The sequence below is a fragment of the Myxocyprinus asiaticus genome, chromosome 14, assembly GCF_019703515.2.
Source record: "Myxocyprinus asiaticus isolate MX2 ecotype Aquarium Trade chromosome 14, UBuf_Myxa_2, whole genome shotgun sequence".
Taxonomy (NCBI): Eukaryota; Metazoa; Chordata; class Actinopteri; order Cypriniformes; family Catostomidae; genus Myxocyprinus; species Myxocyprinus asiaticus.
This window is the reverse complement of record NC_059357.1, coordinates 19,673,353-19,903,379: the sequence shown is the minus strand read 5'-3', so window position 1 is coordinate 19,903,379 and position 230,027 is coordinate 19,673,353. Positions and strand designations below refer to the sequence as shown.

Below are 230,027 nucleotides of genomic sequence, written 5' to 3'. Positions count from 1 at the left end.
CATTGCTTCTGAAGATATTGATTTAACCACTGGAGTCTTATGGATTATTTTTATGCTGACTTATGTTTGTTTGTTTAGCTTTAAAATGTTGCCACTTATTCACTTGCATAGTATGGACCTACAGAGCTGAGAAATTCTTCTAAAAATCTTCATTTGAGTTCAGCAGATGAAAGTCATACACATCTGGGGTGGCATGAGGGTGAGTAAATAATGAAAATTGTAATTTTTGGGTGAACTATCCCTTTAAGGGCTCTTGTCAGATCTGGATGAATTTGTCAATAAGAGGAGAGGTTTGAAAACATTTCTAACAATTATTACAGTGAAAACGTGAAAATGTCCCACAAGGACATTATATATAATGCTGAAATATAAACCAAAGCAAGATCATGTTTTTTTAATGCCTACTTTAGCTATTTCATAGCTTTTAAAGTCTGGATTCTTATTTCAGTGTAGTTACAGTTTTCAGTGTTCACAGAATTTAGATCATTAGTTCTGTACAGCAGTACCGCCGCTCTCTAAATGCAGAGTACGCAGCCTAGTGCGTAGGGCACCAACCCAGGTCAAGGAACACTCGCTGTGTCTGAAACCACCCCCATTCACTATATAGTGCACTATTTCGGGTGTCTGCCATTTTGTAGGAGTGTCTGAATTCTGAGAACACTCATTCTTACCCACAATGCACTCTAATTTCGAGTGTACATTTGAGGTACACTCGACAACGGTTAATTGCCCATAATCCACCATGGGGAAGACGAGCTGGGAATTTACTGCTTCCTTCACTCCTGCAATGTTTTATTTCATGCTGAATGTAGTAAATTACTTTTTGACAAATCATTACTTGATTAAAATAACATAATAACATATAGAGAGGCATAACATACAGATACATTTTAAAATGTACTCTTTATTTGATAAAATGTGTTTACTCTTTATATTAACACACAGTATATATTAAAAATGGCAATCAGAATGAAGATTTATTGTATTAATATATTATTTAATAAAAATAACAAGTAAGGCCCAAGTATTTTAACATTTCATATGTGACGTTTCTTCAACAGCCCCAGGGCTCCGACACTCGGTGTATACGTCAGCGTCCGAATCACTCACTCATTTTGTTCAGTCACTGCTGAGATATAGTGCACTAACTGCCATTCACTATATATGAAATAGTGAATGAGTGAACGAGTGAACGATTTCGGACAGAGCCACTCTCGTCACCATACGATCGCCCCGCGTACCTCACTGTGCACGAGCAGAAACGCTGCCTGTTCGCGCTCCAGTTGTCGATCACACGAATGGCAGAGCCAAATGAATTTATTTACACTCAACTTGGATGTTTACATGGATTTATTAGTTTACAGTTAATCCGCCTGAAGTAGCTGATAGTTTCCAGTACCCCCGCGAGGGCACAGGGTAAATGCGTAAATAATGCTCATGACATGTGGGACGCAGGACAAAGTGCACTGATATATTGCTGCACTGATTTAAAATGTACACTTAAAAACTGATGTCATAAGAGCCCAGTTACATTATCACCCTGAAAATGACCATCTCATTACACAGAAAAGCCCACGTTAGGATTAGAGCCACAATTTAACTCAGCGTGCTGCCTTAAATTGGAGCTGTGATTTTATTCTTGAAATATTAGCTTGTCTTGGTGTCAAATGAAGGCATTGCATGACAAAACGATTCTTTTTTTCACTGTGTGGAGCGAAGACAGTGTTTCACTTTGAAGAGTTTGATGTTGCAGCAGTGATTGAGTGACAGTCTGTGACAGCAGCGAGCGCAGCTGTGTGAACTTCCGCTGTCGTAAAAGTCCCATTCAATAATCTCTCAATAAATTACACATTAACTAAAATTAAACCCAGTAATATAACGACAGGAACGCCACCGATTGTAAAGAAGTAAAAGTTAAAAAAATTCATTCGCAATTTACTTGAGTGAGAGTAAAAAGTACCCACTTTTAAACCTACTCTAAAAGTTTTTTTTTTTTTTTTTTTTTTTTTTTAAAGTTACACAAGTAAATGTAACGGAATAAATGAAGTGCGTTACTACCCACCTCTGCCCACTGATAATTACGACTTTGTTTTTGTATAACTGGCTGTACAATCAAAAAGCCATTTTTTGCAATTTCTGTTTAAGTGTAGTTACTGGATTGTTAGTGTATTTATTGCATTTGGCTTTGTAGAACAGTACTGCATTCAAAGAGATTCTGAAGTGTGCAACCATTGGTCACTTTGCTATCCCAAAAGGCCACGGGAGCTCAGGGATCATCAGATTTGAAAAGTCAGACCACTCTTTTTAAGGTTAAATGCTATACAGTAGGTATCACAAAAGTTGTTCTAGCGGTTAAATTGTACTTGTTTAACAACAGCCTACAAAAAGTTTGTTAGTAAGTCATAGGTCAAAGAACATGGTACAAAAGACAATGCCAACATGGAGGATGTAGTAAGTCCGAGAATGTATTTATTTAAATACTCTGAAAATACAGGAATTTGGGGGCAGCTCTTGTTTATCAAGATCGGCACTGATCTTTGTTAGATTTCCTGAGTTTTCTGTCTGTAATAATTATGAGCACTTTTTTTTCTCATTCTCCCCTGAAGCCCAAACAATTCTCCTGTCACTCTCCTCTTTCCCTCATCAGTATTTCAGTCTGTACCCTCATCCTCTCAGTCACAGTCTAATGGTCATGCTTAATTGGCAGCTGTCTAATTGCTTCTCATTAGCTTGTGAAACCAAACATCCCTGACACAACAAATAAACAAAGCCTTTTCTCATTTGTTTCATTTTTTCATTCCTCGGGTTCCCATGCCACCCCCTTCCCACCTTCCCTCTCCTCCTTAAGATTCTCTCACAATGTTTGTCTTTTATCTCATTCGCTTCGATTTCTTTCCCTAACGACTACCCAGGTTTAACAGAAAGACTCTTTCCATTTTTCCTTCTCATTCTCTTCTCCACTGCTGAAAAAATTATAGCTTAAACTGGCCCAAGCTGGGCTGCGTTTCCCAAAAGCATTGCAAGCTTAAGTTGATCATATAGACCATTGGCACCAATGGTTTCTGCGATCTACTTAGGCTTACGATGCTTTTGGGAAACACAGCCCTGGTTTGTTGGTCTTAGCTGGTTTTCCAGAGTGGTCTGTTTGCTGGTAGAATGTTTAGAGGAGTTATGGCATTTGTCAGCTTGTCAGGCTGGTAGACCAGATCCACCCTACAAAGGTTCAACACAATAACTATGGCAACACTGCAACTGAGAAAAATGGCTTCAAAGTTACTTGGATTTAGACTATATAAACTCAGCAAAAAAAGAAACATTCTCTCACTTTCAACTGTTTTATTTTCAGCAAACTTAACATGTATAAATATTTGTATTAACATAAAAAGATTCAACAACTAAGACATAAACTGAACAAGTTTCACAGACATGTGACTAACAGAAATGGAATAATGTATCCCTGAACAAATGGGGGGTCAAAATTACAAAAATTACAAAAGTAACAGTCAATATCTGGTGTGGCCACCAGCTTCATTAAGTCCTGCAGTGCATCTCCTCCTCATGAACTGCACCAGATTTGCCAGTTCTTGCTGTGAGATGTTACCCCACACTTCCACCAAGGCACTCGCAAGTTCCCAGACATTTCTGGGGGGAATGACACTAGCCCTCACCCTCCGATCCAACAGGTCCCAGACGTGCTCAATGGGATTGAGATCCGGGCTCTTCGCTGGCCATGGCAGAACACTGACATACCTGTCTTGCAGGAAATCATGCACAGAATGAGCAGTATAGCTGGTGACATTGTCATGCTGGAGGGTCATGTCAGGATGAGCCTGCAGGAAAGGTACCAAATGAGGGAGGAGGATGTCTACCCTGTAACGCACTGCATTGAGATTGCTTGCAATGACAACAAGCTCAGTCCGATGTTGCTGTGACACACCGCCCCAGACCATCACGGACCCTCAACCTCCAAATCAATCCCGCTCCAGAGTACAGGCCTCGGTGTAACGCTCATTCCTACGACGTTAAATGCGAATCCGACCATCACCCCTGGTGAGACAAAACCATGACTCATCAGTGAAGAGCACTTTTTGCCAGTCCTGTCTGGTCCAGCGAAGGTGGGTTTGTGCCCATAGGCGACATTGTTGCCAGTGATATCTGGTAAGGGCCTGCCTTACAACAGGCCTACAAGCCCTCAGTCTAGCCTCTCTCAGCCTATTGCAGACAGTCTGAGCACAGATGGAGGGATTGTGCATTTCTGGTGTAACTCGGGCATTTGTTGTTGCCATCCTGTACCTGTCCCGCAGGTGTGATATTCAGATGTACCGATCCTGTGCAGGTGTTGTTACACGTGGTCTGCCACTGCGAGGATGACCAGCTGTCCTTCCTGTCTCCCTGTATTGCTGTCTTAGGCATCTCACAGTACGGACATTGCAATTTATTGCCCTGGCCACATCTGCAGTCCTTATGCCTCTATGCAGCATGCCTAAGGCACGTTCACACAGATGAGCAGGGACCCTGGGCATCTTTTTTTGGTGTTTTTCAGAGTCAGTAGAAAGGTCTCTTATAACTGTGACCTTAATTGCCTACCGTCTATAAGCTGTTAGTGTCTTAACGACCGTTCCACAGGTGCATGTTCATTAATTGTTTATGGTTCATTGAACAAGCATGGAAAACATTGTTTAAACCCTTTACAATAAAGATCTGTAAAGTTATTTGGATTTTTACAAATTTATCTTTAAAATACAATGTCCGGAAAAAAGGATGTTTCTTTTTTTGCTGAGTTTATATATATATATATATATATATATATATATATATATATATATATATATATATATATACATATATATATTGTGGCGGAATGATCCGCCCCTCCGGCTCGTCGTTATCGCCCTGCCTCTTAAGGCCGCCCTTCAGCCAGGCTTACGACGGGAGTTGGGCAGGAGAGTGAGAAGAGGTGCATAATTAATAAGCCTCGTTCTGACAGCGGTGAATGAAGCACACCTGATGGGAATAATGCTTCATCACCGCTGTCTTTAAAATGCAGAGCGCATCTCTTCTCGGGGAGCCGGCTTCAAATCTCCATATGTGCACACTGGCATCCTCGCACACCCAGGACCAGAGCTGGGAGGGTTCGGAGTTGGATGCGCTGCCGAACCTGTTCCTGGACACATTAATGAGTCACCGGGGGTGAACAGCTCACCGACGGACCCAGCTCATGCCTGGGCCATTCTATGGACACTACCCCACCCTTCACGGAGCCCCGTCTCACCACGAGGATGCCAGATTCCCCCTTTATTATGAACACTATTCCCCTTGGACACTTTATTACCCCTTTTATGGACTTGTTATTTTTATTATTATTTCCAATAAATGCCTCTCCTACTGCTAGTGTAGATTCTGTAGTAACTACAACTGAATATAGTTGAACCAAACCCATTTCATGAGTTTAAATGCTCATATAATGCTTGAGTATAATGAAGGTGTAACAGTCTAAGGATGGGCAAGGAGGAGGCGGGAACAATAAACGTAAACTTTAACGATATAAATGAACTTAAAACAACATAAAACATAAGGACACAGACACACATGCAATGCTGCCGCGTGCGTCTCTCTCTCTCGAACTTGCGTCTCCAGCTGCCCCTTATCTTGCTCTCCCGCTGATCAGCTGATTCAGCGCTGGCCGTGCTCCATCACGGCCCGGCCACACCCTCCTTCTCGTCACACTCCTCCCCCGCTGCCCTTCCGGCCATTCTGTCAGCCAATGATACACCTCGCCTCTTGTGAACCTGGGAGGAAAGACGAGGGAAGGTGTGGGGAGAGGGAAAGGGCGAGCGGAGACACACAGAGAGAGAGAGTAGAGAGAGAAATTGCTCGCTTGCTCCCGGATGCACTGTCACCCAGTCCTCAACCGCTCCTCCACCCTCTGGCGGACGCTAGCTCGCTCCTCCCCCAGCAGACAGCAGTGAGTCTTCTTGGCAGGCGGTGGTGGTTCCTCCAGCTTTCGGCGGCAAGAAGCAACTCCTTCGTCCCCAGGCAGATGGCCGTGGCTTCTTCCCTGGCGGATGGCAGCGGCAAGGACTCCATGACAGCGCATGTACGTCTCTCTCTCTCGAACCGGCATCTCCATAAAACATAAAGGACACAGACACACATGCAATGCTGCCGCGTGCGTCTCTCTCTCTCGAACTTGCGTCTCCAGCTGCCCCTTATCTTGCTCTCCCACTGATCAGCTGATTCAGTGCCGGCCATGCTCCATCATGGCCCAGCCATGCCCTCCTCCTCGTCACAGAGGGTAAACAGTTTGGCTTGCTGTCCAAGATAGAGGGCTCGAGCTCAAGACCCCATGCCATGGACTACAAAATGAATTAAGTTAGAAATGAATAAAGAAGATGGAGAGGTGGAGGGATGACAAAAGAATTGTCACAGTAATGAGGTAAACAGCTAATTCTTGCTTAATGATTGGCAGGTTTAGATGAACTAGCTCTTCTCAAAACTTAGTTTAAAACATATTTAGAACATTTGTCACTGGACAACTCCTATCCTAAGGGTAGTAGCGGTGTTAACCACCACAGCGAAAGGCCGTTAGATGATTAGGTCTCAGAAATCAAAACACCGCCCTGCCTAAGAGACCCCATTTTGGTCAAGACTGAATTGTGACAAAATGCACAGTTACTGCATTTTGCCCTTGCTCAACTAAACCAGTTAAGCACCCACTTGGCCAGGCTGGGAGACTAGCTAGACTAGCTAAGACCAGCAAGCCAACTTTTTTTTTCAGCAGGTTCTCTATGCAGCGGACTTTCACTCTTCTCCCTCCCTGCATCTCTTTGCATTTGGCAGTGTTTGAGTATTTGGGTAACCTGTGTCACCTTTAAATCTATTCACCATCATTCTTCCATACTCCACACAGAGAACTCCAGATTCTAATTCCCTTCACAATGCAGAGTGCTTTACTGGCCTGCTGGCCAACTCCATACACCCAGCAATGCATCAAGCTTTATAACGGACACCTGAACAGCAGAGTAGTTTAGCCAAAGCAGCATGATATATAGAGCTCTGTGTTTCACAGTGGTGAATAACATCAGCCCATGTGAAGACAGACACCTCCTGAAGCCAGAACTCTGCCTTTGCCACAGTGTGTCCCCGAGGTTTGAGAAATGTGTGAACAAGAGTATTTGCTTTGAAGAGGAGATGACTGCTTCGGGTGAAGTGCACTCTCTGTTTTTTTTTTTCCTAGCACTCTATCACTTCCATGCAAACAGCCACACACAAAGTATGCCAGAGGACTGAATATTCATCATTTTTCTCTTTAACTTAAAAGGAAAGGGACATAATCGTGCCAAAAAGTCTGAGGGCCAGATTTTTGTCCTGAAGAAGTAACACAATTAGATGTAACCAGACGCATTCACACTATTTCTTAGGAACATCTGAATTCACACAGGCAGGCACATTGTCTTTGCAACATACTGTATAATGCAAATTTTGTGTGGCTGTCTGCCTTCTTTGTCATGTTTGTTTGCTTTGCCTTTAATAGAAAACACTCATAATTTTAAAGTTAATTTAGGTGATGTATTGGATTTTTTAACTGGTATAAACCAATTTTTTTTTAAACCTTGTGGTCATTTATCTGTGTCATCCTCCAAATAAACCTATATTAAAGTCTGTTCAATTTCTGTTTTAGACAGGCACTATAACAGGAAGTCAAAAAGCAAGAAGCACCTCAACACTCTTCTGAAACTCTGTATGTTGGAGATGTTTGGAATGAAGCATAAATATTTTATAGCAGACTGTAGTGTAGAAGAATGAACATAAATCTGAAACACATATTACAGTGGTGAGAAAAAGAAGAACTGGGGATAAACCAGATGACTGGAAAACACAGCGTCACAGTGATGGCGCAAGAACGAGTAAGGGAATGAGTCGAGAAGACGGGAAGATGAAAGTCACTGTGAGGAAAGTAAAAAAAAATGAAAGAGGAAAGGGAACGGGGGATGTGGGCGACTCACTGAGAGATGGTCGTCATGGTAACAAAATAAAATGGCAAAACCAAAAAGGAGCAATCTAGTGAAAGAGGGCAGACAAACTGTTGTGGATGAGAGAGGTGAGACCTTAGAGGTTTTCATCATTTTTAACACCCGTCCCACTTATTTATTAATCTTGGTTTATGTTAAAATACTATATATATATATATATATATATATATATATATATATATATATGCACACACTCAGGGGTGTAGATCCCCCACCCCCATAATCAAAACAAGCAAGTACAACCCCCCCATTATTTATACCATGATCAATGAAAACATGTAAATGCTTCATGCTGCAATCCCCCCAATGTTCAAGCCAAATCTACGCCCTTGTATACACTGATTAGTCACAACATTAAAACCACTGACAGATGAAGTGAATAACATTTATTATCTCGTTACAATGACACCTGTCAAGATTTTAGGTGGCAAGTGAACAGTCATTTCTTGAATTTCATGTGCTGGAAGCAGGAAAAATGGGCAAGTGTAAGGATCTGAGCGACTTTGACAAGGGCCAAATTGTGATGGCTAGACAACTGGGTCAGTGCATCTCCAAAACGGCAGGTCTCGTGGGGTGTTCCAGGTATGCAGTGGTTAGTACCTACCAAAAGTGGTCTAAGGAAGGACAACCGGTGAACTGGCGACAGGGTCATGGGCCCCCAAGGCTCATTGATGTACGTGGGGAGCGAAGGCTAGTGCGTCTGGTCCGATCCCACAGAAGAGCTACTGTAGCACATATTGTTGAAAAACTTAATGCTGGCCATGATAGAAAGGTGTCAGAACACAGTGCATCGCTGCTTGCTGTGTATGGGGCTGCGTAGCCGCAGACCGGTCAGAGTGCCCATGCTGACCCCTGTCCACCACTGAAAGTACCTACAATGGGTACGGGAGCGTCAGAACTGTACCATGGAGCAATGGAAGATGGTGGCCTGGTCTGATGAATTATGTTTTCTTTTACATAGATTGTGTGGATGGCCAGGTGAGTGCACATCATTTACCTGGGGAAGAGATGGCAGCAGGATGCACCATGGGAAGAAGGTAGACCGGCGGAGGCAGTGTGATGCTCTGGACAATGTTCTACTGGGAAACCTTGGGTCATGGCATTCATGTGGATGTTACTTTGACACGTACCACCTACCTTAAGATTGTTGCAGACCACGTACACCCCTTCATGGCAATGGTATTCTCTGATGGCAGTGGCCTATTTCAGTAGGATAATGTGCCCTGCCACACTACAAAAATTATTCAGGAATGGTTTGAGGAACATGACAAAGAGTTCAAGGTGTTGACTTGGCCTCCAAATTCTCCAGATCTCAATCCGATTGAGCATCTATGGGATGTGCTGGACCAATAAGTCCGATCCATAGAGGCCCCACCTTGCAACTTACAGGACTTAAAGGATCTGCTGCTAACATCTTACAGGACACAGGACACCTTCAGAGGTCTTGTGGAGTCCATACCTCAACGGGTCAGAGCTGTTTTGGCGGCATGAGTGGTACCTACATGATATTAGGCAGGTGGTTTTAATGTTGTGGCTGATCAGTGTATATACACTCAACGATCACATTATTAGGTACACCTGTACACCTAATTATTCATGCTATTATCTTATCAGCCTATCGGAGAATGCCAAGAGCAGAAAGCTGAGGCTGCAGCGGGCCTACCATTTGTGTACCTCAGCAGAAACTGAAGCTCCTGACCCATATCTGCATGTGTAAATTCATGGATGGGCAAGGAGGACTGAACAGTAAACATAAAGTTTTAATGAGAAACTCAACTTAAAGGTGCAGTATGTAAGATTCAGAAACCCTTGTTATTAATGACACCTGTGGCCGTTAAGTGAACTGCAGCCAGCTACCTGTTGCTTGTGCTCGCGCTCATGCACACACTCCACAGGGACGCGAGCGAGCGAACATCGACCAAAACAATGACGTAATGTACAAAGAGACAACGTGATTCACCAGCATCATGCTGACAGATGAGGTAGCATAATACAAATTACACAGTTATGATTGTTTTACTACAAACTTTGAGACTGTATATTATATTTGAATCTCCAGTGCTGGAACAGGGCTAAAACAAAGTGTGGATATAGGTCTGACTATGCAAGACTGTAATTTGAAGTAATCACTTTTCTTTGCATGATACATTGACTGCATTTATACGATAGCCTATGTCTGTGTTAGCTAGCTAGCCAGCTTTATCAATAGCTGTTAGCTAAATTTGGTGGATGATGACAGTAGCTGTTTATAAAATAGACTGTACATTATAAATATGTTGACACAATTCAGTATTGATGTGATTCTATCACAACTGTCATTTTGATATATCGATGCGCTATTGTTTTATAATAATAGATTGTATATATTTTCTGTATAACCAAATTACGTTACACTAATGAATTGGTCTTTTTGCATTATCTTGAACATTGTCTAGCATTCATTTCATGTGTTATTTTAGTTTACCTTGCTGAATAGTTACAGATTAACATTATGACAGTTACTGTGCAGGCAAGATCAAGTTAGCTAAAATTACACAGATCAATCCTTATGGCACTATATTTCACATGCTTTGCAGTTATGTAAGCTTACCTGTCCAATAAGAAGAATGGCAATTCAGGGTCGGTTTTGATCCCCAAAACCGAACGAAGGTCCCTCCAGGAATCAAATGCCCTGCCGATGTTCACTCTAGTTTTCGCTCAACCACAATCATGTTCCCGCTTAGCCAGACGGGATTCAGTAGATAAATGTTTTTTTTTTTTTTGGCTTACTCTGAGTTTGTGTAGGAGTCGGTGTTGTGCTGGGAGCCGGACGTTTGCTGGATTCCATCTCTAAGATAATGTTACCTAGTGTTGCAGTTTGTTGTCGCTGTTGAATAGCGGAAGAGAAGCTATTACAGTCTGAGGCAAGGCTCTTGGGAGCATGCATAAATGTCACATCCTTTGGATTTTCCTGGCAAAAGCGACCCACTCCCTTCACATGAAAATCAGTCTACAGACTTTAATAGGCAACCTAGGAAGTCCGGGAAGGGCTCATTTTTTACGTTGCGTTACAAGCCGTTCATACATTGGCAAAAACAATGTGTTACATATTGCATCTTTAAAACAAACGTAAACAAACACAGACACATATGCAACGCGGCCACACATGTCTCTCTCTCTCTCTAATCATCATCTCCGGCTGCCCTTTATCTCGCTCTCAAGCTGATCAGCTGATTCAGCGCCGGCCATGCTCCATCATGGCCCGGTCACGCCCTCCTTCTCATCACAGCGTGATTTTATGCATTGCACTGTTGCCACACGATTGGCTGATTAGATAATCGCATGAATAAGTAGGTGTACAGGTGTACCTAATAAAGTGGTTTTTAAACTTTTTAAAGCTACTAAAGTTATGTAGTCAAGAGCAGTGAGTGTTTTCTCGTTTTCTTGTTATGGTTGTTTGATTATTATAAAGACACACTAGACAGCAGCAGGTCTATTAGCTTACATTTATACTTACAATTCTGACATTTTAATACAAATCTCCACTGTTTACATTAACTTTAGACATCACTCTCTGTGTTTACATGAATACCTCAGCAAGACAGGCATTTTGGCGGATTTTTGAAGTGTATTTGACCGTTCAGGCGCGCATGAGCGCGGGCATTTTCGGAACACGTGCATGTTCAGCAAACACATATGCCACCTGTCAATCAAACAGGGCACAGCTGTTACTAGATCGCTTGCGAATTATAAAAATAGTGATTGATTATTTTCAACAGCAGAATAAGAATATTAACTTTCTAATAAGTGAAACAGGCCTAGGCTTTCACAAATATAGCTGGTTATTATTTTGTTATTGACGTTTTAATCAGTCTTCTTGTCCAGTCAGGCAAGTAAAATTCTCTTTCACTTGCCCCTTCAAAAATCCACTTGTACTGGACAAGCATTAATGTCGAGCCCTGAAACCTATCAAAAAGCTCCTAGATCACATTTTCCACAACTCATATTGTCAGGAGTTTTTTGTCTACAAAAATTTGTGAGAATTTATATTGAATTGAATTCTTACATGGGCTGGAATGAAACGTGACATTTTAAAGCATATTTATCTGACATTTTTTTTTGTAAAATAAATTGTTAAATTACACAGTAATTTGATTGAAAGATTCTTGTGAGTCAGAATCGAGGCAAATGATTATTACAGTCACTTGAAAAGAGAAAATCGTCATTTACTGGCGATTACGCACATGATAACATTAATGTAGGTGAACAGAACTGCTCATAACATCTCATAACACACTTACTATGATACTGTTTTCTCTTTAATTACTGTTGCGTTTACTAAGACCTAAATCAATACATAAATGAATTCAAGTTACGTTATTAGCTATTAGCTAAGTTATTTATCTTGGAAAATGTTGATGTCCTTTATGATGTTATACATATTCATTTTGGAATGAGAGCTGACACGGTTTAATCCATAGCATGCTCTTCTTGAGATTTAAAGATTATTTAAAGATAAAAAATAAAAATAAAACACAGTGTGTATCCTCTCTAGGTTCCTCGTGTCACTATTAAAAGTGACCCAGAAACAAAGTTTTTTTTTTCAGGCTGGTCCAGCTAATGTGCATGCACTTTCTTGAGTTAATGGAGAGGTAATGTCTGTACCTAAGATGATTGGCTCTTTTACCTGTAAGGCGGGTCTTCCTTTTCTACATCCACCATATTGGGTGTTACAATTTCTCCCATTTATTTTAATATAAGTAGTCCTTCTTGGGCTAAACATTCTTTGCTATTACACAGCTCTTTGGATAACTATTTTGATTGGTCGATTGCGACTTTTTGTATAATGATCGCTAAACTGTATAATTGACCGATGTCTCTGGCAATCAATTTCATATACAGTTTTATTTTTATGTCTCTCATAGCACTCTGTAGTGTCTTTCTCCTCGCTTAAAAAAATTTTTTTAATCTTAAAAGCAAATTTTCATGTCCATTTATTTAGTAAGTAGATGTGTAATTATATTTTGTGATAAGGACCACATGACTGTATTATCACTTATTTTCACAACTCCTCAATTACTGAAAATCTCTCTACTCTTAAGTGTTCAAGATATCACTGCATTCATATTAAGCTGAATTGTAGAATTTCTGCTGCCAGAAATATGTGTCCAAGAATATGTAAATTTCTGTGTGCATGAATGTGTGTATAAATGTAATTTCTTAGTAAGAAACAGCAGCAGTGCCAGTACATGTTCCCTCAGTGACATGAGCAAACTAAGGACAGCGGCTGCCGCCTGAGGCCAAGCTTTCAGTTTCCTCTCTCTGAACCCTTTTTGTCTCAGATCTCCTCTTCTCTCTCTAACCTGTCTCTCTCTCTCTCTTTCTCTTAGTCTGTCTTGGTAAGTCTACCATCTCCCTCCCTCGTTCTGCTGTGCTCTCTCTGCCCTGTCTTTTCCTGTTGTCTCCTTCAGCCTCTCCATGTGCACTGCTCTGACAGTTAGCAGAGGCAGCTGTTTACACTCATTTATACCCTAATCATTGTCCTCAATGCCTCAGGCTGTGGCTCTATGTGTCCCTTTTTTACAGACTCCTCATAAATACTGTACAGTAAGCTACCATGCATAGATCATCAAGACACCACACATGTAAGTATGCATGCTTCTGACACTATTGCAACAGTATTGGGTATGGATCAAGCAATCAACAAGTGCAGTTTCAAATCCTGTTGCCTCATTGATGACTGAATATGACCAGCAAGTTTAAGTGCAAATGGCTTTCCCATTAACATGAATAATCTCTGATAATAAGCACACTAAATGTACATTTAAATTAATTGTGCTGACAGATGCCCATAGCCTATTTCCTAACGCATTAAAACGAGTATTTTATTTATAGTGTGATTATAGCACCTATAGTAATGATTATTTATAGTGTCTATAGTAACGGCCCAGAGGACAGCAATATTTGCTTAGGCTAGGGGCCGTTCAGACGGAACACGTTTTTGCGTCCGTCCTTCCTGTTTTTCAATTGTTTTCCTATGTAAATATGCGCTAGACGGACGGCTTTGAGCGTCGCACCGCGTCTTGCTGTTTTTTTTTGTTTTGTTTTTTTTTTTACGTCATGCGCAGTAGCGCCACGTTTTTTTAGACGCTCCGGTTAAAAGAATAGTCCGCGTTCAATACAAGTAAACCTCAATCGACAGCATTTGTGGCATGATGTTGATTAAAACAGAAAATAATTTCGACTCATCCCAATGGAAGTGAATGGGGCCAATTTTTGGAGGGTTTAGAAGCAGAAATGTGAAGCTCATAATTTGATCAAAGCACTAACATCAATTCTCCTGTTAAAACTGATGTAATATTTGAGCTGTAAAGATGTTTAAAATTGTAATTTTTATAGTTGTTTAAGGGGTTGTTGACATTACATCATTATGGCAGCAAAGTTGTAAAATTGGCTTTAACTTTACACAGAAAAGTTTAGTAAGCGATTTTATCACACTAAAATCATGTTAATGGAATATTCTGGGTTCAATACAAGTTAAGTTTAATCAACAGCATTTGATGCATATTATTGATTACTACAAATATTAATTTTGACTTGCCCATCCTTTTCTTAAAAAAAAGCAAAAATCTGGGTTACAGTGAGGCAGTGAGGGGCCAATCTGTACACGTTAAAATACTCAAAGAATAGCCACAATGCATAAGCAATATGCATGTTAAAATGAGTTTAGTGTGATAAAATCACTTTCTAACATTTTCTGTGTAAAGTTATTTCCAATTGACAAAAATTATGACTTAAACAAGTTTACAGCTCAAATAATACATGGCTACATTCACACAGTCAGTTTTTGGGATTGACAACTGCATTTACTTACAGGTGTGAGTCTTGAAATTTTCTGTTCATACAACAACTTAAAGTAGCGGCTTGAATACTGTCTGTATCAACGATCAAAGTCATAACCGTATTCTGACAGCTGTAACCATAGTGACAGTGACTAATGTAAATATCAAAGATGGCGACGTCCATAACACCGGCATGTCTTATCACAATTGATGCCTCATTATTAAATAAACAAGTCCAAATGAGGCGTGAGTTCATTCATCAGATCGTAATTAACCAACAGCGGCTTTGAATGCTTTTCTAAGAGCAAAGTATTTGGCTTGCGGCTCGCAATGGCGAGCAGCTTCGGTTGAAGACAGCAATTGGATCTTCAGATGGCACACAGCTCATATCTCCGTCTCTGTGAGTTAACGAAACCCCTCATGATTAACACCAGACATGTGCGTGTATAGTGAAGGGCGTAGATTTGGCTTGAACATTGGGGGGGTTGCAGCGTGAAGCATTTACATGTTCCATTGATCATGGTATAAATACTGTACTTGCTTATTTTGATTATTGGGGGGGGGGTTACCTCCTCCCCCCGGAATCCACGCCCTTGTGTACAGTGCAGCATGTCCATAACAATACATGATGTGACTAACAACTAGTTGTCTAGGGTGGTTCCATTCACACAGCACAGGTTTGCCAAGAATGTGGTTGTGAGACCTGAAATTTTTCAGGTGTCAGTTTGGTTGTCACTCTCATAAATAACCGTCTTGTGTGTGAACGCAACCGAATTAAGCACTCAAAACAGGTCTGACAACTATATTCTGCTGCTGTTTTAACGTGGCCTATGAGTTTTAACAGAAGAATGAATGTACTGTAAGTGCTTTTATAAAATTATAAGCTTCACATTTCTGCCTTTAACCCCTCCAACAGTGGTCCCCATTCACTTCCATTGTCTCTCACTTTAACCCAGTTTTTTTTTTTTTTTTTTTTTTTTAAAGAAAAGGAAGAGAGAGTCCAAATTAATTTTTGTGTTAATCAATATTATGCAACAAATGCTGTACATTGAGCTTAACTTGTATTGACCCCGGAATATTCCTTTAAACTGTTAAAACCCGTTTCTGTTCTTGGCGCTGCGTCCTGCTTTTAGCGCATGTGTGAACGGGCCCTTGTGCTGTAAACTATTACATCTTACTGCTGCCCCTGGCTGTAAATAGTGTATGTTTATACATAATCCTATCTGAAATACTTACAGGTGCCGCTGCTGTAGTGATCGAGTCACTATAGGAGATTATTCTGTCAGCCGAATTTATATAGCTAATATCAAGATACTCTGCTTTTCTCTGAGCATCATCGCTTACCGTGTGACGGACCGACCGACGGTACATACACCAATCCCTGGTCAGCTCGCCCTTCGCTCGCCCGACCCACCCTTAGCCCGTCCACTCCCGGTCTCTCTCTCTCTCTCTCTCTCTCTCTCTCTCTCTCTCTCTCTCTCTCTCTCTCACTCTCTCCTCCATACATCAGTATGTGTTTAGCGCTGCGCGTTTAGTATTCCGTGCACAAGGCAAAGGAGAGAGAAGGGAGGGAGGGCAGAGAGTGAAATAGAGAGAAAAAACGAGGCTGTGAAGACAGGCGAAAACACAGAAAGAGAGGAGAAAGAGGGGAGCGAAGAGGCACCTCCTCTGTCCCTCTAGGTCTACCCTCTGGCATCCGTCTGTCCCAGGTGCGGTATTCCAGCCTTTATCTTTCTTTGGGTTTGCGGGGCAGATGTTATGATGTTGCGGTTATAACGCGTCGCATGAGAAAAATTAATATAGCATGTTTATATTGGATGCATATTGAGCCCGAAAGAGAGAGTAGCTTACATATGATGGAGACAGTCGTTCTGTTCGAGGTCTCTGATGCTTTAAAAACATATAGACTCTACGGATTGTTGTGTTCAGGTTATCCATAATACAGTATATGTCTATTTGTGTGTGCTTATGTGTTGTGAAGGTTTGCATGTCTATTCGGTATCGTCGTGCAAAAGCCTACAGTTGCTTCAATAATCGTAATTTTTGTCCTGCAAAATCATGCTCAGGATCGTGACCGTGTATTTTCATATATGCACATCTGTATGAGTGTGTGTATATGCAACAATGTATAGAACCTTATGAAGGAGCTTCTGACACTGAGAGTCTGTCACTTATGTAATTCTGTTCTTAACTTACCTATTTTCTGCTGTACATGCACAATCTGCACAAGCATATGTAATTCAAGAGGAAAGGATCTGAAATGTATATATGAAGCTGCTTTTCTCCTCTTCAAGCACTTATCAGTGTTCCTTACCCTCCAAACCCCACCCCTACCAACAGTCTTCAAAGGCAGGCTTACATGGGCTTCTATCAGGCACAGGACCATAATTATGCAAATATTAATACATCCATTTGGAACCGTCACTGGAATCCTCTTCGTCGCTGCACCGACATGCATATAAAGGCATTCGTAAATGCCATTTGAGGGGGCGATTAATTCCCCTCCATGATGTGACGGAGCGGCCGATGACGTTGGCTGGCTGTCGGGCTGTGGAGAGCTTCCCTCTACACTCTCTATCTGTGTGGGAGATGGATCTAAAGCCTGGCACAGTGCTTCTCCAGTATCTTAGGGTTCTTCGCACTGCTTTCACTCAGTCTTTCTCTGGCTGTGTGTTCTTATGTGATGTTATAGATAATTTAGATACTCCGAGGGCCTGGACAGCAAGGAGAGGGCGAGGGAGTGAGTGGCAGAGAATGGGAGTGGATAACTTGCAGCAGACCGGCACTGTAAAAGCCATGTGCATGTCCTTGTTTGTACACTTTCCAGGTGCTTACTGCCATATAAACCCAGTATGTGTGCACCTGAAAAGGTTTGGCTGTTTATCTGCAGTTTATAAATGTTGCATGGCGAAGCCAGATAAGCATTACTAAACTTCTTTCAGACACTCATAAGCAATATTACCTCTCACTCTGTGCTCTATGCTAATACACAAGTATCATTTTTACAGTGATACAGTATGTAATACCACTCCTGTTTTTGACCGGCATTGGAGGTCTGGTGGTGTAAATGACAGTAGCCCTTGGCGGCGCAGTTAAGATGTGTGTTTAGTGGCCAGTGAATGTACTGAACTCAGGAAAGTCAGGAAGATTGTCCAGGAACACAAGGCATCATGGCATGAGCTACACAAGGAGACGATGCAGTGATGTGGATGAGTGTTGGTAAGCAAAGGTTGTGACTGTGCTGAAAGCTGTTTTTGTTTGGCTTCCTCTTCCAGTGCATGAAATCAGTGATTTAAAGGGTTAGTTCACCCAAACATGAAAATTATGTCATCATTTACTCACCCTCACGTTTTTGTGAACCTGTATGACTTTCTTCCGTGGAACCCAAAAGTAGATTTTAGACAGCCTCAGATTCTTTCACTTTCACTCATGGGAAAATGATGAAGTGAAAGCAAGTGATGAATGAGACTAAGATTCTGCCTAATATGTTCTTTTGTGTTCCACGGAAGAAAGTCACATGGGTTTGGAATGATGTAAGGTTGAGTAAATGATGATAGAATTTTTCTTTTTGCGTGAACTATCCCTTTAAGGGAGTAGAATAGCACCAGACGTCAAAAGAAAGAGAGTGATGGTATTGCAATGAGGAGAAATTGTGAGGAGAAATCATTCTACTAAAATAGCATTTTTATTATTTATTCATTCATTCCCACTTTGCAGGATGTATCAACCAGGGACCAAAAAACAGTTCAAGGAATGAAAACTGAAAATGAACGAATTTTTTAGCAGAACGTAACCGAAAACCAGAACAAAGTGATTTTCAATTGTTCCGGAGTGAAAACGTTAAAAGTTTTTAAATACCGGTAATTGGTTATAACTGGTTAATTTTGTTCCGATAAGTTTTTCTTGAAACTAAAGCCAAAGGGTTTATCACAGTAAATTTTTGGAACTACACCACTTCATGCAGCCCGAAAAAATGGAACGTGCTTGATCCTGAAGGAAACTGCTGAATCACACATTTATTTGCCTAATTGCCCATTGTGGATGTCGCATTCTGTGAATGAAAACATTATTAGAGGTAAAAAGTACTTTTCTCTGTTGTTTCCAAGTCTTCGCTGCATTCATACAGATTTGATGCTGCCAGGTTTTGACTCGGAAGCAGATCTGTAAATAAAATTATACTTAACTGTTAATTAACTGCTTGTTATGATTTCTATGCCAATAAATCCACCACACAAGGGAAATAAATAGCTTATTTTAGCTTAATTTGGTGAGGCAAGTGGCTTATTTTGGGCTTGTTTTTCCAGACCAGGTTGCTTGTTTCTGCTGCAAGATCTGGCAACACTGCAATTGGTATTTCACCCACTCCTTAACCACAGAGTATTGTCATTTTAAAAAGAACATTCTTCTTTCATATTTTATTTCGTTCTAACCAGTAATCTAACCTTTTGGAAAGGAGGCTGTGGAACTTCTGAACCAGAATAAAAAAATACAGTTTTTGCTCAGAACTAACTGAAATGAAAAACAATTCATTTTTTGTCCCTAGTATCAACACACACTTGCCTTTGAAGCCAAAGGGGTAAAGAAAATGACTGTTATCTTCCGTCAAGTTAAAAAAAAAAAAAAAAGCAACACTCTCACAGAAAACAAAAGCAGATTAGTCTCCTGATGACTTTGCAGATTAGACCACAGGCATGGAGGTGAAACAGAATGTGAAAAAGGAGAGAAAGAAAACCACAATGGCTTCATTAAGACATTACTCAAATATCCTATTGGATATACTTAATGGATTTACATCCCTTGTCAATAGAAGTGTTCAAATTCATAGCCTCAGTAGAAAAGAAAAGGATTAGCCGTCATTTTTCTTTTACAATTAGTCTCAGTCACATCTATCAATTTCAGGGGAATACGGGACGTTGTGAGACAGGTTTCCCTGAATAAAGAAGGAAGACAGTGCAACTTCAAAAGAAGGCAGGCAATTGTGGAAACTACATGCATAATGGGAACACCCCATGTTTGCCTAAAAACGTGTTTGAAATAATTAAAATATCCTAATGGCTCTCCAAGCTGCTTAAACGCCCTGTGCTAATAAGCTGTAAAAATTATTTTTTTTACTGATGAAATATATTAAATAGAAATGTGTTTGATTATACTGTATATTTGAACACTAGATGTGAAAATTTAAAAATGGTCCAAAGTGTAACAATGTTGAAGCAGACAGCTGCAGAAAAAAAAGAGGGATTTTATTGCAAATTAAGCTATAAAGTTTTATCTGTAGGCATTCTCATTAAAATGTACTAAAATGTGTGAGGTTGATGTGTTTGTAAATAATAACTGAGAATCTTTACAATCTTAAAGGGATATTTCATCAAAAAATGACAATTCTGTCATCTTTACTCACCCTCATGTCGTTCTAAACACATATGAAATTTTTTCTTGTGTGGAACACCAAGAAGATATTTAAGCTGCAATATATTCCATACAACAAGAGTAGATTTAGACCAGAGACAGCCGTGGTGACTATTCACTTTCATGGTATGGAAAAGAGCAGCTTGGACATTCTGTTAGATAACTCCCTTTTGTTTCATGCAAGAAATTTTTTTTATATGAGTTTCGAATGACATGAGGGTAAGAAAATTATTACAGAATTTTTGTTTTTGGAAGACCCTACTATCAATCCCTACATCCAGACATCTGCAAAGTGGTCAGCTTTAATAGGGTAGTGGACGTTTCCTGTGGCACAATAACTAACTGCATCAGTCTTCATCGGCTTGAATAATTTTACCTCAGGGCCCAGGGCGGAACCTCAGACGCCTCTGCCCTCTGCTGTAGGGATGCACCAATTCCACTTTTCCAACCCGGAATCAGAGTACCTCAACTCTCAGTATTGGCTGATACCGATCCAGATCCCAATCCAATACCAGTGTTGTTTTTTTTCTTAATAAGTTAAGAATATCTATACCTCACTGCATGGAACTGATTGGAAGTACTCTTTTATGTGTAAAGAAACACAAACCACAAACTACACATGATTTCATTATAAACGTGTAGCATATTAAGAATTTATTCTTTTTTCTTTTTTTTTTAACTAGTCTTCTGGATAATGCAGGAGCAAAAAAACAGTAATTCCAGTGAATTGCATGTCTTCAGTAGAAAAGAAGCCAGTTCTCTTTGCACATATTTATTTTCAACTTGTATCTGGACTTCAGATCTCTTTTTTTGTTTACTTAGTTGTAATAGGATATGTTCACGTTTCATTCACTAAAGTTTTTTTGGAACACAGTCACCTAAATATTGTAATAATAATAATTTAAAATAAATTTTAGAATTTAATTATAAAATAGTAATATACACTCACTGAGCACTTTATTATGAACACTATGGTCCTAATAAAGTGCCGGACGTGGCCTTCTGCTGTTGTGGCCCATCCACCTCAAGGTTGAGTTGTGCATTCTGAGATGCTATTCTGCTCTCTGCAATTGTACAGAGTGGTTATCTGAGTTACCGTAGCCTTTCTGTCAGCTTGAACCAGTCTGGCCATTTTCCGTTGACCTCTCTCATCAACAAGGCATTTCTGTCCACAGCACTGACACTCACTGGATGTTTTTTTTTTTGTTTGTTTTTTTTTTGTCACCATTCTGAGTAAACTCTACAGACTGTTGTCCATGAAAATCCCAGGAGATCAGCAATTACAGAAATACTCAAACCAGCCCATCTGGCACCAACAATCATACCACAGTCGAAATCACTGAGATCACATTTTTCCCCATTCTGATGGTTGATGAGAATATTATTTGAAGCTCCTGACCTATATCTGCATGGTTTTATGCATTGCAGTGCTGCCACATGATTGGCTGATTCACTGACATGCACAGAATGGGGGCTACAACAGGGGCCACTTTCGTTCACAAATCTAAAGGTGCCCTTCACAAATGTAAAGGTGCCCTATTAAGCAGAGGTGCCTTTAAGAAATCAAGCGGTGCCCAAAGAAATGACTTTCCATGGCTCGGAGAACTTTCATAGACGGTTTGCTGGGACACAGTTGTTAGTGGAGAGACGACATGGGATACCATGGCAGTTACAGTCGGTGAGTTGTCAACGCTAAGTTATTTTGCTGTTTACATTCGATATAAACTCGATATTCTAGATAACTAGGTAACATGATACCTCAGCTTGAGCTTCCCTCTTGCTTGTGAAATGGGTAGGGTGTGTGACATTGGCACCGCAGCAGCATATTAAGGGCAGGTTTTTGGGCAACACTGCAGAGTTATTGGCCCGATGGTGGGAACACAGATCGATTTTGGTCTTGCGGCTCAAGGTCTGAGGCTATTAGACCCGGCTGGCCAGTTGATAGCCCTGGCTCACACTGACTCGATAGTGTAAAAGCTGCTAGTAAGTGTATTCAGTCGTGCTCTCTTAACTTTAAAACCTTTGGCCTTTTTTTTTTTTTTTTTGGCAGAAAGTCCCGTCCTCAGACTGATGCCATTGTTTGAGCTGGATGCTCAAACAAACAGAGCAATGTTTTGAAACCTCCACATTTTTTATGAAATTGACCTACAAATGGCCTACTTATGGTTGTCACTGCATATTAAGCTTGTAAAGGAGAAAGGATTTTAATAGTGAAAGTAGGGATGTCCTGATACCGATACTGCACTCATGTACTTGTACTTGCGCTCGTAAAAATGCTCCGGTACCAAAAAACGATACCATCTGATGTATGAATGTCATTACGTAAACATTCAGCACACAAATTTGCTTGTGAATGTGTGGAGGCGGTGTTGTGCAGACATAAATGCACAAAGTGCTCATACCTTTTAGAGATCCTCAGCTCATACACAGAAAATGCCATCATGAGCATCACATGCTCTTTTGAAGCAGATGACAGTGAGCAGAGCGGTAATTCACTTTTTAGTGCAAGGCACATACAGACTACATATTTATTTAATTAATATTAATCAAAATAAAAGCTCCACCAAAATAAAAACTCAATTTAATTAAGGGAAAAAAGTACGACAGAAATAGTTCACTATTGTATAGTTATGTAATATTCACTCTAAGACTAAAAATAATAATAATTATAAGTCAATAGTAATTATTTATTATATTTATGCAATATCTCACATATGTGATGCTCTGTTATTGTCACAGTCTGGGCTGAACAGTCCCTCCTGTCTATCTGTCTTGTCGTGTGTTGGTGTTTGTGTCTGTGTTTCCCTCTCTCTCCCTCTTGTGTTTTGCAGGTGCCACATGGAGAAATGTCAGCGCTGTTGCCAGGATGACTGATTGTTTCTCCACCCAGCTCGTCACCAGCGGCACCTGTCTCCAATTACCAGCTCCTATATATTCTCTCCTTTGTTGTTCTGTCTTTGTTGGATTGTTTTGCTGTGTTGCAACTCTGTTAGCGTGTTCTGGTCTGTTCCCTCTCTCCAGTTTCAGTCGGTCTAGTTTCTGTTTTGTTTTCGGTTGTTTATTCCTCTCCCTCATGAGAGTTTAGATTTGTATTTTGTATTTTATTTGTTTTTTTAAATAAAAGCCCAATTCTGCCTTCCTGCATTTGGGTCCTTCTCTCAGCACCTCGTCCCGTGACAGAACAATCCAACCAAATCTGGACCCAGCAGAGGCAAGTATGGGCATTTTCCTTTTCCCATCTCACAACCCCCTGGTTCCATCAGAAAGTGTTTAGCCCAGCTCACCCAGCTTTTTTCTCTCAAACAAGAGGAGGCTGAAATTAGGGTATTTTCCAGCAATTTCCTAAGAACAGCTTAGGGGCTGGACTACAATGACACCGCACTCAAGGACATTTTTAACACCTGTGTGAAGGATTTCTGTTCGTCTGGGAAAGGAGGAAGTGGGAGCCGGATCCACATTCAACTAAATTTAATCAGACAGAACATCAAACTGAAAACACAGCAACATAAACACACACACAGAGCAGCCGCGTGAGGCAACTCAGCACCGGGTGTGCATCCTCACGGCCCGGCCACGCCCTCTTCCTCGTCACACTCCTCCACCGCCCGATTCGGGCTGGGGAGATGCTGCCCTTCCAGCCGTTCTGCCACCCAATGGTCCTCCCCGCCTCCTGAGAATCTGAGATAGATGAGGGGAGTGAGAGGGGAGAGAGAAAGAGAGAGCGGGAAAAAAAGAGAGAGAAAGAGAAAAGAAAACATTATTTTTCGGTTCCCACGGGCACGTCACCCACCTCAGCCGCTCCTCCGCCTCCTGGGGGCTGGCAGTGGCTCCTCTGCCTCCTGGGGGCTGGCAGTGGCTCCTCTGCCTCCTGGCGGACGGCAGCGGCTCCTCCACCCTCTTGCGGATGGCAGCAAGCTCCTCCGCCCCCTGGCGGATGGCAGCGGCAAGTTCTCCCAGATAGTGTGCTCTTCCTCTTTTCCTGGGTTTCGGAAACAGTGTGAAGGATCTCTGTTTGTCTGGGAAAGGAGGAAGTGGGAGCCGGATCTACATTCAACAAACTTTAATCAGACAGAACATCAAACTGAAAACACAGCAACATAAACGCACACACAGTTCGGCCGCGTGTCTCTCTCTCTCTCTCTCTCTCTCTCTCTCTCTCTCTCTCTATCTCTCTCTCTCTCTCTCTGGCATCCCTGGCTCTTCCTTTATCTCTCTTTGATTAGGCAACTCCGTGCTGGGCATGCATCCTCACGGCCTGGCCACTCCGCCTCCTCATCACAACCTGCCTTGTATCCCCTTGGCTTCTGGGAGATGGGAAGTCTGGGAAGTTTGTCGTTTGGGGGTTTCGTGAGCTATCTGTCCCATAGGGTTAATTTGATCATGCGTGACTATGGAAAGCCTCCCAAGAGTGACCATTCCAGCACACCCCCATCCAGTCAAACACCCAGATCTCCAATGACTCTGAAACGGAGGAGAAGAAAGAATGGTTCAGCTGCAGCCCCCCTTGTTGATCTTGTTCCTGACTACTAGGAGGGTGGACTGAGCAAAAGACTGGTAGCTGGTGTCTGACAGGTGCTGGTTACTAGAAGGCGGTGCTCATTCCCGCTGCCGACCACCAGGAGGTGGTGGCCGTTCCCACAGCAGTGCTTACAGCCATCTGGAAGAGGAGGAGGAGAAGGGCCCCTGCTCCCCAGTCGCTGCCAGTACTCCCGGCCAAGGAGGCCATTCCCCAGTCACTGCCAGCACACCTGGCCACGGAGGCCAGTTGCTGCCAGCGCTCCCGGCCACGGAGGCCGCTCCCCAGTCGCTGCCAGCGTTCCCGGCCACGGAGGCCACTCCCCAGTCACTGCCAGCGTTCCCGGCAATGGAGGCCACTCCCCAGTCGCTGCCAGCGTTCCCGGCCATGGAGGCTGTTCCCCAGTTGCTGCCAGCACTCCTGGCCATGGAGGCCGTTCCCCAGTCGCTGCCTTTGCTCATGGCCACAGAGGCCATTTTCCATAAAGGCAGCCAACAACCAGCCCAAGTTAGCTACAGTCTGTTGTTCAACCCAGTAACCTACACCCATCCGACATCAGTGACCAGTGTTTTGCTCAGTCCAATTCCCAGCACCTGTCAGACACAAACTTCCAGTCTGTTGCTCAGCCCAGTAGCCAGCACCCATCAGACTTCAGCCACCAGTCTGTTGCTCAGCCCAGTAACCAGCACCCGTCAGACACCAGTTACCAATCTGTTGCTCAGTCTGTTCAGTGCCCAGCAGCCACCCACTTCATGTCTGACCTCATCTTCTGTCCTGCGGCCATGTATGACCTCATACTCCATCCTGCGACCATGTATGACCTCACCCTCTGTCCTGTGGCCATGTCTGACCTTACCCTCTGCCCAGACCTTTCCCTCTGCCCAGCAGCCATCACCGATATCTCTCGCTACCCAGTTACCACCCAGGCTCACCCTGCTTTTATCATCCTCATTACCACCCTCATCCTCTCCCAAGTTCCCACTTGCCCTGCCACCTTCCTTGATCTAAGCCCCATTCTAGTTCCATCCTGCACCAAACTCCTTTATGGTCCCTTCCTTATCCCTGGGTCTGATCCCTTGTTGGTTCCCATTCCCTCACCTAGTCTGTCCTGTTTCCCTGACTGTACTAGTGACCTATCCTGGCCACTCAATTGTCCACCCTATCTGCCCTGGTTCTCTGGCCATCCACCTGACCAATCCTGGCTCCCTAAGAGTCTTCCCTGGTGCCCTGGCCACCTTCCTAGTGCCCACCCTCCTGCCCTTGGTCGTTCTGTCCTGTCCTGCCCAGTTTGGACACCATGAGGTAGTCTGGGGAGGGGGTACTGTCACAATCTGGGCTGGACAGTCCCTCCTGTCTGTCTTGTCGTGTGTTAGTGTTTGTGTCTGTGTTACCCTCTCCCTCCCTCTGTGTGTTTTGCGGGTGCCACGTGGAGAACGTCAGCTCTGTTGCCAGGATGACCGGTTGTTTCTCCACCCAGCTCATCACCAGAGGCACCTGCCTCCAATTACCAGCTTCTATATATTCTCTCCTTTGTTCTGTCTTTTTTGGATTGTTTTGCTGTGTTGCAACTCTGTTAGCGTGTTCTGGTCTGTTCCCTGTTTCCTGTCTCCAGTTCCGGTCGGTCTACTTTCTGTTTTGTTCTCGGTTGTTTATTCCTCTTTCTCGTTAGAGTTTTGATTTTTATTTGTTTTTTTGGTTTTTTTAAATAAAAGCCCTATTCTGCCTTCATGCATTTGGGTCCTTTTCTCAGCACTACATACCATGACAGTAATGTAGCACTTTATTTGACAAAAATAATTCTAATTTTGGATTGAGCTGTGAGGTTCTGTATAAATCACTTCATTTGATAAAAATAATGCAATATGTTGAAAATTAATTGTTATACTTTCATTTGATTGAAGTTAATTAATTCATTTATTTAAATAGCATTTTGATTATAAAATTTTAATAAATTGTTGATATGGAATTCAGAAAAAATAAAACAAAAAAAAAAAACAAATATCGGACTCGGTATCGGCGAGTACCTAAAAGAAAATATCGGTACTCATACTCCTTCTCAAAAAAAACATTTTAAAAAATGTATCGCAACATCCATAATTTAAAAGATTACACTCTTCACAATGAAACAAGGATTATTTGTCATAATAGATGTTATAAATGATTGTTTTGTCTGTGAGGTGATTGTTCATTGACACTATTATCTGATTACAGTATATTCATGTTTTGATTGAAATGGACAAGTTATATTTCTAAATGTTTTTAATTTGAATTAAAAGTGCCCTTATTGATTTTCTGTCAGTGCAGGGTGCTCATTTGAGACAAAATCATCTCTTTAGCTTTGTGTTTATTTTGGGATCACTTACTGTTGTGTGTCATTCAATGACACAGCGATCTTATCTGGTCTTATCTGCTTTTTGTTTAAAACTGGTTGGGCTCGGGTATTGTCTGAATTGTCTCAACACCAAACAAAATTGTAATCTTCAAATATTTCTGTACAGGATCTAATGACCAAGAAATTATGGCAGTTTTGACTGATGTCACTGAACATCAACCTTTCTTGTTGTTTAGGCTCAGTTACATATTCTCATAATCATTATTTTTTATTATTGTTGTTCTCATCTCTAGCATGTGATTGGACAGGGTTCGCTGGCTTTGTGGCCTTTATGACATGATTGGACCGTAGCAATTCCATCTGGCTTGCATCTCGTGATTGGAAAGTGACCATGCAGGTTGCTGTGGTCCCTGTTGTGGTGTATTGCTTTTCCTGGAGATATTAAGACCTGGAAAGCAGTCAATGGAATGTCTGAGATGGGTTTCATGCTTTGTTGTCCTGAGTGTCCGAGTGTTACATGTCGGAGTCACTTGCATAGATTTTAATAGCACCACATTTTTTCTATGATGCACATTTCTGCTGTTTTTCAGACATACAGACCATAATGCCCCAGAACGTCACTGTACTTTTATTACAGTATATTACTTGTTAATTCCCATCCTCCAGACACTTACAGTAGCATCAAGAAGACACTTTTTATCTGTCTGGAACCCAAATCTACAAGCTATATGGTACTACCAGACTATTGCTCTCTCTTTTTTCTCTTCCCTTCCCTTTCTTCTCAAGTCTCTCACTCTCTCTCTCTCTCTCTCTCTCTTTAAGCTCGTTCCTCTTTTCATTTTTCATTGCCTTCTCTTTCCTGCTCTCCCTGTCTCCCTTCCTGCTCCTTAACTTCGTTCTGAATCGACCTGGGATTTTTCTGGACAGTGGCACTGTAGTTTGGTGCCAGACGGCCATCTTTTAGATTGAGATCCAAGTCAAACTCAGAGAGATTTACAGGGCAAGCGGCGTTGAGAAAATAGGGGGTGAGGGGAGGCTTTTTCATGGTTTAATCTGAGGCTCATTTTTACAATGGACTGAAGATCTGAGATGGACAGATAAATGGAATACAATCTGTATGGGTTTCCTTTAGATAAGTGGTTTTGAACTAGGGATGTGCAAAACTACCAATTTTCACAATCGACTGGTCGATCGGTGGTGGTTTGAATGACTAGTCTGTGTTAAGGATAATAATGTATAAATAGGCTCCTTTTTGGTCATGTGACCCCAATCAGAAATGTTTCAGAGGGATATATGGCTGCTAAGCGCATCACTTCAACATGTTAACAATTGGATATTCAACAAATAAAAAGGATAAATAACTATAACATCTTATTGCACAAAACTATCAAAGTAAGAAAAGTAAGAAATAAGAAAGGCTGCAATAAAGAACAGCACAAAACCACATCTTGAACGCAGAATGACGCGCTTTAAAGTAAACAGAGAGTTTGGGAGTCTCATGATGATGCACATTCAAAAGCCCAAGATAGTATTGCATGTTCACATCTAGTTCCCGACATCGAGCAATTTAACCTTTCTAACTGCAACTATTTATTCAAGTCTACTCTACTAACAATTATAGGAACATTACTCACAGCAGAGGATTTAACATCCTACAGTGATCATCTTGTAATGCATTGTTGATTTGGAGATAGTATGAGATAAGTGTAAAAAAATAATTTAAGTGTGATATTATAAAGACAGTTTAAATAATTAGCTTTTATATTGTTATTGTACAAGAGCCAAAAGAAATGTTATTAAAATATTATCTGTAGGGATGCACCAGTGTATCGGCCAATTATTGACCAAATTAAAACCATCGGCTTTAACCATCGATATAAACTGCAAATATCAACCATTGTTTTTTTCATATCAGAGTTTTCATGCTTATGATCACATTAGCATGAAATCTCCTGTATGGAAAACCAATGTTATATATATATTATCTTTGTATCTGGTATTTATCTTTCATTGTGGCTCTCTTAAAATTTTGGCCTGTCATTTGTTCAACAGATCCAATCCATCTTCAATGGAAATTATTTATTGTTAGAACAATAAAATAGCTTTTGTACTTCTGTGCACTTTTTTAAAGCATAATTCCTAAGCAAAACTGTGATCTGATGACAAAATTAGGTAAGTGGCAAAATATCTCTATCTGCCTATAGTTTTTTTTTGTTAAAATCAGTACTGTATCAGGCAAAAATATTCATGCTGGTGCATCCCTAATTATCTGGAAAATATTTAGCCTACTTTGTAGTATGTTGACAGCAATGTGCTGTACATGTGTATGTTTTTCTGCCCAATAAATGTACTGTATAAACCTGAAGAGAAACATTTAGATTAAACTGAAATTATTTTATATATATATATATATATATATATATATATATATATATATATATATATATATATATATATATATATATACATACAGGTGCATCTCAATAAATTAGAATGTCGTGGAAAAGTTCATTTATTTCAGTAATTCAACTCAAATTGTGAAACTCGTGTATTAAAGAAATTCAATGCACACAGACTGAAGTAGTTTAAGTCTTTGGTTCTTTTAATTGTGATGATTTTGGCTCACATTTAACAAAAACCCACCAATTCACTATATCAAAAAATTAGAATATAGTGACATGCCAATCAGCTAATCAACTCAAAACACCTGCAAAGATTTCCTAAGCCTTCAAAATGGTATCTCAGTTTGGTTCACTAGGCTACACAGTCATGGGGAAGACTGCTGATCTGACAGTTGTCCAGAAGACAATCATTGACACCCTTCACAAGGAGGGTAAGCCACAAACATTCATTGCCAAAGAAGCTGGCTGTTCACAGAGTGCTGTATCCAAGCATGTTAACAGAAAGTTGAGTGGAAGGAAAAAGTGTGGAAGAAAAAGATGCACAACCAACCGAGAGAACCGCAGCCTTATGAGGATTGTCAAGCAAAATCGATTCAAGAATTTGGGTGAACTTCACAAGGAATGGACTGAGGCTGGGGTCAAGGCATCAAGAGCCACCACACACAGACGTGTCAAGGAATTTGGCTACAGTTGTCGTATTCCTCTTGTTAAGCCACTCCTGAACCACAGACAACGTCAGAGGCGTCTTACCTGGGCTAAGGAGAAGAAGAACTGGACTGTTGCCCAGTGGTCCAAAGTCCTCTTTTCAGATGAGAGCAAGTTTTGTATTTCATTTGGAAACCAAGGTCCTAGAGTCTGGAGGAAGGGTGGAGAAGCTCATAGCCCAAGTTGCTTGAAGTCCAGTGTTAAGTTTCCACAGTCTGTGATGATTTGGGGTGCAATGTCATCTGCTGGTGTAGGTCCATTGTGTTTTTTGAAAACCAAAGTCACTGCACCCGTTTACCAAGTAATTTTGGAGCACTTCATGCTTCCTTCTGCTGACCAGCTTTTTAAAGATGCTGATTTCATTTTCCAGCAGGATTTGGCACCTGCCCACCCTGCCAAAAGCACCAAAAGTTGGTTAAATGACCATGGTGTTGGTGTGCTTGACTGGCCAGCAAACTCACCAGACCTGAACCCCATAGAGAATCTATGGGGTATTGTCAAGAGGAAAATGAGAAACAAGAGACCAAAAAATGCAGATGAGCTGAAGGCCACTGTCAAAGAAACCTGGGCTTCCATACCACCTCAGCAGTGCCACAAACTGATCACCTCCATGCCACGCCGAATTGAGGCAGTAATTAAAGCAAAAGGAGCCCCTACTATGTATTGAGTACATATACAGTAAATGAACATACTTTCCAGAAGGCCAACAATTCACTAAAAATGTTTTTTTTATTGGTCTTATGATGTATTCTAATTTTTTGAGATAGTGAATTGGTGGGTTTTTGTTAAATGTGAGCCAAAATCATCACAATTAAAAGAACCAAAGACTTAAACTACTTCAGTCTGTGTGCATTGAATTTATTTAATACACGAGTTTCACAATTTGAGTTGAATTACTGAAATAAATGAACTTTTCCACGACATTCTAATTTATTGAGATGCACCTGTATATATATATATATATATATATATATATATATATATATATATATTATTTATTATTATTATTATTTTACTTTTTTACATTCATTATTTTTATTTTTATTTTTCTGACATTTTCCACGGAAACCCAAAAACCCCCTTGCGGCCCCGTACCCCAGTTTTAAAGCCATGCTTTAGATCACAAGATCCAGACCGCTCTGACACATTGATTAGGCTCTGAAGAGAGGGCAGAAGCTAATAAACGAGTGTGTGTGGGTGAACATCCTGACCTGAGTCTTGTCCTGAATGACTTATAGCTGTACTTAAGCCTTTGACTGATTGATTGATTGATTGATTGATTGATTGATTGAATGGAGCGGATAAGATGCGAAAGAAGTGCCTTCCTGGAGAGAAACCATCTACCTCACAATGAAAGACCAATGACATTTTGCATACCTAAAAAGCATGAAAGAATAGCCTATCAGAATGATAGATGTAAGTGCTGCTCAATAAGGAGGTAACCCATTGGAGAGAACTCTGATTTCATGAGGGATTTAACTGGCAAAAAGAGAGAAAAACACTCTGATGAAAGAAGGTGATCAGTAAATCGATTCAGATGTTGATATATTTGGCATTTTTTTCTGGCTTTGCACCATTTTAGCTGATGCAGAGAGGGGATGAAGGAAAGATGGAGAGGGGTGGATAGGAACACTTGGAGGAAAGCTGAGAGAACGAAGGAGAAAGGAAATAAAATGTGGAGCTTTGACCTGGTTTTTTGAGAAAGAATGAGCACGGAACAAAGGAAGAATACCAAAGAGATCTCATTGATGCTGAACTCCATCCTGACAAAATATATACATACTTCCCCTCAGCAGATGAATCACTACAACATCTTTATTTCTCATTGCTGTCTGCACGTATCAAAACAGATTTCAATATATTTGTTGATCAGTACTAGTTGTCACACTTTTTTCTAGTGAATATTTCTTATTTCTTATTTTAAATGATTATGTTTATTTTTTTAATGCAATAGACATGTAAAGACACATACTTTAAATGTTGGCAAAAAAACAAACAAACAAAAAAAACAGTTCATTGAACAGACTTTTACCTTTCATGACAACATGTCCCTATTGCGGGGTCATAATATACAGGGTAAGTTGTCACAATGGAACCTACCATTAAACAGCCTATTATAGGCTTTCAGCTAAAGTTGCAATTCATGAGCCAGATAAAACCTAAAAAGTAATGTAGAAAAATATTACACTATTGTTTTGGCCAACAAATATTGTAATTAATAAACTATAATAAATAAAAAAAAATCTGCATTTAAAACATGTCTCCACCCTGACATTTATAAAAAAAGAAAAAAGAAAAAGAGAAAGAAAGTAAAGAAACACCATGTACTGATCTCAATTAAACCCTGTAAAATCTACCTGCATTATATCCAGTGTTGTCATAATGTGCCTCAAAGTAAGCCAGTGTGGTTTTATTGTGTTCAACTGTCATTTAGTCATTTAGTTTGGAATATTCGTTTGTACAAAACCACTGCAAGAGAAAATACACATGTATGTACTTAGGCTTTTACTTTAAACCTTGTAGTTACTGAGGTTGCACTGGTCAAGAAATGAAATGATTATGATTAAAAGAAATGATGACATTTCATTTTTTATTTACTACCCAATAATTTTTATTTGCAGAATCATTACAGTGGTCTTTATGGAAACATATTGGATTAGTACATGTACAGAACAGTGCTGGTAGCAATACTCCTCATTAAAGATTTGACCTTTATTCTAATCCATTCACAAAGCTCTTCTTGGAATTACAGTTTTGGGGAGATGGCTCTGTGTTGATACAAAAAAAAGTTGCGAATATATCAGCTCTCACGGAATCTTAACATGAACCTTGAAGGAATATTGCGGGTTCAATACAAGTTTAGCTCAATCGACAGCATTTGTGGCAAAACGTTGATAACCACAAATTATTGTCAAGGTTACAGTGAGGTGTACTTACAATGGAAGTGAATGAGGCCAATTTTTGGAGGGTTTAAAGGCAGAAATATGATTTTATAAAGCACTTCCATTAATTCTTCTGTTAAAACTCTTGTATTATTTGAGCTGTATATCATACATTTTACAGTCGTTTTAGAGTTTACAACATTACATCTCCTGGCATCAAAGTTGTAAAGTTGACTATAGCTTTACACAGAAAATGCTAGTAAGCGATTATATCATACTAAAGTCATGTTAACACACATATTATTCATGTCTTGTGGCTATACTTTTGAAATAGTGAGTATTTTAATGTTTATGGATTGCCTCCATTCACTTCCACTGTAAGTGCCTCACTGGAACCAACATTTTTGCTTTCTTAAAAAAAAAAAAAAAAGGAGGGGCAAGTCATATTAGGGGCAAATTTATTTTTGTGGTAATCAATATTATGTCACACATGCTGTTGATTGAGTTTAACTTGTATTGAACCCAGAATACCCCTTTAAATACTTTTATCTTCCACAAAGAACCTTAAAGAGAGTACACCCAAAAATCAAAACTCTGCCATTATTTTCTTATCCTCATGTCGAATTTCCGTACAGCGAAAGTGAATGGTGACCACAGCTGTCTCTGGTCTCCATCCATTTTCACTGTATGGAAAACAGCAGCTTGGACATTCTGCTTAATATCTCCTTTTGTGTTCCATGCAAGAAAATAATCGCACAGGTTCGGAACAATATGAGGGTGAGTAAATGGTAACAATTTTTTTTAGGTGTATTATCCCTTTAATCTTTAGGGCATCATTAAACAACATCTCACAAGATACACTGTACAAGGAGAGACATTTGTCTTTGAGAAGAAACATTTATCTAGAATGAACAGTTCTTCTCTGCATGCTATTGAGCTCTGAGAGCCCTGTGGGTTGCCTTGATAATTTGGCCGTAATTTTAAAGCCGTTTTTAATGATGTGTGCGTCATTATCTCTCTGTATCACTCTCGCTCTCTCTTTCCCTTTTTTTCAGGCAATTTCAAAGAACATTCCAGAAATACAGCCATGGACCACAATCAACATTAACGTTTGAATGAATAAAGAAGAATGACTCTGCATTCCACAAGAGCCCACCGTAAAAACTGATGCTGCTTTAAAGACTGAGCTCACACATACTCTCCTCTTCCCTCACTGATAATTTAAATGAGAGTCTAAGCTATAAAAAAAAAATCTAGGCTATGCTTTCTGAACAACAGACCTAAATGCAGTACCACCATTCATTCATTGAAGGAAAATTCCAAACATTTATGTCAATGAAATTCCTCTTCACCTGCTTCACCATGACAAGGACTCAGGGATGTCAGTGTCATCCATTATAAAAAGGTCTGTGCAAGAAAACGACTGATGAGCAGCCTCAAACAGAATCTGTGCACAAAGAAACTTTGCAGAAGACTTCTTCGATTTTCACAGAATTACGGATGTGTTTTTGCACCCATCTGTACTGTTTTTCAATTGTTTTTCTATGTAAAAATGCGCTAGACAGATGTTGCTCCATGGATAATATTAATTGTTTTGATATATGCCCATATATCCTAGTGTATTCAAATGAGTATTTTATTTATAGTGTGATTATAGCACCTATAGTAATGATTATTTTTAGTGTCTATAGTAATGCCCCTGGAGGACAGCAATATCGGACAGTTTACATGTAGTGATGTTATTATGTTAAGGTTAGGGGCCGTTCACACTAAATGCATTTTTGTGTTTGTCCACACTGTTTTTTAATTGTTATCCTATGTAAACATGCTAAACATGTTACACATCTTTGACTGTTGCACCGTGTCTCGCTGTTTTTCAGTGACTTGCGCAGGAGTGCCATGTTTTTTAGACACCGTGTCTAGTTAAAAAGAACTTTAACTTTTAAAAGCACATCTCAAGAGACCTACAATTTGTTCTGTTCGTTGCATATACTTTTTTTTTTTTTTTTTTGCACAATAACACATATGGTCTGGCCCCTTAGATCTCACAAAGTTCTATCCATTTTTGTTAATTTCATATTTTTGCTAATTTGACCATGTTTTCAACTACCAATAAGAGTCTAATACTCTCAGCTCTGTTAACACATTTTACCATATTTAAATCCATTCTGCTGATTTTTTCCTAAAAATAAAAAAAGCCAAAACAGCCTTCAGATTCCGTCTGAGCCCGCTGATGAGCTACACACACAAAATCCAATAATTAAAATTTCACTCTGTTCATTTATGTAATACATTTATGCATTATCTCCCCCTCCCTCATTCTCTGTCCCTCTTTGTTTTCTCTGTCTTATTTTTCCCCAGGAGCATGTGCTAGAGGATTGATTGTGGCTCACTTACCAATGGGTTTAGCAACCATGAAATGTTTCAATTAACGGTCATAAAGAGACCCTCTCAACACCTTGTTGGAACTTTGTCATTCTGAAACAAAAACAAGGCCTCCTGTCTTACTGGATCAGTACAGTAGAAAGTGGCCAGACTCACCCTTTCCACTCAAGCGCCGTCCAATTGGTGTGGGCGGTGAGGGCTACGGCGCGATTGGTTGAGTGCAGGGTGGGTGTGCGATGCAGATTGGAGGATGTCGGGGGACTGGGAAGACGACCTTTGTAAGAAGGCGTTGGTGCTGGTGGAGGAACTGTGCTTCCGGTCTGGAGGCTTCAGCCAGAGTGCGAGCTGCCAAGAGTTCAGCTACATGATGAGAGGACCTAACAGACAGATGAACACAGGTAAGAGCACAGCCCAGACTATTAAATTCCCCATGGCATTGCATGATGACCGCTGTTTTCTTTACTATGTTGACATATTTCCTGTTTAACAGGAAGTTGGTGTGGAACATCAAAAGGCTTGTCCCTTTTTAAAAAAAATAGCCAATAGCTTTTAGTTTACATCATATCCATGAACATGATTTATTACTTGCTACTGCCATTTAGAAGTCGGTGCTGTAAGAGATCATTTGATTGGACAAAATGAGTGAGATTATGATGAGCCATCAATATTTTTGGTCCAGATGATGTCACGACTAGTCAAATTCAATCTGATTAGTGGACTCGACTAGTCAACTATTAAAAACTAGTAGTCGTGCAACCCCTAAAGCTAACAGGCATAGACTAAAAGCTTAAAAAATCCATCCAAATCCGAATTTTGATTTCATGGGGTCTATGAAGCCCAATCATAGCATAAATTGCTATGTTTTATATCCAGCTTCCAACCAAAATATTGATTTGGAACTGACAAATAGCCTGAAAGGGTAATTTCCCACATCAGCCAATTGCACTAAGCCATGAGAGCAGGAAAGCGTATCAGAAATGTGCACTGGTAAAAGCTGCTCTTTCACGTAATTGCGCCTGGTCATTTATTTGTATTCACACCATGCCCACCACAGGTGTTATGGCTGGTTGCTGTGTTCAGAGTGAGGCTGTCCTGTTTACAGATTTAGTAATTATTGTTTAAATCCCCAAGTGCCCAGTGATTGAATTGGAATTGAACTTGCATTCTATTTAAAATGAAATCGCATAGCCACAAGTAATTGAAATGGTTCAAAGCTTCTTTTGAAAAGAAGGGGAAGAAATGAAGCAATGGAAGATCTCCTTTCTTAGGGTTCCAAGCACCCTAAAATCACCCAAAAGGATACCAGGGAGAGGAGGTTGTCAGTTAAAGCTAATCATTGTCTTTTTCCTAGCAGTATGGATGTATATAAAGGTTCTGTCTGCAACCATTTGAAAATATATATTTTTTTTTTCATTTTACATTTTAAACAATTCCTTTAGTGTGTGGAACTGTGCCAAAATGGAAATGTTATGGTGAAGTCAGTTAAATTGTTCATGCAAGATGTTTTTGTATAATCTAGTAAATGAAACAGTATTGAATGAATTCTGCATATTTGCTTTTTGGTTTTGACCAGGCCCACATGGAGTCTGTGCCCGCTGTATTTTGCAGAGAGCTCCACAGATTTAAGCAGAATTCAAACGCCTATCATTCACAAAGTTGTACACAATATTTTGACTTATTTGGTTATACGTTTATCTTCCAGTGTAGTTATCACAGCTCCGTCTAACATATTTTACCATATTTAAATCCAATTTGCAGAATTCCACAGATTTTAACCCCAAGTCAGTGCAGAAAATGAGGAAAATGTGCAGATCCTGAAAGGGCCTGGTTTTGACATAGTGGCTAAATGCCAGTCATTAGTTATTAGGGTGGGGCTGGATTTAATTCAGCTTTGGGTACCATGGAAGTTGTGCTGGAGGGCTGAGGCAACATTTGACATTTACAATTTTGTTCGATTTCGGGCCCTATTTATGCCATAAGTCATACACGCATAGTCAGTGGGCATGGCCAGGAAGCTTTGGTATTTTCATGCGTGCATGAGCTAAGTCTAGATGCAAGTGGGTTTGGTGAAATTACACGCACAAAGTGCTGATGGGTTGGGTCAAGTGCAGTTTAATTCTGAGGTTCTTCTTCGGTTATTGCAGCATCAAGTACCAGCGATATAAACAAAGACAGCACATTCATACAACAGTGATTGTCATGAACATAATTAGAATATTTTCAGAGTTTGGAAATTGACTTTATTACCACCTGCTGGTGGGATATCCAAGCTGCGAATGTATGAACTGATTTTAGACTTTGCACAGCAAACAGACCTGCTTTTGAAACGTCTTTGGACAATTACCTATTTCTCAGGAAAATAGCAAATTGCGCTTTGCACCACTCCCACCCACCGCCACTTGAACATTGCACTTAGAATTAGCACTCTCATGAAAATTGTATAAGACGTTGTACACGGTCATATCTCTGCGCTTAGCACACTCACGAAAATAGAGCCCTTCATCTTAAAGCTGAAGTTTGTTAAAATACTTTCTCCCATTCCAGAATAGTATGCAGAGACACTTACTGTACAAGTAAGCCAGGCTTTTAAGGTTGATTTCCCCGAAAAGTATAAACACTGTGGCTCTGTGGTGCTTTCAGAATATTGATCTATTTGTTTCAGCATCCCGACACAGCAAAATTGACTCAACCAATGGTGTGAGTTTGGGGCGGGACTATCTGGTTGTTCGAGCAATGGAAGACTGGGGGAGTGTTCAGGAAAGCTGTTTGATAACAATCTATATTTTTGCAATTCTGTTTGGTGACACTAGTGGCATAGAAATTACACACTTCGGCTTTAATGCTTCACAGAACCTCAGACAAAAACATTTATAATATTCTTAGAGACAAACCCTCAGATGGCTCTACATGGTCTTTACTTTAATTGCGTTTCTTATATAAATCTTGGACATAAAACAATGCATCCTTTAATGGATGATCAAATGCTGAGAAGCACAAACCCAGCTGTGGGAAGCCCAGTTCATGATATTGTTTTTCTGAATGCATTGTGCAATAGTTACATGCATAGCTGAGCAGGAAGGGCAGCTTACCATAGTATTAATTAGTTTGAAACTGAGGGAAGCTGCCTTGGGCTCTTTAAACTGTTCTGTACTCACAGTATGGCCCATATGTGCACTACTGCTGAAGGGTACTCATGCTGTCAAGCATACAGTAACAATGTGAAACAGAAAAAATAAAAAATGTAACCCTGGGTCTCAGTGTAAGCCATGGTTTGTTACAGCTTAGTTGTACAGCAGGGTTGAAAATTTTGATTTGGACCTGCTGCTTTATCCAAAAAGAAGACATTAATTTTTTTTAACACACTCCAGGTGAAACCAAAAGTGACCCATGATATTTGATCTCACCCCCACTTCTTAATATGAAGTCACAGTGAGAGAGAAAATGTGTAATTGCTAATGTTTGCTGATGTAGTATGAACCATAACTGACTGCGTTTATTTCAGCAGATCTTTCTGTGTGTTGTTTTAGCACACGTACATTTTTATATGTTTTATAGGGAAAGAGTGCCAATGACTTCACTTTTATTAATTCCATCTGGATTTCATTTATTTATGAATTTCCCATTTAAAAGGTTTCTCTGACAAAATATCTAAAAAATGTTACTTCTAAAATGTTACATATTAATGAGAGTGATTGTGTCTGATAATTGAACTTGTTCTTCTGTACCAGTGCCCACAAAAAGGTTTTGTCAATTTCAATTCCAACTATTCATAACAGTATTTGTAAAGATTTGTACATCTCCTAAGTTTAGCTTCTAAGTTTTTTAGATTCTACATTTTAAATGCTGCTAATACGATGATATGGTACGTTTCAGTGTCTATCCAATCCAGTTTCAATGCACATTTTACATACAAATACGAACAAAATCACCCTCGATCTTAAGGAGGTGATGATGGTGTGGAAAATCAATGAGACAAGATAAAAGAAAACTTAGCAACTAGCAACAGGATAGAACGCTGATATTCTGTAGTTTGTAGTTTGTATCAGACTCCCTCCCCAGTTATTTTTCCTCCAAACAGTCTTTTTTCTTCGCAAGCCGATCAATACATTAACCTTTCTAATCCCAAACCCCTCCTCTATTTAGTTCTCTCTCTTCATCTGTGTCAGTTTGTTTGGCTCCACATCTTTCATTCCTGCAGTTCCTCCTTTCTCACGCCTGCTACACTTCTCTCTCCCTCTCTTCATCACTGTCCACCTTTTCTGGCCTGTTTTTCTCACAAGAGAGCACTTGCGAACTTTATTAACCCCTCTCTCGCACTATCTCTCTCTTTTCCTCACCTTCGATGTGTGAAGGGAATCGTTATCTTGACCAGTCAGCCAATGTGTCTGCTTCAACATGTACACTAATCTGTTTGCTCCTTCCTGGCCCCTCCCTTCTCTTCTTTCCATTCTCCCTCCCACCATCCTTTATCACCATCTCCTCTTCGTTCCTCTTTCTCCCTTTACAATTTACCACCTTCCTCTCTCTTCGTCTCCCTTTTCCACCATTCATATCTCTGATCTCCTTCTCTGTCTCAGTCTCTTCCATTTTTTCCTTCTATATCTCTCTATTCTCACTCTGTCTGTCATGGATAGGTAATGATGGTTGACTAGTTTTCGATTTTGTCTTATTCATTCATTCATTAAATAATTCATTTTTTAAATAATTTTAACAATGGTGCTTTAATTACCATGCAGATGTATTTAACTGTTGCATTTTTTGAGCGTTATAGTTAAACTTTTAAAAATGTTCTGTGCTCTGTTCCATTCCGTTGTGCTCTGTACATCTTTTTTTAAATGCAAAAATGTTTCATATGTAAACGCCCCATAATAAATGTGTCCGATCAGGGTCAGGTGAGCCCGAAGCCAGCCTAATCACACAGGGCTTCTTTAAAGGGTTAGTTCACCCAAAAATAAAAATTCCTCACCCTCATGCCTTCCTTGATGTGTATGACTTTCTTTCTTTTGCTGAACACAAATGAAACATTTTAGAAGAATGTTTGTTTCAGTGGATGTGAATTGTGGCCAGAAATCTGACGTTTTAAAAAGACTCCAGTGGTTAAATCCATATCTTCAAAAGCGCTATGATAGGTGTGGGTAAGAAACAGATTCATATTTAAGTCCTTTTTTACTATAAATCTACATTTTTACTAAAAATCTCCAATTGCATTTTCAGATGTGAAAGTGAAACTAAACAGGCAACGAATGTGACTTTTAGATGTGAAAGTGAATGTGGATATTTATAGAAAAAAGGACTTAAATATTTATTTGTTTCTCACCCACACTTATCATATCGCTTTTAAAGATTTAATCACTGGAGTCATATGGATTACCTTTATGCTGCTTTTATCTGCTTTTTGGACCAACAGAACTGAAATATTCTTCTAAAAATCTTTGATTTTGTTCTGAGCAGAAGAAAGAAAGTCATACACATCTGGGATGGCATGAGGGTGAGTAAATTATAAGAGAATTTTCATTTTTGAGTGAACTACCCTTTAAGACTGATTAGTCAACTAGTAGTTCAGGCAACCCACCAGCTAGTGGATTTTGAAAATATGTAGTTTTGCACATCTTACAATCTCTATCTGAGTCTTGTTCTTCAAACTGACAGATCAGTCCCCTTTTCCCTCCCTCTGTCTCGCTCTCTGAACATATCTTTTGAACAAGTAGTGATTAACGACATACAGACACTGATGAATTATTCACCAAAGACAGACAGAAAGAACAGAGGAAGAAGGAAGGAAAACAGCAAGAGAGAGGATAAGAAGGGTAGGAGAGAAATATGATGGAGATAGAAAGAAAGAAGAAAGAGGGCAAAAGGGACAAAAGATGAAAGTTTGGAAAGATGGGGAAAATGCATGACCTGCATGCAGCCATCTTTGTTCATGGGCATTCACATTTTTAAGCCAGTCACCTGAGCTGTAAATGTCATGTGACTAATTACTGTGGAACCAGAGGAAAATTACATCTTGACAGTTTTGATTGGCTGACGGCACCACAGGAAAGCTTATAGTCCCAAGCCCTCTACTTGTGACTATCTTGCCAGTGCATGAGCAGTGACATCAAAGGCAGCAGACAAGGAAAATTTCCATTTCATGCTTTAAAAATTGGGCACTGGTAACACATCTACTATAATGTAATGAAATATTTGCAATTTTGAAGGTCTGTCAATGGAGAAACAGAATTTTTGCCAGCATAATGGTGTCGTTACAGCATCTAACAACAGGGGCTAACTGCCAAAAGTAGCCAGCTAAAACCTGAGCCCTTGATGCATGGAGCACAGGACAATGGTTGAAAGTAGGAACAATTATGGAAGAAGATGTAAGAATTAACTGAAAAAGATAGCATGACAGAAGGGAATAGCTGAGGTAGACATATGAAATGGCCTCCTTGTATAATAGAAATTACAGAGCAGATCTAGGTAGAACCACCCTGGGGTTTTCAGAACTGCTGGTGGGTGCTGGTTCTGAGGAAGTGATGTGAGAAAGGGGTAAGCCAAGGAACAATGTGGGATTGAGATCTGAATAGAGCTCTTGAGAACAGACAAACAGTCAAGCTGACAGACCAGCCCTCTATTTTTCTTGATTGGCAGGCACTTGTTTGTTCCTACTTGGTGGAGGGGAGCAGTTCTCCCCACTGTGGTGATGAAACCGAGTTGCCAAAGACTAATTTTTTTCTCAAATGATTCAGTCACCCACCCCCTTAGAAATCGTTATTAAAGGCTTCGTGATTGAAAGCTCATACTTGGAGAGCGACAGAGTCATAAGGCTTAATCACAGTTTAGAGGACATCTTTGTAGAAATTGTCATTGGTGTTGCCACTTTTTCTGTGAAGAAATAAATCCATCTTTTTCTTGGCTTTCTATTCAGATAAGGGCTCGTGAATGTTGGTAGAGCCTGTGGTAATTTACAGGCATAATGCGCCATCTCTTTTCCTTTTTCTCCCTCTGATCCTCTCTCTCCCTTTCTTCGAACCTCCTTCGGTTTCTCCCACACTGCTAAAAGTCATTTTCTTAATGCATATTTTTTGCCTTGTTTTCCAGATTTGTTTATTTTTATTTTTATATACATTCTTCAAATTACATAAATTTACTTTAGAAGCAAAATATTGTAAGATATTGTTTTCAGAGAATTTGTGGGGTGGTTGCATAATATTGTGCCATTTCATGTCATTGGTTAAAGGAACAAGGAATTTTAATTAATATAAAATGCTACAAAAAGAGAAAATATCTTGAATTAGGTGTATTTATATATATATATATATATATATATATATATATATATATATATATATATATATATATTTTTTTTTTTTTTTTTTTTTTTTATCCCATTGGTGAGTAGTTTTTTCTTGTTTTAAGCATAAGTCAAAGTCAAATAAATCTAAAAATATTTAGAGAGGTTATTGCTGAAAACAAGAAAACAATTTACCTTTGAGGTAAGAATAATAAACTCAATAAAATTCTATCTATAATATATATATATTATAAAAAAATATATTCACAAAAAAACTTGAACCAAACACATCCTTACACATCCACAATAGAATGGCGTTTCCTCCACTGAAAATGGAGACTATCAAAAATGCTCTCCATTACAGCATACTTTGGAAAATTATGACATTAGAAAACTAAAAACAGAGGTTTCAAACTTAAATGGATATGTGGTTGTGGCCTAAAAAAATTTGCCACTCTTGGCAGAGACCTAAAAATCAGCAATGGTCAAAGACGCCCATCTACACTGTAAAAGAATCTTGTTGTTTCAACTTAAAACTAAGTGTTCATGCTGCCTTTAAATTTTAAGTTATGTCAACTTCACAGGGAAATACAGTTGACGTAAATCAGTATAACTTGTTAAATGAGCTTATTGTCTTTTTATGTAAACTTGACTTTCCTAGTTCAATCAACTGCGGTCAAATTCAATTCAAAGTGAATAGAGAAGTTCAAATACTTAATTCTTTAATATTAATAATGATAACAATAGAAGTAGTTGGGGCTATTCTATTGTCAGAGGTAAAATAAAGTGCAATTTGATTAAATAAAATGGTCAGTTGTGAATCAGAGGCCAATATCTGATCTCTCTATCATACTCAGACTTAAACTTGTCAAGGAGACACTCATGAGGCTCAACACTTTACATGCAAATCCCAGTGATGGTGACAATCATCAAACACATCATTGAGTAAAAAAATTAGCTTTTAATTTTTGCTACATGACAAAAAACTGAAAGTGACAACAAACACAATAACCAACAGCATAAATAAAAGCAACAATCAGTAAAAAAAAAAGAAGAAAGAAAAGAAAAATACGACAGTAACACTGCAGTTTTCATAATTTATTCATGCTGCAGTGCATGCTAGGATTTTGAATACATGAGCATAGTTCTCTTGAACCTACATTTTAAGTTAAGCTAAGGAAACTATTGAAAAACACACAAAAACATGCTTGGGCGTGAACAGCCCTACACAGTTTTGCTTATCAGATAAAATTATCTTGTTTTATAGATGTTCTGATATTTTTACTGATTTGTTTCACAGTGCATTCATTCCCCAAGCACAACATCTGTCTGCTAATCCAACTTCATTTGCACATTTTTCTTTTTCAGATATCTCACTGTTCATCCTTGATAACTTCCAGTTTATACAATCAAGCTTGTTACCTCCCAAGGCTGTAAGAAATCAAACTGTCTCTAATTTCCTTTGTCTCTTTCACTCTCTCTCTCTCTCTTTCTGTCTCTGTCTCAGAGATCTCCGTAAGTCTGCTCTCCGTCATTGTGACATTCTGTGGCATCGTGCTGCTCTCTGTCTCGCTCTTCGTTTCCTGGAAGCTTTGCTGGTTGCCGTGGCGTGATAAGGAAGGAGGAGGTCTAAGCTTGACATCAGGGCTCCTGCCTGGTGGTGTGGGTTTGAGTGGGGGTGGTGGCGGCTCGTCGCTCCTCCCTCCTCTCCTGCAGAGGAAGGACACTCACTCCTCTTCCTCTCTGTATCCTTCACTCTCCCAGCATGGACAGCACCACCCCCATTTCTCTGACCTGATGGGGGTGGAGGGCGGAGGGGGGCTGGTAGTTGGGGGTGTGGTTGGGGGTCCGCAGGAGATGCAGGAGCAATCCTACCTAGACATGGACTCTTATCCCAACAATGCTGGTGAGTACTACATAACTCTTTACTTCAGTGGTTCTCAAACTTTTCTGACCAAGTACCATGTCTGATCACATCAAGTACCACTTTGCATTCCAATAGCCTATTCAAGCGTCTGCACTTCTCAAGGATTATGCACAGTAATTCTTAAAAATAGATGAGGGAGAGGTAATAAAAATTAAAAATTACAATTTAAATACAATTTTATTTTTAGTATTTTAAATGTACTATTTACAGTGGCCCCCAAAAGTGTTTGGTCATGTTTTCACACTAAATTCACAATATCAAACCAAGTTATTTCTGCAAATAAATGATTCTTGACATTTTCTCAGAACTAACTGAGAAATAACAAAGACTTGTCATGTTTTTTTAATGACGTTTAACCAACTGGTGATACGTTTAGCTTGAAAAATGTTATCCTCTAAGATTTATTTCTCTAAAATTAATGCAATGTAGTTTGATATTTTGCTACATAACGCAAAAACATTTAGATATTTTTGAGTCTGAAGTGTGATTAAAAGGAATAGTTCACCCAAAAATAAAAATTATCTCCTCATTTACTCACCCTCATGCCATCCCAGATGTGTATGACTTTCTTTCTTCTGCTGAACACAAATGAAAATTTTTAGAAGAATATTTAAGCTCTGTAGGTCCATACAATGCAAGTGAATGGGTATCAAAACTTTGAAGGTCCAAAAAGCACATAAAGGCAGCATAAAAGTAACCCATACGACTGCAGTGGTTAAATCCATGTCTTCAGAAGCAATATGATAGGTGTGGGTGAGAAACAAATCAATATTAAGTCATTTTTTACTATCAATCTCCACTTTTACTTTCATATTCTTATTCTTTTGTTTTTGTTGATTCACTTTCATCATGTATATTGCCACCTACTGGGCAGGGAGAAGAATTTTAGTAAAAAATGTCTGATATACTGATCTGTTTCTCACACACATATCACTTCAGAAAATATGGATTTAACCACTGGAGTCGAATGAATTACTTTTATGCTGCCTTTATGTGCTTTTTGGACCTTCAAAGTTCTGGCTCCATTCACTTGCATTGTATGGACCCACAGAGCTAAGATTTTTGTTGCTACAGAGCTTAAAATTTGTATTGTGTTCAGCAGAAGAGAGAAAGACATACACATCTGGGATGGCATGAGGGTATAATTATGTAAATGATGAGAGAATTAAAATTTTGGGGTGAACTATCCTTTTAAGTGTTAAAATTACAAGTTGTATTGCGTACCACCTGAGAGTGCACCGTGTGTAAATCGTGCTACAGTTTGAGAACCACATTGTCATTGTAAGACTTACAGACAGTGATAGATATGATCTCTTTTCACTATACTCCATCCTCTTCACTATACTTAACTATTCTCCTTAGATATACTTTATGGCTTATGCTTTCTCTCTAATTCTCTTTCAGCGAATCTAAAGTTGAGCCAGACATCTCCTGAGTTGCCCCTGTCAACAGAAGGAGGCGCAGCTGCAAAAGACCTACCCAATGCCCAATCCCAGCAGCAGGTCACCACTAGGTTAGTGACCTCATCTTCTTGTTCCTCTCTATGGTGGTGTGTGTGTGTGTGTGTGTGTGTTACAGGATGATAGAGAGAATGTGTGATTTGTGTGTTGCAGGATGTGTGCTGTTTTTGGTGTGCTATATGTGTGTTGTATGAAAGTGTTTAGTTTTCATAATAAAAATGATCAATAAAATGTTAATAGTGGTTTAATATATCACAAGATCTTACATATATCACTTTTGAATATGTTTTTGGACCCTCCATATTTTGGCTGGTCTAAATAGTATAGAATAGAATCTTTATTTATCGTCTAGGGTTGGTGGAATTTGCTACCATGCATTTTACGTAATGTTACAAAAATTTTACATAATGTTGCTACAAGTAAAAAAAAACCAAGAGCAACCTAGTGTTACATATCTTGCTCAAGGGCACAATGGTGATGGCTGCTTTATTGGGGGAATTATACCAGCAACCTTACTGGTTGCTTGTTCAGGTCATATTGTACCCCAAAATGAAAAGATGCAAGAAATTATATATTATAAGAAAATGGAACAAATACGATTTTTTTTTGTTTTTGTTTCATATTGTGTATTTTTATATATACTTATATTTTCTATTCACTTTTTATTTTTATTCTATTTTTGTATTATTATCTCTGTCTTGTTGTATTGTTTGTGCACTGGAAGCTTCTGTCACCAAGACAAATTCCTTGCATGTGTAAGCATACTTGGCAATAAAGCTCATCCTGATTCTGATGTGTTCACCCTCTGGTCTCTCTCCAGGCCCAAGCCCATGACTCACCAGCTCTCCAGCCCTGATTTTCACGGTGAGGAGAAGAGTGAGCAGCTGACCAGAATTGGGCAGATCAAACCAGAGCTCTACCGGCTGCGCCAGGGAGACCAGGGGGAAGGCAAACAGGGCGATACCTGCGGCAAAATCAGCTTCCTCCTGCGCTACGCCTTCAAGTGAGTCTGCTCAAACCCATCTCGCCATTACTTCCTTGCCCCATGGGAAAAAAAAATAGTATATGGAACTGACACACAATGTGAATCCATGCCTCTCAATACATCAGTTGGTTATAAATAGATCTCATCGGCAGGGCACACAATTGAAAAGGCGAGCCGAAGAATGAGGCAGGGGAGTTGCAGTCAGCACAGTGAGTTATAGTCAGGCACACCATGGGCAGCCCATGCACGTCAGGCCTGGTGCTTTATTTTGCCGTCACGCACAGGGACATGAATGGTAAAAAGTGCTGATGTTTGAGAACTGAAAAGAGGGAGAGGCTGTTTCACTCATGAATTATATATAACCAGCCACTTTAAACAGCAGAGCTTGTCAACACATAATAACACAGCACTGTGTTCCACCCAGAATTACAGAGGAAGCCAAAAGGGAGAAAGAAATCTGAAAGATGGGTGAGTGGAGAGTGATACCTCATACTTTACACATAGGGAGTAGTTCAAATAAATGATTTGACAGATCTGTCCCTGTTCATTACATTATGAGTCTATTGTATGTTCCGCTGTGAGTTCTCAGGTGAGTATGGCATGATTATGTGAGATGGGGAGGTTTTGAATTGAAGGGATAGTTCACCCAAAAAATAAAACTGTCATCATTTTCTCGCCCTCATGTAGGGCTTGGTGGTATGGCAATATATATATATTGTGACGACAGTATAAAGTGTCAGCCGGTAGAGATCTATCTATGCAGTTTATATTGAGGTATGTACATTACATATCTGTGTGCGCGACACTCCATCTGGCTGCACGTGAGACTGATAGTGAGAGAGACAAACAAACATGGAAACAAATGCAGGAGAAATTTATTTTTGCATTAAAAGTACTTGAATGAGAGCGCTCTTTCTGACATGCGCGGGATGTGATCGTGATCGAATAAATTACCTCAGGAATGATTAAATAATACCTTTGTCAAATTATATTTAGTAGTTATATACAACAGTTGACAAAAAGGTTTCCAGTATCCAGTGGAAAGCTAAATCCAAAACAAATACATGATAGAGTAGTTTGCTTTGTAATCAAAGCAAATGCTTATAATCAACTAGAAAGAAGCCTCTTTTTTGTTGTTGTTGTTGTTGTTGCTTGGATTGAAAACTAATGCAGAATAGATAAAAAAGATCAAATATTATTTTTAATAATTATAAAGTTTTTTTTTAAACTTCCATTAGACATACCATTAGGCTACTTTGGAAATCACTTTACATCTAAATGATTAATTATCGACCAATGATTTCAAGAATATTGCTATATAATTTTTTGCTTGTGTCGCCCACCCCAATGACATTGTTATTGAATATATATATAAACCCTTTTTTGTTGACTTTCCAGAAAGAAAGAAATAACTATATGGTAATATAGAATTTTGGTTATATTGCCCACCCTTACCCTGATGTTCCAAACCCTTTTTTCCTTTTATAACATTTTGTCCTCCATGGAACACAGAAGGAGATTTTAAACAGAATGTTAGCCTCAGTCACCATTCACTTTTATTGCATTTTTTTACCCCCGTACATTAAATGTAAATGGTGTGTAAGTCAAATGCTTTTTGGGACGAGGTTGAGTACATGATTCCAGAATTTTCATTTTTGGGTGACTTATTAGGTATTGACTATCTTTCAATGGAAATTCATCAGGAAATGGTATGTTACTCAGTGTGTGTGAGAGAGCTGGCCGGCCAAGATTATTTCTCATTCCTGTGTGTGCGTGTGTTTAATTGACATCATTGCACCTCCTGTTGAGCTGTTGCATTTGCGATACATCAATGTGAATATATCATAGCTATAAGCATTTTGGGAATAGCAGGCAGGTTGACACTGTCAGACAGAGCCACATCCAGTGGGACGCAGCTTTTTTCATCAGCACAGCGGTTAGCTGATAACACATGCGGTGGCTAGGGAATAGCAGCCATTTCCAACTTATTGTCTATGAGAGTTTGAGCTGGATTTTTGTGGGTTTATTTAAATTTTTCAATCTGTTTGTCAGATTCCAGCTGAGTGGCGATCATTGTGTTTTCCAGACAAACACTTTCATGTGGCATGTATAAAAGCATGACTTTTGTTTTGAGTAGGTGGGGGTGTGGGGGTATATATATTCTATTAGCATTCACATTCATCTCTATAGCAGTGCTCAGATTCCACAGGACCCCCAGGAAGACGCGATCTGAAGGTTGCTATGGGCCCTTAGTTCTGGCACCAGGTGTCACATGATCAATCACTCGTCATTGGAAATGGAAAATATTAGTAAATTTCACACTTTTAAGAGCCCTCCAAAAACAATATGTTATGTGTATTTATGACAATAAGTTGAACAATATGTTAAATGTCATTTGTCAACTGATCCGGACGGAAAACTGTATTAAAATACTCTGACAGTGTTTCCTGCTGTGCTAATCAGCACCAACACTGCTCTACTAAATGTACAGTGGTAAAAACACAGTGCGTACAGTATAGTCCGATTCCTGAACGAATGACTCATGAGCCAGTTCTTTTGAATCTACAGCGTGACCGTTGTAGTGTGGTTCCCGAACGAGTGACTCTTATGAGCGGTTCTTTGGGATTAACATGAGTTGTAGTTCCAGCATCAACCAGTAGGGGCTAATGCTAACCAGCCAATTCCTGACCCCCTGTGATGGAAGGAACCTGCCATTTAGTAATAAAAAGCAGTGGTTCAACACGTGACTGTGGTGTGGGGTGGATGGTGACTTTAAAATGCTTTCTGTAATGTGGGCAAGACTGTCATTTTCAATTATAGCCCTGAGTAGAGTACATTTCTAAAGACCAGTCTAATTTAAAGCACGCTCTTCAGCTGCGTGCCACTCGTCATGAGATCCAATTCTAATTTCCCCAAACTGATATAATGTATATTAGATTGGACAGCTAATAATGCATCTGTGACTGTTTATTCTAACTTGCACTGTCAACATGTATTTTATTATGTAATAAGATTTGATTTTACTAATAGCAAGTATTACAGTATGTCTTAATCCTTAACTGCATATGATTGGTCAATATAGAATGATTAGATTTGTCACTTTAATTTGACCTCCAAATTGGATAATAATGATATTGTGCATGATTAATGTTTATTTCTGTCCTGATTGGGTGTGATTTGTACCATGTCATGCACAAGCCAATGGTTCATTCTTTGTGACTGACATGTTTGGATAAGGCCTTATTGGATTTGTGGTTGGGCTCCTCCTCCCCAGTGTTGTTGATTTGTTGTTGAAGTGTTCTAATGAAAGGGTGATGCATTTGTTAACACCATGAGACAAATTATAACAAGGCTTGATTAGCGACCACAGAAGTTCCCCCGCCTCTCTTATTTACATCCGCACAAACACTGGATGAGCCTTACACTTTCTGGAATTCATGGTCATGCTAAGTTTGGCATAAAACCGCAACAACCCACTGCAGTCTAGCCATGGAATGACATATGGTTTGGTCTGTAATAAGGTCTAGATTATTTATAAAGTCCAGCATTGGAGGCCTTTGCAGACCGCCGAAGACATTGCATTTCACATCAAATATTTATGTTTTTATATTCACATTAGTGATGTATTATCTCACATATTCACATAATACAATATCCTTTTAGCTTGCGCACCACATGTATCGTTCTGTCCATCTATCAATTAATTCTGAGCTGTTGAACATAGTTTTACCAGTGGCACCTTCTCACTGAAGTCAATGCTGCAATGCTGTTCTGATGCTGGCCTAGTTGTCAGCCCGTTTCAGCATAAACCAGCTCTGCCGGTTAGATGATGCAGAAATGGACTCGCAAACGAGTGCATAGAGTTCCAGATAGTTCAAAGTGAATTACAGTGACATTGACATGTCTCTCTTGCAGCACGGAGCAGCTGGTGGTTAAGATACTGAAAGCCCTGGATCTCCCGGCAAAGGATGCCAATGGATTCTCAGATCCCTATGTCAAGATCTACTTACTGCCTGATCGGAAGAAGAAATTTCAGACCAAGGTATCTTTTTTTACACTTCTGAAGCTGCTGTGTGCTTGCTGCTCTTACTATAATCTACAGTTCAGATGGCAGGGACTCTTGGGACTCATTAAGATCTGAATGTATTTCTCAGTCTGCCTGCATTTAGATTTTTTTCCTGCTGCCCTAGTTAATCTACAAATACATATTATTTTATTATTATTATTTACAGGGATAGTTCACCCAAAAATTCAATTCTGGCATTATTTGCTCACCCTCATCTCTTTCTAAACCTGACTTTCTTTTTTCCATGGAACAGAGATGGTACATTTTTGAAGGATATCCTGGCCACTCTTATCCCAGTAATGAAAGTTAATGAGGACTGGGGCTCTCAAGCTCCAAAATAAAAAAAAAGACACCATAAAAGTATCATAAAATTGGTCAAAATGTGTGCTATATTCCAAGTCTTCTGAAGCCATACAACAGAAATTGTGTGAGAAGCAGACCGATTTTAAAGGGATAGTTCACCCAAAAATGAGAATTCTCTCATCATTTACACATTTAATGCCATCCCAAGATGTGTATGACTTTCTTTCTTCTGCTGAACATAAATGGAGATTTTTTTGAAGAATATTTCAGCTCTGTAGGTGGATTCATTGCAAGTGAATGGTGGCCATAACTTTGAAGCACTAAAAAGGACATAAAGGCAGCATTAAAGTAATCCATAAAACTCCAGTGGTTTAATCCAGGTCTTCTGAAGCGATATGATAGATGTGGGTGAGAAATAAATCAATATTTAAGTTCCTTTTTAGCATAAATTCTTCTCCCTGCACAGTAGGCGGCGATATGCATGAATAATGCAAATTGCCAAAAACAATAGAAGAAGAATGTGAAAGTGGAAATTTATAGTAAAAAATGACTTAAAGGTGCTGTAAGCAATTTCAGCCATTCTACTTCCACGAGACTGAGCCGTTTAATTAGCCACACCCCTCTTTCCAAAACCCGCACTCCAAAGATGACAAATTAGCTTTATGAGACCGACATCGGGTAGAAACGGTTGTTTAAAACAACAGCAGCAAAATAGCGCCCCTAATAGATAACTGTTTTGAACAACATGTCTTAAAATGTCAGTAAGCCTCAATAATTAGCTGCAACTACAATACTATGAGAACGTGCAAAATGATTGAAGCGTCATTGTCCGTGGCGCGCGGACAAATTTTTATTTGCTGTTTACAGAGTCTAGTGCTGTCACAGAGTGAGATATCTTACGACTTTCATTTCATTAATATCCTTCAGGGAGTAGGAACATTTTTTGCATACCTTTCCATGAAAAAATCGCTTACAGAACCTTTGAATATTGATCTGTTTCTCACCCATCAAATCGCTTCAAAAGGTATGGATTTAACCACTGGAGTCATTTGGATTACTTTTATGCTGCCTTAATGTGCTTTTTGAACCTTCAAAGTTCTGGCCATCATTAACTTGCATTGTATGGAACAACAGAGCTGAGATATTCTTCTAAAAACCTTTGTTTGTGTTCAGCAGAAGAAAAAAGTCCTACACATTTGGGATAGCATAAGGGTGAGTAAATGATGAGAAAATTTACATTTTGGGGTGAACTATTCCTTTAAGTCATTATTCACTTAAAGTAGCTATGTTCGATTCATGAAAAATCAACCTTTTGAGTTGGATCTTTTCAGTGAATCGCTTTGATGCAGTTGACAAAACCGGTCTGAATGATTCGTTCAGAATTAGACTGATGCAGTTCTCGGTTAACAGCTGAATGGAGGTGAAGATTATCAGGGAATAAAACTTAAGTATTGATCTATTTTTCATACAATTGCTATAATATGGCTTTAGAATATTTGGAATATAGTGCGTAATATAGAGTTGTAAGGACCACTTTTATGACACATTTATGTTGCTTTTTTGTTATTTTCACTTTCATTCACTTTCATTAAACGAAAAAGAGTGGCCAGAACATTCTTCAAAATTTTGCCATTGTGTTCCATGATAGAAAGAAACTCATTTGGGTTTTGAAAGACATTAAGATGTGTAAATAATGACAACATTTACATTTTTTGTTAAACTATTCCTTTAACTAATCTTTCATTCGCTCCCTTCACTTATTCCCCTCTCAGCTACTCCACTTTTCTAATTTCATCTAATTTCCCTCACTTTCTCTCATTTCCACTCTGTCTTTTACTGGCTCTGGTTCACAGGTGCACAGAAAAACTCTCAACCCTATCTTTAATGAGACGTTCCAGTTTGGCGTGCCCCTGGCTGAACTGCACTCACGCAAGCTCCACTTCTCCATCTATGACTTTGACCGCTTCTCCAGACATGACCTCATAGGTCAAGTGGTGGTGGATAACCTGCTAGACTTCAGTGAGGGAACTGGCGAAAAGCCTATCTGGAGAGACATTGTGGAAGGCACTGCGGTGAGATAATGACTGCAATACACATTAAAGGGTCATTAGACTTTAAACACAAAGGGTGGAATTTGCTAAGAATGAATTAGGCCCAATGATAGCCTAGTTTTCCCGATTCACTAAATGAATTATGCAAATTCAGTAACAGCACAAACGCATCCAAAACTTTTGTGATTATTGCAATTTGCACTGCACAATTCCCAATCTTGCAGGCAAGTTCTGAGTGCTAATGTTACAGAGTATGCAAGAGGCAAACTCAATCTGGCATACTTTATCCAGACACCTGAATCGGCTCTTTAAAATGCGAAAGTGCGCTCCGCTGCACTGCGTGTCTGGAAATATGCCCGGTTATAATGCTCTTCTCCATCAATTGATCATCATTTGATGAATAACTGCTGCCACATCAATAGAAAATGTACACAAACATCTCTTTTTAATAAAACTCAGTTTACCACCTGCTTTCCGAGGACAGTCATAGCGCACTTCTAATTGAACTACACAAATATAGATTTGTGAATCAGGCACAATTTATAAAAAGCATAATTTACATTAACAAAATGGTTCATTGAAATAGGGTGCAGCATTATTTCAGCATATTGCATGTTTTGTTCAAATGGATTGCAGGTTGTTTTGGTCATTCGCAAAAGTGGTGTAACATTTTAGTGAATTCGCCCCAAGATTTTGTGCCACCTTTCTTGTTCAAGAACATTAGCCAAGTTCAACACAAGTTATATGATAATGGTGGCATCTTTGATGGTACTTAAAGGAATGTTCCGGGTTCAATACAAGTTAAGCTCAATTGACAGCATTTGTGGCATAATGTTGAACCGCAAAAAATTTATTCTATTCTTTTTCTTTATAAAAAGCAAAAATCAAGGTTACACTGAGGCACTTACAATGGAAGTGAATGGGGCCAGTTTTTGGAGGGTTTAACGGCAGAATTGTGAAGCTTATAATTTTTTAAAAGCACTTACGTTAACTCTTCTGTTAAAACTCATGTATTATTTAAGCTGTAATGTTGTTAAATCGTCAATTTTTACAGTCATTTTAGGATTTTGGGGTTTGTTGACATTACATCGTCATGGCAACGAAGTTGTTAAATTTGCTATAACTTTACACAGAAAAGGTTAGTAAGTGACTTTTAATACACTAAAATCCCACATATTGTTTACATCTTGTTTACACTATACTTTTGAAATAGTGAGTATTTTAACGTTGACAGATTGGTCCCATTCACTTCCATTGTAAGTGCCTCACTGGAACCCAGATTTGTGCTTTTTTTTTTTAAAAAAGGAGGGACAAGTCAAAATCCATTTTTGTGATAATCAATATTATGCCACAGATTATTTCGATTGATCTTAACTTGTATTAAGCCCAGAATACTCCTTTTACCATCTCATTTAAGTATGCTGGTGAAGTTCATTTAATATTCATGATACAGTTGTTGACTCACAATTGAAAATCATGCATGATTACATGCTAAGCTGATGATTATGTGTCATTGGGGATGTTTGTAACAGAGGTGTGAGGAGATCCATTGATGCATGTGCCTGTCCTTCCAGAGACAATTACATAAAATTAGTGAAGGTTAGCTTTGCAAAGAAGCTTTTTATAGAGTTCTTCAGAAAATGTCACAGCATCTTAAAGAAGCTGTTTTTAGAAACATTTTTATCATCACCAGCATTTTATCATAGAATATTATTGTTTTAAATGGTGTTCATACCTTTCAGAGAGACACTTTTGAGAGCAGAGATAATAAATCAAATTCAACACAAGCTTTAGTATGCTTAAACAGGAAGATTACATTTTCTGCAAGAAGCACAGCTAGGTCAGATGAAGGAAAGAAGATACATTTTGCAGCATTTACTCCTCAGTGTGACAAGGCAAATTTAAACATTGCTCAGTGGTGCATGCTGGATTTGAGTATATTTATATCACACGTCTTAAATGACGTGAATGGATATGAATTAAATGTTTACACTCATGATTCAGCCAATCATCTGCTCAGGTGGCATAAACTTATTTTCCTACTCAGCTGGTAAGAAAATGAGTTGAGGTATAATTCATTTTCGGTGTCCTGATGTGTGTAACAGAAAATGCTGTGAAGCATTTAAATCATGTGTGGACTCAAACCCAGCGCTAGTAGCTCCTACAGTTCTTTGAGAAGTACCTCAGACACTTTGTTTACCTCTGCTGCCCTTGTTCTTTTTTCTTTATAGCTGATGATTAATTCTGTCTGGCAGAACAAGAACCGGTGAGAAAGATGAAAGTCTCGACAAAGAGTTTAGGGCGGAAAACAGACCTAGCATCTCCTTCAGATAGGAAAATCTGTCTGTTTTTCTTTAAAGACAGTGGTGATCAAAGAAGACAAATTAAGATAGTTTTTGTCTAAATTAAACATCCAGAAGAAATTTAATTGCAAAATCTGTGGTGTGCTATCGATTACTACAGACAAAATGTTTTACTCCGTTTGTGAAAACATACTAAAATTGCATATACTGAAATGCACCTACATGGTAGTCTAAGGTACAAGGCATTCCGGGTTTGAAAGCAGACATTTGCATTTCTTATTTTTGTTAAAGTGCTTACTGTACAGTATAATATTTATTCTGTACAAAAATGTGCTTATTTGAGCTGGAAAATTTGTATAAATAGTCCTTTTAGCAGTGAGACTACAGTTCTGATTATGTGTTAGCAACATAATTCCTAATTGTCCCAAATTGTTTGAATTTTTCTGTACAGTTTTTCTGCAAACAGTCCCTTGCGTGCACTATGTGAAAGTTAAAGCGATAGTTCAACCCTAAAAATGAAAATTCTCTCTTCATTTACTCACCCTCATGCCATCCTAGATGAGTATGGCTTTCTTTCTACAGCTGAACACAAACAAAGGTTTTTAGTGCATGATGACCAGAACCCCAAAAGCTCCAAAAAGGAGATAAAGGCAGCATAAAAGTAATTCATCAGACTTTAGTGGTTTAATCCATGTCTTTTGAAGTAATCAAGTTGGTTCTGGGTGAGAACAGATCAAAATATAACTTTTTCACTTCACATCTTGTCATTGCAGTCTCTAGGCATGATCATGAGTTCAAGCTCGATTACACTTCCTGGTGCTTGATGCATGCGAAGAGCGCTAGGTGGCGCTATAGGAAGTGTAATCGAGCTTAATATCATTATCGCCAAGGAGACTGCTGTCAAGATGTACAGTGAAAAAGGAGTTATATTTTGGTCTGTTCTCACCCAAAACCAACTGGATCATTTCAGAAGACATTGATTAAACAACTGGATGGATTACTTTTATGCTGCCTTTATCTCCTTTTTGGAGCTTTTGGAGTTCTAGTCACCTGGATTCACTTTGTATTGCATGGACCTACAGAGCTGAAATATTCTTCTAAAAATCTTCGTTTGTGTTCAGCAGAAGAAAAAACTCATACACATCTGGGATGGCATGAGGGTGAGTCAATGATGAGAGAATTTTCATTTTTGGATGAACTAATCCTTTAAGAGGGTTTTCCAGCCATAGTCATGACAGGAGTTGAAAAATGTAATATAACTTTGACAGACAAGATTAGCGGTTTAATCAGTGTTCGCCAAACCAACTTGCGCCTAGACTTGGCGCACACTTGCACGAAAATACCAGCAATTCATGGCCATGCCCATTGACTTGTGCTTATGAGTTAAGGCATTGCGCTGCGCTTAACGCTTGCATGCTTAAAATAGGGCCCATAATGTTGTATTACAAGTAGCCTTGTGGCAGCACTGTGTTTTAAAGCTGAAGTGTGTTACTTTTTCTGTGTTAAAATACTTTTTCTTATCCCAGCTTAATATGCAACTGTAAGTAAGCCATTTGTTGGTTATTTTTTTCGAAAACTGTAAAAACTGTGTCTCTGTGGCATTATAAAAATTCCTCTGTTTGTTTTGAACGATTTGTCCATACCGACACAGTAACATGTACTCAACCAATGGCATGAGTTGGGTGTGGGACTATCTGTTTGTTTTATCAGCAGCAGATGAGGAGGCATATTCAGAAAGATGTTTGAAAACAAACGTTTATTTGTGCAATTCCATTCGATGGCGCTAGTGCCACATAAATTACAAACTTCAGCTTTAATGCTTATCTATTGCAATTTTTTTGCCCATAGACTTGCATTACTGTAAACAATTTTTGATTGTCTTTACAAATTGAAGGATGAGTTGAAAATAATTTTTCTGTGGTAATGCAACAGTATGCCACAGATGTTGTCTATACAACCTCATTTGAACTGAACATGGAACATTCCTTTAAAAATATTTGATTTAGTCTTGATGACCACAGACATTACTTCAGTTTATCCTTGTGTATGGAAAATAGGACAAATTAATTATTTAAACATCGCAAGAAAAAGTGCAATCACTGAAAGGTTTCCATGAATTTCATGAGATGCTTTTATTTTTCCATTTCTCTCAGTAATTGTCTCTAACTCCAGTGAGCTTTGATGTGACCTTTGGACCTTTCCATTTGTGCAGGAGAAAGCTGACCTGGGGGAGCTGAACTTCTCACTGTGTTACCTGCCAACAGCTGGTCGACTGACTGTCACCATTATCAAGGCCACCAATCTGAAAGCCATGGACCTCACAGGCTTTTCAGGTGCCCGGGCACGCCTTCCATCCCTAGCTGATTAATTCCCTCATAATTAACAGCAATGCCTCATTAGTGCCTCAGACATTGTTAACAGTCTGACGTGATGGAACCGCTGCTCATTAATAACTTCAATATCAGGGGGCCTGGGTAGCTCAGCGAGTATTGACACTGACTACCATCCCTGGAGTCACGAGTTCGAATCCAGAGCATGCTGAGTGACTTCAGCCAGGTCTCCTAAGCAACTAAATTGGCCCGGTTGTTAGGGAGGGTAGAGTCACATGGGGTAACCTCGTGGTCGCTATAATGTGTGATTTTCGCTCTCGATGGGGCGCGTGGTGAGTTGTGCGTGGATGCCGCAGAGAATAGCGTGGGCCTCCACATGCGCTACGTCTCCACGGTAGCGCGCTCAACACACCACGTGATAAGATGCACGGATTGACTGTCTCAGACGTGGAGTCAACTGAGATTCGTCCTTCACCACCCGAACTGAGGCGAGTCACTATGCCACCACGAGGACTTACAGCGCATTGGGAATTGGGCATTCCAAATTGGGGAGAAAAGGGCAGAAAAAATAAATAAATAACTTCAATATCACACGTCCAGAATGTGACTATTGTAATAATGTTAAAGATCATAAAAACATCACTTCTGAAAGTTTTGAATATCAAATAGCACCTCAGAAAAGCTGAATGTCAAAACAAAAACACTTTATAAAGGTATCAACATCACAGTCATGAGGACAAGAGACATCTTTAATTAGTGTTGACTAATTTAATTATCACAGAAAGGCCTGAAGTAATGTAATAAAGATTCCTCTCATAGGAAATTATTATGTTGTACTATCACGGTGCGTTATAAAAAAAAGGAACATGTAGTCCATGCTTCATTATACCTGTACTAATGTACCATTATTGTCGACACAATAATTATTAATTCTGTTATTAGCCTTTTTTATCAAAGCATTGTTATGTTGTCAAAGCATTGTTGTTCCAAACCCATAAGACTTTTTTTCCTCTGTGGAACACAAAAGAAAATGCTTGGCAGAATGTTCGCTTCCGTCACCATTCACTTTCATTGTAACTTTACAGCTGATGCTATTTCTTTGACAGGATTTCTCCCTCTTTCTTTATCTCCATTTCTCTCTCTCACACTCAGATCCGTATGTAAAGGCATCTTTGGTTTGTGAAGGTCGAAGGCTGAAAAAGAGGAAGACCTCCATAAAGAAGAACACTCTCAATCCAACATATAATGAGGCTCTGGTCTTTGATATCCCCAACGAGAACATTGAGAATGTGTCTCTTATCATCGCTGTCATGGACTATGACTGGTAAGATCATGACTGCTCTTTTCCTGTTGTGATGGAGTCTGGTACACATGCCGCAATACATCATGCTCTGTGCTATGATACGAGGCTTGACAGGAAGTGTCCACTTCTGTCTGAAAGAGCCCATGAAATCCCTTGACGAGCAAAGATTTCTGTCCTGTGTTGACGTATTTCCTTTAAAAATAGAAAGTTGGGGCTGGACATATAAAACGGATTGTGAAATAGCCAATAGGCTTTTGTTGCGTCACAGCCTTGAACCATGATTTGCAAGTCTGTTTGAAGGGGTGTGAAGAGTGAGTTGGGGCATAGACCTGGAGGACTGAATTGAAGTAAGAGGGTGCACTGGCTGTACTGAAGGCCAGAGTCAAAGCCTTGAATCTTATGCGGGCAGCTACAGGTAACAAGTGGAGTGAAATCAAGATTGGGGTTATGTAAGCCCTCTTTGGCTGATTGAAGATCAGACATGCTGCTCCATTCTGGACCATCTGCAGTGGCTTAATCGTGCTAGCTGGAAGGCCGGCCAACAGGGCATTACAGTTGTCCAGTCTTGAGATGACCAGAGCTTGGTCAAGGAGCTGTGCAGCATATTCAGACAGGAAAGGTCTGATTTTCCTGATGTTGTAAAGTACGAATCTGCAAGACTGGGTGGTTGATGAGATGTGGGCAGTGAATTTAAGCTGGTCATCAACCACCACTCCCAGGTTCCGAGCTGTCCTGGTTGGCGTTAGTGTAGCTGAACCAAGATGAATAGTGAACACTTTTAGGGTTTATTTCCCTAAATTATGTAAACACTGTGGCTCTGTGTTACTATTAAATATTGCTCTGTTTGTTGGCATCCTGACCAGCTTGACACAGCAACATTGGTTCAACCAGTGGTATGACCAGGGAATGGGACCATCAGTTTTTTCGACCAGCGGAAGATGGGGCGAACATTCATTATATTTGCAGTTCTGTTTAGTGGTGCAGACATGAAAAACTTCACCTTTAAGGCAAGCATACTGTACAGGATATGAAATGTCCTGCAGAATTCATGGTGGATGTGTTTTTCCATTCATTGCAAGAATTAAGCTAGGAAGTCAGTGCGAGAACTTCAAAAGACATCTGCATCAACAGACAATTACGTTGGTAACATCACTCACATTTTACAACATTAATTAAAAATTATCTATGAAAAAATTAATTAGCAATGAAATTAAATGTAGTTTAAAAAAGTCTTCTTATCTTAAAGATCTTCATCGCTGAGAGTGATAGTTTGTCATTTAATTTGTGAATTAGGAATCCTGTTGCACATACAGCATTAGCTCTGCTAAATATAGGACCATATGCCCCTATATGTCAGACTATTCCTGGTGGATGTCTGCTCTGTTTTGCATAAAGACAGACACCTCATGAATATACATGGAGGCCTTATACTAATGGTACAGTGTCTGGTGGTGAGACACTCTGTAATGCAGCCAATGTTTCTTGCCTGGTGGGCACAACTTAAATCACCTTGTGTGTGTGTGTGTGTGTGTGTGTGTGTGTGTGGCCCTTCTTGCAGTGTTTTAGTGCTGTATACCTTCAGAGTCGCATTTATGGCTAGATTGTGTATTAGTTTGTTTTTACTGTTTGAGAAGGAAATATACCTAGATGTACAGTACCAATTCTACACTGAAAAAACTTTAACCTAAAAAATGTACAGTATGGTACAGTAATATCTAAATTAACTGGTTTGATTCAAGTCAAAAATATTATTAATCATGTCTGAATCACCCTAAATACATTAGCCTTACCAACAAAACAAATCCTAAGGGTAAGATCAGGTATGAATAGCTCCTTATGGTAATTTTTTTTTACACTTTTTACAGTGTATACAGTATATAACTATACTACTAGGTGTAATGTGCCATTCCCCTCTCCTGTTTTTATGCCCATATTACTGTGTGCTTTTTGCAGAACAAAATATGCCTTTTGTTTTTTTTTTTTTTTCATTTAGCGATTCACATCCGAGCTCTCCAGTGCTTGTTTGTTGGTACGCCTCATGATTCCATTTCTCTCCCTATGGCACGAGGCAATCCACCAACTCCTCCTAATGAACCAGCTCGCCTATTCACCATAGATAACGCCTGATAAATTGCCCTTAGCATGACTGCATGCCATCTGTGCTAAAAGCTCCATTCAGAAGCCCTATCTGCTAGATAATTGTCATTTCTTACAAATATCTGACATGCTAAACAACCCATTTTGCACTGTTACGATTTCTATATTTAAACGGCCATTGCTTTGGGTGATGTCTCACAGGTGCAAGCAAAATTTGAGTTTTCCTTGGATGAGATGAAGACATATTTGTTCATGTAGATGGCTTGTACTAAACTCAGAAGGTTGCCTCAGGCTTATGTGATCCTGTCACCCTCGGATAAGTACAGGTCATTTATTTTATTTTATATAGTTTTACACAGATCTGCCATATATGGTAAACTCAGATTGCCAATAGCAGGAGGTGTAGTTGTATATTAGCAGTTATGGAGAGGCTTTTTGCAACACAAAGACCTTATTTTAAGTCTTCACTAAAACTGTATTTGCTTTATTTGGGGAATTATTGTCAACTAAATGGTACTCATGGCACTCATGTGTTATTGTACGATAAGATTTAGCAGCATGTTCTTGGATCATTTGGAACATTTTGGAAATCGAGCTGGGATAACATGAATCATCAGGGTTTGAGTCCATGCCAGAGTGCAAGCTGTCATTAAAGCAAAATTCTGAATTTTATGTGTAGGCCTATGCTATTTTCAACCTTTTACAAAACTTGTTATGCTGCTGATATAATTTATAATGAAAATATTTGTGTGCAAATTAGAAGCATTTTCAGTAGTGGACTAAGGCCATGTCCACACTAATCTGTTTAAACAAACTATACGTAGTGACACTACTAACATTTTCAGCAGTGTGACAGTAGCTATTTTCACAATAGTGTAAAGTTTCCTGTAACAAGCTACATTTTCCAATGAGTTGAGATATAGCACTACAAAATGCTACATTTGTAACATTATATTGCGAATGCAGCAATGCACTCACCTAAACCTCTCTCTCTCATATGTAGTGCTGGGAAATCCAAATCATTTAAGTGAATCGGTTCTTCTGGACAGTTCAGTTAAAATAAATGATTCACTTATATTTAGCATTGGGAACTCCAGTTTGTTTAGACGGTTTATAAAAATAAACGAATTGAAAAAAAAAAACTCATTCATTTTCCCCTGCGCATCTTTTGGAAGAAGTCAATGTCTTTTTTAATGAATCAAAATATTTAGTTAATTGCTGATGTCATCACTATATTTTGACTTCTTTATATATATGGTGTTTCTAGTTGTATTAGTTTATATTAAAGGTGCACTCAGAAATTTTTTCCTCATTAAAAAAGTTTAACTCCCAAAAGACATGATTTGTAATTTTGCAATATATGTGGGAAATCATGACCACTCACATTAAAATGAAGACTCCAGTCATATCAGTAACTTTATAAAAGCTGTTTTATTCTACATGGAGAGGGTCCGCGCATGGGGGCTGCCATGTTAGAATCACATGACCAGCCAAATATTACTCACTTAATCTCAGTAACCATCCTGCTATTTTACACTTTCCCTCATTGATTAAAGTAATTATGCCAGACTGTGAATACAACATTTCTACAACGGCATCTGAAACTGAAAACTATTGATTTTAAATGATGCTGCATCCAAGCCGCTAGGTGTCAGTATAAGTCCAAGATGACTCAAAGACAAAAGTTACTGAGTGCACCTTTAAGTGTAAATGTTTATTTTCAATTTAATGTTGTCACCCTAATTGTTTAATATCAGATGATATTATATTATTCTAAAATCAGAACTCCTTATAGGGTTAGGGTTTTAAAAATAGTCTCTTTTTTAAATAGCTTCAACGTAGTTAGTTAGCTACTTTTTGTTAGTAACTTGTAGTGTAGCAAACTACTTTTTTAAAAGAGTAGATTGACAGTAGTTAAAATACTTTACGTTATTAGTAGCTAAGCTTGGGAAACTACAGTTTCAAAGTAACTTACCCAACACGGCCAACATCATCATTTCCAAAGTATGCGGTACTAGAGAGGTGGAGGTGGAGGAAAACATTGTTCCAGTGTGAATGAGAGATGTAAGCTTAGCAAAATCAATGCATTTTCAAATAAAAATATGTCAGTGTGGATGTGCGCTACACTCCATATATAATTTTGTAGGTATCTACTTATTTAAGACATAAACAAAATGGAAGTGTCAAAATGGCTAAATAAAGTTGTGCTCAAAATTTGCATACCCTTGTAGAATTGGTCATATATGTACCATTTTTAAAGAAAATATGAGCAGGCAAAACACATATCTTTTATTTCTTATGGGATTCATATTCAACTGTAGGTTATAACAGAATGGCACAATCATAAAACAAAATATGGCAACAAAGAAAAAAATGAAATGACCCCTGTTCAAAAGTCTGCATACCCTTAGTTCTTAATACTGTGTATTGCCCCCTATAGCATCAATGACAGCGTGCAGTCTTTTGTAATAGTTGTCTATGAGGCCCCAAATTCTTGCAGGTGGAATAGCTGCCCATTCGTCTTGGCAAAATGCCTCCAGGTCATGCAAAGTCTTTGGTCGTCTTGCATGAATCGCACGTTTGAGATCTCCCCAGAGTGGCTTGATGATATTAAAGGAGACCTATTATGCCCCTTTTTACAAGATGTAATATAAGTCTCAGGTGTCCCCAGAATGTGTCTGTGAAGTTTCAGTTCAAAATACCCAACGGATCATTTATTATACCATGTTGTAAATGCCTCTTTTTGGGTGGAATCAAAAACAGGCTGTTTTCGTGTGTGTCTCTTTAAATGCAAATGAGCTGCTGCTCCCCGCCCCTTTTCCAGAACAGGGCTGTACCTTTACAGCTCATGCTTCGGATACTATAGCAACAAAAAATCAGAACCAATATGACTGACACCGTAAATACCGGAGTGTTTTTCAGCCATTTAGCAACTATGGATGAGCAACACAAAAATATACTGTAATGACATTAGCTATGCGCTATAACAAGACATGACATTTTAGGGGGTTGTCTTGCATCATGCGATTTGCAAACATTCACAAAATATAAAGTGCGATACTTACATCTTCAGGATATAAAGCTGGAACATGAACAGTTGGTACTGATCCATGCTTGAGAATCAAATATTTAGAAAAGCCTGCTTTATATTGACCCTCATTCACAAAGCAGTCCAGTGTAAAATGATTGCTCAAACATACACGAATTTTGGTATGTTTTGGGGAACATTTTTTTCAAAAACAAACTTGTCCACTGCGTCTTCAGTGGCTCTGATGCCGGGAGTACATGAAGACTCTTATGTTCACTTTTACTGCCTACAACAGAACACTCATGACACTTACAAAGCTAAGACATTATTCTTCTCAATGTAGCTGCTCCAGTGCGGAAAAAAACGGCGGACTGTGTGTGTCGATCACTCAGGGGAGGATCTATGATAATAGGGTAGAGTCCGTCACCAGTCGTGGGCGTGGCCTTCTCTAAAGTGACGTCACTTTAGAGCGGATACCAAAACCAGTCATTTTTAGACACTGTTTTTGATTAATAAAAATATAAGAAAGAGGAGTGGGTGGACTTTTAACATTGTAGGTACACACACTGCCGACTCACATTTATGTTCAAACACCATGTAAAAGTGAATTTTGCATAATAGGTTCCCTTTAAGGTCAGGAGACTGTGATGGCCACTCCAGAACCTTCACCTTTTTTCTGCTGTAACCACTGGAGGGTTGGCCTTGTGCTTAGGATCAAAGTACAAGAGTGTCCCATGTGCAGTTTCGTGCAGAAGAATGCAAATTGTCTGCCAATAATTTCTGATAACATGCTGCATTCATCTTGCCATCAATTTTCACAAGATTCCCCGTGCCTTTAGAGCTCACACCCCCCCAAAACATCAGTGAGCCACCACCATGCTTCACAGTGGGGATGATATTCTTTTCACTATAGGCCTTGTTGACCCCTCTCCAAACATAGCGCTTATGGTTGTGACCATAAAGCTCTATTTTGGTCTCGTCACTCCAAAGGCGTGTCAAGGTGTTGTCGGGCATATTGTAACCAGGCTTTTTTGTGGCATTGGCACAATAAAGGCTTCTTTCTGGCAACTCGACCATGCAGCTCATTTTTGTTCAAGTATCGTCGTATTGTACTCCTTGAAACAACCACACGTCTTTTCCCAGAGCAGCCTGTATTTCTCCTGAGGTTACCTGTGGGTTTTTCTTTGTATCCCGAACAATTCTTCTGGCAGCTGTGGCTGAAATATTTCTTGGTCTACCTGATCTTGGCTTGGTATCAAGAGATCCCCGAATTTTCCACTTCTTTATAAGTGATTGAACAGTACTGACTGGAATTTTCAAGGCTTTGGATATCTTTTTATATCCTTTTCCTTCTTTATAAAGTTCCATTACCTTGTTACGCAGGTCTTTTGACAGTTCTTTTCTGCTCCCCATGGCTCAGTATCTAGCCTGCTCAGTGCATCCACGTAAGAGCTAACAAACTCATTGTCTATTTACACACAGGCACTAATTGCAATTTAAAAAGCAACAGGTGTGGGACATTAACCTTTAATTGCCATTTAAACCTGTGTGTGTCACCTTGTGTGTCTGTAACAAGGCCAAACATTCAAGGGTATGTAAACTTTTGATCAGGGCCATTTTGGTGATTTATGTTATCATTATGATTTAAAAAGGAGCCAAACAGCTATGTGATAATAAATGGCTTCATATGATCACTATCCTTAAATAAAAGACATATTTTCAAAATCAATGCCAAAATTTCACAATTTCTACCAGGGTATGCAAACTTTTGAGCACAATTGTATCAGCCAATAAATTGGCCTGGCCAGTGACTAGTTGATAGTAATATTGTTCCAAGGCCATCAAGGATGTAGATCCAGGAAGATGTCCTACTTGGATATATCACATTAAGCATTCTGGCATGACAGCCATCTTTTAAATTGGCACTGTTCTCCTAAATTGTTCCTGCAATTGGAATAATCTTTCCGACGAGTTTGTTTTGCTTGTTATTCCATTTCACTCTAGAAGCTTTTCAAACTCACTTTTCAGGGTAATTAAGTGATTATGACACCTCTTTCTCATCGCTCTCTTTTCTCATTTTCTATATTTCATTATTTCGGTAATCAGTACTTCTATCATAAACAGCTTCCCATCTGTCCTCTGTGACAATTTCTTACTCAAATCATTGATCCTGTTCCCTGTGCCCCTGCCTCATTTTGTTTATCTCGGTAATTCAATAATTGGGATGTACCTCTGTCTCTCTCCCCTTCTGTTCTCTCTGTTTGTCTGTGTAATTATGTGATCTCTCAGTCTGTGTCTGTGTAATTAAAGGACTGTGTATGGAAACTCTCAGTGTCTGTATGTGTGTGTGTGTGTCTTAATGGTCAGGTTAGAATATGACAGAGAAGGGTCTCTCTTTATCTTTCTAATTATATGATGGTGATTGGGTCTGCATTTATATTGTGTGCTTTCTCGCTCCTTATGCGCTCCTGTCTCTCTGTTCCTGCTTTCTCTGTCTCTCTCGTCCAATTGTTGTAATGGATGCGCTGTGCTCAATGTCTCTGCTTTATTTCTTAGCCTAACTGCATTAATTCACTCTCTCTCTCTCTCTCTCTGTCTCTTAGTATTGGTCATAATGAGGTGATCGGGATGTGCCGTGTTGGCAGTGATGCTGATGGGCCGGGAAGGGAGCACTGGACAGCCATGCTAGCGAATCCCCGCAAACCTATTGAACACTGGCACCAGCTGGTGGAGGTAGACAGCGTGACCACGTGGAGTGTGTGTGTGTGTGTGTGTGTGAGCATGTGAAAATCAATTAATGTGCTCTGTGTGTTATTGTGTGTAGGCAGTGACCTCTATGCATTCCAAGTCCTTATTAAAATGACTTTAACCTTGATTTCAACCTTCATTTTTGCAGCTGATGTCCTTATAGTGTACACTGTTTAAGCAGGTTTACATAACTTAGATAAGACTGAAAAAAATAAATCTAAATAATCTCCCTGGTAACACCTTTAAAAAAAATAAAAATAAAACCTGTATAATATACATTATATATTAAATCAGTGTTTTTCAATCATGGTCCTAGAGGACCCCAGCACTGCACATTTTAGATATTTCACTTATATGACACACCCACTTCAGATCTTGGAGTCTCTACTAATGAACTAATCAGTAGAATCAGGTGTGTTAGATAAGGTAGACATCCAAAATGTGCAATGCTGGAGTCCACCAGGGCCAAGATTGAGAAACACTGTTAAAGATATTTTTTAATTCATTATAATGCATACATGATGCCTTATGATAAACCTGTTATATAAAATACCTATTCTGGTATATCTGGTATTAATCGCAAAAGCTACACCTTTACAGAGTTATCAGGATCCAGTCGCAAAGTGGAGTGGCACTGAGTCACCCTGAAGGAGTTTATTTTGCAATAATGTCTGGCTGACTGTACATCACCCAGCTTATTAGACAGCTACTTAGCAAATAAATAAATGGACATGTCAATATTTAAGTGGAAATTATTTAATTATGTGAGAAGAAAGATACTGCAGAGTGATATGAAAGACATAAGAGTTAAATACATTTAAACTCATGATCAACACCCATTTACATTTGTTCAATAATTTGTAATTGTGTGTTATAATGCATTATATTCTTTAACCCTTTAAGCTCGGATCGAGAAAAAAATAATTATCAAAATACCAACAACTACAGTCTTGACCAACACAAAATAGGTATAATTTTAAAGCTTAGAAGCTGTACTTTACAATGCACGTAGGCTTTATGACCAAAACTGAACAAGTGCTTTGAAATTTGCAGACAAATCTGAAGTGTTCAGCTTTGATAATTTATTAAAAATGTTGCACTGTACAAATGATTGTAATCGTTAAAAACATCAAACCGTTCAAATAGCCATGTGTCATATGTTGTTGGAAAGCTCTCAAAGAGTAGAATAAAAACAGCCTACATGTTACATGTAAACAGGTGTTGTTTATAAGCTGCGTTTTCGCTTATAACTTCACAAAAAATGAACACATACCATTACATAGAGGAGGGGATTCCCATTTAAATGAGCCCACAGACAATGTAATCAGATGCTTACATCATTAGATAATCCACACGAAGCACAATGTGCATACAGCATTTATGTGCTAGCTGGCTAATCGGAAATTATGTAGTACATTGTACAGCATCATGGAATGCTAAACTAAATCGTATTAGGATTCAGATCGCTGCAACCAGAGGTGGAAGTCACCCAATTTGGGCAGAGAGGATTGTTCACTCTAATTACATATGACACATACTCAATGATGGCTCAAATGATGCAGAATGGAACTGAATAAGATCTCATTACTACATTTAGCAAACATGTAGTCATTGTTGTATTTGCATGTGTATTTAGTTCTTATGTACAATTAGCATGGTTTATTTGTTTGGAGAGTCTTTTGGACACTTGTAGACATTTTTGGACACTATGATAAATTATTTTTGTGATGCTATAACTTTTGATTGCTTTATTGTGTAAAAAGCAGTTTTTTGGTGCCATCTTATTTGCACCCTAAGATATATAATGCCAAATAAGAAAAAAGAATAACAAGTTACATTTTGGCTCAAGTTGTTTTTGTGATTAACATTTTTTATTGATTCATACAGTAAACAAAGAAAAGCAAAACATACACTACCGGTCAAAAGTTTTGAAACACTTGACTGAAATGCTTCTCATGATCTTAAAAATCTTTTGATTTGATGGCGTATGCTTAAATGTTTGAAATTAGTTTTGTAGACAAAAATATAATTGTGCCACCATATTAATTTATTTCATTATAAAACTAAAATTTAATAAAAATAAAAAAATAAATAATAAAATAATTTTTAATAATTTTAAAAATAATAAAATAATTATTTGGTCCATTACTTGGACCAAATAATAAAGAAAAGCAGCCAATAAGTGCCCAACATAGATGGGAACTCCTTCAATACTGTTTATAAAGCATCCCAGGGTGATACCTCAAGAAGTTGGTTGAGAAAATGTCAAGAGTACATGCCTGAAAATTCTAGGCAAAGTGTGACTACTTTAAAGATGCAAAAATATAACACAGTTTTGAATTATTTAGGATTTTGTTTAGTGACAACATAATTCCCACAGTTCCATTTATGTTATTCCATAGTTTTGATGACTTTACTATTATTCTAAAATGTGGAAAAAAAAAATTATAATAAAGAATAAGTAAGTGTTTCAAAACTTATACACAAACACTTAAGTACATAGGAAGAAAAGAGAACAGATGCGTTTTTCCAAAGTGGTCCTCTGGGCAAGGGATGCAGCAGAGCACACATGTCCTCTTTTGGAAATTAATAATGTCTAAAAGAACCCTACCCAGAATCAATATATACACAGAATCAACATTTAACCCCCACCACTATTATATAGATCTTTATTAATGACCTTTTAATGAACTGATGTTCTCAACAATAATGAAAGTAGGTCATTAATAGAGATCTATATACAGGCTACTGAAAGTCTACTGAATGTTTGTTGAAACACGGTTTACTAGCTATAGCAAGCCAGTTGATAAGTCACTTATAGTCAGTTAAATATCTACTTAAAGTGTCACAAATAAAGTTTTACCCCGACATGTTCAACATCTCTCGCCAAATTTCCCTAATTTCTCCAACCAAATCGGCTCCCGGGCTCGGGACCTCCACGGGGGTGTCAGCTTGAGCACGTAAGTGTCTTTTAATATCTCCAGAGCACGAGGATTTTGAATTCTTTGACATATTGTCCTCCTAGAACTGTTATGGAACAGAGTGTATCGAATCTCACCGGTTTATTACATTAATAGTGTTAAAACTAGCAAAGTGCGCAGAGCTCGCCGTTCACACGTTCAAACCTCACATGCCGTCACGTGACTCCCCCCGCTCAAGTTGTTTTTGATATTTTTCAGCAGTTTCCTAGGCTGAGAGTCTCATAGTTTATCATAATCTATATCATTAAAAAATTTTAAAAATTGACCCTATTTGGTTTTTTGTAGTGTAATAAGCCTTTAATTTAGGGCATGCCACTGAAACAAGAAATCTTTAAAAACCCCTTCAGAGCTAAAAGGGTTAAAGGTGTCACCATGAGTAGTTCAGTATTACAATGTATTATAACTGTAGTTAAAAAATGTTATGGATGCATTGCTTTTCAGTGTCATTATAAATACCTTTATTATGTAATAAGAATACTGTTATATTGCATTGTATGTGAAGATTTCAAGTCATATTTCAAATCACCTTCTGAATATTGATTAATGTTTATTGATGATTACCTCCCCAGGAGAAATCCATAACCACATATGTATCAAAGAGTGCCACAGCCTCCCCAAAGCCACACATAGTGGTGGACAGCCCTCACTCTGAGTAGAGATGTGAGTATGAACCTGCACACACACACATACCACACACACACCATGCACTGTAATTAGAGAGTTACATCCTCAGATAAGGGATCTGTGTCCGTGAGTGCATCAGAGTGTGTTAGGTTTTATTCATGTACTGGAGTAATGGCAGAGGCCCATAGCATCAACATCTGTTCACTACCGCAGTTTGTGCTTATGTAACATGTTACCACTCTTGTTTACTCCTGTTTACATGGTTAATAGTGTTTTTTTTTCTTTTCTGTATCTCTCTCTCCCTCTCTCATTCTCAGGTCAGCATTCTCTTTTTAGCAAAATCATTTTTTTTTCTTTCTTTTCACCTGTGAATAATCCTTCATCAAGAAAGAACCAGAGAAGAGAGACTGTGCTTGTGTTTGTGCTTTTCCTCCAAATCATCCCTGCAGACCCAACCAACACAGTATATAGATAACACCCATTATACTAGACCTGGCACATACACACACTTACATGCACACACATACAAACACTCATTCAAACACATGGAATCATAACAAAAAACTCAAAAACTGGCATGGATGGTATTGCTTCAGGAATTATGTTAAAGACAAAATATATAATGATTTATTCAGGGGAACTATGATAAACATTCCCAGTTTAAAAATAGATTATCTTTATTTAGTTATTTGAAACTGAGCCTAAAAAAAAGCATTTTAATTACTATATAAAATAAAAATAAAAAATAAAAATCAGGAGAGAGACCTGATAAATTATGGACCACGAATGTTTCTGTGTACGTGTGAGTGCATGTGCGTATGTGAATTTGTAAGGGTGTCTGTGTGTAGCTATAGAAAATCTCTTTAAAGTGTTTTGGACAAGTAGCTGCAAGTATTTGGAGTGGTCCTCTCTGCCAATGCAGAAACCTAGCAACTGTTTCCTATTTCTCTGGAGAGGAGGACTACTTTATCAGCGGTCCCATCTGGAGAAGGAGACATAAGGATGGATGCATTGGCCAAATCATCTTGTGCGGTATTGAAATGTGTCCCTCTGTCTTTTTACAAATGTTATCACCTTCTGCTTGGAGCTCATTGAGATCACCAATTAATTTTCTTTCCAAACCATCCTTGTTGGTCTACCAGATAAGAAAGGAACAGTTCGACAATATGTTTTCCGGACATTGACATGCTGGCAGACTGTATCCCCTTGAGAACTTTCCCAAGGAGCTATCATTGATTTCAAATATTGCCAGAGGACCCTAACTAGGACGGATTTGTGTGCACTTCCTGGAAACATATCCTACAGGGAAAAGATTTGGCCATAGTATTTTATTTTTATACCACGCCAGGATTTTTTTGGGGGGGGGGGGGTTCTTTTAGACATTATTTATTTCCAAAAGAGGACATGTGTGCTCTGCTACATCCCTTGCCCGGAGGACTACTTTGGAAAAACGCATCTGTTCTCTTTTCTTCCCGTGTACTTAAGTGTTTGTGGGAGTGTTCTTTTGTGTCGATATGCATTTGCTCGTTGGTTTGTATGTGTGCGTGTATGCCTGTGTGTCGTTATATGTCACTGTGACCCTTTGTACGACCCCATGTTTGCAACTAACGTCTCGCTCTTTGCCCCCTCCTCTCTCCTGCACAGAAAAAATCTCATTTTGAACAATCAAAATGTGTCTCTTGTCCTGTGTCTTAGAGGAACTATTTCTTGTGTAGGACCATTGCACTTGGTAGGGACAGGGTGTAATTTCTCAGATCCGCATTTCGGTCAGTCTCCGTAGAATGTGGTAGTAACCCGTCTCTGTTGTTACCCTAACCAGCACGTCACTGAAAAGTTTCCCTAGCCTGATCTATGTTCTTGTGTTGGGTGTGCTCTTCTTTTTTTGTAAATGTGCTATGTATGTAAGAGGGGACAAACCTGGTGGCCACAGTTGTCAAGGAATAAAATATTGGAAGTTTTTAATTAACTTAAAAAGAAAAAGAAAAAAGACTAACTGGTTCTCTTCATCTCTTTTGGCTAATGTGACTATCTTTTCTCTCTGAAGCATTCCTTGCAAACAGAGACATAGAGGGGGACAAGTCTTACATGATTTTAGTGCATGAGAATGATTTTCATTTGACCTTGTTTTCATCTTACATTATAGACTGACTTTAGATGCAAACACTGCTGTAAACTTTTTTTTTTTTTTTTTGGTCACACTTACATTTATCAATTCATGTACCCTTGATATCCAGGTCTGCACAAACACTGCAGCTATTAATATTGCAGAAAAGTCCACAGTACAGCCACTGCCAAATGCTACTGCACACATCCCTCAATGCAGGAATACTAAACACTCATGTTATTGAAATATACATCAGTATAATTATTACCCACTGCAGCTCCTGAACTCATATTTTCTCTGTTTCTATTATTAATCACACACCAGGCCAAGCTATTGGGCTTGGACACAGACACAGACACAGACACACACACACACACACACAGAGCAAGCTCAGTCCTTAGTCCGTTATCATATATCAGCTCTTGTTGTTTTTTAAGAGGCCATTGATCCCTTCATACACGTAGATGTGATATCGACCCACAGTCTTCGGTTCCACCCTGCTCTAGTCAGCAGCCCTGTTTTTCCTGCTGCCTTTGATCTTACACACTGGAGGCACAATCCCTGTAGAGTGACCTCTGACCCCTTCATCAGCTTCCATACTTTATTATTCCAACACAAACACATACACGCCACTCACTTTTATGATATTCCGCTCTTTCCTTTCCTTTATCAGCCCATATTTCTCTCTATGTTGGTCTCCCCTCTTACCTCTGGTTCTCTATGTCAGTGCAATTCTGAATGATCTTGAGGAAATGTGTTTGCATGCTTGTATAAACATGGATGATGTCAACTTGATGCAATGATAATTTAATAAGTGATGCTCAACACAAAATCTGAGGATGAACTTGATACTAACACTACTAATGACGAACATGCTGACCTAGCAACCTGTTCCATATCATCACAACACGGATGATTAAAAACGTTGTTAATATTGTATATTCTCTTTGAAATGGCATTACAGTTTCTGGGTATATTTTTGTTTGTTTGTTCGTTTGTTTGCTTTTTAATTTTCTTTGAAAATTTTTACTTTTTTTATATGTTAAGATTCAGCAGAGACTTAGAGCAAGATATAAATTAAATGCAGTCAGGGTGAGAACATTTCAGAAAAACAAAACAAAACTGAAAAAGAGCAAATACATAAATAAATAAAAATCCCCCAAAAAACTGTTAGGAGGATGAATATGTGAATGATGAAGATAAGAAGATGATTTTAAGGCTGGAGCAGTGATGGCTGAAATAAAACATATATGAAAAATCATTATGACATGTTTGCTTGATATAACTGTTTGTATTCATTTAATACAATAATTTAAGTAGGCTGTGAATCACACTGATCTTTCGGTCTACCTCTTGCTTTCTGTGTCTCATTCCATTCCCCCTCCTGCTGTACATTAAGTTGTGTGTAATTATTTAGTTACAGTCATTCATTTTTTATAGCAGACTTGCTTTATAGAAATGCAGTGTGGAGCATTGCAGTGCTTGTGTACATGCTTCTGTTTGTGTTTTTGTGTTATTCCATAGGCCCCCCCAAAAAGAACAAAATATTAAGAACAAAATAAACATTTAGATTTTTAAATTCAGTCAGTCCACTCGGGTCGCACAGATTTGCTTTTAACTGAAAATTCTGTCATTATCTTCCCACTGTTGTGTCAATTCATTTTTCTCCCCTGAATAACAAAAAGAGTTATTTTGAAAAAGTCAAAGCTGCTCTTTTCCATTCAACTAAAATGCATGATTATCAGTGACCATGCTTACATGCACTTAAGAAAATGGTTTATTCCAGGGGTTTTGCAGTAAGTGGCGTTCTGTCATGCTATGTAAACAAGAACGCCAATTTCCTTGCGTGGTTTAAGGGATTAAAGGAAAGCAGTTTAACACACCCAGGTTTCTCCTGGAGAAACCGTCCCATTGTGGTCATGTAAACACATAGGCGGCGTTCTTACAGGTTTTTGAGGAGTGTGCATGTGCGTGAACAGACCGGATAACAAATATCATAGGATGGGGTCCAAGAACAAATCAACAATGTGGAAAATAATTCAATGTTTCTGGGAATACAGTGGGTAAAGCACATACACTATAAACTATACCAATTTATACTGTACCAATGTAAAATTTCATGGTCCCTTACGTTCAAGTATAAGCACTGGTACATTGGGGGAATCCCAGAGTTTTACATAAGAGGGAAAGCCCACTATTGTACGTTGCGACAAAGTTAAGTTTAAAAACATAGCAACAGCTCTGGAATATCTGGGATAAAAGCGAAGCAACAGAGAATAAAAGAGCAAAGTCGTCGTCAGATACCATGTTTGTTATTTACACAAGTGTCACAGGGAAATTACATTGCTGTGGAGAAAGCTGCTTACTGACCGAGCCACATATGGGAGTAAAGAGTTCCGGAACACTACTTTCTTGCAATAAACCGCTTTCTGATGTCCATGTAAATGTAGTCACTGCCTCTACAGTTCAGTTGCAATTTAGCTTGCCAAAAAAATTTTAAAATGTAATATTAGGTCAGGATTTGATCCCATGTGCCCTGGATTGCTTATTGAAAACTGTACCACTACACTAAAATGTCTTAACACATATACAATAAACGTAAAATTTACTTTTTATGTCTTTGGCCATATCTTACATTGCCTTGTGAGTGAGCCGGGACTTCCACTGGTGCCCCTTCAAAAAGGTGGAGTTTTTTACACAAGTCAGTGCCTGATTCACCTGCCTCCATCTTGTCTGCTCAAAGAGTCCTCATCTGTGTTCATGTGGCCAACCATGAGTCTAATGCACTGTTCATCGAAGCTTCACTGTACACAGAACACCCAGAGTCAGCACTCTCTGCCAGCCCTCCACACTGACTGACACACACAGATACAGCAAGAGAGACAGAGGTGGAGGGAATTAGCATGTGTGGTGAAGACTACAAATTTGATTTAGAGAAAAGCTGGGGGTAAAGTCTAGTGATAGACCAATATATATCAGCCAGGCCAATTAATTGGCTGATAATTGGCCATTTTCAGATTATCTGTATCAGCCAATAACTTGGCTGATTTAGGGACCTTGTACAACGAACCTGCACTGTTTATCAATTGTTTTGTTTTTTAAAAGTGCACTCAGTCATTATTTGAATTTGTTGTCTTGGACTTACACTGACACCTAGTGGTGTGGATGCAGCATCATTCAAACGCAATAGTTTTCAGTTACCAACGCCATTGTAGAAATTCACTATTCACAATCAGCCATAATTAACTTAATTCATGAGTAAAGGGTCAATAACAGGGTGTTTACTGAGATTAAGCAAGTAGTATTCGGCTGGTCATATGATTCTAACATTGCAGCCCCCATGAGTGGACCCTTTCCATGTAGAATAAAACAGCTTTTATAGTTACTGATATGACTGGAGTCTTCATCTCATGTGAGTGCTCATGATTTTTTATATGTATACATTTTTTCCATCTGAAAGGACTAAATATTAAATGAAACAAATGACAATAAAATGCAAAGTAATCTTTTCAATAATCAAAATACTTTTTGAATGTAACTGTATTCTAATTACCAATGATTTAAATTGTAACTGTAGCGGAATACAGTTACTTATATTTTGTATTTTAAATACGTATTCCCGTTACATGTATTCCATTACTCCCCAACCCTGATTAGGACCTATCACAGAAAAGGCACAGTGACCCTTAGATCAATAGCGGCAACGAGGAACCCTCAATAGAAGTTGATCTGAAGACCTGAGCTCTCTGGTGGGGAAGTAAGGGTGTAGAAGGTCACTGATATATTGGGGCGCGAGACCAGATAGTGCCTTGTAGACAAACACTGACCCTGAATTTCACAGGAAGCCAGTGTAGAGATGCTAAAACCAGGGAAATGTGATCCCTCTTTCTTGACCCTGTGAATAGCCTAGCTGCCGTGTTTTGAACTAGCTGTTTGGGGCAGACCAATGTATGAGTTACAATAGTCTAACCTTGAAGTAATAAGTGGATCACAATTTCCAAGTCTTTATGGGAAGGAAAATGTTCTATATTAGCGAAAGATCTCAGGTGGAAAAAGCTACCCGTGTCAATTTATAAAGAATTGTAAAAGGAATATTGAGTTAAGCTCAATATAAACTATTTGTGGCATAATATATATAACCACAAAACTTGTCCCTCTTTTTCTTTAAAACAGAAAATGTCTGGGATACAGTGAGTGAAGGACTTATAATGGAAGTGAATGGGGCGAATTCGTAAATGTCAAAATACTCAGTGTTTTAAAATTATAGCCACAAGATGTAAACAATATGCATGTTAACATGATTTTAGTGTGTTAAAATCACATATTAAACTTTTCTGTGTAAAGTTTTCTTTAATTTTACAACTTTGTTGCCATAATGATGAAATGCTGAAAACTCTAAAACCCTAAAATGACCGTAAAAACTATAATTGAAATGACTTTACAGCTCAAATAATACACAAGTTTTAACAGAATAATTTATGTAAGTGCTGAACCCTCCAAAAATTGGCCCCATTCACTTCCATTGTTAGTGCCTCACTTTAACCCCCATTTTTGCTTTTTTTTAAAGAAAAGGATGGACAGGTCAAAATTTGTGGTAATTAACAATATGCCACAAATGCTGTCGATTGAGCTTAACTTGTATTGAACCAGGAATATTCCTTTAAATGTATTGCTAAAAATGCATCTCAAGACACCTGTGTTCTGGTCTATTCGTGAAGCTGCATCAAGGTTTTTTAGTGTTCGGCGTGGACGGCCCCTAACAGATGTGGTCATTCCCTGAAGTGTCATTTTCAAAATCTGCTTGTCATTGGATAGTGCAGATGTTCTATTTTGAAATATTTTTGAATGAATTTAGAGTTTAAGTGTAAAATAAGTGAATTTCATTCAATCAGTAAAAGTTGTGGACATCATATTTGCAGTTATTACACTGTAGGGTCAACCTATTATATAAACATATTGGTCATTGGCCACCCTACTCCAGATATCAGCAGCTGTCATTAAAAAAAAACATTTCGGTTGACCAGCAGAACATTCTTGAAGGGGCGGAAAGCTTGGAGGCCTGGCTCCAGCTTTTAGATGTAAAATGGGCTAAGAATGACCGTGATGGTTGGCCAGGGGCGAAGGTAAATGGGGCTGTTGTAAGGCAGGCCAAGTGACAGTCATGGGGGAAGCCAGGCCTGCTGGAATGACAAGAAATTTAAAAGGAGCTTATAAATAAAAGAAAAACCAATAGCACAAACAAGTGAGTAAGAAAACAAGAATTGAATTAACAGGCCGCGCAGGCAGGAATCTGTGAGGTTGTGTGATGAGAAGATAGCATAGAAAGAGAGTTAAAAAAGGAGGGGGTGAGAGGAGAGTAGAGTAGAGGAGAGATGGAGGTGGACAGATCATGTATACATGCACACTGCTGCACATCGGCACTGTGTGAGCAGCGTGAGAGCCTCACAGCCAGAGATGCTGCTGAGGTGAAGACACACCAGTTAGCGCAACTACCCACCATAATCTTCCCAATACACACACACATACACAGAGGGGTGGGGGTCGGGGGAGCCACAGTCTCCATGGCAACGTTTCCACAGTGCAAAAAAAATAATTTAGTCAGAAAGATATTTCACCCGGTTCAGTGAGCTGAGAGCAAGAGATGGGGATAGAGAGGGATGGGAATAGAGAAGGTGAGCGAGTGAGATCAGAAGAGAAAAAACTTGGAGAGGACGTGGCGTAGAGCTGTTTTTATCACATTGAAAAAAAAAAAAGATTGAGCGCAATTATTAGTATGGTGCAATTATCATTACTGCTAATAGCTGTGACAGTAATGGAGAATGCAACATTCATTTTCACAGCCTCACTGTGGGAAGAGACATCCATTTCAAGATGCAGTTCATTGCTGCAATGACAACCGTGAATACTCTGAGAAAATATTTATGAGTTTATGTGGTTCATTATACAACATAAACTGTGATAAACTTTCTTCCATGTTTGCGTGTTGAACCTCAGGCAAACCCATTTGCTGTAAATGAATAGTTCACCCAAAAAAGAAAATTCTTTCATCATTCAACGGTACTCACCCTCATATTTTTACAAACCCATATGACTTACTTTCTTCCATGGAACACAAAAGGAGATGTTTGGCAGAATAACAGTCTCAGTCACCATTCACTTTCATTGCATCTTTTTTCCTTACAATAAAAGTGAATGGTGACTGAGGCTGTTATTCTGCCAAACATCTCCTTTTGTGTTCCATGGAAGAAAAACGTTTTTAAACAGTAAATTATGACAGAATTTTCATTTTTGTGAATGATCCCTTTTATGTGAAATGTAATTTAGAGACATTCTATTGTGTTGGAGTCCCAGTGACCCAGTTAGTAGTGGCATGTATATGGGTGTGCACACTTCCGTTGCTTGTGAGTTCCAGATGGCTTCTTTCTCCCAGCAGAAAGAACCAGTAAGGGCTGCATGTTTTAGTCAGTGCCACCTGGAGGATATCTCTCCTGAGAATAATGTTGGACGTCCAAAAACAAGCCATAACAATCAGCTGGAATTTGAAATAAGTGGACTGATTAAGTACACAGGGTTATGCACAAGAGCTGATAGTTGTAAACCTCAGACATACCGTACCATACAGTAGGTTATAATCTCTAGAAATTACAACAAATTGGCTTAAAGGACCATTTGTATTGCATTTTTTTAGGTGAAAATGTCAAATTCTGTAAAAATGTACACTGATTATAATTTTTTTTTTTGTTTTTACATGACACCCAATGCATTTCCCATTTTATTTGCTAACATAAATCCTCATTAATGGCACAGAGGAAACATTTTCATTTGTGTGTGCAGCACAAATAAAAGGGATTTGTGAATCACCTCATTCATTATAATTGTATTTCACTCTTTCCTGAGACCTAGCACTGCCTGTAACAAAAAGGCAATAAAGTTCAGATCTCAGAATATTTATGAGAATACATATTATTTCAAGAAGTATGTTTGTTTCTGTGAATAATAGGCCTATATAATAATAACATGTATTATTCTACTATCTAATGTACAGCAACCTTTTTTTAAATTAGTTAGCTAATAAATCAAAATATGTCCATAATAACTACAGTAGGGTTCAAGGCTGCACACTAGCAGTGCATTCTTCTAAAAAAAATTTTTTTTTTTTTTTTAAAGCTTGATAATGTGTGGTCTTATGTGAACCCTGCATTATTTCATGTGTCCATGTCAGGTCAGGAGTTATACATTATTTATTTGTATAGTGTATGTGTGTGGTTGAGGGGGAATAATAAGCTTCCAAAACTGTGCCACTGCACAAAAGAAAACTCCCTGGAGAAGAATGTGCGTACTAGGGCAAAGTGACTGGATTAAAAGAAAAAGAAAATCCTGTTCTAGACACAGGACACCGAGTAACCAATCTTTCTGTTTACTGACTGAGAAAAAAAGATGCCAGCCAGGGGATAGGAGAAAAGCTCTAGAATGGGTTACACTGATTCAGAGCATTATTCGTATGGGAGTTTTTAAATGTGACGAACTCGATGTTCTCTGTTTCTCAGTGGAGCGTGCTGATGGTGTCGCGGTCGCCACTGGAGAATACAGAGAACATGAGCGCGCGCAAGCCTCAGGGCCACTTAGCTCGTGGCACGCTGTTCTTATTTGACAGCAGGTTGGATCGCTGGGGGCCGTCTGAGTAATTATGCACATTCTTGCGGTAAAGAGCAACGAGGACAGGAAACAGGTTGCACACCGTCCTAGAAACATGATTCTTTCTTCAATAACTTAATGGCTCCCTCTTTATGTACAGAAAGGTGGCTTGACCTTGTGTCTTACAGGTAACATAAAATAGTGTAATGTAGAGAGGCCACAGGCACAATTTGTTTAATTTGATTCCCCAAAGGTACATAATAGGCCTATAGAGTAAATTGTCAATTTGTCTTGTGCAAAAGCTATTTATTGGATGCTTGACTTTGGTGACATCTACTGTTCACTTTGCTTAATGTGCTCTTACATTTTGGAGCTCTTTATGAACATTGATAATAATAATAATAATAATATTGTCGACAATTTTCTATATTAAAAGTGACTTCATTTATTATTATTATTATTATTATTATTATATACATTTAAATCATATCCAAATACAACAATCCCCATGTTTCGTCAAGAGAAATAAACATTTTAAAGTAATATTCCGGGTTCAATACAAGTTAAGCTCAATCGACAGCATTTGTGGCATAATGCTGATTACCACAAAAAATTATTTTTGTTTACTCATCCCTCCTTTTCTTAAAAAAAAAAAGAAAGAAAGAAACGAAAATTTAAGTTACAGTGAGGCACTTACACTGGAAGTGAATAGGGCTAATTTTTGGAGGGTTTAAAGGCAGAAATGTGAAGTTTATAAATGTATAGAAGAACTTAAAATAATTCTTCTGTTAAAACTCATTTCAATATAATTTGAGCTGTTAGCAATTTTATCACACTAAAATCATGTTAACACACATATTGTTCACGTCTTGTGGCTATACTATTTTATTAGTATTTCTAATAGCCTGATTCAATTCCATTGCAAGTTCCTCACTGTAACCAAGATTTTTGCTTTTCTTTTATAGAAAATGAGGGGCAAGTCACATTTTTTTGTGTGCTAGTCAATAGGATTATGCTACAAATGCTGTCGATTGAGCTTAATTTGTATTGAGGCCGGAATAATGCTTTAATGACGTCAATTTGCAGGCGAACCCGGAAGTCTAGTTCGCCATGGGTTCCCGTCTTGTCTAAAAGGGATCCCTCGCTCGTCAACTTCTCGTGCATGTGCAATATGTTGAGATGCTTTCGCCTTTGCTTTTTTGCTCGCATCTCAGCATATTAATGATGGAAAGTTATAAAAAAAAATTGAAACTTCAGTAATATCAATAATATAACATTATTATTATTATTGTTATTATTATCATCATCATCATCATCATCATCATAGAATGACTGTTTGCACTAGGTGTAAATACCTGTCACATAGTATGGCTCTGAAATAGTCTGGTGTATACAAAGAAATTAAAAACAAACTGCTTTTTTTTTGTGTGTGTTTCTACAATGGCTTAGTGTGATAAGATGATTTGAATGTGCTTTTTCTATGCAGACGACCTGGGTTCTAATCCTCTTTTGACCCAGTTTTCCCCATCCTGTTTCCTGTCTCCACTCTTCATATTTTTCTTTAATACTACTTATAATAATAAATAAAATGAATATAAAGGTTGACAGGGTGGTGTAGGGTGTCTGTGGGACTCTAAATAAACACACTGCAGTGATGCCCTGTTAGTATTTAATTAGGGGTGCAAATAGTATCTGTCTAAGACTATTTGCACTTAGTGCCAAGATGTTGCTATTTACACTTAGTGCAAATAGCCTCTGCCTTATTATTATTATTATTATTATTATTATTATTAAGAAATCCTTTTGTCTTCTTGAAATCTCATGTTTCTTGGATACAGTCATATTTTGACATAAGTTCATGTAAGGCACACATTAATTTAAATTTTAGATTCTGTTATTGTGACTTAATTGACATTAATAGTAATTCATGAATTAAAAAGTGTTTGTGTTTAAAGAAATTAGCTGCTGTTTAAAGACGTTTATCTCTTTTAGAACTGGAAAATGTCAAACAAATCTTGAGGAGATTTTGTTTGTGTTCAGCAGCTCGTGCTCATTTCCAGTCGAATCACAAAGAAAAACGCAAATAAATGTGTCCGCACTCAAGATATACGTCCTTGTTTAATAGAATATAAAGTTGCATTTGAGTGGATTAGAACCCGAGACTTCTTATACAAGGGGCGAAAAAGCTGCAACTTGACCACCCTATCAGATTCTGATCAAATGAGCTGATTGATTAACTTCTCAGTGACCAATAATATCTCATGACCGAAAGTCACAGACGTAAAGTTAAAATGATCAAACGTATAATGTGAAATATTTATTTCAGAGCTTGAGCTGATAATCAAAACGGACTGTTCATCAAAACAGACAATTTAAAATCATCTTTTACCTGCGCTCCTCGTTGCTGTGCGACTTCAAATTCACGCCGTGGAAGAATCTCGCGAGATTGACGAGAGAGGGATTCTTTCTAGACACGACCGGATTTTCCTATGGGTTTTTATAATGGGGTCTTTGAATTTAAGAGTAAAATCAAATCAAATCAAATCACTTTATTGTCACACAGCCATATACACAAGTGCAATGGTGTGTGAAATTCTTGGGTGCAGTTCCGATCAACATAGCAGTCGTGACAGTGATGAGACAGTACCAATTTACAATAACAACAAATTAACACAGCACAATTTAAACATCTGTTATACATAATTACACTCAACAATATACAAATAATAACATACACTGTACAGTATACAATATGCACTATATAGATACACATTATCCAATAAAAAAAATATATATATATATATATATATATATATATATATATATATATATATATATATATATATAAAGTATATATAGTATATATATGTTACAAATAAGGTCTGTGGTAAACATTAACGAAACGTGGACGAAAATTCACGTTTGTTGTATGACTGTGTGCAATTTATGTTGTAGAACAAAACGTCCACGTTTCGTCAAATAATGTTTACCACAGACCTTATTTTACTCATAAGTTAAAAAACCCACAGGAAAATCCCGAGGGAACCCATGGAGAATTCTCTTCCGGGTTTTGGACTACAACAGACATATTGCAAGTGAAAAATCGATCACATCGACTCACCAGCCCAGTCCATTTGCTCAATCTTCGATCAGACCATATTGTCGATTGCCGAGTGCAAATCGGGAGGTTTGTTGTCATTACGGTTTACATCCACGTTAAGATGAAGCTTTCAAAATACAATTAAACAGCGGCTGGTTTAAATATCTTACTGCAATAGTCCGCTTTATTCTCGTTGAAAGTCAGTTCTGATAATATTAGCAGGTAAGACACATGAGCTAAATTAGCATTTTAGGATAACCGCTAACATGCTATCTTATGTTCACATCCGCAGCTACATACATTCATAGCGAAAATAGACATTTTATTTTTGTTTGTGCTGTCTTTCTAGGAATTTACCAATTCAGTAGATGACAATACATAAAAAATTAGGCATTTGCTGTCAGGCTTCTTGACACGGAATAAGTTATTCTATTGAGTTACGTTTTTAAGCATGAAAAATGCTGTATAGATTGGCGGCTCACATGGTTTTAAGATATATTCAGTATGTAATCGTAGTATGGTACATTACCATTACCATTCATTTTATAATAGATACACACAAATGAGTAGTTTCGTCATTGACTTTAGTATGAAGAGTCACACAACATTCAGGACAAGTGCAGGATAAGGAGTCCACAACATCTTCTATGTTAAATTGACATTCTAATGTCTGTCGTGGCTCTAGACCCATGGTGACCCATATGGACCCCACGTCTAAGTCTGGGTTGAATCAGGTATCAGATGTGGTGTTTGTCATAGAAGGAACTGCAAACCTTGGTCCATATTTTGAATCACTTCGGAAGAATTACATACTACCAACTATAGAGTAAGAGTCATCGCCTGTCATTCATTCTGTCAGATGATTTTATAAATGTTTGCCTTCTATACTGACCTGCTCTGTATGACAACAGGTATTTTAATGGAGGACCACCTGCCGAAACAGATTTTGGAGGAGATGTGAGTTTGATGTCCTGATACATTTACACCACTCATTTTAAATATTACACTTGATGATATATTATAAATGATGTATTTTTTCCTGTATAAGTATGGTGGTACCCAGTATGGACTGGTGGTCTTCAACACAGTGGATTGCGCTCCAGAATCTTACGTCCAGTGCCATGCTCCAACCAGCTCGGCTTTTGAGTTCGTCTCCTGGATTGACAGCATTCAGTAAGGGCTTCATATACAGTATTCCATCATATTTGCTATATCCTTGCCATATGCAGTGTAGATAACTGGCTACTCTATATGGGGCATCAAAAATGTGTTAGAAGTATGCTTTTGCATATGTAATGAGCTTTATAGCTTCTATAAATGCGGAGAACTGCAGTTTTTACATTTGTGTTTTTTGCACAGATTCATGGGAGGCGGAGCAGAGAGCTGCAGTCTCATAGCTGAGGGTCTTTCTGTGGCCCTGCAGCTCTTTGATGACTTCAAAAAGATGAGGGAGCAAATGTGAGTGCAGTGTTTCTCTAATCCATGTTCTTGAACGTAGTTCTGAGGAAACAAACTATTCATCATTAATCAATAATTCTCTATCCAGTGGCCAGACTCACAAGGTTTGTGTATTGCTGTGTAATTCTCCGCCATACTTACTGCCAGCTGTGGAGAGCGTCACCTACACAGGCTGCACTGCAGATAGCCTGGTCCAGATCATACGTGACGTGAGTATGCACTGATCGACCTGTATTTATTCATTTCTTAAAGGAATATTCTAGGTTCAATCCAAGTTGACAGTGTTGTAGTCGAGACCAGCTCATCCGAGTCCAAGTCCAGTCCAAGACCAGAGTAGGTTGAGTTCGAGTCAAGACAGAGACCAGAAGAGGGTCGAGTACGAGTCAAGACCAAGACCTGAGAGGGCCAAGTCCGAGTTGAGACTGAGACCAGTAAAGGCTGAGTCTAAAACAAGAGTTTTTATGAATTTTTAATTAAAAATTTTAAAGAACTATAGGCGCATATATCAAACAAACTTCATTTATTATTTTAACATTTAATATTTCTGCTTTACAAAATACAGTATAACTGTACAATAACTAAAATGGGCCTAAAAACCAAACAATAATGTATTAAATATGGCAGTGTTTACACAGAAAGTGAAATAAACATTTACATTCAATTTGTTAACAGTTTGCTCAATTGCACTACTATATTTCATTTATTGTAAGTCAACTAAGCATTTCTGCTTAGTTTTGCCTGCAAGATTTCATTTCAGGGTACACACAGAAACCATTAAATTCTGATATTGAGAGAAATATTTTTACATTTTCTTCAGTATGTGTAGCATTCATGTAGCTAATGTTTAAAGCATTTCTAAAAGACTAGAGGCTGTTCAGACCAACAAAGTGCAATGAACCTAGATAGCACACATACGTCTCCGAGATGTCTGTTTTAGATCTTTTCATCTGGAAAGCATCTAACATCTGCTAAACATCTTAAAAAGATCAGATTTACAATCATTCTAAACCATAAACGTCTCATTTGCGGAATGTCTCATTGACATTCTCATTATAGACGTATTGCAGATGAGCAAACAACGTAAAATAGACGTCTTCCAGAAGTAAACACATACATCATATAGATGTCTGGATGTTGTACGTGTGCTATCAGAGAAAAGAGTGTAACACAGATGTCTTGAGACACGTTTTTAACAGTTAATGTTCTTAACTAATGATGCAACAACACATTTGGTGTGAACAACCCCTTATTAACAAGACACAGCACCAGTAGAAGTTTCTCAAAGTTACCTATCAAAAAATAAGTTTTTTGTTGACTGTAGGTAAATATCCACTTTATCCAATGAACTAATCGGACTGAATAGCCAATCGATTCAGACCTTTTTGCTAACCTGTTTGGCCAGTTTGCTGTAAAGAACTGACTCAATAGAATGATTTATTTGTGAACTGGTTATCACTAGTTCTGATTCTACTCGGCAGATTGAAATGCAGAACATGACGTCAAGATCTCTGATATTATCAGTCAAAAATGTTTGTCAGATAAGTCGAAGCTTTTCATTGTATATTTTTTGAAAAGGGGCTCGACTGGACTCGGGATTAAGTCAGAGTCCACACTTGTTCAAGTTCGAGTCAAGACCGAGTCAAATTTCTCACGAGTCCATGACAAGTCCAAGATCATGAAAATATGGAGTGGAGTCCGGTCTCGAGTACTACAACACTGCAAGTTGATCTCAATCGACAGCATTTGTGGCATAATGTTGATTACCATAAAAATTCATTTTGACTTGCACCAACTTTTCTTTAAAAAGCAAAAATCTAGGTTACAGTGAGGCACTTACAATGGAAGTGAATGGGGCCAATCCATCAATGTTAAACTACTCACTATTTCAAAAGTATAGCCACAAGACATACACAATTTGCCTGTTAACATGATTTTTTGTGAAAAGTTACATCCAATTTTACAACTTCATTACCTTGACGATGTAATGTCAACATACCCTAAAATGACAATTTAAACAACTTAGCTCAAATACACAAGTTTTAACAGTACATTTTAATTTAAGGGCTTTTATAAAATTATAAGCTTTCCATTTCTGCCTTTAAACCCTCAAAATATTGGCCCCATTCACTTCCATTTTAAGTGCCTCACTTTAACAGATTTTAGCTTTTTATAAAGAAAAGGAAGGATGAGTCAAAACCTTTTTTTTTTGTGGTAATCAACATTATGCCACAAATGCTGTTGATTGAGCTTAACTTGTATTGAACCCGGAATATTACTTTCATTTCTGTCCATGTTTCTTAATGTACTGTTTTTTGCAGTAATTTCCCTTATGTAATGTAATATAATGTATTTGTCTTGTACTGATCATGCTGGTTTAAGTACTGATGTTCTTTCATAGTCTATGCCATGATTTTATATATGGTATTTTTTTAGTAGGCTAATTTGCCAGATAAGCTGCACTTTTTTACATGTATAAGCTGTAAAGGCTGCTAGCACTATCCTGGTGTAATATCTCACTTTTTCCATACACTGTGGCACATCATTGCTTTCACTTTGGTTTTTGGCATGCTAATGCTCTGCTAATCTTGGCTGCTATGTTTTGATCATTGCAAGTTGAAATTGTACTTTTCAAAGGCAATGCACTTGCTGTATACCTAAAAAAAAATACTGAACATAGATGGTACCCCACTCATTAGGGTGAATACAGATAAAGAGGGACACTTTCTAAAAATGTGCCATTATCATTGTATTAAAAATATCCAAAAGGCTGAATCAACGTCATCCTATTTTAGTTTAGGATAAACTAGTAATAGAAGAATATACACACAATGATAGCTGATTAAACTTGAGTGTCCCACTTTACTTGTATTCAACCTATTTACAATGCCCCAAAAGTAGCACCTTTACTGGTTTAGTCTGTCTGACACAGCAGACCAGGCCTATTCAACTGGCAACCCACAGGCCAAATAGGACCCGTTTGAAATTTTCAGTAGCTTTCACCAGGCTTCCACAGAGTTGTCTTAGGGGCTTTTTGTGTTTGTTCGTGCTGTTTTTCAATTGTTTTCCTATGTAAACTTATGCTAGACGGACATTGCGGCACATCTTGATGATTTTACAGTGTCTCATGCAGGAGCGGCACATTTTTAGACGCTTTTAGAGCTGTGCTACAAATAATCATCATCTGTCATTTTAACAGGAGGGGAAGATTAATTCAAAAGCAAAATGATTGACGACAGAGAAGCGCGAGTTTGGAGAAACAGAAAAGTTCTATTCATTAATTTGGCCAAGAAATTTGATTTTAAAAGTTGAAATCATTACATCCATAGTTAACTTCTCTGTTATTGTTCAGTAGTTGTTTTAGAATCAGTCTGGTTTACTCTCTCTGTTATGGAATATTTTAAGTTTATTTATTTATTTATTTATTTATTTTAATCTCAATCTCCTTTTCCCCCCGGAATTTCCTGCTAGGTGGAAATATTTCTCATGATAAAAAAATAAAGCAATAAACACAAATGTTTTATTGATATAGTGAACAAATATGATATGATGCCTATAACACAATATCTGTAGATAGAAGCTTTTCGTGAACAAAATATTCTGGCTTTGCCTGCCTGCCCCGAAGATGTTTTTTTTTTTTTTCTTTTTTTTCTCATCTGGCCCCCTTGTCGATGAAGTTGAATAGCCCTGCAGTAGACAATTACGTTGTTTTGATGATTATTGTAAATATGATTAGCCTGTGTTGATTGTCCTTTTTTTTTTTCTGTAGCGGGGGATCCACTTTTCTGTAATTGCCCCACGGAAACTTCCAGCGCTTCGATCTCTTTTTGAAAGAGCATCCTCAGTTGCAGGGACACCAGAATCTGCACACCCAGACTACAGCCAAGACCCTTTTCACATGGTGTTGGTCAGGGGCATTGCACTTCCTGGTAAGAAATACATTACACATGCCTTGGTATCTTTTTATATGAAAGTGCTATGTTACATCTCTAAACCGGGTTTGTCAGCAGGTAGATGGACCAAATTGCATTATCAGATTTGCTCTACATATATTTCCTCTTTGTGTGTCCAGTCGCTCCTGGAGGAGGTTCTGCCGCAGTCTCCCTTGCACCTGTTGTGCCACCTCAGTCTCTGCCTGTGGCTCAGCCTCCACTGGGCACTGCAGCCCAAGCTGCTACTCCAATGAGCACAGCTCTTCAATACCCGGTATGTCCATGCTGATGGAAATAAATGTAATAACTGAAAGGGAAACTATATACACAGCAGAAATGTGACATGATTTTAATAATCGTGAAATTTTGAGATTTGAAAAATGTCTGTATCTGTTCTACACACATTAAAATGGATAATTAAACATAAAAACAGTTATATACAGTATGTTGTGGTCGTTAAGGCAAGAATGCTCATAGTAGATGGTTTGTGGTCATGTCAGAGAGATATTTGTATCCAAAATTAGAGCTGGTCAAGTGCCAAATCCACCTAAAACCTGGCTTTGATAAGTTGGTAAATTTTTTAGGAATTGCAATATAAGAACGACCCTCACTAATATGACATGAGTGATTTAAATCAATACAAATGGTCTACCAAAGAAAAGCTCAACGACTACCACACATCTTCTAACAACTTTTACCTCAGAGGTAAAATAAAGTTGTAATGGAGAGTAAGAAATATATATGGCCAGTACATTTTTTCAATTCCCTCGCTTTTGGCGGGTGACATAAAAAGTTAATTTTGGACCCTGTCTATACAGAGATAAGAGTAATCACCATGCTTTCCAAGAGGTCAATTTGGTTTGCTCATTCTAAACCTTTCTGTGCCTAATTGGAGGCACGTTAATGCTAATCTTCAGCATATGGTTCCTAATTGTAATTCTTAAGATTAAGACAAACTGCTGTTATAAACTCATTTGACTAGATCTAAGTGAAAGATGAGATGTGCAACAATGCATTTGTTTAGTTGAAGGATCTGGCTTCAAACAAGGATTTGCACACTAATGATGAGACTTCATGACGGTTGTCCTTCTGTTGCACACACACACACAAACACTCTCACTCTCTCTCTATCCCATAGAATAACCCCTCTCTAAATGCAGCCCATAGTGCAGCAATGAAGGTACTAGATGCTGCTAATCAGCAGAAGAGATGTGAGTCAAGTTGTATCCCTGCCTACTACTTGTGTTTTGCCTTCATCCATTTTTCACATCTGCAACACACGATGTGCTGATTTTCCTCGTTGTGTTTTGTAGTCCCACAATTGCCAACAACCCCTTTCAGCCAAGCGCCAGTTCATCCATCAGGAGGTAAACCCAGCCTGTCTACAGTTACCACAGTATCACCACCAGTCTTAACACAGCAACAAGTTCCACCCCAGCAGCCACAGCAGCCCCCACAAGTCCAGCCACCAGTTCCAACCGCACCCAATCAGCAACCACCTCAAGCCCCCCAACAGCAGCCCACAGCCAATCAGCAGACGCCACCACAATCTCAGCCTGGCATGGTCAGACTTGAACATTTTTTTCTGTAGATAAAACTGCATCTTTAAAAAAAAAAAAAAAATCACTCTCTTGCACTTTCAACGTACTTCTATTTTTCAGCCTGCTGTTCCTACACCTCAGGCTGGATCACAGCAAGGTGTTGCCAGTAAGATTGTGGCTTGGAGCGGAGTTCTAGAATGGCAGGAGGTGAGAAACTTATACAAGTGCTTTATATAAAGACTGCAATAAGTTAATTGTAATATTTGTCTACTTAAAGTGATAGTTCACCCAAAAATTAAAATTCTCACATCATTTAATTACCCTCATGCCATCCTAGAGATGAATGACCTTCTTTCTTCTGCTGAACACAAACAAAGAATATTTCAGCTCTGTAGGTCCTGAAGTGAATGGGTACCAAAATTGTGAAGCTCCAAAATGCACATAAAGGCAGCATAAAAGCAATCCATTAGACTCCAGTCTTTAAATCCATATCCATATAACAGATCAAAGTTTAATAAATCTCCACTTTCACATTCTTCTTTTGTTTTTGCCGATTTGCATTCTTACATCTGGGAAGTCATGAGAGTTAGTAAATGATGAGAGAAATTTCCTTTTTGGGTGAACTATCCCTTTAATTGTGATTGGTTAGATTCTGTTGCCTTACTGCAGGAAAATAAACAAATTAATAATTTATTTAGTATTTCTTAATCCAGTAAGACTTTACACACTTAAAGGAATAGTTTACCCAAAAAATGAATTTTATCAGCATCATTTACTCACCCCTATGTTGTTCCAAACCTTGTCTTCCTGGGAACACAAAAAGACATGTTACACAGAATGACAGTCACCATTCATTTTCATTGCACCTTTTCTATACAATGAAAGTGAATGATGACTGAGGTTAACATTCAGCATAATGTCCTTTTGTGTTCCAGAAAAGAGAGAATTTGAGAGAATGTTGTTTCAAACCCGAATGCATCAGGTTTAGAACAACAGAAAGTTGAGTATATAATTTTCAATTTTGGGGGAAGTGTCGCTTCAACAAATGTAGTTCTCTAGGCACATAAAAAATATTTAATTGACTGACTGAAACCAAGCTATCTCGTCCAGTTTCATTGATGTATTGATCTTTTTGACCCGTGGGTGGGTTGCCTGACTGATATGGGATCGATGATGCTTCTTGATTACTGTGTGATTTATGGGAGGGTCCTTCTGTTCAGATGAATGCAGCTGTATTGACATTCCACAATGTCCAGGAGATCATCTCAGGTGACGTCTGTTTGGGAATGCACACTCCCAAACACACAATCAACTATCTAAATGACAATGGGTCATCACAAACAATCAGGAAACAAATCCACAGACACACGTGCTGTGGTCATTATCACCATCTGTTCACTAACATGCCAGCAGAGCCGCTTCTCAAGCACGGTGGCACACTCTGTTGCTGAGGCTTGTCATGGAGTCACCATCTGGACGAGTTGACACGGCTCACCGCACACTATTCTCAAACATAAACACTGCCAAGCTGCAGTGTGTAAATTAAATCAATAGCAATTCTTTGCCACAACTCTGTCGATCTGCAGATGAGCCCTCTGTTTTCCCCACGTTTCATAGTTTTTCAGCGATACCATGTCTGTTTTAGAGCTCTGGCACAAAATCTGCACAAATGTATCAGGCCTGGCTGATTTTCCATTGATATGGAGAAGATGGTGGGCAGTGGTCCGTTTACTCATAAGTTGCACTGTTGTGATTGATATAAAAAGGTTGCAGCTTTTCCAATGTCAGGCCGATCTCTCATGTTGTGGAAGCTGCACTTGCAGGTTGTATATTACACCAAGACCTCCTGCCTTGAGCCTCACCATCCATCTCTGCTAGCAAGGTTTTTATTTAGTCTGTATGTTAACCTCTTCATGTTATTCTGCCTCTTGTTTTCCCTCCCCCCGCCATCTCTCCCTCTCTCTCCATCAATCACCGCAGAAGCCCAAGGCTTCCTCCATGGACTCCAACACCAAACTGACACGCTCCCTGCCCTGCCAGGTCCAAGTCAGCCAAGGGGAGAATCTGTGAGTGACTCCCATTTTGTGCAGATTTGCATAATGTAGAATACATGTTAGAGAGGATGAGTTGTGATTTCTCTTGTGGCTTTTGTTTCCTTTTTTTTTTTGGATTGTAGAAATACAGACCAATGGCCACAGAAACTAATCATGCAGCTCATCCCTCAGCAGCTCCTGGTAAATCTAAACCTTTAATTCCCCTCAGGAAGAATTAATTACTGTGCTTGAAAGGTGGCTTCTTCCTCTTCTCCTATTCTTTTCCTTCCTCCTCTTCCTCTTTTCCCACTTCATCTTCAGCTGCTTCTTCTACCTCCTCTTTTTCCTCTTAGTACCCCTCTGCTTTTTCTTCCTCTTTCTTTTTTCATCTTCCTTTTCCTCTTCTTCTACCTCTTCTTTTTCCCCATCCTCTTTTTCTTTCTTTCCTCTTTTTCTACATCATCTTTCTTCCTCCTCCTCCCTTTTCTTCTTCTTCCTCCTCCTTCCTCTTATTACCCCTCTTTGCTTCTTCCTCTTCTTTTTCCTTTTCTTCTACCTCATTCTCTTTTTCTTTCTTTTTCCTCATTCTCCTTTTTATCTTATTCCTCTTCTTCCTGTTCCTCTGAATTCTACCTTTTTTCTTTGACCTCTTCCACTTTATTTTTCCTCTTCTTACTCCTTCCTCTTCTTTTTTCTTTGTCCTCATCTTCCTTTTCCTCTTCCTTTTTCACCTTGTTCCTCTTCTTCTTCCTCATCTTTTTCCTGTGCTTTATCTTTTCCTCCTGCTCATCTTACTCCTTAATCAGCTTGTTTTCTCTTTGTGCTATCTATTTTTTATGAAATGTAATTTGGAATTCCCAATGCGCTCTATGTCCTTGTGATGGTGTAGTGACTCACCTCAATCCGGGCAGCGGAGGATAAATCTCAGTTGCCTCTGAGACTGTCCTATTTCTGAGACTGGCTTGTTGAGCGTGTTACCGCGGAGATATAACGTGTCACCGCGGCATCCACGCACGACTCACCACGCGCCCCACCGAGAGCGAACCACATTATAGCGATCACGAGGAGGTTACCCCCCCTAGCAACCGGGCCAATTTGGTTGCTTAGGAGACCTGGCTGGAGTCACTCAGCACGCCCTGGGATTCGAACTAGTGAACTCCATGGGTGGTAGCCAGCGTCTTTACCGCTGAGCTACCCAGGTCCCCATGAAATGTATACTACTTAATCTAATTTAATTAAAATGAATTAATTAGATCTAATTAGATTTAATTTTCCCATTGACTTACACTGATAGAATGTCTGGTATTTAAACGGCCAGAGTTGATGTAATTTTAATATTTGTATACTGAATTGTGATTGGTCATCATTAGACATCCAGGTTTTGTGGTTTTCTGCTGGAAATTAAATCATAATTGGGGATGCGCAACCAATTCCTTCCTGTGTCTATATTTTGGTTTCTTTTCAAGCAGAATTTTACCAAATATTTTGCACTGTTATGACAGTGCAACTTGATTTTTAATTCTTGCTTGAATGCCTATAACTCTTTAATCCTCTATCTTTCTATAGACTACTCTGGGTCCTCTGTTCAGGAACTCACGTATGGTGCAATTTCTCTTCACTAATAAAGATGTGGAGTCTTTGAAGGGACTGTATCGCATTATGGCCAATGGATTTGTGAGTACACTAATGGCACCATAGCCTCCTCCTGTAAGCTAAATCATTTTCATTTCAAGGATCAGTATACAGGCAGGAAGAAACTCTTATAGTCCAAGTCATATATCTCTGCTCACCTGTTTATAGCAGCTTATACAGAGGTCTTTAAACTGGTTTACATCAGTGTCTCTTTCACCTTTATTGTTTGCATTTCTCACTACTCAAGAGAGAATGTGATGGTGTGTAATAATGCTCTTTAGCCTCTTGGGGGAGTTCTTTATCTGCTTTTGAGTGACAGTGCAGCAAACAAAGATTGCTTCACACTTAACTATGGAAACAAATATCTCTTGCAAAAAAATATTATCAGCAAAGTCACATAGCCAGCACTTCTGTGGAAATGAATGGAGCTAGGTCCCTTGACGTGGACTAAGAGATCTGTCAGTAGTGAATCACCATTAGCACTGATTAAATTCTGTTTTAGACTCAGTCTGTGTCTGGGAAACAGCTGCATAGTTCATTTTAATCCTGTCCTCAAATATAATCATGTAGGCCCAGGCAGCTCTGCTGTCACACTGGTTTGATGTGTAGATTGGCACATTTGTTTATCTATAGTGTGTGTGTGTGTAGGCTGGCTGTGTACACTTCCCCCACAGTGCTCCGTGTGAGGTGCGTGTGCTGATGCTGCTGTACTCATCCCGGAAGAGGATCTTCATGGGACTCATCCCTAACGACCAGAGCGGATTCGTCAATGGCATTCGGCAGGTCATCACCAACCACAAACAAGTGCAGCAACACCGCTCAGTGAGTTTCACACACATACACAAACAAATTGTAAATATTTTCAGTACTTGCACGGCGAAGTTCCACGGATTTCGTGTGGGGTTCAAGTTTGTTGAACTTTAACACGTGAAATTGCAGTGTTAGCCAATAGCAACCCGATTTTTGGCATTGACCTCAGTGTGGGTGGTCCTTTGTACATAGCACATGCAGATTTCACACAGAGCTCCTTGGTCGCACGCGCGTTCCTCCTGTATTTCGTCGTGCAAGTGTAAACGTCACCAAGCCTTTAGTCTGTTAAATTGCCGCTGTGTAGGCTGCATAAAACCTGTCTACAATTTTTTTTTTTTTTTTTTTTTTTTTTTTACTGTTATAATGTTATTATATATGCACACTCCAACCAGCAAGAGAACAGATACAAACAAAATTGTAAAATAAAATATGCATTGTTAAATAGTGGTTCCAGTTTTAGGACAAGCACAAACACACAGTCATGTTTACAAACAACACCAACAATCATCCATGCGATTATCTAATCAGCCAATCATGTGGCAGTAGTGCATAAAATCATGCAGATGCGGGTCAGGAGCTTCAGTTAATGTTCATATTATTGGGAAAAAATGTGATCTCCTTGATTTGGATCGTGGCATGATCGTTGGTGCCAGACAGGCTGGTTTGAGTGTTTCTGTAACTGCTGATCTCCTGGGATATTCACGCAGTTAACAGTCTCTAGAATTTACTCCAAATGGTGCCAAAAACATCCAGTGAGGGACAGTTCTGTGGACGGAAATGCCTTGTTGATGAGAGAGGGCAACAGGGAATGGCCAGACTGGTTCGAACTGACAAAGTCTACAGTAACTCAGACAACCACTCTGTACAATTGTGGTGAGAAGAATAGCGAGATGCGTGTTGGTGCTGTTTTGGCGGCATGAGGGGGACTTACGTAATGTTAGGCAGGTGGTTTTAATGTTGTGGCTGATCGGTGTACCTACATGGAAATTCAGTGTCGTTCAAAATTCGGATTCTGTGAGAAAATGCTTTTATTTGGATTTTTTTTTTTTATGTAGTTTTTTTTAAAATTACAAATAATGTGATGAGCATAACAATTTAAACTGAATATCAACATGAATTTCTTAGTATTTGGTATGTCTCTCTTTTGCTTCAATGACAGCAGGTGCTTAAGCTGGAATGGACTATTTAAATTAGTACAAAACCTGATGATCCTGATGTTATCCCAGCATGATTTGACAGTGTCAGGATTCCCACTCATCCTGGAAAACCTGGAATTTTGCAGTGCAGTTTTCCAGTTGTGGAAAAGTCATGGAAAATTAGAAAAATACCTAAATGTCCTGGAAAATAATTATTTATCCTGGAAAATATTTTAGAATAATAAAACAGTTTAAAGGTGTTGCTAGCAAGGTTTTCGTTACATGCACAAAAACATGATAATGATCGGGACTCGGAATAGGAGTCAAATACACAAATACCTATCGTTTTGTCTCTGTCTGTGGCTGTGCATTGTGAAACAACTTCAACGGTTAAGGGTGCTAACACCCTCGTGATTGATTACAGCAGCAGCCAGTCATGTGCTTTGCAATCGCGGTCCAACCGAGGCAGATCGCTTGATCGGTTACAGCTACAGCCAATCGCGTGCTTGGCTACATGCAGTGAGAATTGGCACTCGTGAAATTTCTTATTCATGAACAAACTGAATGACTTGGAACATGTACCAACAGACTGAATGAGAGGGGCATGTTGTTCATTACTTTAGCATCGGTATGTGAGTCTGCCTTGTTCATCATGGAGGGAAAAGGGTGGAAGTGTGAAAAAGTGACTGATGTTTATACACGTTGTGGGCCTTTACATGACTCGCGTCAGCGCTGATGAAGACATTGAAGTCTATGAAGTGACGTGTCAGTGCAACCTCAGCACCTACTTCACACCAAAGTGTTTTTGCCTCACAAATGATGTCTTTGAGAGTACAATAAATATTTTAAAACTGTTCAAATTTATGAAGAGATATTGAATGTCTCAGAATTGATTTTAATTCATTATTACCTTATCATTTCCGAATATCCAGAGACCCCAATTGTTGAACTTCAGTAATTACATTCACCAAAAAACACTAAGACCTCGACAAACGAGTCCTCTTTTTACTTTCTGCAATCAAAGCAATTGCCAGGTTTTTTTCTCTGTTTTCAATTTTTATTGTGCACACCTCCCGCTTTCTTGTGTGGCAAGCTTGTTAATTCGCCCCTCCGTGATGCTTTCTGCAATGCTTGTCATGTGGAAGGGCAAAGCAGCGCTTGACGCTGTGGGACTGTTGACGCCTCGACTCAACTCATGTGAAATGCACTTTACAATCATGAAAGGACATTATTGAAACTCAAAATTATTATTAGTAGGCTACTTTTGTCTTTTCTGATAAAAGTCATGCTCCACAGTTTAAATACTGTAGTAAAATGATAAAACACATCTGCTTTGTTCTTATGATGCTTAAACATTCTACTGAAGTCAATAGATTTGACATGCAAATTTTAATAAAGGACAAGATAAGGACATTATTGATACTCATTATTATTAGACTACTATTGTTGTCTTTTTGGATGAAAAGTCTTAGCAGTTCACAAACTTAACGGAAATTATATATCTGCTTTGTTCTTATAATGCAAAAAAAAGTCTCTTGGCAGATTTCGGTCATGAACTTCTCAAAATGACTCAATGACTCACTCATTGCACATAAGATGCTTATTTGTCACCACCTAGTGGTATCTCCAGAAGGGGTCACTGAACTAATCAATTAATGAAACTGAACAAATTTGTGAAACTGAAGCAAGCTACAGCAAAATACCCTTTATTTTTGCTGCTAATTCTGCACAATTGTGCAGATAATTGTCTATACTTAAATAATTAAAAAAGCTTAGGTTGGTACTTGTAGCTTATTATTTTAAAAAAATAACCCCGGAAAATATGTTCGTGAATCAGTGATTCTCACATTTTTCGCCTCTCATTAGTTTGCATCCCTGTGAGTTATAAACCTTAGACAACGATGACGGTCGGACCACTGATTTAAAAAAAATAAAAATAATTATTCACACTGGGTTGGTAGCATGGTAATTCGGCCTTAATACCTTGGGATGTGAATTAATTTTCAATAATTCAACGATTGGAGTCCACATGTAGTATGCGGAAACACGGAATCTAGTCATAAAAATGGCAATAGCAATAAAACGCAGAATGTCATGGAATATGACATATTTGGATGAAAATGAATGTTTGACTGTACAATTAATCACACTAAAAGTCTCTGATTTAATTGCATAAATAATCTGCAAGTGATGCACACTTCAACATGAATGTGTAGAGCCGGCCGCTCATACACTGAAAACACCTCATCATGATCATCACGCACGCTCGTGTGTGTGTGTGAGATGACAGTGAGCAGAGAACTCTGAAGTGCACAGCACATACAGACTACGTAGTTATTTCATTAAATCATAGCTTTACAGGGATTAATAATCACACTGGGCCATGGAGCATACTGCTTATCTGGAGTTGAGGAAAAAAAAACAGAAACTCCAAAATAAAAGCTTGATTTAAATGGACGCATGTGTTTTTGCTTAAATATTACCCTTGTTGGGCGCATAAAATGTCCTGGAAAATTGTGACTTGAAAAGAATGGGAACCCTGAATGTTCCAAAGAGCATCTTGTGTGCTTCAGGGAAAGCCAGAAAATGTGACTTTCCCTACAAAGGAGTTAACATGATCAATATCACAAACTTGTATCTTTGATTAGTGACCTAGAAATTCTTAAATATTTCTTATTCATTTTATGTCATAAAATATTTTTGTATTCAATTTTTTCAAAGTATTACAACATTCTGTTTATTACCAGGTTAAAAGTAGATTTTGAATCCAAGGTTTTCAGTGTGGACTTATTAATGGCACTGTAGGTGCAAATCACCACCCACTTTCTGTCTGTAATTCACTGCTTGTCCTGTTGACAGATGAACAATGCAGCTCAGATGCAACCCGGGCAGGTCCCAAACAATCAGAACTTCCTCAACAGACCGCCAGGTCCCATCCCTGTTACACATGGCAGCGTGCAGCAGCAGGTAAACCAGCAGTACTTCCCCTCTCCTCTCTCCCCTGCCCTGATCTTAGTCTTTCTCTCTCTGTCTCTCATGCCCTGTGCACTAACCCTGTTTGTATTTCTTCTCTGCCTGAGATGGAATGTGCATGCTGTTCTAAACCTCTCTCGTCTCCTATTTTCCCTCTCTGTCCCTGTCTCTCTCTCAGTCTGTGGTGGTGGGCTTGCCCTCTGTCAGTCAGGTCACACTGATGGAGGACCAGCAGAGACAAAACAACATGGTGAAATTCACAAACACAATTACACATGCCAGATCGTATTACCTTTACATATTTCTCATTCCATGTGAAATACAGTGGGGTGCAGAAGTCTGAGGGCACAAGTGAAAATGCCTCTATTTTGCTCTCTTTTATAATTGAATGCAATTACTGTATTTTCATTACAAATTATATTATCAGCATAACAATTTGTGCAGAAGCTTGAGGGACGTACATAAATGTATGTTCCCCTTTTTCTTTAATGACAGCATGCACTTAGCCTGCATTTACTTCTAAAGTTGTTTAAATGTTTTCCAAACAATTCGAGCTTTTGTACAAAGGAGATAACAAGGCCAGTGCAGTTCTTTTACTCTAGTTGTTGTAATGATAATATAATTTGTACTATTTTGAGGGGGGGTTCAATTATAAAAGAGTGTAAAATAGAAGCAGGTGTACTAGTGCACATTTGCACCCCACTGCCTGTTCAGTATAGCAAATAACACCATGCTGTTTTTAAATTAACAATTTCATTTACAAAGAGCATAGGATCCCATTTGAGCACAGCAACTTACGACTTGTTTTTCTGCTATTTCAGCACCAATCTAGTGAATGCACCATATGTGTTAAAGGGGACATTTCATCTAATTGTTTTGCTTTCTCTTTTTAAATAAAAGAGTTCAGTGTACTATGAAGACAGACATAATATAACATTCACAATGCGAAGCTTCCTCCCCAGTCAATCCATCTCATTTATGGACACTTGGCTGCAAAAACTGGTCATTCAAAATGTGTGGTGGTATTGATGTCACAAACTTGAGCATATTAACAAATGACCACCACATTTACATATCCACACCTGTTCAGTATTCAGCAACTTAGCAGGGGACTTGTTACTCATTTCAAATGTGACGAGGTTAGCAAAACATAAAAGAAGACATTTACATATGGTAGTCTTAAAGGTACAGTGCAAAAACTGTTTTAACTGCTCTGTTTAATTCTAAGGTCCAGAGAGAGGGTAGTCTTGCATAGACAGACATTTGACTATCTGCATTATAGGGATAGTTCACCCAAAAATGATAATTCTGTCATTGTTTACTCACACACATGCCATCCCTGATGTGTATGACTTTCTTCCTTCTGCAGAACACAAACAAAGATTTTTAGAAGAATATTTCGGCTCTATAGATCCATACAATGCAAGTGAATCCTAGCATTTTTAGTCCTCCTGCTGTGCCCAGATGAACTCCCTGAAGATCAAATTTTTAATAAAAACTCCCCTTTGGCTGACGTGTTTTGTGCTTGTCAGATAATAGTATGAATAGTATGTGAATAGATACGAAGGGCTTGTTTCTCCCCTCAAATGGCCTGACGTGTTCTTTTTAATGGTTTTTTCTGACTTTTATTTGCAATTGATACATACAGTAAGTGGCAGCTTTACAAATATCTGATGGACTGCGTTGTAAAATTTCCATCATGGTCTGTTTTTGTCCATTATATTAGTTTAAATTTCCCTGATTCGCAGTATATATGATATGTTGTCTCAATTCAGTCAACATTTTCAGTAAAATATGAAAATACGTGGTAAGGGTATGCACAGAGCACATAGAGAGCGAGTGAGCAAGAGAATTCTGATGCCAGAATAATCACATAAGTACACGTAAACACATACAAACAAAATACAGAGTGTAATCTAGTATTAACTGTAGTACGCACGATATGAAGACAAAGACAAATCCTAGAAATTTTTAGCCAGTTTTGAAATCCCGGCCGGACACTTTTCAGGTCCAAAAAAGAGGACGTTTGCTCACTCAACATTTTACAACAAAATATTATTTCATTTGCCGTGGCACTGTAGGCTGAGCAGAGGTGGAGCGCGCCAGTGAATAGCGCTCGGTTAACATTTTTAGTTATTACCAGTTATAGCCTACAGTTATTGATGCGTGGACAGATGTTTTCGGAGTTGAGCAACTCATCACTCATTCATACTTGGCAGACTACTCTTCATGTTTAGTGGAGTAGCCTAATGCTGCCTGATATTGTATTTCATTAGAACGGCAGACCCATTGGAAGTAGCAGTCCCTTTTAGAGACGAGACACATCACTAGCTGCTTTGATGTAACGGTGAGAAGTTAATTAAGTATATAAGGACATAACTTACATAGCAATCAGTTAACACATATTTGTAAACGAAATCATTTTAGTTCAGTTGGATGGACAGAATAAGTAACTTGAGTAGCTGTACAACGCATCAAATATAGAAACGGAGTGGCCTTCACTTGAACTCGCGTCACATCAACAGATGCTTCCAGTACAGACAGCTCTGTACATCATGATGGAAGTGATCTAGTTTTGATAAGTGTGTATAAGCCATGTGGAATATATTAGGCTATTGCGTAATAATCCTTTAAGAGAACAAAGGGGGAACATTAAAGACCAAAACAAAATGCAGAAAGTAAAAAATGTATTTGCGGGACGGGTTTGAGGATAAACTATTAACACTCACGTGGGCTGTATGAAACTATGGGCCAGTGGTTTGAGACACCTGGTATAGACTTACAGAGCTGAAATATTCTTCAAAAATAGAATAGAAATAGAAAAAAAGAGAATTTTCATGTTTGGGTGAACTTTCCTTTTAAGTCTGGTCCACTTTGCGGCTTATTTTGGCCAGGAGCCATCCACTTACACAGGAAGAGATTGCCTGACTGACATGTAAAGCAACCAACCACAAATAATTTAGTTTTTCCTTGCCATGTAGTGGCAGGTTAACCTGAATCAGGCAGGCAGGTTAATCTCAATAATAGACCAGGGTGAAAAAAACAGAAATAATTCAAATAATGGCACATCAGTGTCCATCAATGGTTGTACAGAAAACACTGAAGAAATAATAACAAATAGATGCAATAAGCTAAATCTGTGTAGATTCTATAATCAGAATTTCCTTCCACCCAAAAGTAATCAATACTGATTATTTCACAGACATAACTCAAAACAAAGAAGAATATACAATTCTGATTTTGGATATCAAGTTTACTATCTGCCTCAAACAAAACTGAATATTTTCCGACAGCCTGTGGGGGTGCTACCTGAGATGTGGACTAGGCTATGTAACTTTTTGGTGCACGAAGCCTTGTCTTGTATTATAAGTGGACTTCTGGGAAATAAAAGCTACAAAAGTGTATGTCCCCTTTAACACTTTTAGCACTGTTAAAGTGCCTCTGTATTCACTGCTCTCTCCTATGATATAACTCTCACACAGGACTAGGAATTATGTAATACATGCCCACTTCTTTTATTTCCTCCTCACCATGTTTTTGGTTTCGATTAGCTGAGAGCTGCTGCAACTGGCAATCAGCAGCCACCGGTCACTGGTGCCCCACCCAATCAGGTGGCACAAGGTCAAGCCCAGCCTCCTGGTGGCATGCTTCGCCTCCCAAACCCAGGAGCAAATCCCCAACTCCGCAGCCTCCTCCTTAGCCAGCAACAGCCTGTAAGTGTGTTTGACGAACACTGACAAACGACTGCTGTTTACTTCAATAGCAATTGTTTTCTAATTCATCAAGTATTTTAACCAAACCTTAACACCGTGTTCTAACCAGGTGTGATGAGATTAAGCAGCAAGTGATAAAAGCAGTAACATCTCTTCCATTTTAATCAGAGTTTTTGTCCTAACCACCCACAAGTGACAAGCGACAGGACATTTTGACGATCACTTGGTTTCTATTTCTGTGACGTTAGGCTGGGTAGCCCCGCCCACTGAGAAATGTAATTGTTCCAAAATCCCGCTGTACAAATCTGTATATTGAAAATCAAATATTTTCTGATTGGCTATGGTTGTGTTGCATTTGCGCATTCAGTGTGTTCAGGCAAGTTACTTGTCTCTGGAATCTTGTTGCATCACATCTGGTTAGGACAGTGTGTTAGACCGGTTGACACCATACCTGTGAAATCTGAACCACTTGTGCCATTCATCTGCTCTCTTTCCGCTTTATCTCTCTCTCTACAGCAAGGTGGGATGCAGGGCATGCAGGGAATGCACCCCATCCAACAGATGGTCCATCCAGCACCAGGAGGGGGCACTCAGATGCAGCCTCAGTGGAGGCAACCTCACCAAGGTAATGTGTTATTTACAAGAAAGTATCATATACTCAATTTATTTTATCACATCTCTGACCTTGTTAATGGTTTGGTATATTATATTCATTTGCTTTGGTTTGTGAAGCTATCTTTTTTCGTTGTCTTAGAATTTCTAAGATAATAGTTTTGTATCATCAAATGTAATAAGTTAAAGAGATAGTTAAAATTAAGTCATCATTTACTCACCCTCATATTGTTCCAAACCCATATGACTTACTTCCTTCTGTGAAACACAAAAAGAGATGCAAGGATGAATTAGGTAGCCTCAGTCACCATTCACTTTCATTGTATGGAAAAAAAGATGCACTGAAGCTAACATTCTGCCTAACATCTTTCTTTCTGAAGAAAGTCAGACATACAAGTTTGGAACCATATAAGGGTGAGAAAATGATGACAAATGTTCCTTTTTTGGTGAACTAACCCTTTTATATATTCTCTCTGTTCATTCTTACAGGTCAACTGATGATCCCTACCGGTCCACGGGGTCCAGTCACACAGAATCCTGGGATGCCATCGGTTTCCAGTGTCATGGAGGATGAAATTCTTATGGACCTTATTTAAGGACTGCTTTACCCATCACTGATTCCTCAAGAGGTTTCATTACAAAACACAGGGAGTTATCTAAGCTCTGTTTCTTTTACTTTTTGTTAGAAGCAACTGCATAGGGGAAGAATAAAGGTATATAGGTATGGAGTGAGATGAGAGCTCTATTTTCATACTGAAGTATTCAAACACCCCTTGAATGAATCTTGTAAGTGGTAACGTGACTGATCACTTAGACTCACTCAGTCTGTGGGACTGAAGAGCTAGAAGTTTATAAATCGGGCTCTGTTTCATCACTCTCTAATGATACGCCGCCTCCTCACACCCGATCAGGATATTATCGTATTTTTATGACAGTTTAACTTTCTGTAGGTTTTACTTTTCTTAATTTGTCTCTGGACGTCTAGAATATGTTGTTTTATGAAACTGAAATAAAGTTAATTTTGTCAAACAATTTTTGTGGAAGGTCTTCCGGCATTTTGCTGCACATAACAGTAAAAGTTTAAAACTTGATGGACAGGTGAGTTGGCGGTCCTTGGCTGTTCTTTGAATACATTTGAATGCATGAGCGTTTACACTGTAAGTGCGGTGTGGTTGAATTTGTTCTTATTATATGTTTTCAACCACCTCTCAAAATGGTTGAAGCGGACACATCTCAAAATGTTTTGGACTCTGTTTACACCTGTACACTCAAAAAATAAATCATTACCCTTACTTAATTGATTTTGAGAAAGTTTTTACAAGCAATTTCATTTCTTTCAAATTAATTCAGTTTTATTCAGCCAATATCATTTGTATGATAGGAGTTTTCTATAGTATATTATAATAGTTTTAACTCAACTTTATTATGTTAGTCAAACTCAATTTAATAATGTTTAATTTAATAATTAATTTTCTTATGTTGGTCCAACTTAATTTATTAACCATTAGTATATACCAGGTGAGCAAGTGTAAGGACAGTTAAACTGTTGCACTGTCAATTTGATAGCAACTGCTTATAGAGATAAGTAGCACTCGAATCAAACATCACTTGAGCATGAAAGTCCATCCTCCACCTAAGCACAATCGCCAATATTCACCACAATAGTAACCCCCAAAACTCATGCCTAACAGACACTCTTTTTAAATACCAATATAACAGAACATTAAACAATAATAAATCTCATATTTTCTTCTTGCTCAAAAATGTATAAAATAACACTTCATTTTAATATTTGTTCACCTCATCCAGCCCCATGCAAAGCATGCTAAGAAATGGAAATCCCCTGTCCAGTTTCAGCATTGCTACAAAAGTATTCATGTAGTCCAAACTCAAATGGATCAAGTAAACTTCAGTTTTACAAATTTAATTGGATAGAACACAATGAAGTCAAGTTGTGACAAAATGTTCTAGAAATGTGTTGCTTTAATCAAAATGAACTAAGTAAATTGAACAACCTGTAAAAATGTATTTAATGTCATCCAGTTTCAAACGGATCACCTGAAACACTTCTTAACACCAAGTGTAAACCGGACCTGTGATTCTGTAATGCTCAGAGCAAGCATTTGTTTGTATGTGCGTATGCTTGTGGGTGTATTAACCTGGTAGTGCCGTGTTAGCAGCCGGCAAGTGACTGAAATAGACTGAGTGATAGGTTGCAAAATGCTTGATTCTGCCAAATGGTGTCACAGTGTTAAAATTAACCACTCCAATATGTCATGGAACCATACAGTGAACTCCTGCGCCAAGTAGTCATACCAGATGGCATGTCATGCTTTCCTTGGCATAACATGTAATCTTGCTGACCAAATAGACACAGTATATACAAATGCAACACACACAAACACACATACATGTACAATGTCATAAATGCATATACCTTGGATCTTTGTTGTCGCATGCAATATTTTCAAGTATGCACAAGTTTATAGTGTCATATATGCAAAAACAATTGTTTGATTTGTTTAGTGCTATAAGTGACTGAACTAAACACAAAGAATAAACGATTTGATTTACAGTTGTGCCCAAAAGCTTGCATACCCTGCAAGCTTTTGGGCACAACAAAGGTGTGGGAAATTAACCTTTAATTGCCATTTAAACCTGTGTGTGTCACCTTGTGTGTCTGTAACAAGGCCAAACATTCAAGGGTATGTAAACTTTTGATCAGGGCCATTTGTGTGGTTTCTGTTATCATTATGATTTAAAAAGGAGCCAAACAACTATGTGATAATAAATGGATTCAAATTATTTCTATCCTTAAATAAAAGACAGTTTTTTTGCATGATCAGTCATATTTTCAAAATCAATGCCAAAATTTCACAATTTCTGCCAGGGTATGCAAATTTTGAGCACAACTGTAGATACACTGTGTTTAATAGACATCTTGTGTTCTAAACAAACATTTTTAATGAATGAGCATTACTGTCAGATAATGCTTATCATTGAGTATCCTGTGGCATTAATTATGAAATGGTGTGTGATTAATGCAAGATGTACTACATATCTGTCACATTAGGAATGCATGTTCCAAATCTGTCATACGTCCAATGATTGGTTCATTTCTTTGCAATGCACCAGTCGCATAATGGGAACACAGGCACACAATCTGAGCTACTAACGGCTACTGAAATGGTAGTGAATTGCAAAACAGCCTGCGGTCACAGAGCAGTCAACCATTTTACCAATACCATGCACGCATACACATTTTGTACGTATTCATGTATTTTCACATAAGCACATGCTTGGTACACAGACACACATTCTCACACAGACAGGAAGTGATGTTAGTCCCTGTCACCTGGGAGATAGAGGCGGTTGCTAAGATACACTGACACTGGGATCTGATTCTAAGCTTTTTCTACATCCCTTCCTCACACACAAATAGAGGCTCTTCTGTCTCACAGTGACGGCTGCTCATCCCTTTCGCTGCCATCCAGGTCACGTCAATAGCTGAACAACTGTGGGCTACACTCTCTTGCAGTTTTCTCCCTTGAATCTCTTTTCGTTTCCTTTTTTTTTTTTTTTTTTTTTTGCTTTTCACACTTTCTAGTCTGTGGTTGTTCCTATTTCAAGAGAGCTCTGTTTAGATATCACAAATTTGGATACATAGACTGTTTGCACTTATCACAGTTTGATGTGTGGATGTACATTTTGTCTTGTTATTGTCTAAAAGCATTAGAGTAGCATTGTCGAGAGTAAATTGCTGTAGCACAGACATTGATGACTGGTGCCTCTACTTCAGTGTATTAAGCATAACTTTAGGAGTTGGGCCATTCTGCTCACTCGTGTGGAAGAGAGAGTATTGTTGCAGTTCCAGTGGCTGTATGGCTGCATTTAATTTTGCAGCGTCTGCTCTATCGATGTTGAGCTCAGGCCAAGGGAATAAGTGGGTCACAGAGCCAGAGAGGGTTTGTTTTAGGGGCAAATGCTTCAACTGACTTTTGTTTTAAATATAAAACAATGTGGCATAGGAATGGTTGTGGAGTCTTGTTTTACCCCTTAGAGATGTTCATATCACACTGGAGGAAAAAAATGGTTTCGAAATGGCACAGTTGCAGGACCTCAGGGCAGAGCTGCTCTCTGGCCTTAATGGGTGAGTGTATTGACTTAGGGTCAGCGTGCAGGTGCGTTTTCTTGTTTGTCTGCACATGGTCCAAGTCTTTTCGCAAACAACTAGAACACAGTCATTCTTGAGTATGACTGTTATCTGGGACAGGGTTTCCAACCTAGGTGTAGCCAAGCATAGTTGATTTTGGTGGAACTGATTATAATTTTACTTGCAGCTAACTGAGTGGAAAAAAAGAAGCTTTTGTTAACTTAGCAGGGAAGATTATTAAAGGGCAAAGTATACTTCAGTTTTCCGTGTGCTGCTATGAACACATGACGCAAATTTCGTCATCAGCACACTACGTGCAGACTGTCTGTGCGCAGCCCAGGTTTTCAAGACAAGCGGACAGTGTCGACTGTGATGCACATGTAGTGATGCACATGTAGTAATACGCACCCGTACTGGCTCGCAGTCAAAAGAGTATACTTTGAAAAGACCATTTGACTGTGCACGAGACAAAAAAGAACACAGAAAATCTAAGTGTACCCTAGCCTTGAGGGTCGGTCACACAATTTTAAAGTATGGAAAATTATTTTGGACACCGCAACGGATATGATATGATTTAGCAGTTTTCGATCCCGGATCCTGCGGACCCCATCACTGCAAAATTTTTATGTTTACATTTTCTAACAAACCTGATTCAACTCATTAGCTCTATAGAAGAATGATCCATACCCTGAATTGAAAAGGGAGACATCCAAAATGTGCAGTGGGGTACTCCAGGGCCAAGATTTGGGAAACACCATTTTTTTAAGGCTTTATTCATTCCAAATGCAAAACATATCAGCGGTGAGTTTGGTGATTGAAGGTTTTGTTAAGGCTTTATGCCCATTAGGGGGCATTTGAAGGGTTCATATTCAGACATTGGAGATGTTTATTGGGTGTAATTGCTCTGCTGTGTGAAGCTGATCCCTCTCTCTTATGTTATGTTTTCAGGCATGCTGAGGCAGCAGAAACTCAGCTTCATTGGTGAGGTGGGGCAGAAGTACTGACTGTATCAGACAGGAGCGCTGTAGCACCATGCTGCTCCTCTCTCTGATCGGGGTCAGGCTAGAGGTAGTGTGAGTGAAAAGTGAAAAAAGGACAAAGAAAGATGTAATGTATTTCTTTTCACAGCAAGTCTAAGCCTGCTTCAAATCCTGACCTGACACAGCACGGTGGATGACACATCGCTAAGAACACGAAACGCAACTGAGAGGCCTGATAGGAAATATTATTAAGCAATGGAATAGCCCATTGAAAGACGGTGCACAGATTGGCAACACTAGAGCTTATCAAAACAGGTTCACTGAGGTGTCAGCTTCATGGTGCTCATGGGTCAATGAACAATGGGACTGAATTTTTGCTGTGTTTTGATTGATTAACTCCAATTAATTTTATTATCTCACTACTCTGTTGGTATTCTGGACTGTGATTCACAGAACCATGGTAACGTAAGCTGTTTAACACAGCTGAAAGTGTTTCAAATGTAGTGAGTTTCAACTGTCATGGAAGACCTAGAATTATCAGGGAATTTTAAAATTGTGATTTGGAGGCCTGGAAAGGTCATGGAACTTAATAAAACTTAAAAAAGTCATGGAAATTACTATAGTGAATATCCTTGTTTCTAGTTAAGCTCAGCTCAAAAAGATTTCTTGGCCCAGAAATTGCAATCTCTATTAAAAAATAGTAAATAAAAAAAAAAAAAATCCTTATCCAGTGATCACGAAATAGATCGAAATGGAAAAGTCATGGAAATTCTTTGTTCAAAAAGGGTGGGAACCCTGAGTGCTAGTTTAGAGGACAGTGGTCATCTGTCTCAGGTGTAATCTGATTTCAGAGTTATTGTATACTGTAATTGAATTACTTTTTAAGCAAAAAAAATAAAAAAAATAAAAAATTGTTTAACGTCACATTTTAAATTTAGACAATAGACATTATTATGAGTTAGTTTAGTGGAAAAACTAAAACTTCTGTAAAAAGTGTTTTAGAAAGTAACTTAATAGTAATTATTAATGTGATTACTGTTTTCATGAAATAATAACTGGGAAGGAATTATTCATTTGTAGTGGATTACTTTTTTGAGTTATTTACCTAACACTGGTGGTTAGAAAGTGTTTGTAATGCAGGCAGCAGTGATGTAATGTTTTTAAATGTAATGTAAATGGTGGTTAAAGTGTCCAGCTCAAGGCACAAATGTAAATAGCTCTTGCAATGCTAAACATATCTCACTACAGCTTTCATGCCTTTATTTGCATTCACAGAGAACATTTACATCTTTACATGCTTGCAATCAGCACAGTACAAAGGGCTAACATTATGTAGTTAGATGTGAATGTGTGCAGTGCAAGGAGTGCTAATGCAGTTGTTAAACTTTAATGCAATTCTAAGTAACAGCAAGGCTTTATTTTAGATGCAGTGTGGAATTTCACACACATGGTTGCATCTCACGTCATGTTGCATCTTATTGTTCTAACTGTTCACAGTGTTATCTTTTAAAATTGCATGCATAGTAAGAAGCCACACCTTAGTGTCAGTCAAAAAGGACAACACAGGCTTTGACATATACATGGCAGGAATTACTTACCACATTAGATATATTCTGAGATGTCCTTGAGAATAGCGAGTTTTGATGGAGCTAAATGTGCTGACATGGTCTAACGCAGCAGAGCTTGCCACATGTCTGGTGGACCAATGTAAAGCACAGATTTTACACTAGACTCTCTCAAACATGCCAGAACATAAGATCTTGTGCTGGATCTATTGCAGTAGAGCCGTCTTTTCCACCCTGTTTTGTCCTCCCAACAGCCCCATTAGTAAAGCCCAAGTACCCCCATATCAACACTAAACCAGAAATGGGTTAGCAAAACTCTTTATAAATATTTTACTGGATATAATTTTGCATTATCATTAATCGAGTAAAGAGCAGCATAAATGCAGGAGCGTAGCAACAATTATAACTGAGAGGGACATGTCCACCATTTTAGATCGTTTAGAAATGTCTAAGTTCGTCCCCCTACTATTTGAAAATTAATAATTTTATTTTAAGAATTTTATTTTGCTTGGCAGCAGTGTGAAGGAAAACATTTCAGCCGTCTGCGTAAAACGTCAGCAACCAGCCCGCAGTAAGCGGCAACACTATAGCTGTTGCCTATTTACCTTTTTCTGCCTTTTAGCAAATCAAGACTACTAGCCGCATTGAATATTAACTACATACTGTCACATAATTAATATTCATCAGTCAAGCTGATAGGTTTATAATTGTCTCCCCCAGTTTTCAGATCATTCCTACACCCCTGCAGAAATGTAACTCTGTCTGGTGTCTTATATAGGCTAGATGCACATTATATTCTTCTACAAGTGTCATGGTGTCTCATGACCAGGCCAGGCTCTATCCAGCTATGTTAAGGTGGGCTGGGAGATGTTATAGGTGGGCATATTGGAGGGTAAGTATACCTTAATCTTGTTATACTACCTCTATAACTAAAATATTACTAAATTTCACAAATTAGAATTGCACTCTTAAAGCAAGCGTAGTTACTGAGTTTTGCTTTTGTAAGGTAATAATGTATTGTTAATTTTACTTGTGAAAGTAATTTAGGTAAATATACAGGAATCTAGGTAGATAGATGGATAGATATCACTGTAAAAGATAGATGTATATAAAAGAGATGTAAGTTGCGATGTAAAACTCTTTCTCATTAACAACACTGAACTAACGACAGGGGAAACAGAAGCCTGCATTTAGCAAAACACTGCATTCCAGCTATGGTCGCGAAAGGTTTAATCCAGTGTTAACTGATCGTTATGCCCCCAAATTCCCTTTTGGGGTAGCTAGCTAATATTGGCTGGGATGGTGAATTAGAAATCAGATCCAGTTTTTTCGCCAACACCTGCAACGTGATTTTGGGAGCTGAGGAGGGGCGAGAGGAAGATATGAGCGGGAGCTGGGGAAGAAGGAATCCTGTGGTATAATTAAAAGTAGCTACATGCTAGCAGCACCACCACAAGCTTGTGGTGGTGCTTCTAGACCTAGGCTTCTTTATGAGCACCAAAGATTTCACAAAAATATCTATTATTATCATTCTTGCTTGTAAAAATCTGCCCACCTCTGCCCATGCATACATCCGGCTATGCTCATGACAGAGGCGTCACAGTAGCGAAACATCCTTGTCATTCCATTCTCACCTCAGTTCGGAGGATTCCGTCACAGGCTTGGCAATCTGGATTTATTTTGAGTGTTTAATCGCCGTATGTTTTTTTTATACTTAATATATTCGTTTGAAAACATATTTTAAACAACTCACTTAATGTCATTTAATGTCTTCTGAAGCCATGCAATAGATCAGTGTTTGGAACAGAGTGAAACTGATGGTTTTAATCGCTCATCTTCCTCTCCGTGACCGTGAAGGCAGTCTTATCTCATTCATAAATATACATCCAAACATCAGCATGTTGCAATTGGACACAAGACACATGAAAGCCAATGACATTTGACATCAATAATGTCAAAGCTGGGGGCCTGGGTAGCTCAGCGAGTATTGAGACTGACTACCACCCCTGGAGTCACGAGTTCGAATCCAGGGCGTGCTAAGTGACTCCAGCCAGGTCTCCAAATTGGAAACCAAATTGGCCCGGTTGCTAGGGAGGGTAGTCACATGGGGTAACCTTCTTGTGGTTGTGATTAGTGGTTCTCGCTCTCAATGGGGCGCGTGGAGTAGCATGAGCCTCCACATGCAGGGTCTCCACAGTGTCATGCACAATGAGCCACGTGATAAGATGTGCAGATTGACGGTCTCAGAAGCGGAGGCAACTGAGGCTTGTCCTCCGCCACCCGGATTGAGGTGAATAACCACGCCACCACGAGGACCTACTAAGTAGTGGGAATTGGGCATTCCAATTTGGGGAGAAAAGGGGATAAATGTAAAAAAAATAAAATGATGTCAAAGCTCTTGTAATACTCCTTGAATGTTTAAACTGAAGTGGAATTTGAGTGTTGCACCAGATGGTGATGATGATCGTTACATAGACCTAAAGGAATATTCCGCGTTCAATAGAAGTTAAGCTCAATCGACAGGACATGTGGCATAATGTTGATTACCACAAAAAATTATTTTGACTCGTCTGTCATTTTCTTTAAAAAAAAAAAAAAAAAAGAAGAAGCAAAAATCGAGGTTACAGTGAGGCACTTACAATGGAAGTGAATGGGGCCAATTTTTGGAGGATTTAAAGGCAGAAATATGAAGCTTATCATTTATAAAAGCACTAACATTAACTCTTCTGTTAAAACTCATGTATTATTTGAGCTGTAAAGTTGTTTAAATCGTGATTTTTACAGTCATTTTAGTGTTTAGGGTTTGTTTGGCATTACATCGTCATGGTGACAAAGTTGTAAAATTGGATATAACTTTGCACAGAAAAGGTTTATCACACTAAAATCATGTTTTTGAAATAGTGAGAATTTTAACTTTTACGGATTGGCCCCATTCACTTCCATTTAAGTGCCTCACTGGAACAGATTTTTGCTCTTTTTTTTTTTTTTTTTTTAAGAAAAGAAGGGGCAGTTCAAGATAATTTTTTGTAGAAATCAACATTATGCCACAAATGCTGTCGATTGAGCTTAATTTGTATTGAACAAGGAATATTCCTATAATTTGGATCTGTTCCTCACACAAACCGATCACAGCCTCGGAAGATCCGGAATACAGTACACAAATAGCATGGATTACTTTAATGATCATTTGTATGGTGCTTGAGGTTATTAAAATGACTGGAGTCTTCATCTCATGTGAGTGCTCATGATTTTATACACGTTGCAAAATTACAATAAAGTTTTTTTAAAGTAACATTTTTTAAACAAGGGAAAAAAATGACTTAGTGCACCTTTAAAATACAGACCAAGGGTGAAGTTTTGGGGGTGCAGGCAAAACGTTGCTACAGTATAATGACGTATTGTTTTGGGTGTGTTGGTCATCCACACAAATTAGCACAACTTACACACTTTGTTTACTTAAGAAGGAACTGAATACAGTAATGTGTTAACTACAAACAAACAAAAATATTTATTTTAATCTATTTACAGCACTAATATTTTTAATTTATAATTCCTGTTTTATAGGTTAAACGAAGCAATATGGAAATCTTTCCTAATGCCCCCTGGAATGTGCTGAACTACTCCCTAGAGTACATGAACTCCCGGTTGAAAATGACTGTGGTAGAGAACACTGGAATTGAACAGTCTTCACACAATCACTGCGTAATAGCAAGAGTTTGCAGGTACTGAAAAACTGAAGGTCTAATGCATCAGTGTAGTGGATTATCACAGAGCATAAACTCTGTCTAGTACTGTGTTGTACCACACTGTGGTTTAGGAGTATTTCACTCTGCAGGTGAGGACACGGCGGAGAACATTAATTCCGAAGCATGGCATAAAATACAGCGTGTTCGCTTAAGCTAGTAAAGCATTGCAGCGCTGAAAGGGCCCGCAGCTCCCCGTGAAGGACGGTAATCACACACAGGGCCTAGTGTTCGGAGTGCAAGAGCAGTGCGCTTGCTCTGTCTTCTTCATGTGAACTGCATTAATCCTCTAGTCGGACCGCATCACTGTTCATTTAATGGCCTGCGGTGTCCACACAATCAGTCACATCTCAGCTGCCCCACATGAGAGGAGGAAAGAGAGAGATTTACTAACGCAGTCCACATGGTCAACGTACACACTGCGCAACATAGACGAGTCGACTGCCATGCCGGATAAGTGGGGGAGCTCTGGGCTGGAGAAAGGTTTTGCTTTAATTGGGGTGAAAGCGGAAGAGATGAGACAATTGTAAATGAGGAGGGGGACAGCTTGGAGTCTTAATCAATGGAGATTGAGGGCTTTGAATTAGAGAGAGAGAGCGAGAGTTGTCAACAGGGAGACATAGAGAGATCCAGGAAGATTTCAACATAGGAGGGTATGTGGGAGAGAGGAGGAGATTGGAAAGAGGAGAGAGAGAGAGAGAAAACCGGAGGGAGGGAGGGATATCCACTGCACTGTTGTGTGACTGGAAATTTAATAGAGAGAGAGAGGGAGGGAAAGGAAGAAGGAAGGGAGTGGGAGAAGCAGGATGCTGAAGCTGGACAAGAGAGAGAGAGAGAGAGAGTGAACCCACTGGTGTAGAAATCCAGGGGTGAGCTGTGGGCTGTGAACAAAGCCTCTTCTAAAACTGCAAAGAGCGCAGGAGGGGGCAAAAGACAGGAAAGGAAGGGGTGCGGGGTATTGAAAGAGAGCGAAAGAGCTAATGGTATAGATGTGATGTCAGTGGAGTTAGTGCTCTAACGTGTGCTGCAGAGAGCGACAGAGGAGGGGAGGACAAAAGTGAGGTGAAGAGAGTTTGTTCATGGGGATGTCGATTTGAAGGGTGCTCGCGCTGGCCACTAGACCATATAGGAACCTACAAGGAATCAGTAGTCAAATGCGTATATCATTTCAGTCTGGGTCCAGCCCTGTAATAATAATAATAATAATAATAATTAAAAACAAAGGGAGGTAAAGGGAGGTAAAGTCTGGAAATTGCTCAAGCTGCCATGTAATCTCGATCAAACCTTGTTTTGTCTATGCATATTGTGAGCAAAGAGTTAAAAGTGTAGAGGCAGCACATGGGCGAGTGACTGATTCCTTGCATCTGAATTTAGAATGTTATCAATTCAGTACTAATCACCCATCTCTCTCTCTCTCTCTCTCTCTCTCTCTCTCTCTCTCTCTCCCCCTCATGTGCACAACACGTTGTCTCCACTGACCTCTCCCTCCTCCTCTCACACCTCATTTATCCCCCAATCCATCCAATCAACAACTAAAGTTGTCACGCCCCCGTCAATTGAGCGGTATCTCTCACAATTATTTATCGCAATCTTCCGCGCTACCTCGCTCTAAATTTGCAGGAAAGGGTGCTTGATAGAAGCGTTTAAAGTCAGATGCTGGGTGAGGGGTGAGGGGCAAACTACTGTATGCGCCTTAGCGTTGCTATGGGAACGCAACATCCAAAGCAGAGCGCGCGTGCTGTGCCCGCGCACACATGCGTTCTGTATCTTTCTCTCACACAAACAATATCACTGCCTACACAAACACACAAATAAAGTTTGAGCCCGCAACATTTCCAATTCTTGCGGATAAGTATTGTGTTTCACCGCACGTGCTGTCAATGACAGGGGGTTTGTGAGAAAGCGTCTCTCTCTCTCTCTCTCTCTCTCTCTCTCTCTCTCTCTCTCTCTCTCTCTCTTCCACAAAGTGTCATGCGTGTTTTGATGTGACATGCATGAAATACTGTCTTGGAGGCCGTTCAGACCGGAAGCTAGACGCAGAGCAACGTATGTAGCCTAAACCTTTTTTAAAAGGTAAAGTTCAAGTTCTATTTAACTTGACAATGTCAAAGACGCCCGTCTACCGCATGTTTACATAAGAAAGCACCTGAAAAACACCGCAGTTCGGCGTGAACGGCCCTTTATTGACATTCACCTGCGCCATATTGTTCACCAGGGAGAGTTGTCTCATGATGACGCTTCACTCCTTGCAGTATGTTTATTCACACTTTTAGTCTCTCTTATTGCATATGTCTGGCCTAAACCTTTGGTGAAAGACGATATTTTGCCGTCTTGTAACTTTTAATTAATCCAATTGTGGAGTTAATTGATTGCGGCATCTATTGTTTTCTGGACTTCAATGACGTTTAAAATCCGCTTTTAATTTGACACATTTAAGGGGCACCCAAAAATGAAAATTCTCTCATCATTTGCACCCACACACCACCCCAGATGTGTGACTTTCTTTCTTATGCAGAACACACACACACTAACACACAAAGAACATAATGGGGCGCATAAAAACAGCATATAAATAATCTCCAGACTCCAGTGGTTTCCAGTGGTTTAATCCATGTCTTCAGAAGCGATATGGTAGGTATGGGTGAGAAGCAGATCAATATTTAAATCAGTTTTTTACCATAAATCTCCACTTTCACATTCTTTTGTTTTTGGCGATTTGTATTCTTCATGCAGATCGCCACCTACTGGGCAGGAAGGAGAATTAATGGGAAAAAACTGACTTAATTATTGTTTCACACCCACAGCTATGTTGGTTCTGAAGACATGGATTAAACCATGGGAGTCTCATGGATTAGTTTTATGCTGTGTTTATGTGATTTTTTTTTTAGCTTTTGGAGTTCTGGTCACAATTCACTTGCATTGTATGGACATACAGAGCTAAAATATTCTTCTAAAAATCTTTGTGTTCTGCAGAGGCAAGAAGGATGAGTAAATAATGAGAACGTTTTCATTTTTGGGTGAACTTTCCCTTTAAACTGTTGCCTCGTCGGCTTTTGCGGTTTAATTGTTATTTTAGTTACGGATTTTTAAGGACAGTGTTTGTTTTCTCCAAGCTTAAGGATGATTCATCGTAAGACTGATCAACTGTTATCTTTTCTTCCTGCGTGTATTTTTCCATCTGACCCGCCACAACTCGCAAGTAGACAGTGCTGAGCCTCGAGCTCTCCGAAAGGGTGAATCAATTTGAGAGAGAGAGAGAGAGAGAGAGAGAGAGAGAGAGAGAGAGACAGACAGCCACAGAGGGGTCGTACAGGGAGAGCTAGGGAGACGGAGAAAGACAGGGAAGAGGAGACATCGACTCCGCACCAGAGCTTCTGAGGAATATATTTAAATTAAAAACAAAGAAGACAAAAGGTAAGGGTACATATATATATATAATACTAATTGGGAAATGAAATGTTTTGAACGTATCTTGTCATGCTGGTGGTCCAGGAAAATTGTGCATAAATAGCTCTCGCGAACAAATGCTTTCAATAAGGCTGATTTCATCTTTTTAACTATTTGCCAGTTTGATCAACGACTACATGAACACAAATCTGATTTTATATTTATATTTATTTATATTTTATATTACAACATTAGAATGAATGCGGCAGAATGTGTGTGCCTCTGTGTATGTGTCCAGTTGCGCGCGCGCGTGTGTCCTGTTTTACGCGCGGTGGCGCACATCGATGTAAACTAATGAATTTGTGCTGGCGAGACACCTTTTCATCAACATGTAGTGACCTAGAGCCATACATTATGGATGCATTACTTAAGGATACAGGATTGTTTGTTTTTACAAGATGAGAAAGGAGAGGTTGTTCGTTTTAAGATGATTACACCGTTACCAGGGCTTGCATTTAATAAAACAACCATTATTTAAGTCTAGTTATTGCTAGTATGCCGGTATAGATTATTATTGTCTATAATACGGAAGAGTCGGCACATAAATAAATATTTGTCTGTGTGAAGAGGGAAGGATGCTCAAATGCCCATTTTCTTAGTTTATTTGTCACGCGGGTTCTTGGTTTATAAATAGGATTACCACATTTAAATGTGGCAACGCACACCATGGGTTAAGACTGTTGTCTTCAAAGTGCGACTCTGACTTTGGATTTTCGGGAAGTGATTGAGTGTTTTCACTTTGAAAGGCGCTTTCCCCAAATTTATGGGTTTAAATACAAAGACACTGTGTGGCCTGGTATAAATCACTAAAGCGCGCGCCTTACCGCTCGCGAACAAGAAACAAACCGATTAAGTCCAATGAATGAAGATTTACTGCTGCTAACTGTGACACAATAATACAAAGGGTTTTAAAATGCTTATGTTTGACGCGATGTTTCAGCTGAAGGAGAATAAGAACATAGACATGAGCTGCGCGCTCTGATAGTGTGTGTGTGTGTGTGTGTGTATGTATGTGTGTGTGACATGAGTGGTAATGACTTGGGCATCTGTTGCTGTAGGAAGAGGGTGCATACGGGGCACTGGGGCATTTCTTCACACGTTGCTTGCTAATGATAATGCTCTACCATAGGCTTCTACCACTGTGTGATCAATTAAACTATGAATGTTTTTCTGTGTAGCTATGACATGTTATATGTATTTCAAAATCATAAAGGGTGATTTGTTGGTTAAGTTGGAAGTTTATTGGCAAAATAGTGTGTGACTGATGATCTGAGAGTGAATGTTGATACTGTGGATACTGAGCAATGCCTTCATAGAAAGGAGAATGACTGAGGCTTTTATGCAGAGACCTCAGGCGGCATATTGAGAGAGGAGAAATGTGCTTTCATTATCATATATGTTCCCTTGGCAACATAAGCCATGACACATCACATAAATACATTTAGTAAAACACAGCTTTGAGGGAGACATTTCACATTGCAAGCCAGGTGTTGCTGGGCCAAAATGGCTGCAATCAGAATATTGTTGACGGATGTTTGTTGGTAAGCAATTCACCTTGTAAAGAAATAGAGCATTTAAATAGCATTTTTCAGTTCCTGTAGCTGCTTAGAGCTGGTTTGTTCCAGTGTAGTAATACTATACACTGTTGATAAAAACAGGAGCCATAGGCACTGCAGTATTAAACTCAGGAGGGCTGTATTTACAACCATCCACCATGCTAGAATTAACGCAAGTTAATAACTTTATGATGCTCTTTGAGAGGCTTTGTGTGAGCCATTTGCCTGCTGCAGATTTCCCAATGGGTTGTCTTAAAAATACCGGTGTTAACCCTCCTACTGCATTTGGGTCATTTTTTTTCACTGTAAGCTTGAATTGCACTGGGTCAAAATTGACCCACGAATGCAAAAGTTGTATGCAGATTTTGAACGCAATAGGAGGGTTACATTTGAAGATGACATGAAATTTTATGAATAATCATTCTAATGCCTTAATTCGTGCCTTATTCCTCTCCTTGACTTGGACAACCATGTGACATTATAACTGATAAATGATACCTATTGGTGTTTGATTTTTCCTGGATGGGCTTCAAGCTTCTCCTGCTAAAAGAACCTTTTTATGTGTGTGTGTGTGTGTGTGTGTGTGTGTGTGTGTGTGTGTGTGTGTGCACGCACGCACGCACGCAAGTTAACCTTTGATGCTTTATCTCGCGTTTGCGTTTCATGTATCCTTTTTTAATGGACTAAGGGGCTTTTAACTATAGTGGGTCAAAAGGTGACAGACATCAGCCATCCGAGGAGAAGGCTTATACAGACGTGCTTGAGGGAGCAGTTCACAGAGAACATATAGGCAATGCTCCCTCAACCCTTCTGCTCCAATCAGGCCCTTCAGGGCTGCAACTCAGCAAGTTGCTCCTCAATGCCTGCGGCAAAACTAGATCTAAATAATTAGATAATGATTAAAAGGTGGTTTAGAGACACACACAGATGAAAGCCTGTTGACATCAAGGAAAAACAAGATGCAGCTGCAGAAGAGAACCAGCCGCCTTACTGGGATTGGATTGTGTGCATGCAGAGAGTAAGGTGTTGCATAGTGTTGCATGTTAAAGAGTGAAACTGCTTGACAAATGCAATTTTCTTTCCTGTGTTTGGGCAGGATATATCAAAGTGTTTGTTCTATTTATTAAAAAGCCAATAGGCTTTAGGCACAGCGTCAGCCACGACCAGCCATGTTTTGCTTTTGCTAGTCAGAGGCAGGTGGTATTGTGGGGAGGGGCGTTTTCATTCTATAGGACAAAAACTTGTAGTGCATGATGAGTCATCAATATTTTTTTGGTCCATTTTCCCAGAGGAGACTGAGTGTAAATGTGAAGACCTACTAAAAGTCAATTTGGTCAACTTTAAAAATAGATTTAGGAGTTTACACAGGCTTTTCACTAAGCTTAAATCTTTAACTTTTGTCTTACTACTTGACCATCTATTCAACATGATCACACGGGAACTCAACATGTTGCTACTGAATTTTCAGTACCCTGAAATCGACCCCATTCTGTTACTGACAAGCGGCAGCTCCCATCAGACATCTTTGCATCAATTCAAATGTGTTAACCTTTTCATGTGACACCACTGACAGCGAGTTGTGTGACCAGCCTAGAGACACGGGTTCTGGTCTAATGGAAACCAGGAATTAATTGCGTTCACATCATCAATGAACCTTCAGAGGTTGCATTTTCAATTTGAGCCTGCTCTGTTCCTGCTCAAAATTCTGTGTAAAGAAGCATACAAGCCAGACTAAATTATGCCTGCTCTGACCCACCTCAGCCCCAAGTGTTAAAGGCACTTCTGAGCAGACTTAAACTTTGTTGTTGTCATGATGGAACATATATTTCATAATTTAATTTTTAAAAGTATGACTTCATATTTTCATTAATTTCATATATCTATATTCTACATTTTATATTTAACCTCGTGCGACCCCTGCGTACACGTGTGGATGTTGTATTTTGGCTTCGCTATACACAATGCATAAATTATATTCATTTAAACCAACTGATCTTAGTTCAGGAGACTCTGTGCTGTCAGTAAAGTTGACAAAACAACATGGCACCGACCACAGCAGAGTTTGTCTTTCAGAGAAACGCCAACAAAACTACATCTGATAAGAAACCTAATTATGTTTTTTCATTGAAACCTGTTTGAGTCAAAATATTAGAGTCTCTAGTTTCATCCGATATGCCATTTAAATTTTTTTAGCGATTTTATCGTGAAACGCCACACTGCTAAACACAATGTATACTAATGTGTACTTTAGCCAATTTTTTCCTTAGAAATCATATATTTACTGTGCATTATTACATTGAGAATCAGTGGGTTCAACCAAAGGCTGAAAAATGTTGCTTCCAGAGGCTTTAGGGTGAAAATAATATGCATTTTAAACTGTTCTGAGACCATTGCAGACAGACAGCACTGTCATTCACTCAATAGGGAGCAAAGGAGCATCCTATTTTAACATGGTTGGCAGAGTATAACCAACATGCAAACATGATAAACAATTTGATGGAAAAAAAAATCTGACATTTATTGCTTGGCATTATTTAAAATTTCAGTCTGATCTATTAGAGGACTTGATCACTGGAATCCCAGTGTTTTGAGGTGCTTTTAAATCTAAAAGAAAAAGTAATTTACTGTAGTGTTAAATATATTTATATAATATATACTGTATATATATATATATATATATATATATATATATATATATATATATATATATATATATATATATTTTAGAAATTAATAACAGGGCTGCACAATCAAAATAAAATTGAAAAAGCGTTATGACCATGTGCGGTTATTAAATCACAAAGGGCTGTGTTTTAATTAAATAATTAAATAGTCTGCATATGCTGCTCACTTCAAAGTTTGTGTGCAGCTCTTTTCTCTTTGTATGGTATTAGTGTGTCTCGTGGAACGCGCATATGACGAGTTCTCACTATTTCTTCCCTATTCGTAATCTGGGTACAATTTGTAGGAATAGTGTCTTCTATGAGAACGCTGAATGTGATCCCAGACCATCTCAGGATGCAAGGACATTGGAATGACAGGTGAATTGTCATATGTGTCATAATTCAGTAGCTACAACATGAAGTTTCCCTTCTGTGCTTGTCTACTCTTTAGCCTCCATTTGAATGTAACATTCCCCAACTCTTTAGGACAGCTATAAATAGCACATCTGATTCACTTGCTTTTTTCACCAGACCTCTTATTTTACATAGACTACTAATCAAAAGAAATATTTTGCGAACATAAGCCAAAGGAGAGTTGTCAAATATGTCCAGGTGTTTGTCTTCTCAAAATGAAAATAATGTGGAAATACTAACAAATATGGAAGTTGTTTGTAACCTTGTGGAGGCTCTGAAATTTATTAACTATTACAAAATTAAATAAAATAAATAATTAGGGCTTTGGTAAGACAGGGTTTCAGATGTTTGCTCAGCTTATAGAGGTTAATAAAAGTGACGCAAGGAGTGCATGTAACAGGAATGTACCTGATTAGCATCACATCATATGATCATAATAAGGGGATCTCACATAGCCTGTGTTGTTTTTTGGGCTGTAAACTGAACAGATGCACAAAGAATAGGATTAAAATGACAGACATCAGTACTGAACTACTCATAGACCTTTCTGAACAGAATGAAGGGAATCTCTCATTGCACACTCACTCTAACCTCCTTTGATAAACGTATTTTATTTATTTATTTAGGCCTATTTATTGAAGTTTTAACCTGCAGGGTCATTTTACTCACATATGTCTAAAGAAATCTGTTTAATAAGATAATCTTTCTATTGCTATCATAGTTATGATTATCAAATAATGCCAATAAAACGTTATACTGTATTATGTGTTATGTAAATTTAGATTTATCTTTAGACCTAATTTAGAACTATCACATTGACTGTGGAGCAGGGGCGGACTGGGAAGAGAAATCGGCCTTGGATTTTAAATAGAGACTGGCCCGGGGTGGGGGGGTCGCTGTCCTTTCTGCATATTGCGGCGCTGTTTTGTGGCCCGTTCTGCATAACGTGGCGGCCCATTTCAGCTTATCGCGGCTCATTCGGCCCTGTTTCGCGGCCGGCCCTTCGGGAAAAGTCCCGGTCCTCCCGATGGCCAGTCCTCCCCTGCTGTAGAGACTGCCAGTTGATTTCAACGCGATTTTTTTCACACATTTTTAATCCTCTAAAACAGTGTACAATGGCTTTCCAGTGATCAAAATATATTAATATAATTTATTCAATGTCCCTTTGTCTCTGATAAACTGTGAAAGATGTGAGAGAGAAACATTTAAGTTGCACTTAATGGACTTAAGAGTGGTTCAAATCTCTCGTTAATTTACAAACGTTTTTACTTAGATAACGATGCTTTGGGAAACGCACCATAGAGATTAAGTACTTCTTAAGTGCTATTAACATTCTTCTTAGTGCTTCGGGAAACCCAGCCAACACCTGTGAAAAGCAGGAGGACTGAAAAGTGTCTAATAATAATGTTTATTGCAATATCTCTTTTTTTAATTTATTGTATTTATTTCTATGGCCATTTCATTTTTCATTGTGTAACAGGGTCAGAAAGGTGCTTCCACTTGCTTTACTTAATTTTGTGTATAACCCTTTAATTATATTTAAGCTGCACTCTCCACCCATTGGCTGGTGCTGTGTAGCGAACTGGTTCTGGTTGGGTCATTAAGATTCACACCAGCCGAGAGTGTTTGTGGTGGGTGAGTGCTCCCCAGAAAAATATTTTAATTAATTTTATCATATTTTTTGGGGGTTATCATCGACATGTATTTTGTTTTGTCATGTATGAAAGTGTATTGTATGCTCTCTTCTCAAACTACCATGTTTTATGTGTAGTAATGTTTGCTTTAATGTTCATCCTCATTACACAATACACGTGAGCATGATTATTGGGACTGACCACCGCTTTTCAATGTGTTTAAACACAATAAAATCCACCAAAGGCATGAGATGGTTTCAGTCGTGTGCTTTATTCAACACAACGCAGAGACAACCCCATTAAAATTGCATCAATATGACCTATTAAGGTACATTTCTAATAATAAACGTAATAATTGTAAGAAAACAAAAATTATATATATATATTATTGTTATTGTACATGTATTTATGCAGCTCTAACTATTAGGTAAATGAGCTAATATTGACTCATTAAGGCTGAGAAAAGAAATATTCACAATGAAATTAGGCACAAAATAGATGTCCACCCTGTTTCACCAAGGTCCACTCATTTGGAGAATTCTGGCCTCTCAAATCAATTCAAACCAAATCAAATCACTTTTATTGTCACACAACCATATACACAAGTGCAATGGTGTGTGAAATTCTTGGGTGCAGTTCCGAGCAACATAGCAGTCGTGACAGTGATGAGACATATACCAATTTACAATAATCATCACATTTACACAACACAATTTAAAATCTAATATACACATAATTACACACAACACAATATACAGATAATAACATACAATGTACATTATACAATACACACAATACAGAATACACATTATACAATAAAAAAAATAGTATATATAGTATATATAAAATGTACAGTAGGTTGTATTGTACTGTACTGACATTCAGGCTGTCAGTTGATAGTCAGTTGCCAGTGTGTTGTTAAGAGAGAATATAATTCTCCACTGCACTTAGAATGTTAAATTTAGATTTACCTAAATTTGTCTGGGCACTACAAGTTAATATACAAATACAAATAATATATCCCATTTCATCTGGTATTTGTGGAAAGAGGAGGAGATGTTAAAATGAAGAGCACGTTATACAGCTGTTGTGAACTCCGCTACAATCAGAAACTTTTAAAGAATTTGCTGCAGTTTTCCACCAAAATACAAGCTTGGTGGTTTAGAACTCCTTTGTTTATCTGGAGCACATAGCAATGCTCCATGCAAGTTAAGATTTTATTACAGAAAATTATTAATATTGTATAATAATAATATATTACAATAATATAATATTTAAGTTGACTGGCTTCCAAAAACTTATGATGAAAAGTGAGCTGAGACCCTTTCACACAGTGAACAGGTAATGTGAATGTTAAAAACAGTGTTTTTTCCCCTCTTTGTTTCACTGTTTTATTTATTTATTTGTTTGTTTGTTAGTTGTGACTGAAGTGAGAAAGGTCTGAGTGTGGTTCTTTTTAAGAGGACTCAAAGTGTAAACCCTCAAAGAGTAGCCTTTTTATTGGCAGTGGAGCATGGGCAAAACATTATCTAATTTTGGTCAAAGGAATAACTTTGAATTTCTTTTTAAATATTTATCATATTGCAGTTCAAATCGCAATATTTTTCAAAATAATCGCAATATGACTTTTTGTCCAAATCGTGCAGCCCTGTTAATGAAGTAGAATCAGCCTATAACATTTGGATGTCCAGGGAGTAAACCTTTTGTGTTTAATTTAAGATTTATTTATTTATTTTACCCCACCCTTATTTACCTATTTCATCAAGAAAAATGTATGAATATGTACAGTAATTCATTAATTAAACTAGAGCACTCTTGTTTACTCATCAACAATGACAATGATAAGCAAACATACACACATATGCAGGACATGGTTCAACACTCCTGAAACCCTGTCTCTTAGCAAGAAATTTAGATGACTCACAGAAATGATAATACACACACACACACGTTTGCTCATCTATCTAAACGGAGACATACCATAGACTTCTATTGTTTTTATATAAAGCCTACTATAATTAGTATAAACTAGGGCTGTCAATCGATTAAAATTTGTAATCGAATTAATTACATGGTATGCCGATTAATCGAATTAATTGCAATTAATCGCATATATAAATATTTCCTGAGAAAGCCCCTCAAATAACAATAATTCAATATATAATGATTAAATAATTATAAATAGTTATATTTAAATAATTATAAATAATATATATATATATTTAAAAAAAATAATTCTGAATATTTAAAATGCATTACATTATTTAGGCACACAAGTTAAGCATTAAAAAAGACAATTCAAAATGTGGCTTTAGAATGCAATGTATTGTTTATTTCCATATTATTGAACATAAGCCTATCATTGGCCTACAGTTCACAGCAATCTCTTTAGCAATTGAATTTGTCAATCAGTCCGAGATTTATTATAAGGGCTTGTCTACATTGACGCGTCAATGTACACCTGCGTCAGACGGATGCTTTTTGAGGTTTTTGTTGCATCATAAACATACCTTTTTTAGGTCACTGTGACAAGTTAAATGAAGTTTGTAACTTAGAAAAACACATCTTGAGATCCCTGCCTTAGTATTTGCGTTCCATCAAGCTGTGTTTGTAAGCAAGAACGTGTTCTCATCTTGTTTTGTCTGCCCTCGGAAAGTGTGATCTGTCTATTTGAGCTGCGCGTTGCCAATACAGCGAGTTTTGATTACTGCCCCCTGGAGAAAACAGGTGGTACTCCATGCTTGAATTGCTTATATGGAAAGAATATTCCTTATTTCAGTCTGGGGACATGATTAATTGTGTAAATCTTTTTAACACGTTATTTTTCATATAATTAATACCATTGAATTAACACATTAAATAGACAGCCCTAGTATAAACTAACCCTAAAGACAAGCTTACACTACATGACTTGCAGTCTGCTCCCTGTGACTCACAGTCCTATTTTTTGTCGTACTGGTGCGAACTCTTCAGCACTGTAGTGTATCAACTACACGATCATTCATCCCCGACTGAGGCCATGTGTACATCTGCTGTTTTGGGTGATCCGATCACAAGTGTACAAGCGAGACATCACTGTTACACCTGGTAATCTCTTTTGAACACTTGTGTTTGGATTTCGAGGAGAGATTCTCTGATTTCATGAGGACATACAGTACATCAGTTATTACGTCTGTATTTTACTAAATGATAATAATGCGCAAAAAAGTTAAAGACGAGAGAGAAAGTGATAAAAACCGGCACACAATTTCTCTTAATTATTCGCAAACATGACGTTCAGAATTCTGAGCAGTTTATTCTTAAATAATATCAGCAAACATGAAAGAACAGCTCTCGCCTGATTTCACACATATTGGCACCATTTGCAAAGGAAATATATAAATAAAAACAACTAATAATAATAAAAACAGTGAGTAGGGAGATGTGGGTGAGGTTTTATTTTATTTTCTCATTATTTTTTCTCTTGCTACCCAATACATTGCACTCCTCTTTCAACAAACATTAAAGAACGGCTCGTGCCCATGCGTATTTGTGCTAATTTGCAAAGGAAAAAAATAATAAGAACATCTGAAATGAATAAAGACAGCGGGGAGAGAGATGTGGATGATGTTGTTTTTTTTATTTGTTTTATTATTTTTGCCTTCTGCTTCCTAATACCTTACCCTCTCTCTATATTTCATTGGCTGTGGCTCATCATCCACCTTTCGCTTGTCGGGACAGTGCGCACACCTGAAGACAAGACGTCTAGATATCAAGCAGTTTTGAAAACTGTCACAGCGTCTGGGACTAGTCTCAGCCTGTCGCAGGAGTGTGCACAATGCAAGACCGTTCGTCGTGAAAGCCGAGACTTCTCGTCACAGACCAGTCACCGACTCAAAACATCAAAGGAGATGAGTTTGAGTCATGTAGTGTACACTAGGCTTAACCCACACCCTTAACCTAACCCTAATAGAAAACCTATTGCATTATTACATTTAAAATCCAAATGAAACATCCCACAATGTCCCCAGTGGGAGTTTTTGTCTGATTTAGCTCACTTTTGGGTACAAATTTGTCCTCAAACTACACACTCCCCACTAGATTAAACTACCTCATGGGCTTCTTCTCATCATTTCTCAGCCTTGTGTGCCAGGTGACACATCATTCCCAGTTAGTTTTTTTCTGGCAAAATCTCTGCACAAAAAAAAGTCTGCTTTTACAATTCTGATGAAAAGGAGTAACTAAGGGGGCGTGGGAGGCTTATTAGATGATGTTAGCCATCCGCTAGTCTTTGGTGCTCTTGTGTCATGGGATCTGGAGCAAAATTGTGTCTGATGAAATGGATAGAAATATTGCTGTTGAATACTGCTGATTGGCAGCAACATTCAAACTCTGCTACTACTATCTCAGTCCATATACATGGGTTTATCTTAAGCAGGCATTTTTAGAGTGAGTCTTGGAGAGTTACATGCTTTTACAAGCCGAAAGAGCCATGCAGACATAAAATGTTGGAATGACAAAGCCAAAAAATCAGTCTGTATGGAATAGATTTATTTTCCTTAATCTGCAAGCCATTACATTGCAGGACGATCTCCCTTGAGATAACAGCACATTATCTCAAGGGGATTTCCAGATGGAAAACTGTCTCATTTTAATGCACTGCACATAAAATATAAACCCCTTGTTTTAACTGAGGGAGGAAGATGACCCTTTTTGTTGTTTATTCTGAACTGATTTTGAATGATTTGCTGACTTGAGGGTGCAGAAATCAGAGTTTTTGTACAAAATGTCTCAATGGCATTTAGGGCATGCCACTCTTGGCTGGATCATGAGAAGGCCATCTTGCAGTCTTCATAGACCTATGTCAAATTAGACACCATGTGCAATTGAAAATGAGGCTGTGAGGGACATACATAATTATTAAAACCCATGTTTTCAGGGTTTTTTGTCCCCTGGAATTATTTTGTCATGACATATTTGTAATGTTTCGTCAGCTGAATGTCCGACATCAAGGTATTAAACAGTACAACCAATTGACCCTTTGCTAAACCATACTCCAAAACATTGATTGACTAATCTAGAGGTCGACCGATAGTGGATTTTGCAGATACCAATAACTAAGGTGGTGGAAAAGGCAGATAACCGATTAATCGTCCGATAGTTTTTAAAATAGATTCATGGAATGTTACAACATTTTCTTAGTCATCACAGACACAGAGTCCAAAATGAATAAAATCCTAGATGCGTAACATGGGACTTTTAACACTAAACAGGCCTGAAACACGCAGAGGACTCTTATTTTGAAATGGCGGAGACTTGGCACCGTTACAATGCTCTATAATTAATATTTACCAAATTAAGCTTTTTATAGCTTATATATTATTGTTATTCACAATATATGAAGTTGGAGACATGATGTATATGCTGACGAAGGATGTTTCCATATAGTTGCATTTTTCATTGCATGCCCTAACGTCATCTGAAAAAAAATTATTATCAGAGGAACACGGAAAAATAAAAAAACTATCGACAACTATCAGCATAGATTTTTGTTGATAACCAATAGTTCCAAAAAGCAACTATCGGCACAGCTTAATCGTTAAAACCAATATATCGGTCTACATCTAGACCAATCACAGTTTGGCAATGGTTGCTACACTAGGGCACTTCAGACAAGCTCTCATGATTTCTCAGTGGACCTTATTCAGAGAAGCGCCATCTTAAATTTTTGACGGGAATGAAAATGAGGCTGTGAGGGATAGACTTACAGTCTCTTCAATGTGTTGTACTGTTGTTTAAAGTGTTTTGGATTGTTCTGCTGACGAAACATTGGAAAAAACATCTTTCCAAAAAATTTCAGTGGAAAAAAAAAACTCCAGGATACACAAGTGTAACAGCTCACAAACAGAAGGGAAGGAGAACACAGGGAAGCAGGTTTTTCCAGGCTCAGATAGGACTTTTAATCAGCCACTTCGATGCTTTATAACTTCACAAACTCGCCAGATTCACAGGCACTTGTAACGTAAACACATCAGCTTCACAAACATAACATTAAACGTAGCAGCTTCAGGAGCACCGTGGCCTTCCTTGTGCCAGACTCCCTCACTCTCTGCTGGTGGTGAGGCTGATTATATGCCGCTCTCCCCATGCTCACTGGAATTAGAGACAGGTGTTACACATCTAGCTCAGGTGCAAGCGCCCTTACCGCTTTCTCTCTCTCCGGATGGACGCTCGACCACACCCCCGCTGCCACAACAAGTTTTTAGAAAATTATATGATACAGGGCTCCAGACTGCGACTAAAATAGTCGCAAATGCGACCAAAAATTATTGATTGCGACAATAATTTAAAATCGAATTGTCATTGGCGACAGTCGGGTTGTGTGCATTCATATGCGGTTTCGTCAGATATCATATTGTGAGTTATTGAATTCATCTTTAGAGCGCGCACCAGTGTGTCCCATGCCGCTTTTCACCCGTTCTGTTGTGATGAGCTCACTGCACCGCCTGCAACAACAAACCCAATGTGACAGAGTCATGAACAAATTACTCTTTTGAACTCTTTTTCATGAATCACCTGAAAGGGACTGAGGGTGTGAACTCGGGAGCTAAGGTTAGCCGTTTGAGTCAGAGTCACTTTCTCAGCGAATCATCCATCAGCGTGTTCACAACTGGAAGCGCAGACATTTCAAAATAGGAGTTCCATGTGTATTTTGGGCTTCTTTATAATTAAAAGTCCCGCACCACTTTATATATATATATATATATATATATATATATATAGGACAATTGAGGGACTCATACACAACTATTACACAAGGTGCAAACATTCATTGATGCTCAAGAAGGCAACATAATAGTCTATGCAAACTATGCTTTATGTAAATATCTGATTATGTAGATTCTGAAGGGCAGTACTAAATAATAAAAAAAATGGACCTCTTATATTTGTATAAATTATGAAAGGGGTGTGAACATTGATGAGACAAAAGGGGAATGCAAACTTATGTTTCTTCTTAACTATATACTGGTTATTAAACCTCTGTTTAATGGGTTATCAGCTGTCTTCCTTTTCTTCTGCTTTCTATCTTGTTTCTGAACAAAAATCTAAATCGAGCAATAATATGGTTTGGTGACTAAAAACAGCCATTTGGCTCCTTAATGTTTCAGTTAAGGCTCCTAAGTCATTTATTTAGTCTGGAGTCCTGTGATATGATACCAAGGAGCTTTATACAGCTTTACAATGCATGCCATTTAACTGTAAGTCTATCCTTCAGCCTTGTTTTCATTCTTGTCAAAAATCTAATCTGGCACTACTGTGAATAAGGTCTATATGCCAAAACGGTGAATGTGGGGAACTTGCAATTCAGATATGAAATACCTGTAGCTGCTGAATTGACCAGTACCTAACTTAGAAAAGCTGAGGACACGCTCATTGTTTTAAACCTTGTACATCTGATACGAGGCATCACCATCGATTTGGAGATTGCCTCGTTTAATAATCACACCACCTTGTGTGCACAGGCACAGGGTAGAAGAGACACGGTGAGTGGTCTGCATACTCTGGTGTGGTTTCAAAACCAATAAATGAGGTGGATTGAGCCGATTGAGCCATGCAAGCACTGACCAATCCATAGTGCTGACGCTGACCTCCCTCTCTCCCTGCAGAGTGGGGGTGTAGAGGAAGAGGGCCATGGTGTAATTAGCAGTGATTGCTTTGATTGAGTTCCGCAGTCCATGCCTATGTGCTAGCCCTTCAAGGGAACAATGAAGACTGACAGACCTTTAATTATTGAATAATTGTCAGTAAGGAATGGCAGTGGTTAGCAATATAAAATTAATACTGTAATCCAGCCCCAAAGTGACATAATTGAAAACAGTGGAAATGTCTCCCCAGGCAGGAAGCGTTCATGGTGCTAGAGTCTCCCATGGCAAAGTCTGGAAACCCACTGGAGTGATAGAAGCGCACCCATGTGGAGGTAAAATATGGATGTAGCCATGTGTTAATAAAGCAGACAATGTGTTTAGATTGTGTCAGTAAGCAGCTTTATCATGACTTCATTCATGGAAATAGGTTTAGTGCTGGTGTTGCTTTAATTCTAGAAGTTGATCAACAATGAGCGTGTTTACATGTGCACCAATATGCTGTTAACTATTAAAAATCCGTTTATTAAAAAAATCTGACAACACAAGAAAAGAGATTTGGATTATTCTCTGCTTTTGACGGCAAAATATAAACAGTCATGCGCACAACACTTGAGCACATTGGATAAGCCGGTAAGAATACTGGTAATGGTGTTTACATGCAACATGAAATCGGGATAATGGGCCAAAATCAGGCCAAAAAAGGCCAGTTTTTTGCTTAAACCGCTTATGACCTTACCCGATAAAGGAAAGCCATTCAAGGCGTTTACATTTCCACACTTTGTTGGTTTATTAATCATAGCCTTATGAGTGTAAGAACATGCATGTAAACATGCATACTTTGTAATTTTTATGTGAGCAATTTTAAGTTTACAAAAAATAAATATAAACACTTTTTTGTAAAATAATGGATGGAATGATATTATATGTAGGAGTTTTAAAATCGACATCAAACGTCATTTACAACCCATTTAACTAGTCATATTTTAGAGTGAAATATATACAACGAGAATTTGTTTTTAGGACAAGACATTATCCATCAGGAATTGATTAAATTGTGAAAAGTGGCCGTTGGAGGGGAGGTTTTAAAAGTAAGGGGGAAATGACATCATGCAAAAAGGAAAGTTGTTTCATAGACAAAGCAACATTGCATTAAAAAATTACAAGGACAATTTTTTTATTTATTTTATTTGGAATTGCATGATCCAATGAATCATGCTCAATAGACCTTGTGCACTACAAATGTTAATAAGGTCCATTTTGAATTCATGTCGACTTTAAGGTCACACATACTGTACTTTTGGAATGTATTTTTGTTATTTTTCTATAAAATAAGTTGAGTCATGGCAGATGCTGGCATGTGAGTTTTGCTTGGCTATTTGATGTAAGCTTGGTAACCGAGATGCTTTCAGAACGGATACTGTGCGCCATGTGTTTGTAGTGACTGCAGCCATGCCGAGATTTGTCCATGTGTGATTAATGCTAACTGCAAGTGATGGCGCTATGTTTAGCCCATCATGTTTGACTCAAAACACGAAGAACTGTGCATGTGGAAGCATTTGAGCCATGATCATAACGCATAATGGCAAAAGCACTGGGTCAATGCCAAGTCAACCCATGTGTTCATAAGTCATTGATTGCAAGGCAAGCACTTCTGTGAAACGTTACTATGAATGTGGTTGTAAGATGATGTTATTTGATAGTGGATAGTCACACTAATATTTGCTAATGGAGACAGTCAAGGACTGCTTACTTCATGAGTAAACAGCTAGAGCCGGGCTTGTAAGGGTAGTCAGACAATGGTTCAATCATGTGTGAGTAAACTTGACTTGGAGTAATGGAAGTGGTCAGGCTACGGTTAGCTCATGTGTTTGGAGAGGCAGTTTGGTAATGATAGCATTCAGGCTTCACTGACCTCTCAATGCAAGCACTATGGCTGTGCCACCGCACTGAGCCACACTATCTGGAAGGAGTTTGTTTCGGGTCACCAGCGGAGTAAGTGAGCTAGGGCAAGAGGAGAGCTCAGTGCAGCAGTATAGACTCAGGCGATGGGGCTTTTTTACTGTTGTAAATGTGTGTGGGTGGGAGAGATAGACAGTGAGTATGTGTTTGTGTACACACTTAACACTTAGCTATAGTTTTGTGACAGAATTGTCTAAAAAATCCACGTTGTTCACCAGCAAAAATTATAAATTATTTGTGGGTGTATTTACATCTGCTGTGTCTGTGTGTGTGTGTGTGTATATATATATATATATATATATACACTCACTTAGCATTTTATTAGGAACACCTGTACACCTACTTATTCATGTGATTATCTAATCAGCCAATCGTGTGGCAGCAGTGCAGTGCATAAAATCATGTAGATACGGGTCAGGAGCTTCAGTTAATGTTTACATCAAACTTTAGAATGGGGAATAATGTGATCTCATTGATTTCAACTGTGGCATGATTGTTGGTGCCAGATGGACTGGTTTGAATATTTCTTTAACTGCTGATCTTCTGGGATTTTCACGCAAAACAATCTCTAGGGTTTACTCAGAATGGTGCCAAAAACAAAAAACATCCAGTGAGCTTCAGTTCTGCAGACAGAAATGCCTTGTTGATGAGAGAGGTCAACGGAGAATGACCAGACTGGTTCGAGCTGACAGAAACGCAATGGTAGCTCAGATAACCACTCTGTACAATTGTAGTGAGTAGAATAACATCTCAAAATGCACATGTTGAACCTTGAGGTGGCTGAGCTACAACAGCAGAAGACCACATCAGGCACTTTATTCGGACCATAGTGTTCCTAATAAAGTGCTCAGTGAGTATATATATATATATATATATATACTGTAGATACACTGGTGGCAAAAAGTTTGGAATTTGGTACTTTAATTCACCAAAGTGGCATTCAACTGATCACAAAGTATAGTCAGGACATTACTGATGTAAAAAACAACACCATCACTGTTTGAAAAAAGTCATTTTTGATCAAATCTTGACAGGCCCCATTTCCAGCCGTCATCTCTCCAACACCTTATCCTTGAGTAATCATGCTAAATTGCTAATTTGGCACTAGAAAATCACTTGCCATTATATCAAACACATGTGAAAGCTATTTGGTTTGTTAAATAAAGCTTAACATTGTCTTTGTTTTTGAGATGCCACAGTATGCAATAGACTGGCATGTCTTAAGGTCAATATTAGGTAAAAAATTGCAAAAAAAAACAGCTTTCTATAGAAACTCATCCGTCAATCATTGTTTTGAGGAATGAAGGCTATACAATGCTTGAAATTGCCAAAAAACAGAAGATTTCATACAAAGGTGTACACTACAGTCTTCAAAGACAAAGGACAACTGGCTCTAACAAGGACAGAAAGAGATGTGGAAGACCAGATGTACAACTGAACAAGAGGATAAGTACATCAGAGTCTCTAGTTTGAGAAATAGACACCTCACATGTCCTCAGCTGACAGCTTCATTGAATTCTACCCACTCAACACCAGTTTCATGTACAACAGTAAAGAGAAGACTCAGGGGTGCAGACCTTATGAGAAGAACTGCAAAGAAAAAGCCACTTTTGAAACAAAAAAACAAAAAGAAAAGGTTAGAGTGGGCAAACACTCTTGGATACTCATGACATTTTCTCGAACCAGCTTCTTGAGGTATCACCCTGGGATGCTTTTTAAACAGTTTTGAAGGAGTTCCCATCTATGTTGAGCACTTATTGGCTGCTTTTCTTTATTATTTGGTCCAAGTCATCAATTTCAAAAACTTTTTGTTTTTTAATTTAATTTTAGTTTTATAATGAAATAAATGAATATGGTGGCACAGTTATATTTTTGTCTACAAAATTAATTTCAAACTTTTAAGCATACACCTTCAGATCAAAAGATTTTTAAGATCATGAGAAACATTTCAGTCAAGTGTTTCAAAACCTTTGACCAGTAGTGTGTGTGTGTGTGTGTGTATATATATATATATATGTATGTATGTATGTATTTAAAGGTAATAATATAAAAATTTTAAAATATATCCATTTAACCTTTTTTTGAAAACTTTCTTTTTTATTTTAAGTAAACGTGTGTGTGTTTATACATACATCAGTGACAGGGGCAGACTGGGAAGAGAAATCGGGGGGATGTCGCTGTCCTTTTCTGCATATCGCTGTCCCCTTCGGCATATCGCGGTGCCGTTTTGTGCCGCGTTCTGCATAACGCAGCGGCCCATTTCAGTTTATCGCTACCCATTTGGCCCTGTTTCGTGGCCGACCCTGAAAAGTCCCGGTTCTCCCGATGGCCAGTCCGCCCCTAATCTGATTGATAGAAAGATGGTGCATGTGCATATGCAGTTGTACATGTTTGTGTGAGTGTGTGTGTGTGTGTGTATGTGCATGCGTGCGTGTGTGTATGATTAAGCGTGTTAACTGTGTTTTACAAAGAAGGCCAGCCAGAATACAATATATCACAATGATGATGATTATGTCTGATTAGAATTCCCCGGCTCCAGCATGGATTCGGAGCTTCATCTGTGCTGCTTTTTGTGGGGCTTTAAGGAGACACTGTCCCTGGGGGAGAGTTGATTTACTGTGAAGTGGTGGTGTTTGTGAGCGTTTGAAGACTCAAACGTCCTCTGGGGTAGGAGGAAGAAGTAGTCACGAAAGGAGGGTCTCATGCAAAGGAAGGGTCTTGAATTAGGTATATGTAATTTACAGTGCCATGTAAATATCTGCTATAGATAGGTCCATTAGAGAAAGTTGCAAATGAGAAATGAGCCTTTTGCTCATTTACATTTATCTGATTAAAGAGTGAGTGAGGTGTTTTAGAAAGTGATGAAATGTTGGTGAAAATTTTAGTCTTCAGGTGAGAGTACTATGAAAAGAAAAAGAGAGCTATGGGGGGTGGGGAGTAAGGGATAATGTACAGTCAACCAGTGATTATCGCAAAAATTCTGTAAATTGGGCAGTATTTTACTGTATTATGAACAGTTTATTACTGTGGAGTGATTACACAGTATGCTACTCTATTTTGCAGTTGCATTATGGGTAAATATACTCTGAGTGGTATTAAAATACAGCATTTTTGATTTACTGTTGATCCAAATACAGTAAAATTGAAAAGGCAGAGAGAGAAAAAAACAAGAACGTAATGGGGGTTTGCTGATATATTTCTGATATTTAATTCTCTTATATATTTTTTCCTCACCTTTATTTATAGTTCTTTAAAAATCTTAAAGTAATCGATTGTTTAATGTTTAAGGAGTTCTCACAATGCGTTAGGCTTCCCATTTGCCTCAGGCTTCACTGTGTGGCCACCAGAGAGCGGATCGATTTTTCAGCATAAACTTTATCTCTCTAAACTTGAAGAAACTGAAAAATTTTGTCAACCAGTATTTGTGTGAAATTAACAGCAAGGACTCCATGCTGGTTCTTGTGAACCACTTTCGGAACTGCTCAAAAAGGTGAGTGTTGTTGAGGCAATTCACGCCTATTTTTTATGGGGTTTAAGTTTTACGTGTTTTTCCCCTCATGTAAACTTCACCGTAAGATTAGTTACTAGATAGTTAGCTAGTGGAGATTTGATTTTGAATCACCATGTAATCGTAATATTTGATAGCCTATGTGTATTATGTGTTTGCTGGGCTTAATGTTAACAAAATTATTAAAAATGCATGTCTGCGAGCAATGTTGTCTCTTTCTGGAGATCATATATGCTTTTAATAGGTTTGCAAAGGGGCACAACTTGGCAAACTTCAGGTTTTCATGTACTAGTCTATGTCTGAATCCCAGTGTATGTTAACAACAGCGGTGAAAAAAAATCTAAAAATCAACCTTTTTGACATGAAATGCCATTTTTTATTTTCCTGGTCAATGGCTGTGCCGACAAAAATAAAAATGGCCACAGAGGGGTAATCACTAGCACGCAAGCAACAGTCAGAGAGGATCAGGCTATTCTATATGAAATCTAATCTACATCTTGATATAATCCTTCTGCATGATCATGCAGCGAGTTTTCATGAGCTGAATGGGAGGCTATACAAAAAGTTAAAATGTGACAAGACTCGCACTGCACGTGCAAGCCATTCGCGCATCACAAGCTAATCAGCTGTTTAGCCCTTTTCGGTGAATCACACCTGCAAAATCCTAAAACTTTATTTCCAGGTTTAATTTATATTTTGAATAATTTATATTTTGCCATGTGTGTTTTTTGAATCCCACTATGTGGGTTTATGTTTTGTCTTTTAATCGTTTAATGTAATTTTGAGTGTGACCATGGTTTAAGGAGGGTGTACCTGTATGCTGGGTTGGAAATCTCAAGGATTAATTGTGATGTTTTCCTTGTTACATCACGTGTTGTTCTGAAAGCAAAAAGAAACAAATGAAACACGGAATGTAGGCTGTCATCCACGCAGACTGACCAGAGCAAAGCAGGCGAGCTTACTCGCACGATTAACTGAAAGTGAAGCGCTGCCGGCTCGTGATGTGCGAATGGCATGCACGCGCAGCGCGAGTCTCATCAAATTTTAACTTTTAGTTTAGCCTCCCATTCAGCTCATGAAAACGCACTACGTGAGGAAGGATTATATCAAGATATAGATTGGAATTCAGGTGCGGAATTTATATAAATAAAATAGCCTACTCTTTCACCGTTGCTGGTGTGCCAGTGATTACCCCTCCACTTGCCATAGGTTGCCGACCCCTGGTTGCTGACTTTTCATACTGTTCTGAGACCATATTCCTTGAAAGTCCCCTTCATTTAAAACACGCTGTCGGTTATGCTGAGTGACTCCAGCCAGGTCTCCTAAGCAACCAAATTGGCCCGGTTGCTAGGGAGGGTAAAGTCACATAGGATAACCCCCTCGAGGTCGCGATTAGGTTTTCTCGCTCTCAATAGGGCACGTGGTAATTTGTGTGTGGATCGCTGAGCGTAGCATGAGCCTCCCGTGCTGTGAGTCTCTGCGGTGTCATGCACAACGAGCCACGTGATAAGATGCATGGACTGACTGTCTCAGAAGCGGAGGCAACTGAGACTTGTCCTCCGCCACCTGGATTGAGGTGAGTAACCGCGCCACTACGAGGACCTACTAAGTAGTGGGAATTGGGCATTCCAAATTGGGAGAAAAGGGGATAAAAATAATTAAATAAAAAACACGCTGTCAGTTAAGCCATTAACTGATTAGGCAACGAGTCAGCTGCCCAAAACTTTCGAATGTAACCACTATTGTTTTTCCAAATTATGTGGTAATGGAAATCGTTTTCAAAATGCAAATGTATTATTGTGGACGTGGTCTAATTTTACGGGCTTTCTGTGTTTCGGTACATATGTGACATAATTAATATCTGAATGTGCACTGGCATTCAGACAATACACAAAAACCTGAAGTTTGCATCCTTTTAAAATCATATATGCTTTCCAGAAGAGAGAGAGAGAGAGAGAGAGAGAGAGAATACAATGCTTGCAGATGGTGTTTGAAGAACATGAATTTGAATGTCTAAATAGTAACTGTAAAAATAATTATTTTTGACTGAGGTCATTCCTTTCATCACAGAAGAAATCATAAATGTTCTACTAGAAATCTATCTGTGCAGAGGCCTGAGCTTTTCACTGTTTTTCCAGATACCATTTGATGACTTGCTTGAAAGAAAAGGATGATTCACTGTTCTTTTTTGCAGATGTAAGTACTTTTTAAAATTTAATTTTAGTTATATAATGAAATAAATGAATATGGTGGCACAATTATATTTTTGTCTACAAAACTAATTTCAAACATTTAAGCATACGACTTCAGATCAAAAGATTTTTTAAGATCATGAGAAACATTTCAGTCAAGTGTTTCAAAACTTTTGACCAGTAGTGTATGTATGAATATCTATGCAGAGGAGGCTTTCGCGCTTAAGACACGCGAGAGGCAGTTTGAACTTTGATCAAACGTGTAAACCACAGCTGGCCGGAAGCGAACATTTTTAGTAAAAACAAGTTTTAAATATTGATCTAACACACACCTAGCGTTTCCCTCCAGAAGACATTAATGAATCTACCGGAGTTGTGTGGATTACTTGTTTGATGACTATATGTGCTTTTTGGAGCATCAAAAATTTGGCATCCATTCACTTGCATTTTATGGTCCTACAGAGATGAGATATTCTTAAATAAATCTTTGTTTGTGTTCTGTTGAAGAAAGACAGTCATACACATCTGGGATGGCTTGAGGGTGAGTAATTAATGAGAGGTTTTTCATCTTTGGGTGAACTAACCATTATGAGAAGAGCTCCCACATTTACACATAACTAAGGACAACACTTTTGAATGCTTTAGCAGGATTAAAACTATTTTTTTTTTTTTTCAGGGGATTCAGTTCTGCCCAGTAAATAAATGGATGCTGTCTATTGAAAGCAAAGTCAAAGGTAAGCACATCTAGTAATATGCCATAATATTTAAATCTGTTAAAAAGCTTTTTATATTAGTAGAGGTGATATACAAATTGTCATAATTAACATAATTTCTTATGCTGAAGACAAAAGGGGATATCTTAATAAATATCTCTAGCCATCTTATCAATACAGTGGCAGTGGACAGTGCCTTCATGCAGCTTGTGTGTCATATTGCATGTCTGAAGTTATATGTTCACTTTGTGTGATTAACAGAATAAAATATTATAAATACATATTAGTTTATTAGTTTGGAGTGACATTAGAGAGAAATGTTGAAAAGCAAATGGTCATGTATCGTAGAATATTTATTTATAATTTATTTCTAAGGTTCATTTTGAGGATCAGTCCAGACTCCAGGTGCTCCAGAAGTGGCAAGACATTAAAACGAAGAAACTCTAGCCTGAATCCTCGTGTTGCTTCCTCCAACCATCAGGGAGTTTGTTAATTTGAGAGAATGTTGTGATCAGGAGAGTTTATGTAAGAACGTTTTTTAAGTGAATGACTGCATTTATTCAGGAGTGTTAAAAATGAAACTTTGCACAAATTTGAAATGTTAGTGCAAGAATGAAAATGCTTGCATACCTGTGAATGAGGTTCATTATTAGTGTGGACATGCAAAAGTGTTACAGTAATTTAAAGCTCTAATTGAAACTGAAAGGAGTGGGAATATAGTTAATTATGATACAATGAAATAACTGATGATTTGACTTCATTTTGAAGATCCATTGTACAATAAAAATTACTGAAGTCACATTTTGTTGTCATTTTTCTATATTCACTGGCATTGTTAAAGTACTGCAGTTCTATAATGTGTATATATTGTATTCCTGTAAATAAACAGGAGAAAGTGACAGGCCAATTACTGTACATTTTATAGTTTAACAGTATCTATTAATTATATTACAGTACAATACTGGTGCAGAAAACAGTAAAATACTGTAAATTTTACTCTGTAACAGTATACTGCTGTAACTACAATTTACGGTAAGATGGATGGTACTGTAAATGCTTTTACAGTAAAATTACTGTAATCCAATTACAGTAAGTTACTGGCGAACTGCTGCCAGTAAGTTACTGTAATTTGAACAGGAAATTTTTTACAGTGTACTTACCAATTTTTTTAATAAATGGTTATAAAACATTGATTTGACTTGAAATTATGTGAGAAGAAAGAGACTGCTGAGTCATACAAGAGATATAAATATAGCACAACTATATAGGAAATCGGTTGCCTGGGACAACTGTCAAATAGTATACAGTTTAGTGTTTTTTTTTTTATACAACATTATTACTAGGGCTGCAACTAATGATTATTTTGATAATCGACTAATCTAACGATTATTAGAATGATTATTCGGTGATTATTGCAATGGTTAATCATTAGCTCTTAACCGACTATTCAGCTTGTGCCTCGACTTAAAAGGTTGTATTAAACGTGCTTACTAACAATAAAGAGGACAAAATCATTTTTTTCTCCCCAATATGGAATGCCCAATTCCCATTGTGCTCTAAGTCCTCATGGTGGCGGAGGACGAATCTCAGCTGCCTCCGTGTCTGAGACGCATTTTATCACGTGGCTTGTTGAGCACGTTACCGTGGCGACCTAGCACGTGTGGATGCTTCATGCTATTCTCAGTGGCAACCATGCACAACTCACCACATGCCCCACTGAGAGCAAGAACCACATTATAGCGACCACGAGGAGGTTAACCCAACATGACTCTACCCTTCCTAGCAACCGGGCCAATTGGTTGCTTAGGAAGCCTGACTGGAGTCACTCAGCACGCCCTGGATTTGAACTTGTGACTCCAGGTTTGGTAGTCAGCGTCAATACTCGCTGAGCTACCCAAGCCCCCAGTCTGAAAATCCATAAAACAAGATATGTTTACTTGAGAAGAAACATATAAGATATTTAGACTTGCTTTAAGAGTATGTATCTTGAATATGTGTATTTTGTATAAGTGTATTTTTTCACTTGTTCATACTTCTGCCAGTGCAGTAAAGACAAAATATACTTTAAAATATTATGTCTTAATATCTTATATGTTGCTTTTCAGTTAAATATATCTTGTTTTAAGGATTTTTAGATATTTTAAAATATTAAAATATGTTAAACATTATATTCAACATTCTCCGATAACAGTTTTTTCTTCTGCAGTATAGCACCTAAAGTAAATGTACGTAAGGAGTTTTAGATATTTATACTGGAAAACTAAACAAAAAAGACCAATCAAAAACCTTTTTTTTTTTTTTGCTTTGCATAATGGGCTATGACTAAACTCTCACCTTTTTGTTAACTTCGATCCATCTTTAACTCACAAAAAAACAAACTCTTTTCTTTATAGAGCTGCGTATCGCCCATTTTCTTTATGATAAGATACACACCGTGACACATACAGTATATATGATTCACTACATTGCGAGCCATCATGTTATAATCTAGCTGCAGCAAGCAGGCGTAAGGGACGAGCGTCTCCGCGTGAGAGGAGAGGGTTTATCAGCCGGAAGAAGTCTGAAATTTTCTCGCTGTTTTTCATGCAACTCATATAAGCGGCTCTGACCACACAGAGAAATACGAGTTTCAGAGTTTGTGCTTATTTACACAACTGCTTCCTTATTATTTGAATTTTAATAAAGGATGCATTTAAGATATAACGCCGGGGGTTACCTTTTTAGACGCTCTGGCAGTTTTGCTCAAGTGGAACGCCAGGCAAGGTTCCACTTTGTTTCACGTCAGGACGACACTGCTTCTGTATTTACATATTTTGTATTTTTGTACTATAATTCCCTCATACTTTGTGATCTACATCACCTGTAAAGCCGCCTTTTCACTGTCTCCAACATTTGCATATGACTGTCGTATTCTCCCCCTAGTGGCAGTTGTGATAAATTGTCATTTTGCTCGCAATGGATTTTGTTCATTGAAGGAGAAGCTACCAAATGTTTACCTCATAATGACATTATTGTGTGTGATTTTGTTAAGCTGAAGAATGAATTCAATAAAATTCAGGATTAATATTCACTCATTATTTATTATTAATAATATCATGTATCATTAGTACTGTTTTTATAGTTTATATTATGATAATTAACAGCAACAACAACCCTAATTCGGCTATTATGAATCAGAAATTCATAGATGTGATTTTAAATATGTAGGTTTTGTGTGTGCAGAAATAAATTATACATGTACACATTTAATCACACGTTTACTGTAATTCCAAATGTTTTCTTTTTTTTTTTTTTTTTTTTTTTTGTTATTGTTATTTTTTTATATATGTGCAATGTAAACAATCATTTATGACTTCTACGTTATTCATTGTCAAAATACAGAAGCAGCACGCGTTTAGAAAAAAAAGTTCAGGAAAAAAATCTATTGATATTTCTCACTTTGTGCTGATAGTTTTGCATGAATACATCACTTCCGTTCAGGCAGTCGCATACGGTCTAGTCGCACGAGTTGAAATATTTTAACGTAGCCGAGGCTCAGATCGGATCCGAAAATGTCGCACAAGAGACGGTCTGAACCTCATGCAGCCCCCGTGCGACTCTCCATTGGAAATTAATTACTGCTGGTCTACCATATGTCGTTTGTCGGATGTAGTGAAAAGGCGGCTTAAGGCAGTTTGGAAGGTTTAGAGTGAGTTAAATGAGATCAAACGACTATTCGACAACATTTTGTTCAACAGTTTTTTTATTGTCGATGTTGTCGATAACACCAACTAATCGTTTCAGCCCTAATTATTACACAGCTCTTAGGAATACTTGATACTGATTTGTCAACTGCTCCATCCAGCAGTTAAATATATAGTATGAATAATCATCACATCTGGGGAAAAAGTAATATTTCACCAGTTATCCTGGTATTGCGATCCATCTTTCCTACTTTTCGTTTTACTCTGTGATCTCTAAGTAAGCTAATAAAATAATTTTAATTCAAATAAATTTCATGACCAATTATTTATTTATTTGGGAAGTAGTCATGTAATAAGCTGGACAATGAGCAGTAAGATGGTCATTATGGTAATATACACCAACAGAACTCCGATGCAAATTGGAGGATGAATTCAGCTGCTACTCTACAGTCTCTTTCTTCTCACATAATAACGTAATTTCAACTCAAATAATTATTCCATGTCCATTGAATTATTTATTTGATATATAGCCCTGCAATAAGTAGGATAAGTTACAGTCAGCTGGTCATTATCTCAAAATAAACCCCTTTGGGGTTATACTAGACCCCTCTGTTTTGCATCGGGTTCCTGACCACGCTGTCAGGGTTTATTTAGCAATAATGACCGGCTGACTCTACATTATCCCTTACATATTTAACCCAGGAGGTCTAAAATACCTGGAGAAAGCTATCAGCTATTCCCATTTATCTTAATGGCAGTTGCTCCCCACAATACTCTGACTGGCTGATGGCCCCACAAGATGTCAATTTCATGCTTTTAAAGGAATAGTTCACCCAAAAGTACTCACACTCATGCCATTCCAGATGTGTATGACTTTCTTTCTTTTGCAGAACACAAACAAAGGTTTTTAGAAGAACATTTCAGCTCTGTAGGTCCATACAATGGAGTCATATGGATTACTTTAAAGCTGCCTTTTTGTGAATTTTGGAGCTTCAAAGGTCTGATCACCATTCACATGCATTGTATGGACCCACAGTGCTGAAATATTCTTCTAAACATCTTTGTTTGTTTTCAACAGAAGACAGAAAGTCATACACATCTGGAATGGCATGAGGGTAGGTAAATGATCATAATTTTAATTTTTGGGTGAACTATTCCATTAAGAAGCCTACAAAAAATCAGCCACTGGTACAACATCTAATTGCCTATAATGAAATATTTTCTATTTATACTGTATGCATGTTTATTGCTAGAACATCATCAGAAGAATACATTGCTACTTTTGAATAAGTGTCAATGGAGAAACATGCTTTTTGCAACCAGATAGTGTAGTATCAATATTTACCAGCAAAGGCTTACTGGACCAGGTTAACCAGGCAAATTGATTCCTTACTTTGACTGTTGAATGCCTGACTGACCAATCAGAATCAAGTATTCCAGAGATCCACATAATAAAGAAAGCCAGAGAAAGATTAAACTAGCAAGTATCCTTGGTGTGATGTCAGCTTTGTTTGTGTAATAAATCAGAGCGTTGGCTCCATGTTTAGGATGATTATGCAGTGTCATCATGCAAATGTACTGGCCTTTATCTCTTCACCTACACGAACATTTCTGTCCTGTTCTTCACCTCTCTCTCTCTCTCTCTCTCTCTCTCTCTCTCTCTCTCAGTATGCTCAGGGATCCTGTGGGTGCTTCAAGTCTACTGAGGGTTGACTCAGGTGTGTGCATTTATTTATTAAAGTAACTTGTGTGTTCATTAATTATTTGGTCGACCTTGTCATCTCTCCCTGTATAGATACAGTCCTATGTAGCAGTGGCAGCACAGAGAGGGAGAGAGGGAGTCCCAGGTGGGGTTGTGAGTCCTCAGAGCCAAATGATGGAGCCATCCCAGCTACATAGCCTTGGAGTTGGGCCATGGTCATCAGGAGCCAATGCTCATGTGATGGTGACAAGCAAGATGGTGAGTGAGCAGGTTACTATAGCAACCCCAGGTTCTCAGGGTGTGCTTCCATTTCACCCAGTGTGTTAGAGAAGGATGGAAGGAGAACACTGAAGGAGAAGGAGGTAGACAGAAAGAGAGTGAGAAGTGCCAGGGAATATAAGGAGTTTCAGGAGGGTCTGGAGAGAAAAGAGAGTGATGAGTGATGGCTTGGGAGGGGTGGAAATATTACAGTAGGAAACACCTCAACACATGAAAGAAAAGTGGGCATGTCAAGTAATTTAATGGGGTCATTAAAGGCAAAATGTGTAATTATTATGTTAAAATAATCTTTCCTATACCAGTTTAATGTTTAGAGACAACTGTAAGTAAACCAAGTGTAGGTTGACCTCCTGAGTGTAAACACTGTGGCTCTATGCTGTTTGTTTAAGTGGCCAAACATGTCAACTTCTGGCTCAAACCATTGGCATCATTTTGTGGAGGTACTACATGTTTGTCATTACAATGGGAGACAGGGCCGGTTCAGATGGTGGTGTCAGAGTTCAGCCACTTATGTTGATTGTGTTTTGTTGTCTTTGTGGCTGAGCTCTGACATCCTTGTTTAGTGTTTTTGTCTAGTCTATGTGAGAATGCATGGCTCGCCCTTTTTGGCACTGTCATGCATTCTCTTGTATTGTTGGTTATTGGCAGGAGTTCATTGCTCTTATGTCATTCCTGCGGAATGCACTTGTGTCAATTGTTTTGTGTTTGTTTCTCATGACCTCGGGCACGCTTCGTGTTGCGCTCGCTTTGCGCTCGCTTTGCGCTGCGCGTCTGGGTCACGATTTGTTGTCATGTTGTGCTGGGGTTCGGCCACTTTGGTCTTGGTTGCCTGTTTATATGTGGCCAAACCCTTGCACAAATGTCCCATCTTGTCTGTCGTTTGGCATGAGCGCATGTTGCCATTGTCTCTGGCGATATGCGCTCTTGTCATTTGGGTGTTGCGTGGCTTTGTTTAGTTTCTGTATTGCCACGTGTCTCTCAGTTTTGCGTCACACCCCACTTCCTGGTCTCCTCATTATTAGTTTATTGTTTTCACCTATCCCTGTTTAACCTGTTTGATTTCTCCCCTTTATTAGCTCCTCGTGTATGCTGTCCTGTGCTGGATTGTTTCACTTCATTTGTTCGCTCTTGTCATCCTGTGCTCGTGTGTGCTGTCTGCCTCCCCTGTTAGTTTAGTACTTCTTCTGGTTTTTGTTTTGTCTTTTCTCCATCGAGAGAGTGTTGGTTTTGTATGTTTTTCTGTTTTATTTAATTAAAGCTCATTGATGCCATCTGTGCTTGGGTCCTTCCTTAAACGCCCCATTTTGTGACAGGCGGTAGGAATTTTTGGGAAACCTGTTTGAAAACAATCATTATTTTTGATTTCTGCAGAATTTTTAGAAGAATATTTCAGCCTCTGTAGGTTAATACAATGCAAGTGAATGGTGACCAAAACTTTGAATCTTCAAAAAGCACATAAAGGCATCATAAAAGTAATCCATATGACTCCAGTGGTTTAATCCATATCTTCTGAAGCGATACGAATGGACCAAAATGGGACAGACCAAAATGTAACTCCTTTGTCACTGTAAATCTTGACATCAGCAGTCTTCCTGGGGAACATGATTTCAAGCTCCATTACACTTCATAGAGCATGCTGCGCATGCTTCAAGCACTAGGAAGTGCAACAGAGTTTGAAATCATGATCGTGCCTAGAGACCGCAATGGCAAGATTTACAGTGAAAAAGGAGTTATATTTTGGTCTGTTAAATCGCTTCAGAAGACATGGATTAATCCACTGGAATCATGCATTGTATGGACCTACAGAACTGAGATATTCTTCTAAAAATCTTAGTTTGTGTTCTGCAGAAGAAGGAAAGACATATGCATCTAGGATGGCATGAGGGTGAGTAAATTATTAGATCATTTTCATTTTTGGGTGAACTATCCCTTTAAGCACTGAATCCACCAGAATCTCCAGCACTATCAGCAGATTTTGAAATGCTTGTGAAAAATTTCACTGCCTTCATATAAATAATAATATGTTATTTACAAATAATTTTTAAAGCATGATTTTCCATCACGTTTTTCATTTAAACTGCTTAATGAGGACTTTAAGATTACAGACATTACAGCATCTTTTTTTGTAAAGCTGCTTTTACATATGTGTTGTGAAATGCGCTATACAAATAAAAATTACTTGACCCAAAGTCCTTTTCAAGCCAAGTCATTCCACTCGGTGGCCAGCTTGGGAACGCTCCAAGCTATTTTCTATGGATACAAGTGGCATACAGGTACAGCACCTATCTGCTTGAATAGGGAAAGGCTGAAATGTCCAAATCAGCAGTAAAATCTGACACCAACGGTATCATTCACTGTACGTCTTTAGCTCAGACCATGCACAAAAAGCTATGTTTTTATGCTGATCAAGCTAATGCACATGCACATTCTCTAGTTTACTGACAGGTGATGTCTCTCTCTCTCTCTATATATAAATATATAAAAAAAACGTTATTAGCTCTTTTAACTGTAAGGCAGGATTTCCTTTTCTACACCTGCCATATTGGCTGTTCCAATTTCTCCAATTCATTTTAATACAAGTGGTCCATCTCAGCTAAACTGTCTCTGCTTCACATATTTAAACAGAATGCCCCAAAACCTTTTAAAACTAACAATCAGACCAGCATGGCCATGCTGATAGACCAAAAAAGAGCAGCAAACCCTCTAAAGCTGGTTTATTCTGTTTTTTTGTTTGTTTTTTTCAGCAGAGATGTCCACTTGCAAAAACACAGAGCTCTAAAGAAAGCACTGCAACATCGGCTGTCAGACAAACGCAGCTTTTCTTTGCTCTCCTCTGTTCGTGTCAATCTCTCCATACCTCCCTCCCTGCTGCTTTACTCGCTCACTTTTATTCTGATGGCGCTGCGCTGAGAGAGACATGGTGTCTGTCTCCACGGTAACAGGTATCCATGGAGACAGCCATCAGTCAGTATATGTCAGCGTTTCCATAGGGATGTGGATCTGGGGGTGTTTGTCAGTGAGTTTTGCTACGCACTTTTATCATGTTTGTCTGTGATTGTGTTATTCTATCTATGTATTAGTCACGGTGTCACACAGGACATACTGCATGCTTAGGCCAGGGAAACATATTCTGATTATTACACTTTAAGAGACTCCACAATGGAGTGTTTGGGACATCTCTGTTCAGAAACAAACATTATTTTTATGATTCCATTTGTTGCCGCTAGTGCAGAGAAATTACACACACAACCATGTTTTTAAAGAGTAAAAAAAAAGTCACAAATACACATACAATATGTAAGTCAGACCAGAAGTATTGATTTCACAAGAGGACATTTTCACACCCTACTGAACGAGACATACCAAGTCTGCATGGTTCTAGTCTGCAAAGCCACATGAAATAGCAGGAATTAGAGAGAGAGAGAGAGAGAGAGAGAGAGGGAGAGATGGTCAAAAATGCTGAAGTACGTTTTCACAGAAGCTCCTGGAAACATGGATGGCTGTGATTAGCTAGCTGAGCTAAGGCTGCAGTGTCACTGCAACAGTGTGATTGTTTACATGCTTCTGTAAATGGCTGAGAAACATTCTGATTAATTGCTGCTGCTCTGCTCCTCTCCTAGCCAAACAGGAATCAAGTGTATCAACACATTTAGCACTCCAAAGTGCCAATTAATTGTTTGCCAGAAGCACATGTATATATGTCTCACAACCTAGGGGCATTTTGTTTCACAAAAGCTGTATTGCAGAGATAGTCAAGTGAGAAAAAACTTTGAGACTTTTGCTTGCATTGCCTCAGCAACAGTAGAGTAAGCTATAAAAGGAAAATTCATCAAGACAAATTTTGATGTTGGCTTGACAAAGCCTTGCCTGAAAGTTTAAAAAAGTTTAAAAAGCCATGAAGATTGATCATTATATAATTTCAGGTTTTATTGACCTTGTGTACTCTAAATACCATATGATCTACAGTATATAGCATTAAAAGTTGGATAGACAAAGTTTACCTTTGATTTAGAGGTACACTACAGAGGACATCTCATTAAATGTTTTGTTAGAAAGGAACAAAATACGGTACCATTATTGAGTCAGTACATAAAAAGCCGTTTAAAATTGTGTTCTTGCCTCACCCCAAGTGAGTATGGTAAGCCTACAATAATAGTTTTACATTTAGAGCTGTTGGGCTCAATTTGGCAGGAGAGTTCAGCCTTCTGTCATTCGTGCGTATACACTGTATGTCATGTCTGTAAAGAAAGAAAAGAACGTCCGGCGGCAGATATGCTACTTTGCTTTGACTTAATATGTTTTGGATGTACATCTTGTAGGACTTCCTTCTTACTATTAGTGACTCTTGATGTAGCTAGTCAAGTGCACTCTGATCACAGGCAACCATGGGTATACCTGAAACCATCAGATTGGAATTTTATGTTTCAACCACATATGTCGACAGAGAGCCCAGAATTACGTAGTGTACCTCTACTTTGTCACTGAGCATGACAGGTGTCAATACATAAACACACACACACACACAACAGTTAGATGTGCATTTGTTTATCATTAAATGATGGAGACAGACCTTCTTAACGGCTCATTTATTAATAAATCAAAACCAGATGGGACGTTTCACAAACATAAAGACATTTGCCGTTTTTGTATGGTGGAATTAAATTATCACTGAAGCTTAACAAGAATGAAATACCACCTTCGAGGGAAACTATCATTTGTTTAAATGTTAATGAGAAGACCGTCAGAGGACTGCAGACCAACAGCAGTGTGGCAAAAGTTGTTATATTATTTAATTATTGCAGATTTGCATTGTGGTCTTTGTTTACATGCCCATTGTGTTTTGATGCAGTTTTTTGTGCAAGTAAGAAGATAAGAGTGCTGCTGCAGAAATCTACTTCTGTCCAGTGTCTTTACTCTATATGTATGCACATATACTTCACACAAATTGCTAAAACCAACTAAAAGAGACTGAATTTTTCAATGCATTAACTATAAAAAAACCCAAAAACAATTAATCGTGATTGAATATTTTACTTGATTGACTGCCCTAACGTGTATTGTATTATTATATTATTTTATTATTTACATTATACAGTGCTTATACTAATATAATATCTTGCTCCACCAAGGCAGTTGCACCTGAACACTTCAGGGACGCTTACCTCATCATTATAGTAATGGTTTGTGATCAAGTCAGTCTTCGACTTTGTTTGAAAATCATACTAGACTGCACAAACATTCCATGACTCAAGAAACGCTGATTGAACATGTTTATATACTGTATATGTACACCGATCAGCCATAACATTAAAACCACCTGCCTAATATTGTGTAGGTACCCCTTGTGCTGGCAAAACAGCGCCAACCAGCATCTCAACTATCTCAAAATAGCATTCTGAGATGCTATTCTTCTCACCACAATTGTACACAGCAATTATCTAAGTGACCGGAGACTTTGCCAGTTCGAACCAGTCTGGCCATTCTCTATTGACCTCTCTCATCAACAAGGCATTTCCATCCACAGAACTGCCGCTCACTGGATGTTTTTTTGTTTGTTTGTTTGTTTTTTGGCACCATTCAGAGTAAATTCTAGAGACTGTTGTCTGTGAAAATCCCAGGAGATCAGCAGTTATGGAAACACTCAAACCAGCCCATCTGGCACCAACAATCATGCCACAGTCCAATTCTCTGAGAGCAAATTTTTTTCCCCATTCTGATGGTTGATGTAAACATTAACTGAAGCTCCTAACTCATATCTGAATGATTTTATGCACTGTTCTGCTGCCACACAATTGGCCGATTAGATAATTGCATGGTTGATTGTTGGTGCCAGAAGGGCTGGTTTGAGTATTTCTGTAACTGCTGATCTCCTGGGATTTTCACGCAGAACAGTCTCTAGAATTTACTCCAAATGGTGCCAAAAACAAAAACATCCAGTGAGTGGCAGTTCTGTGGATGGAAATGCCTTGTTGATGAGAGAGGTCAACAGAGAATGGCCAGACTGATTCGAACTAAGTCTACAGTAACTCAGATAACCACTCTTTACAATTGTGGTGAGAAGAATAGTGTCTCAAAATGCTATTCTGAGATGGGGGTTGGCGCTGTTTTGGTGGCACGAGGGGGACCTACACAATGTTAGGCAGGTGGTTTTAATGTTGTGGCTGATCGGTGTATAAATATGTACAGTTTATACTGAATATATATATATATATATATATATATATTATTAGTTAGGAAAGATAGATGAGTCAGAACATTCTGAAGGTCTGTGCCGAGTTTGGTGGATGTAGCTTGAAAGCTGTAGGAGTTACATTTAGAAATGTTGTTCTCCTTAATCCCGAACTCTAAGTATGAGCAATAATAATAGTTGAAAAACTACCAGCAACTGAAAATGTAAAATAAAAATAATTCACCTGTATTGTATAGGCCTACTACAAATTTGATCTAGTTTATAGATGTACCCCATCACAAAAGTATTTGTGAAGAAGTTTTCATGGTTTAAATGGAGTAATATTTTAGATCAACCTGAAAAATTGAGATACTGGAACTTAAACTGCACCAAAGGCTTTAAAGAGCACCTATTATGGTTTTTAAACATGCCTAATTTTTAAGTTTTAAAGGTCTTATACAATAGATTTACATGCATCCAATGTCAAAAAACACTATAATTTGCTCATAATTTAAATTGCAGCATTACCTTTTTTTCCCAGTGTCAAAAACGGCTCGTTCAATGATCCGTTCTAAAGGATTCATTCTAAACTCCTCCTTTCAGAGAGCCTACTCTGCTCTGATTGGTCAGATGTCCCAGTCTGTTGTGATTGGTCTACCGCTTAGTATAGAGTTTGAGGGTGGGACAAAGCTGTTCACAAGCAGCCAGTGAAGACCAGAGGCGGGTTTTTTGTTACCAAATTACGTAGGTTAGTACAGGAAGTAAGTCTGGAATTACTAACGACTCGTTTCAGGTGTTCAGAATTGGTTCTTTCTTTTGGGAGTCAATAACTTTGCAGACTTTTTTACATTCACAAACAGCTATATAACACACTACATGAAAGGTAATATTTGAAAAACCATAAAAGGTGCTCTTTAAAATGTCCCTCATGATAGGTATCCTTAATAAGACTATGCTGATACAGAAGATAACATTGACTCCCATATAATGTAACATGTTTTTTTTTTTTCCCAGCACTTTTCTTTTTATTTTGGTGAGTGGTACCCTATTAATGTGTTGGATTTGAGTGTTGCTGCTCAAATAGGGGCCAGAGCTCAGCGCTATACCACCAAGCCTGAATAAAACTGTATCTCCAGTTGCATACTAATGAGGAGCAATACAGGGAGACAGGAAGTATTTTTGGTCTTTGAGAGGAAATGTTAGTGTAGAGTAAATCAGGAAGAGAGAAGAAAGAAAAATCAGTGTCTGTGTGTATGTTTGTATGTATCTGTGGGAGAGTGTTTTGCGTACAGGGCCTAAAATTAGGTGAATTGAGAAAATATAACAGCCGTAAATATTTTTTAACCAGCCATGAAACTGCATATTTTCCTTAAAATATATATGTTTGTTCTCTGACTAAAATGGCATATAATTTTTGTAAAAAAAAATTAATAAATCTTTTAGTTGACATTAGTGTGTAAAGTGTCAAAAACATGCATCAAACTGTAACAGACCAAACTTTAATCAAATAATCAAACATTTCGGAAAAAAATTAACATTTTCTTAATTTAAACGTGTAAAATATAAAAAAGATACATAGTACACACAAAATATTGTACAACTCTCCTTGTTGTGAAAACCTATCCTGAAATAATAGCATAATGAATGTTGTAGCTACTCATCAGAAGTTAGCCTCCTGTATTCTAAATTCTTCATCGTTTAGAGACTGGCTATTAATTTTCCGTGTTTAGCTAATTTAGAGTATTGCATTGCGCGTAGCTTGTTTTTTATGGAAACGGCGTATTCACAATGCAAGTTACGCATATTATGATTAGTGGGTAACTTAGTTCATGTTTATCTGTTCATTCGCTTCAGTGTCTGTGCAGATACACATTGTAATTTTACATATATGTTGTGGATACAGTGATTAACCTCATGTATAAATAGGATGCGTTTGAGTGAGGCAATTAACCCAATTTTTAATTGGTTCATTTTGCCAGTATTCATCACTTCAACTCATGCATCTCAAGTGGGGAAATCCCAACATTATATTAGATGATTCCATATCTAATATCTTATTCTATAAATAGATTTTTCTCTAGATGTTTTTTCTTCTGTTTATACTTTGCACTGTTAATATCTTGCAGTATTATTTTTACTCATCATATTTTCGTCAGCAGTATTAAAATCTTGTCATGATGCATCTTTTTTCGTCTAGTATTCTTTATCATTGACGAAATAAAAAGAAACCATTCGTCAACGAACATTTTCGTCAATGATTTTGTTGACGAGATTAAAGGTGCACTCAGTAATTTTTCCCCATTGAAAAAGTTTAACTCCTAAAGACATGAATTTTAATTTTGCAATATATGTAGGAAATCCTGACCACTCACATTAAAATGAAGACTCCAGTCATATCAGTAACTTTATATAAGTTGCTTTATTCCACATGGAGAGTGTCCGCATATTGGGGCTGCCAGGTTAGAATCACATGACCAGCCGAATTCTACTTGCTTAATCTCAGTAATCGTCCTGTTATTGGGCCCTTTACTCATTGATTAATTTGAAGTAATCATGGCTGACTGTGAATACTAAATTTCTACAATGTCATCTGAAACTGAAAACGATTGATTTTAAATGATGCTGCATACAAGCTACTAGGTGTAAATGTAAATCCAAGATGACCCAAAGAAAAAAGTTACTCAGTGTACCTTTAACACTGCTCATATTGTCATTTTAATGAGTTTACGCCATGTTAGATTAGTGTGTGTATAGACAGAAGACTTGTTTTCCAATGCAAACTGGAGGTTTCAAAGTGCCCTGCAGGTGTGAGTTGTTTACACGTCTGCATGTGTGTGTGCCAGTGCTATGGTACAATCCCACATCATCATCTTTCATCCCTAACTGTAACATCACTGTACAAACCTTGCCGAGGTTTGCTCTAAAACTTAATGACACATGTGAGAGGAGGATCTCTCCTCTACCATCTGCAGCCCCATCATTCCCAATCACATCCCATCAGATCTCATTCAGCCCTGCAGTCTCTCACAGACCACTCAAATGCGGGCACACACATATCATATCCTTAGCAGATGGTGGTGTAACTCCAGCGTGTAAAAATAAAGTGTGAATGTAAAATGGAGGCTGATTTTGAATCGCGATTAATTTGCTGTTATATGACCGTCTATAGGCTTGTTTCACATATATTGTGTCTGTGTTGCAGGAGCAGCACATATTTATTTCGGCACCCATATTAAAATGTTACAGTGTTTACACTGTCTGCATGAACAGACACTGCGCTGAAAGTTAAATGCTTGGTCACATTTACTCTTGTACGTGATCTATGGGAATCTGTGCGGTATTTTTCGCCTGATGGACTTCTGGTAGCGGAGAAATTTCCTTTTGCAAATTTCACTTAAATTTGTGTCGAAGTTCGGTTAAATTTGACACAGAAATTACATACTTGACCAAAACAACTTGCTTGTTTTGTAGTGACCTCTTTGTGGGCCGAATCTTTGTACATAGCTCATGCAGGTTTCACACTCGCTTTACATTCGGCAATGCCTTCTTCACCAGTAAAATTTTGCTGTGCAAGGGTAAATGTGACCAAGCTTGAAGAGTTTCGGTGCCAGGCCTCTTTTTGCCCTGCTGAACTCAGCAGAAAATGTGTTAAAAATGCTCTGTAAACCTATTTATCAACATGATCTTTTGCACTAAAGGCTTTTATAAAGTAACATAAAAGCAGTGGAGCAAACCCATTGTTTGAAAAAAGATGTTTGTCAGGCGGGATTTTGCCGTATTTGAAACAGTGATGTACGTGATTGACAGCGTATGAAATGTAAAAGCAATGCTTGTGAGCACAGAGTGATATAGGCTCAGAGAAACATGCACATATAATATTTATGGTCTGATAATATAATATAATTCATAATCAGATATTATGCCTATTTTGTTGCAAAAACAGTTTTGAGCTTAGTTAATTATTTTTGTTAAATAAAATTTAAATGTAAATGTAAAATAAAAATGTTGCTGTTTGAGTAGTAGTTTGAGCAGCATTGGGAGCAACATTGCAGACACCAAAAACAATAATCTGGGCTTCCCCACTTTTGAAAAGCACCAGACACCGCTGGTCGGGCTTGATTCAAGTTACACACTCAGTGACATCCACACAATCAGCAATTTCTATTCAGTAAGTCTGAATTCAGAGGATACAAGCATTTTAAAGCCCCACATTGGGGCTTGGGTTCTGTTTCAGATGTAAATGTGATCCGCTTCCTCATGTAAATTAGATTTCATGATGATCAAATTTGTGCCCACTCCCAGTAACCATTTAATAATACATGGCTGTTATTAAAGGGAATATTCAACATAGTTACCCAGAAAGTTTTATTTTCTGTATACGCAGCAGAAACGATGTAAGTGTAAAAACACAATGAGAACCTGCTGTTGCAGTTACGCTCATGCGACACAAATTCAAGAAACAAGCCTCAGTCGGTTTTATGGAGGTGCTTGTTGGTGCTGGCTCCTCTGTGGCCATGCTCCCCTCTTGGCTCGCTTAGCCGTGGGTAGAGTATCGACTGCCACCATCGATTTACTTGTACAAACATTCAGCCTCAATCCCCACATAGAATATTTCAGTAACCTGGGGGGCTCCTCTCACCCGAGCCTACACATAAATCAGCCACTATACATGCAGCACAAAGCAGGTGAGTTAGCATACTGTTAATCATGTCTCTTACCGTGGGAGCCGGCTGCATTGTGCGAGCTTTGTGTATACGTGAACGAGTGCGTGTGTGGAGGAGTGTGTGGTGTGTGTGGGCACGCAATGTCAAAACCTCATTCATTGGTGAAAGTCCAGTGCTTTGCTTAAACAGCTCGGTTCATTGCAGACAGTTAAGAATCTTCTTAAAGCAATTCAAGCATAGTGGACTTTATTAACACCCTCAACTCAGAAATTTACTGTCCTCTACAACAGTATAAAAATGCATTCCCCTTCCTCTTACACTACTGCTGAAAAGCTGGTGTTTTTTTCTGGTAATGCTGGTTAATTAAGGAGGTCTTGCTGGAACACCAGCACACCAGCATCCCATTTGGTGGACCACCATTCAAACAACAGCCAAATGTACTTGTTGAATATTTAATAAGGAGTTGGGCCTCCTTTGCTGCTATAACAGAATCAACTCTTCTAGGAAGATTTTCCCCTAGATGTTGGAACATGGCTAAGGGGATTTGCTCCCATTCAGACACAATAGCAACAGTGATGGCCATGTATTGTATGATTTTTGAAATTGAAAAAACTTTTGAGTCTTTAGTTTGATATGTGATATCCAGTCTTTGTAAATTGGGTGATGATCTTAACGTTGCACAACGAGAACATTTATTTATGTAAAAACTTTGGCTCAGTGCATCTCTAAGGAATTTTTCGCTTTTGGATTCAGTATGACAGTTTGAAATCCCAGAACCAGAACAATAATGGGAGACAAGCTACTGATGAAAATGAGGCCAAGCACACTCTTCTTTAGACCAAAGATTAGTGGACTTTCCTAACCTAAGGCATGCAGCAAGACTCTAATAATGCAGCTACTCTCTAAAGTTACTGAATCGATAAATAATGTAGAGAAAACTTAAAATAAGTTGTAACACAGACCTTTTTGTAGTTCAGTATACTGAAGGATCCACTTTTACTGCCCATAGTGAAACAACAGTATAAAAGCCATGACAGCCTCATTCCCATGTGACTGACTAAAAATAAAATATTGCTACAAGTCACATTACATTAGCACAACAGAGCTTAGTTCTTCCTAGAAATAAATATGCTATAAACATTAGATAAAATATTTAGTTAGCAATGATGTGTGCTATTAAAACATACCAAGTAGAAAAGATGAAATTCTGCTGTTTATTAATCTATTTCCCTGACAGATCCCAAAAGAGTCTTTGATGCATTCCAAGCCTGCAAGCATGGATTGAGACATTTGATTTCTAGAAATACACATCCACAAAATGCATCAAACATTCAGGGGAATTTTTGTGTACAGAAAATGCTGAGCATACGAAACATGGTGTCAATAAAAAATAGATTCAGTTATTTATTTGATCCACTCTTGAATTGAATTGCACTCTTAGCTGTGTGTACATCCAGTGTGCTGACTGACATAACCTGTATTGGCGATGAACTTTTTCAATCAGTTCCTTTCAATCAGAAGCTCTGAAGTTTCTGTCTCTCAGCGAAGGGCATCAGGCACATTTACTCTATAGCAGATCTGAAAAAACCCACTCCAGGTGTTTTGCGCACTGTAATTTTTGGCCAGAAAATTGACCGGTAGATTATTATCGAGGATGTGTTGGATTAATGGAAGCTTCCACTCACTGCAAGTGCAATGGAAAGCTCCACTGTTACCAGTGAACAGGCTCTGAATTATGTTCACTTGCTTTTTTATATATATATTATTATTATTATTATTTTTTTTTTCATTTCTGTCCTCTCAAATACAGTGACCCCAAAAGGTATGTGGACACTTATTGGACACTTATGCCACACTTAAAAATATATGAATGTCTTTGCAATACAGTATATAGCAAAATATCAAAGCTGCATTTATTTTAAAGAAAGATAGTACAAGCAAACTTTTCAAGCAGACCATTTCACAAAAGTACATTTATTAGGTTTCAAACTATATAACAATAGATATTTTGTTTAAAATTAAGACAAAAGTATTTGGACACTTTTTCTGGTTGTCAAACATTAGTGGAACGCATAGTTAAAGTCGGGAACTACACCTGTAGTAACTCAGCTAGAGAAATTCATGTGTGTTTTATCCATTCAGTCGTGTCCGACTATTGGTGATCCGATGGATAAAGTTCCTCCAACTGTCACGGTCAATGATGGCATTCTTTAGGTTTTGGAAACTCTTGTTCATGTCATTCTTGACATAGTCCAATCACCTTGATCTTTGTCTTCCTCTTCTAAATTTTCCTTCCATCATCCCAAGCATGATGTTTTTTTCCAAGGAATCTTCTCACCTCATTATGTGCCCGAAATATGTGAGCTTTAATTTGGTCATAAATGATTCTACATTTAAGAAATAAATTATTCTAATGAAAGTTCCGGCATGATCAAGAATTGACTGATTTGTTCTCCTGGCAGTCCAAGGAATGCGCAGAAGCCTCCGCCAACACCAAGGTTTTTCAACTATCATTTGTCTTGACTGTCCAACTTTCACATCCATACATGGTTACAGGGAAGACCATTGCTTTGACAGTTAGGTTCTTTGTTGTCCACAAGATGTCCTTGCACTTCATCAATTTGTCAAGGCTTATCAATACTTTTCTTCCCAGGAGTAGTCGTCTTCTGATTTCAGCACTGCAATTGCTGTCTTGTCTTATTTGTGATCCCAGAAAAATAAATTATTTGATGGTCTCTAGTTCTTCATCACAAATCCTAAAGTTTTGTAAGGTTCCTGTTGATGTGATTTCGGTCTTTTTTATGTTCAGCTTTAGTCCGGCTGTGCCACTATTTTCTTTGATGTTGACAATTATTGCGTTGAGATTTTCTGCACTTCGTGCAATTAGAGTTGTGTCATCATTGCTGATTATTCTTCCTCCAATTTTGATTCCACTTTGATCATCGTCAAGTTCCAATTTTCATACTATGTGTTCAGCGTAAAGGTTGAACAAGTATGGTGACAGGACACAGCCTTGTCTGCAACTTTTGCAACTCTGAACCACTCTGTTACTCCATAGTCACGTAGAGAATGTCATACCTCCACTAAAATGATCTTTACACCAGTTGGTTAAAAATGGCTCAGAGAAGTGAAGTTAGTTCTAGCACCCACTTAGAAAGGTTTAGCATCATTTGTTTGCTGATGCCACTTGCTTTAATATGTTGTGTCTAATGCAATGAAATACATGCAATTTAAGTGTTTTAAGTGTTCAAAATTGACTAAATACTTATTGTAGACATTAATATACACTTATGTATTCCAAACTTTCCAAATCTTTAGTAAAACTCAATTTTATAATTAACTAGATACACATTTCCTGCAAGAAAAAACAGTGCTTGCTTGCAAGGTAGCCAGATTTTTTTTTATAAAAAATCATTTGGAATGTCAATTCTAATTTTGTAGGTTGTCTGAGTGCTTTTGCAGTCCTCTGATATCCCTAATCAGTGTCTTCATTAATAAAGCGTTAAATTAGTTTTATAAGTCATGTCAGGGTCATCATGTCTTCATAACTACAATTACACACAAAAAACTGTCTGATAGCCCTTAACCAAGTTCTATTTTGGAATTACTACTTCATCTCAGCCTACAAAGACATAGTAAAATGCCTGCTGTATAGTATAAATCCATCCCAGTGCTGAGTAGTGACTTAAGTATGTATGTTTTTTTCCATAATATTTGCGTAATCAGAGTCTTTCCCCAATGGTGAGAGCTCCTGTAGAGTTTGTGTGGAGTTTATGTTAGCTCACTCACTGTCTGTGGTGATGATAAGGTACTTAGCCGACTGCTGAGTCTAGTTAACACACTGTACGGTACTGTGCGGAGGAACATATGTATAGCCCGGTTATTGGATTTAGTTAAATTTTTTAACACCATCGCAACACAGAGGATCAGAGGCTGTATTACAGAACATCCTTACTGTAGAATCCTATCAATCACACAATCCTAACTTGAAGATAGGAAGTCTCTGTTATACGGCAGAAAGCCTGTGAGATACTGCTCACTGAATACCAGAGGCTATTCTATATAATTTCTGTTGAATGTTTTCAGTGTTCCACAAACATTTATTGATGTTTTTTTTTTTAATAAGAAATTTTGCCTTCCTTAACGGTAGCCTAATATTCTTGTGTCAGCTGAAGTTGCGCAGCCACCTGACATGACAGCAGTAACTACAGGTAAAGTTAATTGTCACAGTTTTATTACAGAACAGCTCAACATACATGTTGTTGTGCCAGTGCATCTGTGAATGGCAGTCTGCCTGACCAATAATTAAAATTTTTCATCATAGGTCCACGTGTTTAGTTGTATAACAGCAGATGAATGGGTTATCTATGGGGTTCTGCTTACGCGGCAGTATTCTGCATTTTAGCAGAACCCCTTGTCTGCAACGTGCCACCTCAAACAACTCCCTTTAAAGGGAATGAACACAGTTACTGGACCGAACTCTGAAGTAAAAATAGAATAGGCATCTCTTCTCCGCATCAGCTGGCAGACATGCGGTTGGGGGCGGGGGGGGTGGCAGTGTAAAAGTGAAGCAGATTCACTTTTACACTGCTTTCCTTTATTTCTCACTGCAGTGTGTGTATTTTTCAAGACAGGATGCTACATGTAATGCTGAAAATCACCTCTCTATTGATATAATAGAGGGTTTTGTAGCAGAAAACAGAGGCTACATCCCAAGCCCCAGAATCCAAGTCTTATTCCTAAAATTGGACTTTCCCTCAGGAGGAAGCAACGTGCTGCAATAGCTCTGTGTGACAGTTTACAGTGTCTGTGCTGAAAGTAAGATGTGTGTGTGTGTGTGTGTGTGTGTGTGTGTGTGTGAGGGTGTATATTTAAGCCTTAAGTGGTTAAAGATGATGTGTACTACAAGTAAGTAGGTTGATTCCCCGAAAAGTGTACAAACTGTGGCACTATCAAAGCATTGCTTTGTTTGCTTTGAGCATCCTGACCAGCCTGATACCTTACTGGTGTAACCTCCGTTCCCTGATGGAGGGAACGAGACGTTGGTGTCGATGTAGTGACACTAGGGGTCACTCTTGGGAGCCCGAGACACCTCTGGTCTTTGATAAAAGGCCAATGAAAATTGGCGAGTGGTATTTGCTTGCCAACAAAAGATTTTCCACCCGGCCCTACACCGGGGGATGGAGTGGTCTTTCTACCAGCTCCAGGCTTTCTACCAGCTTTCTACCGTCGAGAACTGCTGGGCAAAGTCCTCAACGATGTCGCCGAATAGGCCCGCCTGGGAAATGGGGGCAGCAAGGAACCGTGTCTTGTCGGCCTCGCCCATCTCGACCAGGTTGAGCCACAGGTGGCGCTCCTGGACCACTAGTGTGGCCATCATCCGCCCGAGAGACCGCGCCGTGACCTTCGTCGCCCAGAGGGCGAGGTCGGTTGCAGAGTGCAGTTCCTGCATCAAATCTGGGGCGGAACTACCCTCGTGCAGTTCTTTCAGTGCCTTGGCTTGGTGGACCTGCAGGAGAGCCATGGCGTGCAGGGCAGAGGCGGCTTGTCCAGCAGCGCTGTAGGCCTTGGCCGTCAGGGACGACGTGAGCCTACAGGGCTTGGAGGGGAGCTTAGGGCGTCCACGCCAGGTGGTGGTGCCCTGCGGGCATAAGTGCACCGCGAGTGCCATCCACTGGGGGAAACGCCGTATTTGCGAATGCCAGGGGGCCAGCTGTGTCGCCAGCACGTCTATGCCGAGGGTAGCCTTGGTGAGCGGCGGACCAGAGCGGGCAGTGGGAGGATTCTTGGGCAGGTAAACAGGTCCACCTGTGCCTGACTGAATCGACTCCAAATCCGCATGCACCACCTGGGAGTGGAATCGCACTGGCGCGGGACGCGTGCTGGTCCGCTGCGGCGTCGCGGTTGCCCAGGATATGAGTGGCATCGCAGCCGACTGGAGGTGCTGCTGACTCCGGAGGAGGAGACGGCGGGCGAGTTGTGACATACAGCAGTGTCACAGACTGCCGTGCTGTCTGTCCGAATTAGCACGTGCTTGCCCTGGATCAATGGCCGGAACCTCCACAGGGCAAGCAGAATTGCCAGTAACTCGAGGCAGTTGATGTGCCAACGCAGCCGTGGACCCGTCCAGAGGCCGGTGGCTGCGTGCCCATTGCAAACAGCGCCCCAGCCCATTTTGGAGGCGTCTGTCGTGACCACGACGCACCTGGAGACCAGTTCTAGGGGAACACCTGCTCGAAGAAACGAGAGGTCGGTCCAAGGGCTGAAAAGACGGTGACAGACCGACGTAATGGCCACGCGGTGTGTCCCGTGGCGCCATGCCCGTCTTGGGACTCGAGTCTGGAGCCAGTGCTGAAGCGGCCTCATATGCATACCGAGCGGGGTGGCCACCGCCGAGGATGCCATATGCCCCAGAAAAAGTCTGAAAAACTTTTTTTTTACTCTGAAAAAGTTTTAGTGGAACCGCTGTTTTCTGTTTGAACGCCTTCAAACAGGTCAGCACCGACTGGGCGCGCTCGTTCATAAGGCGCGCCATCAGGGAGACTGAGTCCAACTCCAAACCGAGAAAAGAGATGCTCTGAACCGGGAGGAGCTTGCTCTTTTCCCAGTTGACCCGAAGCCCTAGTCGGCTGAGGTGCGAGAGCACCAGGTCCCTGTGTGCGCATAACACGTCTCGAGAGTGAGCTAAGATTAGCCAGTCGTCGAGATAGTTGAGAATGCGAATGCCCACCTCCCTTAACGGGGCAAGGGCAGCCTCTGCGATCTTCGTAAAGACGCGAGGAGACAGGGACAGGCTGAAAGGGAGGGCTTTGTACTGATACGCCCGACCCTCGAACGCGAACCGCAGGAAGGGTCTGTGTCGAGGAAGGATCGAGACGTGAAAGTATGCGTCCTTCAGGTCTACCGCCGTGAACCAATCTTGATGCCGGACGCTCGCTAAAATGCGTCTTTGCATCAGCATCTTGAACGGGAGTCTGTGTAAAGCCCGGTTCAGTACTCGCAGGTCCAAGATTGGCCGCAACCCACCGCCTTTCTTTGGTACGATGAAGTAGGGGCTGTAAAACCCTTTCTTCATCTCAGCTGGAGGGACAGGTTCTATCGCACCGTAGGAGGGTAGCGATTTCCGCGCGCAGGGTAACAGCGTTTTCGCCCTTGACGAAGGTGAAGTGAATACCGCTGAAGTATACTCTCTAGTTTTTCTTCTGAAGCGCCCAGGGGCATTCTCTGCAGGTGAATGAACAGTGCTATTCAGCTCAATGAGCATGACCGTTCGGCTCCGAAGAGAAAATCTGAATGAGTGGTTGCATACCAGCTCCTTTTATACCCGTATGTTCGGGGGAGTGGCATGCAAATACCACTCGCCAATTTTCATTGGCCTTTTATCAAAGACCAGAGGTGTCTCGGGCTCCCAAGAGTGACCCCTAGTGTCACTACATCGACACCAACGTCGAGTGAGTGACAGATAGGGAAAGCAACATTGGCTCAACCAATAGTGTGAGTTTGGTGTAGGACTCTCTGTTTGTTTGACCAATGACAGATAAAGGGAGTGTTTAGGAATCCTGTTTGAAAACAGGCAAAACAATTATTTTTGCAATTTCGTTTGGTTACATTATTGGCCTTCACCTTTAATGTAACTGCAATGTAGATTTTAGTCCACCAGTAATTTGATTTGTAATTGTGTGTTTGTTAATGAGAAAAGTACAGAGCCCCTTAGAGGACAGGGCGGGAATTAAAAATAAATAAATCGTTTTGCATTCCCTCGCAAAAAATTTTGTGCACCCTCGCAATAGTTTGCGTTCCAACGAGAATGTTATTGCGAGGGCATGCAAAACTATTTCAGAAAAACTTTCCAGTACTGCTCTCTAAGGGGCTCTGTAGAAAAGTACTAAAGACAATGAAAAACAGGATATGGTGGTATGAAGATTATATAGCTGTACATGCAGAGCAAGGGGTCAGGTTTTAGTTGGTTAGAATGGTCAGGTTGGCCCCTGCCGGTAGATCCCGTAATTACACTATTATGTAGGCGAAATCTTTTTTTTTTTTTCAAGCAATAAAAAGGCACAAATACTTTATTACATTTTAGTAGATTTTTTGCCAATGACTGGATGTTTTGGAGGCCTCTTAAAAGTGAATAAAAAAAAAAAACAATTCTTTATAATCAGTAGTGAAGTGTGACTGTGCCTGTTCTTTTTCCTGATGTCCAAAGTGATTTAATCACATGGCATTTCCGGTTCAGGTGATTTGCTCAAAATGGTTCAGGAGTGCCAATGAGAATAGATATCAAATCATGTACATAAAGGTTGTTTTGCGGCAGCTGAGCAACTGCTATTGAGGTGAATATGAATGCTAATGGATAGCTTTCTCCAGGTACTATATACCTCATTGGTACAGAAAGAGAGAGAGAGAAAGTTTGGTGAAAAGGTAACCATGGTAACTCTCTGCTAAGATTTGAAGAGAGAGAGAGAGAGAGAGAGGAGACGCTGCTGTGATCTTCCAGGAGAGTGATGCAGAACACAGGCGAAAGGGTTAATATGTTTCAGTGTGGCAGGTTAACCTTTTAGACAGAGAGGCCAACACCATATTTACAGACCAACTGGACACACACAGACATAACACATAGATGGAGGGAGCATGAGAATGAAAGAAAGGGGAAAATCAAAGAAAGGGAGGAGGACAAAGGCCTGGGGTTTAACGTAGGTATGTATTGAGAAAAAGCATCAGATAAAGGCAACGGCTCAAGGTGGGTTGAGAATTGAGGGCTCAACAATAAGGTTTTCTTTTTTTTTTTTCCTGTTGGCCCAGTCAGGCCATTAGTTCACATTTTTTATTGCCTTGCCAACATTTTCACAGGCCCCACCACAAAAAATGTCAATTTTATTTTTAGCAACATATTTTATATTGTAAGTGTCAGAAAAATGTATTTATATGTTTAATTAAACATTGTTTTCTACAACAGATAATTTGTTATAACTGGACATTTTACAGCTTTAATGTAAGGGTGATCGGTGCTAGTTGTTTCACAGGAAAGTTGTCACAAAGGCTATATCTAGCAGTGATTTTGTAGGTTTGTTTAAACACCTACTTCAAAAGTTATTCTTAAACTAACATCATTTATTGTGGATTCTATCTCCAAACTAAAATTCCAAAACCATCAGATTTCTTTTGGAGCATATTGTCACAAAAGGTCAACATGTGTTCAATGAATTTTATCTTTTTCCTTGGGAAAAAAAGTGGAAATGTTCAATAGCTGTTTTGTAGACAAGAATTCAAGGTATGCGTCTATACAGAAATTTACTTTTAAAAATATACTTATTCTGAGAAGTATGACTAAACAAGTTTGACAACTAGCCTAGTCTATAACGTTACCTTGGTAACATATTTACATTAGCAACATTTGCAAAGCAATGTTCAAAACATCACAGAAAACCAAATGTTTACATTTGCAAGGTATAAAATCAAATGTACATGATCAGTAAAACTAAGATCACTGGAACAGAAAAACTGACCTTAAAGGGCAAGAGACTGTTTCGTCAACCAGCTTTTAACTCTTCACACTGGCCCCTGGCCATCCTTATTATTGAGCCCTGGGGTTCGAGTTAGTATTAGGCAGGACCATAACAGGATCACCTTGTCTTGTGTATACGCTGCAAACAAATTTTTTGCAAAGGGAGCCAACAACTCAAACCACATTTCCCAACATACTCACAGCTGACTCAATTTCCTGTCATCACTGTCATTTTGGACTCCGTTTCCCATCAACATCACAGCAGATGCCATCTCCCATTATAAGCACTTAATTGGCAGTTGGCACTCTTAGCTAATTGTAGCTCATGTCAATCATGCATGAAGATGACACAACACAGATAGATAAAATAAGGTGACTGTAATTTCCATGATGATGTTTTAATAATTGCTTTATGGTGAGCGCCCTTGCCCAATTCTTTTGACTCACAAAACGCAATGTTGCAAACATTGATATGCAGTAAGGAACGAGTAAGGCAGGTATTGCTGCAGGTAGTTGTGACTGTATTAGTGATGCTTGAGTTCCAGTGTTTATAGAATAGGGCCTCGGGCATGGGTTCCTGTTATATGACAGCTCTACAAATGGCTTTGCCCATAACAGCATGCTAATGCTTACAGTAAAACACTGGTTATGGTCACAGTCAAGCAGCAGCTGGGGACGTCACATTTATTCCCTTGAATGGAGTATCTGTTTTTGAGCCTGGGCTCATCTTTAAATACATCTTGTATTTGTTTTCATTAAGGAGTAGGTCTTATTTACTAACCAAAGGTCACTGTGTATATGTATATATAAGCAGAAATTAAATAATTAAGGATCAGTTTTCACACCAAATGCGACGTGATTATGAGAGGCGAATTGCAGGCAAATGGCCCTTTCCCATAGAAAGCAAAGTCAGTATTTACCGTTAGCACATTTATGCCTTTACAATAGATGGTGCTAACTGACAAGCAATTTTGCCCCAGTACGGTAGGCGGCTCAACGCACCTTTGAGCTGGCCTGCCCTCCGCCCATCACCGGGTGAGAAGAAATAACCACTTGACAAGTTTGCAAAACAAACAAGAAAAGCAAATGATTCTCTAGTGAGCAGATTAGGGCTGCAACTAACGATTATTTTGATAATCGATTAATCTAATGATTGTTAGAACAATTATTCGACTATTCGGCGATTATTGCAACGATTAATCATTAGCTCTTAACCGATTATTCAGCTTGTGCCCTGGCTTAAAAGCTTGTATTATACATGCTTACTAACAATAAAAGAGGACAAAATCATATTTTTAAAATACCTCAATGACATTCCCTGAATAAAAGGGAAAAATACTTTTTAAGTTTAATTCAGTAAAGAAATTCATTGCAAAAAATCCTATTGTTATCAAGTGTTTTTGTCGTTTTCCATTTAAAATTGTCTAAAAATCTTTAAAACAAGATATATTTACTTGAGAAGCACCATGTAAGATATTTAGACTTGCTTTAAGAGATTGTATCTGAAATATAAGTGTATTTTTTTCACTTGGTTATACTTCTGCGAAGACAAAATATGCTTCTATTCAAGATTCTCTAAAAGCAAGTCTAAATATCTTATATGCTGCTTCTCAGGTGAATGCATCTTTTTTAAAGGATTTTTAGATATTTTAAAATATTTGTATTTTTAATATTATATTCAACATTCTCAGATACATTTTTTTTTCTTCTGCAGTATAGCTGCTAAAGAAAATGTACGTTGTTTTAAAGGTCTTTTAGATATTCATATTGGAAAACAAGCCAAAACAAAAACAAATCAAAAACGTATTTTGTTGCAGTGTATAATGGGGAGAAGACTACTCTCTCTCATTTTTCTGTTCACTTCAGTCCATCTTTATCTCACAAAAAAAACAAACTCTCTCTTATTAATAAAGCTGCGTATTGCTAGTTTTCTTCACGATAAGAAATGCACAGTGACACATATATTATGATTCAATAAGCCGCGAGCCATCACATTATAATCAGAGGTGTATAGTAACGAAGTACAAATACTTCGTTACTGTACTTAAGTACAGTTTTTTAATATTTGTACTTGAGTATAAATATTTCTTTGGACTTTTACTTTCACTTCACTACATTTTGAAGAGAAAATGTATACTTTTACTTAAATAAATTTCTCCAGACACTTTCGTTACTTTTGCAACTGAACACCGCAAAAAAATAACAGCTGTATGTGCAAAAATGCATGCAGATCGGCAACAGTGATGTGTGATTCGTTGAAAAAATCATTTGAGTTGAATCTTTTAAATTTTATTCCTTTGAACTGAACAAAAAGTTTCAAAAAGCGGTCTGAATGATTCTTTTTGCGAATCACGAATCTGAATCAAAATCACAAGCGAAGCGCACGCCAGATTACGCGTTCCGTCGTCTGTCTACACTGGGGAAGACAAGAAACCGTTTTTTGGACTAATTAATTGATAAGTTCAGGCTTAAACATTATGAAAGCTGTTAAATAATGAAGTTATGTGCGATCAGTCTCCCACCTTTCCAGGAGACCGATTCATATAAAAGTCAATCACATGCGTTAAAATTGTTACATTTAAACAAGGTATGATGTGTATGAACAGTGGTGAATTCTCAGGGCCAAAGCCTTCTCTGCTGGCCTAACATGCCAAATAAATAAATATTTTTCATCCTTTCATCCTCAGTCACCTTTTTTCGTATGTATTTTTAATCGCTTTCCACTCTTAATGAATCTACAAACAAATAGAGAAAAACGAAAAGTTTATCCAGTCAGAATTTATTTATTGATGCTTACAAGCGAAGTGTGACAGCTGTTTCACAAATCGCATGCCCACCCCTTTAGGCCTTCAGAATTTCCACAGAATCACTCAACAGTGCAAATGAATGGGCAACTAAAGTCAGATTATCAGATTCATCAGCCAATCAGATTCATCAGCCAATCAGATTGATTTATTTGTTCTTGGTGGGTGTGATCTTTAGGATATATCCCAGTTGAGGCCTTCTAGCTGGCCTTGAGTGACACAATCACACTTTAAGTGATGTTCGTAATTTGAAAGCAAAGAGTGCCAGATCTTGCTGACGAGTCGACTGTCATTATTGCCGCTATCGCCATTGAGAAAGAGATCCTTATGGATTTAAAAACACGAGATGTTCTGCATGTGATTGCTTAATTTATTAAACAGGAAAGGAGGACTGATTTTCACTTCAAGTAAATTGGTGAGTGTTTTTTGCATTGTTATAGCAACATCAGGAGTTTTCTAAGTGTAAATTAGGCTGCTGGAGCATTCAGTGTCGGATCAAGTTTTGAAAAGTAGTGCTGCGTTCCATTCAACTCGGAAAGTTGGATTTTACAACTTCCTACTAGGAAAAGTGCAATGGAATGCATCTTGAAGTCAGAATTACAACTTGTAGGCTCGTGCAGAAATTTTCAACTCCGATTTCACCGAGGTGCAGGGGCATGATGTCACACAAACATGTCGATCTCAGGGAGATATACAAAGTAAGTGATAAACATTCACTTTATTAAGTAATATCAATAAATTAGTTTGTTTCCACATTACATGATATTAAAGCTTGTTTAACAAACGCCTGCAGAAACAGGTGTATAAAACATTATAATCTCTTTTGAAAATCGTACACCTGAAGCACAAATGCTAGCACTGCAGCATTGTTTATTAGTTGGGTTGTTAAGAGACATCTCTAATGAGAGTCAAACGCCTGCTAAGCTAACGGGAGTGCTGCAGTTTTGTTTCCTTAAATGTCATCTTCTGAATATCGGGGAATGGAATGCATTTATGGTCGGAGATATCACATCCAACTTGAATGGAACGCAGCATATTCGTGTACTCTGAAGAAACGAAATTTATTGCAAGCAACATTTAAATCGCAAATATTCTTAGATATATTTTTCCAGGTATTATAGACCTCCTTGGTAGATTCATATGAAAAATTATGATTTTTGACATTCCTTTCACAAAACAGTCATGCTGCAGTTAAAAATAGGCTTGCTTGAGCATTAAGTGTCATTTCAAGTTCTGGCTTTCATGCGTGGAGGTGTTTTTAAAATGTCAGTTGGTATTATTAGTTGACTGCCACGTAATGTATAATAGGCATAGCGTCTTATTCATTGTGAAACTGTGTTTTCTTAATGGGATGAATCGCACTGAAGGCCTAGACTTAAAATGCATGGCCCACAGCTGTGTATGAATAATTACCAGCTCTCATGAAAATGTCCAACAATATTTATTTTTATTTTAAACACATTTATTTTATGAAGATGTAATTGGTCTTTGCCTAAGCAAAACTAGTTTTCTGGTTGTTGCTAAAGTGTTATATTTGCTTTGTAGCACATTTATGCTACAGTATGTGGTAACTAGGGTTTTCTGGATGAATGCTAGCAAGTACGTAGCAGCCGCGGGGGACATGGGGGACACGTCCCCCGCATTCTTTAAAGACGTGATTTTTGTCCCCCGCACTTTTCCAAGCTAAATCCATAACAAGTCCAAATGGATTTGTATACAGTATTCTTTGCATTTTGTTACTTTGGGCTGATTAAGCGACCATTCAGCCAATCACAGGTGAGTTTCATGAGCCGAAACAACCCTTACGTTAATAAGCCATCAATCAGACAGTCTAATCAATGTGGCTCCATTCATTTCTACAAAGTTGCTTACAACAATGCTCATTTATCCGTGTTTTTTATCGGCATTGATGTTGATCTAAATTAATACTCTAGAGATGAGGAACACATAAGAGTTATTTATCAGCATATCGTTCTTGATTGGCAGCATTACGTGAAATGCACTTCAGAAATAAAAAACAAAGGACAATTCTTCTTTTAAGCACGCATTGTAAGTGGAGTTTATATCAGCACATGAGTCTTCAAAAAGTTATGCTTTTTACATTATGTTTGTGAGGTAATAGTTTGACTGATTTTTTTTGCCAATTTAAGCAGATTACTAGATCTGTGTTAAATATGTAAAGCTATTTTTAATATCAACTCCTGTTTTTTACCTATTTTTTTTTACCTATATGTTGGTGTGCAATTGACAAACTGTAGGAAAATAAGATAGACCTGCTGTGTTCTTAGAACACTTCGGCATTTAACTGAAGTGAATAGATATGTAGACACCCTTTTTTATACATTAAAATGTACAGACTTTATTGAAACTCATTATAATTATTATAAGACTATTGTCTTTTGATAAAAGTCATGCTCAGCAGCTCACAAACTGTAGGGATTTAGATTTGCTTTGTTCTTATAATTCATAAAACCTTTACTAAAATCTCTTTTTTTTAGGTCTGTAGACATACAAATTTTAAAGGATTAAAATTTTATTTTGATTGTTGATTCAGTGACTAACTCATTTCACACAAAACACTAATTTGTCACCACCTTCTGGCATCACCAAAATGGTCACTGAATCATTAAATAGAACTGAACGAATTTTGGTGAACATAGTCAAAACACTCGAGCCGCTTGAATACATTTAAATCCCACAATGCACAAGCACAGAGTAAATTTTTTTATTGTGCATATGCACAAATGTCATTATTGTAATTGATTAAATAATTTATTCAGGACCAGCTTGTGCTCAGTCTTTTATTGTCATGTGTGAAACAGAAGCAAGTGCTCCACAAGATGCCCTTTATTTGTGCAGCTAATTTTGCTAAATTTTGCAATTATATTACAATACTTGAATCTTTAAAGTACTACAAATATTAAAAGTAAATAATATGTATATATTAATATAATACTTATATCATACTTATATATTAATTTGTACTGTAATACATTAATACTGCACTGTAAGTGTTGGGTCTGTGCAAGCTACCTACTGACAGCTGCACTGCAAAAAATTGTTTTCAAGATAAGTATTTTTGTCTTTTAAGTCTTGTTTTGAGAGAAATCTAATCAAATTTAGTGAGATTTATGTTTGAAACAAGAAAAAACTGTTTGCCAATGGAGTAAGAAAAATAAACTTAATTTAAAGAGAAAATGTCCTGGTTACTTTCGAAACCTCCGTTCCCTGCTGAAGGGAATGAGACGTTGTGTCGATGTAGTGACACTAGGGGTCGCCCTTGGGAGCCCCAAACACCTCTGATCTTTGAGAAAAGGCCAATGGGAACTGGCGAGTGGAATTTGCATGCCACTCCCCCGGACATACGGGTATAAAAGGAGCTGGCTCGCAGCCACTCATTAAGGTGCTGCTAGGGAGACCTGCTCCTCGTCCTCCCTGACCTTGCACAGCGTCTGTGCAAGTAGGCTCACTGGGGGGAATGCATACTTGCGTAGCCCCTGGGGCCAGCTGTGTGCCAGTGCATCTGTGCTGAGGGGATCCTCGGTCAGGGCATACCAGAGCGGGCAGTGGGAGGATTCCCGGGAAGGGAACAGATCTACCTGCGCTTGACCGAATCGACTCCAAATCAGCTGGACCACCTGGGGGTGGAGTCTCCACTCTCCCCTGAGCGTAACCTGCCGCGACAGTGCGTCTGTTGGAGATGTGAGTGGCTCGCAACGACTTGAGCCGCTGCTGACTCCAGAGTAGGAGACGGCAGGCAAGTTGCGACATACGACGAGAGCACACACCGCCTTGGCAGTTGATGTACGCTACCATCGCCGTGTTGTCCATCCGGACCAACACGTGCTTGTCCTGGATCAACGGCTGAAGCCTCCGCACGGCGAGCAATACTGCCAGCAACTCGAGGCAGTTGATATGCCAACGCAGTCATGGCCCTGTCCAGGAGCCGGCAACTGCGTGCCCGTTGCACACGGTGCCCCAGCCAAGCTTGGAGGCGTCTGTCATAACCACGATGCGCCTGGACACCTGCACTAAGGGGACCCCTGCTCACAGAAATGCAAGGTCTGACCAAGGGCTGAACAGGCAGCGGCAGATAGGCGTGATGGCCACGCGATGTGCCCCGCGGCGCCATGCCCATCTCGGGAGTCGAGTCTGAAACCAGTGCTGAAGCGGTCTCATATGCATCAACCCGAGCGGCGTGACCACTGCCGAGGACCCCATTTGCCTCTGAAATTGTTTCAGTGGGACCGCCGTTCTCTGCCTGAATGCCTTCAGACAGTTCAGCACTGACCCCCATCATAGAGACCGAGTCTAACTCCATGCCGATAAAAGAGATGCTCTGAATCGGGGAGAGCTTGCTCTTTTCCCAGTTGACCCGAAGCCCCAGCCGGGTGAGGTGACTGAGCACCAAGTCCCTGTGCACACACAACAAATCCCAAGGGTGAGCTAGAATCAGCCAGTCATCGAGATGAGGATGCAGATGCCCACTTCCCTTAGCGGGGCAAGGGCTGCCTCTGCGACTTTCGTGAAGGCGCGAGGTGACAGGGACAGACCGAAGCGGAGGACCTTGTACTGGTATGCCCGGCCCTCAAAAGAAAACCGCAGGAAGGGCCTGTGTCAAGGTAAAACCAAGACATGGAAGTACGCGTCCTTCAGGTCTACCGCCGCGAACCAATCTTGATGCCAGACACTTGCTAAAATGCGTTTTTGCGTCAGCATCTTGAACGGGAGTCTGTGCAAGGCCTGGTTCAGTACTCGCAGGTCCAAGATTGGCCGCAACCCACACCTTTCTTTGGTATGATAAAGTAGGGGCTGTAAAACCCCTTCTTCATTTTGGCCGGAGGGACAGGCTCTATCGTGTCCTTCCGTAGAAGGGATGTGATCTCCACACGCAAGGCAGCGGTGTTCTCGCCCATCACCGAGGTGAAGTGAACGGCGTTGAACCTGGCGAACTGAATTGCATAGCCGAGTCGGACGGTCCTGGTCAGCCACCACAACAGGTTGGGGTGTGCAAGCCATGCCCCCAAGCTCCGGGCAAGGGGGACCAAGGGAACAATCACGTCAGACGTACTGGCGGGTGGGGGCGGAGTGGTGAGGCGGAGCCTGAGGTGCCACGTTGGGGGGCTCGAGCCTGAACTCGTGGCCGTGCTGAGTCTGGGGACATCGAAACACTTACCTGGCTCCTTATACCCACTCTCAGGGGTGCTTCGAAGCCTTCCTCGGGTTCTTAGCGGCAGGCCGTGAGACGGGTGGCGTCTGCTTCCTGCAGGTGGCTCCACGCCAGGGCCGGCCTCCTGGGGTGGGCTGCGGCAGAGCCGGTGTTGCTTCTGCAGGGGGACGCCCTTGGCAACGAGCAGACGGGGTGCGGGATCTTGATCCATGCCATGGCAGAATGTGCTGGATAGCCTCCGTCTGCTTCTTAACCATCGAGAACTGCTGGGTGAAGTCCTCGATGGTGACGCCGAATAGGCCAACCTGGGAGATGGGGGCGTCAAGGAATCGTACCTCGTCAGCCTCCTTCACCTCGACCAGGTTGAGCCAAAGATGGCGCTCCTGGACCACCAGGGTGGACATCACCTGCCAGAGAGACTGCGCCGTGACCTTCATTGCCCGGAGGGCGAGATCGGTAGCCGAGCGCAGCTCCTGCATCAATCCCGGGTCAGAACTACCCTCATGCAGTTCTCTCAGCGCCTTGGCTTGGTGCACTTGCAGGAGAGCCATGGCGTGCAGGGCGGAGGCGGCCTGTCCAGTGGCACCATAGGCCTTAGTCGCCAGTGACGACGTAAGCCTTCAGGCCCTGGACGGGTGTCTCAGACGATTCCACCAAGTGGTGGCGTTTTGCTGGCACAAGTGCACCGCAACCGCCTTATCCATCTGGGAAATCGCCAAGTACCCACTGGCAGCCCCACCGTCGAAGGTAGTGAGAGCGAGGAGCCCATAAATTGGGTCCGGGCAGTGAAAGGTGCCTGCCACGATCTCGTGAGCTCATCATGCACCTACGGGAAGAAAGGAACTGTGGCGCGGCCGTGAGCAGCACTCTGAGCCCTGGAACCAATTGTCGAGCCGCGAGTGTTCAGGGGGAGTGGAGGGTTCAGCTCCACGTCGGCCTGCGACGGGGCGACCACACCCGTAGGTGGGAGCCCCGTCGAGTCCTCTGCATCAGACTGAACCCACCCGCTCTCCGATGCTGCAATCTAGAGCTCATCCGCTTCGCGAGCCCTGAATGAGATCGCGAATTTGCCCTGAGACGAGCCGGCGATCTCATCGCAGACCTCGACTGTGGCAAACGAGCGTGCTGGGGAATGGGAGGTCCGTGGGGGGTTACACGGTGGAGCGGCTCCCATTGGAATCCCCAAATCGCTCCCAGTGCTAACCGCCGCGGCCTCAAACCTGTAGGTAGAAGGACCGCAGCAGGGAGCCGTTGGGGTGGCTTTCCCTCTGAGGAAGGAAAGCCGTGACCGCAACATTGCCATGGTCATGTTCTCGCAGTGAGAACATGACCCGTCCACGAACACCGTCTCCGCGTGGGCAGCACCTAAGCACATGAGACAGCAATCGTGGCCGTCAGAAGCGGAGAGATAGTAACCGCAACCAGGAATTATATACAGACAGAAAGGCATCTTTAAAAAGACGCTCCATCTGTGCCACTCTTTTAGTAGGAATATATACTCTTTTATTAGGAAGAATATACTCTTTTAGCTGCTGAAGCACCCAGGGGCGTTCTCTACACACCACCGGTGCAAGAGGGGGAGAAACCGCTTTAATGCGCCATAAATCCAATAGTTTTCGAGGTGAATGGATCAGCGGAGGAATTCAGCTCGCTGAAACACAACCGCTCGGCTCCAAAGAAAAAATCTGAATGAGTGGTTGTGAGCCAGCTCTTTTCACTCCCGTATGTCTGGGGGAGTGGAATGCAAATTCCACTCGCCAATTCCCATTGGACTTTTTTCAAAGATCAGAGGTGTTTGGGGCACAACGTCGAGTGAGTGACAGATAGGGAACAAGTTTATTTTACTTACCCCATTGGCAGATTTTTTTCTTGTTTTGAGTCTAAAGTTCACTAAATTTTGTCAGATTTATCTTAAAGCAAGACTTAATATCTTATCCCATTTTGCTTGACAAGTAAATAAATCACGTTTTAAGAATGTTTAGATAATTTTACAGGAAAACAAGACAAAAATACTTATCTTGAAAATCATTTTTTGCAGTGTGTATCCCCCACACACACAAATCTCTATTCTGGTCTCTAATATGACTCAACTCCCTCCTTCAATGTTCCAATTTTTATGGACTGTGGTGTTCATTTACACTCATCCCATAAATATGATCTTTCTGATGTGACTTGAATGCGCCATTAAAGGGATAGTTCATTTTAAAATGAAAATTCTCTCATAATTTTCTCACCCTCATTCGATACAAGATGTGTATGACTTTAATTTTTTTTTCTGCAGAACACAAACAAATAAAAGATTTTCAGAAGAATAGCGCTGTTATGTAGGTCAATTCAATGTAAGTGAATGGTGGCCAGACCTTTGAAGTTCCAAAAAGCACATAAATGCAGCATAAGCGTAATCCATAAGACTCCAGTGGTTTCACCAATGTCTTCTGAACAGATCCAATTGGTTTTGGGTGAGAACAGACCAAAATATAACTTCTTTTTCGACTATAAATCTTGACATTAACAGTCTCCTTGGCGATCAGGATTTTAAGCTCGATTACACTTCCTATAACACCATCTAGGTGCTGCGCATGTGTCAATCACTAGAAAGTGAAATCAAGCTTGAAATCATGATCGCGCCTAGAGATTACAATGGTAAGATGTACAGTGAAAATGAGTTACAATTTGGTTTATTCTCACCCAAAACCAACTGAATCGCTTCAGAGGACATGGATTTAACCACTGTAGTAGTATGGATAACTTTATGCTCCCTTATGTGCTGTATGTAGCTTGAAATGTCTGGCCACCATTCACTTGCATTGAATTGACCTATAGAGCTGAAATATTTTCCTAAAAATCTTTGTTTGTGTTCTGCAGATGAAAGAAAGTCATACACATCTGGGATGGCATGTGGGTGAGTAAATGATGAGCACCACCAGTCAAATAAGTTGCCATGGGTTTAATGAACTGTTCCATAATTTATGCAATTTACTTGTACTTTTAAGAAAATTTAATATCAGTTACTTTAATATTTTACTTAAGTTGTTTTCTTTAACTTTTACTTGAGTCAATTTCCATGAAGGTATCTTTACTTTTACTAAAGAATGACAAATGGATAATTTAAACAACACTGGTTATAATCTAGCTGCAGCAAGTGCATGCTCGAGGGACGAGCGTCCCCGTAACAGAGTGTGCATCAGCCGGGTGCAGTTTCAATCTCTCCCTCTTAGATCAGGACATTCACGCAACTCATAGAAGAGGCACTGACCGCACAGAGAAATGACAGTTTCTGAGTTTGTAGTTATTTACATGACCTGCTTCCGTATTATTTGAACTTTATTAAAGCTATAATGCTTTAAATATAACTGCATTAAAGATGTAATGCTGGGGTGTTTCCTTTAAAGACACTCGACACACAAGTTTTGCTTCAGCCGAGTAGCAGCTCGTGCTCCACTTATTCCACAACGAGAGTGCTTCTGTATTTACTTATTTTGTATTTTTGCATTATAATTCCGTCATACTTTGCAATCTACATCACCTGAAGCTGTTTGGATAGTTTGAAGTGCGTCTGGACTGTGAGTTATGTAATTCTTCCTCTTCTCAGTCAGGCGCGAGCTGCAGTGCTGCTCTCGCGTGTCATTATTAGAGTTTAATGTGATCTCATGTTACGTTAAATGAGATCAAACGACTATTTGACAACTAAAATTTTTGTCGGCAATTTTTTTATTGTCAACGTTGTCGATAATGTTTCAGCCCTAGAGCAGATTGAAAAAATAAAACACATCTCTCTACCAGCTGAAGCAGTGATGACGAGTGTGTTGTTAATTTGCTTAATGAGAAAGAAAATTTTCAAGACATTTCACAAACAATTTCAGTTCGTCTGCTGGACAACATGACAGTATTATCATGAATACACTGTTTGAGGGGTGATAAGAAAGAGTCAAGTGTAAAAAAAATGGTTTAAAGGTTAAAAAATGTTATCATTTAGAACAATATACATTATATGCCACTGTAACAGATACTGTTTATACTTGTGTTAAGTGCAGTTAAGTTCTTATTGCCATGTACATTTACTTGTGTTATATTTGCTTAAAACCCTGCATGTTATAAATTAAACGTGATGAAATTTAAATGCTCTAGAGTGCAAGCATTAAAACACAGATCTCACCCAACAAACCCATCTTCAGTCTGACCCATTATTAGATACTTTAATACTGCTAACGACTATTAAAAATAGCACAGCAATAACAATTTTGTTTTTGGTATTCAAAGGCACACAGAGTGCACTGCAAGTCCCAGCAATAGTATTAATATTATGACTATTTGGCAAAGAAAAACACTTATGATCTGTAAAGTTGTTTATTAAAAAAAGTGATACAAAGGCAAAGATGCTGCAATATATTTTATATTAAAGGTGCACACAGTAAGTTTTGTCTTTGTGTCATCTTGGACTTGGGCTGAATGAGATCTGATGGGATGTGATTGGGAATGATGGGTCTGCTGATGGCAGAGGAGAGATCCTCCTCTCACATGTGTCATTAAGTTTTAGAGCAAGCCTCGGCGCACACACACATGCAGACGAGTAAACAACTCACACCTGCAGGGCACTTTGAAACCTCCAGTTTGCATTGGAAAACAAGTCTTCTGTCTATACACACACTAATCTAACATGCTGTAAACTCATTAAAATGACAATATGAGCAGTGTTAAAGGTGCACTGAGTAACTTTTGTCTTTGGGTCATCTTGGATTTACATTTACACCTAGCAGCTTGTACGCAGCATCATTTAAAATCAATCGTTTTCAGTTTCAGATGACATTGTAGAAATGTAGTATTCACAGTCACCCATGATTTCTTTAATCAATGAGTAAAGGGCACAATAACAGGACGATTACTGAGATTAAGCAAGTAGTATTCGGCTGGTCATGTGATTCTAACATGGCTGCCCACATGTGCGGACCCTCTTCATGTAGAATAAAACAGCTTTTATAAGGTTACTGATATGACTGGAGTCTTCATTTTAATGTGAGTGGTCAGGATTTCCTACATATATTGCAAAATTACAATTCATGTCTTAAACTTTTTTAATGAAGAAAAAAATAAAAAATACTGAGTGCACCTTTAAAGATATAAGAGAACACACGCAGTGTGTAGTAATGTCTGAAGAGGTGGGCATACTGTGAATTTATAAAAGACCCAATCCCAGCAGAGGTTGTACTTCCTTCACCAGTTGAGGAAGTTCAACCTGCCACAGGTGCTGCTGATAAAGTTCTACACAGCAGTCACTGAGTCTGTCCTCTGCACTTCTATAACTGTCTGGTTTGGTTCAGCTACCAAATTGGACTACAAAGGACAGTGCAGATTGCTGAGCAGATTATTGGTTCTCCCCTTCCCACCCACCAAGAACTGTACACATCCAGAGTGAGGAAAAGGGCTGTAAAAATCATCTGGACCCCACTCACCCAGCCCACTACCTTTTTGAACTGTTGCCTTCTGGCCGACGCTACAGAGCACTGAGCACCAGAACAGCCAGGCACAGGAACAGCTTTTTCCCTCAGGCTATCCATCTCATGAACAGTTAAAAATGCCCCATTGAGCAATAATTATGTGCAATAACAAGCTTAATTATATTTATTTAACATATCCTACCTCTTCTGCACATTCCATTCCCTTGCACTGTATATAACAGATTGTATTTGTATATACTGTATGTATATTTTTGTCTTATTGTGTATTTTTATATAAACATTATATTCTATTCACTTATTTTTATTCAATTTTTTATTATTTCTGACTTGTTGTAGGATTGTTTGTGCACTGGAAGCTTTTGTTTCCAAGTCAAATTTCTTGTATGTGTAAGCATACTTGGCAATAAAGCTCATTCTGATTCTGTTGAATATCTAAGCTCTTCAAGATAAATTAACCCCCCTTTCCAGCTTTATGTAAAGCAACAATTCTTGATCATAGGTCTTCTGAGATCTCTTTTTTTCAAGGCATGGTCCATATCAGCAGATGCTTCTTGTGAATAGCAAACTCAAAATGTTTTATAAGTCAAAGTAGCTCTAACCCACACCTCCAATCTCATTTCATATATCGGACGCCAGGTTTGCCAACTCCTGACTCTAATTAGCTTTTGTTGACATCATTAGCCTAGGGTTTACATACTTTTTCTAACCTACACTGTGAATGTTTGAATGATGTATTCTATATGTACAAAAGCAATACAATAATTTGTGTGTTATTAGTTAAAACAGATTGTGTTTGTTCATTATTTTAACTTGAAGATCAAACCAGATTTTAAGACAATTTAAACATAAATGCAGGTAATTCCAAAGGGTTCACATACTTTTTCTTGCCACTGTATAAAAACACTTGTATGCAGTTATTATTATTATAATTTTTTATATTTTTTTCACCCAATTTGGAATGCCCAATTCCCAATGCACTTTTAAGTCCTCGCGTAGTGATTCGCCTCAATCCAGGTGGTGGAGGACAAATCCCAGCTGCCTCCGCGTCTGAGACCGCCAACCCACGTATCTTATCACATAGCTTGTTGAGCGCGTTGCCGCGGAGACATAGCTGTGGCTTCATGCCATCCACCACGGCATCCACGCTCAACTCACCATGTGCCCCACTGAGAATGAACCACATTATAGTGACCACGAGGAGGTTACCCCATGTGACTCTACCCTCCCTAGCAACCGGGCCAATTTGGTTGCTTAGGAGACCTGGCTGGAGTCACTCAGCACGCCCTGGGATTCAAACTAGCAAACTCCAGGGGTGGTAGCCAGCATCTTTTGCCCCCTGAGCTACCCAGGCCCCCACTTGTATGCAGTTATTAATGAATGACACCCAGTGTGTTTGCATGCTTGAACAGTATGTGTGCATGTTTGTATTGTTATTGTAATCTATGTATATTTTATTGACTGATCAGACCAATTGTATCACACACACACTGCAGTACAGTTATCTCTCTTCTCTCTCTATCTCCACCTATTTTATATTCATTCCCTTGTGTTGTCTTTCTCCCGCATCTCTCCATCACTTTCTCTTGCTCTGTATTTGATGCACCTAAGTTGTTGTTCCCCTTCTATCTCTCGGTCTGTTTCATATTCATTCCTTTCTATTAAGCCTTCCTCATCCCTTGATATTAATGTTTCTGTTTCTCCCTCTTCCGCTATCCCTCTCCTTTCCTTTCTTTTCTTTAATTTCTCTCTTTCTCCACCCTCTATCTCATCTTCATAACATTTCTCACTCGCTATCTTTTCCTTACTGTCTGTCTCTAGCTCACATTTTACTCGGATTTCTCTCTCTCTCTCTCTCTCTCTCTCTCTCTCTCTCTCTCTCTCTCTCTCTCTCTCTCTCTCTTTCAGTATTCATCTATTAGTGTTGATGATTCTTTTCTCTCCCTGCAGCTGTACAGTCATCTATCAGTTTAATAATCTCTCCATCCTTCTGCCCTCTCTCCATCTCCTTCTGTCTCTGTTCTTCTCTTTTTTACTGTGCAAAGTGTAAAGTCCTGTGTTAAATGAACATGCATGTCAGCGTGTGATAATTAGGCCCCTCATCATCAGTAATGGCCTGTGTCTTATTGGATATCCTTTTATAAGGTTACTGGAATCTAAATAACCTGCACTGAGTGTTGAACCCTCTTGCTTGGTGTTCAGGGTTGAATTAGCCATCCATCAGCCTTAACACATTGCACCAGTTGATGCAGTTCTAAGACCCCATGAGCTTAAAGTCCATGGGCAAGTATGGGCATAAAGATTAGTACCATAGTTCACACACACAGAATTATTGTATTAAAACACAGGGGATTTGAGAATATAAATCTATAACTGATGAAGGTGTAAGTAACCAAATCTGCTCTGTATACTGCATACAGAGGGTTATAATGGGCTTCTGCAAAAAAGAAAAACAACTAACACTAAAACAAGTTCTACAGACACATTCATTCAAACTTTGGGGAACACTTTATTTTGATGGTCCCAAGTAGATATTTAACTGACTATAAGTGACTTATCAACTGGCTTGCTATAGCTAGTAAACAGTGTTTCAACAAACATTCAGTAGACTATCAATAGCCTGTATAACAGCAGCAAAATAACAGCTTATCCACTGACTTGCTATAGCTAGTAAACAGTGTTTCAACAAACATTCAGTAGACTTTCAGTAGCCTGTATATAGATCTTTATTAATGACCTGCTTACATTATTGTTGAGAACATCAGTTCATTAAAAAGTCATACATTACGTGGCAGTCAACTAATAATACCAAGTGACATTTTAAACACCCGTCCACGCATGAAAGCCAGAACCAAGGAGATCTAATACCAAGAAAAATCTCTCTAATAATATTTGCGATTTAAATTTTGCTTGCAATAAATTTTGTTTCATCAGGGTACACGGTTACTTTTCAAAAGTTGATCCAACACTGAATGCTCAAGCAGCCTAATTTACACTTAGGAAACTCTTGATGTTGCTATAATGATGCAAAAAGCACTTACCAATTTACTTGAAGTGAAAATCAGCCCTCCTTTCCTGTTAAATTAATCAATCGCATGATCATGCAGTACATCTCATGTTTTTAAATCCATAAGGATATCTTTCTCAGTGGTGATGTGGCAGTGACAACCGACTCGTCAGCAAGATCTCGCACTCTTCGCTTTCAAATTACGTACATCACTTAAAGTGTGATTGCGTCACTCAAGGCCAGCTAGAAGGCCTGGACTGGGACATATCCTAGAGATCACACCCAACAAGAACAAATAAATCAATCTGATTGGCTGATGAATCTGACAGTCTGACTTTAGTTGCTCATTCATTTGCACTGTTGAGGGATTCTGTGGAAATTCTGATTGCCTGACGGGGTGGAGCTCAGACTCACGCGCTGCTTTGGCTAAGGAGCATGCGATTTGTGAAACAGCCGACACGCTTTGCTTATAAGCATCGAGGAATAAATTCTGATTGGATAAACTTTTTGTTTTTTGCTATTCGTTTGTAGATGAATTAGGAGTGGAAAGCGGTTGAAAATACATAGGCAAAAAGGTCAATGAGAATGAAAGGATGAAAATTATTTATTAGGCATGTTACACCAGCAGAGAAGGCTTTGCTGACCCTGAGAAATCACCACTGTTTAATGTAGTTATGTGGAGCAGGATTTTGGACAAATGAGGTTTCAGGGTTGGCAGAAAGTCACCAAAATAGAAACCAAGTGACCTGCTCGCAGCTTGAAACAGTCAGGCTGGTTATGACAAAAACTTTACCGATACCGATTTTAAAGGAACTTTTATTGTTTATGCTTTATTGCTTGGCCAGGACATGGTGTAAGAGTAACAAAATTACTTCTCTTGTCTTATTTCTCCTTTGTTTCTCTTTTTTCAGTAAAACATGTGTTCATCACAAAGAGACCTGTCAAATCAGAAGATGCTTTAAAGGAAAGAAGGCACAACTCGTGTAATTTTATCTGTACTGTGAAAAACAACAAATCAACTTACCAACCAAGGAGACTGAATATTTCCACTGAAAAATGCAGCCATGAAGTGAAGCCTTGAGAAAGCTACAAAAGTGAACAGACAAATTTCAAAAGACATTTGCACCTTTAAAATCAGCCTATCAACCTCTTTGGAACACTGGAAGGGTCATGACCCAGTTGCCATGCGCATCACCACGGTGACCAGCCTTCCTAGTCCCTCCCCCCTCCTCCTCTTATTTGCCCAGCTGCTGTTGCGGCTCATCCTCCCAGGCCAAGAGACAGTGGGAGCGGTCTCTACCTGTCCCACCCCTTGCAGTTGTTCTAATCAAGCTAGTCGAGTAATCTGTACAAGACGAAACTTGGACGAGGTGCCAGAGAGTATATCAAACAACACACGATACCTCAACCTACAGGAGAACTCGATACAGGTAAATACAGACCAGACCAATCACTTCCCATTAGACTTTGTGAGAGGATGATTATGTGCTACTGTGTTTCTTTGTTTTTTGCTGGTTTTTTTATTTGTTAACACTAAAATATTGAGTGTCATTTTCACTAATGTTGGTTCAACACTGCATTGTGTAAGCACAAATGATTTTTCTCAGCCTTTCTCAAATACTGAGGTTTCAATGTGGAGTTAGGTATTAAATTGATAGTTCACCCAAAAATGAAAATTCTCTGATATCAGCATCATGTTGTTTCAAACCCATATTACCTTTTTTTCTTCTTTTTCTGTGGAACACAAAATGAGATATTTGGCAGAATGAGTTAAAGTCACTTCACTTTCATTGTATGGGAAAAAGATGCAATTAAAGTTAATGGTGACTGAGACTAACATACTGCCATACATCTCCTCTTTTCTACCATAGAACAAAGAAAGTCATACAGGATTAAAAGAGAGGAAGATATCATTTTCAATTTTTGGTTGAGCTATATCTTTAAGATGACCTACTTTAAGTTTGAAGGTTTAGATTTCTTAAGATAAAAGAATTTGCAACAGCAAATACCCAAATAAACCCAGCACTGAAAGAGTTAACTAAAAAAATTAATAATAATAATAATAATAATAATAATGCATTTCATCAAGCCTCCATTTGAGCATAAAAAATCTGATTTGGTTTATGTCCTCAAGCCCCACTTGAAATGATTAAAAATCTAAAAAAAATTTAATACCTGAAGGCATCCTAGATTCGTTGGCTTCTTTCTCTCCCTTAGCATTGTACCACGAGAGTGCAGCTCTGACAGTTTCCACCCTCCTCTTCAACGCCCCCAACCCAGTGTGTTTAACACCCTCCTCCCCTCCCCTGCTCTATATAGAGAGGGGATTGTGGCAGTAGGCCAGGAGAAAGCTTCTGTCTGCCCAAGAAAAGCAGCTCTGGCTGTATCAAATGTACTGAGCCTCATGGTTACAGAACCCATAGCAGTTAGGATGCGTTGCTATAGTCTTTTCATCCTTATTGTTTCATCGAGTTTTTGCAAATTCTCCTAAGATGACTGTTAAAGGGAAAGTTCCCTCCAAAAATACAATTCTGTCATAATGTACTCATCCTCATATTGTTTCAAAGCCGTATGAGTTTCTTTCTCCTGTGGAGCACGAGGAAATGTTAGGCAGAATGTCAGCCTCTGTCACCATTCACTATTATTGAATGGGGAAAAAGATGCAATGAAAGTGATTTGTAACTGAGACTAACATTCTGCCTAACATTTCCTTTTGCATACTATTTTCATTTTATGGGTGAAATATCCCTCTACTAACTTATACAATTCACCTGTTGCCTTGGTTTTAATGTGTTTTTCCATAAAAGATCTAATCAAAAACAAACAGCAAATTGTTGCGAAACAATTTTCTGTTAAGCACCATAGTCAATAATGAATGTGCTTACTGTCAACTTTATATTGACTTTATTGTTTGTTTAAAATGTTATGAAGCAGCCAACATGGGCATGTAAATTGAGCACACATAACTCAACCCTAAACCTGTACCTGTAATTTTCTCACTTAGGTGATAAAATCAGACACATTCAAACACTTAAGGCACCTGGAGATCCTCCAGCTCTCCAAGAACCAGATTCGTCAGATAGAGGTGGGGGCTTTCAATGGCCTCCCAAACCTCAACACTTTGGAACTGTTTGACAACCGCCTCACACTGGTGCCATCACAGGCTTTCGAGTACCTCAGCAAGCTGCGGGAGCTGTGGTTACGAAACAATCCCATTGAGACCTTACCAGGCTACGCCTTTCACCGTGTCCCCTCACTGCGGCGTCTTGATTTAGGCGAACTCAAGAAGCTGGATTATATATCTGATGCAGCCTTTGTTGGACTCATCAACCTGCGCTACCTAAACTTGGGTATGTGTGGTCTCAAGGACATCCCTAACTTGACCCCCCTGGTGCGACTAGAGGAGCTGGAGTTGTCTGGAAACCGTCTGGAAATCATCAGACCTGGATCCTTCCAGGGCCTAGAATCTTTGCGCAAACTGTGGCTCATGCATTCTCAAATGTCTGTCATTGAGCGCAATGCGTTTGATGATCTCAAGAACCTAGAGGAGCTCAACCTATCTCATAATTCCTTGCACTCATTGCCCCATGATCTTTTCACACCTCTGCAGAAGCTGGAGAGGGTGCACCTCAATCATAACCCATGGGTGTGCAACTGTGACGTGCTGTGGCTAAGCTGGTGGCTCAAAGAAACTGTACCGAGCAACACAACCTGCTGTGCACGGTGCCATGCGCCACCCTACCTTAAGGGAAAATACATCGGAGAGCTCGACCAGAGCCATTTCACCTGCTACGCCCCTGTCATTGTGGAGCCACCCACTGACCTTAATGTAACTGAGGGCATGGCTGCTGAGCTCAAGTGTCGCACTGGTACCTCCATGACCTCTGTCAACTGGATAACCCCAAACGGAACCCTAATGACCCATGGCTCCTATCGTGTCAGGATTTCCGTGCTGCATGATGGCACGCTGAATTTCACCAACGTAACTCTGCGTGACACGGGCCAGTACACCTGCATGGTGACCAACTCAGCAGGAAACACCACGGCAACTGCTGTCCTGAATGTGACTGCAGCAGATGTCAATGTCAACTACACCTACTTCACCACGGTCACTGTGGAAACAGTGGAGACCACAGGAGAGGAAGATTCTGCCTTGCGTGCCATCAACGAGACCTTCATCCATATTCCCGGCCCTACACCTTCTGGGCACCTCTGGCATGAGGTTGTCTCCACTACCGCCTCTTCTCTCTCGATCCTTGGCTCATCGTCCTCTCCCCGTGCAACCAAACCCACTTTCACCCTTCCCATATCTGAACCCAACTACCCTTCTGGGCTTGATGACGTGATGAAGACCACTAAGATCATCATTGGTTGCTTTGTAGCCATCACCTTCATGGCTGCAGTCATGCTGGTGGTGTTCTACAAGCTGAGGAAGCAACACCAGTTGCACAAACACCATGGGCCGGCACGAGCCATAGAGATCATTAATGTCGAAGATGAGATTGGAGCAGGAACAGGCCTTCGTGGCAGCGGCATCTCAGGAGGTTCCACAGTACCACAAGGAGGGTCCTGCGGAGGCAGTCAGAGCTTGCGGCTTCACCACCCAGAAATTGTAAACCTCCCAAACCTCGCACGAGCAGAGCATCTCAACCATTACTACAAGGCCCATCACTTCAACAATAACATGATGGGTCTGGGCCTTGGTGGAGGTTCTGTTGGAGGCCTAAACAATAACAACAACCCCTCTCCTTGCTCCCAGGCCCAGACTACCCCCATCTCTTGCACACAGGTGCCAGTTTCTGCAGGTAGCACACCATGCTCCATGCCTTCTTCAATGCCCCTGCCGACTCTTGGCATCCATGGGTCACTGAAAGGCCTGATAGGCAAAGGGCAGAACCCACAGATTGAGCCATTGCTCTTCAAGAGTGGCTCCAAGGAGAATGTCCAAGAAACCCAGATCTGAAGTCAAGGAAGAGAGAGAGAGAAAAAGGGGAAGAGAGAATGGTAAATGTACAGATAAAGGATCGAGAATTAGTATCAGGGAGACAGAAACAGATGAAGGGTATTGGCTTTTCAACCCCTATGGGTATGTTCTCAGGAGTAATGAGAAAGTTAGGCCCAGCATTGTATGAAATATTACCTACAGAAGAATAAGGCACAGCTGTGAAACCACTACAAAGTAAATGCGCTGGCAGAGAGTGGGGGAGTCTCTAGAAGGCAACCACACTGCAGTAAAAATCACAGTCTTTGCCACAATCTGATCCACACATATTAAGGGGATCATCGAACATCAGCAAACAATAACACACTTGCCAAAACAATATGAATCAATACATTACTGTTTAATGAAAGATTGATAATTATGTGCCAAACTTGCACCAAGCTGTGCCAAAGCAAAATCTTTGCACATCAGCATCAATACGCATATGTACAGACACAATCTCACAAGATGAAAAAATCAATACATATGCGTGTATACAATCTCATACACAGAACTCCATCAATAAAGCAGAGATGCTACTACATTCAAAACACATCATAGGCACCATCAGGTACGAAGTGTATATAGGAATACATGAGCAGAACCTTTAAGTATTTCCAAGTATTTACGGACACAAATGGCTGAGAACGAAAGATAACCCATGCTAACGGTTTAGAGTGCAAAAGATAACAAAATTGATCATTCAGATTTTGTAGAGGTTCACAGTCCTGCTGAAGGAAAGTGGATTAATAGACCAGCACTGTGTATAGGGCTTGTGTTTTGTGATGATGGACTCAGTTTCTCTCCTCGTTCGCAATGGCTCTCACAGTTTAGGAGAAAATGAACCGAAAGTGCAAAAAGACAATGAAAGATATACAAATTTTAAGAGAATATGTCAACTATGAAATTATACACAAAATATAAATCAGAGTGTTTTTTTACACTAACTGCAAATAGCTCATCTTGTTGGCAGAGGCTATTTACACTAACTCCACCCACCACCGCTCAGACCAAACTCAAGACAGTCACAACAGATTTATTTGGGTTCAGCTGCTGATCAAATAAATGTGGGCATATTTGAATTTTTTGCAATGGGGTAGAGACATTACACTGGTTAACAGGTTAGACATTTAGTGGATTAAGAGGTTGGATAACTAAGTGACTATTTGCGCTCCAACAGTCTTGTGGAAACACAGGATTTTATGACAAACTGCACCCCCATGTGTGGCTGTAGTAGCTCTGGGTGTAATGACGGTATGTGTATGTGTTGTCACGCTGGAGATCTGGGTTTGAATCCCACCCTTTGACACTTGTTCCCTATGTCTCTACTCTTAATATTTCCTATAATACTACTTATAGTAATAAATAAAAGAGATCCATCACATTGATTTGGTCACAGTAAAGGTCGGGGAATTGAGAGAAAGATTTGATCCAGATAAAATTAACCATGGTTTTACTGTAGTAATATTGTTGTAACCATGTGTTTTGGTGGAAACTATATAGTTCTGATGTACTAACCATGGTGTTAGTACAGTAACATGTAGTTAATAGTAACCATGTTTAATTTTGTGGTTACTGTGATTTTACTAGAAAAATATTGTGGTGATACTATGGTTACTGTAGTAAAACCATGGTTCATTTTTGTGAAGTAGGGTTAGGGGTAGGGGTTGGTGTAACTATTTGCACTTAGTGCAAAAAAGATGCTTTTCGTTGCTTTTTACACTTAGTGAAAATAGCATCTGTTGCTATTTGCACTTATAGTGTAAATATCATCTATGGCTATTTGCACTTAGTGCAAATAGCCTCCGCCTATATAAATATATTTTCATTCAGAGAAATAAATTAAGAAGTATCTTTAAATTTTTCTGACTGAAAGCCATGGCTTTTAAAGAATTTAGCAACTGCTGTTGTAGTGCTTTGTCACTGATAAATCCTTTCTCTGCTTAAAAACATGTCCGAAACTGTCACACCCTTGTGGGACTTAAGGGGATGCTGAAGAGACAAAGGGACTGGGATGCATTTAAGAATTCTGGAAATTGTATTTGATTTCAGATACTTTGGCTTTGTTTTTCTTAAAAGTCTTAAAAGGGACCTTCTTGTTCTATAACTAACAGGGTCATTGAGGAGAGGTAATTTTAATTCACATTATAAATACACTACTGTATGAATCTGCAGGTCTTTGAGATCCAAATTGGGTCAATATCAGTTACCGCCATTGATAAAAAGACAATAATGATGACACTATGTAATGCAATGAAAATAAACTGTAAAGGTTGATCTACATGCTGCTATACTGGGAAAATGGGAAGTTATGAAATCTGATTTCAAAAATAAGTTAATGTTGACATTACATTACAGTTACTATCATCATTATTGAAAAGTATCAAAAGCATAGAAATTGTTTTAGTCAGTTTCTTTGTTTTTACTTAGAGGTGATGCTTGTATTTCATTGTGTAAAAAGTGTCACTACAGCTGATAATCCCCTCAGTTGGAATAGCAGTGGAAGTACTGGCAATGGCAACGTTTTGATTGAAGTACCATGAATAACTACAATGACAAACACTCAAAAACTAAAGAAAAATAAATAAATGGATGGGCCTTAAAATGGCTCCCTCAATGGCCTGTCCCCTCTGTTTTTTGTACAAGACAAAACTTTATCAGGACCCTGCCTTTTTGGCCATGATTCAGAACAGAACACAAACTCTGGCGATTCCTGCAGGGGCAATATGGATTATAGTGAACACTGTGTCCAGACATGTGGACGGAACTACTGTTTGAGCAGAGATTCTGAAAGCAAATGGAGGACAGCATTTGAAAGGTAAGAGCAACCCACTCAGTGAGCGAGATTTGGAGTTTGGAAAGCTTTTTTAAAAATGAAAATGGACAAATAAATGAAAACTATAGAAACTTATAGAGCTCTTTTAAAAACAAAACTATTATGATAATAAGTGTCTTTCATTACTTGTTTTTATCTAGTTTCATTTTGTTTTTTGTTTTTCAAAATCAAGAGTTATCTTAATTGTAATATTGTTCTTGTTATTATAATTAGCTAATATTACACTCGTTATAATTATGAAAAATGTTCTGTTAGCAGAAGTCACTTCGAAATTTAAAAAAATATATAAATATGGCACACAAAATGGCAACTGAAATTGTGAAACTTGGTGGCATTGATTTGTTCTATGTTTTTGTCTTTTCTTTTTTTGTGTATTTGCGGTATCACTGTATGTAACCCTTGGAGCTAAAAGCTTGGGGACAGTTCTCCTCAGAAACAGACAGAATGTGATGTGGCTGGTTGGTAGCGTCGTTCTCTGCACAGAAAAAGATATGAGAGAGAGACCAGGCTTCTGATATACACTTGTTCACAGAGTGTCACCCATTATCAGTGCTGAGAAGTGTGACTGTGCCATGTCAACACCCTGTTGCCACAGCAACACGCCTTTGCACTAATGTGCCAAACACTGTCAAAGCTAGGGTGCCATCTTCGTGGGTCCTGTGTCTGTGTTCGGCAAACCTTGTTACCCAACAACACGTACAAATAACCACACGCATGTCCTCACACCCAAGTACATTGCCACCACCGTGTCAATTGTCATCCGACATACTGGTGCATCCATACTCTAGCACAGCGTTCCAACAGGTTCCCATGGTGAGGTTTCCCAGGTCACTGTTGCTGCTGCAACAGTCCCCATCACGGCGTTCAGGTCTCAGATGCAAATGCGAGGACTGAGGCAGTATAGGACATCATTTACGAGGACATAACCATCTCATTTACCCTACCCATTGTCCTCCTTGTTCTTAAATCACACATTAGCATATTCATAGCACTTATACTGCGCCTCAGCCCTTGCGATCAATAAATCTTTTTGTCAATGACATTCATGAACATTGAGTTGCAATTAGTGAGATCTTCTATAGGCACATCCATTATCATATTTTCCCTCTCATACCCATGATTTGCATATGCTCATTTGGTTCTCAAGTGATTAACATACACATCTGTTTGTGTGTGCGCACATATGTGTGTACCAGACAGTAGTCGTATTACATTTATGCTCAAGGCATCTGCTTTCTTTCCAAAGCAACTTATAAGAAAGTGTTGCCAAGCAGATTGGTAGTCGGACAGGGCAAAGACTGTTATAAAATATCACATATCTCATCCTGATCACTTGGGATCTTTACATAGCCTGCAATCTCAGATACAAATGTTTTTATATAGATTGTAAAAGCGGTGACAAAGGTATAAAGACAGGCAACCTTTCTCCACTGAAACACTGCAGGATCTGAGTCACAGGGATGAGAACCTGAAACACACACTCATACACATCGAGCCGGTGAGTCTCAGCTCTCTCATAAACACACTTTGCGGAGAAAGACCCTGCCCACCTGCTGGTTAGGACTTATGCAAAGAGCACCCGAGATTGTGGTGTTGCGGGTTTGGCTTAACCATGTGTCTGTGTGTGAGTGTTTGACAACTATAATTGCTCATGAAAATGGCCATTTCAGCTTTTGTAAGCTTAATTGAAGACAACCATGTATTTCAATCAATGTTTTCTCATTGATCTATTTTTTCGTTGCCCTCTGTATATGCGTGCATGTGATATTTTTAAGTGTGTAAGTTTTACAATAAGAGAGCGTGATTCTGTTGTTAATTTGTGTCTTTAAGTGTGTAAAAGAGTGTATGTGTGCTATGAGTACAGTATGTGGAAAGCATGTGTGTTTCTGTGTATGTGAGTTTGCACATGTTTGTTTTTACGGTGTTAAAGGTATAGTTTGCCCAAAAATGTAAATTCTGTCATCCAAACCTGTATGACTTTCTTCTGTGGAAGACAAAAGATGTTAGGTAGTGTGTGTCTCAGTCACCATTCACTTTTATTGCATCTTTTTTTTTTTTTTTTTTTTTCATAGAATGAAAGTGAATGGTAACTGACAAACAGTTTCACAGTTTGTGTTGCACAGAAGACCGAAAGTCATATGGGTTTGAAACAACATGAGGGAGAGTAAATGATGACAGACAATTGTATTTTTAGGTGAACTATCCCTTTAAGAAAGAGAGGCTGTCATGAGAGAAGGTGAGAGCCAGACATCCATTTTAAATCCCCGGTTTAAATCACTTTAGTATATTTTCTTATGCTCCAGGCTTGTGCATGATCTTCTGAATGAGGCTTTTACCCAAAATGAGGAAAAAGCATAATTTTGGAATTCATTTTGCACAGTTTTTCCTAAAACCCCAATCAATAAGTCAGGGGGCAGCCTTGCTGATTTTCAACTGGTCGAAACCGCAGGAGCTACTACCCTGTTAGTGGCCATGATAATTCTCAGAAGTTCAGAGACATTATGTTGGTCCCCTTTTTTTTGTGTTATAGTAGCAGTCATGCTCAAGCTTTGACAAACAAATGTAGGGCAGCTCTTGCTTTTGGGCATTGGGGGTAAAGATCTTATTCCAGCATTTACTTCAAACATTTGTATTTGTTCGTTTGCACTTTTGGTTCTGTATTCATCAGCAGTAGGTCTGTTGTTTTGGTCTTAAATATGGCAAAATCCGAGATGCACAACAGGGTAAACAATCATTTTCTAAATCAGTATTTTTGTCTTGTTAATAAATGTAATATTCTTGTTAAAATTTTAACAAGACGCTCAAGCAAAATTGTGTAAAATTTGTTTTCAGAGCATATATCATGAAATAAGTAAATTTTTCTCACACCATTGGTAAATAGGTTTTTTCTTGATTTGAGCGACCTCACAAAACTTTGTCAGATTTGTGCTTAAAGGGATAGTTCACCCAGAAATGAAAATTTTGTCATCATTTAATTACATTCATTTCCCTCAGTCACCATTTACTTTCATTGCATCGTTTTTCCATACAATAAAAGTTAAAGGTGACAGAGGCTAATATTCTGCCTAGCATTCCTTTTGTGTTTCACGGAAGAAAAAACTTCAGAGGGTGAGTAAACGATGACAGAAAATACATTTTTGTGTGAACTATCCCTTTAAAACAATGAGAGAGAAAAAAATTGCAATGTGTCTCTCTTTTTCCTTAAAAAAAGAGCAAAAATCTGGGTTTCAGTGAGGCACTTACAATAGAAGTGAATGGGGGCCAGTGCGTAAACGTTAAAAAAAACTCACTGTTTCAAAAGTACAGCCACAAGACATAAACAATATGCTTGTTAACATGATTTTAGTGTAATAAAATCACTTACTAACCTTTTCTGTGTAAAGCTATAGCCAATTTTACAACTTTGTTGCCATAATGACGTAATGCTGTGAACAAAAAAAAAAAAAAAAACTAAAACAACCGTAAAAACAATGATTTAAACAACTTTTGAACAGAAGAAATAATGTACATTATAAGCTGTATATTTCTTCCCATTCACTTCCATTGTAAGTGACGATTCTTGCTTCTTTTTTTTTTTTTTTTTTTTTTTGATGAGGAGGAACAAGTCTAAATAATTTTTTTGAGTTAATCAACATTATGCCAGAAATCTTGTCGATTGAGCTCAAGTTCCTTTAATTCAAGACATATTCTCTTAAACATGCCTTATTGTCTTACACAATTTTGCATCACAATTTTTCTTGTTTTAAGCATGTTTAGATATTTTGATTGGAAAACTAGACAAAAACTGATTTAGAATAAGCAGTGAACTGACTATAGGAAGACCTGAGAATATTATATACACAACCAGCACCCACTCAACCACAAATCTCTGGAGAGAGTGCATCTCTAGAATATAAATTACATCCAACCCAAAAATCATGCTTCGGCCCAGGTCGTTTTGTAAATGTCTTAGTGACAGTCCTTTTCTGAACAAACTGCAAGGGATGATGTTATTCCTTATCTATAACACTGGTCCATTGTAATTGTCAGGGCTGGAGAGAACAGACAAATCTTTCATGACAGGGTGTGGATGTAGCTGGTGTCCCTAACAAACACAATTTTTACCACAGTTCCACAGCCTGCCACAGCACTCTGACACTACCAGCTGTGGCCATGGCTTTAAAAAACAGCATTGCACCACCAGTCTAACACCATGCATTATTAATTATTTATGATTGTGTAGTGTCAGCCCTGGTCCAACATTAACACTTACCAACAAAATGCTATTAAAAATGTGATTTTTGCAAGTAAATAGACTAACTTTTACCTCAGCTGAAAATTTACTTTCAGATGTTTATTTAGGATGCCTACAATTTTAATTCTTCAGAACTCCATGTGGTGACACATATATGGAATATTCCTTGAATTAATTCAATTGATCTCCTTTCTGATGCTGCGATTTACCTATCACAAATATGCAAGGAAAAACAGCTAAATAATTCCAATAAACATACATAAAAAAAATAAAAAATACAGTTTCATGGCTGGCAAGAAATATTTTTGAAATATTTTTAAATCACCCATCTTTGGCAGGTGTGGACAAAAAGTAAATTTTGGACCCTGGTGTTGGCTTTGCTGTTTATGGAACACCAAAAAAATAAATAAAATAAAAATAAAATTATCTACTTGGTCTTAATTGGCAAACTCCTGTTGAATAATTCATGACTGTTGTAATCAGCAACGTTTTTTTATTTTTTATTTATTTTTTATTTTTTTGCCACTCATTGCTCATAGAACTGTTGTCCTTCGTTCTGGAGGATGAAAGAGAGAGAGGACCAGTGTGTTGTTCAACTCAGAGGACTTATTTAACCCTGGAGATGGAGTATGTGTGTGACAGATATGGAATTGAGCATTAAACCAGCTTGAGTGTGTGTGGCAAAAGCCACACATAATGATTTATCATATTAGTCGTGAGTGTGTGTGCATGGTTTGTTTGAATGTGTGCCTAGTTTGCTATTGTAGTTGTTGTGTTGGCTTCCTGATACCCATCAGAACATTTATGTTTGTGTGTGTGTGTGTTTGTTTGAGGAGTTTTATGAAGAGAATGAGATCAGCTGTTCCTGGCGTCTCTTTGCGTCATCACTGTGATCTGTACAACGGCCTGCAGCAGCTTGTCAAACACTGATTGCCCCTGAGTACACACACACTAATGCAAGATTGTATCCTAGACCCTCAACTACACTGGTGGCCAAAAGTTTGGAATAATGTACAGATTTTGCTGTTTCGGAAGGAAATTAGTACTTTAATTCACCAAAGTGGCATTCAACAGATCACAAAGTATAGTCAGGACATTACTGTAAAAAACAGCACCATCACTATTTGAAAAAAGTCATTTTTTATTTAAATCTAGATAGGCTCCATTTCTAGCAGCCATCACTCCAACACCTTATCCTTGAATAATCATTCTAAATTGCTAATTTGGTACTAGAAAATAACTTGCCATTATATCAAACACAGTTGAAAGCTATTTAGTTAGTTAAATGAAGCTTAACATTGTCTTTGTGTTTGTTTTTGAGTTGCCACTGTATGTGATAGACTGGCATGTTTTAAGGTCAATATTACATCAAAAATGGCAAAAAAAAAAAAAAGAAACAGCTTTCTCTAGAAACTCATCAGTCAATCGTTGTTTTGAGGAATGAAGGCTGAACAATGCTTGAAATTGCCAAAAAACTGAAGATTTCATACAAAGGTGTACACTACAGTCTTCAAAGACAAAGGACAACTGGCTCTAACAAGGACAGAAAGTAATGTGGAAGGCCAGATGTACGACTGAACAAGAGGATAAGTACATCAGAGTCTCTAGTTTGAGAAATAGACGCCTCACATGTCCTCAGCTGACAGCTTCACTGAATTGTACCCGCTCAACCCAGTTTCATGTACAACAGTAAAGAGAAGACTCAGGAGTGTAGGCCTTATGGGAAGAATTGCAAAGAAAAAGCCACTTTTGAAACAGAAAAACAAAAAGAAAAGGTCAGAGTGGGCAAAGAAACACAGACATTGGACAACAGATAATTGGAAAAGAGTGTTATGGATCTTGACCCCACTGAGCTTCTGTGGGATCAGCTAGACTGTAAGGTGCGTGAGAAGTGCCAAACAAGACAGCCACATCTATGGCAAGTGCTACAGGAAGTGTGGGGTGAAATGTCACCTGAGTATCTGGACAAACTGACAGCTAGAATGCCAAGGATCTGCAAAGCTGTCATTGATGCACGTGGAGGATTTTTAATGAGAATTTTTTGAAGTAGTTTAACTTTTTTTTAACTTTTTTTTAATTGTAATAGTAATTTTTCACATTATTAATGTCCTGACTATACATTGTGATCGGATGAATGATGCTTTGGTGAATAAAAGTACCAATTTCTTTCCATAAGAGCAAGATCTGTACATCATTCCAAACTTTCGGCCGCAAATGTAAGCCAGTATAGCGTACTTATTTTCACCCCTCCCCTCAAATACACACACATAGACACAAACGCCTCCGGACAGGGGATTGATAATTACATGTGACATCTCAGGCTCAGTGGATGGATTCAGAAACCACATTAATGTCTTCTATATAATTTTGTATAGTTTGTGCCTTGTCATCTAATGTAATCATCCATGGCGCAGGTTTCGTAAATGTCACTGCAATTGTTGATTGGATGGAACTTGTCTGGCTGGTAAGTGCAGATTTTTTTGTGTGCACATGAGTCTGACATGTAAGTATGCATACTTGAGCTTAGGCTCAAAGGGCATATATGTCTGCAGTAATATCCATCCACAGCATGTGCCTAAGTGAGGCTTAAGAGATTGCTTTTTGTTACTTAGCTGCTTTTCCTATATGGGAAAGGGTGGAATGAGTTGTCGTTGTTGTGATTGTGGTGACTGAATGAAACCGTCTTTCATTTATGTATTCCAAGGGGTCAAGGTTTGGCTGTTTAGCAAAGGAGAATAGGTGTTGGTAGATGCCATAACAATCTGATCTCATACAATCACATTACTATACCTACATTTTTTTCAAAATAATTTTTAAATGGCTCGTTGTACGCATTGCAGCAGTTTCCTGGTGAAACACTAGAGGTGCTACAACAACTATGAACACAAATCACGAGGGCAGATTATCAGTTCCTAAATAAGCTTAAACTTATTCAAGCACAATTGAACTGTGCTATAGCTCAAGTGATAGAGCATTGCACTTGTGATGCAAAGGACTGGGGTACAAGTTCATTTGAACACATGAGCCGAAACTGTCATAGAAGTATCACAAAATGACATGGTTGCTTCAGCAGTTCTGTTTTTCATCTCACATTTTAATTTATGATACTATCTGTTAGGTTTAAGGTTTAGGGTAGGGACTGGAGGTACGTTATTTTCAGAGTATGAAATTAGCACCAGCCACACACCAAATGCAGGGACTTTTTGTGCAATGGGAGGTGATTCTGGTCATCTGCCCACCACTGTGGTGGAAGTATAGGTCTCTGCGGAAAAATAATGGCCGTTTCCCAATCTGTGGGCGTTTTCAAACCGAAATGGGCATTTTTCAACTATCCAATGAAAGTAGGGAATCTCAATGTAGTAATCAGTGGCCGTTTCCAAACCAGGATGGGCGTTTCTAAACTATCCACTGAAAGTAGGGAATCTCAATGTAATAGGCAAATCGTGAAAAGCCGTTCAAAAACACTCATCCCAGTTTGAAAATGCCCACTGATTGGGAAACACACATTTTTATTCTGCAGAAACACAAGTATTCTGTGGTAGGCGACATGTAAGACATCTCAGAGTGACATCTGAAAAGAAATGCCTTTAGACACACAGACTCACGTTTGAACAAACAACACACCTGATTATACTGTGATGAACAGACAAAAGAAAAGCCGTCGGTGCACGTGTCTCATTCACAGTGTTTGCGGAGGTTCAGTGGTGTTCTCACGTGCACAGCGCGACTGCTTTTCACTGAAAACATGCATGTGAAGGGTTTTCACTCTTTCTTCTCTGCCAGTCGTGTGGAAACAGTTCGCAAGATTTGGTGTGTACATGTGAACACAGCAAATGATCACTGACCATCTCAAGAGGAGTTTTGTTAACTTTATTTCCACTGAGCAGTTCATGTTTTCCATGCATTGTGAATGCATCTCTGCAGGTTCACTCTTTTTTGACATTATAATTCCAGATATTTGTTGCTGTATACGTTACTGTACAAACTAAGCATGCAGCAACATTGGGGACTTGTCACGTGTAGTCATAATAATTCAGTACAGCCTCAGAAATGGTGCTCGAACAAGAAATTTCTCTTTTGTGCTTGTCTACTGTTTAGCCTCTATGTGTATGTTGCAAATTTACCATTATGATAGTAATATGTTGGTATTATTATGTGTTATACAGGATGATCTATATAAACTCAGCAAAAAAGAAATGTCCTCTCATTTTCAACTGCTTTTATTTTCAGCAAACTTAACATGTGTAAATATTTGTATGAATATAAAAAGATTCAACAACTAAGACATAAATCGAACAAGTTTCACAGACATGTGACTAACAGAAATGGAATAATGTGTTCCTGAACAAAGGGAGGGTCAAAATCAAAAGTAACAGTCAGTATCTGGTGTGGCCACCTGCTGCGTTAAGTACTGCAGTGCATCTCCTCGTCATGGACTGCACCAGATTTGCCAGTTCTTGCTGTGAGGTGTTACCCCACTCTTCCACCAAGGCACTTGCAAGTTCCCAGGCATTTCTGGGGGGAATGGCCCTAGCCCTCACCCTCCAATCCAACAGGTACCAGACGTGCTCAATGGGATTGAGATCCGGGCTCTTCGCTGGCCATGGCAGAACACTGACATTCCTGTCTTGCAGGAAATCACGCACAGAACGAGCAGTATGGCTGGTGGCATTGTCGTGCTGGAGGGTCATGTCAGAATGAGCCTACAGGAAGGGTACAACATGACAGAGGAGGATGTCTTCCCTGTAACGCACAGCGTTGAGATTGCCTGCAATGACATCAAGCTCAGTCCAATGATGCTGTGACACACCGCCCCAGACCTCCACCTCCAAATCGATCCCACTCCAGAGTACAGGCCTCGGTGTAACACTCATTCCTTCGATGATAAACAAGAGTCCAACCATCACCCCTGGTGGGACAAAACCACGACTCGTCAGTGAAGAGCACTTTTTGCCAGTCCTGCCTGGTCCAGCGAAGGTGGGTTTGTGCCCATAGGCGACATGTTGCCGGTGATGTCTGGTAAGGACCTGCCTTACAACAGGCCTACAAGCCCTCAGTCCAGCCTCTCTCAGCCTATTGTGGACAGTCTGAGCACTGATGGAGGGATTGTGCATTCCTGGTGTAACTCGGGCAGTTGTTGTTGCCATCCTGTACCTGTCCCGCAGGTGTGATATTCGGATGTACCGATCCTATGCAGGTGTTGTTACACATGGTCTGCCACTGCGAGGACAATCAGCTGTCCTTCCTGTCTCCCTGTAGCGCTGTCTTAGGCATCTCACAGTACGGACATTGCAATTTATTGCCCTGGCCACATCTGCAGTCCTCATGCTTCCATGCAGCATACCTAAGGCACGTTCACGCAGATGAGCAGGGACCCTGGGCATCTTTCTTTTGGTGTTTTTCAGAATCAGTAGAAAGGTCTCTTTAGTGTCCTAAGTTTCTATAACTGTGACCTTAATTGCCTAACGTCTGTAAGCTGTTAGTGTCTTAACAACTGTTCCACAGGTGCATGTTCATTAATTGTTTATGGTTTATTGAACAAGCATGGAAAACATTGTTTAAACCCTTTACAATAAAGATCTGTAAAGTTATTTGGATTTTTACAAAATCATCTTTAAAATACAGTGTCCTGAAAAAGGGACGTTTCTTTATTTGCTGAGTTTATGTTCATTTATACTATTTATAGTATATAAAGTAGGGGGAAAATTCTATAGAGTATATATACATACATATATATATAAGTGGCTTGTAAATCTGGACATTCAACAGCCACTGTGGCTGGTGGGCAAAAAAGTTTCTTACCCTGGTAATGTTGATTGAAAACTCGATAAAGCATTAACCTTAAAGTCCTCATCTGTCTTTCATCACATATTTGCTTTTTATGACACTATCAATTAGGTTTAGGTTGAAGGTGAAGAGGTACAGTTGGTTTGGTTGGTTTAAAACTCAATAAAGCATTAGCCTTTAAAACCTCATCTGTTTTGGGGAAAACATTAAACTTGTTTTTAGCGCCACACAATGGACCACGTAATGTCATTTTGCAAAAATGTCGCCACAGACGCGTAATTTTCATGAGATCTAGCTGTGCCATTACTAAACCATCTGGAGCCAAAAAGTATCTTTCTCCTATCTTGACGGTCATTCAAAAGTAGCGGTTCCAGAGTGATTTGTTTTTTAGGGCCCAGATGACCGGCTCAAAAACTTCTGTGGTTCCCAAGTGCAAGGACACCAGGGGTGCTTCTTATTTCTGAAATTGTGCATCCTCGTTTCCTTTCCTTGCTTCCTTTCCTTGCGTCCTAGCTCCTCCCTCTTAGGAAACAAGATAAGGATGCAAGGAAAGTAAAAACAAGGATGGAGGAATCGAAGCAAGATGTATTTGTAAAATGAAATGTCCTGCTCACATTATACTTCAGAGCACCATATCTGCACAGCTGCATTACCTCGGAGTGCTTGCCATTATGTTGTTGAAACTTGGTGAATTCATAATTTCATAATAAAGCCTAATAATTCAAGATGCACAGGTAAAGTATGTGTCAACATGAATTAAAACTGTTGCGTCAGGTGTGAAGGGGGAGGAGAATTTGTGTGTGCAACCAAAAAGTATTTAGCATAGGATGCTCATGCACTTCCTCGCTCAAGCATCCTCGAGAAGCTTCCTCCGTCCTTGGTCCTTGCCTCCTCGTGGTGCATTTAGAGAATTCTTCATGAAGCAACTTCCATTGAGATGAATAGGAATGCTAACGAATAGTTTCCTCCATAAATTATAGACCACCTCTGTGTTTTCCTAGAAACATAAAGCTCACAGTGCTGGGAACTGACATCTTTAAAACAAACAGCTATATTGGATTCTGCAAAGGCTATGAGGATTGTTACAGTTGAGTGAGTTCGCTTATGGTAATGAATAATATTGCTAAATTTCAGCTCCCATGGATTATTTCATAGATCTGTCAGGGCAAGCCTCTTGAAAAACTGTTTTCATTCTTCTTCAGTCCTGTGTGTCCTCCCACAATGCTCTTTGGTTTAGAGACATTGTGATCTGTTCTGCTGTCTGGTTTAGAAAGTCTTATGACACTCTATCTTGTTCTGATAGGGCTTTGGAAGGGTGTGCCAGTGTCCTGGGTGAGTCGGTCCTGTTAAAATCGCTGAAGCAGCATCTCTCTAAGGATGAATTTTCCATTCAAACTGTGGCTCTACAGTTAGTGTTCATGGGTTATGGCCATCGTAATGCATAAATGCCCTGTGTGATGTTTGTTTAAGAGAAGCTGGAAAGTGATGGTGTATGCCAGAGAGGCAGTGCACTGGAAAAACTTTGAAGTGCACAATCTCCAGCCAGCCTCCCTGTAGAGGGACTAGTGAGAGAGCAACAAGCTGTGACCTGATCACCTTATGAAGATCCGGCTCCTGCTGTGATGGCATAGAGCTACCCACACTAGAGCTGCAGGAGAACCTCATCTGGGTTCTCGGGGTCAGAGCACTGCTACCATCTAACACTAAGTGAAATGAAGGATCTGAATGTGACCCAGTTACATTGCAGAGCCGTGGAACGAGGAACAAGATTTGCAGAAGAGGTGAAACAAAAGCATGCCATTATCTCAGAACATGAAATCGTACACAGATTTTGGTGCAATAACTTTAAAAGGCACAGAGCGGCGTAACAGCAAACATTTATCAATATGAAATAAAGTTTAACTAGAGCTATTGATTTTACTTTAAACTTTTTAAACTTCTGTCAGTGCTGAGTTTTTGATTTATGTTTGCAGAGCCGTCATTTTTTTAGAACAATTTCCCTGTTAAATGTGGTTTTCTCAAAACTCTAATCGTAGAAGACGTCACATTAGAATACATGTTTTATCCTTCAAATAAACTCTTTTTATCATAGGCATACCCTTGTATACTAATTCTGCTGATAATCAAGCGGGAAAATAGGAGCGATGAGACTGGCTGTCATAGGACGTTCGGACATGTCTTGTCACTTCTCATCTTGTCTTATTTCAGTGTGTGTGTGTGTGTGTGTGTGTGTGTGTGTGTGTGTGTGTGTGTGTGTACACTAGCCTGCATCAGTGATTTTGTATCCTAAGGAAAGGTGTTCATACATCTACCAAACAATGAGGGGGAAATTCACTAAATAGATGTCGCACTTTTGCGAAAACCCTAAAAATATTTCGGTTTCAGTACAAGTCAAGCTTTCTGTGTAAAGTTATAGCCAATTTTACAATTTTCAAATGACTATAAAAACGATTTAAACAACTTTACAGGTCAAAAAATACACAAGAAGAATGAATGTGCTTTAGTAAAATTATAAGCTTCACGTTTCTGCCTTTTAACCCTCCAAAAATTGGCTGCATTCACTTCCAAATGCCTCACTGCAACCTTGATTTTTTTTTTTTGGCATTTTTTTAAAGAAAATGGAGGGAATATTCCTTTAATGAGGCACTAAAATGTGCTGAAATAGCGCTGTAAGTATTTAAAGTAAGCCACACCCCCCCCAAAACACAATCCGCTGCAACCACACATTTCTTCCCACTTGGAGCACTGGTTGCACATAATTTGTGATCTAACGCGAACAGAAGTGGGCAATGGAGCGAGGCAAAGCATGTGTGTTTAACACACCCCTTTCAAAGAGTGCTGCTCTAGGTGAATATAGCAGAACAGGTTCCGACACAGACTAGACGGAAGCATAATGCTTATGTAATTAACTTTAAAGAACTTCAAATGTGTTTTCAAATGAGCACACTTGCTAAATGGGGACAGAATTCATCAGAAACTGAACTGTAGCCTGCAAATGGAAATAGAATGAAGTGACAAACTGCCAAAAAAAAATCTTTTATTTTGAAACGGAGGTGCCGGAGCGCAGTTCCAGACCGTTCCACCCCAATTTAACCCCCGGCCTTATGTACAAAACACAACAAATTGCAAATTGCGTTCACACAAAACTGTGCCATTACTTGATTCACATAATTCCTTTAGTGAATCGGGTGCTAAAACAAGACAGATAGTGCATGCAAATAAACAATGCTATTAGCAGGGGCATTTCATTCTTAGTGAATTCCCCCTTGAGTATTTGAGCATATACCGCTGTGTGTGTTTGTGTGTTGTAAATTTCTGTGTGAACATGCTTCCACTATATGAGCCTTGTGTGTTTGCTCATTGACATTAAGCTTATGTGTGTATGAAAGATTGTACACATCTGTCTTGCTGCCAAATTGAGCAGTCATCTGTGTGTCTATGTGTGTGTATGTAGGGACATTGCTTGATATGTATGTCAAGCATTACTTTAGGCTGTGATGACTTCACTGTTTGTAACCTGCAGAAATGAGAGGTGCACAACTGACATCACCCCTCTCTCCATTTCTCACCCTCTCTCTCCTTCCCTATGTCTATATCTTCTGACATGCGGATAACACATCAGACCATTTCTTTCTGAGTCACCAGCTTACAGAGAAAGAGAGAGAAAGTGAATGAGGAAAAAAGAGGGACATTCTTCCTCCCCTTCCCCTTCCTTCTCATTCTCATTCTGCCCTTTAATTTAGTACCCCTTTACTGAATCTCATTCCTTTCCCCTCTTGGCACATACAGTATACACGTTTAAGTAATTGAGACACCAATCCCATGCTTTTGTTTTGGGAAATATAAAATATCTGTTATCTAACATCAAATTAACCTAACATGAAAAGTAGCAAGTTTCCCTTAAAATGGGCATTTTGGCCTGTCCTACCTCAGAGGTCTTAACCTTCTCAGCTGTATTTAGACTAGTAGATAATCTTATTCCATTTTCTCAGTTTTTACACAAATTGTCGTACTGACTGCATTTATCAAACTTTCAACCCTGTTAAGTTATTGAAAGAAAAGGTGACAAAACAAATATTTTTGCTTTATTTTATGGATAAGTTTATCGATAACTACAAAACATTTTGTCCCAAACTAACTAGCCTTTACTGTGTGGCAACTTATTTTAGATAACATTTGCAACCCTGTTACCCATTCTGGAAATGTATATTTATATTGTATTTTTATTTCTTCTAGAATATAACAGAATCACACAAATCAGGGGTTTAAACTGTATTTAGTCATATCCCAAATGTCTTTATATATAAAATGTCATGTAAATGTCATAAATCATGTAATATTTCAATTTACCACCAGAGCTTGACGATCAGCATTTTCTTAAATGGATAGTTCGCCCAAAAATGAAAATTCTCTCATCATTTACTCACCCTCATGCCATTTCAGATGTGTTTGACTTTCTTTGTTCTGCAGAACACAAACAAAGGTTTTTAGAAGAATATCTCAGCTCTGTAGGTCCATACAATGCAAGTGAACAGTGACAAGACCTTTGAAGCTAAAAAAAAAAACAAAATCACATAAAAGGCAGCATAAAAGTAATCCATATGACTCCAGTGGTTAAATCAGTGTCTTCTAAAGTGATGCAATCACTTTGGGTGAGAAACAGATCAATTGTTCAGTCCTTTTTTACTATAAATCTCCACTTTCACTTTCAGATTTATAGTTAAAAAAAAAAAAAAAGGACTTAAATATTGATCTATTTCTCACCCACACCTATCATATTGATTTTAAATATATGGATTTAACCACTGGAGTTGTATGGATTATTTTATGCTGCCTTTATTTGCTTTTTGGACCTTCAAAGTTCTAGCCACCATTCTATTGCATTGTAGTGACCTACAGAGCTGAGATATTGTTCTAAAATAATTTGTTTGTGTTCTGCAGAAGAAAGAAATTCATACACATCTGGGATGACATGAAGGCGAGTAAATGATGAGAGAATTTTTGGGTTAACTATTCCTTTAAGGTTTAACACCTCCTTTCACTGACCATTTGTTAAAGAAGGAAAAAGAAAAATGTATTTTTCAATAGTTTCAGGCCCTATTTTGTACCCTGTTCATGGAAAGTGGCAAATTCTTCTAGATCCCTTCCTCCCTCTCTCTCTCTCTCTCTCTCTCACTCACTCACTCACTCACTCACTCACTCACTCACTCACTCACTCACTCTTTCTGTGATCAGCCTCCCGTTTATTGTTTCCTCCTGTTGGAGAACAGAAATTCTCAACTGTCTGCTGTCTAACACACAAACACACTCACTGCAACCACAATTCTCTCTTGGAAGGAAGAAAAAACACAACAGAGAAGCAAACTGATTCCTCAGATATTTCCTTCCCTCTGTTCAATTAAACATTCCCCCCATCTGCTGCATTGGGTCGTTTGAGTCCCTCTGAAATATTGAAAGTAGTTGTTAATGTGATTGTTTCTCCTGACTCTGTTTGAACCTGTTAGATAAATCGCGCTGGAATGTGTGTATTATTAAAATCGGAAATGTGTTGTGTGTGTGTGTTTATGTGCGTGCGTGTGTTTGTTTGAATGTGTGTGTGTGTATTGTGGAGGAGGAGGGCAGATTCATTCTGCTGTAATGGTTATGTGCCAAATCTTTTTCAGACCATTCAATCTCTGTTCGTGTGCCATACTGATAAATTTATTAAATAAAAAAAGATGTCCTTTTTTTTTCACAAAATGCGTATTGAACTGTGGGTGGTTATTTTGGATGTTTGTCGGGTCAAAAACAGGATCAAACAAACAGAATGTAACATGGGGGATGTGAGAGTAAGTGTATGTGTGTGTGTTTTGTATGTCTTCTTGTATGAGAGTTTAGATGTTTTTAAAAGGCAACATGAAACTAAATTTTCAACTCCCCATAATGAGATGTATTTCCAATTGAAAGAGGATATTCAATAAGATAGAGAATAAAAGTATTCCCCATCAGAAATTGATTTGATTGTGAGAAGTTGTGGCAGGTGGTTGGAGTGGAGAAGTCGAAAAATAAGAGGGCTGATTGACATCACAGTAAAACCAGGAACGAGTATTAAAGTAAATAGTTAATTATGATTTTAATTTGACTTGAGTGTTTAATTTTTTTGGATGTTAAACCTAAAGTGTGTAATTTCTGTGCCACAAAACGCAATTGCAAAAATAAACATTGTTTTCAGAACAGCGTTCTTGTTGACAGGTTGTCTCAACCAATGGCCTGAGTACGGCACGGGACTATCTGTTTGTCTGACCATGGGGGGAGTGTTTGTGAAACCTGTTTGAAAACAATCATTATTTTTGAAATTCCGTTTGGTTCCACTAGTAGTGCAGAAATTACACACCTTCACCTTTAAACATCTGTATCATTGATCAGGCTTTAAAGGTGCACTCAGTACTTTTTTCCTCATTAAAAAAGTTTCACTCCTAAAGAAATGAATAGTACATTTGAAACATAGGTATTAAGTAATGAGCAATCACATGAAATGAATACTCCAGTCATATCAGTAACCTTATAAAAGCTGTTTTATTCTACATGGAGAGGGTCACCTCATGGGGGCTGCCATGTTAGAATCACATGGCCAGTCGAATACTACACGCTTAATCTCAGTAACTACCTAGATATTGGACACTTTTACTTTTGGATTAAATTATTCATGGCTGACTGTGTATAGTGAATTTCTACAATGGCATCTAACTAAAAACTATTGATTTTGAATGATGCTGCATCCACGCCACTAGGTGTCACTGTAGGTCCAAGATCACACAAACACAAAAGTTACTGAATGCACCTTTAAGAAACGTTTCCATAATTAGGTTTTTCTTAAAAAAGGAATTGGTGTATATGAGTTTAGCAAGCATTGGGTCAGTGTGTTACAGCTGCTTTGACACTAAAGCTGTGACTTGCTAGCTGTAGGGTGTTTAGATTGACAACGATGGCTGACCTTCGCCTGTGCTGTATGTTTTGTGAGTGAGCATGTGTGTATAAGTGTGTGTGTGTGTGTGTGTGTGTGTGTGTGTGTGTGTTTCTGGGCTGATGTTTAGCCTGCAGTCTACATGGCTCCTGTGATGGGTTGGGGTTAGCTATGGGGTCAGATTCAGAATACTACTGACTCTGGGTTACAATTATTGGCTAACCCAAAGGTGTGTGTGACTGTGTATTCTTCTCTGTGTGTATATGTGTGAGGGTGACATAGTGTGTGTGTGTGTGTGTGTGTGTGTGTTCCTTCATGTCCATTTGTATTTTGCATTTTAGATGTAAAAACAAGGAAAGTTCAGAATGTTTCAAAGAAGAACGCTGCTCTACTTGCTCTGTATGTTTCTGTGTAAAGGTTGGGCTGACGTTTTATTCCACCCCAGTAGACGTGTTTTCTCATCACATGAATCAAAGGAGTGCACCTGTGATAATATGTTCATGAGTACATGTGTATTATGAAAGGATAGCTTTAAGCAGATGTTTTTTTATTCTCAATTCACTGCACTAGCAAAAATAAATAAATACAAAATAATAAAAATACCCAAAAGTACCATGGTATTTCCATGTTTTTTTTTTGTTTGTTTTTTTGTTTTTTTTTTGTTTTTTGACATGGTACCAATTTTTTTTTTACTTCTCTAATAGACAAAGCATGGTTTGATTAGAAGTAAAGTTGTGCTCAAAAGTTTGCATACCCTGGCAGATATTGTGAAATTTTGGCATTGATTTTGAAAATATGACTGATCGTGCAAAAAAACTGTCTTTATTTAAGGATAGTGATCATATGAAGCCATTTATTATCACATAGTTGTCTGGCTCCTTTTTAAATCATAATGATAACAGAAATCACCCAAATGGCCTGATCAAAAGTTTACACACCTGTGGCTTTTTAAATTGCAATTAGTGTCTGTGTATAAATAGTCAATGAGTTTGTTAGCTCTCACGTGGATGCACTGAGCAGGCTATATACTGAGCCATGGGGAGCAGAAAAGAACTGTTAAAAGATCTGCGTAACAAGGTAATGGAACTTTATAAAGATGGAAAAGGTTATAAAAAGATATCCAAAGCCCTGAAAATGCCAATCAGTACTGTTAAATCATTTATTAAGAAGTGGAAAATTCAGGGATCTCTTGATATCAAGCCAAGGTCAGGTAGACCAAGAAAGATTTCAGCCACAACTGCCAGAAGAATTGTTCGGGATACAAAGAAAAACCCACAGGTAACAGGAGAAATACAGGCTGCTCTGGAAAAAGACGCTGTGGTTGTTTCAAGGAGCACAATACGACCAAACTTGAACAAAAATTAGCTGCATGGTCGAGTTGCCAGAAAGAAGCTTTTACTGCGCCAATGCCACAAAAAAGCCCATTTACAGTATGTCCGACAACAACTTGACCTGCCTCACAGCTTCTGGCACACTGTAATTTGGAGTGATGAGACCAAAATAGAGCTTTATGGTCACAACCATAAGCGCTATGTTTGGAGAGGGGTCAACAAGGCCTATAGTGAAAAAAATACCATCCCCACTGTGAAGCATGTTGGTGGCTCACTGATGTTTTGGGGGGGTGTGAGCTCTAAAGGCACGGGAATCTTGTGAAAATTGATGGCAAGATGAATGCAGCATGTTATCAGAAAATACTGGCAGACAATTTGCATTCTTCTGCACGAAAACTGCGCATGGGATGCTCTTGGACTTTGACCCTAAGCACAAGGCCAACCCTCCAGTGGTTACAGCAGAAAAAGGTGAAGGTTCTGGAGTGGCCATCACAGTCTCCTAACCTTAATATCATCGAGCCACTCTGGGGAGATCTCAAACGTGCGATTCATGCAAGACGACCAAAGACTTTGCATGACCTGGAGGCATTTTGCCAAGACGATTGGGCAGCTATACCACCTGCAAGAATTTGGGGCCTCATAGACAACTATTACAAAAGACTGCACGCTGTCATTGATGCTATAGGGGGCAATACACAGTATTAAGAACTAAGGGTATGCAGACTTTTGAACAGGGGTCATTTCATTTTTTTCTTTGTTGCCATGTTTTGTTTTATGATTGTGCCACTCTGTTATAACCTACAGTTGAATATGAATCCCATAAGAAATAAAAGAAATGTGTTTTGCCAGCTCACTCATGTTTTCTTTAAAAATGGTACATATATTACCAATTTTTCCAAGAGTATGCAAACTTTTGAGCACAACTGTACCTTGGAGTATCACATAAATAAAATTGTATATGAATACAGTAATCTTTCACTACCATGATATATTATGTGGGTCATTATAATTTTTTGTCTTGATCTATAATTAGATAATGAAAAATTTATATTATTATTCACACAAAACACTATGGAAAATGGAAAAGGATGGAAAAAGATCATTTTTACAAATATTTCAACTTTATTGGTGCAAAAAACTTTGCTAACCTTGAAAAACATAATATAAAGATTTGAAAATGCATTTCATGACCCCTTTAATACACCTCTACTATGATGAGCATGTTTTCAGTTTCTGAGTTCAAAATCATTTAGATTTTTTTCTTAAAGTCAAAAATGGTTTAAACGTCCAGAGACTTTTATTTTCAGTTGAAATTCTTAAAATAAATGTATACAAATGTAAACCTTAAATTAGCATACAAGCTACAAATTGCTGAAGTGTCTAAAACAAAATTGATGCACAAATATCAAATCTCAAAGCTCTAAAATCCTCCCTGTGTTTTTGTTATGCCATTGAGAGGTACTGTAAAGTCAAGGCAACCCGAGGTATGAGTATGCCCTTTACAATGCTGATGTGACACACACCTCACCTAGGGTGCCTGATCCACACTCGCACTGAATAAATTATGTAAGCAGCTTAACAATCCTCATTCTCTCCTCTCTGCACACATGCATACAGTACCCTAGCGTTAACCACAGCCTTGGCTGGGCCCTGTGTTCACAGCTCTTTTGATCACCTTAACATGCAGAATGTTTACTCTGCTTCCAACAGCAAAAGATCCGATGTTAGCGGGTTAAATTGGATCCCTGAATCTTGGTTCATTCTTAGTATCTCATCAAAGAAATATCTGAAATGGTCAAGGTCTGGTCTTATCAACACTATCTCATGTGGTGTCCGTTCTAGGCATTAGAGTGCAGGGTTGGGCAGAATACTTAAAATATTTTGAGCTGAATACTAAATACTCGCTCTTAAATATATTAAGTATTGCATTCCGATACCTCGCATAAAAAAGTAATGTATTCAGAATACAAGAATACTTTTAGAATACATATTTATAAGGCAAGGCACAATTGGAAGAATTCTGTGTGATATGTCATTATTATGTTATCTGAACCACTACATCTCCACTATTAGCATCTAAGTGAGTCTAAACAGCCAACCTGCTATTTGTCAGCAAATTTCATGAACTTAGCACTACCTTGATTTCTTTCTTGAAATTAGATGTGGAGTTGGATGCTGATGTTTTTCTTTATGGAAGGCAGAAGGCAAACAGAAGGCAGTATGCGGTCAACTTTAATATCTCGTCCACTTTCCAACAAGAAACATGCTGCCTGTACCTACAAGACCCAAAAGCCCCTAGATGTGACATTGTAGCTACTAAGCAGTGTTGTTTATGAATGTTCAGAATGACATTTCTAATGTTTTTAACTATTTATTTTTTTTATTTTTTTTGTATCTGAATCTTCTTTCATACTTATTTGATTGGACTGACAAAGATTAATACATTTTGACAAAAAACTGGATACAAAATGCAAATTAACCACATTTTTGAGATGGTGTTATTGTGTCAAGAGGATGCCACTTGCAGAAATTAAACATGCAACATTGTGATGTCCTGTGACAACAATGTAGTATATGAATGATTTTAATTAGGCATGATTCTATATTTAGGCCTATTTATTCTTTGTATTTTCTACTTCTTTTATTATTGACACTTTTAGTTTTTGGTTGCTTTTAATTCTTTTGCTACTTTCATTTTAATTGTCAATTTTAGATTTTTTTGTGAATCACTTCATATGATATGTTAAATCAATGTACTTACACAGGAATTATAATTGCGGGAAACAAATAATCATACACTCAAATGTAAAATGTGTGTAAAAATGTGGCTGTATTGATTCTGGTGCACAGCTGACAGCACGCTGATTAATATTTTCGGTCCAGTTGTCAGATATTCAATCCCAGAATCATTATACATACCTAAGACATATTTTCATTAATGTCTACCATCAAACATTTTGGTGACTGCGGTCCATTTTTAAAGTATCCTAAAAAAAAAAAAAGCACAACCCGCGATTTTAGAATAATATTATTAACTTCATTTTTGTATTCTGAATAAGTAACGCCATTACATGTAATCTGTTACAGCTCAACCCTGTTGCGATAAATGATGCCTTCATGGTTTAGGGTTTGTTTGTTTTAATAGTGAAATTTAAGGGGGTATTAACACATTGTGCTGATCAGATATCTATCCGATCATAAAAAATCCTGTAAAATTCCTTAAAGATGCATTCGAAATGGATAGCAATCCAATCACTCTAAATTAGATTATTTGCATAAAACTGACTTTAAGTCTAAATATATATATTTTTTATGTAATTGTAAGTAAATTTATCTTGTTTATGTAGTAAATATATATGCATTTTTACTGGAAAACAAGACAAAAATAATGATTAAAAATAATGTTTTGAAGTATAAAATACATAATGATATATGAAAGCATAGCTAAATCCCCCCCGGCATTAGCATCATAATGGAAGTGAACTCGGTTATACTCGTGTATAGAGCAGGAATAATAGATCAGATTTATATCTGTTTTTTGCAGAGAAACATTTATTTGATCAAGTGGTAATGGAATGTGCACACCTAATCACAATCAGTGAAATAACTACCGTAAATATGCACTAATTTACAGCTCTATCTTTGGTGTTGTAACATATCGGCTCTCTTTGCAAGCCTTCATCTTCTATCTCTTTCTTTTCTGTTTTCTTTTTTAGTGAATTCACTCTTCTACAGTGCATTGATCTGCCAAGAAAAAAAAAAAAACAACTGCAAGAAGTTGCAATCACGAGAAATAAAGTTGCAATTCCAATATATATAAAGTCCCAATTACGAGAAATAAAGTCACAACTGCCTGATATAAACTCGTAATTGCAAGAAATAAAAATGCAAAGGCCAGATATAGCCTATGACGTTGCAACTGCAAGAAATATAGATGGAATTTTAAGATGTAAACTTGTAATTGTGAGAAATAAATTTGCATTTGCGAGATATAGCCTATAAAGTTGTATTTGTGAGAAATAAAGTCACCATTGTGAAATATAAAGTCCCAATTATAAGAAATAATGTCGCAATTGCAAGATATAAACTCATAATTGCAAGAAATAAAGTCGAAATTATGAGATATAGCCTATAAAGTTGCATTCACGAGAAATAAAGTCACTATTGTGAGATATAAAGTCACAATTATGAGAAATAAAGTCGCCATTGTAAGATATAAAGTCAGAATTATCTTTATATTTTTTTCTTCCGTGGCGGGATCAAGGCACCATTATATTTCCGATTTTTTTGTTGTTGTGTAGGATGGTTTCGACCCTTTCCTCCACCCTTAAATCAAATTAATAGAACAGCTTCTTTGTTGGGCTCTACATTATTAATTGATTTTTTTAGTTTTTTAGTTTTTTAGCTGTTCTAGTCAGCACTGAATTTGCCTTTTAGTCCTGAACCGAGTTTCAATTTCATATGTCTCTGTGCCTTAAAACATGTCTATCTTCTGCAGCCTGAGCTATATGAAATTAATGCAGCTGTAGCGTAGGTCAATACAGGTCTTTGATCTCTGTGCTGACTTAAGATCATCCCTTCCATATGCCATCCCCTCAAACAACCCCTCCTCATCTTTTCCAATCTGCTCCTTTACAGTTTTAAAGGGTAACCTTGGAGACAAGGGCTAATCTTCTATCCCATAACTAACCTTTCAGTCTCCTGCTCTCACCAATCACTCCATGCCCTGGCCCCACTTTTTCCTTCCCTTGAAAAACCCAATAAAATCGCTTGATGAGCGCAGTTGTCTCTCCTGTGTTCACATATTTCCTATTGAAACAGGAAGTTTGGGTCAGACATACTTTTTTTAAAAATAGCCAGTAGGCGTTAGTTTTGTCACTGCTTTGAACCATTTCCTTTTTGCTGGTCAGTTGCAGATGGAGTATCATTCTCATTCTAAAATCTGTGTAGTGCAGGATGAGCCATCAATATTTTTGGTCTGTTTTTCTGGAAGAGAAAGACCGTTAAATGCTATATCTACAAACAGTAAATTTTGTCAATATTTAGGAGTACACTAACATACAGATGACCTCAAATCAAGCACACGTGGACTTAAAGTCACAAAACACTTATTTTGACTTCAGGGGGTCTTTAAATAATGGCATGTTTCAGTTTCAGTATATTTACTGGGTTTTCATTAATTTTCCAATGATCAACCCTCAAATCCACATCCTCTTTCTGGTGTGTCATTATCTCTCTCTCTTCTTTGTTTGTCCTGTAGAAGGACGTTTGTGTTTCTGTGGGGAAAAGGAAAATCGACACTGAAAGATGAGTTATTGATTGCCAAGCAGGTTGCATGAGCGAGTGAGTGAGGGAAAGAAAGAGAAAGACAGTGGGAGAGAGAGTACAATTTTACACATAGCAACAATTTCATCAGTAAGATACACCATATTAAAGAAACTCATGCATGTACTGTAATAAAATATTATTTACAGCAGTGCCTTTGCACACTAATGGTGATATAGATGTGAAACTCAGCCAGTGCATTTGCTGTCTACGCCTTGACTAAAAAGCTTTCACAGAAGCTTGCAAAATATATGTGAGACAGCTAAATTTACAGGTCTCTAGATTCACACCTCTGTCAGACAATGGGATAATTTGAGGCAACAAGGTAGTAAATATAGCCTGTTCTGTTTTGAATAAATTATTTCAATAGGTTTCTCTAAATAAACACAGGTCAGATCAGACAAGTAACACTTCTAAATGATCAGTAATTAGAGACGCATCAAAAAGCATTTTCTTTTAACAAACATGGAGAAAAGGAGAATTAAAAACATTTGTTCATTGCAGAAATGAAAGAAGATCAAGTTACATCACAAATATCACCACGGTCACTGTTGCTATCGGAGATCTGCTGTTTCCATGGCACAGAGAGGCTTGAGGATCGGTGTGTTATGAGTTCAAAATTATTTTTCTGGGTATAGTGCACACAGAAATGCAGAGTGCTTGACGGAAACATACTGTTCTTACCAACTCTATATTCATATACAGTACATATGTTAAACACTGCAGTTTGGCGATGTTATGTCTTAATCATAAATGCATTTACACACATGGATTGTTAAGGGATCAATACAGTTCACACTCTAGATTGCAGAGCATAGTGCACATAGCTGACTCTGTTGCAGGTTGGTTAGGCATTAATTCACACATGAAAAATAAATGCACATACAAAGGTAGTCTTCATGCTCCGTTTTAATGGATTAGGCTACCTTTATATTAAATTGGCTGTTTCAACAGGCTTCAGGAGATGTTAACAGGCTGGGTTCAATTAAATTAGTGATATCAAATGAGATCTATTTCTAGATTAAACCAAGAAAAGTCTTTACGAAGAGATGCACGCTGTGGGACGAAAGAGAATTCTGCTTGTAAATACAGTTGATACCAGCAGAGACACACATGCACACACCTGTTGAAGGCAGACTCAGTACCTGAGTTGATTTAATGGCAGGGTTATTTACTCATACAGGTACTGAATGTCACAGCTGGATCTTCTCTTGGCTCAGGTGTTCAGCTACACACACAGCATATGCATATTCTCACTAGTGTATTAGCACCTGTGCTTGGGCTGTACACACACACACACACACACACACACACACACACACACATGTTGGTGCAGCTATCATTATGAGGACTCTCCATATACATAATGATTTTTATACTGTACGAACTATAGATTCTATCCCCTAACCCTACCCCTAAACCTAACCCTCACAAAAAAAATTCTGCATTTTTACATTTTCCAAAAAACATAATTTAGCATGTTTTTTTATGCGATTTGAATTATGGGGACACTAGAAATGTCCTCATAAACCACATTTATAGCATAATACCCTTGTAATTACCAGTTTGTAACCTAAAAAAAGTCATCGTAAACCACATAAACCTGCCCACACATACACACACACAAACACACACACACACACACACAAATCATTATAGTTTTAATTTTTTATTTAGTTTTTGATTTCAGTTTTATTTTCAATTTGTCCTTTTAATGACTATGATTGTTAGTTTTAGTTTAATTCAATTTTTTCACTGTGTTTTATAGTTTCAGTTTATTTAAATGTTTTAGTATATTTAGTTTTACCAAAACAGAAATCTGATATACGTATAGTAATAATACTATACTATATGTATAGATATAATAATTTAATTATTATTAATTATTAATTATAAAATTAGTATTATTAATTAATATACCTGTATATGTAAAACACATACAATTATAATATGAAAGTCACATATTACTAATTGCATGTTTTGATGAAAATCTTAAAAAGTGTAGTAAGTAAAAAATAGTAAACGTTGAATCAAACTACAATTTGCTATCTCTCAGGCAATTTTTTTTTTACATTCTGAACTGATAGGTAATGCAATCAGTATGTAATAATTTAATCCATAAAAAGTAACTGATTTTCATTTAAAAAATGTAATCAAATGACAATACAGTATGTGATTTTTATAATTATAATCTGATACATAATCTAGACAAGAAAATTTTTTCATATATGTAACATATTTTCCCAGATATTTACATTTGATTATGTAAATATACAGTATGTTCAAATATATGGACTAAAATGAACATATATATTAGGTCTATTTGTAGCTTTAGTATTTTAGGTATGCCAAAGTTAATTCATTAACTGATATAATTTTAATATTTGTAGCGTCATTATACTTCTTATGGCCATCTAAATCATTTTCACGTTAAATGAAACGTTCACCCAAAAACGAAAATTCTCTCATCATTTACTCACCCTCATGCCATCCCAGATGTGTATGACTTTCTTTCTTCTGCTGAACAAAAAAAAAAAAAACATATATTTCAGCTCTGTAGGTCCACAAAATGCAAGCTCCAAAATGGACATAAAGGCAGCATAAAGTAATCCATAGAACTCCAGTGGTTAAATCCATATCTTCAGAAGCAATATAATAGGTGTGGGTGAGAAACATATAAATATTTTAGTTCTTTTTTACTACAAATTCTCTCTCCCCTTTTTGCCCCTTACGCCAATTTCGTGTGACATGTAAACACCTTTACCGGTGTTCTCACCGGCTTATCCAATGTGCGCACATGTTGAGCGCTTGTCTCTTCACAGTTTGACATCAAAAGCAGAGAATACCGTGATTATTTCAAATCTCATGTAAACACGGTTTTCTTGCTTTGTCAGATTTTTTAAATAAGCTGATTTTTGAGAGTAATCAGCATATTGGTGTTTTCAGAATTATATTAGGTGGGGCATATACCAAATCAGGTTAAAATGAAGTCTGCTGGACATACGGCAGGGTTCTCTAATGAAACTGCATTATTTATAGAGCGGTCTGACAGGGATACCTCGGCCATTACACCCATAATGGCTCTTTTGGATATTGATGAATACTTGTCTATATTTGTATTCACGTGGGGAACCAATGTCACATCTCCTTGGTTACCCTGGATACCGGCGTCAGCTAAATGACCCAACAATAATACAGATAACAATGGTAGCACTGTTTAAAAAGAGAGTTTTCAGCCTGCAGGGAGAACAGACGGGAGAGGAGAGAGAGATAATCAGTGCTAGTGAGGGCGAGGGGAGAGAGAGTGAGAAGAGGAGGAGTAAATACACAATTGGCGATCAGTGAAGTAGCATTAGCATTGTTCACACATCCCCAGTCTCATCTCTTCTTCTCACCCTCCTCTCTCTCTCGCAGCCTCTCTTTCATTCTTGCTGCAGCGTTACCATGACGACCGAGAAATGTGGGAATACCTCTGTCCTTCAGAGAGGAGGAAAAGCAATGGAAGGAAAGAGAGGGAGAAAAAGAGAGTGTAGGGCTGAGAAACAGTGAAGGGGGAGCGAGAGAGAGTTCCCTGCTGAAAAAAAAAATGGCCTAAGATGGTTTGCTGATCTTAGCTGGTCTCCCAGCCTGTTCAGTATGGGAGACACTTGTCAGCTCTTCAGACTGAGAGACCATCTTAAACCAGCTAAGACCAGCAATATATCTTAGGCTGGTTTAAGGTTTTTTTCAGTCTGTTTTCGGTCTGTTGGCTGGTTTCAGAGGGGTTTTTCTGGTAAGGCTAGGAGACCAGGTTTAAACCAGCTTAAAAGCAGCTAAGACCATCATATTGTCTGTTTCCGGTCTTTTGGTTGGTTTCAGAGGCGTTTTGGGCACTTTGCAGCTGGTCAGGCTGGAAGACCAACTTGGCCAGACTGGTAGGCCATCTTAAACCAGATAAGACCAACAAACTATTTTAGATTTGTTTAAGCTATTTTTCAGTCTGTTTTCAGAGTGGTTTTGGGTACTTTTCAAATGGTCAGGCTGAGAGAACAACTTTGCCAGGCTGGGAGACCAGATTAAACCATATAAATCCATCTTACCCAGATAAGACCAGCAAACTATCTTTGGCTAGTTTAGGATTTTTATTCAGTCTGTCTCCAGTTTGATGGCTGGTTTCAGAGGAGTTTTTCTGGTCAGGCTAGGAGACCAGCTTTAAACCAGCTAAAAACATCATATCGTCTGTTTCTGGTCTGTTGGCTGGTTTCAGAGGGATTTTGGGCACTTTTCAACTGGTGAGGCTGAGAGAACAACTTTGCCAGGCTAGGAGACCAGCTTAAAACTGGTTTAGGCTTTTTTGATGGCTGGTTTCAGAGGAGTTTGGGGCACATTTTGTTTGTTGGTCTTATCTGGTTTAAGATGGCCTACCATCAAACATTTCATCTGATCAGGCTGAGAGACCAGCTTAAACTAGATAAGACGGGTTTAAGCAGGTTATGTTTCAACCAGAAAAGACCAGCGAACCATCTCAGGCTGCTTTAAGCCAGGGGTTTTTTTTTTCAGCAGGGATGCATATAGATATGAAAGAGAAATTTGTGCTGCTGACAGACTGCATTAAAGGCCTTATCTGAAAAACAGCTGAAGTTACAATCTCATCATACGCACACACACACATACACACACACACACAAACGCACATAAAAGCGATGACTTTTTGAGGAGTCATTGCCATGACTCAAATAGGACACATTTCCTGAGCCCTCAAAGCTTTGCTATATGTTTATCTCTCTCCCTCACCGTATTTCTCACACTACCTCCTTATGCTATGGCGAGACCATTGTTACTATGACGACAAGCGGCCTAAAATAGTTAGCTCTCACCCCCTGCTTTCTCTGTGGTGTTGTTTTCTACTCTTACCTCCCTGCACACTTCCCCACCCTCCCAAACATCTACCTTACTGCTCACTTTACTGTGGGACGCAATCCGGAAGGGGCACCAACTCTTGCACTTCTGTCGCTCGCTCTCTCTCTCTCTCGCTCTCTCTCTCTCTCTCTCTCTGCTTTCTTTCTTTCAACCTCACTTTACCTTTCTCCTTTCCTCCCTCTGTCCCTCTCCCTGCAAAGATTGCATTCAGATTCATTTTATTGGCAGCTTGTGTTTCCATGGCAACATCTTGAAACCATGGCAACTATTTGAACTGAGCCAAACGCTCTTTCAAAACTGCTGCATTTATTCCCCCTCTCTCTGAGTGTCTAGTCAGGCAGTGCATGCACACTTCTGTGTGTATAAATGAGCATGCGACTTGTTAGCATTTGAACATGAACGTGTAAATTCCACTGGTGCCACATTCACATCCCATGCGGACATTCAGATGATAAAAGAAATTCCATTAGTGATTCGAATGTATATCATCTCACAGTAATTCTGCACACATCCCTCATGGATGCAAACCCTAATATTCTAACTCAACATGGGCAGGTTGCATGACATTCCCTCATCCTTGTAAACCATGTATAAAGAGAAAAAAATGCAACACAGACTACATTAATTACAGGTTCATGATACTAGCAGCGAGGATAAACATGTTTTTATGCCGACTACAATTTGCTTTGTGCAGTGAATTATTGGCCGAGAGCATGAAAATATTGAAATTCAAGAGACATTTAGATACCAAAATTGTGTAAATGTATACAACTGTATACATATACATGATTGAACACATGCAGACTATTATATCAACAGGTCAGAGCAATCATTTGCATCTTTGGAAATTCAGTTTATTACCACATACTTCCCTGTTGAAAAGACTTGTAGACTGGTTCAGACAGATCTCAAATCGGCAAAATTGGTCTAAAGTTCTCCTACTGAAATTGGTCTGTGCTTACCGAAATTCTAACCACTTCCCCCAGTGGCCAAGCTGGAAGTGTTGTTGAATGTATGGGCATGTATGAGCTCAGGTTTCCGGGAGAAATGTCCATAGTGTGCTGCCAAAAATCCAGTTGTCATTTTAGTTGTAAATGATGCAAAACAGTCAACAGGAAATGCATATTAACCCTAACCCAAACCTTAACCCTAAACCTGACCGTCAGTAGAGTAAAAATTACATTTTAGTGCCAAAATGCAACCAAACAGTGCTCACCACTGTTTGTGTGAATGCAAAAAATTTATGATGGGGGATGATGCTAGTCAGTAAATTGGCAGTTTGGGGTTGATTTCAGGGTACATGAACTTTTTGAAGCTACATGTCAATTTCCTGTGTAATCACGTTGGTTGGTTTATGCTGTTTTGGTTTACATGATGTGCACCAACAAAACATAGCTTATGAGTCTGACTCATAATCATTCTGGTGAAGTTGGTTGACCAAGGAAATCTTGCTGGTTGAGCTATTTTAAGAAGCCATGAGGAACACCAGCACACAAGCATCCCATGCTGACAACCAGCATCCAAAACACAACATACACTGGAGACCTATGATGGTCTTTTCAGCAGGTTATTTATGTATTTCGGCTATTCAGGTCTTTCAGCATGCCTGTGTTCACTTTCTCCTGGTCAGGTGTTTTTTTGACAATATAAGGAAAGCCTGCAGTATGCATATGGTAGAATGGGGTAAACTGTGCCACTTTTTACGTTGTCCTTTAGTCAAGGAGAAAGGAGATACAGTAGAGGTAAAACTAATACACCTAATTATAATTCAGTATGTCTGCTATCAACTGAAATTAGATGCATTTATAACATACAGTAGGGATTTTTTTTACCTGTTATAGAACACTTACTTTGAAATGCAAAAACAATATTTTAGCATAAAAGATACTTATCACTTTCTCACGTGCATCTCTCTACCACAAGCAGCTGTATATGATAAGACATTTTTAAATATATGGTTACTTGACAAAACTTTTGCACAGTTTCCTAGATTGACAGAACCCACTGGCACATCTTACCCCACACTCTCCCTACATACCATGCCAATTTCCTCTCTAAAGGTGCAGCCTTCTCTGCTTACTTCAAAGGTGCTTTTCTACCATAGTGATGTGGCGACTCCTGACTGGTCACTTGCTCAGTCAGGCCATTCTAAGCCTGATTTTGCAGCACCACAATGGAAAAAGAAATTCATAACCATATCAACAAGACTGGATCAGTAAGAATTGGCATGGTGGTGAAAAAGCACTTGATGTACACTAAGTAATTGTTTATTGTGTTTATTTAGAGTCCCATAGACACCCTACACCAACCCCTACCCCTAAACCTAACCCTAATCTACCTTTACAAAATAAACCATTGTTTTACTACAGAAACCATAGTATCACCATGGTATTTTGTGGGAAAACCATAGTAACCACATAATTAAACATGGTTTATTATATAAACACCATATTTCTGTAGTATCACCATGGTTAATGCCATTAAAACTGTGGCTTCCACCAAAAACATGGAAACTACTATATTAATATAGTAAAACCATGGTTAATTTTAAACGGATCAAACCTTTCTCTCAACTCCCAACTTCACTGTGACCAAATCGCTGTAAGCAAATCAACTTTATAAGTAGTATTAAATGAAATATTAAGAGTGGAGACAGGAAACAGGATGGAAAAAAGTGGGACATATGGCATCGAACCCGGTTCATCTGCACGAAAAAGCACATCCACACCATCTTTACACACTACACCACTGCAACAACACTGGGGGGGAAATGTGTGGCAGGTGCTATTTTCATCTAGTGCAAATAGTCAGTTTAGTTTAAGTTTCATCCAAAGTTCTGCTTATGTTTTCTGTTTCAGCTCACTTATGCCGACTAGATATAAACAGACTGTTCATGCATAGTAACAGTGTCTGGAGGGATGAGAGGACCACTTGTGACCTTTCCCCTTCATTCTAATTAACATGTATGAACTCTCGTTCTACAGTATTAATGATTAAGCATGAAGATGTACTTGCCCTCATTGTCTCAGAGCATGGGATAATAAATGGGGAACAAGAATATCCCAAGAGCTGTGTGTTTCATGTTCAAGGATAATTACACCATGGCAGATCAACTGGTGAAAATTTTGCCAGAAAAGTAGCCAGAGTTACTCACATTTTGACATCAAATATGCTCAAATGAAAGGCACAGCTTTTTAAGGAAATCTTAGCTAACAAAATAAAGGTCGCCAGAACTTCCCCTAAATGGCAACTGCGAACGTTCTCTAAATGTCTTCGTGTAGGGTTCTTAAAACTTTAAAAGGACGTTCAGAAGGATGTGCCCTAGACTTCCAGTGAACATTCGGGGACTTCTAGGGAACGTTCGGTACCAGTCCTTTAGCGTCCTTTTCAATTTATGTTAAAAAGAACCTCAGACTTGACAATATTAAGATATATGGGGACACAGTCATTATTGTTTGTAATTAATGTATCAATTTTACCACTATCCGTTTGTAATATTGACACTGATAGTTTTAATATATAAATTTACAATGGTGTCTGTTTCCATTGCACTGTTGCCTAATAAAACTAATGCATAATCTGTGGTACACATTGTGGCACACATTTAACTGACCACATCTTTAAAAAGCCTGAAATATCAAAATGCTGTTTTGTTGTTTGTGGTAAAACAAAGTTGCTGAAAAATTAACAAGGTTTCAGTGGGTCTGATGAGAAGGAAACACATGGATACGGGTGGATATGTTTTGCAAATGTTTGAGGGTGAAGTAAATACACCCTTATCTGTAAAATGCATCCCTACAATTAAAAGCATTCTTTCAATGCAAGATCACTGAATGTTGTAAAAATGTCGGTTGAGGGACCAAAGAGAAAGATATGTTAAAAGGGCGAAACAGTCAGGTTCGCAAACGTCCCATGAACGTGGTTTTCAGAACATTTTGCCCAGACGAAAATAGGACCTGTAGCAAACGTCCAAAATATCCTGTGTCAAACTTTACAAATTTAACCAAATTCAGACCTAAGCAGACATTGTAAAAATTCCGTGGGGACGTCCCCTGTTTGCAGGGACAACGATCTCTGAGTGAATACAGTGGGAATATGTCTGATGAAATATTTGTGAATCTTTTCTGTGGTTAATAGAACTGCACCACTAATACAGACTGCATTAGCAGCTTTCTGCGAGATCCAGTGAAAATATGCAGCCAAAAATATTATTTTGGGGTATTTAAAGAGAAATTGCATAGTGTATTTTATTTGATTTCCACTTGGATCCACTATCATCTCCACATTGAATTTTCTCAGTGGGACAGTCTTTAGGGTGCAGAGTGTTAAATACATCTGTCTGCTGTAAATGATTGCCCAATTCTTCCAGATTAAGTTAAAAAGAGCATTAATAAAGATTATCAAATTATTTTCAAATGACTCTTTTTAATATATTTAGGAGGAAGTAATAGATTAAAAAATGAATGTTGCATCTAAATCAACCAAAGATCAAGGAAAGCCAAGCGAATCTAAACCAATGTAGCAGGCAGGTGTTAACAAACGGCACACAAAGCCTGTTAAAATATGATCATATTTCCATTTAAATTTAAGATACTTCTTTGGGGAACTAAACTGATGAAAAACTGTTGAAATGGGGTTAAGGGCTTAGTGCTGTGTTAAGCTCAGTTTGGCCTTAAATCAGACCATCCTTTATCATCATCTGATGAAAAGTACCACACTTTCAGCAGAAGAGCAACAGACACATGTTAGTACAAATGCATCTGTCATGTGACAATGTTTTTGTGTGTAAGTAAATGAAAATTTCTGTAACCAAAATTGAATCTCACAGCTTTAGTTGCTCTTTTTAACAGGGGTAACCAATCATGAGCCTTAAAAAAACCACAGCAAATTGAAAGAAAGAAGCAAATGCTTCTCTTTCTAAGACACTGCCGGCATTTACAGCACAGTACACAATTTACAAATTGCCACTAAGAACTGAATAAATGTATTGCTCAGTGTAATGTGCTGAGATCAGTGATTGTTTGATCAAGTAAGCCAACAGTATTTATTGTGACATAAGAGTGCCAGAGAGACACCCAAAAAGGATGTTAACTTTTTGTTCTAAAAATGACCTAAGGGCCAGTTGGTTGAAAATCGCAAAAAGTGTTTGATGGCAAAATGCCATTTGGTTTGATATTTTGTATGAAATGCAATGAAATTCTTACAATATACTGTATATGTGACTTCAGTGTCCAAATACTTTAATAATAGTAATAATAATAAATACTTTGCAAATATTTGTGGCCATTATATAAGCATGTTTTCATCTGTTTCATCTGTTGCCAATTGCAATGCATTCTGTCAACTTTATATGGTAACCAACTATTGACATGTGACAGACATTTTAGTTCAAATGCAATTTATATTCCAGACACATAAAAAGGGATGTTTTCAACAATATTATCAGAACACAAATGTGTGCTGAAAGTATGTTATTTAATGAAGTCTCTTAAAAGCAGAGACTTTACTCACAATTTTTAAACGCCTGTGGTAAGTGGTAGGTTTGCTTTGGCCAGTCCAAATGCAAATATGAGATCTTTTTCATGTTCAACTTTCTGTTAACTAATGAAACTAGACTCTTACTTGTCCAATTTATTTTCCTTTACTTTGCTAGCAACCTGCAACTTTTCAGCAGAAGACAAGCCATCTGTTTTTGCTCTCCTCTCACACCACTTCTCACTATAGTCGCTGTTGTTTATTTAAGTTGCTTCATTGGCTGACCACACCTCATGCACTCCATTAACCCATCATCATTCACAAAAAAAAAAAAAAAAAAACGTTTTCTCCCATGATGGATTAAAAGTGCACTTCACTGCCAATTTTGGCTGAAAATTTCACAGCTTAGCCTGATCAGGGGATTTCAGACTTGGTTCGGGGGACTCCCAGGGGGCTGTAAGAGGGTCTGCGTGGGTGTGGGGTTGGGTCGGGGGGGATAGGCGTCGGGGGTGTAAATATTTATTTATTTTGACATTATACTTTTTATGCTTTCTAAAGATTACAAATAAATTTCAATTGAATTAATTTTTTTAATTCAGGTTGAAATATTGTAACTTTTCTCTAATAGTGGGTTCTACCTTGTAAATGTAAATTATCCACAGCTGGAAGAATTAAACATTTAAGTTTTCAGATATTGATGTAATGTAGAAGCAACAGTATGTTTCTTACCAGATATGTATAATTCATAATTCAGAAAGTTAATAATTCCTAAAGGGAAATTAATAAATGATATAACCTCAGCTAGGTGCTGTTTGGTACTGTGACTTGACATGATTCTTATCAGAACTCAGTTTGACTCGCTTGATTGTGTGCACTAGACTTGAGACTTGACTCAAGACTTGAAGGTAAGTACTTGCTTGTGACTTGAATATGTGTGAGTTACTCCCACCTCTGCTGTTTTCCCACTGTGCCTGTGAGTGAGGACCTAAATTGGGTCCCGAGACCCAGCATGATGCCTGCCACTACTGCTGTAAATGAGGATGTGTTTGCTTCCATGTACAGAAAGACACTTGTCAAAGTTGAATATTTAAAGTTGTTTCTTTTTTTTTTAAAGTGCTCTTTAGATTGTTCTGACCAAGACCAAGACCAAGGCTGTCAATGTACTATGTTGGCAACTCAGAGAAACAAATAGAACATAATCCTCAGTACATAAAATGAAACTGCCTTAATGCCACTAGAGAGTAAGCCAAACACGACTGTGTCATGGAAAAAAAACTCCATAAGATGTTTAGGTAGATGGTGGGGAAAAGCTTAGGAGCCAGACTCAAGTGTCAAAAATCCAGGCAGATATCGGTTATTTTCTGTTTTCTAAAACCATCTCAGCTTAAGAGACGTCTAAGGGTCACAGGGATGTCATTGGATGACCGTCAACAACACAACACACCTCTTTGTCTTAAGGCTTCCTGTGTGTGTTGTCTTTGTTCTTATTTTCATCCTGAAATAAAAGGCCTTTTCCTTTTCTCCCACAGTCACTAAACTGTAATTAGCGTAATTCTTTTAATTAAAAGACCTCAGAGCCTTTTTAGACAGTCTGTGATAGCAGATGAGCCCATACACCTACAGCAGAAGTGTCACTGACAATTAGCCAAACAAGGCAAAACCATGCGGTCCAACAGTCTCCAGAATATGATTGTGTAGGACTTTAACAAGGATCTGATGTAGAATTTCAAGGACATATGGCAAGCTAGTGATTGCACTGGAAAAAGGCTCATTGAATTGTTGGAATGTGGTGACTGCCATGCTCCACTTCAGATTTTAGATGTATATGAATTTAGTTTAAAGGGGTCATGACATAAGGAATAATATTTTCCTTGATCTTTTGACATATAAAAGGTCATTGTGCTATAAAAACATACTGTAAATTTCAGAACTGAAAACTTCCTTCTTAATCCACCTTATTTTGCAGCATGGAAGTAAGCAGCAGCTGCATTTCTAAAACCTCTAAACTTCTGTTCATGTGTACCTGCATGATCTCTGATGATGCCTTCATTTATTTATTTATTTATTTATTTATTTATTTCCAAAGGTGATGTTTCATAAGTTATGCTGAAAGCGAGATCTGCGTGTTACAATGCACCGGTTAAGAAAGAGAGAATGCTCTCTGACAAGAACGATGAGAACAATGCATTTATTATTTTGCCAAGATGAAACAAGGTGCAGTTTTGGTGCAAAGAAAGTTGAAGCAGCATTTTTTCAGCAGCTTTCTCCTTTCTGCTGGTTGTGTAAAGTTTGTGGAGGCATGTCAGACGGCATGAAGGACATGGTCCTGACATGACATGTCCTGTCAGCACCTGAATTCATTAATTCTGCCTGTGCAACAGTGTGTGATGAAACGATGGCAAAATGCGATACGCGGTAAAACTACATGCGCTCAAACCAATGAATTTATGAAAATCGTAATTAATGATAATAATATGTCGACATTTATTGCCAGCATGTTATGTAAAACAGCATAATGTAGTATTTTTGTATAGCTAAAATAGCTGGAAGTGGCTTATACCGGAAGTGTTCCACATTCAAAGTTGATAATTTTTTCTACATAAACGTGCACTAGGTGAATGGCTTTGATCGTTATCATACATCTCGACTTTTAAAAGATGCAACGTCAAATTATAACTCTAAAAAGGATCACCCATTGTGTTTCATTCAGTTGTGCTGACTTGCTGTTTGGAAGGCGTCCTGGACCATTTTTGCACCCATCTGTACTATTTTTAATTGTACTATTTAATTGTAAACATCTTTGATCGCTTTGATGCATTTCCGGTGATGTGTGTGTAAACAAACCGGAAAAACGTGAAATGTGAAGACCAGCGTCTCTGCTTTGGCATATTGAAGCCGGCTGAAGCACCCAACATCATGTGTATTGTATTACGTTTGTGTATTCAGATGATTTCAGTGTGAATTGCTTGTGAAACAGTCACAATATGATTCAAGCTTGGCAAAGGAACTGTTATTGAAAGATGGGGCAGTTAAAATTGGACTATTGGATGAAAAACTGTAAGTAACCAGTTTTATTCATTAATTTTTCATATGTCATTACTGTTTGATAGTTTATGCTGTGCTTGAGTGGATAGTTTGATACATTCAGATGAAATGTGTTGGGTGTACATTATGTGTTAACCCCAAAATGTACTTTTAATGTTGTGCGGAGTTGGTTCATTTTCTTCGGACTGCATTTCAGATATGCCTGTATTGGAAGGGCTGCATGATGTTAGCCAATCACAACAGTGGGTGTTTACATTGAAGTCTTAAAGGGCCAGGCAGCTTAAAACCGAGCGTTTCACAGAGGAGAGACAAGGTGGAAAATTATTATATATGACTAAATTATGACTGTTTGGTGCAAAAAAAAAACAAAAAAACTTTACTAATATTCTAAGTGGACCTCAGGGAAGATAATAAAATGATGAGAAAAAGAGTATGTCATGACCCCTTTAAAGTAACATTTCATACAAGTCTAACAGATTGGAAAATAAACCGTTTTTTCTGCAACTGACTGAAGACATACTAGTGATATATAGCAATCTGTATTACTAGAGTATGAAATGAAATTATGAATCTACCAATGTTATGAGAACACTCACCCAGATACGTTTAGCTCATTACATGGGTCGTATGTGGAGTCAAAGGCCGGCCACCTTAATGATCAGAACAGCAGAAAGAATATAACACACCAAGACCCTTTAAAGATGTGGAAAATTTGTAAATAAATGCATGTCCGTATTTGACTATGGGCCGCTGCATGAGACAGCTAAGCACAATTTAGTACATGCAAATGCAAGAATATCTTTGTGTATATGTATATGTGTGTGTGTGTGTGTGTGTGTCACTATTTGTCATAAATGAGGTTATGAGGTGGATAATGTTACAGCGTTTCATTCCTCTGTCTTCCCAAGTTTCTATACTGTAATTACATGCATGAAAATCTCCCTCTGTTCTCTCTCTCTCTCATGGAATTTATGCATATTTACTTGCATAATTATAGTTCTCTCCATTCTGCCATTATGGTTTTGTCTTGCTCCCAAAGCTCACTTTCTCTCACTCGTTCTCTCTGATCAAGAGGCATATACTGTATTCTAGGCCATTCTATCATCACATTTATTGTATGGGTTACAGTACTTCTCTTTAAACCTTTCCAGAACACTGTTGAAATGAAGTGTTTGAAAGGGCCTGCTGAGAAAGAGTGGTGTACAGTCCCTGCCTAGTATAGTGTTTGCATGAGTCCTTGTGCTCTGGAGTTAAGAGAGCTTGGTAAGAGAGATGCAAGGATGCCAACTTTACCCATTACATTTTTATGGAGAGAATGTGAATGTGACGTCCCAGCAGGTACAATTAGTACAATTGCTTAGCAACAGAATGTCACTGAAAAGGAGCATGGAAAGCTAAAGTGGAACGCTGATAGGACCATGACAGCTAGATTAGGAAGTGCAATGTCACACTTTTCTTAATATATTTCAGAGCTGTTCTTTTCTGCACCTCACTATATTATTAAATGAACGTACGTAAATGGAATGGCATAACTCTATATAATTATCAGAAAATAAAAGAAAATAGACATAAGAATGGATAAAAATAAACAATGGCTGGGTTTACTGAATCACCATGTAGAGCGTTAATCGCATGTAAGTAGCAGCTACTTAATCTCAATAGCATGTAAAAATTTTCGTAAATTAACAGGAGCCTTAGACCACTCATAAATCCATTATGTGCAACTATATTTCTCGCATCTTTCACAGATTAAAAGAGACAAAGTGACATTTAATAAATTGTACTGATATATTTTGATAATTGGAAAGCAATTGTACCACTGATCTATAATAGGATAAAAAAAAACATGTTGAAACAGGCATTTAAAACAGTCTGCGCATTACAGCGTGATAAGCATGTATTTGACTGATATATATATACAGAGTTTCCCAGTCGTAATTACGACTTGAGGGGTCGTTCATGTTCAACTTCCAAGTGGGAAACTCGTATTTACGATAATTCCGATAGCACGTGAATGTAGCATTAGTCATTTGGTGTTTATAGGTCGTTAGTTAAATTTAATGTACTGTGGGGAAAATGTACAATATTTGCAAGGATGATTTATTAGTATGATGAAATAAAAATTTTTTTATATGGTATCTGGAAGAGAAAGAGAGACATAACCCACCTTTAATTTGTTTCCTTATGTGAATGGAGCACTTTGTCTTTGTCTTGTTTTTGGCAACATGTTTTATTTTTAATTCCACAGTGAATCTGTGCTTGTGGTAATAGACTACTTGCACTGAGCTTCATGTTGTACTTCCACTCTGAAATAATCTGGCACACTAGTTTACGGTTATATGTGTTTACCAGTGGCGGGCCATGCATTAAAAGTCTAGGCCTTCAGTGTGATTCATGCCATTAAGAAAACACAGTTTCACAATGAATAAGACACACTATGCCTTTGGGCATCATACATTATGTCGCAGCTAACTAACAATACCAATTGACATTTTAAAAACACATCCACACACAAAAGCCAGAACTTGAAACGACACTTAATGCTCAAGCAAGCCTAATTTGAACTGCAGCATGATTGTTTTGTGAAATGAACGTCTCCCGAACAGACATTCGAAAATCATAATTTTTCATATGAATCTACCAAGGAGGTCTATAATACCTGGAAAACTCTATCTAATAATATTTGTGATTTAAATGTTGCTTGCAATAAATTTAGTTTTGTCAGGTTACACGGTTAGCAGCAGTGATGACAGTCGACTCGTCAGCAAGATTTGCCGCTCTTCGCTTTCAAATTACATCACTTAAAGTGTGATTGCGTCACTCAAGGCCAGCTAGAACGCCTCGACTGGGACATATCCTAAAGATCACACCCACCAAGAACAAATAAATCAATCTGATTGGCTGATGAATCTGACAATCTGACTTTAGTTGCCCATTCATTTGCAC

At 38.8% G+C, this 230,027-nt stretch overlaps 3 protein-coding genes across 9 annotated transcripts; all 3 read left to right on the top strand.

Annotated features, from left to right (window-relative positions):
* The first annotated feature begins 16,338 nt into the window (after window positions 1-16,338).
* syt3 (synaptotagmin III) lies at window positions 16,339-75,673 on the top strand. Its single transcript, XM_051717555.1, has 13 exons — window positions 16,339-16,563; window positions 34,153-34,502; window positions 35,459-35,880; window positions 44,263-44,661; window positions 46,087-46,195; window positions 46,963-47,145; window positions 51,043-51,169; window positions 53,350-53,568; window positions 58,063-58,183; window positions 59,333-59,504; window positions 67,212-67,341; window positions 70,907-70,997; window positions 71,279-75,673. The coding sequence occupies exons 3-12, from the start codon at window positions 35,733-35,735 to the stop codon at window positions 70,991-70,993; spliced, it is 1,695 nt and encodes a 564-aa protein (XP_051573515.1). The 5' UTR covers window positions 16,339-16,563; window positions 34,153-34,502; window positions 35,459-35,732; the 3' UTR covers window positions 70,994-70,997; window positions 71,279-75,673.
* Window positions 75,674-83,779: 8,106 nt separating this feature from the next.
* On the top strand, window positions 83,780-104,929 carry med25 (mediator complex subunit 25). 4 transcript variants are annotated; one of them, XM_051716646.1, is made up of 20 exons: window positions 83,780-83,887; window positions 84,486-84,626; window positions 84,712-84,757; window positions 84,849-84,973; window positions 85,160-85,258; window positions 85,347-85,467; window positions 89,025-89,184; window positions 89,328-89,461; window positions 90,326-90,398; window positions 90,501-90,751; window positions 90,849-90,935; window positions 92,709-92,794; window positions 92,905-92,962; window positions 94,328-94,435; window positions 95,042-95,215; window positions 99,199-99,306; window positions 99,491-99,562; window positions 102,864-103,025; window positions 103,542-103,650; window positions 104,127-104,929. In XM_051716646.1, exons 2-20 carry the CDS (start codon window positions 84,490-84,492, stop codon window positions 104,231-104,233), a joined length of 2,217 nt encoding a protein of 738 aa, XP_051572606.1. In that variant the 5' UTR covers window positions 83,780-83,887; window positions 84,486-84,489; the 3' UTR covers window positions 104,234-104,929. The 4 variants fall into 4 exon arrangements, with proteins under 4 accessions (XP_051572606.1, XP_051572607.1, XP_051572605.1 ...); XM_051716647.1 differs by having other exon boundaries at window positions 83,847-84,022; window positions 92,712-92,794; XM_051716645.1 differs by having other exon boundaries at window positions 83,848-84,022.
* Window positions 104,930-117,416: 12,487 nt separating this feature from the next.
* Window positions 117,417-191,839, top strand: LOC127452282 (leucine-rich repeat-containing protein 4B-like). Of its 4 annotated transcripts, XM_051717629.1 has the most exons (8): window positions 117,421-117,492; window positions 139,023-139,080; window positions 139,584-139,617; window positions 139,753-139,810; window positions 140,165-140,314; window positions 145,141-145,432; window positions 183,137-183,655; window positions 185,230-191,839. In XM_051717629.1, the coding sequence occupies exons 7-8, from the start codon at window positions 183,410-183,412 to the stop codon at window positions 187,186-187,188; spliced, it is 2,205 nt and encodes a 734-aa protein (XP_051573589.1). In that variant the 5' UTR covers window positions 117,421-117,492; window positions 139,023-139,080; window positions 139,584-139,617; window positions 139,753-139,810; window positions 140,165-140,314; window positions 145,141-145,432; window positions 183,137-183,409; the 3' UTR covers window positions 187,189-191,839. The 4 variants fall into 4 exon arrangements, with proteins under 4 accessions (XP_051573592.1, XP_051573590.1, XP_051573593.1 ...); XM_051717632.1 differs by lacking the exons at window positions 139,023-139,080; window positions 139,584-139,617; window positions 139,753-139,810; window positions 140,165-140,314 and having other exon boundaries at window positions 117,417-117,492; window positions 145,141-145,190; window positions 145,268-145,432; XM_051717630.1 differs by lacking the exons at window positions 139,023-139,080; window positions 139,584-139,617; window positions 139,753-139,810; window positions 140,165-140,314 and having other exon boundaries at window positions 117,420-117,492; window positions 145,268-145,432.
* Window positions 191,840-230,027: the final 38,188 nt, after the last annotated feature.

Bases quoted from the DNA above. Each gene is read 5' to 3' on its own strand.
- syt3 (XM_051717555.1), top strand. From the start codon at position 35,733: ATGTCGGGGGACTGGGAAGACGACCTTTGTAAGAAGGCGTTGGTGCTG. The intron at 47,146-51,042 runs GTGAGTCTGCTC...TCTCTCTTGCAG, and splicing joins CTCCTGCGCTACGCCTTCAA to CACGGAGCAGCTGGTGGTTA. The intron at 51,170-53,349 runs GTATCTTTTTTT...TCTGGTTCACAG, and splicing joins AGAAGAAATTTCAGACCAAG to GTGCACAGAAAAACTCTCAA.
- med25 (XM_051716646.1), top strand. From the start codon at position 84,490: ATGGTGACCCATATGGACCCCACGTCTAAGTCTGGGTTGAATCAGGTA. The intron at 90,399-90,500 runs GTGAGTCAAGTT...TGTGTTTTGTAG, and splicing joins TGCTAATCAGCAGAAGAGAT to TCCCACAATTGCCAACAACC. The intron at 103,651-104,126 runs GTAATGTGTTAT...TCATTCTTACAG, and splicing joins GTGGAGGCAACCTCACCAAG to GTCAACTGATGATCCCTACC.
- LOC127452282 (XM_051717632.1), top strand. From the start codon at position 183,410: ATGCGCATCACCACGGTGACCAGCCTTCCTAGTCCCTCCCCCCTCCTC. The intron at 183,656-185,229 runs GTAAATACAGAC...TTTCTCACTTAG, and splicing joins TACAGGAGAACTCGATACAG to GTGATAAAATCAGACACATT.